Genomic DNA, 288,358 nt, shown 5'->3' with positions numbered 1-288,358 from the left:
CACAGCCCAGACACTGAGACTTATATATATGCACACACATACACACACACACACACACACCACAGCCCAGACATTGAGAGTTATATATATGCACACACACACACACACACACACACACACACCACAGCCCAGACACTGAGACTTATATATATGCACACTCACACACACACACACACACACCACAGCCCAGACATTGAGACTTATATATATGCACACACACACACACACACCACAGCCCAGACACTGAGACTTATATATATGCACACCCACACACTCACACACCACAGCCCAGACATTGAGACTTATATATATGCACACACACACACAAACACACCACAGCCCAGACACTGAGACTTGTATATATGCACACACACACACACACGCACATCACAACCCAGACACTGAGACTTATATATATGCACACACACACACACACCACAGCCCAGACATTGAGACTTATATATATGCACACACACACACACACACACACCACAGCCCAGACACTGAGACTTATATATATGCACACACATACACACACACACACACACACCACAGCCCAGACATTGAGAGTTATATATATGCACACACACACACACACACACACACACACACACACCACAGCCCAGACACTGAGACTTATATATATGCACACACACACACACACACACACACACCACAGCCCAGACATTGAGACTTATATATATGCACACACACACACACACACCACAGCCCAGACACTGAGACTTATATATATGCACACCCACACACTCACACACCACAGCCCAGACATTGAGACTTATATATATGCACACACACACACAAACACACCACAGCCCAGACACTGAGACTTGTATATATGCACACACACACACACACGCACATCACAACCCAGACACTGAGACTTATATATATGCACAAACACAGACACACACACACACACACACACACACACACACACACACACACACACACACACACACACACACACACACACACACACACCACAGCCCAGACATTGAGACTTATATATATATGCACACACACACACACACACACACACCACAGCCCAGCCACTGAGACTTATATATATGCACACACACACACGCACACACACCACAGCCCAGACACTGAGACATATATATATGCACACACCCACACACACACACACACACACCACAGCCCAGACACTGAGACTTATAAATATGCACACACACACACATACACACCACAGCCCAGACACTGAGACTTATATATATATGCACACACACACACACACCACAGCCCAGACATTGAGACTTATATATATGCACACACACACACACCATAGCCCAGACATTGAGACTTATATATATGCACACACACACACACACACACACACCACAGCCCAGACACTGAGACTTATATATATGCACACACAAACACACACACACACACATACACACACACACCACAGACCAGACATTGAGACTTATATATATACACACACACCACAGCCCAGACACTGAGACTTATATATATGCACACACACACACACACACACCACAGCCCAGACATTGCGACTTATATATATGCACACAGACATACACACACACCACAGCCCAGACATTGAGACTTATATATATGCACACACACAGACACACACACCACAGCCCAGACACTGAGACTTATATAAAAGCAAAATACTGCGGATGCTGGAAATCTGAAACAAAAACAAGAAATGCTGGATTCACTCAGCAGGTCTGGCAGCATCTGTGGAAAGAGAAGCAGAGTTAACGTTTCGGATCAGTGACCCTTCTTCGGAACTGACAAATATTAGAAAAGTCACAGATTATAAACAAGTGAGGTGGGGGTTGGGCAAGAGATAACAAAGGAGAAGGTGCAGATTGGACCAGGCCACATAGCTGACCAAAAGGTCACGGAGCAAAGGCAAACAATATGTTAATGGTGTGTTGAAAGACAAAGCATTAGTACAGATTAGGTGTGAATATACTGAATATTGAACATCAGCAAGTGCAAACCTGAAGAAAAACAACCTGAAAAAAACAGTGGGTGAGCAAACTGAACAAACTAAGATGAACTGAAATAAATACAAAAAAAGATTGTAAAAAATGTAAAAAGGAATGCCAAAAAAAAAAAGGAAGAAAAAATAACTAAAAATGACTAAAAATGAAAGTAAAGTGGGGGGCTGTCATGCTCTGAAATTATTGAACTCAATGTTCAGACCGGCAGGCTGTAGTGTGCCTAATCGGTAGATGAGATGCTGTTCCTCGAGCTTGCGTTGATGTTCACTGGAACACTGCAGCAATCCCAGGACAGAGATGTGAGCATGAGAGCAGGGGGGAGTGTTGAAATGGCAAGCAACCGGAAGCTCAGGGTCCTGCTTGCGGACTGAGCGGAGATGTTCCGCAAAGCGGTCACCCAGTCTGCGCTTGGTCTCCCCAATGTAGAGGAGACCACACTGTGAGCAGCGAATACAGTATACTACATTGAAAGAAGTACAAGTAAATCGCTGCTTCACCTGAAAGGAGTGTTTGGGGCCTGGGATAGTGAGGAGAGAGGAGGTAAAGGGACAGGTATTACACCTCCTGCGATTGCAAGGGAAGGTGCCCTGGGATGGGGACGAGGTGGTGGGGGTAATGGAGGAGTGGACCAGGGTGTCGCGGAGGGAACGATCCCTTCGGAATGCTGACAGGGGAAGGGAGGGGAAGATGCGACTGGTAGTGGCATCACGCTGGAGGTGGCGAAAATGGCGGAGGATGATCCTTTGGATATGGAGGCTGGTGGGATGAAAAGTGAGGACAAGGGGAACCCTGTCACGGTTCTGGGAGGGAGGGGAAGGGGTGAGGGTAGAGGTGCGGGGAATGGGTCGGACACGGTTGAGGGCCCTGTCAACCACAGTGGGGGGAAATCCTCGGTTGAGGAAAAAGGAGGTCATATCAGAAGCACCGTCATGGAAGGTAGCATCATCAGATCAGATGCGTCGGAGACGGAGAAACTGGGAGAATGGAATGGAGTCCTTACAGGAGGTAGGGTGTGAAGAAGTGTAGTCGAGGTAGCTGTGGGAGTCAGTGGGCTTATAATGGATATTGGTAGACAACCTATCCCCAGAGATGGAGACAGAGAAGTCGAGGAAGGGAAGGGAAGTGTCAGAGATGGACCATGTAAAGGTGAGAGAAGGGTGGAAATTGGAAGCAAAGTTGATAAAGTTTTCTAGTTCGGGGCGGGACCAGGAAACGGCACCGATACAGTCATCAATGTACTGGAAAAAGAGTTGGGGGAGGGGTCCTGAGTAGGACTGGAACAAAGAATGCTCGACATATCCCACAAAAAGACAGGCATAACTAGGACCCATGCGGGTACCCATAGCGACACCTTTTACTTGAAGGAAATGCATGGAGTTGAAGGAGAAGTTGTTCAATGTGAGAAGAAGTTCAGCCAGGCGGAGGAGGGTGTTGGTGGATGGGGACTGGTTGGGCCTCTGTTCCAGGAAGAAGCGGAGAGCTCTCAAACCATCCTGGTGGGGGATGGAGGTGTAGAGCGATTGGATGTCCATAGTGAAGAGGAGGCGGTTGGGACCAGGAAACTGGAAATTGTCAAAATGACGTAGGGCATCAGAAGAGTCACGGATGTAGGTGGGAAGAGACTGGACCAGCGGAGAAAAGATAGAGTCTAGATAGGAAGAAATAAGTTCAGTTGGGCAGGAGCAGGCTGACACAATGGGTCTGCCGGGACAGTCCCGTTTGTGGATTTTGGGAAGGAGGTAGAAGCGGGCTGTCCGGGGTTGTGGGACTATGAGGTTGGAAGCTGTAGAGGGAAGGTCTCCAGAGGAGATGAGGTCAGTGACAGTCCTTTGGACGGTGGCTTGATGTTCGATGGTGGGGTCATGGTCCAGAGGGAGGTAGGAAGAGGTGTCTGTGAGTTGGCGTTGAGCTTCTGCAAGGTAGAGGTCGGTACGCCATACAACAACAGCACCACCCTTGTCTGCAGGTTTGATGACCATGTCGGGGTTAGACCTGAGAGAACGGAGTGCCTCAAGTTCAGAGGGGGACAGGTTAGAGTGAGTGAGGGGGGCAGAGAAATTGAGACGACCAATGTCTTGCCGACAGTTTTCAATGAAGAGATCAAGAGCGGGTAAGAGGCCAGGGTGAGGGGTCCAGGTAGAGGGAGAATGCTGGAGGCGGGTGAATGGGTCTGCTGGTCGGGGGGAGGACTCCTGGTCGAAGAAGTGAGCCCGGAGGCGGAGGCGATGGAAGAAGAGCTCAACGTCATGCCGAGCGCGAAATTCATTGAGGTGGGGACGTAAGGGGATAAAACTGAGACCTTTGCTGAGTACAGAACGCTCAGCATCAGAGAGGGGGAGGTCAGAGGGTATAGTGAATACACGGCAAGGGGTCAGATCAGAAGGGGTGGGGTCAGAGGGAAGTGAAGCGGAAGGAGGATCTGGAGGGGCATTAGTCCCCATCAGCTGCTGGAGCCTGCGTTCCTTAACACCTGAAAGGAAGAAAAAAAGTTTTTTGTTAATGCGTCGGATGAGACGTAAGATGAGATGAAACTGCAGAGTAGAACAGATTTGAGATAAGGTGAGACGGTGCTGCTGGAGAGAGAGGTCCAGTGTGTGCATATGGCGGCGCATAGCACTGAGTGTGGATCTCAGGATGCGGCGAGAGTAGCAGTCCGAGGAACGTTGTATTTCTCGGAGATACCTGTGATCCTGGGTGGTTTCAAAGCATGATGGGTGAAACTGCAGTTGGAATCCACGTGGAATCAGTCGGAGCCGGAGACAGTCACTGAGGAAGGAGATGTGGCTGTGAAAACGAGTTTTGGTAGATACCTTATCAAACACCAGGAGGGAAATAGAAAGCAATGAAGGTGAACAGATTATAAACAAGTGAGGTGGGGGTGGGGCAAGAGATAACAAAGGAGAAGGTGCAGATTGGACCAGGCCACATAGCTGACCAAAAGGTCACGGAGCAAAGGCAAACAATATGTTAATGGTGTGTGACTTTTCTAATATTTGTCAGTTCCGAAGAAGGGTCACTGACCCGAAACGTTAACTCTGCTTCTCTTTCCACAGATGCTGCCAGACCTGCTGAGTGAATCCAGCATTTCTTGTTTTTGTTTCAGGTTTCCAGCATCCGCAGTATTTTGCTTTTATTATCCTTGATTGGCCCTGTTCTAACTCTTATCATTCGTGTATTCCTGATATACCTATAGAAAGCCTTAGGGTTTTCTTTGATCCTATCCGCCAATGACTTCTCGTGTCCTCTCCTTGCTCTTCTTAGCCCTCCCTTTAGATCCTTCCTGGCTAGCTTGTAACTCTCAAGCGCCCTAACTGAGCCTTCACGTCTCATCCTAACATAAGCCGCCCTCTTCCTCTTGACAAGCGCTTCAACTTCTTGAGTAAACCGCAGCTCCCTCGCTCGACAACTTCCTCCCTGCCTGACAGGTACATACTTATCAAGGACACGCATTAGCTGCTCCTTGAATAAGCTCCACATTTTGTTTGTGCACATCCCCTGCAGTTTCCTTCCCCATCCTACATCTTGCCTAATCGCATCATAATTTCCTTTCCCCCAGCTATAATTCTTGCCCTGCGGTATATACCTGTCCCTGCCCATCGCTAAGGTAAACCGAACCGAATTGTGATCACTATCGCCAAAGTACTCACCTACATCTAAATCTAACACCTGGCCGGATTCATTACCCAGTACCAAATCCAATGTGGCATCGCCCCTGGTTGGCCTGTCTACATACTGTGTCAGAAAACCCTCCTGCACACACTGGACAAAAACAGACCCATCTAAAGTACTCGAACTATAGTATTTCCAGTCAATATTTGGAAAGTTAAAGTCCCCCATAACCACTGGTCTGTTACTCTCGCTCCTGTCGAGAATCATCTTTGCTATCATTTCCTCTACATCTCTGGAACTATTCGGAGGTCTATAGAAAACTCCCAACAGGGTGACCTCTCCTCTCCTGTTTCTAACCTCCGCCCATACTACCTCAGTAGATGAGTCCTCAAACGTCCTTTCTGCCGCTGTAATACTTTCCTTGATTAACAATGCCACACTCCCCCCCCTCTTTTACCCTCTTCTCTGTTCTTACTGAAACATCTAAATCCCGGAACCTGCAACATCCAATCCTGCCCCTGCTCTACCCATGTCTCTGAAATGGCCACAACATCAGGATCCCAGGTACCAACCCATGCTGCAAGCTCACCCACCTTATTCCGGATGCTACTGGCGTTGAAGTAGACACACTTTAAACCAAGTTCTTGCTTGCCAGTGCCCTCTTGCGTCCCTGTAACCTTATCCCCTACCTCACTACTCTCAACAGCCTGTACACTGGAACTACAATTTAGGTTCCCATGCCCCTGCTGATTTAGTTTAAACCACCCCGAAGGGTTTTCTGACACAGTATGTAGACAGGCCAACCAGGGGCGATGCCACATTGGATTTGGTATTGGATAAAGAACCCGGCCAGGTGTTAGATTTAGATGTAGGTGAGCACTTTGGTGATAGTGATCACAATTCGGTTAGGTTGACCTGAGCGATGGGCAGGGACAGGTATATACCGCAGGGCAAGAATTATAGCTGGGGGAAAGGAAATTATGATGCGATTAGGCAAGATTTAGGATGCGTAGGATGGGGAAGGAAACTGCAGGGGATGGAAACAATCAAAATGTGGAGCTTATTCAAGGAGCAGCTACTGTGTGTCCTTGATAAGTATGTACCTGTGAGGCAGGGAGGAAGATGTCGAGCGAGGGAGCCGTGGTTTACTAAAGAAGTTGAAGTGTTTGTCAAGAGGAAGAAGAAGGCTTATGTTAGGATGAGAGGTGAAGGCTCAGTTAGGGCGCTTGAGAGCTACAAGCTAGCCAGGAAGGATCTAAAGGGAGAGCTAAGAAGAGCAAGGAGAGGACACGAGAAGTCATTGGTGGGTAGGATCAGGGAAAACCCTAAGGCTTTCTATAGGTATATCAGGAATAAAAGAATGAGTAGAGTTAGATGAGGGCCAATCAAGGATAGTAGTGGGAAGTTGTGTGTGGAATCAGAGGAGATAGGGGAAGTGTTAAATGAATATTTTGCGTCAGTATTTACAGTAGAGAAAGAAAATGTTGTTGAGGAGAATACTGAGATTCAGGCTATTAGGCTAGATGGGATTGAGGTTCACAAGGAGGAGGTGTTATCAATTTTGGAAAGTGTGAAAATGGATAAGTCCCCTGTGCCAGATGGGATTTATCCTAGGATTCTCTGGGAAGCCAGGGAGGAGAATGCAGAGCCTTTGTCCCTGATCTTTATGTCGTCATTGTCGACAGGAATAGTGCCGGAAGACTGGAGGATAGCAAATGTTGTCCCCTTGTTCAAGAAGGGGAGTAGAGACAGCCCTGGTAATTATAGACCTGTGAGCCTTACTTCGGTTGTGGGTAAAATGTTGGAAAAGGTTATAAGAGACAGGATTTATAATCATCTTGAAAAGAATAAGTTCATTAGAGATAGTCAGCACGGTTTTGTGAAGGGTAGGTCGTGCCTCACAAACCTTATTGGGTTTTTCGAGAAGGTGACCAAACAGGTGGATGAGGGTAAAGCAGTGGATGTGGTGTATATGGATTTCAGAAAGGCGTTTGATAAGGTTCCCCACGGTAGGCTATTGCAGAAAATACAGAAGTATGGGGTTGAAGGTGATTTAGAGCTTTGAATCAGAAATTGGCTAGCTGAAAGAAGACAGAGGGTGGTGGATGATGGCAAATGTTCATCCTGGAGTTTAGTTACTAGTGGTGTACCGCAAGGATCTGTTTTGGGGCCACTGCTGTTTGTCATTTTTATAAATGACCTGGAAGAGGGTGTAGAAGGGTGGGTTAGTAAATTTGCAGATAACACTAAGGTCGGTGGAGTTGTGGATAGTGCCGAAGGATGTTGTAGGGTACAGAGGGACATAGATAGGCTGCAGAGCTGGGCTGAGAGATGGCAAATGGAGTTTAATGCGGAAAAGTGTGAGGTGATTCACTTTGGAAGGAGTAACAGGAATGCAGAGTACTGGCCTAATGGGAAGATTCTTGGCAGTGTAGATGAGCAGAGAGATCTTGGTGTCCAGGTACATAAATCCCTGAAGGTTGCTACCCAGGTTAATAGGGCTGTTGAGAAGGCATATGGTGTGTTAGCTTTTATTAGTAGGGGGATCGAGTTTCGGAGCCACGAGGTCATGCTGCAGCTGTACAAAACTCTGGTGAGACCGCACCTTGAGTATTGCGTGCAGTTCTGGTCACCGCATTATAGGAAGGATGTGGAAGCTATGGAAAGACTGCAGAGGAGATTTACTAGGATGTTGCCTGGTATGGAGGGAAGGTCTTACGAGGAAAGGCTGAGGGACTTGAGGTTGTTTTCGTTGGAGAGAAGGAGGAGGAGAGGTGACTTAATAGAGACATATAAGATAATCAGAGGGTTAGATAGGGTGGATAGTGAGAGTCTTTTTCCTCGGATGGTGATGGCAAACACGAGGGGACATAGCTTTAAGTTGAGGGGTGATAGATATAGGACAGATGTGAGAGGTAGTTTCTTTACTCAGAGAGTAGTAAGGGCGTGGAACGCCCTGCCTGCAACAGTAGTAGATTCGCCAACTTTAAGGGCATTTAAGTGGTCATTGGATAGACATATGGATGAAAATGGAATAGTGTAGGTCAGATGGTTTCACAGGTCGGCGCAACATCGAGGGCCGAAGGGCCTGTACTGCGCTGTAATGTTCTAATTCTAATTCTAAGAGCAATAACAAATCTACCCCCCCCCCCCAGGATATTGGTACCCCTCTGGTTCAGAGGGAACATTTGAAAAATGTTCTGTGTTTCTATTCTTCCTGCCAAAGTGAAGAACCTCACATCTCTCCACATGATATTCCAGCTGCCACTTTCTTGCCCACTCGCTTAACCCGTCCATCTGCCAATGCAGTATCTTTGTGCCCTCCTCACAGCTTTCAGTACCACCTAACTTTGTTTCATCAGCCCATATAAACCCAACATCGGCCGTGTTTGAGAGAGGAACCTTTGTCCTGACAAGTATTAAGAAACAACTGGTTGATATTTTGTGCAGGATATTTCTGCATATTTATTGGAGTTGTTAAGATGGAAGATCTTTAATAAGAGATTAGAGTGTGTCCTTTTGTGCCCTCTCCCACCCTCACATCCAGAATTGGAAACACAAACACACAGAGACACATAGACAGCCAAGTAAACACAGATAGACTAACACGTCCAGATAAAAACACACACGCGCACACACACACACACACACACACATAGAAATCCACACCCAGGCACATCCACTCCCACTGATCGAGAGAGAGAAAAACCCACACAGAGACACATATATTCACATTGACCAACTTAGACAGATAAACACACATACTGCCTTCTGTTTAAATACTGTTTTTACAAACATCATAATCTCTCTTTTCTCCTTTTATATTTCACTCTCGGGTTTTAAATTTATTGTCAATCTGATTTCTCAGGGACCAGGAGAATTTTGGCTTTCCTTTTCTTGCCTTTGGGGTCAGGGGTTATTGGTGAATCCCAGTGTCCGTCCAGTCTGTTTACCCCTGACCCAGCGCTGTGTCCCCGAGGGGGGTGGAGGGAGTAGGGAGAGTGTCAGTCCCAACCTCTTAAAGGGACCCCGCACTGCCAGAAATGCTCCTTCGGTTTAGATCTTCGAAGGAATCAGTAGGAAATTGAACAAGGATGGGAACAAAATGACATTGAATCTTCCAATATTAATTTATTCAGTGATGTTAATAAACAGCAACTTATCTGCCAACCCCAAATTCACACAAATACTATTGTGAATTCGGATTAATAATTTTAAAGGAGAACCTGTTGTTAATTACTTGCATTTAATTTGCTAAAAAATGACCAAGACCTTGTTTATTTCAGGATGTAATATTAATAAAAAACTTAGGAAGACAGGAGGAGGCCGTTCGGCCCCTCGAGCACGTCCAATCCCCAGGAGACATTTTATTCCTCACCCTCTCCCTTACTATGTGTGTGTGTCTCTCTCTCTCAACCCGTCTCTCTCTCTCTCTTTCCCTCACCCCGTCTATCTCTCTCTCTCTCTCTTTCCCTCACCCCACCTATCTCTCTCTCTCTCTTTCCCTCACCCCGTCTATCTCTCTCTCTCTCTTTCCCTCACCCCGTCTATCTCTCTCTCTCTCTCTTTCCCTCACCCCGTCTATCTCTCTCTCTCTCTTTCCCTCACCCCGTCTATCTCTCTCTCTCTCTCTCTTTCCCTCACCCTGTCTATCTCTCTCTCTCTCTTTCCCTCACCCCGTCTATCTCTCTCTCTTTCCCTCACCCTGTCTATCTCTCTCTCTTTCCCTTACCCCGTCTATCTCTCTCTCTCTCTCTCTTTCCCTCACCCCGTCTATCTCACTCTCTCTTTCCCTCATCCCGTCTATCTCTCTCTCAGAAGACGACTAAAAAATCAAATAGGATTGCAGAAAATACGGAAGTATGGGGTTGAAGGTGATTTAAAGCTTTGGATCAGAAATTGGCTAGCTGAAAGAAGACAGAGGGTGGTGGTTGATGGGAAATGTTCATCCTGGAGTTTAGTTACTAGTGGTGTACCGCAAGGATCTGTTTTGGGGCCACTGCTGTTTGTCATTTTTATAAATGACCTGGAAGAGGGTGTAGAAGGGTGGGTTAGTAAATTTGCGGATGACACTAAGGTCGGTGGAGTTGGGGATAGTGCCGAAGGATGTTGTAGGGTACAGAGGGACATAGATAGGCTGCAGAGCTGGGCTGAGAGATGGCAAATGGAGCTTAATGCGGAGAAGTGTGAGGTGATTCACTTTGGAAGGAGTAACAGGAATGCAGAGTACTGGGCTAATGGGAAGATTCTTGGTAGTGTAGATGAACAGAGAGATTTTAGTGTCCAGGTGCATAAATCCCTGAAAGTTGCTACCCAGGTTAATCGGGCTGTTAAGAAGGCATATGGTGTGTTAGCTTTTATTAGTAGGGGGATCGAGTTTCGGAGCCACGAGGTCATGCTGCAGCTTTACAAAACTCTGGTGAGACCGCACCTGGAGTATTGCGTGCAGTTCTGGTCACCACATTATATTGGTAGTGTTCCCTACTGGATCTCTTGTTGCGGCATCAGTTCTCATGTGGCCTTGGAACCTGCCGTCACCAGCTTAAAAAGAATCCATTGTGGCTCTGCCCCTGAGCCCAATGGGCTAATTTGTCCAATTCTATCTGTCAATTTAGAAATGTAAAATTTAACAATGTCCAATATGTATAAATTTGACTCTCAGCAATGCAAAAAGCTGCAGCGGGTTAAGTTCTTTGTTTGCCTCCAAGGGCGCGGAGCAAAACATTCTCAGCTACGTCATTTTCTGAAACTTTTTTTTTCTGATCGAAAACAACGATCCATTTTAAATTTTTTTCAATCCTTTTGGTATCCTTAGGGTTTAAAAACAACAAAATCATGTGTAACATTTTCAAATTCAAAGGAAAGCATCTCCATCAGGAAAGACAGCATTTTAGATTACACTCCAATTGTTTCCACATTTTTTAGTATCTTTTGTAAGAGGTTCCTAATCCAAGGATTTTTACAACAAAGATGATTCCAATTCCAATTCATTGCAATAATATTTAAAAATCAAAACTGCCGATGTTATATGAGTGAGTCCTCTGTCCAGAACTTAAGACTCCTCCAAAACTCGACATGCTAAACTGGAAAGTTCATTGTGGTTGCAAATGACATTTCCAGTTCTTCAACTTAAACAGGTCAATTAACCTTAACAGTATTAATTCAATTCATACTTATTAACTTATAATACTTATTAACTACACACAGAACAGAATAGCACGTGCTTATTTTAAAATATAGGTAAATTACATCATTTTCTTGCTCTTACTTCAGGCGCCTTTTCAAATGACTGTAATAAAACCAAAAACTAAATAAAAAGTTATTTAACATTCTTAGAACAAAAGACTTAACACTAGGTCCTTACACAAACTTAAATCTTTTTAAACAGACAGAATCCTTCCTATATCTCCTTTTCTATCCTTTCTTTCCCTTAAAACAATATAACAGTCAGTAAAACATGTCTTCAAATTTAGACTGTAAAATAAAACAATAGCAGAGTTTCCAATTAAAACAATGTTCCAAACCCCAAATTAGATTTCTGCCAGACCTTCAGACCTTCAAGGCTGAAGCTTATCCCTCAGAAAATTGTTCATTGCCTTTTCACAGTTGCAAAACCAACTAAAAATAAAACTTTAACTTAAAATATAATTCAATTTTATATCCCATTCCTGGGTGCACAACACTAAATAGAAATGAACACACTGAACAATCACTTTTCACAATCATTCAATTCCAAACAACTTAACAGACTTCAATTTTCAACATTAAAGCCAGACAACAAAGAGTTAACGACAGTCAGTTTTACAGAACACAAACTGTACATCCCAGATATTCAATTCATTCGTGGAAGCTTCCAACATTCTCACAATTGAATCAAATACACCGTCACTTGTTTTTACTCTAAAACATACCTATCTTTAAAACACATATTTACCGTGACACTTCTGCATCTCCTTCAAGGGGGCAAACGGACGTGGGTCGCCTTTCTCCAGAGGACATGTATTACTCGTCCCCGGGGGCGACCCTTCCTTCTTGGAAGCCGTTGAGTCCATTCTTGCATCTACTTTCTCAAAACCTTCTAATTTTATGAGCTAATTTCTATGGAGTAAACAACATTAACACAAACAAAAGACAAAACCACACACAAAGAGACGAACAGGCGCAGTTAATGTTAAATTCTCAAGGTCAGCGAACCGGCTCATCCCTGTCTCTTCAGGTCAATGGTACTTTCGTTCTCCAACTCTTGTCACCCGCATCTTTCTCTAGGGCCAGATCAGCGGGTGTACTCAGGAGCCCCGAAAACGTGCCTGTTGGGTCAATTTGGTAATTTAGTTACTGCCCCAGTCATCTCTGTCCCATATCTTGTCACCGTATTTTACTCACTTCCCATGTGTGAGAGTTAACTTAATATACTCAATGGGATCAGGTATTCGGCCCAGCCGACGATGCCAGATTCCTAAATTTACTGGATTTTCCACTTATCTACTTTTCAACTTCCCTTCGCAGAATTACTCACTTCCCATGTGTGAGATTTAACTTACTCAATTTTAGAACTTTTCTGATCAGGTTTCATCCAATTCTTCCTTGACCACTCTGTCCCCCCTCTCCCAGTTATCTGGCCTTCACGTGGGGCCCAGTCGCCCTCTTAATTCCGGCTCAGGCAGCGTGATTGAGACACTAGGGTCGCAGAAAAGTTGACTTACCCCTGATCCTGTCGATTAGCTTTTTCACGAGGTTCTTTTGGATCCCGTGAACTCAGGGATCCTGACGACGACACAAAACTGTTGGAGAAAATCCAGATTGTGCCCAATTGTTGAACAAATTCTCTGGACTCAGACGTTGGGAACAAACACTTTATTTTTGATATCATGGGGGAGCAGCACTGGATCGCCTTTAGGTAAGGTGTGCTCCCCCATGATATCAAAAATAAAGTGTTTGTTCTCAACGTCTGAGTCCGGAGAATTTGTTCAACAATTGGGCACAATCTGGATTTTCTCCAACAGTCATCCGTCTGCAGTGACAGTTCAGGGGATTGTTTGTCCATGGACCGAGTCACCACACAATCAGTGAGAATGCCAGGGACCTTCTCCTGTAACTGCTCTGTCTCCCTGACCGCATTTGGTCTCTCCAGAGCTACTGGGGAAGCTGCCACGTTTTCCCCTGTCAGATCATTACCCAGGAGCTGATCGACCCCTCCACCGGTAAACTAGGTACAATCCCCATGGTTACCGGTCTTGAAACTGGGTCACATTCCAAGTGCAGTCGATATACAGGTATGGTCATATATCATCTTCCGATACCATTCACTAACACTCTAGCGTTCACTGCACTCTCTCGGGTAAAGGTCTTTTCCCAGCAGAAGGGTTTGTTTGGCCCCTGTATCCCTCAGTATGACTATGGGTTTGCTTGCCCCACTCGAGGGGTATGGGGTCACTTTTCCTTGGAATACAAATTCCTGATAACTCTCAGGGATTTTGTTAAGTTTTCCCGCACTCTCTCTGGTGGGGTTACTGTGTCTGACTGTTACAGTTAAAGGCACAGCCTGACCTGCTGTGCTTTCCATCAGGGCCCGTTTTCCAGCACTGATCTGGTGGACTCTGATTAATCCTACAGGTTTTCCCCGTCACTTCCATTAGTCAACTCGATGGTGACCTGCCTTATTACTGTGGAAACACGCAGATCTTCAGCCATTACTCCTGCTCTCAGCACCTATTTGACCTGAGGATGGACCCTTGTGTGTCCCGCTTCTTGCCCATGACTGCTCGGGCTCCGATCTCCCTTCCACCTTTTATTCTCGGATCTTTGGGGTGACGAGGAAAGGGTTTTCCTCTGGGGTTAAGGCTTTGTGTACATGGGAAAATTCATCAGCCAGAATACCTTTGAACCTTCTGTCCCTCTATGTGGGTTTTACTGGGAGGGGGCGAGTTTGTGAACTCCTCGAGAGGGATCACCGCTCTGAGGGTTTCATATGTGGGCTCTATCTTGAGAGCTCATATCATTGGCCAAAAACAAACACAAAAATGGACTGTAAAATCTTCTATAGATACGTGAAAAGGAAACGTTTAGCTAAGACAAATGTGGGTCCATTACAGGCAGTGTCAGGAGAATTTATAATGGGGAATAGAGAAATGGCAGAGAAGCTAAATGATTACTTTGTGTCTGTCTTCACTGAGGCAGATACAAGAAATCTCCCAGAATTAGAGATCCAAGGGATTCGGGTGAATGAGGAAATTGATTTAATTAGTATAAGTAAGAAGGTTGTCTTGGAGAAATTAATGGAGCTGAAGGTTGACATGTCCCCAGGACCTGATATTCTACATCCCAGAGTGTTGAAAGAGGTAGCTTTGGAAATAGTGGATACATTGGTGAATATCTTTCAATATTGTGTAGATTCTGGAACTGTTCCTGTAGATTAGAAGATAGAAAATGTCTCCCCAGTATTTAAGAATGGAGGGAGAGAGAAAACAGGGCACTACAGACATGTTAGCCTTACATCAGTCGCTGGGAACAAGCTATACTCTATTCCAAAGAATGTGATAAATGGATCTGGTTAGGCAGAGTCAACATGGATATATAAATGGGGAACAATGTTTGACAAACCTGTTGGAGTTTTTTGAGGATGTTTCTCACAGAATTGATAAAGGGAATTCGGTGGACGTGGTATACTTGGATTTTCAGAAAGCTTTTGATAAAGTCCCCAACAGGAGGTTGGTTAGTAAAATTGAAGCACATGGGATAGGAGATAATGTACTGGCATGGATTAAGGATTAGCTATCAGGCAGAAAGCAGAGAGTAGGAATAAATGGGCAATTCTTGCCTTGGCAGGCTGTGACTAGCGGGGTACTGCAGGGATCAGTGCTTGGGACCCGGCTCTTCACAATATGTATCAATGACTTGGATGTGGGGACCAATGTAATATTTCCAGGTTTTCAGATGCCAGTAAACTAGATGGGAATGAGTGTTGCGAGGAAGATGCAAAACGGCTTCAAGGGGATTTGGACAGCCGTAGTGAGTGGGCAAGAACATGGCAGTTGAAATATAATGTGGAAAGATGTGAGGTTATCCACTTCGGTAGCAGGAACAGATGTGCAGAGTATTTCTTAAACGGTAAGACATTAGAAAGTGTAGTTGTACGAAGGGACCTGGATGTCCTCGTCAATAAGTCACTGAAAACAAACATGCAGGTGCAGAAAGCAATTAGGAAGACTAATGGTATGTTAGCCTTTATTGAAGTGGATTTGAGTGCAGTAGTAGTGACGTTTTGCTGCAATTGTATGGAAACTTGGTTAGACTGCCCCTGGAGTAATGTGTGCAGTTTTGGTCCCCTTACCTTAGGAAGGATGTTATGATCATCGAGGGAGTGCAATGACGGTTCATCAGACTTGTTCCCGAGATGGCGGGACCGCCCCATGAAGAGAGATTGGGGAAACTGGGCCTGTATTCTCTCGAGTTTCGAAGAATGAGAGGTGATCTCATTGAAACCTACAATATACTGAAGGTGATAGACAGGGTAGATGCAGCTAACATGTTTCCCCTGGTTGGGGAATCTGGAACCAGGGGAAACAATTTCAAAATAAGTGGAAATCCACTTAGGACAGAGATGAGGAGAAATGTCTTTTCTCAGAGGGTTGTGAATCTTTGGAATTCTCTACCCCAGAGGGCTGTGGAAGCTCAGTCATTGAGTATGTTTAAAGCAGATATTAACAGATTTCTAAATGGAGTCATAGAGTCGTACAGCATAGAAACAGGCCATTCGGCCCTCTGCGTCCGGGCTGACTATAATGCCGATCTATACTAATCCCAACTGCTTGCATTAATTCCATATCCCTCGATGCCTTGTTCATTCAAGTACCTGTCCAGATGCCTCTTAAATGTCACTACTGTTCCTGTCTCCACCACCTCCTCAGGCAGATCATTGCAAATACCCACTATTCTTTGTGTGAAACATTTACCCCTTTGATCCCTTTAAACCTCCTCCCTCTCACCTTAAATCTATGCACTCTAGTTTTAGTCAACCCTAGCATGGGAAACAGACTCTGGCTATCTACCCAATCTATGCCTCTCATAATTTTATTTTCCTCTATCATGTCTCCTCTCAGCCTCCTTCGCTGCAGGGAAATCAGACCCAGCCTATCCAGTCTCTCTTTATAACTCAATCCCTTCAAACCAGGCAACATCCTTGTGAATCTTTTCTGCACCCTCTCTAGCTTAATCACATCTTTTGTGTCGTGCGGCGACCAGAACTGCGCACAGTACTCCAAATGCGGCCTAACCAACGTTATGCACAACTGTAACATGACGTCCCAACTCTGGTCCTCAATGCCTCGGCCTAAATACCAGTGACATAACGGGAAATGGGGATTGTGTCGGAAAAAGGCATTGAAGTGGATGATCAGCTATTATCATATTGAATGGTGGAACAGGCTCGATGTCCCACTGCTGCTCCGATGTTCCAATGTTCCGAAATTGCTTCCCTCTTTCAAACGCCAGGGAGGTTTGGTCAGGCTGCTTTCCAAAGATTCTGAATTTCTGCTGGTCCAGCTCCAGTACTATCTCATATGGGCCCAGGATAGCATTTTCAGTCCTCTCATAATCTGATGAACTTTCATCCTTTCCTGTTATTTTATTTTGTAAAACCAGCATCCAGTTCTCTGACGGTCATTGCAGTTGCTTTGAAAATTTTTTAAAAGGAAAGAAAAGTGCTGCCACATCCTCCTCATTGAACTTTAGAATGAAATGGGAGAACTTAAGAGCTCATCACATGGTCCTGAGCAAGGGGCAGCTCCCTCACTAGCTGTGCCTTCACTGGGTGTACTGGGACTTCATCTAGTTGTTTGAGCCGCCATAACTCCCTTTCCTCCTTCTCCTTCTGGAACACTCTTACTTTTTCCCTTTCTTGACACTCACTCTGCTCTTTCTCGCTCTCTCTGGAATTCAAATTCTAGTCCTTTCTGTTCTAGTTTTACCTTAGCTAACATTACTCTATCTGTTAGTGATTCTAACCCTGTTTGAGCCTTCAGCTTCAAGTGAAAAATGGTTGGCCACAAGTCTTACGATTACGTATTCCCTAGCTTTTGGACGGAGTGTAATCCCTAACCTTCCGGCTACATTACTCCACTTTTCCGCAGACAGGGCGTTTGTTCGGCGGAGAGTTTCATCTGTTGACTTTTTTTATTAAAATAAAACCACACAAAGTATACCAAGTTACTTCACTCTGTAGGTAACTCCTTTATTGGCAATTTCACTCCTTTATTCAAAAAGGGAGGGAGACAGAAAGCAGGAAACTACAGGCCAGTTAGCTTCACATTTGTCTTGGGGAAAAATTTAGAAGATATTATTAGAGATGATATAGCCAGCACTCAGAACAAATCGAGGTATTCAGGCAGAATCAACCCGGATTTATGAAAGTTAAATCATGTTTAATCAGTTTGTTGGATTTCTTTGATGGAGTTTCTTTGATGGGAGGAAGTGTTGGGTATTCTAAAAGACATTAAGGTGGACAAGTCCCCAGGTCCGGATGGGATCTATCCCAGGTTACTGTGGGAAGCGAGAGAGGAAATAGTTGGGGCCTTAACAGATATCTTTGCAACATCCTTAAACACGGGTGAGGTCCCGGAGGACTGGAGAATTGCTAATGTTGTCCCCTTGCTTAAGAAGGGTAGCAGGGAAAATCCAGGTAATTATAGACCGGTGAGCCTGACGTCAGTGGTAGGGAAGCTGCTGGAGAAGATACTGAGGGATAGGATCTATTCCCATTTGGAAGAAAATGGGCTTATCAGTGATCGGCAACATGGTTTTGTGCAGGGAAGGTCATGTCTTACCAACTTAATAGAATTCTTTGAGGAAGTGACAATGTTGATTGATGAGGGAAGGGCTGTAGATATCATATACATGGACTTCAGTAAGGCGTTTGATAAGGTTCCCCATGGTAGGCTGATGGAGAACGTGAAGGCGCATGGGGTCCAAGGAGTACTAGCTAGATGGATAAAGAACTGGCTGGGCAACAGGAGACAGAGAGTAGCAGTGGAAGGGAGTTTCTCAAAATGGAGACGTGTGACCAGTGGTGTTCCACAGGGATCCGTGCTGGGACCACTGTTGTTTGTGATATACATAAATGATTTGGAGGAAAGTATAGGTGGTCTGATTAGCAAGTTTGCAGACGACAGTAAGATTGGTGGAGTGGAAGATACTGAAGGGGACTGTCAGAAAATACAGCAGAACATAGAGAGATTGGAGAGTTGAGCAGAGAAATGGCAGATGGAGTTCAATCAGGGCAAATGCGAGGTGATGCATTTTGGAAGATCCAATTCAAGAGTGAACTATACAGTGAATGGAAAAGTCCTGGGGAAAATTGATGTACAGAGAGATTTGGGTGTTCAGGTGCATTGTTCCCTGAAGGTGGCAACGCAGGTCAATAGAGTGGTCAAGAAGGCATACGGCATGCTTTCCTTCATCGGACGGGGTATTGAGTACAAGAGTTGGCAGGTCATGTTACAGTTGTATAGGACTTTGGTTCGGCCACATTTGGAATACTGCGTGCAGTTCTGGTCGCCACATTACCAAAAGGATGTGGATGCTTTGGAGAGGGTCCAGAGGAGGTTCACCAGGATGTTGCCTGGTATGGAGGGCGCTAGCGATGAAGAGAGGTTGAGCAGATTAGGATTATTTTCATTAGAAAGACGGAGGTTGAGGGGGGACCTGATTGAGGTGTACAAAATCATGAGAGGTATAGACAGGGTGGATAGCAAGAAGCTTTTTCCCAGAGTGGGGGATTCAATTACAAGGGGACACGAGTTCAAAGTTTAGGGGGGATATGCGTGGAAAGTTCTTTACGCAGAGGGTGGTGGGTGCATGGAATGGATTACCAGTGGAGGTGGTAGACGCGGGCACGATAGCGTCTTTTAAGATGTATCTAGACAGATACATGAATGGGCTGGAAGTAAATAGATACAGACCCTTAGAAAATAGGCGCCAGGTTTAGATAGAGGACCTGGATTGGCGCAGGCTTGGAGGGCCGAAGGGCCTGTTCCTGTGCTGTAACTTTCTTTGTTCTTTGTTCTTTGTTCTTTGAGTTACATGTGCTGTGGATGAAGGGGAACCGGTGGATGTACTGTACTTAGATTTCTATAAGGCATTTGATAAGATGCCACATCAAAGTTTATCGTGGAAAATAAAAGCTCATGGTGTCGGGGGTAACATATTGGTATGGAAAGAAGATTGACTAGCTAACAGGAAACCGAATGTCAGCATAAATGGGTAATTTTCTGGTTGGCAAGTTGAAACGAGTGGTGTACCACAGGGATCTTCAACTTTTTACAATTTATATAAATGAATTGGATGAAGGGACCGAAGGTTTGGTTGCTAAATTTTCCCATGACACAAAGATATGTAGGAAACTAAGTTGTGAACAGGACATAGGGGACTGCAAAGGAATATAGATAGGTTAAGTGAGTGTGCAAAGGCCTGGAAAATGGAGTATACTGCAGGAAAGTGTGAAATTGTGCACTTTGGCAGGAAGACTAAAAAGGAAGCCTGTTATCTAAATGGTGAGAGATTGCAGTGCTCTGAGATGCAGAGGGATCTGGGTGTCCAAGTGCATGAATCACAAATGGCTAGTATGCAGGTACAGCACGTAATTGGAAAACTAATAGAATGTTATTGTTTACTGCAAGAGAAATTGAATAGCAAAGTATGGAGGTCATGCTTCAGTTTTACAGGGCATTGGTGAGACCACATCTGGAGTATTGTGTACAGTATTGGTCTCCTTGTTAATGGAATAATGTAAATGTATTGGGGGCAATACAGAGAAGGCTATTTAGACTGATACCTGGAATGGGCGGGCCGTCTTATGTGGGAATATTGGACAGGCTGGGCTTGTATCCGCTGGACTTTAGAAGAGTAAGAGGCGACTTGATTGAAACATATAGGACTCTGAGGCGTCTTCACGGGGTGGATGTGGAAAGGATGATTCCCATTGTGGGAGAAACTAGAATTAGGGGTCACTATTTAAAAATAAGGGGGTCACCCATTTAACACACAGATGAGGAGATTTTTTTCCTGTGAGGGTCGTGTGTTTTTGGAAATATCTTCCTCAAAAGGCGCTGGAAGCAGAGTCTTTGAATATTTGTAAGTCAGAGGTAGATAGATTATTGATAAGCAAGGGGGTGAAAGGTTATCGGGGGCAGGCGGAAATGTGAAGTCGAGTTTACAATCAGATTAGTAATGACCTTATTGAATGGCAGAGCAGGCTTGAGGGGCCGAGTGGCCTACTCGTGATCCGAATTCATCTGTTCATATTTTCATAAGCTGTGGCTTAGGATGGTACTGTCTCCGAATGTGAACATTTTAGTGCTGCAGCAGCGAAAGCCACAATAAAACCTAAATTGAAATCTTCATTTTTTTTTTCTGGGTATCAATTGTTTTTCCTACTTCAAATTCTCGTTTGTCATTGGGTTACAATCAATTTCTGTTACAGCCATGTGAGGAGGGGTCCCAGATCCACTCTTGTCCGATCTCTCATTTGACCACAATAGGGTTTATTCCTTTTTCGCAGTGGACGTGCTGACCACCTCAGTGAGTATTTTACCTTATATCTTTATTGTGCTCGTGTAAGAACCAGTCAGACAGGTTTTCTTGAGATTAAACAAGAGGTGAGTTTATTATACTTAACAATCTAAACTGGATCTGAATAAAATAATAAACATGTACGCTACTCATTCACGCACACACTCACATGAGAATCACACACAAATAAATTAGAGTGAGAAATACATTGGTGTTGGATGAGAGTCCATGATAAATAAAGAAATATAGACAGTCTGTGAGGTTGGATAATTCTGTGGTCTGCGCCTTTGCCACCCTTACTTATGAGTTTCATGTCATCTGCAGGAGTTGAAATTGTTTATTTTTACATTTACGTCGATATCATGCATCTATCTACATGTTAGGAACAGCACTGGTTCTAATACTGACCCCTGAGAAACATCACTGTATATTCTCCTCCCCCAGAATAAACAATGTCTGTTCACAACTTCTCTCTGCTTTCTGTCCCTGAGTCAATGTCATATCCACACTATCACTGTCACATTAATTCATGTCTTCCATTTTTCATAACAAGTCTATGAAATGTCATTTGATCACAGGCCTTTTGAAAGTTCATATACAAAACACGAAACAAGCTGACCTCATCAACACTCACAGTTATGTCATCAACTAACTTGATCAAGATTATCAGACATGATTGGTTATCAAGCTATCCATCCTGTTTGTCATTTATTATCAGATGTTTTTCCAAGAAAGATATATTTTTGAGCTGGGTTATGGCCTCTAGAAATTTCCAATCGCCGACATTAGACTGATTGGTCAGAAGTTACAGGGTTTATCCCATCTCTTTTTTTTTAAACAGGGTGTATCATTTACAGTCCTCCACTCCCCTGTCACTACTCCCATAGCCAAGGAGGAGTGAAAGCTTCTGGCCAGAGACTCTGCCACTCCTTCCCTTAACAACCCTCATACATAACATCCAGTCTGGGTAAATGTTCTACTTTGTTTTGGAACACTAAATGTTGGTTTGACAGGTGTTAACTGAATCTGTTTGTTCAGTGTGTGTAATTAATGTCAGTCTCCATGCACCCTAATTGAGTCATTGGAGAGTTTTCCACTTCCATTAATAAGGGATTTCTTTCAATGTGTTATTCCAAGCCGGGTGCATCACCTCCAGACTAACAGCAGCTCCAGAGAGTGGGAAAGGATTGATCAGAATCTGAGAACAATAGATTGGAATTTTACAAAAATGGGCAGCAAGAGTTTATCCTATTGGTTTGGCGAAATTACTGCAGATTATTATTGGAGAACATTGGAAATGCGAATCTATTGTGCACTAAAGATGATTCAAACGATTTACTATGCCATCCTCGCTATTATTGGTGTCCCTGGTAAGTCTCTGGATCCAACTATTATATCTATAAACCATATGTCATTGACATTTGTTCTTGTCATGTAAATCCTGGGAATACTGAAGCCTCTGTCTTCAGTCTCTCTCACAAAGTCTGCTCCCTATCCACTGTCTATATCGACCTCTCTAGCCAATGTCTGAGGCTGAACCAGACAGTTTACAACCTCTATGTTCTATTTGTACCTGAGCTGAGTTCATCGCTATGATCTCTCCATCACTTAACCTGCCTAATACCACTTCTGTAATATCACCCATGTCCACTTCTGTCTCAAAACATCTCCTGCAGAAGCCCTCATCCGTGTTTTTGTTAAATCCACACTTGACTATTCCAATTCTGTCCTGGTCACCCTCCCAGTTATAAACCTCCATAAACCACAGACCATCCAGAACTCTGCTGCCTGCAAACTAATATACACCAACTCCCGATCACCCATCACCCCAAATCCTGATCACCCATCACCCCTGTGCTCACTGATCTACATTGGCTCCCGGTCTGGCAGCATCTTAATTTAAATATCTTCATTCTTGTGTTTTAATCCCTCCATGGCCTCACCCCTCCAATTAGTCCCATTTCCCTGTCCATCTCCCATATTCTTGAAAATCTTATGCCTTCAACTCTTTTCCCAAGTCCCCATTGAAAGTGAGTTGCTTTTTCTCTCTATCTCCCCCGGCTGTGAATTTCATGCTGGTGCCAATGTTACAGAAACCTTGATCCATAAAATGATGCTATCTGCACAGCCGGCCACTTCTAGTGTGGCCAACACAGTGCCCCATGCTGGGCAGGGGACATGCCCGGGCGTTCTTTGTATGTGCTGTTAGTGTAAGGAGGGTTCAAGGTGACGTCAGTGCACCAGTCCAACAGTGCTGATGTCTGTCCTTGAAACTTGGTCTGTGGATGTCCACTGACAATCTGTGTTAGTCACTTGTTATTACAAAGGACCAGGCATCGAACTTACAGGTGAGGGGCTTTTGACTTGCTAATGCCATTGTAAAGTTAGTGGAGGTGCTTTGGATGTTTTTCTGGACGTTGTGTTGTGAGCTGCTGCAGACATTCAGGCAGGACAGAGGACATTGTGACCCAATTCTGGACGAGGTTTGGGGACTGTAGTTACAGTGTCTCTGGGTCTGTAACATGACCAACAGATGGATCAGAGGCTGCAGAGAGGGCAATCTATGTCAAGAGGCAAGAGGAGGGGGCTCTGCCCTACCCACTACAGAAGCTTGATCCTGCATGGCAGCAAGCATGGATCTCATGACCTCAGTCTGAGCTTCCATTGCAGCACTGAGACGTTGGGTGTCTGCCGTCTGTGCTGCAGTGGAAGCTGAGACAATGGTTACCAGATGCAGTATCATGGCTGGGTCTGCTAGTGATGTCATGGAGTTAGTGACCACTTCCACAGGGGAAAGAATGGGCTTCAATATCTGTGCAATGTCCTGTGCCATCTTGGAGCCGGACTCCTCCATGTTCCTTGACAGTGATAACAGACTGTCTGACAGGCCTGTCAATGGACAAAGTCTCTCAGTGTACATGTCCATCAGCATTCTCCTGAATGCAGTTCCAGCAATGTTCATATCTGAGTCCTGTGTATTGTAACTCGTTTGTGACCTCGCCCTCTGGTGAGCTGACACATGAACTATCCTTTCCCCGTGGCCTGGCTGCAGCTCACTCGTGCTCGGTGACTCACCACGTGTAGATTCCGACTTTATACCAGCCTCTAAAGCACACACAGTGTAAGTATTTGAACTGTTGGCTGTGAGTATTAGACCAAGTGATGGTGCTTCGCCATCAGTGCTGTACTGCTGCTGTCTCTCTGTCTCCTGGAGTTGCTGTGACTGGGAAGCTGGTAGTTTTGGGTTATCATTGGAAAGTATAAAATTCGAAGGGGAAGGTTGGGGTGATGGATTGGGGGTGGGATGGAAAGCAGGAGGTCAATGGTCCCACCATCTGAAGCTTGTACATCATCCCAGACAGCAGGATGAGGGGGAGGTGGGAGTTAAGAAGGGGCATAAGGCAGGAACATAGCATCATCCTGAATACTGTCGGTGATGCCGGATGTTACGGGCTCTGTCACAGCCAGTCCCATGATGTGAAGAACCATCTCCTCCCTCAGGCTCTGGGGATGAAGTTATGCTTGGCCCTCGCCGGAACACTGCTGCTCCCTGTGTCTATGGGCCGCCTTGTCCTGTAAGAGAGAGAGCAGAATGGCAGTGATTGTGTTTCACTGTGTTTGGGTGATTTGCCTGCCATAGCTGAATAGCTGGAGGTATGTGGAGGCATTGAGAGGTGGGTGTGAGGCTGGCATCAGTGGAAGGTGTGTGAGGGTGAGGTGGAGTAAGTGAATGTTAGGTGTGAGTCCTGAGTGTTAGGGATTGCTGATGGGTGAGTAATGGGGGTGTGGTACATTGAGCAGTGTGAGAGGTTGGTTGTGTTGGGGTAGGAGATGCCATGTGGAGATGAATTCACCGACCTTGATCACCCGTGTGAGCTCATTAAACTTCTTCTGGCTCTGCTGCCAGGTCCTCGGGGCCGGACCTCTTGCATTGACCTCCCAGGCCACCTGCTCCCATTCCCTTCGGAGAGTGTTACTTGAGGGCCTCGGCCCCACGCCATGAAAACATGGCCTCCCTCCTCCTGTCCCCCTCCATGACTAAGGCCTCCAGCAGCACATCCGTGAACTGCAGATCCCTCTCTCTGTCCTAGTATTCCATTTACCTTGTTTCCAATTGCAGAATTCACAGTCAGCAGCAGCAGCACACGCAGCCTCCTGTGATTCAGTGCAGCTTCCCTTTAAGAGGGACAGACTGCCTTTAAAAGCTGAATGCTGGCTGAAACACGAACCAGCCTCACGCACACTTCGCTCCCAGTTAATGTGCAGACAGACATCAGCGTGGGTCACCCTGGGCAGCAAGTAGAATTCATGGAAATGAGGAGAAAGCAGGAGCTTTGTGTGTCACCTGCCTCAACAAGTACCGGCACGGGCAGATCATGAGTCACAAACCCGACGCACAGAAGGAGGATATTCAGCCCATTGTGTCAGTGCAGTCTCTTTGAAAGAGATATCAAATTAGTTCCTCTCTCCTCCTTTTGACCCATACTCCAGCTTTTTAAATTCCAATTCATGTATTTGATGAATTCTCTTTTGAAATATATTATTGAATCTGCTTCCAGCATGTTTTCAGGCAGTGAATCCCACATCCCAACAACTCGCTGTGTAAGAAAATTCTCCTCATTTCACCTCTGGTTCTTTGTCAATTACCTTCAATCTGTGCCTTATTAACACTGAACTTTCTGACACTGGAAACAGTTTCACATTAATTAACCTATCAAAACCCTTCATGATTTTGAATTCTATATTAAATCTCCCCTTACCCTTCACTGCTCTAAAGAGAACAATCCCAGCTTTTCCAATCTCTCCACGTAACTGAATTCCCAGATCCCTGGTACCATTCTTGTAAATCACATCTGTATATTCACTAAGTGCTTGACATCCTTACCAAAGTGTGGTGATCAGAATTGGACACAATTCTCCAGCTGGGACCTAACCAATGATGTACAAACATCAGCATTTCCTCCTGAGTTTTATTACTCTGTGCCTCTCTCTCTAACACCGAGGACACTACATGTTACATTCAAAGATCTGTGTGTGTACACCCCAGGTCTCTCTAATCCTGCACCCACTTTATAATGGTACCATTGAGTTTATATTGTTTCTCCTCATATTGCCTACCCAAATGTCTCACTTCACACTTCACTGTGTTAAATTACATCTGCCATTTTCCTGTACATTTCTCCAGTCTGTCCTGTCTCCCCTGTTCCCCTCTCTGCAGCCTCTGTCCTGCTGAAGTCTGTTACTATCCACCACACTGTTTATTAACATTTCTGAGTTTCCTGCCCTCTGAAAAAGTTGAAATTGTCCTCTCTGTACACAAGCCCATTGCATTAACATACAGCAACAGTGATTCCAACAGTGACCCTGGGGAACCGCACTTTGTACTTCCCTCCAGACTAAACAACAACCATTGTCCGCTACTCTCTGCTTTCTGTCACTGACCTAATTTCCTGCATGCTGACATTGAAAATAAAAAAGGACTTCCATTTATGTAACGCCTTCATGACCACTGCATGTCCCAAAGCGACTTACAACCAACGAGTACTTTTTACCGTTTAGTCTGTCTTGTAATGTAGGAAAAACACAGCCAATTTCTGCACAACAAGATCCCACAAGTAGCAGTGTGGTCATGATCAGATCTGTTTTTGTGATGTTAATTTGAGGGGTAAATGTTGACCAGGACACTGGGAATAATTCCCCTGACCTTCTAAATAATTCCATGGGATCTTTACATCCACCTGAGTGGGCAGACGGGGCCTGGCTTTACCTTTTCTTTGATAAGGTGGCACCTCTGACAGTGCAACACTCCCTCAGTACTGCACTGCAGTGTCAGCCTTGATTCTTGTCATCAAGTCCTGCAGTGACACTTGATCCTAGAAGCTTGTGACTGAAAGGGGAGAGTGCTACAAACTGAGCCACTGCTGACATTGGTCCTTTAATCCCATGTGTTTCTAATTCGGTAACACAGCTGTTATGTGCTACTTTATCAAACAGCTGCTGAAAGGATAGGAATATTGGGAAAGTACAGGCAGGAACAATCATAGAATCATAGAATAGCAATGTCCTGAATGATGTCATTCTGCCCATCAAGTCAGTGCTGGCCCTTTCAAAGAACAATCCAGTTAGTCTCACTCCCTGACTCTTTCACTATATCCTAACATTTTTCCTGCTTCAGATATTTATCCAATTCCCTTTTGGGATCTACTATTGAATCTGTATCCATCAGCCTATCAGACAGTGCATCCCAAATCCAAACCACTCAGAAACAAAATTCCTCATGTCTGCTTCTTTTACCAATCGCATTAAATCTGTGTCTCTGGTTAGTGACCCCTTGGACATTGGAAACAGTTTCTCTTTATTTAATTTATCTAAACCCTTCCTAATGTTAAACAGCTCAATCGAATCTCCTCTGAAAGTTCTCTGCTCGAAGCAGAACAACCCAGGCTACATAACTGTAATCCCTCATGCCTGCACAAATTCTCGTAAAACAGTTCTGTACCCTCTCCGAAGGCTTCATGTCCTCCCTAAAGTGTGGTTCCCAGTATTCGACACAAGACTTCAGGTGCAGCTGAACTAATATTTTATATATGTTTCACATAATGTCCTTGCTTTTGCTTTTTTTGCCTCTATTTATAAAACCGAGGATCCCATATATTTATTAACAGTTTGGCTACAAAGATTTGTGTACAAATACTCCAGGTGTCTCTGTTATTTCACCACCTTTATAGTTATACCATTTAACTTGTATTGTCTCTCCTCATTCCTCCTTTCAAAATGTATTACTTCACACATCTGCAATGCCTATTAAATATTGAGAAGATTGAAGCCATTGCTTTCTGTCTCTGCTTCAAATATTTCCTAGCTACATACTCCATCCCTCTCCTTTGTAAATGTTTGAGACGAAGCCAAACTGTTCACACACTTTGTTACATAGTTAACCTTGAGATGCTTTGCGATGAGCTTCTGACCAAATTTTCACACCATCAGTAAAATGGCTTATTTCCACCCGCGGTGGAGTTGCATTTCTGGTTAAAAAGGAAAGTAATGCAATAGTGAGGAAGGATATGAGATCTGATGATGTGGAGTCTGTATGGGTAGAGCTGAGAAACACTAAGGGGCAAAAAACGTTAGTGGGGGCTATATATAGACCCCCAAACTGTGGTGGTGATGTGGGAATGGTCTTAAACAGGAAATTAGAGATGCATGCGATAAAGCAACATCTGTAATTATGGGTGACTTAAATCTGCATATAGATTGGTCAAATCAAATTTGTCACAATAACGTAGAGGAGGAATTACTGGAGTGTATACAAAAGTCCGAGTGTATCAGGCCTGTGTCCTCAGTACCTTGCTCTAAGGCAGCGAGGCCTGGACAACGTATGTCAGCCAAGAGTGACGTCTCAATTCATTCCATCTTCGCTGCCTCCGGAGAATACTTGGCATCATGTGGCAGGACCGTATCTCCAACACAGAAGTCCTCGAGGCGGCCAACATCCCCAGCTTGTACACACTACTGAGTCAGCGGCTCTTGAGATGGCTTGGCCACGTGAGCTGCATGGAAGATGGCAGGATCCCCAAAGACACATTGTGCAGCGAGCTCGCCACTGGTATCAGACCCACCGGCCGTCCATGTCTCCGCTATAAAGACGTCTGCAAACGCGACATGAAATCCTGTGACATTGATCACAAGTCGTGAGAGTCAGTTGCCAGCGTTCGCCAGAGCTGGCGGGCAGCCATAAAGACAGGGCTAAAATGTGGCGAGTCGAAGAGACTTAGTACTTGGCAGGAAAAAAGACAGAGGTGCAAGGGGAGAGCCAACTGTGCAACAGCCCCGACAAACAAATTTCTCTGCACCTGTGCAAAAGCCTGTCACTCTAGAATTGACCTTTATCGCCACTCCAGGCGCTGCTTCACAAACCACTGACCACCTCCAGGCGCGTATCCATTGTCTCTCGAGATAACGAGGCCAAAAGTATACGGGATGGTTTTCTGGACCAATATGTTGAGGAACCAAATAGAGAACAGGCCATCCCAGACTGGGTATTGTGTAAAGAGAGAGGAATAATTGACAATCTAGTTGTGTGAAATCCCTTGAGGATGAGCGACCATAATATAATCGAATTTGCCATGAAGAAAGTCAACAGTGACGTCAGAGGAGAGCTGCAAGCTGATTGGTTGGGTGAGTAGCAGCTATTAGTGCATGTAGATATCTTTAAAAAAGTGAAAAGTTTATTTTTGTGGGAAAAGAACTCTGGTGATAAGGTGAGTACTACTGAAGTGTTTCTTTTTTTAATTCAGTGTAGTTTATTCAGAATCTTAGATTGAAGTGGGTAGAAAAAGGCCCCTCATGTAATTAGTATTTTTTTTAAATTAAGGGTGTAACTAATTAGTCTAAGGGTAGGTCATGACAGGAGAGTTCAGCCCCGTGATCTGCTCCACCTGCCCTTTGTGGGAAATCAGGGATGCTTCCAGTGTCCCTAGTGAGCATGTGTGCAGGAAGTGGATCCATCTGCAACTACTGGCGACCCGCATTATGGAGATGGAGCTGCAGGAGAATTCACTGTGGAGCATCCATAATGCTGAGGAAGTCGTGGATAACATGTTTAGCGAGGTGGTCACACCGCAGATAATAGCTGCACAGGCAGAAAAGGGATGGGTGACCACCAGACGGAGTAGTCGGCACAGGCAGGTAGTGCAGGAGTCCCCTGTGGCCACCCCCCTCTCAAACAGATAGACCGCTTTGGATACTGTTGGGAGGGATGACCTCCCAGGGGAAAGCAGCAACAGCCAGGCCCATGGGACCACAGAGGGCTCTGCCTCACAGCAGGGCAGGAAAAGGGGTGTAAGAGCTATCATGATAGGGAATTCTATCGTAGAGGGTGCAGGTAGGCGTTTCTGTGGCCGTAAAAGAGGCACCAGGATGATATGTTGCCTCCCTGCTGCGAGGGTCAAGGATGTCTCGGAGTGGCTGCAGGAAATTCTGAAAGGGGAGAGTGAGCAGCCAGAGGTCGTGGTCCATATTGGTGCAAACGATATAGACAGGAAGAGAGCTGAGGTCCTTCACAGTGAATATAGGGAGTTAGGCAGAAGGTTAAAAAGTAGAACTTCTCGGGTTAATCTCAGGATTTGGCATAACCATCAGCCTCAAGAAAATGAACATCATGGGACAGGATGTCAGAAATCCTCCATCCATCAATATCGGCGGCCACGCTCTGGAAGTGGTTGAAGAGTTCACCTACCTAGGCTCAACTGTCACCAGTTACCTGTCTCTAGATGCAGAAATCAACAAGCGCATGGGTAAGGCTTCCACTGCTATGTCCAAACTGGCCAAGAGAGTGTGGCAAAATGGCGCACTGACACGGAAAACAAAAGTCCGAGTGTATCAAGCCTGTGTCCTCAGTACCTTGCTCTATGGCAGCGAGGCCTGGACAACGTATGTCAGCCAAGAGCGACGTCTCAATTCAGTCCATCTTCGCTGCCTCCAGAGAATACTTGGCATCAGGTGGCAGGACCGTATCTCCAAAACAGAAGTCCTCGAGGCGGCCAACATCCCCAGCTTATACATACTACTGAGTTAGCGGCGCTTGAGATGGATTGGCCATGTGAGCCGCATGGAAGATGGCAGGATCCCCAAAGACACTTTGTACAGCGAGCTCGCCACTGGTATCAGACCCACCGGCCGTCCATGTATCCGCTTTAAAGACGTCTGCACATGCGACATGAAGTCCTGTGACATTGATCACAAGTAGTGGGAGTCAGTTGCCAGCGATCGCCAGAGCTGGCGGGCACCCATAAAGGAGGGGCTAAAGTGCGGCGAGTCGAAGAGACTTCACAGTTGGCAGGAAAAAAGACAGAAGCGCAAGGGGAGAGCCAACTATGTAACAGCCCCGACAGACAACTTTTTCTGCAGCACCTGTGGGAGAGCCTGTCACTCTAGAATTGTCCTTTATAGCCATTCCAGGCGCTGCTGCACAAACCACTGACCACCTCCTGGCGCTTACCCATTGTCTCTCGAGGTAAGGAGGTCAAAGACAAAGAAGAAGAAGAATCTCAGGATTACTCCCTGTGCCACGTGCTAGTGAGGATAGGAATAGGAGGATTAGGCAAATGAAAGTGTGGCTGAAGAGCTGGTGTAGGCGGGAGGGCTTCAGCTACTTGGATCATTGGGATCTCTTCTGGTGCAGAGGTGACCTGTTGAAGAGGGTCGGATTGCATCTAAACTGAAAGGGGACCAATATCCTTGCGGGGAGGTTTGTTAGTACTACTCGGGAGGGTTTAAACTAGTCTTGCAGAGAGGTGGGACTCAAAGTAGTAGTCTCTCCGATGAGATAGTTGAGGTAAATGTAGAGGTTAATGCAAGCAAGTCCAGTAGGCGGGCCTGGCAGTGGCCTGACAGGGAGCGTGGAAGGTCTGGTCGACTAAACTGCAAGTACTTTAATGCAAGAGGCCTAACAGGTAAGGCAGATGAACTCAGAGCATGGATCAGTACATGGGATTGTGATATTATAGCTATTACAGAAACGTGGTTGAGGGATAGGCAAGACTGGCAGCTCAATGTTACGGGGTACCGATACTTCAGTTGGAGGGAAGAGTGGATGGGGAGTTGCACAATTGATTAGGGAGCACATCACGGCAGTAGTTAGAGAGGATATAACGGGGGGAAAGTCCAGTGAGGCCATATGAGTGGAGCTTAGAAATAAGCAAGGGGAGATCTCTTTGATGGGATTATACTATAGGCCCCCCAATAGTCAGAGGGAATTGGAGGAGCATATATGCAGGGAAATCACAGATAGGTGTAGGAATTATAGGGTTGTAATAGTAAGTGATTTTAACTTCCCTAATATTGACTGGGACTGCATTAGTGCGAAGGGATCAGATGGGCAAGAATTTGTTCAGTGTGTCCAGGATAGTTTTATGAAACATTATGTGGATGACCCTATGAGAGAAAAGGCTACACTCGACCTCCTCTTTGGAAATGAGGATGGGCAGGTGGTTGAACAAAGAACAAAGAACAAAGATAATTACAGCACAGGAACAGGCCCTTCGGCCCTCCAAGCCTGCGCCGATCCAGATCCTCTCTCTAAACATGTCGCCTATTTTCTAAGGTTCTGTATCTCTTTTCTTCCTGCCCATTCATGTATCTGTCTAGATACATCTTAAAAGACTCCATCGTGCCCGCGTCTACCACCTCCGCTGGCAACGCGTTCCAGGTGCCCACCACCCTCTGCGTAAAGAACTTTCCACGCATATCCCCCCTAAACATTTCTCCTTTCACTTTGAACTCGTGTCCTCTAGTAATTGAAATCCCCACTCTGGGAAAAAGCCTCTTGCTGTCCACCCTGTCTATACCTCTCATGATTTTGTACACCTCAATCAGGTCCCCCCTCAATCTCCGTCTTTCTAATGAAAATAATCCTAATCTATTCAACCTCTCTTCATAGCTAGCGCCCTCCATACCAGGCAACATCCTGGTGAACCTCCTCTGCACCCTCTCCAAAGCATCCACATCCTTTTGATAATGTGGCGACCAGAACTGTACGCAGTATTCCAAATGTGGCGGAACCAAAGTCCTATACAACTGTAACATGACCTGCCAACTCTTGTACTCAATGCCCCGTCCGATGAAGGAAAGCATGCCGTATGCCTTCTTGACCACTCTATTTACCTGCGTTGCCACCTTCAGGGAACAGTGGACCTGAACACCCAAATCTCTCTGGACATCAATTTTCCCCAGGACTTTTCCATTTACTGTATAGTTCACTCTTGAATTGGATCTTCCAAAATGCATCACCTCGCATTTGCCCTGATTGAACTCCATCTGCCATTTCTCTGCCCAACTCTCTAATCTATCTATATTCTGCTGTATTCTCTGACAGTCCCCTTCACTATCTGCTACTCCACCAATCTTAGTGTCGTCTGCAAACTTGCTAATCAGTCTACCTATACTTTCCTCCAAATCATTATCAAATGTATATCACAAACAACAGTGGTCCCAGCACGGATCCCTGTGGAACACCACTGGTCACACGTCTCCATTTGAGAAACTCCCCTCTACTGCTACTCTCTGTCTCCTGTTGCCCAGCCAGTTCTTTATCCATCTAGCTAGTACACCTTGGACCCCAAGCGCCTTCACTTTCTCCATCAGCCTGCCATGGGGAACCTTATCAAACGCCTTACTGAAGTCCATGTATATGACATCGACAGCCCTTCCCTCATCAATCAACTTTGTCACTTCCTCAAATAATTCTATTACGTTGGTAAGACATGACCTTCCCTGCACAAAACCATGTTGCCTATCACTGATGAGCCCATTTTCTTCCAAATGGGAATAGATCCTATCCCTCAGTATCTTCTCCAGCAGGTTCCCTACCACTGACGTCAGGCTCACCGGTCTATAATTACCTGGATTATCCCTGCTACCCTTCTTAAACAAGGGGACAACATTAGCAATTCTCCAGTCCTCCGGGACCTCACCCGTGTTTAAGGATGCTGCAAAGATATCTGTTAAGGCCCCAGCTATTTCCTCTCTCGCTTCCCTCAGTAACCAGGGATAGATCCCATCCGGACCTGGGGACTTGTCCACCTTAATGCCCTTTAGAATACCCAACACTTCCTCCCTCCTTATGCCGACTTGACCTAGAGTAATCAAACATCTGTTCCTAACCTCAACATCCGTCATGTCCCTCTCCTCGGTGAATACCGATGCAAAGTACTCGTTTAGAATCTCACCCATTTTCTCTGAGTCGAAGCATAACATTCCTCCTTTGTCCTTGAGTGGGCCAATCCTTTCTCTAGTTACCCTCTTTCTCCTTATTTTTGAATAAAAGGCTTTGGGATTTTCCTTAACCCTGTTTGCTAAAGATATTTCATGACCCCTTTTAGCCCTCTTAATTCCTCGTTTCAGATTGGTCCTACATTCCCGATATTCTTTCAAAGCTTCGTCTTTCATCAGCCGCCTGCACCTTATGTATGCTTCCTTTTTCCTCTTAGCCAGTCTCACAATTTCACCTGTCATCCATGGTTCCCTAATCTTGCCATTTCTATCCCTCATTTTCACAGGAACATGTCTCTCCTGAACGCTAATCAACCTCTCTTTAAAAGCCTCCCACATATCACATGTGGATTTACCTTCAAACAGCTGCTCCCAATCTACATTGCCCAGCTCCTGCCGAATTTTGGTATTGTTGGCCTTCCCCCAATTTAGCACTCTTCCTTTAGGACCACTCTCGTCTTTGTCCATGAGTATTTTAAAGCTTACGGAATTGTGATCACTATTCCCAAAGTAATCCCCTACTGAAACTTCAACAACCTGGCCGGGCTCATTCCCCAACACCAGGTCCAGTATGGCCCCTTCCCGAGTTGGACTATTTACATACTGCTCTAGAAAACCCTCCTGGATGCTCCTTACAAATTCTGCTCCATCTGGACCTCTAACACTAAGCGAATCCCAGTCAATGTTGGGAAAATTAAAATCTCCTATCACCACCACCCTGTTGCTCCTACATCTTTCCATAATCTGTTTACATATTTGTACCTCTATCTCACGCTCGCTGTTGGGAGGCCTGTAGTACAGCCCCAACATTGTTACCGCACCCTTCCTATTTCTGAGTTCTGTCCATATTGCCTCACTGCTCGAGTCCTCCATAGTGCCCTCCTTCAGCACAGCTGTGATATCCTCTTTGACCAGTAATGCAACTCCTCCACCCCTTTTACCTCCCTCTCTATCCCGCCTGAATCATCGATATCCTGGGATATTTAGTTGCCAATCATGTCCTTCCCTCAACCAAGTCTCAGTAATAGCAATAACATCATACTCCCAGGTACTAATCCAAGCCCTAAGTTCATCTGCCTTACCTACTACACTTCTTGCATTAAAACAAATGCACCTCAGACCACCAGTCCCTTTATATTCATCATCTGCTTCCTGCCTGTTCTTCCACTTAGTCACACTGACTTCATTATCTAGTTCCTTACAGGCTTTTGTTACTACCTCCTTACTGTCAACTGACCTCAATTGGTTCCCATCCCCCTGCCACATTAGCTTAAACCCTCCCCAACAGCGTTAGCAAAAGCACCTCCAAGGACATTGGTTCCAGTCCGGCCCAGGTGTAGACGTGTAGATGTGTCAGTGGGGGAGCACTTTGGGACCAGTGACCATAACTCTATTAGCTTCAAGATAGTTATGGAAGAGGATAGGACTGGTCCTCAGGTTGAAGTCCTAAATTGGAGGAAGGTTAATTTTGATGGCATCAGACAGGATCTCTCAAAAGTTGAATGGAAGGGGCTGTTTACAGGTAAAGGGACGTCTGGCAAGTGGGAGGCTTTTAAAAGTGAGATAGGAAGAGTTATGGGCCGGCATATTCCTGTTAGATGGAAGGGCAAGGCTGGCAAGTTTAGGGAACCTTGTTTAATGAGGGATGTTGAGGGTCTGGTCAGGACAAAGAAGGAGGCATATGTCAGATATAGGCAGCTGGGGGTCAAACGAGTCCCTCCAGGAGTACAGTGGATTTAGGAGTACACTCAAGAAAGAAATTAGGAGGGAGAAAAGGGGCCATGAGATTTCCCTGGCAGATAAGATAATGGAGAATCCTAAAATATTCTATAAGTATATTAAGAGTAAAAGGGTAGCTAGGATGAGAGTCGGTCCCCTTCAGGATCAGTGTGATAATCTACTTGTGCAGCCACGGGAAATGGGCGAGGTCTTAAATGAATACTTCCCGTCTTTATTTACCATGGAGACAACATGGAAGCTAGTGAGTTCAAGGGAGGGAACAGTGATATCCTGGAGCATATCAACATTACAAAGGAGGCGGTGTTGGAGGTTTTGAAGCGCAATAAGGTAGATAAATCCCCAGGGCCTGACCAGGTGTATCCTAGGATGCTATGGGAAGAAAGGAAGGGTATTCCTGGAGCCCGAGCAGAGATTTTTGCATTATCGTTAGCCATGGGTGAGGTACCGGAAGACTGGTGGATAGCTAATGTGTGCCTTTATTTAATAAGGGCAGCAGTGATAAGCCAGGGAACTACAGGCCGGTGAGCCTTACATCAATGATGGGAAAGTTATTGGAAGGGATTCTGACAGACAGGGTTTATATGCATTTGGAAAGGCAACGTCTGATTAGGGATGGTCAGCATGGCTTTGTGCATGGGAATCATGTCTCAGGAATTTGATTGCGTTTTTTGAGGAGGTGACCAAAAGTATTGTCGAGGGCAGGGCGATGGACGTTTTCTACATGGACTTTAACAAGGCCTTTGACAAGGTCCCGCATGGTCGAGTGGTCCAGAAGATTCATACACATGGGATCCAGGGTGTGCTAGCCAATTGGATACAAATTTGGCTTGGTGATCGGATGGTAGTGGGGGGTTGTTTTTCAGATTGGAGGCTGGTGAACAGTGGTGTGCCACAGGCATCGGTTCTGGGCCCTCTCTTGTTTGTCATATATATTAATGACTTGGATATGAATGTAGGGGGCATGATTGGTAAGTTTGCAGATGATACAAAAAATGATGGAATGGTAGAAAGTGAAGAAGCTTGTCTGAGGTTACAACAGGATATCGATAAACTTGGAAAGTGGGCAAGGGATTGGCAAATGGAATTTAATGCAGACAAGTGCGAAGTAATGCATGTTGGGAAGTTAAACCAGGGCAGGACATATACAGTGAATGACAGGGCCTGGGGAGTGTTGTTGAGCAGAGAGAACTTGGGGTGCAAGTGCATAGTTCCCTGAATGTGCCAACACAGGTAGACAGGGTGGTGAAGAAGGTGTATGGCATGCTTGTCTTCATCAACTGCGGCATGGAGTACAAGAGTTGGGACGTCATGTTACAGTTGTACAAACATTGGTTATTCCGCATTTGGAGTCCAGTGTGCAGTTCTGGTCGCAACACGACAGGAAAGATGTGACTAAGCTAGAGAGGGTGCAGAAAAGATTCATAAGGATGTTGCCTGGTTTGGAGGGCTTGAGTTATAAAGAGAGATTGGGTAGGCTGGGTCTGTTTTCCCTGGAGCAATGAGAGCTGAGAGGGGACATGATGGAGGTATATAAAATTATGAGAGGCATCGATAGAGCAGGTAGCCAGAGTCTGTTTCCCATGGTAGGGGTGACTAAAACTGGAGGGCATAGATTTAAGATGAAAGGGAGTAGGTTGAAAGGGGATTAAAAGGGTAAATCTTTCACACAAAGAATAGTGCGGATCTGGAATGAGCTGCCAGAGGAGGTGGTGGAGGCAGGAACAGTAGCCACATTTAAGAGTCATCTGGACAGGTATTTGAATGAGCAAAGCATAGATGGATATGGAATTAATGCAGGCACGTGGAATCAGTACAGATCGGCATTATGGTCGGCATGGACGCAGTGGGCCGAAGGGCCTGTTTCTATGCTTCACGAATCTATGACTAAGATGGAGAGTGACGTAGTTGATTCTGAGACTAGGGTCGTGAATCTTAATAAAGGAAAGTATGTAGGTATGAGGCACGAGTTGGCTCTGATGGATTGGGAAACGTTACTTAAAGGGATGATGGAGGAAAGGCAATGGCAATATTCAAAGAGTGCATTGATGAACTGCAACAATTGTTTACTCCTGTCTGGCGCTAAAGTAAAATGGGAAAGGTAGCCAAACCATGGCTTACAAGGAAAATTAGAGATAGTATTAGATTCACGGAAGAGGCATATACATTCGACAGAAAGAAACAACAGACCTGAGGATTGGGAGCAGTTTAGAATTCAGCAAAGGAGGACGAAGGGATTGATTAATAAGGGGAAAATAAAGGACACGAGTAAGCTTGCGGGGAACATACAACCTGACTGTAAAAGTTTCTGTAGGTATGTGAAGAGGAAAGGATTGGTTAAGACAAATGTAGGTCCTTACTGTTAGAAACATGGGAATTTATTATGGGAAACAAAGAAGTGGCTAACCAACTAAATGCATACTCTGATTCTGTCTTCGCAAAGGATGGCACAAATATCTTACCAGAAATGTTGGGGAACACAGGGTTTAGTGAGAGGAAGGAATCGAAGGAAATCAGTATTAGTAGATAAATTGTGTTGGAGAAGTTGATGGGATTGAAGGCCGATAAATCCTCAGGGCCTGATAATCTACATCCCACATTACTTACGGAAGTGACCCCAGAAATAGTGGATGCATCGGTGGTCATCTTTCAAGCTTCTTTCGACTTTGGAACAGTTCCAGCTGATTGGAGGGCAGCTAATGTAACCCCACCGTTTAAAAAGGGAGGTCGAAATAAAGCAGGGCATTATAGACAAGTTAGCCTGACGTCGGTAGTGGGGACAATTCTAGAGTCCATTATCAAAGTTTTTATGACAGAGCACTTGGAGAACAGTGTTAGAATCGGATAGAGTCAGCATGGATTTACGAAAGGGGAATCATGCTTGATAAATCTATTAGAATTCTTCGAGGATGTAACTAATAGAGTGGATGAGGGGGAGCCAGAGAATGTGGTTTATCTGGACTTTCAGAAGGCTTTCGACAAAGTCCCACAAAAGAGATTAGTGAGTAAAATTAAAGCGCATGGGATTAGTGGTAGTGTATTGCGATAGATAGAAAATTGGTTGGCAGATGGAAAAAAAGAGTAGTGATAAACGGATCTTTTTCCAAATGGCAGGCAGTGATTAGTGGGGTACCACAGGGATCGGCGCTAGGACCCCAGCTATTCACACTCTATATTAATGATTTAGATGAGGGAACTAAATGTAATATCTGCACATTTTCAGAAGACACAAAACTGGGTGGGAGGGTGAGTTGTGAGGAGGATGCAGAGTGGCTTCAGGGTGATTTGGACAAGTTGAGTGAGTGGGCTATTGCATGGCAGATGCAGTATAATGTGAATAAATGAGAGGTTATCCACTTTGGTAGCAAAAACAGGAAGGCAGATTATTATCCGAAAGGCGATAAACTGAGAGAGGGGAATATGCAACGAGGCCTGGGTGTTCTCGTACACCAGTCACTGAAGGTAAGCATGCAGGTGCAACAGGCGGTAGAAAAAGGCGAATGTTATGTTGGCCTTCATCGAGACAGGATTCTAGTGCAGGAGCAGGGATGTCTTGCTGCAATTATACAGGGCTTTGGTGAGGCCGCACTTGGATAGTGTGTGCAGTTTTGGTCTCCTTCTCCAAGAAAGGATGTTCCTGCTATAGCGAGAGTGCAATGAAGGTTTATCAGACTGATTCCTGGGAAGCCGGGACTGACGTATGAGGAGAGATAGGATTATATTCGCTGGAGTTCGGAAGAGTGAAGAGGGATCTCATGGAAACCTATAAAATTCTAACAGGACTTGACAGGGTAGTTGCAGGAAATATGCTCCCGATGGTGGGGGAGTCCAGAACCAGGGGTCATAGTCTAAGGATACGGGGTAAACTTTTCAGGACTGAAATGAGGAGAACTTTCTTCACCCTGAGAGTGGTGAGCAAGTGAAATGACGTCATCACTCCCATATCCAAGAGGGATTGGAATATGCTGGTCAGTGCCTCTGCTACCTCCACCATTCCATCTCTCATCAACCCTCATGCATCCCATCCAGACTGGGTAAATGATCTACTTTATTGTGATACAAAAAGTGCTGTATTGAAAAGGCTGAACTGAATCTGTTTGTTCAGTTCACTGCAAATAATATCAGTCTCCATGGACCCTAATTGTGTCACTGGAAGTTTTCCATCTTCTATTAATAATGGGCTCCCGTGTGTTGTCCCATAGTTTCAGCCGGAACATCAACCCCGGCACAACAGAGATCAGCGGCTCCAGAGAGAGAGAAAGGATAGATCAGAATCTGAGAACAAATGACTGGAATGTTACAACACTTGGTCAGAATCTGAGAACAACAGATTGGAATGTTAGAACAATGGATCAGAATCTGAGAATAATAGATTGGAATGTTACAACAATGGACAGGAGTTTATCCTCGGATCTTTACTATCTTTCTACATATTATGATTGGATGTCATTAAACTCTCGTATCCATCTCGCACTGAAGATTATTCAATACATTTACTATCCCATCCTGGCTATTATTGGTGTCCCTGGTAAGTCTCTATATCTAGCTATTAATTCTATAAACCAGGTTTAACAGCATTACTGCTCCTGTAATTTACTCTGCACTTTTTGCTGCCGTTGTATTCCTGGTGAATATGTCCAGCTATTAGCTCTATAAACGATTGCCAACTTTATTGGATTTCTTGACATTTGCTCTCTCATCTTTACTGCTGTTGCTGTCTCTATTTCCCGGTAGGGCATCTGTAAACCCCGTTTCACTGAAATACTGTTCCGTTATGTAAATTTTGGGAGGACTGAAGCCAGTGTCATTGGTCTCCATCACAAACTCCATCCCCCATCTGTGAAACAAATACACCACCCTGCCCAATAGCTGAGGCTGAACCAGACTGTTTGCAATCGGTGTGTTCTATTTAAACCTGAGCTGAGTCCATCTCCATATTCTCTCCATTACCAACCCTGTCTACGACCACCTCTGTCATATCCCCCATCTCCACCTCTGTCTCAGCCAATCTGCTGCATAAACCCTCACCTGTACCTTTGTTAAATCCACACTTAACTATTCCAATTCTATCCTGGTCACACTCCCAGTTATAAACCTCAATAAACCACAGCCCATCCAGATTTCTGCTGCCTGTATCCTAACTCACACCAAATCCCAATCACCAATCACCCCTGTGCTCACTGATCTACATTGGCTCCCGGTCTGGCAGCACCTTAATTTTAATATCGTCATTCTTGTGTTTGAATCCCTCCATGGCCTCACCCCTCCAATTAGTCCCATTCTCCTGCCCATTCTCATATTCCTGAAAATGTTTTGACTTCAATCTTTTCTCATTTCTCCTTCTGAAGTGAATCCCTTTCCCACTGTATCTGTCCCGAGCCACTATTTTAGACTGTACAGCACTACTGGTGCTGACGGTTCAGAAGCTGGGATCCATAGGGAGATGTGAACTGCACAGCAGGGCACTTCTAGTGCGGCCTGCAAAGTGCCCCATGCTGGGCAGGGCTCTAGCTCAATCGTACCATGTATGTGTTGTTGCTCTGAGGATGGTTTTGAATGTGATGTCAATATACCATACCGGCAGCATTGATGTACGTCTTTGAAACTAGGTCTGTACATGTCCACTGACCGCCTGTGTTAGTCACTCTCAGCTGAACATACATTCAGCAGCATGAGGAACCCCCTCTAGTATTATTTAAAAGGACCAGGCATCCAACTTACAGGTGAGGGGCTTTTGACTTACTTCTATTATTGTAAAGTTAGTGGAGGTGCTGTGGATGGTTTGTTGGAGGTTGTGTTGTGAGCTGCTGCAGACATTCAGGGAGGACAGAGGATTTGGTGACCCAACTCAGCACGAGGTGTGGCCTATCAGGGGAAAACAGCAGCAGCCAGAGCAGTGGCACCACGGCTGGCACTGTTGTTCAGCAGGGAGGGACAAAGCACAGAAGAGCAATAGTTATAGGGGACTCTATAGTCATGGGCACAGATAGGCGCTTCTGTGGACGTGAAAGAGACTACAGGATGGTATGTTGCCTCCTTGGTTTCAGGGTCAAGGATATCTCTGAACGGACAGGGGGCATTCTGAAGGGGGAGGGTGAACAGCCAGAGGTTGTGGTACACATCGGTAGCAATGACATAGGCAGGAAGAGTGATGAGGTCCTGCAGGGGGAGTTTAGGAAGTTCGGCAGTCAGTTACAAAACAAGACCTCGAGGGTTGTAATCGCTGGATTCATCCCAGTGCAACGTGCCAGTGAGGCGAGAAATAGGAAGATAGTGCAGCGAAACACGTGGCTGAGCAGCTGTTGCAGGAGGGAGGGTTTCAGATATCTGGACCATTGGGATCTCTTCAGGGACAGATGGGACCTGTACAAGAAGGACGGTTTGCATAGAAACTGGAAGGGCACTAATATCCTAGCTGCAAGGTTTGCTAGCATCACTCGGGAGGGTTTAAACTAGTGTGGCAGGGGGGTGGAAACCACAGCAGTAGGACAGCTAGTGAAATAAATGAGGAGGACATAGTAAATAAGGCCAGTAGGACGAAGAGGAAGAGCAGGCAGGGAGCTGTTTCTGAGCACAGCGGGACTGGTGATCTGAAGTGCATTTGTTTCAATGCGAGAAGTGTAACAGGTAAGGCAAATGAACTTAGAACTTGGATTAGTACTTGGAAATATGATGTTGATGCTATTACAGGGACTTGGTTGAGGGAAGGGCAGGATTGGCAGCTAAATGATGCAGGTTTTAGAAGCTTCAGGCGGGATAGAGGGGGATGTAAAAGGGGTGGGGGAGTTGTATTACTGGTTAAGGAGAATATCACAGCTGTACTGCTCAGGACACCTCAGAGGTGTCATACAGCGAGGCAATATGGGTGGAGCTCAGGAATAGGAAGGGTGCAGTCACGATGTTGGGGGTTTACTACAGGCCTCCCAACAGCCAGCGGGAGGGAGAGGAGCAGATATGTCGACAGATTTTGGAAAGATGTAAAGGTAACAGGGTTGTATTGGTGGGTGATTTTAACTTCCCCAATATTGACTGGGATTCGCTTTGTGCGGCTTGGATGGGGCAGAATTTCTGAGAAGCATCCAGGAGGGCTTCTGGAAACAATATGTAGATAGTCCAACCATGGATGGGGCCATTCTGGACCTGGTATTGAGGAATGAGCCCGGCCAGGTGATCGAAGTTGCAGTGGGGGAGCATTTCGGGAACAGTGACCATAATTCCATAAGTTTTAAGGTACTTGTGGATGAGGATAAGAGCAAACCTCGGGTGAAGGTGCTAAATTGGGGGAAGGCTAATTACAACAATATTAGGCAGGATCTGAAGAATTTAGATTGGGGGCGGCTGTTTGAGGGTAAATCAACATCTGACATATGGGAGTCTTTCAAATGTCAGCTGATTAGAATCCAGGACCAGCATGTTCTGGAAAAAAGACAAGTTTGGCAAGTTTCGGAAAGCTTGGATAACACGGGATATTGTGAGCCTAGTCAAAAAGAAAAAGGAAGCATATGTAAGGGCTGGAAGGCTAGGAACAGACGAAGCACTTGAGGAATATAAAGACAGTAGGAATGAACTTAAGCAAGGAGTTAGGAGGGCTAAAAGGGGTCATGAAAAGTCATTGGGAAACAGGATTAAGGAAAATCCCAAGGCTTTTTATACATATATAAAAAGCAAGAGGGTAACCAGGGAAAGGGTTGGCCCACTCAAGGACAGAGATTGGAATCTATGCGTGGAGCCAGAGGAAATGGGCGAGGTGCTAAATGAGTACTTTGCATCAGTTTTCACCAAAGAGAAGGACTTGGTGGATGATGAGCCGAGGGAAGGGAGCGCAGATAGTCTCAGTCATTTCATTAACAATAAGGAGGAGGTGTTGGGTGTCTTGCAAAGCATTAAGGTAGATAAGTCTCCAGGGCCTGATGGGATCTACCCTAGAATACTGAGGGAGGCAAGGGAAGAAATTGCTGGGGCCTTGACAGAAATCTTTGCATCCTCATTTGCTACAGGTGAGGTCCCAGAGGACTGGAGAATAGCCAATGTTGTTCCTTTGTTTAAGAAGGGTGGCAAGGATAATCCACGAAATTATAGGCCTGTGAGCCTTACGTCAGTGGTAGGGAAACTATTAGAGAGGATTATTCGGGACAGGATTTGCTCCCATTTGGAAACAAACGAACGTATTAGCGAGAGGCAGCATGGTTTTGTGAAGGGGAGGTCGTGTCTTACTAATTTGATTGAGTTTTTTGAGGAAGTGACGAAGATGATTGTTAAAGAAAGGGCAGTGGATGTTATCTGTATGGACTTTACTAAAGCCTATGACATGGTCCCGCATGGCAGACTGGTACGAAAGGTGAAGTCACACAGGATCAGAGGTGAGCTGGCAAGATGGATACAGAACCGGCTTGGTCATAGAAGACAGAGGGCAACAGTGGATGGGCGTTTTTCTGAATGGTGGGATGTGACTAGTGGTGTTCCGCAGGGATCACTGCTGGGACCTTTGATGTTTGTAGTATATATAAATGATTTGGAGGAAAATGTAACTGGTCTGATTAGTAAGTTTGCGAACGACACAAAGGTTGGTGGAGTTGCGGATAATGATGAGGATTGTCAGAGGATACAGCAGGATATAGATCGGTTGGAGACTTGGGCAGAGAAATGGCAAATGGAGTTTAATCCGGGAAAATCTGAGGTAATGCATTTTGGAAGGTCGAATGCAGGTGGGAGGTATACAGTAAATGGCAGAACCCTGAGGAGTATTCACAGGCAGAGGGATCTGGGCGTGCAGGTCCACAGGTCACTGAAAGTAGCAACACAGGTGGATAAGGCATACGGCATGCTTGCCTTCATCGGACGAGGCACAGTGTATAAAAATTGCCAAGTCATGTTGCAGCTGTGCAGAACCTTAGTTAGGCCACACTTGGAATATTGTGTGCAATTCTGGTCGCCACACTACCAGAAGGATGTGGAGGCTTTGCAGAGGGTACAGAGGAGGTTTAACAGGATGTTGCCTGGTCTGGAGGGCATTAGCTATGAGGAGAGGTTGGATAAACTCGGATTGTTTTCACTGGAACGACGGAGGTGGAGGGGCGACATGATAGAGGTTTACAAAGTTATGAGCCGCATGGACAGAGTGGATAGTCAAAAGCTTTTTCCCAGGTTGGAAGAGTCAGTTACTAGGGGACAAAGGTTTCAGGTGCGAGGGGCAAAGTTTAGAGGGGATGTGCGAGGCAGGTTTTTTACACAGAGGGTGGTGAGTGCCTGGAACTTGCTGCCGGGGGAGGTGGTGGAAGCAGATACCATAGCGACGTTTAAGAGACATCTTGACAAATACATGAATAGGAAGGGAATAGAGGGATATGGGCCCCGTAAGTGCAGAAGTTGTTAGTTTAGGCAGGCATCAAGATCGGCGCAGGCTTGGAGGGCCGAATGGCCTGTTCCTGTGCTGTACGGTTCTTTGTTCTTTGTTATTGACTGTAGTTACAATGTCCCTTGATCTGTAACGTGATCAACAAATGGAGCAGAGGCTGCAGAAAGGGAAAGCTCTGGAAAGAGGGAGGAGGAGCGGGTTCTGCCCGCTTATATTCAAACCTGAGCTGAGTTCATCTCCATTTCCTTTCCATCACCAACCGATTCAGCATTTCGCGTCTGCACTGGCTCTCCGAATGAACAATTCATCTGATGCCGTTCCCTGCATTCTCCCTGTAACCCTACACATTCTTCCTTCTCATATAACAGTCTATTCAGCTTCAATTGAACCTGCCTCCACCACACTCTCAGGCAGTGCATTCCAGACTCTAACCACTCACTGTGTGAAAAAATATTTTCCTCAGGTCGTCTTTGCTTCTTTTACCCATGACTTTAAATCTGTGCCCTTTCGTTCTCGATCCTTTCACGAGTGGGAACTGTTTCTCTCTATCAACTCTGTTCAGACACCTCATGATTTTTGAAACCTCTAATAAATCACCTCTCAGCCTTCTCCGAGGAAAACAGCCTCAAACATCTCCAGCGAATTAGTTAAACATGATGTTCTCTCAAGAAATCCATGCTGGCTTGTTTAATTAACTCGCATTTGTCCATGTGACTATTAGCTTTGTCCAAGATTATTTCTTTCTGGTAATGTTCCCACCACCGAAGTTTAACTGACAGGCCTGTAGTTGCTGGCTTTATCTTTACACCCTTTTCTGAACTAGGGTGTAACGTTTGCAATTCTCCAGTCCTCTGGCATCACCCCAAGTCTAAGAGAGATTGAAAAAATATGTCCAGTGCCTCTGCGATTTCCACCCTCACTTCCCTCAGTATCATATAACATAGAACATTACAGCGCAGTACAGGCCCTTCAGCCCTGGATGTTGCGCTGGCCTGTGAAACCATCTGACTTACACTATTCCATTTTCATCCATATGTCTATCCAATGACCACTTAAATGCCCTTAAAGTTGGCGAGTCTACTACTGTTGGAGGCAGGGCGTTCCAAGCCCCTACTACTCTCTGTGTAAAGAAGCTACCTCTGACATCTGTCCTATATCTATCACCCTTCAACTTAAAGTTATGTCCCCTCGTGTTTGCCATCACCATCCGAGGAAAAAGGCTCTCACTATCCACCCTGTCCAACCCTCTGAATATCTTATATGTCTCTATTAAGTCACCTCTTCTCCTCCTTCTCTCCAACGAAAACAACCTCAAGTCCCTCAGCCTTTCCTCGTAAGACCTTCCCTCCATACCAGGCAACATCCCAGTAAATCTCCTCTGCACCTTTTCCAAAGCTTCCACATCCTTCCTGTAATGCGGTGACCAGAACTGCACGCAATACTCCAGGTGCGGCCGCACCAGAGTTCTGCACAGCTGCAGCATGACCCCGTGGCTCCGAAACTCGATCCCCCTACTAATAAAAGCTAACACACCATATGCCTTCTTAACAGCTCTAATAACCTGGGTGGCAACTTTCAGGGCTTTATGTACCTGGACACCAAGATCTCTCTGCTCATCTACACTACCAAGAATCTTCCCATTCGCCCAGTATTCTGCAATCCTGTTACTCCTTCTGAAGTGAATCACCTCACATTTTTCCGCATTAAACTCCATTTGCCATCTCTCAGCCCAGCTCTGCAGCCTATCTATGTCCCTCTGTAACCTACAACTTCCTTCGGCACTATCCACAAATCCACCGACCTTCGTGCCATCCGCAAATTTACTAACCCACCCTTCTACACCCTCATCCAGGTCATTTATAAAAATAACAAACAGCAGTGGCCCCAAAACAGATCCTTGCGGTACACCACTAGAAACTATACTCCAGGATGAACATTTACCATCAACCACCACCCTCTGTCTTCTTTCAGCTTGCCAATTTCTGATCCAAAGCACTAATTCACCTTCAATCCTATACTTCTGTATTTTCTGTAATAGCTGACCGTGGGGAACCTTATCAAACGCCTTACTGAAATCCATATAGACCACATCTACGGCTTTACCCTCATCCACCTGTTTGGTCACCTTGTAAAAAAACTCAATAAGGTTTGTGAGGCACGACCTACCCTTCACAAAACCGTGCTGACTATCTCTAATGAACGTATTCTTTTCAAGATGATTATAAATCCTGTCTCTTATAACCTTTTCCAACATTTTACCCACAACCGAAGTAAGGCTCACAGGTCTATAATTACCAGGGCTGTCTCTACTCCCCTTCCTGAACAAGGGGACAACATTTGCTATCCTCCAGTCTTCCGGCACTATTCCTGTCGACAATGACGACATAAAAAATCAAGGACAAAGGCTCTGCAATCTCCTCCCTGGCTTCCCAGAGAATCCGAGGATAAATCCCATCTGGCCCAGGGGACTTATCTATTTTCCTACTTTCCAAAATTGCTAACACCTCCTCCTTGTGAACCTCAATCCCATCTAGCCTTGGATGCATCTCATCTTTTCCTGGTACTTTATTCAATTTAAGTACAGACAGACTATCTAATACTTCCTCTTTATCAATTTTAAACCCCACTAGTGTCTGACTTACCTCCTCTTTCAACATTGCCTGGGTTGCATCTTAGAATCATAGAAAGTTTATGGCACAGAGAGAGACCACTTGGCCCAACATGCCAATGTTGTCCAAAAAACGACCCATCCATTCTAATCCTACCTTCCAGCATTTGATAGATTACAGCACTTGAGGTGCATATCCAGGCACCTTTTGAATGAGTTGTTGGTTTCTGCCTCAACTACCCTTTCGGACAGTGAGTTCCAGACTCCCACCACCCGCTGGGTGTAGAATAAAATCCGCAGCTCCCTTTTAATCTTTCTACCAATCACTTTAAGTCCATGCCCCCTCGTCACTGACCTCTTTGCTCAGGTGAATGGACCCTTCACCTCCACTCTACCCAGGCCCCTCTCAGTTTTGTACATTTCAATCAGATTTATCCTCAGCCTTCTCTATTTCAAGGAGAACAATCCCAGCCTGTCCAATCTTTCCTCATAGCTGCATTTTTCCAGTCCCCGCCGCATCCTCATAAATCTCCTCTGCACCCTCTCGGGTGCAATTACATCTTTCCTGTAAAGCGGTGAGCAGAACTGCACACTGTACTCACGTTGTGTGCTAACCAATGAGTTATAGAATTCTAGCATAACCTCCCTGGCCGTATATTCTATACCTCGGCTAATAAAGGAAAGGATTCCATATCTTCTTCCTTGGTAAAGACAGGTGGAAATTATTCATTTATTACCTCAGCTATATTCTCTGCCTCCTTGTGCCAATCCCCTTTATGGTCCGGAGTCGGCCCCATTGTTCCTTTTACTACCTTTTTAGTATGTAGATGCCAATAGAAAACTTTGGGATTTCCTTTAATGCTCGCCTCTTTTCATGCTCTCTCTTTGCTTCTCTTATTTGCTTTTTCACTTCCCCTCTGGACCTTCTGTATTCAGCCTGCTTCTCAATAGTATTTTCTACCTGATGTCCGTTATATCAGACATAAACTTGTCAACCTTTCGTGCGGCCTTCAAAGATCTGTCTGAATACACACCAAGTCTCTCTGTTCCTGTCTCCTCATTTAAACAATACCCATTTGTTTCTGTTGCCTTCCCTTACACTTCTTACCCAAATGTCTCGCTTCACACTTCACTGTGTTAAATTACATCTGCCATGTTCCTGCCCATTTCACCAGTCAGTCTCTATCATCCTGAAGTCTGCTACTATCCTTCTCACTGTTTATTAACATTTCTGACTTTCCTGCCATCCGAAAACTTTGACATTATTTCCACTGTACACAAGCCCATTGCATTAACATACAACAATAGTGATCCCAACAGTGACCCTGGGGAACTCCATTGACTACTTCCCTCCAGACTGAAGAATAACCATTCTCCACTATTCTCTACTTTCTCTCACTGCGCTAATTTCCCGCATGCTTTCGTTGAAAATAAAAGAACAGACTTCCATTTATGAAACGCCTTTCATGACCAGTGTATGTTCCAAAGTGATTTACAACCAATGAATACTTCTTAAAGCGAAGTCATTCTTGTAATGCAGAAAACAGGCAGACTATTTCTGCACAGCAAGCTCCCACAAGCAGCAATGTGATGATGATCAGATCTGTTTTTGCGATGCTTATTGAAGGATAAATATTGACAAGGACACCGTGAATAATTCCCCTGCTCTGCTTCTACATAGTGCAATGGGATCTTTAACATCCACCTGAGAGGGCAGACTGCAACTTGGTTTAAAGTTTCATTCGATAGACTGCACCTCTGTCTGTGCAGCACTCTGTCAGTGCTGCACTGCAATGTCAGCATTGATTCTTGTGATCATGTCCTGCAGTGACACTTGATCCTGGAAGCTTGTGACTGAAAGGGGAGAGAGCTACAAACTGAGCCAGGGCTGACATTAGCCCTTTAATCCCACGTGTTTCTAATTCGGTAACACGGTTGTTATGTGGTACTTTCTCAAACGCCTGTGGAAAGGATAGGGATATTGTGAAAGTACAGGCAGGAGAAATAATAGAATGGCACAAACTGAATGAGGTCATTCGGCCCATCATGTCTGTGCTGCCCCTTTCAAAGAGAAATCCAGTCAGTCCCACTCCCAGGCTTTTTCACTGTATCCTTGCATTTTTTCTCCTTCAGATATTTATCCAATTCCCTTTTGGGATCTACTATTGAATCTGTATCCATCAGCCTATCAGACAGTGCATTCCAAATCCAAACCACTCAGAAACAAAAATCCTCATGTCAGCTTCTTTTACCAATCGCCTTAAATCTGTGTCTCTGGTTAGTGACCCCTTGGACATTGGAAACAGTTTCTCTTTATTTAATTTATCTAAATCCTTCTAATGTTAAACACCTCAATCAAATCTCCTCTGAAAGTTCTCTGCTCTAAGCAGAACAACCCCAGCTACATAACTGTAATCCCTCATGCCTGGACAAATTCCAGTAAAACAGTTCTGTACCCTCTCTGAAGGCTTCATGTCCTTACTTCATGTGTGGTTCCCAGTCTTCGACACAAGACTCCAGGTGGAGCTGAACTAGTATTTTATATATGTTTCACATAATGTCCTTGCTTTTTTTCCTTTTGCCTCTATTTATAAACCCTAGGATCCCATATATTTATTAACTGTCCAGTTAACATTTCCTGCCACCTTCAAAGATTTGTGTATAAACACCCCATGTGTCTCTGTTATTTCACCACCTTTATGGTTGTACCATTTAACTTGTATTGTCTCTCCTCATTCATCATTTCAAAATGTATTACCTCACACATCTGCAATGTCAATTAAATATTGAGAAGATTGAAGCCATTGTTTTCTGTCTCTGCTCCAAACATTTCCTAGTTACACACTCCATCCCTCTCCTTTGTAAATGTTTGAGACGAAGCCAAGCTGTTCACAGACTTGCTAACATAGTTAACCTTGAGATCCCTTGAGATGAGCTTCCTACCAAATTCTCACACCATCAGTAAAAAGGCCTATTTCCACCCTTGGTGGAGTTGCATTGCTGGTTAAAGAGGAAATTAACGCAATAGTGAGGCAGGATATTAGCTCTGACGATGCCGAATATGTATGGGTCGAGCTGAGAAACACGAAGGTGTAGAAAACGTTAGTGGGGGTTGTATATAGACCCCCAGACTGTAGTGCTGAATTTGGGAATGGCAATGAACAGGAAATTAGAGACGCATGCGATAAAGGAACATCTGTAAATTTGGGTTTCTTGAATCTGCATATAGATTGGGCAAATTAAATTGGTCACAATACATTGTGGAGGAATTCCTGGAGAATATGCAGGATGGTTTTCAGGGCCAATTCTTTGAGGAACCAACTGAAGAACAGGACATCCTAGACTGGTTATTGTGTAATGAGAGAGGAATAATTGACAATCTAGTTGTGCGAGATCCCTCTGGGATGAGCGACCATAATATGATAGAATTCTTCATCACGAGGGAGAGTGACCTAGTTGATTCTGAGACTAAGTTCGCGAATCTTAATAAAGTAAGCTACGAAAGTATGAGGCATGAGTTGTCGATGATACATTGGGAAACGTTACATAAAGAGATGACCCTGGATAGGCAATGGCAAACATTCAAAGAGCACATGGATGAACAGCAACAATTGTTTACTCCTGTCTGGTGCAAACGTAAAACGGAAAAGGTAGCCAAATCATGGCTTACAATGAAAGTTCGAGATGGCATTAGATCCAAGGATGAGGCATATAAATTCGCCAGGAAAAAACAACAGACCTGAGGATTGGGAGCAGTTTAAAATTCAGCAAAGGAGCACCAAGGGATTGATTGAGAAGGGGAAAATGGAGTACAAGAGTAAGCTTGCGGGGAACATAAAAACTGACAGTAAACGAATCTATAGGTATGTGAAGCGGAAAAGATTGGCGAAGACAAATGTCGGTCCGTTACAGTCAGAAACAGGGAAATTTATTATGGGAAACAAAGAAACGGCTGACCAACTAAATGCATCCTTTAGTTCTGTCTTCACAAAGGAGGACACCAATATCATACCAGAAATGTTGGTGAATACAGGGTTTAGTGAGAGAGAGGAACTGAAAGAAATCAGTATTAGTAGAGTAATGGTGTTGGGGAGGTTGATGGTATTGAAGGCCGATAAATCCCCAGGGGCTGGTAATCTACATCCCAGAGTACTTAAGGAAGTGGCCCTAGAAATAGTGGATGCATTGGTGGTCATGTTCCAAGATTCTATGGACTCTGGAACAGTTCCTACAGATTGGAAGGTAGCTAATGTTATCCCACTATTAAAAAAGGGATGTAGAGAGAAAGCAGGAAATAGTAGACCAGTCAGCCTGACATCGGTCGTGGGGAAAATCCTGGAGTCCATTATCAAATATTTTGCAGCAGAGCACTTGGAGAATAGTGGTAGAGTCGGACAGAGTCAGCATGGATTTATGAAAGGGAAATCATGCTTGATAAATCTACAAGCATTCTTCGCGGATGTAACTCGTGGAGTTGATGAGAGGGAGCCAGTGGGTGTGGTTTATTTGCACTTTCAGAAGGCTCTCGACAAAGTTCCACGTAAGGGTTTAGCATGTAAAATTAAAGTGCACGAGACTGGGGGTAGTGTATTGCGATGGATAGAAAATTGGTTGGGAGACAGGAAACAAAGCATTGGAACATACGGATCTTTTTCTGAATGGCAGGCAGTGACTCGTGGGGTACCGCAGGGATCGGAGCTAGGACCCCAGCTATTCACAATATATATGTTAATGATTTAGATGAGGAAACTAGATGTAATATCTCCAAAATTGCAGATGATACAAAATTGAGTTTGAGGGTAAGTTGTGAGGAGGATGCAGAGAGGCTTCAGGGTGATTTGGACAAGTTGAGCGACTGGGCAAATGCATGGCAGATGCAGTATAATGTGGATAAATGTGAAGTTATCCACTTTACGAGCAAAAACAGGAAGGCAGATTATTATCTGAACGGCTATAAACTGAGAGAGGGGAATATGCAGCGACACCTGGGTGTTCTCGTACACCAGTCACTGAAGGTAAGCATGCAGGTGCAACAGGCGGTAGAAAAAGGCGAATGTTATGTTGGCCTTTATGGAGACAGGATTCGAGTACAGGAGCAGGGATGTTTTACTGCAATATACAGGGCCTTGGTGAGGCCGCACTTGGAATGTTGTGTGCAGTTTTGGTCTCCTTATCTGAGGAAGGATGTTCTTGCTATAGAGGGAGTGCAGGAGAGTTTTACCAGACTGATTCCTGGGGTGGTAGGACTGCCGTATGAGGAGAGAGTGAATCGGTTAGGACTATATTCACTGGAATTCAGAAGAGTGAGGAGAGATCTCATCGAAACCTATAAAATTCTAACATGACTTGACAGGGTATATGCAGGAAGGATGTTCCCGATGGTGGGGGACTCCTGAACCACAGGATATGGGGTAAAACTTTCAGGACTGAGATGAGGAGACGTTTCTTCACCCAGAGAGTGGTGAGCCTGTGGAAACCTGCCATCACGCCCATATCCAAGGGGGATTGGAAGATTCTGGCCAGCGCCTCTGCTATTTCCCCCATTGCTTCCCTCAGCAACCCTCATACATCCCATCCAGACTGGATAAATGTTCAACTTTATTGTGGTACAGCAGTGTTGGATTGAAAAGGGTTAACAGAATCTGTTTGTTCCGTGACTGTAATTAATGTCAGTCTCCATGGACCCTAATTGTGTCACTGGACGTTTTCCATCTCCTATTAATAAGAGGCTTCTTTCAATGTGTTATTCCATAGTGTCAGTCGGAACATCAGACCCGGCACTTACAGAGATCAGATGCTCCAGAGAGATAGAGAGAGGATAGGTTAGAATCTGAGAACAAAAGACTGGAATGTTACAACAATGGGTCAGAATCTGAGAACAATAGATTGGAATGTTACAACAATGGGTCAGAAGCTGAGAACAATAGATTGGAATGTTACAACAATGGACAGGAGTTTATCCTCGGATCTTTACTCTCTTTCAACATATTATGATCGGATGTCATTAAACTCTCGTATCGATCTCGCACTGAAGATTATTCAATACATTTACTATCCCATCCTGGCTTTTATTGGTGTCCCTGGTAAGTCTCTCTATCTGGCTATTAATTCTTTAAACCATGTTTAACTGCATTACTGCTCCTGTAATTTACTCTGCCCTTCTTGCTGCCGTTGTATGCCTGGTGAATATCTTCAGCCATGAGCTGTATAAAACATTGTGTACTGTATTACAGTTCTTGTCATATACTCTCTCATCTTTGCTGCTGTTGCTGTCTCTATTTCCGGCTAGCAGATCTGTAAACCCTGTTTCACTGAAGTACTGTTCTGTAATGTAAATTCTGGGAAGACTGAAGCCAGTGTCATTGGTCTCCATCACAAACTCATTCCCCTATCTGTGAAGCACATACTCCACCCTGCCCAATATCTGAAGCTCAACCAGACTGTTTGCAATCGGTGTGTTATATTTCAACCTGAGCTAAGTTCATCTTCATATTCTTTTCATCACCAACCCTGCCTAATACCACCTCTGTGATATCACCGCTCTCCACCTCTGCCTCTGCCCATCTACTGCGCAAACCCTCATCTGCATCACTGTTAAATACACAGCTGACTATTCTAATTCCATCTTGGTCACCCTCCCAGTTATAAACCTCCATAAACCACAGCCCATCCAGAACTCTGCTGCCTGTATCCTAACTCACACCAAATCCCGATCACCCATCACCCCTGTGCTCACTGATCTACATTGGCTCCCGGACTGGCAGCACCTTATTTTTAATATTCTCTTTCTTGTGTTTGAATCTCTCCATGGCTCACCCTTCCATTTATTCACTTTCCCCAGTCCATTTCACATATTCCTGCAAATCTTTCGACTTCAATCTTTTTTCAGTTCTCCTTGTAAAGTGAATTTATTTCCCACTGCATCTGTCCCGAGCCACGATTTTAGACTCTGCAGCAAGACTGCTGCTGACGGTACAGAATTGGGATCCATAAAGAGATGTGAATCGCACAGCCGGCCACTTCCGGTGCGGTCTGCACAATATCCCATGCTGGGCGGGGCTCCAGCCCAGTCGCATCATCTATGTGCTGTCAGCATGGTCTTCACAGCCGGCCACTTCTACTGTGGCCTGCACAATATCACATGCTGGGCAGGGCTCTCGCTCAATTGTACCTTGTATGTGTTGTTCCTTTGAGGGTGGATTTGAAAGTGATGTCAATGTACCATACCAGCATCTTTGATGTACTTCTTTGAAAGTTGGTCTGTGCATGTCCACTGACCACCTGTGTTAGTCAATGTCAGCTGAACATACATTTAGCATCACAATGAATCCCCTCTAATGTTATTTAAAAGGATCAGGCATCCGGCTTACAGGTGACGGGCTTTTGACTTACTTCTGCTATTGTAAAGTTAGTGGAGGTGCTGTGGATGGTTTTCTGGAGGTTGTGTTGTGAGCTGCTGCAGACATTCAGGGAGGACAGAAGATTTGGTGACCCAAATCTGGACAAGGAATGGGGACTATATTTACAGTGTCTTTGGGTCTATGACATGACCAACACATGGAGCAGAGGCTGCAGAGAGGGGAAGCTCTGTAAAGAGGGAGGAGGAGGGGGCTTTGCCCTACCCACCCCGGGTTTTCCAAGAGCACTTTTCCTACCTACACCTAACCCAGGAGCAGTGCGTGAGGTGGCTCTGATTCAATAAGGATGTGGTCACATAGCAGTGTCACCTCCTGTAACACGACTTGGAGCCTCACAGCAGGGTGAGGAAGGAGCTGTCAGTGGCCGTTAAAGTCACAGTTTCATTGAACTTCTGTGTATCTAGATCTTTCCAGACAGGAGCAGGAGACATATCCAACATGGAGTCACAGAGAGTGAATTGGTCATTTGCGGCACTGAAGGTGGTCATTCGGCCCCTCCATGCCAGCTCTCCCTGGAACAATCCAGTCAGTCCCAATCCTCCGCTCAGTCCCCGTATCCCTGCAAGTTCATTTCCTTCTGGTGTCCATCCAATTTCCTTTTGAAATCATTAATTGCCTCAGCGTCCACCACCCTCATGGGCAGTGAGTTCCAGCTTATTACCATCCACTGTCTAAAAATGTTCCTCCTCATATTCCCCCTGTATCTCTTACCCAAAACCTTCCATCTGTGTCCCCCAGTCCGTGTTTCATCAGTTAATGGGAACAGTTTTTCCTTGTCTGGCTTATCTAAACTTATCATAAGCTTGTACACCTCTACCAAAGCTCTCTAAAGCTCCTTTACTCCAGGGAGAACAACTCCATCTTCGCCAAACTAACCTTGTCGCTAAACCCCCATCCCTGAAACCATTTTTGTAAATCTCCTCTGCATCCTCTCAAGGACCTTCACATCCTTCCTAAAGTGTGGTGACCAGAACTGGACACAGTTCTCTAGTTGAGGCCTAACCAAAGCTTTATAACGTTTCAGCATAACCTCCCTGCCTTTGTATCTTTGTCTGTAATTATGAAGCCCAAGATCTGATATGATTTGCTAAACACTCTCCTAATATGTCCTGCCACCTTCAAAGATCAGTGCATATGGAGGCCCAGGTCCCTCTGTTCCTGCACAATCTTTAGTAATGTGTCATTATGTCCACATTGCCTCCCTAATCCTTCTGACGAAATACATCACCGCACACTGCTCTGTAATAAATTCTACCTGCCACTTCTCTGTCCATTCTGCCAGCCTATCTAAGTTCTGTTGCGGATGGTTTGTATCATCCTCCCTGTTTATCACACCTACAAGATTACTATCATCGGAAAATTTTGAAATTCTACTTTGCATTCCAAGGTGCATGTCATTTATATATAGCAAGGAAAAAAAATCAGCGTTCCTAGCACTGACCCTTGGGGAACATCACTGTCTACCATCCTCCTGTCTGAAAAACAGCCATTTAACACAAGACTCGTTTTGCTGTCCTTTGGACAATTTTTGATCCAATTGGATGCTATTCCATGAGCTTCAATTTTGTTAACCAAGCATTTGTGTGGTTCTTCATCGAATACTTTACTAACATCCAGGGAGACAACATCCACCACATTCCCTTCATCAACCTTCTCTGATCATCGAAATCAATTCAATTAGTTCATTAAGCATAATCTGCCTTTTAGAAATCCGTGCTGACAATCCGTAATTAGCTCAAACCTCTCCAAGTGTGTGTTGTCCTTTTTCCCTGATTATTGTTTCTAAAACCTTACTCGCCACTGATGTTAAACTAACTGACCAGTAGTTACTCGTCTTGTGTGTTGTCCATTGATAATTATGGGAGGTGACGGTGACCATCTATGTCATCATTTTCTCCCTCAGCAGGGGGAAGCAGGATGAGAGATCCCGTGGCTTTGTCAGGATAGAGGGATTCCTGATGGTGTGGGTGTCTCTGCGGGGCCCCCGTTGTCAGGAGCTGGAAAAGTTCTCACTCCATGAATGCACAGTTGGTGTGTGAGAATGCCCAGTACATCATGTTGGTGAATGTCCACTATCCTGGCAGCAGCCACCATACATTCATTCTGATGCAGTCAGCCGGTTCCAACACTTTGGCCGCCATGCAGAACCAGAATGTGGCTCCTCGGAGATGAAAGATTCCATTCTCTAGACACAGCTCATGTTTCTGCATCCCCAAACCACCTCCCACCGCCAACTAACCACACACAATTAACATGTGTATAACGTGAGTAATGGAGTCACCAGGCACATGGTGGAACAGATCATCGGTGTGAGGAAGCAATGCTTCCGATGTCTGAACCGCTCGGGGGAGTCCTCCAGTACAAACTGGAGCAGGTGTTCAAGTTCATGGTGTTCTGCTGCACCCTTCATATCATCACCATCATGAGGACACAGGCATTGGCAACAGGAATCCAGAGGACACCTCAGGAGGAGGAGCAGGAGGAGACCGGGAGGATATTTCCTGGATGCCATCGACCCGGACAGGCTGTCGGAGAGTCCCTGATAAGATTCCGGTTCCGTAGGACTACTTCCCTTTCCCACCATGGATCCCCCATTCTCCCCCATTACACCCATCTGAGACGCCCCATCACAGTGTCCCCTTGGTCACCATCCTGCAATGAAAAACACCAACAAAAACCTTTTCATTAACATCTCTATCCAACAACACATCCAATTATCCAAACAAAACTGAACTATTCACCCTTGAATATTCCCTTAGTGCCAGTCTTGTGGCTTCCCTCGACTTGCCTCGTGCTCCTGCACAGTGTTTCCCCAGTGACTGCAGCATGGTTGGTGGAAGGCTGCTGACTTTCACTGGGGAGACTGCAGATGGCCTTGCAGGACGTCCTTGAGCAGCACAGGGCTTTGCGGGTTCGTAGTCGGATTGCACCACCTCGACATGGGCAGCAGCAGCCTGGGCTGGCTGATGGGGAACAGCAAGGACACTAGTGGAGTGGCAGTGAATGGAGGACAAATACTGTCATCCTGAGAGAGGACAGCAAGTTCATGCTCCACAGAGACACTGTCACTGCCAAGGGGCGACACCTCAGCAATCCTGGTAATCTACTGGATCACAGTTTGCTGGAATGCTGTGAGAGCCTGCAAACCCCTTTGAACACTGAGATCTACAGCCATGATAACAGCTGTCTGATCCTGCCTGGCAGCAAACATGGATCTCATGTCCTCAATCTGAGCTTCCACTGCAGCACTGAGACTTTGGGTGTCTGCCATCTGTGCTGCAGTGGAAGCTGAGACAATGGTATCAGACACTGTATCACGGCTGGGTCCACTAGTGCTGTCATGGAGTTAGTGACCACTTCCACAGGGGAAAGAATGGGCTTCAAGCTCTGTGAAATGCCCTGTGTGATGTTGGAGCTGGACTCCTCCGTGTTCCTTGACAGTGACAACAGACTGTCTGACAGGCCTGTCAATGGACAAAGTATCTCAGTGTACATGTCCATCAGCATTCCCCTGTCTGCTGTTCCAGCAATATTTACATCTGAGTCCTGTGTATTATAACTCGTTTGTGACCTCGCCCTCTGGTGAGCTGACACATGAACTATCCTTTCCCCCTGGCCTGGCTGCAGCTCACTTGTGCTCGGTGACTCAACCCGTGCAGATTGTGTCTCTATACCAAACTCTAAGGTTGACACAATGCAAGTATTTGATCTGGTGACTGTGAGTATCAGACCAAGTGATGGGGCTTCACAATCAGTGCTGTGTTGCTGCTCTCTCTCTGTCTCCTGGATCTGATGTGACTGGGAAACTGGCAGTTTTGGGTTATTATCGGAAAGTATAAAATCAGAAAGGGAGGGTTCGGTCAGGGATTGGGGGTGGGATGGAAAGCAGGAGGTCCATGGTCCCGCCATCTGCAGCTTGGACATCATCCCAGACAGCAGGATGCGGGCGGAGGTGGGAGTTAAGAAGGGACATAAGGCAGCAACATAGTATCATCCTGAATGCTTTCGGTGATGCAGGATGCTACGGGCTCTGTCACAGCCGGTCCCATGATGTGGAGAAGCATCTCCTCCCTCAGGCTCAGGGGATTAAGGTATGCCTGGTCCCCGTCGGTTCACTGCTGCTCCCTGTGATTATGGGCCACCTTGTCCTGTAAGAGAGAGGGCAGAATGTCAGTGACTGTGTTGCACTGTTTGGGTGCTGTGCCTACCATAGCTGAATAGCTGGAGATATGTGGAGGCAGTGAGAGATGGGTGTGAGGCTGGTATCAGTGGAAGGTGTGTGTGGGTAAGGTGGTGTATGTTCATGATAGGTGTGAGTCCTGAGTGTTAGGGACTGCTGATGGGTGAGTGATAGGGGTGTGTTATATTGAGCAGTGTGAGAGGTTGGTGGTGTTGAGGGTAGGAGATGCCATGTGGTGATGAAGTCACTGACATTTACCACCCGTGTGAGCTCATTAAACTTCTTCTGGCTCTGCTGCCAGGTCGTCGGGGCCAGACTTCTTGCATTCACCTCTGTGGCCACTTGCTCCCATTCTCTTCGGAGGGTGTATCTTGAGGGTCTCCACACCACCCTACAGAAACATGGGCTCTCTTCTCCTGTTACTCTCCATGACTAAGGCCTCCAGCACCGCATTCGTGAGCCGCAGAGCCCTCTCTCTGTCCTAGTGTTCCATTTACCTTGTCTCCAATTGCAGCATTCACAGTCAGCAGCAGCAGCCTTCTGTGATTCAGTGCAGCTTCCCTTCAAGAGGGACAGACTGTCTTTAAGAGCTGAATGCTGGCTGAAAGACGAGCCAGCCTCACACACAGTTAGGCTCCTGTTAAATGTGCAGGAAAACAGCAGCGCGGGTCACCATGGGCGACACGAATTTTTCATGGAAATGAGGACATAACAGGAGCTTTATGTGTCACCTGCCTCAACAGGAGTGGACACATGCGGATCATAATCCCTCTGCCGACAAAGCGATGCAAACCCGATTTTCTCGTTCTTGCTATTTCCCTTTACGTCATTCACACTTTCCCCCTCTCACTCTCTCTCTCTTCACTCTCTGTTTATTGCTCATACAATCAGAAGGAGGTCTGTCGGCCCATTGTGTCAGTACTGTTTCTTTGAAAGAGCTATCTAATTAGTATTAATAGAGGCCTAGATTGAATTGTCGCTTTCCTGCTGTGTAAGTGGGACTCAGTACCACTCCAGCTGGTATTAATAGTGGCCTGGAATGAACTGTCTCTTTCCTGGTGCTTGAGTGGGACTCCGTTCCACTTCAGCTGCTATTAATAGAGGTCTGGTTTGAATTGGCTCTTTCCTGGTGTGTGAGTGAGACTCAGTACCACTCCAGCTGGTATTAATCGGCACAGTGGCGCAGGGGCAGGACAGTGGTGCAGTGGTTAGCACTGCAGCCTCACAGCTCCAGCCACCCGGGTTACTGCCTGCGTGGAGTTTGCAAATTCTCCCTGTGTCTGCGTGGGTTTATTCCGGGTGCTCCGATTTCCACCCACATGCCAAAGACTTGGAAGGTTGATAGGTTAATTGACCATTATAAATTGCCACTAGTAAAGGTAGGTGGTAGGGAAATAATAGGATAGGTGGGGATGTGGTAGGGATATGGAATTAGTGTAGGATTAGTATAAATGGGTGGTTGATGGTCGGCACAGACACGGTGGGCCAAAGGGCCTGTTTCAGTGCTGTATCTCTGAACTAAACTAAAACTATCTAATTAGTTCCTCTCCCCTCCTCTTTCCCCAGACTCCTGCGTTTTTTCTCCTTTTCAATTATTTGTTAAATTTCCTTTTGAAATATATTATTGAATATTCTTCCACCATCTCTTCAGGCAGTGAATGCCAGATCCCAACAACTCGCTGTGTCAGAAAATTATTTTCATTTCACCTCTGGTTCTTTTTCAATCTGTGTCTTCTTAATACTGAACTTTCTGACACTGGAAACCGTTTCACATTAATTATCCCATCAAAACCCTTCATGATTTTGAATTCTCTTAAATCTCCTCTTACCCTTCATTGCAACCCCAGCTTTTCCAATCTCTCCACGTAACTGGTACCCAGATCCCTGGTACCATTCCAGAAAATCACCTCAGTATCTTCACTAAGTCCTTGACATCCTTACCAAAGTGTGGTGATTAGAATTGGACACAATTCTCCAGCTGGGATCTAACCAATGATGTATAAAGATCAGCATTTCCTCCTGAATTTTTTTTACTCTGTGCCTCTCTCTCACACACCAAGGACACTACATGTTACCTTCAAAGATCTGTGTGTGTACAGCCCAGGTCTCCCCAATCCTGCACCCACTTTATAATGGTACCATTGAGTTTATATTGTTTCTCCACATACTTCCTACCCAAATGTCTCACTTCACACTTCACTGTGTTAAATTACATCTGCCATGTTCCTGCCCATTTTACCTGTCAGTCTCTGTCTTCCTGAAGTCTGTTACTATCCTTCTCACTGTTTGTTAACATTTCTGAGTTTCCTGCCATCTGAAAACTTTGACATTAGCCCATTGCATTAACATACAGCAACAGTGATCCCAACAGTGAACCTGGGGAACCCCACTGTGTACTTCCCTCCAGACTGAACAACAACCATTCTCCAATACTCTCTGATTTCTGTCACTTCGCTAATTTCCTGCATGCTGTCATTGTAAATTTTAAAAAAAACTTCCATTTATGTAGCGCCTTCATGACCACTGCATGTCCCAAAGCGATTTACAATCAATGAGTACTTATTAAACCCTAGTCACTATTGTCATGTAGGAAAGATGGCAGAAGATTTCCGCACAGCAAGCTCCCACAAGCAGCAATGTGATAATGATCAGATCTTTAACATCCACCTGAGAGGGCAAATGTTTGTTTAATGTTTCATTCGATAGACGGCACATCTGACAGTGCAACACTCCCTCAGTCATGTCACTGCAGTGTCAGCCTTGAATCTTGTGATTAAGTCCTGTTACCTATTTCTTGCGATCAAATGACACTTGATCCTAGAAGCTTGTGACTGAAAGGGGAGAGAGTTACAAACTGAGCCACTGCTGTCATTGGTCCTTTAATCCCATGTGTTTCTAACTTGGTAACATGGCTGTTATGTGGTACTTTATCAAACGCCTGTTTAAAGGATAGGAATATGAGGAAAGTAGAGGCAAGAACAATCATGGAAACATAGAATAGCATTGCACTGAAGAAGGCCATTTGGTCCAACATTTCAGTGCTGGCCCTTTTGAAGATCTACCAGTTAGTCCCACACCCTGGCTCTTTTTTATATTCATTCATGGGATTTGGACGGCACTGGCTTGGCCAGCATTTATTGCACTTGTTGCCCTTGAGAAGGTGATGGTGAGCTGCCTTCTTCAACCGCTGCAGTCCATTTGGAGTAGGTAGACCCACAGTGCTGTTAGGAAGGGATTTTGACCCAGCGACAGTGTAGGAACGGCGATATAGTTCCAAGTCAGGACGGTGTGTGACTTGAAAGGGAACTTGAAGGTGGTGATTTTCTTATGTATTTTCTGCCCTTGTCCTTCTAGTTGGTAGAGGTCGTGGGTTTGGAAGGTGCTGACAAAGGGGCCTTGGTGCATTGCTGCAGTGCATCTAGCAGATGGTACATGCTGCTGCCACTGTGCGGCTGTGGTGGAGGGAGTGAATGTTTGTAGATGGGGTGGCAATCAAGCGGGCTGCTTTTTCCTGAATGGTGTCGAGCTTCTTGAGTGTTGTTGGAGCTGCACCCATCCAGGCAAGTGGAGAGTACTCCTGACATCACACTCCTGACTTGTGCCTTGTAGATGGTGAAGAGGCTTTGGGGAGTCAGGAGGTGAGTTACTCGCCTCAGGATTCCTCGCCTCTGACCTGCTCTTGTAGCCACGGTATTTATATGGCTACTCCAGTTCAGTTTCTGTTCAATGGTAGCCCCCAGAATGTTGATAGTGGGGGATACAGCGATGGTATGCCATTGAATATCAAGGGGAGATGGTTAGATTCTCTCTTGTTGGAGATGGTCATTATCTGGCACTTGTGTGGCACGAATGTTACTTGCCACTTATCAGCCCAAGCCTGGATATTGTCCAGGTCTTGCTGCATTTCTGCACGGACTGCTTCAGTATCTGAGGAGTCAGGAATGGTGCTGAACATTGTGCAATCATCAGCGAACATCCCCACTTCTGACCTTATTATTGAAGGAAGATCATTGATGAAGCAGCTGAAGATGGTTGGGCCTAGGACACTACCCTGAGGAACCCCTGCAGTGATGTCCTGGAGCTCAGATGATTGACCTCCAACAACCACAACCATCTTCCTTTGCACTAGGTATGACACCAGCCAGCGGAGGGTTTGAGATAATGAGGTAATGAGATCAGGAGCTGAGTGGCTGTAGCAGAACCTAAACTGAGCGTCAGTGAGCAGGTTATTGCTAAGCAAGTGCTGTTTGGTAGCTCTGCTGATGACACCTTACATCACTTTACTGATGATTGACAGTAGGCTGATGGGGCGGTAATTGGCCGGGTTGGACTTGTCCTGCTTTTTGTCTACAGGACATACCTGGGAAACTTTCCACATTGCCGGGTTGATGCCAGTGTTGTAGCTGTACTGGAACTGCTTGGCTAGGGGTGCAGCAAGTTCTGGAGCACAGGTCTTCAGTACTATTGCCGGAATATTGTCAGGGCTCATAGCCATTGCAGTATCCAGTGCCTTCTGTCATATCTTGATATCACGCAGAGTGAATCAAACCCTGAGAAACAGTACTGTATTCTCCCCTCCACCTCCAGTCTGAACAATGACTTTTCACCACTTCTCTCTGCTTTCTGTCCCTGAGTCACTGTCATATCCACACTATCACTGTCACATTAATCCATGTGTTCCATTTTTCATAACAAGTCTATGAAATGTTATTTGTTTACAGGCCTTTTAAAATTCTATATACATAAATGGATATACACGAGTAGGGGAGGAAGATGTTGGTATGGTTCTTCATGAATACTTTGGATCTGTCTTAACAAAAGGGGGGGACGATGCAGATATTGTGGTTAAGGAGGAGGAGTGTGAATTATTGGATGTGATATACATAGGGAGAGAGGAAGTATTAATGGGATTTGCATCCTTGAAAGTTGATAAATCACCAGGGCCAGGTGAAATGTATTCCAGGCTGTCAAAAGAGGTGAGAGAGGAAATGGCAGAGGGTCTGACCATCATTTTCCAGTCCGCACTGGATACAGGTGGAGTGCCAGAGGATTGGTGAACTGTTAAAATTGTACCTCTTTAAAAAGGGAGCAAGGGATAGACCGAATAATTGCAGGCCAGTCAGTCTAACCTCAGTAGTGGGCACATTATTGGAATCTATTCTGAAAGACAGGAGAAAGTGTCACTTGGAAAGGCACAGGTTAATCACGGATATTGAGCATGGATTTGATAAGGGAAGATATTGTTTGACCAAGTTGACTGAATTTTTCGAAGAAGTAGCAAGGATGATAGATGAGGGTTGTGCAGTTGATATGGTCTACATGGATTTTGACAAGGCTTTTGTCAAGGTCCCATGTGGCATACTAGTTAAAAAGATAAAATCCCATGGAACCCAGGGAAATTCAACAAGCTGGATGCAAAATTGTCTCGGTGACAGGAAACAAAGGGTGATTGTTGACGGGTGTTTCACTGACTTGAGGCCTGTTCCCAGTGACGTTCCACAGGGCTCAGCACTGGACTTCCTGCTTTTTGTGGTATATATTAACGATTTGAACGTAAATGTAGGGGGCATGATCAAGATTTGTGCAGATGGTACACAGATTGGTCGTGCGGTCGATAGCGAGGAGGATAGCTGTAGGCTGCAGGAAGATATTGATGGCAGAAAAGTGACAAATGGAATTCAACCTGGATAAGTCTAAGGTGATGCAATTGAGGAGGTCAAACAAGGCAAAGGGATAGACGATTAATAGGAAAATACTGAGAAGTGTAGAGGAAGTGAGGGACCTTGGAGTCAATGTCCACTGATCCCTGAAGGTAGCAGGTCAGGTCGATAAGGTGGTTAAGAAGGCATATGGACTCCTTTCCTTTATTAGCTGAGGTATAGAATACAAGAGCAGGAAGGTTATGCTGGAAGTAGATAAATCATTGGTTAGGTCACAACCTGAGTACTGTGTGCAGTTCTGGTCACCTCATTACACAAAGGACGTACTTTCGCTAAAGAGGGTACAGAGGAGATTTACGAGGATGTTGCCTGGACTGGAAAAATGCAGCTATGAAGTAAGATTAGATAGGCTGGGGTTGTTCTACTTGGAACAGAGAAGGCTGAAGGGAGACCTGATTGAAATGGACAGAATTTCGTGGGGCCTGGATAGAGTGGAGGTGAAGCGTCTATTCACCTTAGCAGAGAGATCAGTGAATAGGGGGCAGTGACTTAAAGTGCTTGGTAGAAGGACTATCGGGGAATTGAGGAGAAACTTGTTCGTCCAAAAATGCAGAATTGGCTCAGTGACAGGAAACAAAGGGTAATTGTTATAATAAAAGCAAAATACTGCAGATGCTGGAAATCTGAAGTAAAAACAAGAAATGCTGGAAATACTCAGCAGGTCTGGCAGCATATGTGGAGGGAGAAGCAGAGATAATGTTTCAGGTCAGTGAAGAAGGGTCACTGACCTGTAACGCTAACTCTGCTTCTCTCTCCACAGATGATGCCAGACCTGCTGAGTATTTCCAGCATTTCTTGTTTTTATGAAACTGTAATTGTTGACGGTTATTTTAGTGACTGGAGGACAGCTTCCTTTGGCATTCCACAGGGTGCAGTCCTGGGTCCCCTGTTTTTAGTGAGGGTCTGGAACTTACTGCCTGTAAGGATAGTTGAGGCAGAATCCCTCCACTCATTCAAAAGGAGTCTGGATGTTCACCTCAAGTGCCATAATCTTCAGGGCTATGGATCAAATGCTGGAAGGTGGGATTAGAATAGGTGGATCATTTTTCGGCCGGTGCAGACACAATGGGCCAAGTGGCCTCTTTCTCTGTCTTAAACTTTCTATGAGTATATTACATGAAATACGCTATCCTTATTAACACTCACAGTTACGTCCTGAACGAACTCGATCAAGATTATCAGGAATGAGTTTCCATTAACCTATCCATGCTACTTGTCATTGATTAACCCATGTTTTTACAAGCAAGATATATTTTTGTGCTGGGTTATGGCCTCTAGAATTTTCCAACCACCAACGTTAGACTGATAGTTACAGGGTTTATCCAACCTCTACTTTTTTAAACAGTGTAACATTTACAACCCTGCAGTCCTCTGGCATCAATCCCATATTCAAGGAGGATTGAAAGATTCTGTCCAATGCCTCTGTTATTTGCAACATTCCTTCCCTCAGTAACTATCATACATCCCATCCAGTTTATCCAATTGGTTTGGCCTGGTTACTGCCGATTATTATTGGATACCATTAGAATGGCGGATCTTTTATGCTCTGAGGATGATTCAATTTATTTACTATCCAATCCTCGCTATTATTGGTGTCCCTCGTAAGTCTCTGTATCCAATTATTAGATTCATATACCATATTTCACTGATTTAGTGTTCTTGTCATTTAAATCGTGTTAACTGAACCTGTTTGTTCAGTGACTGTAATTAATGTCAGTCTCCATGGACCTTAATGGTGTCACTGGAGGGTTTCCCTCTTCGATTAAGAAGGACTCCTTTCAATGTGTTATCCTATAGTGTCAGCGGGAGCATCAACCCCAGCACTAACAGGGATCAGCGGCTGCAGTGAGAGGGAGAGGATAGATCAGAATCTGAACAATAGATTGGAATGTTACAACAATGGACAGGAGTTTATCCGATTGGTTTGGCCTGGTTACTGCCGATTATTATTGGATACCATTAGAATGGCGGATCTTTTATGCTCTGAAGATGATTCAATTTATTTACTAATTCATAAACCATATTTCACTGATTTAGTGTTCTTGTCATTTAAATCGTGAGAAGACTGAAACCATTATCTTCAGTTTCTGTCACAAACTCCGTTCCCGGTCCATGATCTGCATCCCCTCACTGGCCGTTGTCTGAGGCTGAACCAGGAAGTTTACAACCTCTGCTATCTATTTAATGCTGAGCTGAGTTCATCCCCATATTCACTCCATCCCCAACCCTGCCTATTGTTATGGCCAGGTGAGGAAGGGTCAAAGTCGCTCGGCTTTATTTGACCACAACAGTGTTTGTCCTTTATAAACAGTGAATATGCTGAACGTCTGAGTGAGTGTTTTACATTTTACCTTTGGTGTGATGGTGGAGGGACCGATTAGACTGGTTCTCTTGAGTTTAAACATGAAAGAGGTGAGTTTATTATACTTAACAATACAAACCCGATCTAAATATAATCATTAAAATAAATAGAACACATTTATGCACTCACTCAGACGAGAATCACACAGAAATAGATTACAGAGTGAGAAGTAAATTTGTGGTTGGATTGGAGTCCAGAAGAACTATTAAAAAAAAAACTCATTCTGTGAGGTTTGACTATTCCGTGTTCTCCTGCTGAAGTTGCCACCTTGAAATCTTTTTCTGGTCAAAGTGCAGTTTGTCACATGGTCCACATAGCTCAGGGATTTCTTTGAGGCAGACTTGCAGGTGGCTTTCTTCCCCTGGTTACTCTGTCTGTAGCAATCTGTAGGCTTGGAGGGCCCACAGTCACATGTGGTTTTCAAATTTGTGATGTTATCTGGAGAGAGAGGCGAGAGAGAGGGAGGGGTGTGGGGGGAACACAGCCCTTCTGCTTCAGCACATTTTGAATCACTGACTTGTCTGTTTTTGTCCAGGGGAAACTCTCAGCTTTCACAGAGATAGACAGTCTCCTGACTGCCTCAGTGTATTCGCTGAACCCTTACAATGAGATTCAATGTTAGGAACTTCTATCTGTCCAGGGCTCAGGATACCAGTATTTACTCTTGGAGGAGTTTGCTCTTTCAAAGTCAATGTGTCAGGATGACATTGTATGCCGTGTTAATGAATGTAATCTTAGGTAATTCAATCACTGGAGCAAGCCAATGATTTGGGTCCAGGCTCATCAGACATGTGTCTCCTGTTGTAGGATTTAGAATGTGAAAAGGTGTTTCAGATGCCAATTGCGGTGGCCATCTTGGCTGCCAGTTTTTTTGAAGGATAGCTGCAAGATTTTTTTCTATTAAACGTTTACTGTAAGTTTCCAAACGATGAATTAAATTTCATAATTTGGCATATTGTGTTATCTTGACACCGCCACAGCACACGGGGAAAAAATCTGATATCAAGAACATTTCATTGCAGAATTGTGGGAATAAAAAAAAGAAAGCACACATTCATTCTCAATAATCACTTCCCAAACTGACATATTAATCTTCGAATTACTGCAGCTGAGATTGTCTGTTACAGTTGTACTGATTTAATGTTTTGGTGTTTTGTCTGGGATGGTTATGTGTCGGGTTCGACCCTGGACATTGCATCAGCGATTACATTGTTTTTTTCTCTCTCCTGCAATGAATCTTTAACCATTCAGGTTCCTTCTCCTTGATAATCTTTCTCCCTAAACCGACAGTGTGTAATAAATTGTCTTTTTAGACCCTGTGAGGTGTCTGGCATGTCCTCTGGGCATTTGTTCTTGCTGAGTTTGGCTTTGCAATTGTTGGGTTCGATTCGCTTTGTGTTTGGGACCTGATCATTGTGTTCTTCAGTGGGTAGATCAACACTGACCTTACTTTTAGCTTTCTGGTGAGGTACACAAGTGTTGTTTACTTTAGGGTATTTTCCCTTCCATTTTCCCTCGACTATGGGGAGCAACATTTTTCTAACCGGCACCATGTCCTCTGGGATTTTATGGCTCGCAGCTGGCTGTCCATCTTTCACTGCACTCTCCTCCGGCACCTCGACTCGGTGAAACATCTCCCTCACTATTGGCTTGCCTGTTTGGGAACTTTCCTTTGTCATTGCATATTTCTGTAAATGCTGTTAGCTGACTTTTTAGGTTGCCTCATTGACAAGCATTTAAGAAGGAGAGTGTGGGGTCTAATTTATCTAACATTTCAGGGTTGGTAAATCGGAGAGTAGGGGATTCCAGTTGGATATCCTCCTGGCCATCCTCTAACCTGTCCTCACTGTCCTTTTCAATCCTTCTCTCCTGACAGTCTGACAGATCTGTACTTGGCTGTTCCCTCCACTGCCTTTGCTTTTTTCCTTTGGTCTGGGTGCCAATTAAATAATTGACCCGCTGTTCCTTTTGCCACTCGATATGGACCACTGAACCGGGATTTCAGGGATTCACCCTGCATTGGGAATAGTAACAATACATGGTCTCTGTCCTGAAATGTTTTGGCCTTGGCATTTTTGCCTGCTTACCTTTTCATAACTGAGTAGGAGATCTTTAGGTGTTCTTGAGCAATTGCACAGACTGTCGTGAGCCACTCCCGGAGCATGGAAATGTAGTCTAACATGGAAGACTCAACCCTGTGTCCCAAAAACTTCTCCTTGATTAGCTTAAGAGGACCTCTCACCTCGTGTCCATAAACTAATTCAAAGAGACTAAAGCCAGTGGACTCAGTGGATAAGTTCCTGGTAACCAACAGGTGAAATGCCATCCCTTTGTCCCAGTCATGGGGTTACTCATAGCAGTATGGCCTGATCATTGTCTTTAGGGTCTGGTGGTACTGCTCCAAAGCTCCTTGTGACAGTGGGTGGTAGGCTTTAGCTGGGTTATGTCTAGAATACCCATGACCTTTTCAAAAATACTGGACGTAAAATGCGTGCGCTGATCCATCTCAATCTCAGCAGGCAGCCCAAAACGGGTTCGCCCCTCCACCACTACCTTGGCAGAGATAGTTCTTCGGGGGAATGGCTTCTGGGGATCGGGTCACCACATTCATAATGGTGAGAAGATACTGATAATCCCGTTTTGTTTTCAGCAGGTGTCCCACACAATCCACCAGCATTCTGCTGAAGGGTTCTACAAAATCTGGTATGGGAATTCGGGTGAAGGTTTTATTGCAGGTTGGAGCTTCCCCAAAAGGTGGCAGGTGTGACCAGTTTTACAGAACTCCTCCACATCTTTGTGCAGTTGTGGTCAGTCAAAATGCTGTCTTATGTGGGCTTTAAATTTTCGTCCATCAACATGTCCAGTCATTGGAAGTTCGTGGGCCATTAATATTTCTTTAAGGGACCACAGAAGCACCATTATCTGGTGAAGCACTGTCCAATCTTCATCCGCAGGTCTGTGAGGAGGTCTCCACTTCCTCACCAGCACCTCAATCTTTAAATAGTGGCACTCTGCAACTCCCTCTGCTTCAGTTATGGTTTGGACAGTCTGTGATATATTTTAACACTGGGTCGAGTTGTTGAGCCTCAACTAAGTAAGATCTGTTTAACACATCCTTTCTGCTCTCTACCTTCCCAAAGAAGGTTTCAGCCAACCAGACAGTAGGGTCATCCGTCTCCAGTGTCAGTTCAGCCACCTCTGATGGGGGTTGTTTAGCCATGGACCGAGTCACCACAGAATCAGGGAGAATGCCGGGGACCTTCTCCTGTAACTGCTCTGTGTCCCTGATCTCTTGTTGTCTCTCCAGAACCTTTGCGGAAGCTGCCACCTTTTCCATGCCAGATCAATACCCAGGAGCAGGTCCCCATGGCCACTGGTCCTGAAAATAGGTCGCAGCCCAAGTGCACCCAATATAAAGGTATGGACATATACTGCCTTCCAATACCATTCTCTAACACTCTAGCATTCACTGCACTCTCGGAGAAAGGTCATGCCTATTCCCATCAGAAGGGGTTGGGTGGCCCCTTAATCATTGAGTATGACCAGGGCTTGCTTACCTCACAAAAGGGGTATAGGGTCACTTTTCCCTGGGATTCAAAATCCTAGTAATGCTCAAGGATTTTGTTAAGTTTTCCCCCAATCTCTGTGGTCGGGTAATGTTGCAGTCTGAATGTTGCAGTTAAAGGCACAGCCTGACCTGCTGTGAATTCCATCAGCGCCCGTTTTCCTGCACTGATCTGGTGGACCCTGAGTAATCCTACAGGTTTTCCCCATCACTTAGAACATTCAACTCGATGGTGACCTGCCTTGCTGCAGTGGAAACACACAGATCATTGGCCATTACTCCTGCTCTCAGTACCGCCCTATTTGGCCTGAGCGTGGACCCCTGGGTGTCCAGATTTTCCTCCTTGCCCGTGGCTGCTCAGGCTCTTATCACCCTCCCACCTTTTATTCCCGGGTCTTTGGGGTGACTCGGGAATGCATTCCCTTTGGGGTTAAGGCCTTGTGTACATGGAAACAAATCATCATCCAGAATTGCAACCTTCCTGGCTCTTTGAACCTTTTTTTCCTCTGTGTGGGTTTTAATGGGAGCGGGTGCGGGAGCGGGAGCGAGCTTTTGAACTCCTCGAGAAGGATCACAGCTCTGAGGTTTACATATGTGGGCTGTATCCTGATTTTCCGTATCTACTAGTCAGAGGCAAACATAAAAGCGGACTGTAAAATCTTCTATAGGTACGTAAAATGGAAACGTTTGGGTAAGACATGTATGTGACTATTACAGGTAGAGTCAGGGCAATTTATAATGGGGAATTGAGAAATCGCAGACAAGCTAAATGATCACTTTGTGTCTGTCTTCACTGAGAAAGATACAAGAAATATCCCAGAATTAGAGATCCAAGGGATTAGGGGGAATGAGGAAGTGAAGGAAATTAATATTAGTAAGAAGTTTGTGTTGGAGAAATTAATGGGGTTGAAGGTTGATAAGTCCCCAGGACCTGATATTCTAAATTCCAGAGTGTTGACAGAGGTAGCTATGGAGACAGTGGGTGCATGGGTGATCACCTTCTGGAACGGTTCCAGCATATTGGAAGGTCGCAAATGTCACCCCACAATTTAAGAAGGGAGGGAGAGAGAAAACGGGGAATTACAGATCTGTTAGCCTGACATCATTAGTAGACAAAATGGTAGAATCTATCATAAAGGATGAGATAAATGGATAATTGGATAAAGATGATCTGATTGGACATAGTCAACATGGATTTATGAATGGGAAATCATGTTTGATGAACCTGTTGTAGTTTTTTGAGGATATTAGTAACAGAATTGATAAAGTGGAGTCGGTGGATGTAGTATATTTGGATTTTCAGATGAATTTTTGATAAGGTCCCCCACAAGAGGTTGGTTAGTAAAATTAAAGCACATGGGATAGGACGTAATATACTGGCATAGATTAAGGATTGGTTAACAAGCATAAAACAGAGAGTAGGAATAAATGGGTTATTCTCGCTTTGGAAGACTGTGACTAGTGGGGACCAGAGTAAAAAGGAAACATTTGGGTAAGTACTTGGGCCCCATCTGTTCACAATATGTATCATTTATTTAGATGTGGGGACCAGAGTAATAGTCCCAAGTTTGCAGATGATACAAAAAGATGTGGGAATGTATGTGTTGTGAGGAAGGTGCAAAGCGGCTTCAAGGGAATTTGGACAGACTTCGTGGGAGGGCAAGAATGTGGCAGATGTAATATAATGTGGAAAATATGAGGTTATCCACTTTGGAAGGTGGAATAGATGTGAAGGGTATTCCTTGAATGGTAAGAAATTAGAAAGTACAAAGGGATCTGGGCGTCCTTGTCAATAAGTCACTGAAGGCTGACATGCAGGGACAGCAAGCACTTAAGAAGGCTAATGGTATGTTAGCCTTTATCACAAGAGAATTTGAGTACAGGAGTAGTGAAGTCTTGCTTCAATTGTATGGAACCTTGTGAGAACACACCTGGAGTACTGTGTGCAGCTTTACTCCCCTTACTTTAGGAAGTATATTATTGCCATAGGGGGAGTGCAACGAAGATTCACTAGACTTGTTCCTGGGATGGCAGGACTGTCCTATGAAGAGATTAGGAAAACTGGGCCTGGATTCTCCAGAATTTCGAAGAATGAGATGTGATCTCATTGAAACCCACAACAGAATTAAATGGATAGACGGGTTGATGCAGCTAAGATGTCTCCCCTGGTTGGGGAGTCTAGAACCAGCAGAGACAATTTTAAAATAAGGAGGAAGTCACTTAGGACAGAGATGAGGAGACATTTCTTTCCATAGGGGGTTGTGAATCTTTGGAATTCTCTACCCCAGAGGGCTGTGGAAGCTCAGTCATTCAGTATGTTTGAAGCAGAGATTGACAGATTTATAAATACAAATGACATAAAGGGATATGGGGACAGTGTGGTAATAAGGAATTGAAATAGAAGATAACCCATAATCGTATAAAATGGCGGGGCAGACTAGATGGGCTGAATGGCCTACTCCTGCTCCTATGTTCTGAAGCTGCTTAACTCTTTCAAACTGGAGATAAGTTCGCTCAGGCTACTTTCGTAGTGTTCCGAATTTTTGGTGGTACGCTTCTGATACTATCTCATATGCACCCTGGATAGCGTTTTTAGTCATCTCAGAATCTGATGAACTTTCATCTGGCAACAGTGAATACACCTCATGAGCTTTTCCTGTTACTTTGCCTTATAAAAACAGTGTCCAGCTCTCTGCCGGCCATTTCAGCTGTTTTGCAAGTTTTTCAAAAGTGATGAACAATTCTGCCACATCCTCCTCATTGAACTTTAGAATGAACTGGGATAACTGTAAGAGCTCAGCACATGGTCCTGAGCTAGGGGCAGCTCCCTCACTAGCTGTGCCTTCAGTGGGTGGACTGGGTCTTCCTCTAGTTGATTGAGCCATCTTAACTCCCTTTCCTCCTTCTCCTTCTGGAACACTCTTACTTTTTCCCTTTCTTGACGCTCACTCTGTTCTTTCTCGATCTCTCTGGATTTCCAATTCTAGTCTCTTCTGTTCTAGTTTGACCTTAGCTAACATTACTCTATCTGTTAGTGATTCTAACTCTGCTTGAGTCTTCAGCTTCAAGTGAAAAATGATTGGCCACAAGTCTTAGAATTTTGGGTTTCCTAGCTTTTGGGCGGAGAGTAATCCCTAACTGTCCAGCTATATTACTCAACTTTTCAACAGAGAGGGATTCCAAGCTGCACCGAGTTACTTCTCTCTGTATGTAACTCCTTTTATGCCAATGTAACTCCTTTATTCAAAAAGGGAGGGAGACAGAAAGCAGGAACAATTATGAGGCCCATAGATAGGGTAGAGAAGAAGAAACTTTTCCCTTAGCAGAGGTGTCAATAACAGGGGGGCATTGATTTAAGGTCAGGGGCAAGTGGTTTCGAGGAGATTTGAGGGAAAAAATATTTCACTCGGATGGTGGCTGGAATCTGGAGCACACTACCTGTAAAGATGGTAGAGGCAAGAACCCTCACAACATTTAAGAAGTATTTAGATGAGCACTTGAAATGCCATAGCATACAAGGTTACAGGCCAAGTGCTGGAAAAGGGGATTAGAATGGACAGGCTTGATGGCCGGCACAGACAGAGTGGGGCGAAGGGACTGTTTCTGTGCTGTAAAACTCTGTGCATCTGTGACACATCCAATTTCTCATTTGTTGTTGCGTTATGATCACTAGAACCGCCAGATTTCTGTTACAGCCAGGTGAGGAGGGGTCCCAGGCTCTCCTCTTGTCCTATCTTTTATGTCACTGCAGCCGGGCTTATTCCTTATTAGCAGTGGACATGCTGACCACCTCAGTGAGCATTCTACCTTTTACCGTTGTTGTGATCGTGAAAGAACAAATCAGACAGGTTTTCTTGAGTTTAACCAAGAGGTGAGTTTATTATACTTAACAATCTAAACTGAATCTAAATAAAATAATAAACATACACACATTGATGCACACACACACAGACCTGTAAATCACACAGAAATAAATTATAGAGTGAGAACTAAATTTCTATTCGGATTAGAGTCCAGAATAAATTAAAAATAAACCAAAATCTGTGAGATTGGGTAATTCTGTGGTCTGCGCCTTTGCCTCCCTTATTTATAAGTGTCATGTCATCAGCAAGAGTTTAAATTATGTTGTTTTACATGTAAGTTTATGTCACTTGTATATTTATCTATATGTCAGGAAGAGCACTGGTTTTAATACTGACCCCTGAGAAACAGCACTGTATTCTCCCCCTCCCCCAGTCTGAACAATGTCTGTTCACCACTTCTCTCTGCTTTCTGTCCTTGAGTCAGTGTTATATCCACTCTATCACTCTCACATTAATCCATGTGTTCCATTTTTCATAACAAGTCTATGAAATGTCATTTGATCACAGGCCTTTTGATAGTCCAGACACATAACAGGAAACACACTATCCTCATCAACACTCACAGTTATGTCATCAACTAACTTGATCAAGATTATCAGACATGATTTTCCATGATCCTATCCGTACTGTTTATCATTTAATATCACATGTTTTTCCAAGAATGATATATTTTTGTATTGGGTCATGGCCTCCAGAAATTTCCAACCACCGACATTAGACTGACTGGTCAGTAGTTATCGGGTTTATCTAATGTCTCCTTATTTAAACAGCTTGTAACAGCTTTGTCATCACTCCCAGATCCAAAGAGGATTGAAAGCTTCTGGCCAGTGCCTATGCTATTTCCACATTCCTTCCCTCAACAAACCTCATATATCCCATCTGGACTGGGTAAATCTTCGACACGATTGTGGTGTAAAAGGTGTTGGATTGAAAGGTGTTAACTGAACCTGTTTGTTCATTGACTGTAATTAACGTCAGTCTCCAAGGACCCTAATTGTGTCACTGGAGGGTTTCCCTCTTCTACTAATAACGGACTCCTTCCAATGTGCTGGCTCATAGTGTCAGTGGGAGCATCACCCCTGGCACTAACAGAGATCAGCGGCTCCAGAGAGCGGGAGAGGAGAGATCAGAATCTGAGAACAATAGATTGGAATATTACAACAATGGATCAGAATCTGAGGACAATAGATTGGAATGTTACAATAATGGGTCAGAATCTGAGGACAATAGATTGGAATGTTACAACAATGGATCAGAATCTGAGGACAATAGATTGGAATGTTAAAACAATGGATCAGAATCTGGGAACAATAGATTGGAATGTTAAAACAATGGACAGCAAGAGTTTCTCCTATTGGTTTAGCCTCGTTACTGCAGATTATTATTGGATAACATTAGATTTGCGGATCTATTATGCTCTGAAGATGATTCAAACGATTTACTATCCCATCCTCGCTATTATTGGTGTCCCTGGTAAGTCTCTGTATCCAACTATTAGACCTATTAATCATATTTCACTGATTTAGTGTTATTGTCATGTAAATCTTGGGAAGACTGAAGCCACAGTCTTCAGTCTCTGTCTCACATTCCACTCTGCATCCACTTTCCGCATTCCCCTCACTACCCAATGTCTGAGGCTGAAACAGACTGTTTGGAACCTCTTTGTTATATTTATACCTGAGCTGAGTTCATTGCCATATTCCGCCTATCACCAACCCTACCTGCTACTACCTCTGTAATATCACCCGTCATCACCTCTACCCATCTGCTAATAAACCCTCATCTGTGCCGTTGTTAAATCCACACTTAACTATTCCAATTCTATCCTGGTCACCCTCCCAGATATCAACCTGCATAAACAACAGCCCATCCAGAACTCTTCTGCCTATATCCTAACTCAGACCAAATCCCGATCGCCCATTACTTCTGTGCTCACTGATCGACATTAGCTCCGGGCCTGGCAGCACCTAAATTTTAATATTCTCATTCTTGTGTTTGAATCCTTCCATGGCCTCACCCCTCCAATTAGTCCCATTTCCCTTGCATTTCACATGTTCTTGTCAATCTTATGCTTTCAAGCCTTTTTCCAATTCCCTTTTAGAAGTGAGCCGTTTTCACTCTATTTCTTCTCCTGCTGTGATTTTCACTCCATGACGTTTCACTTTCTGACGGCACTGGTGCCAACGCTATGGAAACCTGGAACTATAAAATGATGTGAACTGCACAGCCGGCCACTTCTAGTGTGGCCAGCACAGTGCCCCGTGCTGGGCAGGGAACTAGCCTGGGCATACTCTGCATGTGCTGTCAGTGTGAGGAAGGGTTTGAATTGACGTCAATCTGCTATTCCGACAGCTTTGATGTCCGTCTTTGAATCTTGATCTGTGCATGTCGACTGAACGCCTGTGTTAGTCACTCTCAGCTGAACATACATTCAGCAGCACGAAGGACCCCCACTGGTGTTATTTAAAAGGACCAGGAATCCAACGTACAGGTGAGGGGCTTGTGATTTACTTTTGCTGTTGTAAAGTTAGTGGAGGTGCTGTGGATGGTTTTCTGGAGGTTGTGTTGTAAGCTGCTGCAGACATTCGGGGAGGACAGAGGATTTGGTGGACCAACTCTGGACGAGGTATGGGGACTGTAGTTACAGTGTTTCTGGGTCTGTCACATGACCAACAAATGGAGCAGAGGCTGCAGAGAGGGGAAGCTCTGTTACGATGGAGGAGGAGGGGGCTCTGCCTTACCCACCCCGGTTTTGCAAGAGCACTTTTCCTACCTACACCTAACCCAGGAGCAGTGTGTGAGGTGACTCTGATTCAATAAGGATGTGGTCGCAGAGCTGTGTCACCTCCTGTAACACGACCTGGAGCCTCACACCAGGATGAGGACGGAGCTGTCAGTGGCTGTTAAGGTCACAGTTTCATTGAACGTCTATGTATCTGGATTTTTACAGGCAGGAGCATGAGACAAATCTAAAATAGGGATGTCGAAATCGATGTAGTCATAACATAATTTCCGACTTAAAAGGAGGCCATTTTACCCCTCCATGCCAGCTCAATCTGGAACAATCCAGTCATTCCCACTCCCCCCCTCAATCCCCCTATCCCTGCAAGTTCATTTCCTTCAGGTGCCCATCCAGTTTCCTTTTGAAATCATTGATTGTCTTATCTTCCACCGCCCTCCTGGGCAGTGAGTTCCATCTCATTACCATTCACTGTGTAAAAATGTTCTTTCTCATATTCCCCCTGTATCTCTTACCCAAAACCTTCCATCTGTGTCCCCTTGTCCGTGTTTCATCAGTAAATGGGAATAGTTTTTCCCTGTCTATCTTATCTACTTCTGTCATAATCTTGTAAACCTCTATCAAATCTCTCTCAATCTCCTTTACTCCAGGGAGAACAACTCCAGCTTATCCAAACTAACCTTGTAACATCGATAGCACAGATAGATGGACATTTGCTCTGTTTGTAAACCCGTGCCATTCCTGCACTGTATGTGTTTGATGGGGACAGTGTAGAGGGAGATTTACTCTATATCTAACCCTGTTTAGTTTTCTTCCCCTTTTATATATCCCATATTGAGGGGGCCTTTATTCCTCAGGCCCGCTTTATATACATATTTAAATTTTTTAAATAACTTTATTTAAAACAGATAAATAAACCAAAATCTCAAATTAAAATACCATTCGCGGCGTCGATGATGCACTCCAGTCCCTGTGGTGCCCACCGGTCACAGAAGGCCTCAAGCGTACCGACGGAAACTGCATGCTCCTTCTCCAGGGACACCCGGGCGCGTGCGTAACTGCAGAAGAGGGGCTTTCAATCGGGGAGGACGGACCCCCCGACGGCCCGCAGCCTGGATCTGTGAATTGCCACCTTTGCCAGGCCCAGGAGCAGACCGACGAGGAGATCCTCCTCCCGGCTTAAGCCCCTCCGCACCGGGTGCCCAAAGATCAGGAGCGTGGGACTGAAGTGCAGCCAGAACATGTGGTGCAGCCCCTTCAAATACTCAAAGAGGGGCTGCAGCCTCGCACACTCCGTATATATGTGAAACACGGACTCGTCCAGGACGCAGAAAGTATAGGCGGCCTGGGAGTCCGTGAACCTACGTAAAAGTCTGCTGTACGGGACCGCCCTGTGCAACACCCTCCACCCCAGGTCCCCGAGGTAAAGGGGGAAGACTCCCGCGTAAAGAGACCTCCATCGGGGTTTCCCCTCGCCGCCAGACTGCAAGGCAGACCGCCAGGGTGTATCCGGCCAGCTGACGAAGGTGAGGAAGTGGAGAGTGTGCAGGAGCAGCCCGTACAGGAAACCCCTCTACGCTGACTGTAATGGCACGGAGGGCATTTTCCGAGAGGCGGCTCGGGCTGTGTGGGACTGGCTCCTGAGGAGTGTTTGGGGGCCTGGGTCCGCTCTCCCGAGCCCAATCACCACCCACAGTGAGGGGCATCCCAGGTGCTTCGGCTACTCCTCTGCCCACTGGTCCGACCCTGGAGTACGCTGCCCGGACAGCCGAGGCACTCTACTCAGCTGGCGAGGGAGCACCCTGACTGGACGCGACCATGTTCCAGACTCGGAATAGATCCCGATAAAAGACAGGCAACTCCCTCAGAGAGGCGCGGCTAACGGACTCCACTGGGAGCTGCGTGTCGTCTTGAAGGCAGTGACACTGGTGGAAAAAATACATCGCCAGCGCACACCATCTGGGAGGACGATCTCTGCAGGTATCTCTGCAGGGTCCGAACGTGGAGAGTCGCAGCCTGGGTGCGGACGCACACCAGCGTCTGGCCGCCCTCCTCCATCAGGAGACTCAGGACCACGGCAGAGACCCTGTGTTTCCTCTTGCCCCAGATGAAATCGACGAATTTCTTCTGGTTCTTGGTGTGTAATGCAGGGGGCGGGGACAAAGTGACCAACCGGTACCACAGCATGGAGGCCACTAGTTGGTTTATGACCAGCACCCTGCCCCTGTAGGAAAGCACTCGGAGCAGTCCTGCCCAGCGCCCCAGCCGAGTGGTGATTTTCGCCTCCAACTCCTGCCAGTTTGCCGGCCAGGCTTCCTCAGGAGGGCTAAGGTGGACTCCCAGATAGAGGAGGTATGTGGTGCTCCACACAAAAGGTGTCAAGTCTTTCGGCAGGGAGTCCACCCGTCACTGACCCACCAGGGGTCTGGAACATTTCTCCCAATTGATCCTCGCGGATGACGCAGCAGAAAAGGTCTGCTGGCAGTCGTGCATCCTCCACAGGTCAATGGGATCTGTGACCATGAGAAGCACGTCGTCGGCGTAAGCCGAGAGGACAACCCGTGTGGCCCGCTCGCGCAGAGCCAATCCCGCCAACTTCCTGCGAAGCAGGCACAGGAAGGGCTCCACACAGATAGTTTGCAATTCGTCGGACATGGGGCATCCCTGACGCACTCCTCTCCCAAAGCGAAGGGGCGCAATCACGGACCCGTTAACTTTGACTAGACACTCTGCGGTGGCGTATAAAAGTCGGACCCGGGCCACAAAATGCGGCCCGATTCTGAAAGCGCGCAGAGTCCCGAAAACGTATTCGTGATCCACCCTGTCGAACACCTTCTTCTGATTGAGGGAGAGAAAGGCGGCCGACTGACCAGTCCTCTGGGCAAGATGGATCAAACGCTGGACCAGGTGGATTTTGGCCTGGATGGACCGGCCTGGTACCATGTAGGACGGGTCGTGGTAGATCATGATTGCCAGCACGGAGCCCAGGCAGGTTGACATAACCCGGGCAAAAATCTTATAATCCATGCTGAGGAGAGAGACTGGACGCCAGTTTTTAAGCAGGCAGAGATCGCCCCACTTCGGCAGCCTGACGATGACACAGTCGCCAGGCTTTCCCCCAGGACCTGCGTGTAATCGTCCCCCAGGACGTACCAGAACGCCCTGAGGAACTCAATGGTCAGCCCGTTCAGCCTCCGGGATTTGCCTGTCGAGCGCACCTGGAGGGCGCTGCTCAACATGAGTGGAGCCTCCAATATTTCGATGCCCTCCGGGCTGCCCTGTAGCAAGTCTTCCCACAAAACTCTGCGCGCCTCCTCGCTGGATGGATCCGGAGAGAACAACGCACTGTAATAAGTATGGACCAGGAGGCCCATTTCCTCCAAATGTGTGACGAAAGATCCGCCGTCGGCCAGCAGCTCGACGAGCTGCTGACGGACCCCCTGCCATTTTGCAGAGAGTAGAAGAAGGATGAGGCGCAGTCTAAATCTTCCAGGATCTGGATACGTGACCTCACATCCACGCCTCGGGACCCTTTGTGCTGCAGGTCCCTCAGCGCACCCTTCTTGCCCTTATATGCCTGCCACAGTTGCCAGGTCCACTGCGGCATGACCGAGGTTTGACTCCAAGTCGAGCACCTCCCTCTCTAGGCGCCCGATCTCGGCTTCCCGCCTCATGGTCGATCCCTTCGCGTGCTCCTGACAGAAGACGCGGATGTTGTCTTCCCACATCCTACCATAGCCTCAAGGAGGGGAAGCCCCCCCTGCTTCCTTCTCCAGACGGCCCAGAATCTACGGAACGAGTCCCAGAATCGTTCGTCCTCCAGCAGCCAGTTGTTAAAGTACCAGGACCCGGACCCTGCCCGCTTTCAAACGGAGTGAACTCCACCCACACCAGGTGGTGGTCCGAGCACGGCACCAGCCGCATGGAGGCCGCCGAGAAGCGGGAGACGTATGCCTGCAAAAAGTAGAGGTGGTCGATTCGTGACCCTCCTCCAGACCTCCACGTGAAGGTGCTGGAGTCGGGATGGAGATTCCGCCTGACGTCTACGAAGTTGAGGGAGCTGATCAGTTCCCTCAACTTCTCCACCGACGCTTGGCTGCACGGGGGACCGGAGCGATCCCCCAACTCGAGGGTGCAGTTAAAATCCCCCCCGAGGATGATGCACTCACCGCTATCGATGGAGCTCAAGAGAGTGGACACTTCTTCAAAGAAGCGAGCTTGCAACGTGCCGGGCCTGGGCGCATACACGTTCACAAAGTGGAGCGGCACGCTACCCAGGCGAACGGTGACGTGGAGTAAGCGGCCCGGCAATCGGTCGTTGACACCAAAGATCTCGGGCTGAAAAGTCGGGGCCAACAAGATACCCCACTAGAAGTAGGGGTGTGGTGACTCATGTAGGCCCCACCCTGCCACTCCAGGAGCCAGGAGGCTTTGTCTCCCGGAACGCTGTGGGCTTCTGCAGAAAGCTCACCCGTATCTCCCTTCCCTAAGGACTGAGTGATTGTGAAATATGCGGTGAGACCCCCTGATGCCCTTGATGTTGATGTTGTTTATGGTTATCTTCATGTCAAAGGTACTCAAAAACCGTCTCCAACACCTCACTGTGAGGAAGGAGTGGAAGTGCACCTGGCCTTCCATTCCCCCAACAACCCATTGAGGAATGCATTAAAACGCCGCCTCATAACCAGTTTCACACTTGCACGCTTTCCCGCTTCCTTGAGGGCGGCACGGATGGACTGGATGATCATTGCCAGACTTGACCAACGGCCGAGGGCCAGCTGAGCCTTATTGCAGCAACCACTGCAAACCTTGAGGAATTCCCTGAGTTCCACCGTGGGGATGACAGGAAACTCGTTGGGAGGCACGAGGGACTCCACCACCTCACTGGTGATGGAATCAAGGTCATCCTCCGTGCCCCACACCGCGTCTCCATCCTCCTCCTGGTCATCACTCACCACAGACTGTGGGGCGGACGCCCCGGCCTCGCCAGCTGCTCCCATCTCTGTCACGATCCCACCTCCAGGATCGATGGCGGAGAAGTCTTCTCTGGGTTCTACTGTGAAACTGGAGCATGTGGGCACCAGAGGTTCAGGAACCCTCTTCACCTCCGTCCCCAGGCCAATGTGTGATCCAGGGGATATTGGAGTTCCCGACTCTGGAAATCCAGCCAGAGCCGAGAACAGAGGCGGAGAGAGGAGGCCATCTCCCGCTCTGCCAGCACCCACAGGTCCAGCAGATGGGGCAGCATTTGTGGTTATAATTGGGTCTGGTGTCTTCTGGTAGTGAGTGGATTCTGGCTGGGAAGGCCGACCCATTGGGGCCTTGCCCACCTCTCCACTCAGGGCACCCGACCCAATGGTAAAATGGGAGGCGTCCCCAGGCTCCCCCACCAAAAGTAGAGCTCCACTTGTTCCCACAGGAGGGGCTGCATGTAGTGGGGCCTCCCCCTCCCCTCCATCCTGAGGAATAGGGAGCTCCTGCCCAGACTTTGCAGCCTTCATGTTGGTGGTGGTGGCAGGAGGACCCTGCACCTCAGAGCCCTATGTTACCTTGTGGAGGGGTGCCTTCTCCTCTTTTTCCCGCTAATGCGCATAGGCTCAGAGACCTCCATGTCATCAGAGGCCTCAGCCACCGCACCCTCCATTTTTTAGTTACTCTGGGCCTGAGCCCAGCCCTGGGACAGTTGAATTCCCTGGGAGCGGACCTTGGGCTGAGCTCAGGCTCGGGTTGTGTCTTGGTGTCCAGGGGACGAGCCGCTCGATGTTTACTTTTCCTCCACGCCGTCCTTCCACCCGGACGGGCATTTCCCACCCCGCTGGAGGCTGTGAAAACCATAGCCTCCGGAACTGACTGAGCAGAGTCTGTGGGATGTGTGTTGGAATTGGAGGTGGTGCAGTGGCGCCACACTGGGCCGCCGAGGTGGAAATGGTGGACGAACATGCCCCACCCCCTTGCAGATGTGGCACCGCGCCCCGTCCGAGGTCCAGAAGATGCGGTAGACCGTCCCCTGGAACTCTACATCGAAATCGCCCTCCAAGACCTCCTCCCACGCCAGCTGAATAAATAGCTGGCGGCTGAAGGAGTAGACATGCCGGAGGCTATGCTCCCAAAGATCTAGCGGGACAGGCAGGAGCCCCGACCTTACCTCCCCCAGATGGTGCAGGTGGGGGAGGAGGAGCTCACTGGGCAGGAAGGGCGGGACATTTGATATTATTATCCGCTGCACAGTGGCAGCAAGAGGGACCACCGGCATAAAATTCCCACCCACAGTGAGCCCTTTATTCAGGGTCAGGGACATGGCCTGCTCAGTCTTCAGGAAGAACACAGCCTTTCCCTTCATTTTTGAGGCTGCCACAATGGTCGAGGGGCCGACAACCTTGGCCATTGCCTTCACACAGGCCTCTATAGACATATTGGGATGGGTGTAACTCTTCACCCCATGCTTCGATGTCAATATTTTAAATGGTGACAGGGCCACAGGAGCAGCTGCTGCAGCATAGGAAGGCCCCGCCACTGGACAGGACTGTAAAGCCATGGGGTAGACCCAGCGTTGAGAGAAAAAATAAAAATAGAAATCGAGAGAAAGGAATAACAAATAATGAGTTATCCCAAAAAGCATCGACTGGAGGGTATGGCTAGGGAGAGAGGCTGAATGAGAGGAGGGTCTGGAGGAACCAATCTATTTGCTGGTGTTAATTCAGGAAGTCCTTGTGCTGGTCATCCAGTTGGTGGTGGGAGGGGTGCGATGTCTTCAACTGGGAAAGCTGTAGTTGCCCCGGCACACTCTGCTTCTGATGTTGTTTACACAGTTAAGAGAAAGTCTCTTCACCTGGGAAGCTCCAGCTATCCCAGGCTAGCTCTTTGGAGTGGGGAAAGAGCTCCTATTCAATGCTTTTAAACACAGGAGCTCCCTGTTCAAACAAGCAACCCCACCCAAGGTTTTATGGTCTCTTCCTTTCCGCCTCTCCACAACAATCAATGAAAGGATTACAAAACCCAAACTCACATGAGTTGTCAGTTCTTCTGACCTCCTGCTTTCTTCTTTCAAAAAGACAGATGTAAACCCTTTGTTTCAATCTCAGTCTCTCCTTCTTGCAGCAGTCTTCCAGCCTCCAGCCTTCAGCATCTGCACACAGCTGCATCTCGTTGATGCACTCAGCACCTCCAATTAGCCAGGAGTCAGTCCGTTTTTTTTTTATCTTGTATCTAACCCCGTTTTTTTTTTTTTCTTTTTTTTTTCCCACAAGGTGACCTTTATACCCCAGGCCCCTTTTATATTTTTCACATCGAGGGGGCCTTTATCCCTCAGGCCCCCTTTATGTACATATTTACAGTTTTAAAATAACTTTATTAAAACAGATAAATAAACAAAAAACTCAAATTAAAATGCCATTCTCGGCGTCGACGATGCACTCCAGTCCCTGCGGTGCCCACCGGTCGCGGAAGGCCTCAAGCGTACCGGCGGACACCGCATGCTCCTTTTCCAGGGACACCCGGGCGCGAACGTAACCGCGGAAGAGGGGCAGGCAATCGGGGAGGACGGAACCCCCGACGGCCCGCAACCTGGACCTGTGAATTGCCACCTTGGCCAGGCCCAGGAGCAGACCGACGAGGAGATCCTCCTCCCGGCCCAAGCCCCTCCGCACCGGGTGCCCAAAGATCAGGAGCGTGGGACTGAAGTGCAGCCAGAATTTGAGGAGCAGCCCCTTCAGATACTCAAATAGGGGCTGCAACCTCGCACACTCCGTATAAATGTGGAACACGGACTCGTCCAGGCCGCAGAAAGTACAGCTGGCCTGGGAGTCCGTGAACCTACTTAAAAGCCTATTGCACGGGACTGCTCTGTGCAGCACCCTCCATCCCAGGTCCCCGATGTAAAGGGGGAAGACTCCCGCGTAGAGAGACCTCCATCGGGGTTTCCCCTCGCCGCCAGATGGCAACGCGGACCGCCAGGAAGTGGAGAGTGTGCAGGAGCAGCCCGTACAGGAAACCCCTCCGCGCCGATTGGAATGGCACGGAGGGCATTCCCGAGAGGCGGCTCGGGTTGTGCGGGACCGGCTCCCGAGGAGGGTTTCGGGGCCTGGGTCCGATGAGCAGTTCCGGCCCAGCGGGGGTCAGCTCGGCCGGGATCGCTCCGCACTCCCGAGCCCCCTCGCCACCCGCAGTGAGGGGCGTCCCGGGGGTTTCGGCTACTCCTCCGCCCGCCGGACCGTCCCCGGAGTCAGCCGCCCGGACAGCCGAGGCGCTCTCCTCCGCCGGCGGGGGAGCGCCCTGACTGGAGGCGACCATGTTCCAGACTCGGAAAAGATCCCGGTAAAAGACAGGCAACTCCCTCAGAGAGGCGCGGCTAACGGACTCCACCGGGAGCTGCGTGTCGTCTTGAAGGCAGTGACACTGGCGGAAAAAATACGTCGCCAGCGCACACCATCTGGGAGGACGCTCGACGAACAGGTATCTCTGCAGGGTCCGAAGGCGGAGAGTCGCAGCCTGGGTGCGGACGCACACCAGCGACTGACCGCCCTCCTCGATCGGGAGACTCAGGACCACGGCAGAGACCCAGTGTTTCCTCTTGCCCCAGAAGAAATCGACGAGTTTCTTCTGGATCTTGGTGGCAAATACAGGGGGCGGGGCCAAAGTGACCAACCGGTACCACAACATGGAGGCCACCAGTTGGTTTATGACCAACGCTCGGCCCCTGTAGGAAAGCACTCGGAGCAGTCCTGTCCAGCGCCCCAGCCGAGCGGTGACTTTCGCCTCCAACTCCTGCCAGTTTGCCGGCCAGGCTTCCTCAGCGGGGCTAAGGTGGACTCCCAGATAGAGGAGGTGCGTGGTGCTCCACGCAAAAGGTGTCATCTCCTCCGGCAGGGAGTCCACCCGCCACTGACCAACCAGGAGTCCGGAACATTTCTCCCAATTGATCCTCGCGGAGGACGCGGCAGAAAAGGTCTGCTGGCAGTCGCGCATCCTCCGCAAGTCAACGGGATCTGTGATTGCGAGGAGCACGTCGTCGGCGTAAGCCGAGAGGATGACCCGCATGGCCGGCTCGCGCAGAGCCAATCCCGTCAACCTCCTGCGAAGCAGGCACAGGAAGGGCTCCACGCAGATGGTATACAATTGGCCGGACATGGGGCACCCCTGACGCACTCCACTCCCAAATCGAAGGGGCGCCGTCAAGGACCCGTTAACCTTGACTAGACACTCTGCGGCGGCGTATAAAAGTCGGACCCGGGCCACAAAATGCCGCCCGAGTCCGAAAGCGCGCAGAGTCCCGAAAAGGTAATCGTGATCCACCCTGTCGAACGCCTTCTCCTGATCGAGGGAGAGAAAGGCGACCGACTGACCAGTCCTCTGGGAAAGATGGATCAGGTCCCGGACCAGGTGGATGTTGTCCTGGATGGACCGGCCCGGGACCGTGTAGGACTGGTCGGGGTGGATCATGTGGGCCAGCACGGAGCCCAGGCGGGTAGACATAGCCCGGGCAAAGATCTTATAATCCGTGCTGAGGAGGGAGACCGGACGCCAGTTTTTAAGCAGGCGGAGATCGCCCCTCTTCGGCAGCAGGACGATGACCGCCCTGCGCCACGAGAGGGGCATCTCCCCGGTCGCCAGGCTTTCCCCCAGGACCCGCGCGTAATCGTCCCCCAGGACGTCCCAGAACGCCCTGAGGAACTCCACGGTCAACCCATCCAGCCCTGGGGATTTGCCCCTTGAGAGCTGGTGGAGGGCGCCAGTCAGCTCCGCCAACGTGAGCGGAGCCTCCAATCCTTCGGCGCCCTCCGGGCTGACCTGCGGCAGGTCCTCCCACAAAACTCTGCACGCATCCTCGCTGGACGGATCCGGAGAGAACAACGCACTGTAATAAGTCCGGACCAGGAGGCCCATTCCCTCCGGATCCGTGATGGAGGATCCGTCGTCGGCCAGCAGCTCGACGAGCTGCTTACGGACAACCCGCCATTTTTCCAGCGAGTAGAAGAAGGGTGAGGCGCGGTCCAAATCTTCCAGGATCTGGATCCGCGACCTCACGTACGCGCCTCGGGACCCTATGAGCTGCAGGTTCCTCAGCGCGCCCTTCTTCTCTTTGTACGCCTGCCACAGGGCCAGGTCCGCGACGGCATGACCGAGGCGGGATTCCAAGTCGAGCACCTCCCTCTCAAGGCGCCCGATCTCGGCTTCCCGCCTTTTGGTCGACCCCTTCGCGTACTCCTGACAGAAGACGCGGATGTGAGTCTTGCCCACATCCCACCATAGCCTCAAGGAGGGGAAGCCCCCCTGCTTCCTTCTCCAGTCGGCCCAGAATCGACAGAACGAGTCCCGAAATCGCACGTCCCCCAGCAGCCGGTTGTTAAAGTGCCAGTACGCAGACCCCGCCCGCGTGCGGAGCGGAGTGAACTCCGCCCACACCAGGCGGTGGTCCGAGCACGGCACCAGCCGCATGGAGGCCGCCGAAACGCGGGAGACGTACGCCTGCGAAATGTAGAGGCGGTCGATTCGCGACCCCCCTCCTCCAGACCTCCACGTGAAGGCACTGGAGTCGGGATGGAGATTCCGCCAGACGTCCACCAAGTTAAGGGAGCTGATCAGTCCCCTCAACTTCTCCACCGACGCTTGGCCGCGCTGGGGACCGGAGCGATCCCCCACCTCGAGGGTGCAGTTAAAATCCCCCCCGAGGATGATGCACTCGCCGCTATCGATGGAGCTCAAGAGAGCGGACACTTCTTCAAAGAAGCGCGCTTGCAACGCGCCGGGCCTGGGCGCGTACACGTTCACAAAGTGGAGCGGCACGCTACCCAGGCGAACGGCGAGGTGGAGCAAGCGGCCCGGCACTAGCTCCTTGAACCCCAAGATCTCCGGCTGAAAAGTCGGGGCCAACAAGATAGCCACCCCACTAGAAATAGGGGTGAGGTGACTCATGTAGACCCCACCCTGCCACTCCAGGAGCCAGGTGGCTTCGTCTCCCGGAACGGTGTGGGTTTCCTGCAGAAAGCTCACCGCGTATCTCCCTTCCCTAAGGACTGAGAGATTGTGAAATCTGCGGTGAGCCCCTCTGCTGCCGTTGATGTTGAGGCTGGCTATGGTTATCTTCATGTCAAAGGTACTTAAAACCCGTCACCAACACCTCACTGTGAGGAGGGAGTGGAAGTGCACCTGGCCCTCCACTCCCCCAGCAACCCATTGAGGAACACATTAAAACGGCGCCTCTCAACCAGTTTCACGTCCGCGCGCTTGCCCGCTATCTTAAGGGCGGCATGGACGGACTGGATGATCAGCGCCAGATTCGACCAACGGTCGAGGGCCAGCTGAACTTTATTGCGGCAACCTCTGCAAGCCGCGAGGAAATCCCGGAGTTCCGCCGTGGGGATGAGAGGATATTCGGTGGGAGGCACGAGGGACTCCACCACCTCACTGGTGATGGAATCAAGATCATCCTCCGTGCCCCGCACCGAATCCCCATCCTCCTCCGGGTCGTCACCGCCAGCGGCCGACACATCCACCACACACTGTGGGGCGGACGTCCCGGCCGCGCCAGCTGGTCCCGCCTCCGTCACGATCCCACCCCCAGGATCGATGGCGGAGGAGTCCTCTCTGGGTTCTATTGTGAAACTGGAGCCTGTAGGCACCAGCGGTTCAGGACCCCCCTCCACCTCCATCCCCAGGCCAATGAGTGGTCCAGGGGAGACAGAAGTTCCGGACTCCGGGAAACCAGCCGGAGCCGAGACTGGAGGCGGCGAGAGGAGGCCATCTCCCACTCCGCCAGCACCCACAGGCCCAGCAGATGGGGCAGCATTCTCAGTTATAACTGGGTCGGGTGTCTCCTGATTGGTGGTGGACTCCGGCTGGGAGGCCCGACCCTCTGGGGCCTCGCCCTCCCCTTCATTCAGGGCACCCGACCCAGTAGCAGTGGCGGAATGGGCGGTTTCCCCAGGCTCCCCCACCACAAGCAGGGCCCCACTTACTCCTTTAGGAGGGGCCTCACGTACCGGGGCCATCCCCTCCCCTCCATCCTGAGGAATAGAGTGCTCCTGCCCGGACTTTGCAGCCTTGGTGGTGGCGGTAGGGGGAACCTGAGGACCAGAAACAGGAGGCAGCTCCCCTCCAACAGATGGGCCCTGCACCTCAGGGCCCTGTGTTATTTCTGTGGAGGGGTGCCTTCTCCTCTTTTTCGCACTTGGGCGCGGAGACTCAGAGACCTCCATGTCATCAGAGGCCTCCGCCTCCGCACCGTTTTTTCCTTTTTTAGTCACCCTGGGCCTGAGCCCAGCCCTGGGACAGGTGGATTCCATGGGAATGGGCTTTGGGCTGAGCTCAGGCTCGGGTAGAGTCAAAGTGTCCAGGGGACGCGCCTCACGATGTTTCTTTTTTCCCCGCGTCTTCCTTCCGCTCGGACGGACGCTCCCCTCCCCGCCAGAGGCTGTGAAAACCACAGCCTCCGGAACCGACTGAGCGGTGTCTGTTAGATCTGCGGGGGGAGTGGGAGGAGGTGCTGTGGAACCACTCTGGGCCGCCGAGGTGGAGCTGGCGGCCGGGAGGTTGGGGCAGTTCCTACGTACATGCCCCACCCCCTTGCAGACGTGGCACCGCGCCCCATCCGAGGTCCAGAAGACGCGGTAGGCCGTCCCCTGGAACTCCACATAAAATTGGCCCTCCGTGTCCTCCTCCCGCGCCAGCTGCATAAATAACTGGCGGCGGAAGGAGTAGACATGTTGGAGGCTGTGCTCCCGAAGACCAAGCCGGACTGGGGTGATCCCCGACCTCACCTCCCCCAGATGGTGCAGGTGGGGGAGGAGGAGCTCACTGGGAATGAAGGGTGGGACGTTGGACAACATTATCCGATGCGCAGTGGCCCCCAGAGGGTCCACTGGCAGGAAGGTCCCCCCCACAGTGAGCCCTTTACTCAGGGCCAGGGACACCGCCCGCTCTGTCTTCAAAAAGAACACAGCCTTCCCATACATCTTTGAGGCCGCAACAATGGCTGAGGGGCCGACAACCACGGCCATTGCCTTAACGCAGGCCTCAATAGACATGTTGGGGTGGGGATAGCTCTTCACCCCATGGCTGCATGTCAATAATTTAAAGGGTGACGGGGCCACGTGGGCAGCCACAGAAGCTGCAGCTGCGTCGGTAGTAGAGGGCCCCGCCACCGGTGATGAAGGGCTTGCCATGGGTCCAAGAGCTAAACCCACCCCAAATTGTGGACTTGCACACTAAATAACAGATTCACAGAAAAATTTGAAAAGACAAACAAACAAACAACAGGTTAGTGGAGAGGCTGAGGTAAGAGAGGAGAGGTAAAGACAGGCTGGAAGAGATGACTTGCTTTCTGGAGGTGGTGCTCACAGTACACTTAAAACAAACAGTCTTTGAAGTTGGTCTTCCGGTCTTCTGGTTGGGGGGGGGGTCGTCTTCACCTGGGTCAGCTGAAGCTGCCCAGGCACTATCTATCCCCTTCTGTCTGTTTAGCTGGGCAGCTTCAGCTGACCCAGGCTTGGTAATTGGGGTGAGGAGGGAGCTTCCCTGTGTGCTTGTGCAGCAGCACAGACTCCTGTTGAATTGGCAGCCCCACCCCTTGTTGTTCCAGCCACTTGTTCCTCCCCCAACAGTCCAAAGTAAATTACTGGTGTTCAGCACCCACCTCCAGACAAAGCCTTGTTTCCACAAAATGTCCCTCTCTTCTCTTTCATGGAGACTGTTGTTGGAGTTTTCCTCTGCTTGTTGGTAGCTGCTCTCCTTTGCTCAGTGCAGCTCCTCTCTCCACCTCTGCAACCTCCAACTGCCACCAGCACTCTCAGCTGCACCTCGTTGAGGCTCTCAACACTCAGGCTCCCAAATCAGAGAGCAGCCAATCCCAGTGCTGTACCTGTCCTGGGAGTGTTTGATAGGGGACAGTGTCGAGGGAGCTTTACTCTGTATCTAACCCCCGTTTTATTTTCTATCCCCGTTTTTTTATTTCTCTTTTCCAAGGTGGCCTTTATACCCCAGGCCCCTTTTATATATTTTATGTCGAGGGGGCCTTTATTGCTCAGGCCCCCTTTATATACACACATATTTTTTAAAATAACTTTATTAAAAACAGAAAGAAACAACAACTCAAATTAAAATGCCATTTTCGGCGTCGACAATGAACTCCAGTCCCTGCGGTGCCCACCGACCGCGGAAGGCCTCAAGCGTACTGGCAGACACCGCACGCTCCTTTTCCAGGGTCACCCGGGCGCGAACGTAACTGCGGAAGAGGGGCAGGTAATCGGGGAGGATGGAACCCCCGACGGCCTGCAAGCTGGACTAGTGAATTGCCACCTTGACCAGGCCCAGCAGCAGACCGACGAGGACATCCTCCTCCCGGCCCAAGCCCCTCCGCACCGGGTGCCCAAAGATCAGGAGAGTGGGAATGAAGTGCAGCCGAATTTGAGGAGCAGCCCCTTCAAATACTCAAAGAGGGGCTGCAACCTCGCACACTCCATATAAATGTGGAACACGGACTCGTCCAGGCCACAGAAAGTACAGGTGGCCTGGGAGTCCGTGAACCTACCTAAAAGTCTATTGCACGGGACCGCTCTGTGCAGCACCCTCCACCCCAGGTCCCTGATGTAAAGGGGTGAAGACTCCCACGTAGAGAGACCTCCATCGGGGTTTCCCCTCGCCGCCAGATGGCAACGCGGACCGCCAGGGCGTGTCCGGCCGGCTGACGAGGGCGAGAAAGTGGAGAGTGTGCAGGGGCAGCCCGTACAGGAAACAGCTCCGCGCCGATTGGAATGGCACGGAGGGCATTTCCGAGAGGCGGCTCGGGTTGTGCGGGACCGGCTCCCGAGGAGGGTTTCGGGGCCTGGGTCCAATGAGCAGTTCCGGCCGAGCGTGGGTCAGCTCCGCCGGGATCGCTCCGCACTCCTGAGCCCCCTCGCCACCCGCAGTGAGGGGTGTCCCAGAGGTTTTGGCTACTCCACCGCCCGCCGGACCGTCCCCGGAGTCGGCCGCCCGGATAGAAGATGCAACAGCTTCCTATAGAAAGAAACCTCTAAATATTTGACTTTTAAAACATGTGACATAAGTCGATACTTGTAAATTTGGCTTGAAATAATTACAACTGTAAAAAGTGCTACTGGAATTTTCTCAATTTTTTTCTTGACACCCGTCTCCTCCGCCGGCGGGGGAGCGCCCTGACTGGAGGCGACCATGTTCCAGACTCGGAATAGATCCCGGTAAAAGACAGGCAACTCCCTCAGAGAGGCGCGGCTAACGAACTCCACCGGGAGCTGCGTGTCGCCTTGAAGGCAGTGACACTGGCGGAAAAAATACGTCGCCAGTGCACACCATCTGGGAGGATGCTCGACGTACAGGTATCTCTGCAGGGTCCGAAGGCGGAGAGTCGCAGCCTGGGTGCGGACGCACACCAGCGACTGACCGCCCTCCTCAATCGGGAGACTCAGGACCGTGGCAGCGACCCAGTATTTCCTCCCACCCCAGAAGAAATCGACGAGTTTCTTCTGGATCTTGGTGGCAAATACAGGGGGCGGGGCCAAAGTGACCAACCGGCACCACAACATGGAGGCCACCAGTTGGTTTATGACCAACGCTCGGCCCCTGTAGGAAAGCACTCGGAGCAGTCCTGCCCAGCGCCCCAGCCGAGCGGTGACTTTCGCCTCCAACTCCTGCCAGTTTGCCGGCCAGGCTTCCTCAGCGGGGCTAAGGTGGACTGCCAGATGGAGGAGGTGCGTGGTGCTCCACGCAAAAGGTGTCATCTCCTCAGGCAGGGTGTCCACCCACCACTGACCAACTAGGAGTCCAAAACATTTCTCCCAATTGATCCTCGCGGAGGACACAGCAGAAAAGGTTTGATGGCAGTCATGCATCCTCTGCAAGTCAACGGGATCTGTGACCACGAGGAGCACGTCGTTGGCGTAAGCCGAGAGGACGACCCGTATGGCCGGCTCACGCAGAGCCAATCCCGTCAACCTCCTGCAAATGCGGCCCGAGTCCAAAAGTGCGCAGAGTCCCGAAAAGGTTTTTGTGATCCACCCTGTCGAACGCCTTCTCCTGATCGAGGGAGAGTAAGACGACCAACTGACCAGTCCTCTGGGAAAGATGGATCAGGTCCCAGAACAGGTGGATGCTGTCCTGGATAGACCGGACCGGGACCGTGTAGGACAGGTCGGCGTGGATCATGTGGGCCAGCACGGAGCCCAGGCGGGTAGACAAAGCCCGGGAAAAGATCTTATAATCCATGCTGAGGAGGGAGACCGGACGCCAGTTTTTAAGCAGGCGGCGATCACCCCTCTTCGGCAGCAGGACCACGACCGCCCTGCTCCACGAGAGGGGCATCTCCCCGGTCGCCAGGCTTTCCCCCAGGACCCGCGCATAATCGTCCCCCAGGATGTCCCAGAACGCCCTGAGGAACTCCACGGTCAACACATCCAACCTTGGGGATTTGCCCCTCGAGAGCTGGTGGAGGGCGCCGGTCAGCTCTGCTAACGTGAGCGGAGCCTCCAATCCTTCGGCGCCCTCCGGGCTGACTTGCGGCAGGTCCTCCCACAAAACTCTGCGTGCATCCTCGCTGGACGGATCCGGAGAGAACAACGCACTGCAATAAGTATGGTCCAGGAGGCCCATTCTCTCTGGATCCGTGATGCAGGATCCGCCGTCGGCCAGCAGCTGAGCCATTTTTCCAGCTAGTAGAAGAAGGGTGAGGCGCGGTCCAAATCTTCCAGGATCTGGATCCGCGATCTCACGTACGCGCCTCGGGACCCTATGAGCTGCATGTCCCTCAGCGCGCCCTTCTTCTCTTTGTCCGCCTGCCACATTGCCGGGTCCGCGATGGCATGACCGAGGCGGGACTCCAAGTCTCTTGGTCGACCCCTTCATTTACTCCTGACAGAAGACGCGGATGTGAGTCTTGCCCACATCCCATCATAGCCTCAAGGAGGGGAGTCCCGGAACCGCTCGTCCTCCAGCAGCCAGTTGTTAAAGTGCCAGTACGCGGAATCCGCCAGCGTGCGGAGCGGAATGATCTCTGCCCACACCAGGTAGTGGAGCACGGCACCAGCCACCTGGAGGCCGCCGAGACGCGTGAGACGTACGCCTGCGAAAAGTAGAGGCGGTCGTTTCGCGACCCTCCTGCTCCAGACCGCCACGTGAAGGCGCTGGAGTCGGGATGGAGATTCCGCCAGACGTACACCAAGTTAAGGGAGCTGATCAGTCCCCTCAACTTCTCCACCGACGCTTGGCCGCGCTGGGGACCTGAGCGATCCCCCAACTCGAAGGTGCAGTTAAAATCTCCCCCCCCGCCCGAGGATGATGCACTCGCTGCCATCGATGGAGCTCAAGAGAGTGGACACTTCTTCAAAGAAGCGCGCTTGCAACGCGCCGGGCCTGGGTGCAGACACGTTCACAAAGTGGTGCGGCACACTACCCAGCCGAACGGCGTGGTGGAGCAAGCAGCCCAGCACTATCTCCTTGACCCCAAGATCTCCGGCTGAAAAGTCGGGGCCAACAAGTTAGCAACCACATTAGAAATAGGGCTGAGGTGACTCATGTAGAACCCACCCTGCCACTCCAGGAGCCAGGTGGCTTCGTCTCCCGGAACGGTGTGGGATTCCTGCAGAAAGCTCACCGCGAATCTCCCTTCCCTGTGGACTGAGAGATTGGGAAATCTGCGGTGAAACCCCCCGCTGCCGTTGATGTTGAGGCTGGCTATGGTTATCTTCATGTCAAAGGTACTTAAAACCCGTCACCAACACCTCACTGTGAGGAGGGAGTGGAAGTGCTCCTGGCCCTCCACTCCCCCAGGAACCCATTGAGGAATACATTAAAATGGCGCCTCTCAACCAGTTTCACGCCTGCGCGCTTGGCCGCTTTCTTCAGGGCGGCAGGGACGGACTGTCTGATCAGCGCCAGACTCGACCAACGGCCGAGGGCCAGCTGAACCTTATTGCGGCAACCCCTGCAAACCGCGAGGAAATCCCGAAGTTCCGCCGTGGGGATGAGAGGAGATTCGGTGGGAGGCACGAGGGACTCCACCACCTCACTGGCGATGGAATCAAGATCATCCTCCGTGCTCCACGCCGAATCCCCATCCTCCTCCAGGTCATCACCGCCACTGGCCGACACACCCACCACACACTGTGGGGCGGACGTCCCGGCAGCGCCAGCTGATCCCGCCTCCATCACGATCCCACCCCCAGGATCGGTGGCGGAGGAGTCCTCTCTGGGTTCTATTGTGAAACTGGAGCCTGTGGGCGCCAGCAGTTCAGGACCCCCCTTCACCTCCATCCCCAGGCCAATGAGTGGTCCAGGGGAGACAGGCGTTCCCGACTCTAGAAATCCAGCCGGAGCCCAGACCAGAGGAGGTGGAGGGAGGAGGCCATCTCCCACAGGCCCAGCAGATGAGGCAGCATTCTCGGTTACAACCGGGTCGGGTGTATCCTGGTTGGTGGTGGACTCCGGCTGGGAGGGCCGACACTTTGAGGCCCCGCCCTCCTCTCTCCTCAGGGCACCCGACCCAGTGGCAGTGGCAGACTGGGTGGCGTCCCCAGGCTCCTCCATCACAAGCAGGGCTCAACTGGCGTCCCCTGGAGGGGCCACATGTACAGGTGTCTCACCCTCCACTCCATCCTGAGGAATAGGGATCTCCTGCCCAGACTTTGTGGCCTTGGTGGTGGCGTTACGGGAAACCTGGGGACCGAAACCGGAGACAGCTCACCTTCAACAGATGGGCCCTGCGCCTCAGGGCCCCTTGTCAACTCTGTCGAAGGCTGCCTTCCCCTCTTTTTCCCAGTTGGGTGCGGAGGTTCAGAGACCTCCATGTCATCAGAGGCCTCCACCTCCGCACTCACTTTTTTTTTAATTCACCCTGGCCCTGAGCCCAGCTCTGGGGCAGGTTGACACACCGAGATCGGGCTTTGTGCTGAGCTCAGACTCGGATAGTGTCTCTGTGTCCAGGGGACGCGCCTCTCGATGTTTATTTCCCCTCCGTGCCTTCCTTCCACTTGGACGGTCACCCCCTCCCTGCCAGAGGCCGTGAAAACCACAGCCTCCGGTACCGACTGAATGGTATCTGGAAGACGAGTGGGGGGGGGGGTGGTGGGAGGAGGTGCAGCGGTGCCACCCTGGGCCGCCGATTTGGAGTTGGCAGCCGGGAGGTTGGGGCAGTTCTTACGAACATGCCCCACCCCCTTACAGATATGGCACCGCACCCCGTCCAAAGTCCAGAAGACGCGGTAGGCCGTCCCCTGGAATTCTACATTAAAGTGGCCCTCTGTAACCTCCTCCCACGCCAGCTGCATGAATAACTGGCGGCGGAAGGAGCACACGTGTCGGAGGCTGTTCTCCAGAAGACCGAGCAGGACTGGGGTGAGCCTCGTCTTTACCTCCCCCAGATGGTGCAGGTGGGGAAGGAGGAGCTCACCAGGAGTGAAGGGCGGGACATTGGATAGAGTGAGCCTTTGCGCAGTGGCCTCCAGGTGGTCCACTGGCAGGAAGGTCCCGCCCACGGTGAGCCCCTTGCTCAGAGCCAGGGACACCGCCCGCTCGGTCCTCAGGAATAACACTGCCATCCCGCACATTTTAGAGGCTGCAACAATGGCAGTCGGGCCGACAACCTCGGCCATTGCTTTCACACATGCCTCTATAGTCATGTTCGGGTGGATGTCGCTATTGACCCCATTCTTCGATGTTAATAAAGCAAACGGCGACAGGGCAACAGGTGCAGCTGCAGCAGCCGCAGCAGCATATGTACGGGAAGGCCGCACCACCGGCGAAGGAGGGCTTGCCATGGGTTCTAAGAGCCACGTCCACTCCCAAGAAACAAATCAAATTTACAATTGAAACAATAAGCAAACAAACTGTAAACAAAGTGGAGTGGGAGTAGTGGAGGATAGGTGTAGGAAGATAAAAGAAAATGGGAGTATAGATGACTGAGGCGATTGAGTGGAGGAAGGGAGTGAAAGGCTGACAGGGATGTTTGATCCAACTGCCAGTTGGAGCACCTTTGTAACAATTAGTCCAAAACTGTTTGTTGTCTTCTAGTTGGGGGAGGCTTCTTCGCCAGGGATGGCTGAAGCCGCCCGGTACTCACCTCTTCTGCTTTTAACAAAAAAAGTCTTCCCCAGGCATCTCCAGCTGTCCCGAGCAGGTAATTGGGGTGGGAAGGGAGCTCCCTGTGTGCAAGCACCAATACAAATATAGGGGCCCCCTACTGGATTTGGCAGCCCCGCCCAAGTCTTCCGGCCTCTTCTCCCTCCCCCAAACAGTCCAAACTTAAGAGTTCTTCAGGTGCACTGCCACCCACCTATCTATAACAATTGCAGCCTTCCTTGATGGTTTCTCTCAATTCTGCATTCACCCTTTGGTACAGCGGCTTTTTTCGGCAGCTGATAGTGCGAGTGAGCTAACAGCTGGGAGGTCAGTTTCAGTTTAAAGTTAATTACCTTTTGTTTCGGTGGACCAGGGGACTGCTGGGTAAGTGAGGATACATATTTGGACGGTTGCTTTACCCGAAACACTGCTCGGGTAGTGTCTCCCACCCATCCTCCTCCTCTAACCAAACAAAAAGGACTCTGGTGTGTTGATAAGTTAAACTTTTTATTTAAAAAGTTCAGTCCGTCGGATTGCTAAGCGAACAAGTTTTGACTTTTTTTTTTTGGTTTTTCAGTAGATTTGTTGGGAATTTAGAATAGTGGGAATGGAGGTAAAGGCAGTTGAATGTTCCTCCTGCAGAATGTGGGAGGTAAGGGTCACCAAGGGTGTCCCTGCTGACTGCATCTGCGGGAAGTGCACCCAACTCCAGCTCCTCGAGAACCGCGTTAGGGAACTGGAGCTGGAGCTGGAAGAACTTCGGATCATTCGGGAGGCGGAGGGGGTTATTGAGAGGAGTTATAGGGAGGCAGTCACACCTCAGGTAAAAGTAGTAGGTAGATGTGTTACCGTCAGGGGGAGGAGAGGGAACCAGCAGGCAGTGCAGGGATCCCCTGTGGCCGTTTCCCTGAACAACAGGTATACCGTTTTGGATACTGTTGCGGGGGACGACTTACCAGGGGTAAGCAATGGGGTACAGGTCTCTGGTACAGAGTCTGTCCCTGTTGCTCAGAAGGGACAGGGGAAGAGGAGCAGAGCATTAGTCATCAGGGACTCCATAGTTAGGGGAACAGATAGGAGGTTCTGTGGGAAGGAGAGAGACTCACGGTTGGTGTATTGCCTCCCAGGTGCCAGGGTTCGTGATGTTTTGGATCGTGCTTTTGGGATCCTTAAGGGGGAGGGGGAGCAGCCCCTAGTCGTGGTCCACATAGGCACCAACGACATAGGTAGGAAGAGAGATGGGGATTTTAGGCAGAAATTCAGGGAGCTAGGGTGGAAGCTCAGAGCGAGAACAACCAGAGTTGTTATCTCTGGGTTGTTGCCCTTGCCACGTGCTAGCGAAGCGAGGAATAGGGAGAGAGAGGAGTTGAACACGTGGCTGCAGGGGTGGTGTAGGAGGGAGGGTTTTGGTTTCCTGGATAATTGATGCTCTATCTGGGGTAGGTGGGACCTCTACAAACAGGATGGTCTTCACCTGAACCAGAGGGGTACCAATATCCTGGGGGGGGGGGGGAGATTTGCTAGTGCTCTTCGGGGGGGGGGGGGGTTTAAACTAATTCAGCAGGGGAATGGGAACCTAAATTGTAGTTCCAGTGCACAGGATGTTGAGAGTAGTGAGGTAGGGGATAAGGTTACAGGGACGCAAGAGGGCACTGGCAAGCAAGAACTTGGTTTAAAGTGTGTCTACTTCAACGCCAGGAGCATCCGGAATAAGGTGGGTGAGCTTGCAGCATGGGCTGCTACCTGGGATCTCGATGTTGTGGCCATTTCGGAGACATGGGTAGAGCAGGGGCAGGAATGGATGTTGCAGGTTCCGGGGTTTAGATGTTTCAGTAAGAACAGAGAAGATGGGAAAAGAGGGTGGGAGGTGTGGCATTGTTAATCAAGGAGAGTATTAAAGCAGCAGAAAGGACGTTTGAGGACTCGTCTACTGAGGTAGTATGGGCTGAGGTTAGAAACAGGAGAGGAGAGGGCACCCTGTTGGGAGTTTTCTATAGACCTCTGAATAGTTCCAGAGATGTAGAGGAAAGGATAGCGAAGATGATTCTCGACAGGAGCGAGAGTAACAGTGTAGTTGTTATGGGGGACTTTAACTTTCCAAATATTGACTGGAAATACTATAGTTCGAGTACTTTAGATGGGTCAGTTTTTGTCCAGTGTGTGCAGGAGGGTTTTCTGACACAGTATGTAGACAGGCCAACCAGGAGCGATGCCACATTGGATTTGGTACTGGGTAATGAACCCGGCCAGGTGTTAGATTTAGATGTAGGTGAGCACTTTGGTGATAGTGATCACAATTCGGTTAGGTTTACCTTAGCGATGGGCAGGGACAGGTATATACCGCAGGGCAAGAATTATAGCTGGGGGAAAGGAAATTATGACGCGATTAGGCAAGATTTAGGATGCATAGGATGGGGAAGGAAACTGCAGGGGATGGGCACAATAGAAATGTGCAGCTTATTCAAGGAGCAGCTACTGCGTGTCCTTGATAAGTATGTACCTGTCAGGCAGGGAGGAAGTTGTCGAGCGAGGGAGCCATGGTTTACTAAAGAAGTTGGAGCGCTTGTCAAGAGGAAGAAGAAGGCTTATGTTAGGATGAGACGTGAAGGCTCAGTTAGGGCGCTTGAGAGTTACAAGCTAGCCAGGAAAGATCTAAATGGAGAGCTAAGAAGAGCGAGGAGAGGACACGAGAAGCCACTGGCGGATAGGATCAAGGAAAACCCTAAGGCTTTCTATAGGTATATCAGGAATAAAAGAATGACTGGAGTTAGATTAGGGCCAATAATGGATAGTAGTGGGAAGTTGTGAGTGGAATCAGAGGATATAGGGGAAGCGTTAAATGAATATTTTTCGTCAGTATTTACAGTAGAGAATGAAAATGTTGTCGAGGAGAATAATGAGATACAGACGACTAGGCAAGATGGGATTGAGGTTCACAAAGAGGAGGTGGTAGCAATTTTGGAAAGTGTGAAAATAGATAAGTCCCCTGGGCCAGATGGGATTTATCCTAGGAGTCTCTGGGAAGCTAGGGAGGAGATTGCAGAGTCTTTGTCCTTGATCTTTATGTCGTCATTGTCGACAGGAGCAGTGCCGGAAGACTGGAGGATAGCAAATGTTGTCCCCTTGTTCAAGAAGAGGAGTAGAGACAGCCCTGGTAATTATAGACCTGTGAGCCTTACTTCGGTTGTGGGTAAAATGTTGGAAAAGGTTATAAGAGATAGTATTTATAATCATGTTGAAAAGAATAAGTTCATTAGAGATAGTCAGCACGGTTTTGTGAAGTGTAGGTCGTGCCTCACAAACCTTATTGAGTTTTTCGAGAAGGTGACCAAACAGGTGGATGAGGGTAAAGCCGTGGATGTGGTGTATATGTATTTCAGTAAGGCGTTTGATAAGGTTCCCCACGGTAGGCTATTGCAGAAAATACGGAAGTATGGGATTGAAGGTGATTTAGAGCTTTGGATCAGAAATTGGCTAGCTGAAAGAAGACAGACGGTGGTGGTTGATGGCAAATGTTCATCCTGGAGTTTAGTTACTAGTGGTGTACCGCAAGGATCTGTTTTGGGGCAACTGGAGTTTGTCATTTTTATAAATGACCTGGATGAGGGTGTAGTAGGGTGGGTTAGTAAATTTGCGGATGACACGAAGGTCGGTGGAGTTGTGGATAGTGCCGAAGGATGTTGTAGCTTACAGAGGGACATAGAGAGGCTGCAGAGCTGGGCTGAGAGATGACAAATGGAGTTTAATGCGGAAAGGTGTGAGGTGATTCACTTTGGAAGGAGTAACAGGAATGCAGAGTACTGGGCTAATGGGAAGATTCTTGGTAGTGTAGATGAGCAGAGAGATCTTGGTGTCCAGGTGCATAAATTCCTGAAAGTTGCTACCCAGGTTAATAGGGCTGTTAAGAAGGCATATGGTGTATTAGCTTTTATTAGTCGGGGGATCGAGTTTCGGAGCCACGAGGTCATGCTGCAGCTGGACAAAACTCTGGTGCGGCCGCACCTGGAGTATTGCGTGCAGTTCTGGTCACCGCATTATAGGAAGGATGTGGAAGCTTTGGAAAGTGTGCAGAGGAGATTTACTAGGATGTTGCCTGGTATGGAGGGAAGGTCTTATGAGGAAAGGCTGAGGGACTTGAGGTTGTTTTCGTTCGAGAGAAGGAGGAGGAGAGGTGACTTAATAGAGACAAATAAGATAATCAGAGGGTTAGATAGGGTGGATAGTGAGAGTCTTTTTCCCCGGATGGTAATGACAAACACGAGGGGACATAGCTTTAAGTTGAGGGGTGATAGATATAGGACAGATGTTGGAGGTAGTTTCTTTGCTCAGAGAGTAGTAGGGGCGTGGAACGCCCTGCCTGCAACAGTAGTGGACTCGCCAACTTTAAGGGCATTTAAGTGGTCATTGGATAGACATATGGATGAAAATGGAATCGTGTAGGTCAGATGGTTTCACAGGCCGGCGCAACATCGAGGGCCGAAGGACCTGTACTGCGCAGTAATGTTCTCTGTTCTTTGTTCTCCCTCTCTCCACTTTCTCCAATTACTCCAGTCTCCACTCTGCAGTTGCTGCAGCACAGGTGCAGCTGCTCCCCCTGATTGCTGGCAGGAAGTGCTTCAAATTACCCAGCCAATCCCAGTGTTGTATCTGTCCTGGGAGTGTTTGATGGGGACAGTGCAGAGGGAGCTTTACTCTGTATCTAACCCCATGCTGTACCTGTTCTGGGAGTGTTTGATGGGGACAGTGTAGAGAAAGATTTACTCTGTTTCTAACCTCTGTATTTGACTCTCCAACTTTAAGGGCATTTAAGTGGTCATTGAATAGACATATGGATGAAAATGGAATAGTGTAGGTCTGATGGTTTCGCAGGTCAGCGCAACATCGAGGGCCAAAGGGCCTGTACTGCGCTGTCATGTTCGAATTCTAACCCCATTATTTTTCTCTTTTTTCTTTTCTTTCCCCCGTTTTTTAAGCTTGTGTTGAACTGAACAGCTTAGAGCAGCTTGAATCTGTATCTAAGCTGTGCTGCCCCTGCCATAAACTTCAGCACAAATAAAATTCCTGTCCAAACTCGCGCCAATTTAAAGGCCTGCTCAAGTCACAAACAAAAACCCGACCTGAATCCGACGAAACCACATGGGACCCGAGCCCGACCCGACCCAGGTCCCTCCATTTTCCCCCGAGACCGACCCGACCCGACCCAAGCCCAAAGGTCGAGTTCGGAAGAGTGGCCCGACACATGTCATCGGGTCCCATCGGGTTCGGGTCGGGTAACAGGCCTTTGCACCAAGTCCCGTTCATCTATCACTGCAATGCTCACTGGCTTACGTTGGTTCCTGATCCAGTAATGCCTCGATTTTAAAATTCTCATCATAGCTTTCTGACCCATCTCATTCCGAACTACTCAGAAATGAAACTGCCTCCTGAAAATATTAAATGTTGGTTTGTTTGAGGAAACACCTTCACAACACGGACTGCTGTGGTTCAAGATGAAGGCCCACCATTTTCTCATGGCAACCAGGGATGGGGAAGTAATGCTGGCCTTCCTTGTCAGTATCACCCATATCCTGAGAACAGATAGACAGGAAATAAAATAGGAATAAAATCAATGAATTTGTAATTGACTGATTGAAACCAGGCGAGGTCTGTGATCAGAGAGAGATGTCATAATCCGATAAACAAATTGTCAACACAATTTATCTCACCAGCCCTTTGTGCTTGTCTTTCTGCTGTTGTCTTCATCAGAAAACAAGTAACGATTAATCTCGGGATTAAAAACTGCTGAATGTCAATTGTACACATAAGATACGTACTCAATGATTTCTGTTATCAGACATCAGAGAATCACATAGCACAGGAGGAGACTATTTAACAAATCGGACCAGTTCCAGCTCTTTGAAGGAGATTTCCCAATTATTCCTCTTTCCTGTTCTTTTCTCCCAGTCCAGTAAATCACCCTGTTAGTATTGATCCAATTCCCGACTGAAAGCTTCTGTTAAATCTGCTTCCACAACCCTTTCAGGAAGTGAATTCCAAATCATAAACACTCGCTGTGTAAATAAATGAAAATTTCCTCATCTCTCCTCTGTTTGTTTGTTAATCAACATTAAACTGTGTTCTCTGGTTACTGAACCTTCATCCAGTGAAACCAGATTCTCCTTATTTATTCTAGAAAAACACATCATCATTTTGAGCCCCTCGATTAAATCTTCCTTTTATCTTCTCTGCTCTAAGGAGAACAATCCCAGCTTCTCTCCACATAACTGAAGTCCCTCATCCCTGTTACCATCCTAGTATATCACCTAGACACCATCTCCAAGGCCTTGGAATCCTTCATAAAGTGTGGTGTCCAGAATGGGACGCAATATTCCAGCTGAGGCTTTAACAGTCATTTACCTAGTCTTAGCAGAATGTTCTTGTGTTGTTTTTTTAATTCTTTGCTTCTAGTTATAATTCTAACGATCCCCTATGCCTTTTTAAATCCTTCACCACATGTTCAGCCACCATTGAATATGACTGTACATACACGCACAGTCTCTGTGCTCCTGTACCATCTTTTAAATGGTGCAGTTCAGTTTCTATTCACTCCCCTTATTATCCCTCACAAAATAATCATTTCATCAGTACTCTGTGTTAAATTCTATTCACCATGTGTATTCTCATTTCACCATGAGACTGTCCATGTCCTCCTTAATCCTGCTACTATCTACCACACTAGTGACAGCATTTATGATTTACATGTCATCTGCAAGAGTTGAAATTATGTTCTTGTTTTACTCTAAGTCTATGGCATTTATATATTTATCTATATGTCAGGACGAGCACTGTTTCTAATATCGACCCCTGAGATACAGCACTGTATACACCCCCTCCCCCAGTCTGAACAATGTCTGTTCACCACTTTTCGCTGCTTTCTCTCCCTGAGTCACTATCATATCCACACTATCACTCTCACAATAATCCATGTGTTACATTTTTCATAACAAGTCTATGAAATGTCATTTGATTACAGGTCTTTTGAAAGTCTATAAGTGGGTCCACATCAGAGACGCCATCTGTGAGTCAGCTTTGACCACCTACGGCAAAAGTGCGAAGAGAAATGCAGACTGGTTTCAATCTCATAATGAAGAGCTGGAACCTGTCATAGCCGCTAAGCGCATTGCACTTTTGAACTACAAGAAAGCCCCCAGCGATTTAACATCCGCAGCACTTAAAGCAGCCAGAAGTACTGCACAAAGAACAGCTAGGCGTTGCGCAAACGACTACTGGCAACACCTATGCAGTCATATTCAGCTGGCCTCAGACACCGGAAACATCAGAGGAATGTATGATGGCATGAAGAGAGCTCTTGGGCCAACCATCAAGAAGATCACCCCCCTCAAATCTAAATCGGGGGACATAATCACTGACCAACGCAAACAGATGGACCGCTGGGTTGAGCACTACCTAGAACTGTACTCCAGGGAGAATGCTGTCACTGAGACTGCCCTCAATGCAGCCCAGCCTCTACCAGTCATGGATGAGCTGGACATACAGCCAACCAAATCGGAACTCAGTGATGCCATTGATTCCCTAGCCAGCGGAAAAGCCCCTGGGAAGGACAGCATTACCCCTGAAATAATCAAGAGTGCCAAGCCTGCTATACGCTCAGCACTACATGAACTGCTATGCCTGTGCTGGGACGAGGGAGCAGTACCCCAGGACATGCGCGATGCCAACATCATCACCCTCTATAAAAACAAAGGTGACCGCGGTGACTGCAACAACTACCGTGGAATCTCCCTGCACAGCATAGTGGGGAAAGTCTTTGCTCGAGTCGCTCTGAACAGGCTCCAGAGGCTGGCCGAGCGCGTCTACCCTGAGGCACAGTGTGGCTTTCGTGCAGAGAGATCGACTATTGACATGCTGTTCTCCCTTCGTCAGATACAGGAGAAATGCCGTGAACAACAGATGCCCCTCTACATTGCTTTCATTGATCTCACCAAAGCCTTTGACCTCGTCAGCAGACGTGGTCTCTTCAGACTACTAGAAAAGATCGGATGTCCACCAAAGCTACTAAGTATCATCACCTCATTCCATGACAATATGAAAGGCACAATTCAACATGGTGGCTCCTCATCAGAGCCCTTTCCTATCCTGAGTGGTGTGAAACAGGGCTGTGTTCTCGCACCCACACTTTTTGGGATTTTCTTCTCCCTGCTGCTTTCACATGCGTTCAAATCCTCTGAAGAAGGAATTTTCCTCCACACAAGATCAGGGGGCAGGTTGTTCAACCTTGCCCGTCTAAGAGCGAAGTCCAAAGTACGGAAAGTCCTCATCAGAGAACTCCTCTTTGCTGACGATGCTGCTTTAACATCTCACACTGAAGAATGCCTGCAGAGTCTCATCGACAGGTTTTCGTCTGCCTACAATGAATTTGGCCTAACCATCAGCCTCAAGAAAACGAACGTCATGGGGCAGGATGTCAGAAATGCTCCATCCATCAATATTGGCGACCACGCTCTGGAAGTGGTTCAAGAGTTCACCTACCTAGGCTCAACTATCACCAGTAACCTGTCTCTAGATGCAGAAATCAACAAGCGCATGGGTAAGGCTTCCACTGCTATGTCCAGACTGGCCAAGAGAGTGTGGGAAAATGGCGCACTGACACGGAACACAAAAGTCCGAGTGTATCAGGCCTGTGTCCTCAGTACCTTGCTCTACGGCAGCGAGGCCTGGACAACGTATGCCAGCCAAGAGCGACGTCTCAATTCATTCCATCTTCGCTGCCTTCGGAGAATACTTGGCATCAGGTGGCAGGACTATATCTCCAACACAGAAGTCCTTGAAGCGGCCAACACCCCCAGCTTATACACACTACTGAGTCAGCGGCGCTTGAGATGGCTTGGCCATGTGAGCCGCATGGAAGATGGCAGGATCCCCAAAGACACATTGTACAGCGAGCTCGCCACTGGTATCAGACCCACCGGCCGTCCATGTCTCCGTTATAAAGACGTCTGCAAACGCGACATGAAATCGTGTGACATTGATCACAAGTCGTGGGAGTCAGTTGCCAGCATTCGCCAGAGCTGGCGGGCAGCCATAAAGACAGGGCTAAATTGTGGCGAGTCGAAGAGACTTAGTAGTTGGCAGGAAAAAAGACAGAGGCGCAAGGGGAGAGCCAACTGTGCAACAGCCCCAACAAACACATTTCTCTGCAGCACCTGTGGAAGAGCCTGTCACTCCAGAATTGGCCTTTATAGCCACTCCAGGCGCTGCTTCACAAACCACTGACCACCTCCAGGCGCGTATCCATTGTCTCTCGAGATAAGGAGGCCCAAAAGAAGAATATACATAACACTAAACACACTATCCTCATCAGCTCTCACAGTTATGTCATCAACGAACTTGATCAGGATTATCAGACATGATTTTCCATTAACCTATCCGGCCTGTTTGTCAATTATTACCCATGTTTTTCCAAGGATTATATATTTTTGTACTGGGTTATGGCCTCTAGAAATTTCCAACCACTGACATTACACTGACTGGTCAGTAGTTGCAGGGATTATCTTATCTCTCCTTTTTAAAACAGGATGTAACATTTACAATCCTTCAGTCCTCTGTCACCACTCTTTTATCCAAGGAGGATTGGAAGATTCTGGCCAGTGCCTTTGGTATTTCCACCATTCCTTCCCTCAGCAACCTTCACTCATCCCATCCAGACCAGCTAAATGTTCTACGTTATTGTGGTACAAAAGTACTGGATTGAAAGGGGTTAACTGAACCTGTTTGTTCAGTGACTGTAATTAATGTCAGTCTCTTTGGACACTAACTGTGTCGCTGGAGGGTTTCCCTCTTCTATTCATAAGGGTCTTCATTTAATGTCTTACACAGAGTGTCATCTGGAGCATCAAACCCGGAACTAACAGGGATCAGCAGCTCCAGAGAGAGGGAGAGGATAGATCAGAATCTACGAGCAGTAGATTGGAATGTTACAACAATGAGTCAGAATCTGAGAATAATAGATTGGAATGTTATAACAATGGATCAGAATCTGAGAACAATAGATTGGAATGTTACAACAATGGACAGCAGGTGTTTCTCCTCTTGGTTTGGTTCAGTTACTGCAGATTATACTTGGCTAACATTAGAATGGCGGATCTATTATGCACTGAAGATGATTCAAACAATTTACTATCCTTTCCTCGCTATTATTGGTGTCCCCGGTAAGTCTCTGTCTCCAACTATTAGATTCATAAACCATATGTCAGTCAATTAGGGTTCTTGTCATTTAAATCGTGAGAAGACTGAATCCATTGTCTTCACTTTCTGTCACAAACTCTATTCCCTCTCCACGATCTGTAAACCCCTCACTGAGGCTGAACCAGGAAGTTTACAGCCTCTGGTATCTTTAATGCTGAGCTCAGTTCACCCCCATATTAACTCCACCTCCAACCCTACATATTGATACAGCCAGGTGATGAGGGTTCACAGTCGGTCCTCTTGTCCTTCCTCTTATTTGACCGCAATCGTGTTTGTTCTTTTTTAACCGTGGATGTATTTACCATTTTTGTGATGTTTTACTTTTTACCTTTGGTGTAATAGTGAAGGAACCAATCGGAAAGGTTTTCTTGAGCTTAACCATGAAAGAGGTGAGTTTAATACACTTAATATCTAAACCCAATCAAAATAAAATAATAAAAACATACGTTATGCATTTATGCTGCCACTGACACAAGAATCTCACGTACACAAAAAGATTACAGTATAAGAAGTAAAATCGTGGCTGGATTAGAGTCCAGAATAAATCAAAGGTCGAATTTGAATGCGGAATACAGGCTTAAAGACAGGATTCTTGGTAGTGTGGATGAACAGAGGGATCTTGGGGTCCATGTCCATAGATCACTCAAAGTTGCCACCCACGTTGATAGGGTTGTAAAGAAGGCGTATGGTGTGTTGGCTTTCATTAACAGGGGGATTGAGTTTAAGAGCCACGAGGTTATGCTGCAGCTCCATAAGCCCCTGGTTCGTCCACACTTGGAATATTGTGTTCAGTTCTGGTCGCCTCATTATTGGAAGGATGTGGAAGCTTTAGAGAGGGTGCAGAGGAGATTTACCAGTATGCTGCCTGGACTGGAGGGCATGTCCTACGAAGAAAGATTGAGGGAGCTAGGGCTTTTCTAATTGGAGCGAAGAAGGATGAGAGGTGACTTGATAGAGGGGTACCAGATGATGCGAGGCATAGATAGAGTGGATCGTCATAGCCTTTTTCCCAGGGTTGAAAGGGCTATCACCAGGGGGCATAATGTTAAGGTGATTGGAGGAAGGTTTCTGGGAGATGTCAGAGGTAGGTTCTTTACACAGAGAGTGGTGGGTGCGTGGAATGAGCTGCCAGCGGTGGTGGTAGAAGCAGATACATTAGGGACATTTAAGCGACTCTTGGATAGGTACATGGATGATAGTAGAATGAAGTGTAGGTAGCTGGATGGATCTTAGAGTAGGTTAAAGGTTCGGCACAACATCGTGGGCCGAAGGGCCTGTACTGTGCTGTACTGTTCTATGTTCTATGTTCGAAAACATAATATGCAGTCTGTGAGGTTTGATAAATCCCTGATCTTCCGGCTGAAGTTGTACTCTTGAAGTATTTGGCTGGTCGAAGTGCCCGTTGTGACTGATCCACATGGTTCAGGATGTTCTTGAAGGCAGACTGGTAGGTGGCCTTTTTACCCTGGTGCCTCAGTCTGTAGTAATCTGTAGGATTGGAGGGTCCACAGTCGCTGATGGTTTTCAAACTTGTGATGTCATCTGATGAGAGACAGAAAGAGAACGGGACTTGGGGTGGTGGGGGGCTAGGGGAGGGGGGAAGGAGCCCACCCTTCTGCTTCTGCCAGTTTGAATCACTGGTTTGTCTGTCTTTGTCCAGGGGAAGCTCCCAGCTTTCACAGAGATGGTCAGACGGTCTCATGGCTGCCTCAATATATTTTCTGGAGACTTCTAATGAGATTCAAGGTGAGGAATTTCCATCTCCCAAGGGCTCAGGATGCCATTCTTTACACTTGGAGTAGTTTACGCTTTCAAAGTCAGTGTGTCAGGATGTCCTTGAATTGCATGCTAATGAACGCAATCTTAGCAAAGTCAGTCTCAAGAGCAAGCCATTATTTTGGGTCCAGGCTCATCAGACATGTGTCTCCTATTGGAGACGTTGGAATGTGAAAAGGTGCTTCAGATACAAATTGCAGTGGCCATCTTGGCTGCCAGTTTTTTGCAGGATTTTTTCCATTAAAACTTTAATGTAAGTTTACAACTGATGAATTAAAATTCCTCATTGGCGTATCGTGTTTCATTGACACCAATAACACCTCTTTAATATGTGCCTCAGCCTACCAGCTGCGTAAATCATCACATTGTTAAATCCACACTTGACTCTTCCAATTCTATCCTGGTCACTCTCCAATTATAAATCCATAACATGATGTGAACTGCACAGCTGGCCACTTTTAGTGTGGTCCGCACAGTGTCCCATGTTGGGCAGGGATCTAGCCTGGGTGCCATGTATGTGTTGTTAGTGTGAGGAGGCATTAGTACTGATGTCAATCAGTCATTTTGGCAGCATTGATGCACGATTTTGAAACTTTGTCTGTGCATGTCCACTGACCACCTGTGTAAGTCACTCTCAGCTGAGCATACATTCAACAGCACGGGGAACCACCGCACCCTCCCCCGACCTCCCATCCCCACCACTAGCCCCCAAAGTTATTTTATAGGATCAGGCATCCAATTTACAGGTGAGGGGCTTTAGACTTAGTTCTGTGATTGCAAAGTTAGTGGAGGTGTTGTGGATGGTTTTCTGGAGGTTGTGTTGTGAGCTGCTGCAGACATTCAGGGAGGACAGAGGATGTGGTGACCCAACACTGGACGAGGTATTGGGACTGTAGTTAAAGTGTCTCTGGGTCTGAAACATGACCAACAAATGAAGCAGAGGCTGCAGAGAGGGGAGTCTCTGTAAAGAGAAAAGAGGAGGGGGCTCTGCCCTACCCACCCGGGGTGTTCCAAGGGCACTTTTTCTACCTACATCTAACCCAGGAGCAGTGTGTGAGGTGACTCTGATTCAATAAGGAGGTGGTCACAGAGCTGTGTCAACTCCTGTAACACGACCTGGAGCCTCACACCAGGGTGGGGACGGAGCTGTCAGTGGCCGTTAAAGTCACAGTTTCATTGATCTTCACTGCATCCGGATCATTCCCCAGGCAGGAGTGGGTGGCATATCCAACAGAGTCACAGAGAGTCAGAGTCATTTACGAAATAGGAGGAGGCCATTCGGCCCCTCTGTACCAGCTTTCTGTGGAACAATCCAGTCAGCCCCACTCCCCCGCTCAATCCCCGTATCCCTGCAAGTTCATTTCCTTCAGATGTCCATCCAGTTTCCTTTTGAAATCATTGATTGTCACGGCTTCCACCACCCTCACGGGCAGTGAGTTCCAGCTGATTAAAATCCACTGTGTAAAAAAGTTCTTCCTCCTATTCTCCCTGCATCTCTTACCCAAAACCTTCCATCTGTGTCCCCTAGTCCGTGTTTCATCAGTTAATGGGAACAGTTTTTCCTTGTCTATCTTCTCTAAACAGATTATAATCTTGTACACTTCTATCAAATCTCGCTCAATTTCCTTTACTCCAGGGAGAGCAACTCCATCTTCTCCAAACTAACCTTGTAACTAAAATACCCCAATCCCTGGAAGCATTCCAGTAGAATCATAGAATCATATAAAGTTAAGGCACAGAAAGCAGCCACTTGGCCCATCTTGTCTGCGCCAGCCAGAAAATGATCCATCTATTCTAATCCCACCTTTCAGCATTTGGTGCGTAGAGCTGCAGATTACAGCACTTAAGGTGCATATCCAGACTATTTTTGAATGAGTTGAGGGTTTCTGACTCAACTACCCTTTCAGGTAGTGAATTGCAGACCCAGCACCACCCTCATCTCCCCTCTGATCTTTCTACCAATCACTTTAACTCTATTCCTCCTCTTCGATACTATGGTGAATAGAGTCTTCACCTCCACTCTATCCAGGCCCGTTGCAATTTTGTACATTTCAATCAGATCTCCCCTCAGCCATCTCTGTTCCAAGGAGAACAACCCCAGTCTATCCAATCTTTCTTTATAGCTGCAGTTTTCCAGTCCTGGCAACATCCTCGAAAATATCCTCTGTACCCTCTCTGGTGCAGTTACATCCTTTCTGTACTGAGGAGACCAGAGCTGTACACAGCACTCAAGTTGTGGCCTAATCAATGAATTATACAGTTCCAGCCTAACCTCCCTGTTCTTCTATTCTGTACCTGGGCTAATAAAGGAAAGGATTCCATATGCCTTCCTAACCACCTTATCGACCTCTCCTGCTACTTTCAGGGATGTGTGGACATTCAATCAACTTTCTCTACACTTCTCAGTATTTTGCCATCAATCCTGTATTCCTTTGCCTTGCTTCACCTCCCGAAATGCATCAGATCATACTTCTCCAAGTTGAATTCCTATTGCCACGGTTCTGCCCATCTGACCAGGCCATCACTAACTTTCTGTATTTTACAGCTACCCTCCTCGCTAGCTACCACAGGGTCAATCTTTGTGTCGTCTGCAAACGTCTTGATAATGCCCCCTACATTTAAGTCCATATCATTAATATAGACCACAAAAAGCAAGGGATCCAGTACTGAGCCCTGCGGAACGCCACTGGAAACAACCTTCCAGTCTCTAAAACAGCCATCAACAATTTCCCTTTCTTTCCTGCCACTGAGTCAATCTTGTATCCACGTTGCTGCATTTCCCTGGATCCCGTGGAATTTTTTTTAATGAACCAATCTGCCATGTAGGACCTTGTCAAAAGCCTTGCTAACATCCAGGTAGAGCACATCAACTGCACTACCCTCATTTATCTTTCTTGTTACTTCTTCAAAAAATTCGACCAAGTTGGTCAAACAAAATCTTCCCTTAACAGATCCATACTGACTATCCTAAAATAAATAGAGGTGGTGAGTAGAGAAGAAGGAAAGTTATTGTGAACCTTTATAAAGCTCTGGTTAGCCCCCAACTGGAGTGCTGCATCCAGTTCCGTTCACCATAGTTTAGGAAGGATGTGAGTGTCCTTGACAGGGTGTAGAGGAGATTTACCAGAATCGTTCCAGGGATGGAGGATTTTAGCTACAAGGTTACTCTGGAAAAGCCTGTAATATTTTCCTTGGAGTAAATGAGATTGAGGGGAGATTTGATAGAGGTATCCAAGGTAATGACGTGTTTGGATAAGGGGGACAATAAAAGATGTTCCCATTAGTTAATGGTACAAGGAAGAGAGTTAAGGTGGTGGGACAGAGATACAGGGGGATGTGAGGAACAACTTTTTTACACAGTGAGAGGGAATGGCCTGGAAATCACTGCCTACGATGGTGGTGGAAGCAGTGATGGTGAATGATTTCAAAAGGATATTGGATGGACACTTGAGGGAAATAAACTTTCAGGAATGTGGAGACAGAGCTGGGGAATGAGACTGACTGGATTTATCTACAAAGAACTGGCATGGACTCGATGGGCCGAGTGGCCTCTTTCTGTGCTGAAATGACTATGACTCCATGACAGGGGATTACTATTACTACTGCTTTCCTATACTGGGAAAGTTTATAATGGACTGGGCAGTATCACCCTGTTGAACCCTTTGATGTAAGTGAAATGTTTGATGCCCCACAACATGGTTAACAAATGTCCTTCACAAACAGAGTAAATCAGTTCAGTCCCACTCACAATTCTGGATCATTTACAATGGGGAGTAGTTTCTCCTGGTTTTCTCTACATTTAACAGCAGCCAGGCTTTTCAATGTGCCCCCACCTCCATGTGGTAAGTGTTGTCAGGGTTATATAAGATAAGAAACGTTACCTGGGCGAAAGATTTCTTCAAATGTGCTGCTGTCTCCGTGTTCTCTTCAGTCTAACCGGGTTAAACCTGGTCATCATCACCATTAGGTAGTTTATAAAGAGGAATGACAGTCTCTGCAAATCGAGGGATGAGGGTCCACTGATAACCCACCAGCCTGAGGATAGGACTCAGGGCAGACTTTGAGGTGCACAGGGGTGACTGAGTTGAGTTTGTGATGGTCAATAGTCAGTCACCAGCTGCCATCCGGTTTTCTAACCGGCCAAATCGGGCAGTTAGCAATGAATGTGTCTTTGTGAATTACACCCTGGTATAACAATGACCTGATAGTGTCTGGAATATATGATATAATCTCAGCTCGGTATGAATACTGCTTCATCGAGCATGCAATGGTCAGTTAATTTCTTCAGGTCTGCTCATGTTTCCACTGTCATCTTTATGGGTTGTGAATACACTCAGCACCGACTCGAGAATCGCCTGTACCTCAGGGTGATCAGAGGTGTCTGGTTCACACTCCTCTGATATTTTAATCATGAATATTGAGGGTGCAATGGACACCAGGGTATGGGCATGGTTTAATGTTCTAAAATATACAAATATTGGGATAATGAATTACTGCTGATAACCTTTGAGCACATTACTGCCCAGTAGTCCCAGTCCATTATGCAGGATCATAAAAAAGGGAGGCAGGGCTTTGACATGAACTCTGTTCCCTCTCCTGCACCACTGTAAGATCTGATCCAGGGTCACAGATTAACTAAAATGAGGTATAAGGGTAACTAGCAGTTTATTGAGGAGTGATAGCTCAAATACAGCACAGCATCAGAATAGACATAGTAGACATACGACCTGTAACATGCGAGAAAGGCTTTCTGTTAATGGATCAGATGTTCGAAGCTATTATTAAGGATGGTAGAAAATTGAAGGTGATCAGGTAGAGTCAACATAGTTTTGTGAAAGGGACGTCATGTTTAACCAATTTATTGGAGTTCTTTGAAGAAGTAAAGGGGAGCCGGTAGGTTTACTGTATTTAGATTTCCAGAAGGCATTTGCTAAGGTGCCACATCAAACATTATTGCGGAAAATAAAAACTGATGCTGTAGGGGGTAACATTTCGGCATGGATAGAAGATTTGCTACCTAACAGGTAACAGAGAGTAGGAAAAAAATGGGTCATTTCCGGTTTGGTCAGATGTAACGAGTGGTGTGCCACATGGATCAGTGCTGGGGACCTAACATTTTACAATTTAACTAAATGACTTGGATGAAGGGTCCGAAGGTATGGTTGCTAAATTTGCTGATGACACAAAGACAGGTGGGAAAGGAAGTTGTGAAGAGGACATAAGTGGTCTACAAAGGGATATAGATAGGTTGGGTAAGTTGGCAAAGATCTAGAAAATGTAGTATAATGTGATAAAATGTGGAATTGCCCATTTTGGCAGGAAGAATAAAAAAAAAAGCATATTATCTGAATGGTGAGAGATTGCAGAGCTGGAAGATGCAGAGGAACTGGATGTCATAGTGCACGAATTGTATAAGGTTATTATGCAGGTGTGGAAGTGAGCAGAAAGGCATGGCACTATGCTTAACGGGAAATATAGCCAAGTTAGGAATAGTAGCTTTGCTGAGCTTTGATTTTATGTGGCAGAAACCACAATGAAATAGTTAAAAGTAAAGGCAGAGTGTGTGAGACAGTAAAGACTAGCCGACACTGGTAATTACAAGGACATCTGTTTTTTTATGGCCTGAGTGTATGACTCCCTGTGGTTTGAAGTAGATGGACTCATATGAATCAAATGATGTCCATCCCTGTGTGAGTGATAAGGAGTGCTAGGCCCCTCTTATCTTCGTGAACTGCCACTACTTGATGTTGCTGCAGACGGCACGAAACACTCAGGAATGTACACCTAATAGAGATAGCAGGATGTGCCGCAATTACTTGTCACAGGGTAGAGACAGACTCATGATCTATGTAGGGAGTGAGACCAGCATGGTTATTGATGATTCCTATGCTCTTGCTAATTAGCTTGCTTATCCACTTTGTTTTATCTTGCTGGGACAAAACAATATTTTATTAGTAACAAGTATGTATTGAGAATGGAGTGTATAGTAAGCTCAGTAACAGATGTACTGCATGCCACCACGTGGGTGAAGTTGAATTGTACCGCACTGATTGGTTAAACAAGGAGGTGTAGCATGAATCTTAATGTATAAACAGTAGTACCTGTATCACAAACTTTACTTACTCTGGGGGGGGGTGGGAACCCGACAGACTCTGGTGGAGTCAGTGCCGCTGTTCTCAGAGGAAGTCCGCTGGCGACTGCGCAAATAAAGTAATTGATTTTACCTACGCATCTGACTCAGTATATTTACTGAACCAGACTGAAGGCAAAAAGAACTCAGAATAACACAGGTGCAACACGTAATTAGGAAACTAATCGAGTGTTATCATGTATTGCAGGAGGAATTGAATACAAAAGTAGCCAGGTTATGTTTCAGTTATACAGGACATTTATGAGACCACATCTGGAGTGTTGTGTACAGTACTGGGCTCCTTATTTAAGGAAAGATATAAATGTGTCGGAAGCAGTTCAGAGAAGGTGTACTAAACAAATTTCTGGAATGAGCGGGCTGTCTTATGAGGTTAGGCTGGACACGCTCGGCTTATATCAGCTGGGGTTTAGTAGGTTTAAAGGCGACTATATCTAACTCCGACTTGGAAAGATACAATATTTTGGCCTCAACTGCTTTCTGTGGTAGGGAATTGCACAGGCTCACCACTCTCTGGGTAAAGAAATATCTGCTCATTACAGTCCTGAAAGGATTACCCCATATCCTTAGACTATGACCCCTGGTTCTGGACTCCCACACCATCGGGAACATCCTCCCTGCATCTACCCTGTCAAGACCTGTTAGAATGTTGTAGGTTTCCATCAGATCCACCCTCACTCTTCTGAACTCCTGCGAATATAATCCTAACCAACTCAATCCCCCCTCATACGTCAGTCCCGCCATCCCAGTAATCAGTCTGCTAAACCTCCACTGCACTCCCTCTATAGCAAGAGCATCCTTCCTCAGATAAGGAGACCAAAACTGCACACAATATTCCAGGTGTGGCCTCACTAAGGCCCTTTATAATTGCAGCAAGACATCCCTGCTCCTGTACTCAAATCCTCTTGCTGTTGAAGATTGCCAGACGTCATTTGTCATTCGCATATCCAGGTTGCTTGCCAGTTACTATCCACTGATTTTCCAAGCAAAAAAATATTTATATCCTGGGTTATCACCTCTAGAAATTTCCTTCGTTGTGACACTATTCTGGCTGGTCAGTAATTACAAGGTTTACCCCATCTCTCCTTTTTTAAATAGGGTGTAACATTTACAACCCTCCAGTCTCTGGCACCACTCCCCTATCCAAGGAGGATTGAACGATTCTGGAAAGTGTCTGCTATTTCCACCATTCCTTCCCTCAGTAACCCTCACAAATCCCATGCAGACTGGGTAAATGTTCTACTTTATTGTGCTACAAAAAGTGCTGGATTGAAAGAGGTTAACTGAACCTGTTTGTTCAGTGACTGTAATTAATGTCAGTCACCATGCACCCTAATTGTGTCACTGGAGAATTTCCCTTTTCTATTAATAAGGGTCTCCTTTCAATGTGCTTTCACATAGAGTGGGCGAGAGCATTAGCCCTGGCATTAACAGGATCAGCGGCTCCATAGAGAGGGAGAGGATACATTAGAATCAGAGAACAATAGATTGGAATGTTACAACAATGGGTCAGAATCTGAGAACAATAGAATGGAATATTACAACAATGGGTCAGAATCTGAGAACAATAGATTGGAATGTTACAACAATGGGTCAGAATCTGAGAACAATAGATTGGAATATTACAACAATGGACAGAAGTTTATCCTCCAATCTTTACTATCTTTCTACATATGATTGGTACCCATTAGACCATCGGATCTATCTCGTACTGAAGATCATTCAATACATTTACTATCCAATCCTCGCTATTGTTGGTGTTCCTGGTAAGTCTCTCTAAACAGCTATTAATTCTATAAACCATGTTTAACTGCATTACTGCTTCTGTAATTTACTCTGCCCTCCTTGCTGCTGCTGTTATTTCTGGTGAATATCTCCAGCTATTGGCTCTAGAAACCATTGTAATGGGATAATAGTTCTTGTATTCCACTCTCTCATCTTCGCTGCTGCTGTCTCTATTTCCAGCTAGGAGATCAGTAAACCACGTTTCACTGAAATACTGTTCTGTAATGTAAATTTTGGGAAGACTGAAGCCAGTGTCATTGGTCTTCATCACAAACTCCATCCCCTATCGGTGAAATACATACCCCACCCTGTCCAATGTCTGACACTGAACCAGACTGTTTACAACCTCTGTGTTATATTTATAACTGAGCTGAGTTCATCTCCACATTCTCTCTATCACCAATCCTACCCTGCCACCTCTGTAATATCACCCATCTCCACCTCTGCCTCAGACCATCTGCAGAATAACCCTCATCTGTGCCTTTGTTAAATCCAGACTTGACTCCTCCAATTCTATCCTGGTCACCCTTCCTGTTATAAACCTCAATAAACCACAGCCCATCCAGAACCCTGCTGACTGAGTCCTAACTCACACCAAATCCCGATCACCCATCAACCCTGTGCTCACTGATCTACATTGGCTCCCGGTCTGACAGCACCTTAATTTTAATGTTCTCATTCTTGTGTTTGCATCGCTCCATGGCCTCACTTCTCCAATTAGTCCCATTTCCCTGACCATTCCCATATATCTGAAAATAATTTTCCTTCAATCTTTTCTCAATTCAACTTTAAAAGTGAATTTATTTCCCTGTATATATCTCCCCGCCCACGATTTTCTGTTCAACTGCACCACTGGTGCTGATGATATGGAAAGTGGGATCCATAAAATGATGTGAACAACACAGCCGACCACTTCTAGCGTGATCAGCACAGTGCCCCATGCTGGACAGGGCTCTAGTATGGTCAGCACGGTGTCCCTTTCTGGGCCAGTCTCTAGACCAGACAATCTGAGCATGTGCTGTTAGCGTGAGATGGTGTCTGAATATGAGGTCAATCAGCCATTCCAGCAGCTTTGATGTACGTCATTTGAACTTGGTCTGTGCATGTCCACTGACCGACTGTGTTAGTCAATCTCAGCTGAACATACATTCAGCAGCACGAGGAAATGGGCGAGGTACTAAATGAATACTTTGCATCAGTATTTACCAAAGAGAAGGACTTGATGGATGATGAGTCTAGGGAAGGGAGTGTAGATAGTCTGGTTCATGTCGTTATCAAAAAGGGTGTGTTGGGAGTCTTGAAAAACATTAAGGTAGATATGTCCCCAGCACCTGATGGAATCTACCCCAGAATATTGCGGGAGGCGAGGGAGGAATTGCTGGGGCCTTGACAGAAATCTTTGTATCCTCATTGTCTCCTGGTGAGGTCCCAGAGGACTGGATAATAGCCAATGTTGTTCTTCTGTTTACGAAGGCTAGCAAGGAAATTCCTGGAAATTACAGGCCGGTGAGCCTTACATCAGTGGTAGGGAAATTATTAGAGAGGATTCTTCGGGACAGGATTTATTCGCATTTGCAAACAAGTGAACTTATTAGCGAGAGGAAGCATGGTTTTGTGAAGGGGAGGTCGTGTCTCACAAACTTGACTGAGTTTTTTGAGGAAGTGACAAAGATGATTGATGAAGGAAGGGCAGTGGATGTTGTCTACATGGACTTCAGTAAAGCCTTTGACAAGGTCCCTCATGGCAAACCGATACAAAAGGTGAAGTCACACGGGATCAGAGGTGAGCTGGCAAGTTGGATACAGAATTGGCTCGGTCACAGAAGACAGAGGGTAGCAGTGGAAGGGTGCTTTTCTGAATGGAGGGATGTGACTAGTGGTGCTCCGCAGGGATCAGTGCTGGGACCTTTGATGTTTGTAGTATGTATAAATCATTTGGAGGAAAATGTAGCTGGTCTGAATGGTAACTTTGCGGACGACACAAAGGTTGCTGGAGTTGCGGATAGTGATGAGGATTGTCAGAGGATACAGCAGGATATAGATCGGTTGGAGACTTGGGCGGAGAAATGGCAGATGGAGTTTAATTCGGAAAAATGTGAGGTGGTGCATTTTGGAAGGTCCAATACAGGTGGGAAGTATAGAGTAAATGGCAGAACCCTTAGGAGTATTGACAGGCAGAGAGATCTTGGCGTACAGGTCCACAGAACCTTCGTTAGGCCACACTTGGAGCAGTGCTTGCAATTCTGGTCGCCACGCTACCAGAAGAATGTGGAGGCTTTGGAGAAGGTACAGAGGAGGTTAACCAGGATGTTGCTTGGTCTAGAGGGTATTAGCTATGAGGAGAGGTTGGATAAACTCGGATTGTTTTTACTGGAGCGACGGTGGTGCAGGGGCGATATGACAGATGTTTACAAAGTTAAGAGTGGCATGGACAGAGTGGATAGTCAGAAGCTTTTTCCCAGGGTGGAGGAGTCAGTTACTAGGGGACATAGGTTTAAGGTGCAAGGGGCAAAGTACAGAGGGGATGTGCGAGGCAAGTTAATTACACAGAGGGTGGTGAGTGCCTGGAACTTGCTGACGGGGGAGGAGGTGGAAGCAGGTACAATAGCAACATTTAAGAGGCATCTTGACAAATACATGAATAGGATGGGAATAGAGGGATACGGTCCCCGGAAGTGCAGAAGGTTTTAGTTTAGACAGGCATCAAGATCAGCGCAGGCTTGCAGGGCCGAATGGCCTTTTCCTGTGCTGTATTATTCTTTGTTCTAGTGTTATTTAAAGGACCAGGCATCCAACTTGCAGGTGAGGAGCTTTTGACTTACTTCTGCGATAGTAAAGTTAGTGGCGGTGCTGTGGATGGTTTTCCGGAGGTTGTGTTGTGAGCTGCTACAGACTGTCAGTAAGACGAGTGGATCTGGTGACCCAACTCCGGACGAGGTATGGGAACTGTAGTTACAGTGTCTCTGGAGGTGTGTTTCTCTGGGAATTCCTGGACGGGGTAGATCTTCCAATCCGTGCTGAGGAGGGAGGCTGGACGCCATTTCTTAAGCAAGCAGAGATCATCCCTCTTCAGCAACAGGTCAACAACCACCCTGTGCCACGTGAGGGGCATCTCCTGGTTGCCAGGCAATCCCCAGGACACAGGCGCAGTCGTCCCCGAGGGCATCCCAGAACGCCCTGCGGAGCTCCACGGTCAGCCCTTACAGCCCCGGTGATTTGCCCTTCGAGAACTGGTGGACTGATCCGTACAGCTCCACCAATGCGAGCAGAGCCCCCAATCCTTCGGCGTTCTCCAGGCTGACATTCAGCAGGTCCTCCCATAGAACTCTGCCCGTCTCCTCGCTGGACGGGTCCAGAGAGAACAACGCACTGTAATAGGTTCGTACCAAAAGTTCCATTCCCTCTGGATCCATAATGGAGGATCCATCGTCGGCCAGGAGCTCGATGAGCTGCTTACCGACCCCCCACCATTTTGCCAGTGTGTAGAAGAAGGGTGTGGCGCGGTCCAAATCTTCCCGGATCTCGATCCGCGACCTCACGTGCACTCCTTGGGACCCTATGAGCTGCAGGTCCCTCCGCACATCCTTCTCTTTGTATGCCTGCCACAAGGCAGGCTCCGCGACGGCTTGACCGACACAGGACTCCAAGTCAAGTACCTCCCTCTCTAGGTGCCCGATCTCGGATTCCCACCTCTTGGTCGATCCCTTCACGTACTCCTGACAGAAGGCGTGAATGTGAGTCTTGCCCACATCCCACCATAGCCTCAAGGAGGGGAAGCCCCTCTGCTTCCTTCTCCAGGCGGCCGTGTATCGACGTAACGAGTCCCGGAATCACTCGTCCTCCAGCAGCCAGTTGTTAAAGTGCCAGTGCATTGACCCTGCCCCCGTGACAAGCGGAGTGAACTCCGCCCTCACCAGCTGGTGGTCCCAGCACTGCACCAGCCACATGGAGGCCACCGAGATGTGAAATGTAGAGGCTGTCGATTCGGAAGCCTGCTCCTAAGTAATCCTGATGAAAGCACTAGAATCGGAATTGAGATTCCACCAGGCATCGACAAAGTCGAGGGAGCTAATCCATCAAGTCACCCTGTCGCTCCAGGAGCCAGGTGGCTTCATCTCCCGGAACGGTGTGGGTTTTCTGCATAAAACTCATCACATATCTCCCTTCCCTGAGGATTCTGAGATTGTGAAAACCGCTGAGAGACCCCCTGCTGCTGTTGATGTTGAGGCTGGCTATGGATATCTTCATGTCAAAAATACCACCATCCTGTCACCAATACCTTACTGTGAGGAGAGAGTGGAACTGCTCATCGCCTTAAACTCCCCCACCAACCCAGAGGGGAACACTTTGATCGGGCATCGCACGACCTTTTTCATGTCTGCACATTTGCAACCCTCCTTGTGGGCAAGACGGACAGATCTGATGATCAGCGCCAGCTTCAACCACTGGTCAAGGGGCAGCTGAACTTTATTGTGACAATCCCTGCAAGCAGCAAGGAAGTCCCGGAGTTCGGCAATGGGGATGAGAGGAGACTCGGTAGGAGGCAGGAGGGAGTCCACCGCCTCACTGGCAATGGATTCAAGGTCGTCCTCCGTGCCCCTCACTGAGACTCCATCCTCCTCCGGGCCGTCAACGCCAGTGGCCGACACACCCACCACACAATGTGGTGTGGACATCCCGGCCACGCCAGCGAGTCTCACCTCCCTCATGATCACATCCCCAGGATCGGTGGTGGAGGAGTCATTCCTATATTCCTCCGGGGAAACTGGGAATATGAGTGCCTGTGGTTGAGGACACCCTCTCCCCCTCGGTGCCCGGGCTTGTGATCAGCCTCGGGGGAGGCAGTTGTTTCTTGACTCTGGAAATCCAGCCGGAGCGGGACCCGAGGTAGAGAGAGGAGGCCATCTCCCACCCTGCCAGCGCCACAGTACCAGCAGACAGAGCACTGTTAACATTATTCAAATCAACCTCCGGGTCGGATCCATCCTGGATGACAGCAACAGGCGCCGAGAGCGTTGACCCTCACAGATCTCAGCCCCACCCAGGACACCGGTCCAAGTGGGAGATGGAATGTTTTCTCCTGGTGGATCCACAGGCTCCCCCATCAGGAGAGGGGCCCTTCACCACTCCCCCGCCCCACCTCGGGTGTTGCGAATGGTACAGAGGCTTCTGTACCCACTCCGTTTTGTGGGATAGAAAGCTGTGACTCAAGGCTCGAGCCCCAATGGTGCTGGTAGTGCGGGGAGTCCGAGGACCCGCCAGGAGACTGACCCTGTTCCTCTCGGCAATCTGCAGTGGAGGGATGCCTCCTCCTCTTATTCCGGGAGAGGTGAGGAGTTTCAGAGACCTCAGTCTCACGAGACGTCTATGTTTATACCTTCACACCCTCAACAGTGTGGAGGGAGATTTACTCTCGATCTGACCCTCAGGCCCGTTTTGTTTTTTTGTCGAGGGCGACTTTATTCCCCAGGCCCCCTTTATTTGAATTTTGAATTAATTTTATTAAAAACAGATAAAGAAACCAAAAACTCAAATTAAAATGCCATACTCGGCATTAAAGATGCATCCCAGCCCCTGCGGTACCCACCGATGTTGGAAGGCCTCAAGTGTGCCAGATTCTGAATAGATCCCTGTTAAAGAAAGGGACTTCAGTCCGTGTCATCCACACACATAGCGGCAGGAGGTGGAAAGAGGGTCTTCAAGGTTTTTACCTGCAGGAACAATCAAAGTACCAGAGCTCACATTTCCTCTGTCCCTGAGTGTCATTACTCATTATCCCCCCTGGAGGAACACCTCTCTCTCTCTCTCTCTGACTCACTCACTCCCTCTCTCACTCTCTCCCCCTCTCTCTCTGACTCATTCTCTCTCTCACTCTCTCTCTCTCTCACTCTCTCTCTCTCTGTCTCTCTCTGTCTCTCTTTCTCTCTGTCTCCTTCCCAGCAGAAAGCAATTGCTATTTAACACTCCAACATCCATGTTATCAAAACTTTTGTCCTCCCCACTCACACCAATTTAAAATATAACTATACACACATGTTAAACAACCAACTACTTTCAGACAGCATGCAGGACCAGACGTAACTGACCGTAATAGACACTGGTTGAGACAGACAAAGAAATCAAACAGGAAACTTCAAATACAAAAACAGACCCACTTACTCAAACACAAGCTTTTCCTCCTGTTCTCTTCAGACATTGTTTCAACCTTACTGTTGCTCCGAAAGATTTCCTTTCCTTTTATATCTCAACCTCACAGGTGTCTTGGTGGGATTGAGAGTAACAGACTGTTCCATTCGGTGTTGTCACCACATTAACGGGACAGCCTGTCAAGGAGGTTACCTTAACGGGACAGATTGGTAAACGATCTCCCGCTCCAAAATTGTCCCCCTCCGAGGCCTCCTGCTCCGTTTTAGTACCACCTGTGTGATACTCTGCTTTTTGTGATGGCTGCTACACCCGCCTGGGAGCTGCTTTCCCTCTGGGTTTGCAATCACTGAAAGTTGGACCTGCACTGTGCATGCTCTGTCTTACGGTGGGGTCACTCCTGTAACTCCCTAAGGACACCTCTAGAATCCTCTAACTGCTGGGTCAACTGGACATTATCCTGTGTGACAGTGACAGTATGTTTCTCTGCTAACTCTAACTGCTGCTGAACTGCACAAGCCTGTCCTGCATTAAGTGTCTGTTGTTGTATAGTGACAGTAAAGTACACTAGCTTATTGTGTAACTCATGTAGCTGTGTCTGCTGCTGCTGCTGGGTCTGTTCACTTTGAGCTACCATTTCTCTCACCTGTGACTGTATCACTTCCTCATCGCACTGTGCACTGTGTGATGCTGGATATGGAGTCAGATTTAAAGCCTTTTCACCCTTCTGATGTTTAGCCAAGACGTGTGCCTGGATAAACTTCACTATATTTTAAAAGGAACGTGTGCATGCTTCCATCGACAGTCTCCGAACAGGGACTGGATATTGTCCATATTACACTTAGTGCTTAACTCTTCCTCATATGTTTCCCAGAGACCCTTCTTCCCATTGTCTTTTTGTGACATACTGTGTATTTAAAGAGACATCACTGGGTCAGTATAATCGTCTGCCCCTCAAAAGAGTTTATCCCTGCAAGAGTTTTCACTGGTCAAACGAATATTCCCATGTTTGCAAAACTTTGCTACAACTGCCTCGGTTTGCATTGTAGTCAAAGTCCCGGGTTTCAGCTCCACTTGTAAGATCTGGGGTTTGATTTAATGTAATTGTCAGACTTAGGTCAATTACAATGACAGTCTATGTTGGGAGATCAGATCTAAAAGGGACTTGCAGCTCAGACTAGCTATCAAACTACATGGATACAAGGCTGTTTTCACAAGCTTCACAGACTGAATGAAGTTCTGCACAATAAGCAGAACATGGTAATATTGAGCAAAGGGAAGTGGTCAGCAGTTGTGTTCACAATGGAACACCCGGTGCTCAACTTCCGGTTATCTGTCGAACCTTGTCTCTTCATTGGAGTCTATCTTCTGTCTTCTTCTTGATGATGATGTGCCCTTTTGGGGTCTTACAAGCTCTTAATTTATACACATTTCCCAGCTTGGTTCTGTTCCATATTAGGTAAAAGGCCATTTCTGTTCATTTGATTGGTCAGTCATTAACTAACTACCCTTCCATGATGGTACTTTGAGCCTGGTTTAAGTCATTGTCATTGTCGTTCAGTGGGGGGTGGGGGGAGGGGAGGGGCCTCCAGATTCCAGCTGGCTTGACTCTGTGAATTCCTTTACAATGTCTTGTTTTGAAATGCAAATAAACTAGAAATTCTCGAAGTAACAGTTTGTAAGACGTCAGGAATGTAAGGGATTTGGATTGTTTAATTGTCCTGTGGTTCAAAATGTGTCTGTGACCAGGAATGAAATCTGCTATTTTTTGTTCTGATAACAATCCTGATGCATCTGTAACATCCACAAGGGGTGATGAAATTACTGAAGGAAATGTAAACACATGCTCACCAGCAAGGCAGTATCTCATCTCATAGTCTGAACAAAGAATTAGACATCTCATTGGACAATTGTAGCCTACGGTGGATTTTGATAGGACAGTGTGATCTTGTCAGTGAAACATTCAGCCCACCTTGATATGAAAGGTGTAAAAATCATTGAAAATAGTGATTCTGTGATAAGGTCGAGGAGCTTGGTCAGCGACAGAACGATTAGCAGGGAGGGAAATGCTCACTGGGTTATCATGTATGCATGACTCTTTGCAACATGTTTGTGACTAATGGGTGTATTGTTCACCGGTACATTGTGAATGGGTATTTTGTATAATTGTTAACTAGTAGTATTCCTACTGAATCTAGTAGAGTCATTGGTGTTTAATTTAAACTTTGAGTGCTGTCTCATTCTTTCTTGTAATTCTCATGTTTGAACCATAGAGTAACCAATCAAAAAGATGACAGTTCATAAACAACATTTGTTTATATATGTGGACGTGAGGCTTCACATTATCATTGCCAGAAATGTAGGCACAAAGACCTGTGTCCAGAGTTATGTCCTAGACTAGTTAACGACCCTTATGAAAATCTCTGGAATACCATTCCTACATCTTTATTGTCCATCCATAATTATTCTTGACACTGATTGGCTTGCTAGACTATTTCAGAGGACAGTTAAAAGTGAACCACATTGAGTTACATGGAGACCAGAACAGATAAGGATGGTAGATCTCCTTCCCTAAAGGACATTAATGGACCAGATAGATTGTTATAAAAATCGATGATGGCTTCATGGCAACATTATTAAGTCCAGATTACAATTCCAGATTTTTATTCATCAATTGAATGCATTACATAATTGAATTTTAAATTCCACCATCTGCTATGATGGGATTTGAACCCATGTCCCCCGGGAATGAGCCTGAGCCTCTGGTGAGATTGCCAGTATCCCACTGTCACTGCCACGCTACATCACATTCCTCCCTTAAGATACTACATAAAAACTTCCTCTTGGATCAAGCTGTTGGTCATCTGACCTCATATCTCCTGTTGTGTCTCTGTGTCATACGTTGCTTCATAATGCTCCTGTGAAGCATCTTGAGATGTTTTATTACATTAAAGGCACTATATAAATATAAGTTGTTGTTGTTGACATTTACTAGACATGACTTGTCTTACCATATACTTCCTGCTGGCCATTTGTTGTCCATGCTTTTTTTCTTTTCTCCAGCATCAAATACGTTTGTCCTGGGATGTGAACTCTAGAAATGCCCCCATCAGTGACAGTAAATATTGAGTTTACTCCACCTCTCCTTTTTTAATCAGGGTGCAACGTTGACAACCCTCCAGTCCTCTGCCACCACTCACATATCCAAGGAGTATTGGAAGATTCTGGCCTGTGAATCTGCTATTCCCACCTTTCCCTCCCTCAGCAATCCTCATACAACCCATTCAGACTGGGCAAATGTTATCGTTGATTGTGGTACAAAAGGTGTCCAAATGAAAAGGGTTAACTAAATCTATTTGTTCAGTAATTGCAATTAATGTCAGTCTCCATGGGCCCTAATTGTGTCATTGGAGGGTTTTCCTTTTCTATTAATAAGGGACTCTTTCAATGTGTTATCACATAGCGTCAAAGGGAACATCACGCTCGGCACTGACAAGGATCAGTGGCTCCAGAGAGAGGGAAGGGATAGATCAGAATCTGAGAACAATAGATTGGAATGTTACAACAATGGATCAGAATCTGAGAACAATAGATTGGAATGTTACAGCAATGGACAGGAGTTTATCCTCGGATCTTTACTATCTTTCTACATATTGGGATTGGTACTCATTAGACGATCGGATTTTGTGTGCACTTGAGATAATTCAATATATTGACTATCCCATCCTGGCTATTGTTGGCATCCCTGGTAAGTCTCTCGATACAGCTATTAATTCTATAAACCATGTTAAATTGCATTACTGCTCCTGTAGTTTACTCTACCCTTCTTGCTGCTGCTACTGTTGCTGGTGAATCTCTACCTCCAGCTATTAGCTGTCAACCCATTGCTAATTGTATTACAGTTCTTGTAAATTCATCTTTCATCTTGGGTCCTGTCTTTGCTCCTGATAAGTCTCTATTTCCCGCTAGGTGATCTGTAAACCCTATTTCACTGAAATACTCTTCTGTAATGTAAATATTAGGAAGACTGAAGCCAGTGCCATTGGTCTTCATCACAAACTCCATCTCCTATCTGTGAATCACCTACCCCACCCTGCCCAATATCCGAGGCTGTTTACAACATCTGTGTTCCATTTATACCTGAGCTGAATTCATCTCCATATTCCCTACATCACCAACCCTGCCTATTACCACCTCTGTAATATCACCGATCACAACCTCTGCCTCAGCCCATCTGCTGCATAAACCCTCATCTGTGCCTTTATTCACTTGATTTTTCCAATTGTATCCTGGTCACCTTCCCAGTTATAAACTTCTATAAACCACAGCCCATCCAGAACTCTGCTGCCTGTGTTCTAACTCACACCAAATCCCGATCACCCATCACAACTGTGCTCACTGATCTACATTGGCTCCCGTCTGGCAACACCCTTAATTTTAATATTCTCATTCTTGTGCTTGAATCCCTCCATGGCCTCACCCATCCAATTAGTCCCATTCCCCTGTCCATTCCCATATTCTTGAAAATCTTCCATCAAGTCTATTTCCATGTCCCCTTTTAAAGTGAATTTCCTTCCCTCTCTACCTCTTCTTGGTGGTGATTTTCAGCTCTTATAGCAGCACTGTTGCCCACATTGTGGAAACCTGGATCTATAAAAGGGTATGAGCTGAGCTCCCAGCCATTTCCGGTGTGGCCTGCACACTGTCCCATGCTGTGCAGTACTCTCGCCCGGGTGTACATTGTGTGCACCAGTAGCACGAGGTTTTGTGGAATGTCATGTCAAACTGCTATTCCAGCAGCTTTGATGCAGGGCTCTCGGTCAATAGCACCATGTATGTGCTGTTAGTGTGATTTGGGCAGATGGGCACTTCTACTGTGGCCTGCACAATGCCCCACGCTGGGCAGGGCTCTCGGTCAATCTTTCCATGTACGTGTTGTTTATTTGTGGATGGTTTTGAATGGGATGTCAATGTACCATTCCAACAGCTTTGATGTACGTCTTTGAAACTTGGTCTGTACATGTTCACTGACCCCTGTGTTAGTCACTCTCAGCTGAACATACATTCAGCAGCAGCAGCAGCAGGAACCCCCTCTAGTGTTATTTAAACGGACCAGGCATGCAACTTATAGGCTTTTGACTTACTTCTGCTCTTGTAAAGTTAGTGGAAGGTGCTGTGGATGGTTTCCTGGAGGTTGGGTTGTGAGCTGCTGCAAAAATTCAGGGAGGACAGAGGATTTTGTGCCCCAACTCTGGACGAGGTATGGGGACTGTAGTTACAGTGTCTCTGGCTCTGTAACATCTCCAACAAATGGAGCAGAAGCTGCAGAGAGAGGAAGCTCTGTAACGAAGGAGGAGGAGGGGGCTCTGCCCTACCCACTCCGGGTTTTCCAAGAGCACTTTTCCTACCAACATCTAAGCCTGGAGCAGTATGTGAGATGACTCTGTTTCAATAAGGATGTGTCACAGAGCTATGTCACCTCCTGAAACGAGAACTCGAGCCTCAGACCAGGGTGAGGACGGAGCTGTCAGTGGTTGTTAACGTCACAGTTTCATTGACATTTTATGTATCCGGATCTTTCTGGCAGGAACGGGAGACATATCCAACATTCAGTCATAGACAGTGATAGAGTCAGAGTCACTTACCACACAGAAGGATTCAATTAGGCCCATCGAGACCGTGCTGGTTCTCTGTGGAGCAATTCAGTCAGTTTTACTCCCCCACTCAATCCCGTAGCCCTGCAAGGTCACTTCCTTCAAGCACCCATCCAGTTTTCTTTTGAAATTGGGAGGAAGGATCAAATTGGAAGGAAGTAAAGCTGGTAACAGGAGGTAGAAAAGTAGAAGGTGACATTCAAAGGTAGGTGAAACAAAGGTGAACATCAACTAGAATGCAGAATGCCAATAAGACACGGTTGTGGGCACTGTACCTGAATGCACTCAGTATTCAGAACAGGGTAGATGATTTAAAGGCCCAAATAGAGGTAAATGAGTATGATCCAATTGTCATAACGGAATGTGCTACAGGGTGACCAAGACTGAGGATTGAATTCGCAAGCAGATTCGACCTTTAGGAAGGACAGGCAAAAAGGGAAAGGACATAACGTTGCTCTGATAATAAGGGATGGTATCAGTACATTAGTAAGGGAGGATCTCAGTTCTGAAGAACAAAATATGGAATCTATTTGGGAGGAGCTAAGAAACAACAAGGGGAAGAAAACACTGGTAGAAGCTGTTTGTAGGCCATCAAACAGTAGTGTTTTTGTGGGGAATGGCATTAATGGAGATGAGAGAATCATATAACATGGGCAATACAGTCATCATGGGTGACTTCAATCCTCATATAGACTGGGTAACCTAATGAGAACAAATGCTATGAATGACGAGTTTCTAGAGTGTGTTAGGGATGGTTTTCTAGAGCAGTATGTTGAGGAACCGACTAGAAAACAGGCTATTGTAGATCTAGTATTATGTAATGAGACAAGGATAATTAACAATTGTATTGTAAAGTTACCTTTAGGGATGAATTACCATAATGTGATAGAATTTTACATTATGCTTGAAAGTAAGGTGGTTCACTCTTAAGCCAGGGTGTTAAATTTGAGCAAAAGAAGTTATGAAGGTATGAGGGGCAAATTGCCCGAGGTGGATTGGGAAACTACATTGAAAGGTATGATAGTACATAGGCAATCGATAGTCTTTAAATAAATATTATATGGTTTACAGCACCTATACATTGCTTGCAGGCACATAAATCCCAAAAGTAAAGGCAGTCCACTGTGGACAACAAAGGAAGTTAAGGATTGTATAAGATTAAAACTGTGGTTAGCACTGCAGCTTCACAGCTCCAGCAACCCGGGTTCAGTTCTTGGTACTGCCTAAGTGGAGTTTGCAAGTTCTACTGTAACCACGTAGGTTTCAGCTGAGTGCTTCAGTTTCCTCCTACAACCAATGACTTGCAGGTTGCTTGGTAAATTGGCCATTGTAAATTGCCCCTAGTGTAGGTAGGTGGTAGGAGAATGGTGGGAATGTGGTAAGGTATATGGGATTAATGTCAGATTAATATAAATGGGTGTTTGTTGGCAGGCACAGACTCGGTGGGCCGAAGGGCCGTATCTGTATCTCTCTATGACGCTATGACTCTATTAAAGGACAATAAAGTTGCCATAAATTGTAGTAAACCTGAGAATTGGGAGGATTTTAGAATACACCAAAGGAGAATGAAGAAACTGCTAAAGAAAGGGTGAATAAAATATGAATGTTAGCTGGAAAAATATAAAAACGGACTGTAAAAAGCTTCTACAGGTACGTAAAAAGGAAACATTTGGCTAAGACAAATGTGAGTCCATCACAGGCAGTGTCAGTAGAATTTATAATGGGAGCAGCGAAATTGCAGAGAAGCTAAATGATTATTTTGTGTCTGTCTTCACCGAGACACATATAAGAAATCTCCCAGAATTAGAGATCCAAGGGATTGGGGGAATGATGAATTGAAGGAAATTAAAAGTAAAATACTGTGGATTCTGGAAATCTTGAATAAAAACAAGAAATGCTGGAAACACTCAGCAGGTCTGGCAGCATCTGTGTAGAGAGAAGCAGAGTTAACGTTTCAGGTCAGTGACCCTTCTTCAGAACTGCAATGAATTAAAGGAAGTTAGTATTACTAAGAAGGTTGTATTGGAGAAATTAATGGGGCTGAAGGTTGCTCTGTCCCCAGCACCTGATATTCTACGTCCCAGAGTGTTGACGAGATAGCTATGGAGATAGTGGATGCATTGCTGATCATCTTCAAAAATTTTGTAGATTCCGGAGCGGTTCCTGCAGATTGGAAGGATGCAAATGTCAGCCCACTATATAAGAAGGGAGGGAGAGCGAAAACAGGGAATTACAGACATGTTAGCCTTACATTAATCGTTGGGAACCTGCTATAATCAATTCTAAATGATGTTATAAATGGACATTTGGATAATAATGATCTGATTGGGTGTAGTTAACATGGATTTATGAATGGGAAATCATGTTTGACGAACCTGTTGGAGTTTTTGAGGATTATAACAACAGAATTGATTAAGAGGAGTTGGCAGACATAGTATACTTGTATTTTCAGAAGGTTTGTAGAACCCCCAAAGGAGCTTGCTTTGCAAAATTAAAATACATGGTGTAGGAGGTAATATACTGGCATGGATTAAGGATTGGTTAACAGATTGGAAACAGTGAGTAGGAATAAACGGATCATTTTCGCGTTGGCATGCTATGACTAGTGGGGTACTGCAAGGATCAGAGATTGGGCCTCAGCTGTTCACAATATATTTCAATGATTTGGATGTGGGGACCAAATGTAATATTTCCAAGTTTGCGTCTGACACAAAACTAGGTGGGAATGTGTACAGTGAGGAAGATGCAAAGCCGCTTCAACGGGAATTGTTCAGACTCAGTGATTGGGCAAGAACATGTTAGGTGGAATATAATATTGAAAAATGTAAGGTAATCCACTTTGGTAGGAGGAATAGATGTGCAGAGTATTTCCTAAATGATGAATTAGGAAGTGTAGATGTACAAAGCGTCCTGGGTGTCCTTGCCAATAAGTCACTGAAAGCTAACATGCAGGTGCAGCAAACAATTACAAAGGTTAATGGCATGTTAGCCTTTATCGTAAGAGGATTTGAGTACAGGAGTAGTGAAGGCTTGCTACAATTGTACAAAACTTTAGTTAGACCGCACTTGGAGTATTGTGCGCAGTTTTAGTCCCCTTACTTTAGAGATACAGCACTGAAACTGGCCCTTCGGCCCACCGAGTCTGTGCCAACCAACAACCACCCATTTATACTAACCCTACAGCAATCCCATATTCCCTATCACCTCCCTACACTAGGGGCAATTTACAATGGCCAATTTACCTATCACCTGCAAGTCTTTGGATGTGGGAGGAAACCGGAGCACCCGGCTAAAACCCACGCAAACACAGGGAGAACTTGCAAACTCCACACAGGCAGTACCCAGAATCGAACCCGGGTCCCTGGAGCTGTGAGGCTACGGTGCTAACCACTGTGCCACTGTGCCGCTCGTAGGAAGGATATTATTGCCATAGAGGGAGTGCAACGACGGTTCATCAGACTTGTTCCTGGGATGGCGGGACTGTCCTATGAAGAGAGATTGGGGAAACTATTCTCTAGAGTTTCGAAGAATAAGAGGTGATCTCATTGAAACCTACAAAATACTTTAGGAGATAGACAGGGCAGATGCAGCTAAGATGTTACCCCTGGTTGGGGAATCTAGAATTAGCAGACACAATTTCAAAATAAGTGGGAAGCCACTTAGGACAGAGATGAGGAAACATTTCACTACTCAGAGGGTTGTGAATGTTTGGAATTCTCTACCCCAGAGGGCTGTGGAAGCTCAGTCATTGTTTATGTTTAAAGCAGAGATTGACACATTTCTAAATATCAATGAGATAAAAGGATATGAGGATAGTGTGGGGAAAAGGCATTGAAGTGGATGATGAGCCACGATCATATTGAATGGCAGGTCAGGCTGGATGGGCTGAATGGTCTACTCCTGCTCTTATGGTCCTATGTTCCTAAATCATTGATTGTCTCGGCTTCCACCACCCTCATGGGCAATGAGTTCCAGCTCATTACCATCCACTGTGTAAAAAAACTCTTCCTCATATTCCCCCTGCATCTCTTACCCAAAACCTTCCATCTGTGTTCCCTGGTCCGTGTTTCATCAGTTAATGGGAACAGTTTTTCCTTGTCTATATCTTATCTAAACCTTTCAAAATCATGAGGGGTCTGGACAGAGTAGGTAGGGAAAAACTGTTCCCACTCGGCAAACGATCAAGAACGGATGGGTTGAGATTTAATGTATTTGGTTTTAAAAATAGCAATGCCAACATGAGGAAAATATTTTCACACAGTTAGTGGTTAGGATCTGGAATGCACTGTCAGAGAGTGTGATTGAAAGAGGTTCACTTGACACATTCGAAAGGGAATTATTTAGACACCTGAAAAGGAAGAATGTGTAGGATTATGGGGGAAAGGCAGGGAAATGGCGTTAAGTGAATTACTCACTCGGAGAACAGGTGCAGATGCAATGGGCTGAATGAGCTCCATCTGTGCTGCAACAGCTCTGTGATTCTCTATGATTCTCTTATAATCTTATACACTTCTAGGAAATATTCCCTCAATCGCAATTACTCCAGGGAGAACAACCCCAGCTTTTCCAACCTAGTATTGTAACAAAAACCCCATCCCTGGAACTATTCTGGTAAATCTCCTCTGCACCCTCTCAAGGACAGTCACATCCTTCCTAAAGTAGGATGACCAGAGCTGGACACAATACTCCACTTGGGGCCTAACCAGAGTTGTATACATTTTCAGCATAACTTCCTGCTTTGTAGTCTCTGCCTCTATTTAAGAAGCTCAAGATCTCATATGCTTTGTAGTCATTCTCTCAATATGTCCTGCCACCTTCAAAGATCTCTGCACATCCACACACAGGTTCATCTGTTCCTGCATACTCTTTAGAACTGTACCATTCTGTCTGCATAGCCTCACACTATTGCTCCTGCCAAAATGCATCACCTCACACTCCTCTGTATTAAATTCCACCTGCCACTTCTCTGCCCATTCTGATAGCCCATCTCTATCCTGTTGTAGGCAGTTTATATCATCCTCACTGTTTACCACTCCTCCAAGTTTGGTGTCATCGGCAAATTCTGAGATTCTACTCTGAATTCCAAGATCGAATTCATGGTTCAATTGAATCTGAATAGACTGTTATATGAAAGTCCATGTAAACCCCATCAACACCATTGCCTTCATCAACTCTCTCTGTTACCACCTCAAAAACTCCAGCAAGTTAGTTAAACATGATTTTCCCTTAAGAAATCCATGCTGGCTTTCCGTTATTAACTCGCATTTGTCCACGTGACTATTGATTTTGTCCCAAATTATTTTTTCTAGAAGTTTTCCCACCACTGTAGTTCAACTGACTGGCCTGTAGTGGCTGTGCTTAACTTTACACCCTCTTTTGAACAAGGGTGTAACGTTTGCAATTCTCCAGCCCTCTGTCATCACCCCCGAGTCTAAGGAAGATTGAAAAATTATGGTCAGTACCTCTGCGATTTCCACCCTCACTTCCCTCAGTATCCTTGGATGCATGTTATCTGGTCCTGGTTTTTATCCACTTTAAGTACAGATAGCTAATCTAATACTTCCTCTTTCTCAATTTCAAACCAGTCTAGTATCTGACCTACCTCGTCTTTCAACATTGCCTGAGTTTCATCTTAGAATCATAGAAAGTTTATAGCACATAAAGAGACCACTTGGCGCATCGTGTCAATGCCAGCTGAAAACGATCCACCCATTCTAATCCCACCTTCCAGCATTTGATAGATTACGGCACATGAGGTGCATATTCCATTTGGAATGAGTTGTGGGTTCCTGCCTTAACTACCCTTCCGGGCAATGAATTCCAGACTCCCACCACCCTCTGGGAGAAAGTAAAGTCCTCATCTCCCCTGTAGTCTTTCTACCAAGCACTTTAAATCTATGCCACTTCGTCACTGATCTCTCTGCTAAGGTGAATCGACCCTTCACCTCCACTCCATCCAGGCCTCACGCAATTTTGTACATTTGAATCACATTTCCCCTCTGCCTTCTCTGTTCCAAGGAGAACAGCCCCAGACTATATAACATTTCCTGGTAGCTGACATGATCGAGGTTTACAAAGTTATGTGCGGCATGGACAGAGTGGATAGTCAGAAGATTTTTCCCAGGGTGGAAGAGTCAGTTACTACTGGACATAGGTTTAAGGTACGAGGTGCAAAGTTTAGAGGGGATGTGCGAGGCAAGTTTTTTACACAGAGGGTGGTGAGTGCCTGGAACTTGCTGTCAGGGGAGGTGGTGGAAGCAGGTATGATAGCGACGTTTAAGAGACATCTTGACAAATACATGAACAGGATGGGAATAGAGGGATATGGGCCCCGGAAGTGCAGAAGGATTTAGTTTAGGCAGGCATCAAGATCGGTGCAGGCTTGGAGGGCCGAATGGCCTGTTCCTGTGCTGCACTGTTCTTTGTTCTTTCTTCTTTGTTATTCTGTGAGGTTGGACGATTCGGTGGTCTTCTGGCTGAAATTGTTTTCCTGAAGTTTTTGGCTGGTTGAAGTGCATTTGTGGCAGGCACACATGGCTCAGTGTTTTCTTGGAGGCAGATTTGTAGGTGGCTTTCTTCAACTGGTTACTCTGTCTGCAGCAATCGGAAGGCTTGGAGGGCCCACAGTCGCATGTTTTTTTCAAACTTGTGATGTTATCTGGAGAGAGAGACGGACTGAGAGGTGGGGGGGAGGTGGAGCAGGGGCACAGCCCTTCTGCTTCTGCACAGTTTGAATCACTGGCTTGTCTGTCTTTGTCCAGGGGAAACTCCCAGCTTTCACAGAGATGGACAGAAGGTCTCATGACTGCAGCATTGTAATCTTTGTACCCTTATAATGAGATTCAAGATTAGAAATTATATCTCCCCAGGGCTCAGAAAACTGCTATTTACTGAGCCCTGGGGAGATATATACCGAGAAGTTTGCTCTTTCAAAGTCAATGTGTCAGGATGGCCTCGTATGCCGTGTTAATGATTGTAAGCTTAGGTAAATGAAGCACTAGAGCAAGCCAGTGATTTGGGTCCAGGCTCATAATATATGTGTCTCCTGTTGGAGGCCTTGGAATGTGAAAAGGTGTTTCAGATAACAATTGTGGTGGCCATCTTGGCTGCCTGTTTTTTCAAGGTTAACTGCAGGATTTTCACCATTAAATGTTTATTGTAAGTTTCCAACTGATGAATTAAAATTCCTCATTTGGCACATCGTGTTATCTTGACACCGCCGCAGCACATGGAAAGAAAAGTGAGAATAGGGACATTTCATGACAGAATTGTGGGAAGAAATAGAAGGAAACCCACATTCATTCTCAATAATAACTTCACAACTTCACACATTAATCTTGGATTTACTGCAGCTGACATTGTCTGTTACAGGTGTACTGATCTAATTGTGTTGGAGTTTTGACGAGGATGGTTATGTGTCAGATTTGATCCTGGCTGTTCTTGCTGAGTTCTGTTTTGAAATTGTTGGGTTTGATGAGCTTTGGGTTTGGGACCTGATCATTGGGTTCTTCAGTGGGTAGATCCACACTGACCTTACTTTTAGCTTTCTGGTGAGGTACACAAGTGCTGTTTACTTTAGGGTGTTTGCCGTTCCCTTTTCCCTTTACGATGGGGAGCATCTTTTTTCTGGTCTGCCCTATGTCCTTGGGGACATTACCGCTCGCAAGTGTCTGTCCAACTTTCATTGCACTCTCTTGCGGCAATTTGACTAGGTAAGGCATCTCCAACACCATTGCCACCGTTTTTGGGAACTTTCCTTGCCCTTGCGCTTTTCTGTAAATGCTGTTCTGAGCCTTTTTAGGGTGCCTCTTTGACCTGCATTTAAGGAGGAGAGCGTGGAGTCTAATCTATCTAGCATTTCAGGGTTGACTAATCGGAGAGCAGGGGGATCCAGTTGGGAGTACTCCTGGCCCTCCTCTAACCTGTCCTCACTGTCCTTTCCAATCCTTCACTCCTGACTGTCTGACAGATCTGTACGTGTCTGTCCCCTCCACAGCCTTTACTTGTTTTCCTTTCGTCTGGGTGTCAATTAAATAATTTACCTGAATTTTCCTTTTGTCACTCGATATGGACCACCGAACTGGGATTTCAGGGGTTCACCCTGAATTGGGAGTAGTAACAATACATGGTCTCTGGGCTGAAACGTTCCAGCCTTGACATTTCTGTCTCCTTATCTTTTCATAGCTGCCTGAGAGGTCATTAGGTGTTCCTGAGCCATTGCACAGGCTCTCGGGAGCCACTCCCAGAGCATGGAAATGTCGTCTAAAATGGAAGACTCATCCCTGTGTCCCAAAAACCTCTCCTTGATTCTTTTAAGAGGACCTCTCACCTTGTCTCCATAAACTAATTCAAACAGACTAAAGCCAGTGGAATCTTTGGATAAGTCCCTGGTATCCAACAGGAGAAATCCCAACCCTTTGTCCCAGTCATGGGGTAACTCATAGCAGTATGGCCTGATCATTGTCTTTAGGATCGGGTGGTACTGCTCCAAAGCCCCTTGTGACAGTGGGTGATAGGCTACGGACTTTAGCTAGGTTATGTCCAGAAAACCCATGACCTTTTCAAAAATACTGCACGTAGAATGTGTGCCCTGGTCCACCCGGATCTCAGCCGACAGCCCATATCGAGTAAAGAATTGGGTTAGCCCCTCCACCACTACCTTGGCAGAGATGGTTCTTCGGGCGAATGGCCTCTGGGAATCGGGTCACCACATCCATAATGGTGAGAAGATACTGGTAGTCCCGTTTTGTGTTCAGCAGTTGTCCCACACAATTCACCAGCATTCTGCTTAAGGGTTCCCCAAAAGTTGGTATGGGAATTAGGGGTGCAGGTTTTATTGCAGGTTGGGACTTCCACAGAACCTGACATGTGTGAGCAGTTTTACAGAACTCCACCACATCTTTGTGGAGTTGTGACCAGTCAAAATACTGTCTTATGCGGGCTTTGATTTTTCATGCAATGACATGTCCAGTCATTGGAATCTCGTGGGCCATTCTTGAAGAAATATTAAGGTACCTCAGTGGCACCACTATCTGGTGAACCACTGTCCACTCTTCATCCACAGGTCTGTCAGGAGGTCTACACTTCCTCATCAGCACCTCATTCTTTAAATAGTAACACTCTGCAACTCCCTCTGCTTCAGTTTTAGTTTGGACATTCTGTGCTACTTTTTAACACTGGGTCAGGTTGTTGAGGCTCAACTAAGGAAAATCAGTTCAACACATCCTTTGGGTCCTCTAACATCCCAAAGAAGGTTTCAGCCAAACAGACAGTAGGGTCATCCGTCTGCAGTGTTAGGCCAGGGGATTGTTTGGCGATGGACCGAGTCACCACACAATCAGGGAGAATGCCGGGGACCTTCTTCTGTAACTGCTCTGTCTCCCGAACCTCTTTTCGTCTCTAAAGAACTACTGGGGAAGCTACCACCTTTTCCCCAGTCAGAGCATTACCCAGGAGCAGGTCGACCCATACACTGATAAACTAGGGTCAATCCCGATGGTTACCAGTCCTGAAACTGGGTCACACTCCAAGTGCAGCTCATATTAAGGTGCATATACTGTCTTCCGATACCATTCGCTAACACTCTAGCATTCACTGCACTCTCTGGAGGAAAGGTCATGTATTTTCTCAGCAGAAGGGATTGGGTGGCCCCTGTATCCCTGAAAATGACTATGGACTTGCTTGCCTCAGTCGAGGTGTATGGGGTCACCTTTCCTTGGGAAAACATTCTGGTAACTCTCAGGGATTTTGTTAAGTTTTCCCGCAATTTCAGTGGTAGGTTTACTGGGTCTGATTGATGCAAAGACACAGCCTGATCTGCCGTGCTTTCCATCAGGGCCCCTTTTCCTGCACTGATCTGGTGGACCCTGATTAATCCTACAGGTTTTCCCATAACTTCCAGCATTCAGCTCGATGGTGACCTGCCTTATTGCAGTGGAAACACACAGGTCTCGGCCATTCCTCCTGCTCTCAGTAATATCCAATTTGGCCTGATGAGGGTCCCCTGTGTGTCCAGCCTTTCCTTCTTGCCCATGGCTGTTCGGGCTCCTATCACTCTCCCACCTTTTATTCTCGGGTCTTTGGAGTGACTGGTGAAGTGTTTACATTTGGGGTAAGGCCTTGTGTACCAAGGAAAAGTCATCGGCCAGAATTGCTCCCTGTCTGGCTCTTTGAACCTTTTGTTCCTCTATGTGGGTTCTAATGGGAGGTGGCCTGCCTTAATACAGTGCAAACTCCTGGAGAAGGATCACCATTCTGAGGTTTTCATATGTGGGCTCTATCTTGAGTCTCCATATCTACTGGTCAAAAGTAAACTCAAAAATGCATTGCAAAATCTTCTATAGGTACGTATAAAGGAAGTATTTAGCAAAGACAAATGTGGATCCATTACAGGCAGAGTCAGGAGAATTTATAATGGAGAATAGAGAAATGGCAGAGAAGCTAAATGATTATCTTGTGTCTTTCTTCACTGTGGAAGATACAAGAAATCTCCCAGAATTAGAGATCCAAGGGATTTGGGAGAATGAGGAATTGAGGGAAATTAGTATTAGTAAGAAGTTGTATTGGTGAATTTAATAGTGCTGAAGGTTGATAATTCATCAAGATCTGATATTCTACATCCCAGAGTGTTGAAGGAAGTAGTTATGGGGATTGTAGACATATTGGTGATCCACTTTCAAAATTCCATCAATTCTGGAACGCTTCCTGCAGATTGGAAGGTCGCAAATGTCACCCCACTATTTAAGAAGGGAGGGAAAGAGAAAATTGGGAATTACAGACCTGTTAGGCTTCCATCAGTACGAGGGAAAGTGCTAGAATCTATTCTAAAGTATGTGATAAATGGATCTGATTGGGCAGAGTCAACATGGATTTATGAATAGGAAATCATTCATGCCGAACCTGTTGGACTTTCTTTAGGATGTTACTCACAGAATAGAAAAGGGGAGCCGGTGGATTTTCGGGAGGCTTTTGATAAAGTGCCCCACAGGAGATTGGTAAGCAAAATTAAAACACATGGGAAAGGAGGTAATATACTGACATGCAGTAAGGATTGGTTAACAGGCAGGAAACAGAGAGTAGGAATAAACGGGCCATTCTTGCGTTGGCAGGATGTGACTAGTGGGGTGCCAAAGGGATGTGTGCTTGGGCCCCAGCTGTTCACAATATATATCGATGATTTGGATATGGGGACCAAAGTAATATGTTCAAGTTTGCAGATGACACAAAACTAGGTGGGAATGTGAGTTATGAGGAAGATGCAAAACGGCTTCAAGGGGATTTGGACAGACTTAGCGAGTGGGCAAGAACATGGTAGATGGAATATAATGTGGAAAAATGTGAGGTGGGCCACTTGGGTAGAATTAATAGATGTGCAGAGTATTTCTTAAATGGTAAGAGATGAGAAAGTGTAGATGTACAAAGGGACCTGGGTGTCCTTGTCAATAGGTCACTTAAAGCTAACATGCAGGTGCAGCAAGCATTTAGGAAGGCTAATGTGTGTTACTTTTATCGTTAGAGGATTTGAATACAGGAGTAGTGAAGTCTTGATTCAATTGCATAGAACCTTGGTTAGATCGCACCTGGAGTACTGTGTGCAGTTTTGGTCCCCTTATCTGAGGAAGGATATTATGACCATAGAGGGACTGTAACAAAGATTCACCAGACTTGTTCCTGGGATGGCGGGACTGTTCTACGAAAAGAGATTGAAGAAACTGACCATGTATTCTCTCGAGTTTCGAAGAATGAACGGTGATCTCATTGAAACCTACAAAATACTTAAAGGGATAGACAAGGCAGCTAAGAAGTTTCCCCTGGTTGGGGAGTCTAGAACCAAGGGACACAATTTGAAAGCCATTTAGGACAGAGATGAGGAGTGATTTCTTTACTCAGAGGGTTGTGAACCTTTGGAATTCTCTATCCCAGAGGGCTATGGAAGCGCAGTCATTGACTATGTTTAAAACAGAGATTGACAGATTTCTATATACCACTGACATAAGGGGATATGAGGATAGTGTGGGGAAAAGGCATTGAAGAGGATGATCAGCCAGGATCATATTGAATAGTCGAGCAGGATCGATGGGCTGAATGGTTGAATTCAGCTCCGATGTTCCTATATTCCTTAGCTGCGTAACTCCTTCAAACTCGAGGTCAGTTTAGCCAGGCTGCTTTCCGAGGGTTCAGAATCATTGGCGGTGACTTCCGATACTATCTCATGTACACCCAGGATAGCATTTTTAGTCACCTCATAATCTAATGAACTTTTATCTGGCAGCAGTGAATAAACCCCATGGGCTTTCCCTGTTATTATGTTTTGTAAAAACAGCATCCAGCTGTCTTCCGGCCATTTCAGCTGCTTTGCAAGCTTATCAAAAGTGATGAAACATTCTCCCACATCCTCCTCATTGAACTTTGGAATGAACTGGGAGAAGTTTAAGAGTTCAGCACATGGTCCTGAGCTGGGGGCAGCTCACACACTAGCTGTGCCTTCACCAGGTGCACTGGGTCTTCATCGAGTTGTTTGAGCCACCTTAACTCCCTTTCCTCCTTCTCCTTCTGGAACACTCTTACTTTTTCCCTTTCTTGACAATCACTCTGCTCTTTCTCACGCTCTCTGGAATTCTAATTCTAGTCTCTTCTGTTCTAGTTTTACCTTAGCTAACATTACTGTATCTGTTAGTGATTCTAACTCTGTTTGAGTCTTCAGCTTCAAGTGAAAAATGGTTGGCCACAAGTCTTAGGATTTCGGGTTTCCTAGCTTTGGACGGAGAGTAATCCCTAACTGTCCTGCTACATTACTCAACTTTTCAACAGAGAGGGGTTTTCGCCTGCACCAAGTTACTTCACTCTATATGTAACTCCCTTATTGCGAATCTACCTCCTTTATTCGAAAAGAGTGAGAGACGGAAAGCACGACAAATTATGAGGGCACAGATAGGGTAGATAGGAAGAAATCTTTTCCCTTCTTGGAGGTGTCAGTAACCATGGGGCATTGATTTAAGTTAAGGGGCAGGCGGTTTAGAGGGGATTTGAGGGAGAAAAATTCACCGGAGGGTGGTTGGAATCCGGAACCCACTACCTGAAGGGGTGGAAGAGGCAGGACCCTTACAGGATTTAAGAAGTATTTAGATTAGCACTTGAAGTGCCATAGCATACAAGGTTACTGGACTGGTGCTGGAAAATGGGATTAAAATGGACAGGCTTGATGGCCGACAAGGACACAGTGGTGCGAAGGGACTGTTTCTGTCCTGTATAACTCTGTGACTCTATGACACTTCCAATTTCTCGTTTGTCGTTGGGTTACAATCTCGAGAACCTCCACATTTCTGTTACAGCAGGTGAGGAGAGGTCTCAGTCTCCCCTCTTGTCCTATCTTTCATTTGTTCGCAACTGGATTTGTTCCTTTTTAGCAGTGGACGTGCTGACTACCTCAGTGAGTATTTTACCTTTTACCTTTATTGTGATCGTGAAAGAAACAATCGGACAGGTTTTCTTGAGTTCAAACAAGAGGTGCGTTTATTATACTTAACAATCTAAACTGGATCTGAATAAAATAATAGAAATATACGGTGCACATTCAAGTGCACACTCATAGGCAAATCACACAAATAAGTAAGAGAGAGTGATAAATAATTTTAAATTTGTATTAGAGTCTATAATAAATTTAAGTCAGTGAGATTGGATAATTCTGTGGTCTGCGCCTTTGCCATCCTTATTTATGAGTTTCATGTCATCTGCAAGCATTGAAATTATGTTTTTTTACATACAAGTCTCTATCACTTGTACATCTATCTACAAGTCAGGAAGAGCACTGATTCTAATACTAACCCCTGAGAAACAACACTGAATACTCCCCCTCCACCAGTCTGAACAATGACCCTTCATCACTTCTCTCTACTTTCTGTCCCTGAGTCAGTGTCATATCCACGCTATGACTGTCACATTAATCCATGTGCTCCATTTTTCATAGAACATAGAACATAGAACATTACAACGCAGTACAGGCCCTTCGGCCCTCGATGTTGAGCCGACCTGTGAAACCATCTGACCTACACTATTCCATTTTCATCCATATGTCTATCTAATGACCACTTAAATCCCCTGAAAGTTGGCGAGTCAACTACTGTTGCAGGCAGGGCGTTCCACGCCCCTACTACTCTCTGAGTAAAGAAACTACCTCTGACATCTGTCCTATATCTATCACCCCTCAACTTAAAGCTATGTCCTCTCGAGTTTGTCATCACCATCCGGGGAAATAGACTCTCACTATCCACCCTATCTAACCCTCTGATTATCGTATATGTCTCTATTAAGTCACCTCTCCTCCTCCTTCTCTCCAACGAAAACAACCTCAAGTCCCACAGCCTTTCCTCGTAACACCTTCACTCCATACCAGGCAACATCCTAGTAAATCTCCTCTGCACCCTTTCCAAAGCTTCCACATCCTTCCTATAATGCGGTGACCAGAACTGTACGCAATACCCCAGGTGCGGCCGCACCAGAGTTTTATACAGCTGCAGCATGACCTCGTGGCTCCGAAACTCGATCCCCCTACTAATAAAAGCTAAACCACTATATGCCTTCTTAACAGCCCTATTAACCTGGGTGGCAACTTTCAGGGATTTATGTACCTGGACACCAAGACCTCTCTGTTCATCTACACCACCAAGAATCTTCCCATTAGCCCAGTACTCTGCATTCCTGTTACTCCTTCCAAAGTGAATCACCTCACACTTTTCCGCATTAAACTCCATTTGCCATCTCTCAGCCCAGCTCCGCAGCCTATCTATGTCCCTCTGAAACCGACAACATCCTTCAGCACTATCCACAACTACACCGACCTTCGTGTCATCCGCAAATTTACTAACCCACCCGTCTACACTCTCATCCAGGTCATTTATAAAAATGACAAACAGCAGTGGCCCCAAAACTGATCCTTGCGGTCCACCACTATTAACTAAACTCCAGGATGAACATTTGCCATCAACCACCACCCTCTGTCTTCTTTCAGCTGGCCAATTTCTGATCCAAAGCTCTAAATCACCTTCAATCCCATACTTCCGTATTTTCTGCAATAGCCTACCGTGGGGAACCTTATCAAACGCCTTACTGAAATCCATATACACCACATCCACTGCTTTACCCTCATCCACCTGTCTGGTCGCCTTCTCAAAAAACTCAATAAGGTTTGTGAGGCACGACCTACCCTTCACAAAACCGTCCTGACTATCGCTAATGAACTTATTCTTTTCAAGATGATTATAAATCCTATCTCTTATAACCTTTTCCAACATTTTACCCACAACCCAAGTAAGGCTCACAGGTCTATAATTACCAGGGCAGTCTCTACTCCCCTTCTTGAACAAGGGGACAACATTTGCTATCCTCCAGTCTTCCGGCACTATTCCTGTCGACAATGACGACGTAGAGATCAAGGACAAAAGCTCTGCAATCTCCTTCCTGGCTTCCCAGAGAATCCTAGGATAAATCCCATCTGGCCCAGGGGACTTATCTATTTTCACACTTTAAAAAATTGCTATTCCAATATTTTCATAACAAGTCTATGACATGTCATTTGATCACAGGCCTTTTGAAAGTCCGTAAACATAACATAAAACACACTATCCTCTTCAACACTCAGTTATGTTATCAACGAACTTGATCATGATTATCAGACGTGATTGGTCATTAACCTATCCGTGCTGTTTGTTATTTATTATACCATGTTTTTCCAAGAAAGATATATGTTTGTACAGGGTTATGGCCTCTAGAAATTTCCAACCACTGACATTAGACTGACTGGTCAGTAGTTGCAGGGTTCAGTTCATGTCTCCTTTTTTAAGCAGGTTGTAACATTTGCAACCCTCCAGTCCTCTGTCAGCACTCCCAGATCCAAGGAGGATTGAAAGCTTCTGGCCAGTGCCTCTGCTATTTCCACCATTCCTTTTTTCAACAAACCTCATATATCCCAACTAGACATAGGAACACTTCCACACTATTGTGGTACAAAAATTGTTGGAGAAAAAGGTGTTAAATGAACCTGTTTGTTCATTGACTGTAATTAATGTCAGTCACTATGGACCCCAATTGTGTCACTGGAGGTTTTCCCTGTTCTATTAATAAGGGAATCCTTTCAATGTGTTAACTCATAGTGTCAGTGGGAGCATTACCCACGGCACTAACAGGGATCCATGGCTGCAGAGAGAGACAGAGATTGGATCGATCAGAATCTCGGAACAATTGATAAGAATATTGCAACAATGGGTCAGAATCTGAGGACAATAGATTGGAATATTACAACAATGGACAGCAGGACTTTCTCCTATTGGTTTGGCTTGGTTACTGCTGATTATGTTTGGATGATATTAGAATTTCGGATCTATTATGCTCTGAAAATGATTGAAACGATTTACTATCCCATCCTCGCGATTATTGGTGTCCCTGGTAAGTCTCTGTATCCAACCATTAGATCTATAAACCACATTTCACTGATTTAGTTTTCTTGTCATGTAAATCTTTGGAAGACGTAAGCCACTGTGTTCAGTCTCTGTCACAAAGTCCACACTATATCCACTATCTGTATTCCCCTACCTATCCAATGTCTGAGGCTGAAAGAGACTGTTTGTAACCTCTGTTTTATATTTATACCTGAGATGAGTTCATCGCCATATTCCCCCCCACACCAACCCGACCTACTACCACCTCTGTAACATCACCCATCATCACCTCTGCCTCAGCCCATCTGCTGAATAAGCCCTCATCTGCACCTTTGTTAAATCCACACTTGACTATTCCAATTCTATCCCGGTCACCCTCCCAGTTATAAACCTCTGCTGACTGTATCCTAACTCACACCAAATCCTGATCACCCATTACCCCGTACTCACTGATCTACATTGGCTCCCGGTCTGGCAGCACCTTAATTTTAATATTCTCATGGTCTCACCCTTCCAATTAGTCCCATTTCCCTTCCATTTCACATATTATTGAAAACATTATGCCGTCAAGTCTTTTCCCATTTCCCTTTTTGAAGTGAGTTGCTTTCACTCTATATCTTCCTCTGCTGTGATTTTCACTCTGTGGCAGCACTGGTGCCAATGCGATGAAACCTGGATAGAGAAAATGATGTGCACTGCACAGCCAGCCACTTCTCGTGTGTCCAGCATAGTGCCCCATGCTGGGATGGGATCTAGCCTGGGTATACCATGCATGTGCTGTTAGTGTGAGGAAGCGTTTGAATTGACGTCAATCAGCTAATCCGACATCTTTGATGTATATCTTTGACACTTTGTCTGTGCATGTCCACTGACTGCCTGTGTTAGTACTCTCAGCTGAAAGTACATTCAGCAGCATGAAGAACCTCCTCTAGTGTTATTTCAAAGGACCAGACATCCAACTTACAGGTGAGGGGCTTTTGACTTACTTCTGCTATTGTAAAGTTAGTGGCGGTGCTGTGGATGGTTTTCTGGAGGTCGTGTTGGGAGCTGCTGCAAAGATTCAGTGAAAAAAGAGGATTTGTGACCCAACTCTGGACGAGGTATGGGGACTGTAGTTACAGTGCCTCTGGGTCTGTAACATGACCAACAAATGGAGCAGAGGCTGCAGAGAGGGGAAGCTCTGTAAAGCGGGAGGACAAAGGGGTTCTTCCCTACCCAGCCTGGGTTTTCCAAGAGCACTTTTCCCACCTACACCTAACCCAGGAGCAGTGTGTGAGGTGAATCAGATTCAATAAGGAGGTGGTCACAGAGCCGTGTCAACTCCTGTAACATGAACTGGAGCCTCACACATGGATGAGGACGGAGCTGTCAATGGTTGATATGGTCCGACTTTCATTGAACTTCTATGTAACTTTGAAAATTGATAATCAAACAAACTTAAAAGCTTTGTATTTGAATGCAGGAATCATTCGGAATAAAATAAATGAGCTAACAGCACAAATGAAGACGAATGGGTATGATTTATTGGCGATGACTGATACGTGGTTGCAGGGAATTCAGGTTTGGGAATTGAATATCCAAGGGTACTTAGTATTTTGGAAGGATAGACAGGAAGGAAAAGGAAGAGGTGTAGCATTGTTAGTAGAGAAAAATATCAGTGCTATGGTGAGAAATGATACAGGCACTGGAGATTAAGACATAGATTCAGTGTGCATAGAAATAAGTAATAGAAAGGGGAAGAAGTCCCTGGTGGGAGAAATCTATAGTTCCCCAAACAGTAATCCCGCAGTGGGGAACAGTATAAACCAAGAAATACTGTGGGCTTGTGAGAAAGGTACGGCAAGGGTGATTTTAATATGTATATAGACTGGATTAGTCAAATTGTCAAAGGTAGCCCCGAGGGAGAGTTCATTGAATGCATTAGAGATTGTTTTTTGGAGCAGTATGTTGTGGAACCAACTAGGGAGCAGGCTATTCTAGATTTGGCATTGTGAAATGAGGTGGGATTAACTAATGATCTCATAGTTAAGGATCCTCTACGGAACAGTGATCATAGCATGCTGGAATTTCAAATCCATTTTGAGGGCGAGAAACTGGAGTCCCGCTCCAGCGTTCTGGAGTCAAACAAAGGTAATTACATAGACATGAGGACTGATTTGGCCCTCGTGGACTGGGCAGGAAGACTAAAAGGGAGGAAAGTTGATGGGCAGTGGCAGATATTTCAGGAGAAATTCAATTCCTCCCAACTAAAATGTATTCCAAAGAGGAAGAAAGATTCGAAGAGGGGGAATGACATCCATGGCTAAGCAAGGAAGTTAAGGATAACATAAAGACAAAGACTAAGGCTTACCATATTGCAAAGGCCACTGGCAGGCTGGAGGATTGGGAAATATTTAAAGATCAACAAAGGGTTACTAAAAAATAAATAAAAAGTGAAAAAGTACATTATGAAAGAAAATTAGCACAAAATATAAACGCAGATAGCAAAAGCTTCTTTAAGTATATGAAAGGTAAGAGAGTAGCTAAAGTGAATATTGGTCCCTTGGAGGATGAGACTGGGATGTTGATAGAGGGGGACACAGAAATGGCGGAGACACTAAATCAGTATTTTGCCTCAGTTTTCACGGTGGAGGACACTAGTACCATCTCTATAGTAACTGGTAATGTAGAAGTTACAGAAAGAGAGGAATTTAGAACAATCATAATATGGGGAGGCGGTTATGTAGTGGTATTGTCACTGGACTAATAAACCAGGGACCCAGGGTATTGTTCTGGGGACATGGGTTCGAATCCCACCACAGCAGAAGGTGGACTTTGAATTCAATTAATAAATCTGGAATTAAAAGCTAGTCTGGTGATGGCCATGAAACCATTGTCGATTGTTGTAAAAACCCATCTGGTTCACCAATGTCCTTAACGGAAGGAAATCTGCTGTCCATACCCTGACTCCATACCCACAGCAATATGATTGACTCTTACATGCCCTCTGACGTGGCCTAGCAAGCCACTCAGTTGTAACTAACTACTACGGAGTCAATAAAAAGGAATGAAACTGCACAGACCACCCAGCATTGACCGGGAACGACCACGGCAAACCCAGCCCTGTCCACCCTGCGAAGTCCTCCTGACTAACATCTGGGGGCTTGTTGGGAGCCCAGCCGAAGTTGGGAGAGCTCTCCCACAGACTATTCAAGCAACAGCCTGAAAAAGCCATACTCACGGGCAATGTCTCAGACACTGCCATCATCATCCCTGGGTATGTCCTGTCCCACCGACAGGACAGACCCAGCAGAGGTACAGTGGCATACAGAAGGAACGGATTTGCCCTCAACAACGACCCTGGACCCCACGAAGTCTCATGGCATCAGATCAAACATCGACAAGGAAACCTCCTGCTGATTACCACCTACCGCCCTCGCTCAGCTGATGAGTCAGTATTCCTCAATGTTGAACAGCACTTGGAGGAAGCACTGAGGGTGGCGAGGGCACAAAATGTATTCTGGGTGGGGGACTTCAATGTCCATCACCAAGAGTGGCTCAGTAGCACCACTAGTGACCTCGTCCTCACCAATCCGCCTGCCGCAGATGCATCTGTCCATGACAGTGTTGGTAGGAGTGACCACTGCACAGACCTTGTGGAGATAAAGTCCCAACTTCCCATTTGGTATTCCCTCCATCGTGTTGTGTGGCACTACCACCGTGCTAAATGGGACAGATTTCGAACAGATCTAGCAATGCAAAACTGGACATCCATGAGGCGTCGTGGGCCATCAGCAGCAGCAGAATTGTACTCAACCACAATCTGTAACCTCATGGCCCGGCATATTCCCCATTCTACCATTACCATCAAGCTAGGAGACCAACCCTGGTTCAATGAAGCGTGCAGGAGGGCATGCTAGTAGCAGCACCAGGCATACCTCAAAATGAGGTGTCAACCTGATGAAGCTACAACCCAGGACTATCTGCGTGTAAAACTGCGTAAGCTAAGTGAACAGAGCTAAGCGAACCCAGAAGCAATGGATCAGGCCTAAGCTCTGCAGTCCTGCCACATCCAGCCCTGAATGGTGGTGGGTAATTATCCAACTACCTTGAGGAAGTGGCTCCACAAATATCGCCATCCTCAATGATGAGGGAGCCCAGCACATCACTGTGAAAAATAAGGCTGAAGCATTTGCAACAATCTTCAGCCAGAAGGGCCGAGTTGAGGCTGATTTCGGCCTCCTCCTGAAGTCCCCAGCATCACAGATGACAGACTTCAGCTAATTTGATTCATTCCACGTGATATCAAGAAAAGACTGAAGGCATTGGATACTGAAAAAGCTATGGTGCCCTGACAATATTCTGGCAGCAGTACTGAAGACCTGTGTCCAGAACTTGCCGCACCCCTAGCCAAGCTGTTCCAGTACAGCTAAAACACTGGCATCTACCCTGCAATGTGGAAATTTGCCCAGGTATGTCCTGTGCACAAAAAGCAGGACAAATCCAACTCGGCCAATTACCGCCCCATCAGCCTCCTCTCAATCATCAGTACAGTGATGGAAGGTGACTTCAACAGTGCCATCAAACGACACTTGCTCAGCAAGAACCTGTTCAGTGATGCTCAGTTTAGGTTCCACCAGGGCCATTCAGCTCCTGACCTCATTAAAGCCTTTGTTCAAACATGAACAAAAGAGCTGAACTCAAGAGGTGAGGTGAGAGTGACTGCCCTTGACAGCAAGGCAGCATTTGACCGAGTATAGCATCAAGGAGCCCCAGCAAAATTGAGGTCAATGGGAATCAGGGGAAAGCCCTCCGCTGGCTGGATTCAAAACTAAAGCAATGGAAGATGGTTGTGATTGATGGAGGTCAATCATCTGATCTCCAGGACATCACTGTAGGAGTTCCTCAGTGTAGTGTCCTCGGCCCAACCATCTTCAGCTGATTCATCAATGACCTTCCATCAATCATAAGGTCAGAAGTGGGGATGTTCGCTGATGATTGAACAATGTTCAGCACCCTTCGTGACTTCTCAGATACTGAAAAGCAGTCTGTGTAGAAATGCACCAAGACATGGACAATATCCAGGCGTGAGCTAAGTGTCAAATAACATTCGTGCCATACAAGTGCCAGATAATAAGCGATTCCAACAAGAGAGAATCGAACCATCTCCCTTTGACATTCACTGGCATTACCATCGCTGAATCCCCCACTATCAACATCCTGAGGGCTACCATTGGCCAGAAACTGAACTGGAGTAGCCATAGAATTACCGTGGCTACAAGAGCAGGTCAGACGCTAGGAATCCTGAGGCGAGTAACTCACCTCCTGACTCCCCAAAGCCTGTCCACTATCTACAAGGCACAAGTCAGGAGTGTGATGGAATACTCTCCACTTGCCTGGATGGGTGCAGCTCCAACAACACTCAAGCAGCTCAACACCATCCAGAGCAAAGCAGCCTACTTGATTGCCCCCCCCCCCCATCCACCAACATTCACTCCCTCCACAACCGATGCACAGTAGCAGCAGTGTGTACCATCTACAAGATGCACTGCAGCAATGCACCAAGGCTCCTTAGACAGCACCTTCCAAACCCAAAGCCTCTACCAACTAGAAGGATAAGGGTATAAAATGATTGGGAACACCACCACCTGAAAGTTCCCCTCCAAGTCACACACCATCCTGACTTGGAACTATATCGCTGTTCCTTTACTATCGCTGGGTAAAAATCCTGGAACTCCCTTCCTAACAGCACTGTGGGTATACCTAACCCAAGTGGACTGCAGCGTTTCAAGAAGGCAGCTCACCACCACCTTCTCAAGGGCAATTCGGGATGGGCAATAAATGCTGGCCTAGCCAGCGACGCCCGCATCCCATGAATGAATAAAAAAAAGTCACGAGGGAAAAGGTACTGAACAAACTATTGTGATTGAAGGCAGACAAATCCCCAGGGCCTGATGGCCTACATCTTAGGGTCTGAAAGGAAATAGCAGCGGAGACAGTGGATCCATTGGTTATAATATTCCAAGATTCCCTGCATGCGGGAAAGGTTCCAGTGGATTGGAAAAATGCCTGTATAACGCCCTTATCGAAAAAGTGAGGGAGGCTTAATGTAGGAAACAGTAGACCAATTAGTTTAGCATCTATCGTTGGGAAAGTGTCACAATCCATTATTAAGTAAGTAATAACAGGACATTATTTTGGGCCTCCTTATCTCGAGATACAATGGATACGCGCCTGGAGGTGGTCAGTGGTTTGTGAAGCAGCGCCTGGAGTGGCTATAAAGGCCAATTCTGGAGTGACAGGCTCTTCCACAGGTGCTGCAGAGAAATTTGTTTGTTGGGGCTGTTGCACAGTTGGCTCTCCCCTTGCGCCTCTGTCTTTTTTCCTGCCAACTACTAAGTCTCTTCGACTCGCCACAATTTAGCCCTGTCTTTATGGCTGCCCGCCAGCTCTGGCGAATGCTGGCAACTGACTCCCACGACTTGTGATCAATGTCACACGATTTCATGTCGGGTTTGCAGACGTCTTTATAACGGAGACATGGACGGCCGGTGGGTCTGATACCAGTGGCGAGCTCGCTGTACAATGTGTCTTTGGGGATCCTGCCATCTTCCATGCGGCTCACATGGCCAAGCCATCTCAAGCGCCTCTGACTCAGTAGTGTGTATAAGCTGGGGGTGTTGGCCGCTTCAAGGACTTCTGTGTTGGAGATATAGTCCTGCCACCTGATGCCAAGTATTCTCCGAAGGCAGCGAAGATGGAATGAATTGAGACGTCGCTCTTGGCTGGCATACGTTGTCCAGGCCTCGCTGCCGTAGAGCAAGGTACTGAGGACACAGGCCTGATACACTCGGACTTTTGTGTTCCGTGTCAGTGCGCCATTTTCCCACACTCTCTTGGCCAGTCTGGACATAGCAGTGGAAGCCTTACCCATGCGCTTGTTGATTTCTGCATCTAGAGACAGGTTACTGGTGATAGTTGAGCCTAGGTAGGTGAACTCTTGAACCACTTCCAGAGCGTGGTCGCCAATATTGATGGATGGAGCATTTCTGACATCCTGCCCCATGATGTTCGTTTTCTTGAGGCTGATGGTTAGGCCAAATTCATTGCAGGCAGACGCAAACCTGTTGATGAGACTCTGCAGGCATTCTTCAGTGTGAGATGTTAAAGCAGCATCGTCAGCAAAGAGGAGTTCTCTGATGAGGACTTTCCGTACTTTGGACTTCGCTCTTAGACGGGCAAGGTTGAACAACCTGCCCCCTGATCTTGTGTGGAGGAAAATTCCTTCTTCAGAGGATTTGAACGCATGTGAAAGCAGCAGGGAGAAGAAAATCCCAAAAAGTGTGGGTGCGAGAACACAGCCCTGTTTCACACCACTCAGGATAGGAAAGGGCTCTGATGAGGAGCCACCATGTTGAATTGTGCCTTTCATATTGTCATGGAATGAGGTGATGATACTTAGTAGCTTTGGTGGACATCCGATCTTTTCTAGTAGTCTGAAGAGACCACGTCTGCTGACGAGGTCAAAGGCTTTGGTGAGATCAATGAAAGCAATGTAGAGGGGCATCTGTTGTTCACGGCATTTCTCTTGTATCTGACGAAGGGAGAACAGCATGTCAATAGTCGATCTCTCTGCACGAAAGCCACACTGTGCCTCAGGGTAGACGCGCTCGGCCAGCTTCTGGAGCCTGTTCAGAGCGACTCGAGCAAAGACTTTCCCGACTATGCTGAGCAGGGAGATTCCACGGTAGTTGTTGCAGTCACCGCGGTCACCTTTGTTTTTATAGAGGGTGATGATGTTGGCATCGCGCATGTCCTGGGGTACTGCTCCCTCGTCCCAGCACAGGCATAGCAGTTCATGTAGTGCTGAGAGTATAGCAGGCTTGGCACTCTTGATTATTTCAGGGGTAATGCTGTCCTTCCCAGGGGCTTTTCCGCTGGCTAGGGAATCAATGGCATCACTGAGTTCCGATTTGGTTGGCTGTATGTCCAGCTCATCCATGACTGGTAGAGACTGGGCTGCATTGAGGGCAGTCTCAGTGACAGCATTCTCCCTGGAGTACAGTTCTAGGTAGTGCTCAACCCAGCGGTCCATCTGTTTGCGTTGGTCAGTGATTATGTCCCCCGATTTAGATTTGAGGGGGGTGATCTTCTTGATGGTTGGCCCAAGAGCTCTCTTCATGCCATCATACATTCCTCTGATGTTTCCGGTGTCTGAGGCCAGCTGAATATGACTGCATAGGTGTTGCCAGTAGTCGTTTGCGCAACGCCTAGCTGTTCTTTGTGCAGTACTTCTGGCTGCTTTAAGTGCTGCGGATGTTAAATCGCTGGGGGCTTTCTTGTAGTTCAACAGTGCAATGCGCTTAGCGGCTATGACAGGTTCCAGCTCTTCATTATGAGATTGAAACCAGTCTGCATTTCTCTTCGCACTTTTGCCGTAGGTGGTCAAAGCTGACTCATAGATGGCGTCTCTGATGTGGGCCCACTTGGTCTCAGCATCCCCTGTGGGAGTGTTTTGAAGGGCTGTTACAAGTGAATTTAGAAATTTTTGTAACAGCTGTGGGTGAGAAATTCTGCTCGTGTTGATGCGCGGGTGGCCCTTCTGCTTGGAATGATGCAACTTCTTTGGTCTGAGTCTAACCTTGCTGCACACCAGGGAGTGGTCGGTGTCGCAGTCCGCACTGTGGAAGCTGCGTGTGATTTGAACACTGTTTAAGGCGGCTCGCCTTGTGACAATGAGGTCTAGCTGGTGCCAACGACGTGATCTTGGGTGCCTCCATGAAACCTGGTGACAGGGTTTAGTGTGAAAGAACGAGTTGGTGATGCAGAGGTTATGATAGGTACACAACTCAAGCAGTCTCTGCCCGTTCTCATTCATCCTTCCAACGCCATAGCGCCCAAGGCAGGAGGGCCATGAGTCATGGTCGGCCCCAACCCTGGCATTAAAGTCCCCCAGCAGGAATAGGTGTTCGGTGTTGGGGATGCTGCTAATGATGTTATGGAGTTGTTCATAGAACTGGTCTTTAGCTTCAGGTGCGGAACAAAGTGTTGGAGCATAGATGCTGAGTAGGTGTACTGGACCAGAGGTGGTGAGCAGTCGGATGGACAGTATGCGTTCCGAGCCATTTGAGGGAGGCTCTATCATGCTGAGCAAGGAGTTTCTGATGGCGAAGCCCACTCCATGCTGTCTTGGTTCTTCAGGATCCCTGCCCTGCCAGAAGAAGGTGTAGTCTTGCTCTGCTAGAGAGCCACTCGCGGGGAGGCGAGTCTCCTGAAGTGCTGCAATGTCCACATTGAGTCTACTGAGCTCGTTGTTAATGATGGCGGTCTTCCGAGAATCGTTGATTTGTGTAAGGTCTTCCGACAGGCCAGGACACATAGTTCTGACGTTCCAGCTTGCAAAGCGAAGGGCTGGTACCTTCTTTCCTTTTTTCATGTTGTTTGGTGCAGTGTATCAGTCCACCTTTCGGGCAATGACCCTGAGCTCCAAGCACCCATTGAAGCAGGCAGACTGTGGCGGGACAGAACCTTATTGACCGGGGGCTGCCCGGTTTGAGGCGGGCGGTAGCTGTCCAGTGAGGTGCAATGACCTCTCCCACCGACAAAGGCAACCCGTGGCGCCCAGTTTCTACGCCAATTTATCTGGACTTATAACCCGTAACTGCTGCCTTCCGTGTTGTTTCAGTCGCTGTGAGGCAACTATGGAGTGACCTCTCCATGGCGCATGCCTGGGCAAATTTATGGAGGTTGAGAGTTGCCCAGTCGTCAAAGCCCCCCTCTCGGCCTTTCTGGTGGGGTCCAAAGGAGTGCAGGACACGACGTTTGGCACCAGTATGGCTGCAGGAACTGCCGGAAACATGCCAAAGGTGACACATGACCGCCTACGGGGTTCCGCTCCGGATTTTCTGTTAGGGTTTACTCCCTTAGCCTTGGTCTCTCCCGAGACGCCCACAAGGCAGTGGGGTTGTTGGGGCCCCTACACAGGTGTAGGATGGTGCCGGTGGGAGGAGGGGATGCAAGGGGGAGGGGGTGGGGGGGGGGTGCAGGGGAAGGGGGTGCGGGGTGAAGATGGTGCGAGGGGGGGCGGGCTGGGACAGGGTTGTGAGGGGGTGAGCTGAGAGGGTGGAGCAGGGAAGGGGACGGGGGTGGGGGGGGTGGAAGGGGGGTAAAAGGGGGGGGGAGGGGGGGTGGAATCTGGTGCAGGTAATAAGCCATTTCCTCAGTGCCCACCATCGACGTCCGGAAAGCTCATCCACGTCCTTCGGGAGGTGAAGCATCATTTGGCAGACTTCGAGGTGATTACATTTGCTAAGGGTTTTTTTTTTTTGCAGTGGTTTTAATAAAGGCATGCAGCATTGCCGACAGTGCGCTGCAGATGCTCTCCGAGCCATCTCCCGCGGGCGCTTTGAAGTTGCGGCCGGGGGGGCCGTTCGTGGATGTTTTGGGTGTTCGGGGCACCTTTTCACAGGACTTCTCTCGGGTCCCGCAGCTCCTTCTTCACCTCAATGGACTTACCGCATGCCGTGGCTGCAGACACTCTGGACTGTGAAGACAGCAGGATCGGAGATTAAAGTATCGGCAGCTGTGCTCGTCAGTTTCATCCGGATCAATTTCATTGAGAAAACAAAGAGCAGGTGTGGCTGGGGGAGGGCAGTGGGCCCAGGTAACATACACTAAACTAACTGTTAACTTTTAGATAGGGCTAAAATGAACTGATTTAAAGAGCCAGGGGAATTTAAACAGTTTAAGAGGGCAGATTGGGGGAGAAAACGTTAGGGATGGGAGCAGATGGCCATGGATAGAGTTGAACAGCAAGGGAGCTTCCTAGGGAGCTTCCAGCCCAGGAGCCATCTTGAAAGCCATTAAGAAAGTCAAAAGCAACCCATCAGAGTCAGATTTTCTGAAGGGTAAATCGTGTTTGACGAATTTGCGACAGTGCTTCGAAGCTGTGACAAGAAATGTGGAAAATGGGGATCCTGTAGATGTAGTATATCTAGACTTCCAGAAGGCATTTGTAAGGTGCCACACAAAAGGTTAATACACAAGGTAAGATCACATGGTGTTAGGGGCAATTTATTAGCTTGGGTAGCTGATTGGCTAACCAACAGAAAACAGAGAGTCGGGATCAATGAGTTTTTTTCTGGTTGGCAAGATGTAATTCGTGGGGTGCCTCAGGGTTTGGCCCTTGGGCCCCAACTATTTACAATCTATCTCAATGACGGATGCAGGGATAGAAGGTACTATTGCCAAATTTGCAGGTGACACTAAAATAGATTGATTAGTAAGTTGCAATAAATACATAAGAAATTTACAAATTGATATGGATAGGTTTGGGGAATGGGACAAAATTTGGCAGATGGAGTTTAACGTGGTTAAGTGTGAGGTTATCAATTTTGGTCAGAAAAATAGAAAGGTAAATTATTATCTAAATAGAGAGAAACTTCAGAGTACTTCGGTGCAGAGGGATCTGGGTGGCCTCGTGCATGAATCACAGAAAACTAGTTTGCAGATACAGCAGGTGATAAGGAAAGCAAATTGAATTTTGGCATTTATTGCTAAAGGAATAGAATATAAAAGTAGGGAAGTGTTGCTGCAACTGTACAAGGTATTAATGAGACCGCACCTGGAGTATTGCGTACAGTTTTGGTCTGCTCACTTGAGGATGGATGTAGTTGCATCGGAGACAGTTCAGAGGAGGGTCACGAGATTGAATCCAGGGATGAGGGGTTTGTCTTATGAAGAGAGATTAAGCAGTTTATGCCTTTACTCTCTGGAGTTTAGAAGAATGAGACGAGATCTAATGGGGTATATAAGATCATTAAAGGATTGATAATGTAGACGTAGAGAAGATGTTTCCTCTCGTGGGGCAATCTAGAACGAGAGGTCATAGTATTAGGATAAAGAGGGTGGAGATATAAAACAGAGATGAAGAGAAATTTCTTCCCTCAAAGAGTTGTGAGTCTGTGGAATTCACTACCCCATAGTGCGGTGGATGCCGGGACATTGAGTACATTTAAGGAGGAGATGGACAGATTTTTATTAGAAATGGGTTGAAGCGTTATGGAGAACGGGCAGAAAAGTGGAGTAGAGGCCGAGATGAGATCAGCAATGATCATATTGAATGGCAGAACAGGTTCGCGGGGCTGAACTGCCTACTCCTGCTCCTAGTTCTTATGTTCTTATCTGGATTTATCCAGGCAAGAGCGGCTGAAGGATCCATTATCTCTCTCTATGTTGTCTATTGATGTATCTGCTGTGTGACGGAGACCACCTATGTCGGGTGAGGTGAATTATACCGTCTGCTACCTCAGCAGGGAGCAGCAGGATGAGAGGTCCCGTGGCTTTGTCAGGATAGCAGAATTCCTGATGGTGTAGGTAGCTCTGCGGGGCCCCCATGTCAATGGGGAGAGGCACAGGAACTGAAACAACTCTCACTCCATTGATGTACAGTTGGTGTGTGAGCATGCCCAGTACATCATGTTGGTTAATGTCCACTATCCTGGCAGCAGCCACCATACCTTCATTCTGAAGCAGTCAGCCATTCCCAACACGTCAGGCCTCCATACAGAACCAGAATGTGGCTCATGACCTCTAAACTTTAGACACCTCTTCCCCCACACAAAACCACCAGGTGAAGCAATGGTTCCGATGTCTGAACCGCTCGGGGGGAGTCCTCCAGTACACACTGGATCAGGTGTTCAAGTTCATGGTGTTCTGCTGCACCCTTCATAATCCTCACCATCATGAGGACACAGGCATTGGCACCAGGAATCCGGAGGCCAACTCAGGAGGAGGAGGAGGAGGAGGCAGGGAGTATATTTCCTGGATGCCTTCGACCCGGACAGGCTGTCGGAGAGTCCCTGCTAAGATTCCAGATCGCATCGGACAACCTCCCTTTCCCATCTTGGATCCCCCATTCTCCACCATTACACCCATCTGAGACGCCCCATCACAGTGTCCCCTTTATCACCATCCTGCAACCACCAACAAAAGCCTTTTCATTAACATCTTTATCCAACAACACATCCAATTGTACCAACAAAACTGAACTATTCACCCTTGTGTATCCCCTGAGTGCCAGTCTTGTGGATTTCCTCAACTTGCCTAGTTCTCCTACATAGTGTTTCCCCAGTGGCTGCAGCATGGCTGAGTTTCACTGGGGGTGACCGCAGATGGCCTTGCAGGACGTCCTCGTGCAGCTCTGTGACGTGAAAGCTCGGATTCGGATTTCAACACCTCGACATGGGCGGCAGCTCCAGCAATGTTCACATCTGAGTCCTGTGTATTATAACTCGTCTGTGACCTCGTCCTCCGGTGAGCTGACACATAAACTATCCTTTCCCCCAGGCCTGGCTGCAGCTAACTCGTGCTCGGTGACTCATCACATGCAGATTCTGACTCTATACCAGCCTCTAAGGTACACGCAGTGTAAGTATTTGATCTGGTGACTGTGAGGGTCAGACCAAGTGATGGGTCTTCACCATCAGTGCTGTGCTGCTGCTCTCTTTCTATCTCCTGGAGCTGCTGTGACTGGGAAGCTGGCATTATTGGGTTATCATTGGAAAGTATAACATCAGAAGGGGAGGGTTGGGGTGAGGGATTGGGGGTGGTGGAAAGCAGGAGGTCCATGATCCCACCATCTGCAGCTTGTACATCATCATTTATGACGTTTACCAGTTCTGATGAAGGGTCACAGATCTGAAACATTAACAGTGTTTCTCTCTACACCGATGCTGCCAGACCCACTGAGTATTTCCAGCACTTTCTGTTCTCTTCCCTGAGCTCTGGAATTCTGTTCCTAAACCCTAAATACAGTAAGTTGCAGAGAGTCCAGTTTTAGGGAGTACTACTTGTACAGAGTATTAATTACAATAAAGTTAGTTAACTGTTGCATTCAGCATTTCACTTAATTTTATTCTGAACTTCTAGTTTCTTTCACAGTCTGTTTGTGACAGCTGGACAGTTCATTGATTCTCATGGAATAAGAGGGTCAGTGTCAGCTTGGATACAAAATATAAACTGGCTTAATGAGAGAAAACAGTGAGTTGTGGTAAACAGTTGCTTTTTTCGGACTGGAAGAAGGCCGACAGTGGTGTTTCCCCAAGGGGCAGTGCTTGGACCACTGATATTTTTCTGATATATATAAATAATTTGGATATTGGAACACAGAACACTCAGATCGAGGGAGCTGCTGCTCATATCCACCAATCCCAGTTCCTGCTTTAGAGCCATAGACTCAACGGCTGTAAGGTACCTGTGTGTGGTTGTGGTGGTGACATCTCTCTCACTGTCAGTGACTGTGGTTAGTCTTGTTCTTAGACTGGTCTGCAGTTTAGGCCCAGGTTAGTACATACCCTGGCATTTTCCAGTTATCTTGTCGTCCTTGTATGGAGGAGATTGAGCAGAGACTGTGAGGCTCACAAATATGTTGTCTGAAGAAGAACCGGGATATCTGACTTTGTGCTTGGAGACAGCAGCCACTACTGCCCACTGTTGACGGATTGTGCCTGAAACTGTCGGATTTTATCTCAACACAGGGCGTGGTCAGCTTCAGGGGAGGCAGAGCTTTAACACGGGTCTAATTCCCTCATAGCCCCTCCTCACATCTTCTAACTCCTCCCCCAGTCTGGGACTTTCTGCCTGTAACTCAGTGTTTTGGTCCAGTATTTGTTATAATTTTCTCTGTGGATAATATACTCCATCATGTGGCTCCTGATCCAACAGTAACTGATTGTACAGGATGCCAATGTTCTCCTACCAACCTTCATTTTCCTTCTGTAAATTGTCCATCTCATCCTTCAATTCTTTCTGTCTTTTATTTAACCGTCAGGTGCAGAGATGTGCCCCATTAACCAACTTATCTCAAACCTTTTTTATCTTAAATTTGTATTTCTGGACATCCTCAGATATTCTATTGAGAATTAAATCGTAATCCCCATCATACTGCTTGATAATCCTTAGGATGTCCGTCTCCCCAGGTGTGCCTGTTTTTTTTTCTCTGCCAGGTTATCAATTGACTATTTCCTGTGATATGCTAATGACATTGTATTTCTGGTTTTACTTATTCAAACTCTCTTAAAGCTCCCCCACCGCCCGCACCTCCCCACCACCCCCCACCCCCCCGGCACCACCACCCTCCCCCCCCCCCCACCCCCCGCTCTTAGTGATGAGCACACCGTGTTCTGGTGTAAGCTTTCTATCTGTCTCGAGATGCCCAAACCAGTCCCAATGACGATCACACGTGTTTCACTGTACATTCTCTCTCTCTCTGTGACAACTCCCTGCCCAGTCTCTGCAATAACCCCAAGTTTTTGACCTATTCTAATCTTTCTCTGTCTCCAAATCTCCTACCCATTCGAGCAATGATCACTCAACTGAGTTTGTCATTTCAACTCTGGACGAGGTTTGGGGCCTGTAGTTACAGTGTCTCTGGGTCTGTAACATGAACAACAAATGGAGCAGAGGCTGCAGTGAGGGGATGCTCCATAAAGATGGAGGAGGAAAGGGTTCTGCCCTACCCACCCGGGGTTTTCCAAGAGCACTATTCCTACCTACACCTAACCCAGAAGCAATGTGTGAGGTGACTCTGATTCAATAAGGATCTGGTCACAGAGCTGTGTCACCTCCTGTAACACGACCTGGAGCCTCACACCAGGGTGAGGACGTAGCTGTTAGTGGCCGTTAAGGTCACAGTTTCATTGAACTTCTATGTATCTGGATCTTCCCAGGCAGGAGCAGGAGACATATCCAACGTAGAATGGTAGAAATTGATGGAGTCATGGAGTCATGTACGACACAGAAGGAGGCCATTTTGCCCCTCTGTGCCAGCTCTGTGTGGAAGAATTCAGGCAGTCCCAATCCCCCGCTCAATCCCCGTATCCCTGCAAGTTCACTTCCTTCAGGTGTCCATCCAGTTTCCTTTTAAAATCATTGATTGTCTCGGCTTCCACCACCCTCATGGGCAGTGAGTTCCAGCTCATTACCATCCACTGTGTAAAATATTTCTTCCTCATATCCATCTGCATCTCTTATCCAAAACCTTCCATCTGTGTCCTCTAGTCCGTGTTTCATCAGATAATGAGAAGACTTTTTCCTTGTCAACCTTACCTAAGCCTATCATAATCTTGTACACGTTTATCATACCTCTCTCAATCTCCTTTACTCCAGGGAGAACAACTCCATCTTCTCCAATCTAACCTTGTAACTAACCATCTCGCTCCCCCCCCCCCCCACCCCCGCTCCAATCCCTGGAACCATTCTGGTAAATCTCCTCGGCACCCTCTCACGGACCTTCACATCCTTCCTAAAGTGTGCTGATCAGAACTGGACACAGTTCTCTAGTTGGGGCCTAACCAAAGCTTTATACAGTTTCAGTATAACTTCCCTGCTTTTGTATCTTTGCCTCTAATTATGAAGCCCAAGATCTGATTGGCTTTGCTTAACACTCTCAATATATGTTCTTCCACCTTCAAAGATCAATGCATATAGAGCCCCAGGTCCCTCAGTTCCTGCACAATCTTTAGAACTGTCCCATTAAGTCTATATTGCTTTCCTATTCCATCTGACAAAATACATCACCTCACACTCCTCTGTATTAAATTCCACCTGCCACTTCTCTGGCCATTCTGCTAGCCTATCTATATCCTGTTGTAGGCATTTTGCATCATCCTCACTGGTTACCACTCCTCCAAGTATGGTAATATTGGAAAATATTGAAATTCTAATCTGAATTCCAAGATCCATCTCATTTATATATATATATATAGCAAAAAAAAAAAATCAGTTGGTCCTAGAACTGACCCTTGGAAAACATCACTGTCTACCGTCCTGCAGTGTGAAAAACAACCGTTTACCACAACTCTGCCCGAACTATCTCTTCTTTGAAGGTAGCCCATTGTTCAGCTCCTGTTTTCCTGCCAAACGTTGACTCTAATCTATTCGCCCCAGCTCCATTTTTACACCGGTTGACTTGTTGAAGTTGACTTTCTCATAGTTAATTATTCTTACTCTGGATTGCTCTTTGTCCTTTCCCATAGTCAACAAAAACCTAATGATACAATGATCACTGTCCCCTAAATGTTCTCCTACTGATACTTAATCCACTTGGGTCCAGCTCATTCTCGAGAACCAGGTCTAGCAGTGCCTCCTTCCTCATTGGACTAGCAACATACTGTTGTCGAAAAGTTTCCTGCACACACTGTAGTAACTCCTGCCTCCCTCTGTCAGCTCAATTGCTACTATCCCAGTCCATATTAGGATAATGAATGCTTCCCCCATTGTAACTACTCTATAATTCTTGCATCTTTCAGTAATTTTCTTGCAGATTTGTTCCTCCACATCCTTCCCATTAGCTGATGGCCTATAGACAACAACAAGCAATGTAAATGAACCTTTTTTTGTTCTTTAGCTCTATCCAAATAGATTCTGTCCTTCACCCACCTACGCACCCACCCAGCCCCACTCCCACCTCCCCACACACGTCCCCGGGACTTTCACTCTCTCCAGCACTACGATGTTCTCCTTAATCAATACCACCACTCTTACTGCTTTTCTCCCATTCCTATTTTTCCTGAACACCTTGTATCCAGGAATATTTAACACCCAGTTCTGCCCTTCTTTGAGCCAGATCTCTGTTATCGCCACAACATCATATTTCCACATGGCAATCTGCACCTGTACCTCACCAGTCTTATTAACCACACTCCGTATTCACATACATGCACATCAACCCTGATGTAAACTTTATTACTTCCTCCCTTACTCAGACCCCAACTAATAACTTTCTAAACCCTACTATAGTGTTATCCATCTCTCCCAGTATTCTGTGCACTTTAGAATTCCTCTCTGATGTTTACTCCTGGTTCCCACACACCTGCCAATTTAGTGTAAACCCTCTCCAATAGCACTAACATATCACCCTGCAAGGAAATTAGTTCCAGCTCTGTTCAGGTGCAACCGTCCAGCCTGTACAGATCACACATTCTCCAGAACTGGTCCCAGTGTCCCAGCAATGCAAACCTCACCGCTTCTGCAGCATCCTCCCAGCCACACATCCATCTGTACTATCCTCCTATTTCTATACTCACTCGCACGGGGTACTGGCAGTAATCTGGAGATTACTACTTTGAGATGGCTAACTTGACCCTGACACCAGGGAGGAAACACATCATCTTGGATGCATGTCTGCGGCCTCAGAAACGCTCGTCTGTTCCCGTGACTATCGAATCTCCTGTCACTGTCAACATTCTAGTCTTCATTGTATCCCCTCCCACCCCCAGTACAGCTGAGATAGCCCGGGTACCATGGCCTTGTCTCTGGCTGCAGTCCCCAGATGAAACATCACTTTCCTCAGTATTGAATACTGGTTGGAGAGTGAGATGCACTCTGGGGTCTCCTGTGCTACCTGCCTGATTCTGCTTGACTGTAATTCTTCTTCCCTTAATCTGTGGGGTGACCACATCTATAACGTGCTCTTCACAAATTACTCAACCTCACGTAAACACCACAGAGGCATCCATGGTCCCACCATCTGCAGCTTGTACATCATCCCAGACAGCAGGATGAAGAGGAGGTGGGAGTTAAGAAGGGGCATAAGGCAGGAACATAACGTCATCCTGAATGCTGTCGGTGATGCCGGATGCTACGGGCTCTGTCACAGCCGTTCCCATGAGGTGGAGAATGAACTCCTCCCTCAGGCTCAGGGGATGAAGGTAAGCCTGGATCCCGACAGTTCACTGCTGCTCCCTGTCCTGTAAGAGAGAGAGCAGAATGTCAGTGATTGTGTTACACTGTGTTTGGGAGATATGCCTGCAACATGTTGTCTCTCCACATACATTCTTCTAAAAGGTATTACCTCACATCTCTGCTGTGACAATTCAAATTTCCGAAGATTGAAGACATTGTTTTCAGTCCCTGCTCCAAACTTAATTCCCTAGCTACCGACTCCATACCTCTCCCTGGCAATTGTGTGAGACTAAACCAGACTGTTCACATCTTGGTGTCATATTTGACCCCGAGATGAACTTCTGACCACATCTACACACCTTCACTAAAACAGCCTATCTGCACCTCGAAAATCAGAGAAAAATCATAGAATGTTTACAACACAGAAAGAGGCCACTTGGTCCATTGTGTCTCTGCTATCCAAAAAACGACCTCCCCAGCCGAATCCCACCTTCCAGCATTTGGTCCCGAGCTCTGCAGATTAAATCACTTGAGGTGTAGCAAGGCACATTTAAAATGAGATGAGGTTTTCAGCCTCTTCTACCCTTTCAGAAACTGAGTTCCAGAACCCCACCCCACCACACTCTGGGTGATTCTTTTCCTCATCTCCCCTCTAATTTTTCCACCAATCATTTAAATCCATGCCCTCTTGTCACTGATCTCTCTGCTAAGGTGAATAGACCCTTCACCACCACTCTATCCAGGGCCCTCAACGTTTTGTACGTTTCAATCAGATTTCCCCTCAGCCTTCTCTGCTCCAAGGCGAACAACCCCAGCCTATCCAATCATTCCTCAAAGTTGCATTTTCCCAGTCCCGGCAACATGTTTGATAAATCTCCTCTGTCCCCTCTCCAGTGCAATTACATCCTTTCTGTAATGAGGTGACCAGAACTGCACACATTACTCAAGTTGTGGCCTAACCAATGATTTATGCAGTTCCAGCATAACCTCCCTGCTCTTATATTCAATACCTCGGCTAATAAGAGAAAGGATTCCATATGACCTCTTAACCACCTTATCGACCTGTCCTGCTACATTCAGCTATCTGTGGGCATTCACTCTAAGGTCTGTCACTTCCTCTACACTTCTCAGTAGTCTCCCATTAATCGTGCATTCCTTTGCCTTATTTGACCTCCCCAAATGCATCATATCGCACTTATCCAGCCTGAATTCAATTTGCCACTTCTCTGCCCATCTGACCAGTCCATCAATATCTTCCTGCAGTGTACAGCTATCCTCCTTGCGATCTACCACACGGTCAATCTTTGTATCGTCTGCAAACTTCTTGATTATGCCCTACCTTTACTTCCAAATCATTAATGTATGCGACATAAAACAGGGGTCCCAGTACTGAGCTGTGTGGAATTTGCTTTTTTTTATTCATTCGTGGGATTTGGGCGTCACTGCCTGGGCCTGTATTTATTGCACATCCCTCATTGCCCTTGAACTGAGTGGCTTGTGAGGCCATTTAAGAGTCCATCACATTGTTGTGGGTCTGGAGTCACATGTGGCCAGACCAGGTAAGGACAGCAGATCTCCTTCCCTAAAGGGCATTAGTGAATAAATGGGATTTTCAAACAATCGACAATGGTTTCATGGTCACCATTAGAGTAGCTGTTTAATTCCAGAACTATTAATTGATTTCAAATTTCATTATGTGTCATGGTGGGATTCGAATCCATGTCCCCAGAGTGTTAACCTGGGTTTGCTGGATTTACAAGTGCAGTGACATTGCCACTACACCACTGTCTCCATTAAATGCTGCTGGAAACATCCCTCCAGTCCCTAAAACGCCGGTCAACAATTACTCTTTCCTTCCTGCCACTGAGCTAATTTTGCATCCACCTTGCTGCATTTCCCTGGATCCCCTGGGATTTTATTTTTAACAAGTCTGCTATGTGCGCCATTGCTAAAAACTTTGCTAAAATCCAAGTAGACCGCATCAACTACATTAACCTCATCTATCGTCCTTGTTACTTCATCAAATAATCATGCAAGTTAGTCAGACACAATCTTGCCTTAACACATCTATGGTGATTATCCCTGATGAACCTGTGCCTTTCTAAGTGACAGTTTATCATGTCTCTCAGAATAGATTACACTAATTTTCCCACTCTGAGGTTAGACTGGCTGTCCTGTATTTATTCGGTCTATCCTTCGCTTCCTTTTTAAACAGTGGTACTATGTTAGCAGTTCTCCAATCCTCCATCACCACACCTGTATCCAGTGAGAACTGGAAAATCATGGACATACCTTTGGTTATTCCTTCTGTTGCTTCTTTTAACAACCTGGGGTACATTTCATCACGCCATGGTGATGTATCAACTTTCAATGAGGCTAATTCCATTAGTAATTCCTCTCTGCCTATGTTTATCACATCCAATAATTCACACTCCTCCTCCTTAACTACAATATCTGCACCGTTCCCCTCTTTTGTGAAGACAGTCACAAAGTATTCATTAAGAACCATGTCAGTAACTACTGTCCCTACACATAGGTTACCTTATCGGTCATTAATGGGCTCTACTCTCTCCTTAGTTGTCCTCTTAGCCTTAATGTATTGAAAGAAAAAACATACATGGGTTCACCTTGATTTTGCTTGCCAATATTTTTTATGATTTCTCCTTGCTTTCGTAAATTCCTTTTTGATATCAGCCTCCACATTCTATACTCCTCTTGGTTTTCTGTTGTACTGAGTTCTCGGTGTGGGACATAAACTTGCCCTTCCTGCTGTACCTTACCCTGTAGGCTCCTTGTCATCCATGGAGCTGGGGAATGAGACTGACTTGATTTATCTACAAAGCGCTGGAACGGACTCGATGAGTTGAAATGTCCCATTCTGCGCCAGAGTTGACTAAGGCTCTATGACTCTATGACATGGGTATTCTATTACAACAGCTTTCCTATACTGGGAAGGTTTATAATGGACTGGACAGTATCACCCTGTTGAACCCCGTGATGTAAGTGAAATGTTTGATGCCCCAGAACATGGTTAACAAATGTCCTTCACAAACAGAGTAAATCAGTTCAGCCCCATTCACAATTCTGGAGTAATTCACAATGGGGAGTAATTTCTCCTGGTTTTCTCGGCATTGGACAGCAACCAGGCAGTCACTGTGTCCCCACATCCATGTGGAAAGTCTTGTCGGGGTTCGGTGAGGTAAGACACGTTGCCTGGGCGACAGATTTCTTTAGTTGTGTTACTGTTTCTGTGTTCTCTTCAGTCCAAATGGGATAAACCTGGTCATCATCACCATTCGGTGGTTCATAAAGAGGAGTCACAGTCTCAGCAAATCGAGGGATGAGGGTCTGCTAATACCCCACCAGCCTGAGGATAGGACACAGAGCAGGCTTTGAGGTGGACAGGGGTAGACACTGGATGAGGGGCAATTGATACTCCACCAGCCTGAGGATAGGTCAGAGGGCAGTCTGAGGTGGACAGGGGTAGACACTGGATGAGGCTCCACTGATACTCCACCAGCCTGAGCAGAGGACATAGAGCAGGCTTTGAGGTGGACAGGGGTAGACACTGGATGAGGGGCAATTGATAATCCACCAGCCTGAGGATAGGACACAGGGCAGTCTTTGAGGTGGACAGGGGTAGACACTGGATGAGGGTCCACTGATACCCACCAGCATGAGGATAGGACACAGTGCAGTCTTTGAGGGGGACAGGGGTAGACACTGGATGAGGGTCCACTGATACCCACCAGCCTGAGGATAGGACACAGTGCAGTCCTTGAGGTGGACAGGGGTAGACACTGGAATTGTGTCCACTGATACTCCACCAGCCTGAAGATAGGACACTGGGCAGTCTTTGAGGTGGACAAGGGTAGACACTGGATGAGGGTCCACTGATACCCCACCAGCCTGAGGATAGGACACAAGGCTGTCTTTGAGGTGGACAGGGGTATACACTGGATGGTCTCGACCTGATGTTGGTCTGGGCTGATGTTGGATGAGCCAATTTGGACATGTAGAACGATGACACGATGTTACACCAACTGGGCCTTACGTGGATGGTCTTTTAGTCCAGCTCCCAAAGTAACTGCAGTAGTTCCTGTATAAGGGTTAAATGTGTGGACACGGTCTGTGGTGATGAGGAGGAGACCATCAATTTATTTCAGCAAGCAGGAAGACTGTGAAAGGCTCCTAACGGCCCCGGCCATACGTTTGTGGAAAATAGTGGGGTTATTGTGGAACCCCTTGTGACAGACATGTCCAGGGGTATCTCTGGTCCTCAGAAGTGAATGTAAATTTAATTTGTTTCTCTAGTTTTACTGGTATACTCCAATAAACATTAGAGATATCCAGCGTGGTGAAGTCAGCCCTGCCGCTGGGAATCCGGGAGAGTAGGGTTGGTGTCTCTCAGACAACCGAGTTCACACAGAGGTGACTGTGTTGAGTTTGTCTGGTCAACAGTCAGTCCCCAGCTGCCATCTGGTTTTGTAACCGGCAAAATCGGACAGTTAGTAGTGAATGTGTCTTTGTGAACTACACCCTGGTATAACAATAACCTGATGTTGTCTGGAATATATGATATAATCTCAGCTCGGTATGAATACTGCTTCATGGATCATGCAATGGTCAGTTAATTTCTTCAGGTCTGTTCATGTTTCCACAGTCATCTTTATGAGTTGTGAATACACTCAGCACCGACTCGAGAATCGCCTGTACCTCAGGGTGATCAGAGGTGACTGGTTCACACTCCTCTGATATTTTAATCAGGAATATTGAGGTTACACTGGACACCAGAGCAGGGGTATGTTTTAATGTTCTACAATATGCAAATATAGCGATAATCAATTACTGCTGATAACCTTTGAGCACATTACTGCCCAGTAGTCCCTGTCCATTATACAGGATCATATAAAAGGAAGACAGGACTTTGACATGAACTCTGTTCCCTCTCCTACACCACTGTAAGATCTGATCTAGGGTCACCACATCCGTGAACTGCGGAGCCCTCTTTCTGTCCTAGTATTCCATTTACCTTCTGTCCAATTACAGCATTCACAGTCAGCAGCAGCAGCCTCCTGACTGAAAGAGGTCACTTGGCCCATTGTATCTGTGCTGACCGAAAAACGATCCACCCATTCTAATCCCACTTTCAGCATTTGATCTATAGCTCTGCAGATTACGGTACTTGAGGTGTATATCCAGAATCCTGTTGAATGAGTTGAGGGTTTCTGCCTCAACTACACTTTCAGGCAGTGAGTTCCAGACCCCACCACACTCTGTATGAAAAGGTTTTCCTCATCTCCCCTCTTATCTTTCGACTAATCACTTTAAATCTATTCCCCCCTAGTCACTGACCTTTCTACTAAGGTGAACAGACCCTTCACCTCCTCTCTGTCCAGATCCCTCAAAATTATGGACATTTCAGTCCGATCTCCTCTCAGCCTTCTCTATTCCAAAGAGAACAACCCCAGCCTATCCAATCTTTCCTCACAGCTGCATTTTGTCTAGTCCTAGCAACATCCTCATAAATCTCCTCTGTACCCTCTCTAGTGCAATTAGATCCTTTCTGTAATGAGGTGACCAGAATTGCACTCAGTACTCAAGTTGTGGCCCAGCCAATGAGTTATACAGTTCCAGCATAATCTCCCTGCTCTTCTATTCTATACCTCAGCTAATAAAGGAAAGGATTCCATCTGCCTTCTCCACCATATTATTATTGAATCTGCTTCCACCTTGTTTTCAGGCAGTGAATTCCAGATCCCAACAACTCGCTGTGTAAGAACATTCTCCTCATTTCACCTCTGGTTCTTTGCCAATTACCTTCAATCTGTGTCTTCTTAATACTGAACTTTCTGACACTGGAAACATTTTCACACTAATTACCCGATCAAAACCCTTCATGAATTTGAATTCTATATTAAATCCCCTCTTACCCTTCACTGCTCTAAAGAGAAAAATCCCAGCTTTTCCCATCTCTCCATGAGATCCCTGGTACCAATCTAGTAAATCACCTCAGTATCTTCACTAAGTCCTTGACATCCTTACCAATGTGTGGTGATCAGAATTGGACACAATTCTCCAGCTGGGACCTAACCAATGATGTATAAAAATCAGCATTTCCTCCTGAGTTTTATTACTCTGTGCTGTGTTTATAAAGCCAAGGACACGATATGTTGTTTTTTTTAGCAGCCTTCTCAGTGTCCTGCTGCCTCATAAATTAGTACAGCCTGAGGTCTGTCCATTCAACCATCCACATTATTTTGCCTTTCCTCATATTTCCTACCGATATGTATCACTTCACAGTTCAATGTGTAAAGTTCAATCTGCCGGGTGACTGGCCATTTCACCAGTCACTCTCTGTCCTCATTGGGACAGACCAGGCTCCATCCTCAGGCTGTGCTGAGTAAGCGGCTTTCACCCAATGTGGTACTGAGCTCCAAATAGAGCAGAAAAGACTCACTTCTATCCCCGGCTTGTGTTAATCCCACCCGGTGTGGCACTGACACACACAGATAGCAGGAAAGACCCAATTCAATCCCCGGTGTGTCTTAATCCCACCCGGTGTGGTTCTGACCCACACAGATAGCAGGAAAGACCCAATTCAATCCCCGGTGTGTCTTAATCCCACCCGGTGTGGTCCTGACCCACACAGAGAGCAGGAAAGACCCAATTCAATCCCTGGCCTGTGTTAATCTCTCCCAGTGGTACTGACCCAGGCACAGAGAGCAGGAAAGATTCAATTCTATCCCTGGACGGTGTTAATCTCACCCGGTGAGGTACTGACCCACACAGAGAGCAGGAAAGACCCAATTCTGTCCCCGGCTTGTGTTAAATCGTCCCGGTGTTGTATTGACCCACACAGAGAGCAGGAAAGACCCAATTCTATCCCCGGCCTCTTAATCCCACACAGTGTGGTACTGACCCACACAGAGAGCAGGAAAGGACCAATTCTATCCCTGATCTGTGTCACTTCCACCCGATGTGGTAATGACCCCCACGTACACACAGAGAGCAGGAAAGGACCATTCTCTCCCTGATCTGTGTCATTCCCACATCATGTGGTACCGACCCCCATATACACAGACACAGCAAGAAATTTCTATTTCTCTCCCTGGCCTGTGCCAATCCAACATGTTGTGTTAATGACCCCCACACACAGAGCAGGAGATTTCCATCTCTCTCCCTCGCCTGTGTTAATCCAACAAGGTGTGTTCCAAGTGCAAGTAACGATCAGCCTCTGCTTAAAATTGCTGATGGTCTATCCCTGATCAGTGTTACTTCCACACAGTGTGGTACTGACCAAACAACCAGAGCAGGAAAGGACTAATTCTCTCCCTCATCTGTGTTAATCCAACATGATGTTTTCCTGAACCATATCAAAGTACAAGTAATGATCAGCCTCTGCTTAAAATTGCTGTCCGTCTATCCCTGATCTGTGTTACTTCCACACAGTGTGGTTTTGACCAAACAAACAGAGCAGGAAAGGACTAATTCTCTCCCTCATCTGTGTTAATCCAACATGATGTTTTCCTGAACCATATCAAAGTACAAGTAATGATCAGCCTCTGCTTAAAATTGTTGACCGTCTGTTGTGCATATCAGGTAAGGTTTCAATGGTTTCTGTTTCCACAGACTCAAAGAATCATACAGCACGGAGGAGGCTATTTGGCCCATCGTGTCTGTGCATGCTGTTTGAAGGAGCAATCCCATTTGTCCCTCTCCTCTACATAATTACCACTTCGCTGAAAATCTCCTCTGATACTATTGAATCAATTCTCTTTTTTAAATTTATTATTGAATCTGCTTCACCACTCTTTCAGGTTGTGAATTCCGGTTTATAATAGATCAATGCATTTTTGTTGGCCCATCACCTTAAAAATGTGTCCTCTGGTTACTGACAGTACTTCCAGTGAAACCAAATTCTCTGTCTTTGCTCCATCAAATATTGTTCAAGATTTTGCATATCTCTATTCAATCTCCATTTAACATTACTGCTCTAAAGAGAACAATTCCAGTTTACAGTCAAGGGACACGAGATAGAGGGGAGGGCGTTGAATTCAGCTCGGACTCGAACACAAAACACCATCACCTCCACATTCCCCTCCTTCGAGCCAAACACCATCTAGACTTGGACAGAAATCACCGTTCCTTCATCATCACTGGGTTAAAAGCCTGAAATCCTTTCTGTAACAACATTGTGGGAACACATTCACCACACGGACTGCAGTGGTTCAGGATGAAGGCCCATCATTTTCTCATGGTAACCAGGCATGGGGAAGTAATGCCAGCCTTGTCAGTATCACTCATATCTTGAGAACAAATAGACAGGAAATAAAATGGGAATAAAATCAATGTGTTTGTAACTGACTGATTGAAGTGATCAAAGAGAGAGACGTCATAACCCAATATAGTAAATTGTCAGCACAATTCATCTCACCTGGCCCTTGTGTTTGCCTTTCTTCTGTTATCTGTGTGAGGATACAAGTAACAATGAGCCGCTGGCTCAAGAACTGCTGGACATCAATTGTACACACGAAATAAGGACTCAATGGATTCTGTTACCATAGAATCAGAGAATCACAAAGCATGGAAGCAGTCCATTGTCCCATCGTACCTGTGCCATCTTTGAAAGAGCTTTTTATTTTACCCCTCTTTCCTCCTCTTTTCCCAAAGCCCTGCAAATCCCCCTCTGCAGCATTTATCCAGTTCCCTTTTGAAACTTGCTCTTGAATCTACTTCCAGCACATCTTCAGGCCGTGTATTCCAGATTAAAGCAACTCACTGTATAAAAAAATGTTTTCCTTATGGCACCTCTGCATCTTTTGCCAAGTATTTTGAGTCTTGCTATCGGTCCTTTTCCCAAAGGAAACAGTTTACCCTTACTCTGTCAAAACAGCACATAATTGTGATCTGTTCCATTAAATTCCCCCCTTTACCTGATCTACTCTGATTCCTGTTTCTGTAGTCTCCCCATGTTCCTGAACTCCCACATTCCTGGACCATTCCAGTAAATCTCCTCTGCACCTTCTCCAACATTCTGACATCCTTTCTAATAAGTAATGCTCAGAATTGGACACAATTCCTCAGCTGAGACCTAACCAGTGATTTACAAAGTTTCAGTTGACTTCCTTCCTTTTGCACGCTATGCCTCTATTTATAAAGCTCGATATCCTGGATGTGTTTTTAGTAATTTTATCGACTTGTTCTGCTATATTCAAAGACATCTGTTCATGCACCCAATTTAAAATTGCCCCATTTCATTTACATTGCCTCACCTTATTCTTCCTCCCTTACCCCATGTCTGCACTAAATTTCATCTGCTTCATTTCCTCATTTCATCAGTCTCCCTGAATCCTTCTGATATCATCCTAATTTTTTTTGCATTTCCGAGTTTCTGTCACCTGAGTACACTGAAATTATGCCTTTTATATATAAGTAAATGTCACACACAAACACAATACACGGATATATATTTATGTATGTTTCCATAAAGAAGCAATGGCCCGAATACCGACCATTGGGGAGCATCACTGTATAATCCCCTCCACTGTCTGAACAACAATAGATCACCACTTCCCTCTGTATTCTATCCCTTAGCCAATGTCATATCCACACTGTCACTGCCTCTTGAATCCATGTGGTTCAGACTTCCTAACAAATCTATTAAATGGCATTTGATTCCACGACTTTTGATTGTTCATATACAAAGTAGCAACCATGCTATCTGCAGCAACACTCTCCATTACTTCATCAAAGAATATGATCAAGTTTTTCAGACATGATTTGCCACTAATATATCTTCTGGACCTTCTTGTCATTTATAAACTCATGCTATTTAAACCACAAATATCTTGTCCCAGATTACAGACGCTACAAGCTTCTCCAACATTTCAGTGAGGTTAGACTGATGGGTCAGTAGTTCTAGGGTGTAGCCTATCTCTACTGTTTTGAACAGGGTGTAGAATTTGCAACACTTCAGTCCTCTGACATCACTGCCATATCCAAGGAGGATTGGACGATTCGGGCCAGTGGCTCCGCTATTTCCAACATTCCTTCCCTCAGCAACCCTCATACATCCCATCTAGACTGGATAATTGTTTATTGCGGTACAGAAAGTGTTGGATTGAAAGGTGTTGACTGAACTTGTTTGTTCAGTGACTGTAATTAATGTAAGTCTCCATGGACCCTGATTGTGTCATTGGAGGGTTTCCCACTTCTATTAATACAGGACTCAATCCAATGTGTTATCCCATAGTATCAGCAGGAGCCTCCACCCCGCCCACCCCCACCTCAATCCCTCTCACCGGCACTGACAGGGATAAGTGGCTCCAGAGAGAGGGAGAAGATAGATCAGAATCTGAGAACAATCGATTGGAATGTGACAACAATGGGTCAGAATCTGAGAACAATAGATTGGAATGTGACAACAATGGAGAGGAGTTTCTCGTGGGTGTCTGACTTTCTTTCTACAAATTATCATCGGCTTTCTTTACAATATCGGATCTATTACGCGCTTTTGACTATTCAAACGATTTACTATCCCATCCTCGGTATTGTTGGTGTCCCTGGTAAGTCTCTCTCTACCCAGCTATTAATGTAATAACCGATGATTAACTTCAGTACTGTTCTTGTCAATTACTCTGCCCTTCTTGCGAATATTATTGTTCCTGGTTAACCTCTCTATCCAGCTATTAGAACTATAGATCATGTTTCACTGCATTGCTGTTTATTTTATTTAAATATTGGGAAGACTAAATCCACTGCCATCGATTTCTGTCACAAATTCTGTCCCTGTCCACCGACTCTATCACACTCCCTGCCCAATGTCTGAGAACAAACCAGCCTCTTCACAACGTCAGCGATTCCTTTCATCCTAAGCTAAGTTCCAATTCAATATCCTGTCGATCACTAACCCTGCCTACAGCCACCTCTATAATTTTGTTCATTTCCACATCTCCTTCAGTTTATCTACTTATAAACCCTCAGCCGTGCCTTTCTTAGATCCACACTTGATGATACCAATGTCTTCCTGGTCATGCTCACAATAACAAAGCTCGATAAACTGCAGCTCATTCAGAAATCTACTGGCTGCATCACAACTCACAACCCAGTCCAGATCACCCATCACCCCTGTACTCACTCACATAACCTACCTCCCAGTCTGGCAATGCCACAATTTTAATATAATCATACTTGCATTAAAAGCTCTAAATTGCCTCAACCTTCCAATTATCCCCATTCCCCTGTCCGTTTCCCATATTCCTTCCATTTGTTCTATTTGAAGTGTTTGTCATTTCTCGTTTTGAAGTGAATTTCATTAGCTATGGATCTGTCTCTGACTCTGATTTGGTCTCAGGACTATCACTGGTGCTGGTGCAGTGGAATCCACACTGATGGGCAGTTCTGGTGTGGCCGACACAGTTCTCATGCTGGACAGGGCACGAGTCCAAGAGTACCCTGCATGGACCGGTAGACTGAACAGGGGTCTGGATGGCATATGAACAACCTGTTCCAGCAGCTTGGAAACTTGGCCTATGCATGTTCACTGACCGCCTGTGTTAGTCACTCTCAGTTAAGCATCCATTCAGCTGGCACAAGGAATCCCCTCTGGGGTTATTTAAAAGGACCGAGCATCCAACTTGCAGGTGAGGGGCTTTTGACTTACTGCTGCTATTGTAAAGTTAGTGGAGGTGCTGTGGATGGTTTTCTGGAGTTTGTGTTGTGAGCTGCTGCAGACATTCAGGGAGGACAGAGGATTTAGTGATCCAACTCTAGACGAGGTATCGGGACTGTAGTTACAGAGTCTCTGGGTCTGTAACATGATCAACAAATGGAGCAGAGGCTGCAGAGAGGGAAAGCTCTCGATGGGAACCAAATGAGGTCAGTGCAGAGTTAGGATGTATTAACGAAAGCCTGTAAGGAACGAGATAATGAAGTCAGCGTGACCAAGGGAAAGAGTAGGCAGGGAGCAGATGATGAAAGCAAATGGACTGGTGGTCTGAGGTGTATTTGTTTTAATGCAAGAAGAGTAGTAGGTAAGGCAGATGAGCTTAGGGCCTGGAATAGTACCTGGGAGTATGATGTTATTGCTATTACTGAGACTTGGTTAAGGGAAGGGCATGATTGGCAACTAAATATCCCAGGATACCGATGCTTCAGGCTTGATAGAGAGGGAGGTAAAAGGGGTGGAGGAGATGCATTACTGGTCAAAGAGGATATCACAGCTGTGCTGAAGGAAGGCACTATGGAGGACTCGAGCTGTGAGGCAATATGGGCAGAACTCAGAAACAGGAAGGGTGCGGTAACAATGTTGGGGCTGTACTACAGGCCTCCCAACAGCGAGCGTGAGATAGAGGTACAAATATGTAAACAGATTATGGAAAGCTGTAGTAGCTACAGGGTGGTGGTGATAGGAGATTTTAATTTTAGAACATAGAACATAGAACATTACAGCGCAGTACAGGCCCTTCAGCCCTCGATGTTGCGCCGACCTGTGAAACCATCTGACCTACACTATTCCATTTTCATCCATATGTCTATCCAATGACCACTTAAATGCCCTTAAAGATGGCGAGTCTACGACTGTTGCAGGCAGGGCGTTCCACGCCCCTACTACTCTCTGAGTAAAGAAACTACCTCTGACATCTGTCCTATATCTATCACCCCTCAACTGAAAGCTATGTCCCGTCGTGTTTGCCATCACCATCCGAGGAAAAAGACTCTCACTATCCACCCTGTCCAACCCTTTTATTATCTTATATGTCTCTATTAAGTCACCTCTTCTCCCCCTTCTCTCCAACGAAAACAATCTCAAGTCCCTCAGCCTTTCCTCGGAAGACCTTCCCTCCGTACCAGGCAACATCCTAGTAAATCTCCTCTGCACCTTTTCCAAAGCTTCCACATCCTTCCTATAATGCGGTGAGCAGAACTGCACGCAATACTCCAGGTGCGGCCGCACCAGAGTTCTGTACAGCTGCAGCATGACCTCGTGGCTCCTAAACTCGATCCCCTTATAATAAAAGCTAACACACCATATGCCTTCTTAACAGCTCGATTAACCTGGGTGGCAACTTTCAGGGATTTATATACCTCGACACCAAGATCTCTCTGCTCATCTACACTACCAAGAATCTTCCCATTAGCCCAGTATTCTGCAATCCTGTTACTCCTTCCGAAGTGAATCACCTCACACTTTTCCGCATTAAACTCCATTTGCCATCTCTCAGCCCAGCTCTGCAGCCTATCTATGTCCCTCTGAAACCGACAACATCCTTCGGCACTATCCACAACTCCACCGACCTTCGTGTCATCCGCAAATTTACCAACCCACCCTTCGACACCCTCATGCATGTCATTTATAAAAATGACAAACAGCAGTGGCCCCAAAACAGATCCTTGCGGTACACCACTAGAAACTATACTCCAGGATGAACATTTACCATCAACCACCACACTCTGTCTTCTTTCAGCTAGCCAATTTCTGATCCAAAGCACTAATTCACCTTCAATCCCATACTTGCGTATTTTCTGCAATAGCCTACCGTGGGGAACTTTATCAAACGCCTTACTGAAATCCATATAGACCACATCCACGGCTTTACCCTCATCCACCTGTTTGGTCACCTTGTCAAAAAACTCAATAAGGTTTGTGAGGCACGACCTACCTTTCACAAAACCGTGCTGACTATCGCAAATGAACTTATTCTTTTCAAGATGATTATAAATCCTATCTCTTATAACCTTTTCCAACATTTTACCCACAACCGAAGTAAGGCTCACAGGTCTATAATTACCAGGGCTGTCTCTACTCCCCTTCTTGAACAAGGGGACAACATTTGCTTTCCTCCAGTCTTCCGGCACAATTCCTGTCGACAATGACGACATAAAAATCACGGACAAAGGCTCCACAATCTCCTCCCTGGCTTCCCAGAGAATCCCAGGATAAATCCCATCTGGCCCAGGGGACTTATCTATTTTCACACTTTCCAAAATTGCTAACACCTCCTCCTTATGAACCTCAATGCCATCTCGCCGAGTGGTCTGTATCTCAGTATTCTCCTCGACAACATTTTCTTTCTCCACTGTAAATGCTGACGAAAAATATTCATTTAACACTTCCCCTATCTCCTCCGATTCCACACACAACATCCCACTACTATCCTTGATTGGCCCTAACCTATCTCTAGTCTTTCTTTTATTCCTGATATACCTATTGAAAGCCTTAGGGTTTTCTTTGATCCTATCCGCCAATGACTTCTCGTGTCCTCTCCTTGCTCTTCTTATCTCTCCCTTTAGATCCTTCCTGGCTAGCTTGTAACTCTCAAGCTCCCTAACTGAGCCTTCACGTCTCATCCTAACATAAGCCTTCTTCTTCCTCTTGACAAGCTCTTCAACTTCTTTAGTAAACCACGGCTCCCTCGCTCGACAACTTCCTCCCTGCCTGACAGGTACATACTTATCAAGGACACGCAGTAGCTGCTCCTTGAATAAGCTCCACATTTCGATTGTGCCCACCCCTGCAGTTTCCTTCCCCATCCTACGCATCCTAAATCTTGCCTAATCGCATCATAATTTCCTTTCCCCCAGCTATAATTCTTCCCTGCTGTATATGCCTGTCCCTGCCCATCGCTAAGGTAAACCTAACCGAATTGTGATCACTATCACCAAAGTGCTCACCAACTTCTAAATCTAACACCTGGCCGGGTTCATTAGCCAGTACCAAATCCAATGTGGCATCGCCCCTGGTTGGCCTGTCTACATACTGTGTCAGAAAACCCTCCTGCACACACGGGACAAAAACAGACCCATCTAAAGTACTCGAACTATAGTATTTCCAGTCAATATTTGAAAAGATAATGTCCCCCAGAACCACTACACTGTTACTCTCGCTCCTGTCAAGAATCATCTTTGCTATCCTTTCCTCTACATCTCTGGAACTATTTGGAGGTCTATAGAAAACTCTCAACAGGGTTACCTCTCCTCTCCTGTTTCTAACCTCGGCCCAGACTACCTCAGTAGACTTTTCCTCAAACGTCCTTTCTGCCGCTGTAATACTTTCCTTGATTAACAATGCCACACCACCCCCCCACCCCCCAACTTTTCCCATCTTCTCTGTTCTTAGTGAAACATCTAAATCCCGGAACCCGCAACATCCATTCCTGTCCCTGCTCTACCCATGTCTCTGAAATGACCGCAACATTGACTGGGATTCACTTAATGTTAGAGGTCTAGATAGAGCAGAATTTGTAAGGAGCATCCAGGAGGGTTTTTAGAGCAGGATGTAAATAGTCCAACTCGGGAAGGGGCCATACTGGACCTTGTGTTGGGAAATGAGCCAGGCCAGGTGGTTGACGTTTCAGTAGGGGACTACTTTGGGAATAGTGATCACAATTCCGCAAGTTTTTGAATACTCATGGACAAAGATGAGAGTGGTCCTAAAGGAAGAGTGCTAAATTGGGGGAAGGCCAACTATACCAAAATTCGGCAGGAGCTGGGGAATGTCAATTGGGAGCAGATGTTTGAAGGTAAATCCACTTTTGATATGTGGGAGGCTTTTGAAGAGATGTTGATTAGCGTGCAGGAGAGACATGTTCCTGTGAAAATGAGGGATAGAAATGGCAAGATTAGGGAACCATGGATGACAGGTGAAATTGTGAGACTAACTAAGAGGAAAAAGGAAGCATACATAAGGTCTAGGTGGCTGAAGAAAGACGAAGCTTTGAAAGAATATCGGGATTGTAAGCGCAATCTGAAACGAGGAATTAAGAGGGCTAAAAGGGGTCATGAAATATCTTTAGCAAACAGGGTTAAGGAAAATCCCAAAGCCTTTTATTCATATATAAGGAGCAAGAGGGTAACTGGAGAAAGGATTGGCCCACTCAAGGACAAAGGAGGAAAGTTATGCGTAGAGTCAGAGAAAATGGGTGAGATTCTGAACGAGTACTTTGCATCGGTATTCACCGAGGAGAGGGACATGACGGATGTTGAGGTTAGGGACAGATGTTTGATTACTCTAGGTCAAGTCGGCATAAGGAGGGAGGAAGTGTTGGGTATTCTAAAAGGCATTAAGGTGGACAAGTCCCCAGGTCCGGATGGGATCTATCCCAGGTTTCTGTGGGAAGCGAGAGAGGAAATAGTTGGGGCCTTAACAGATATCTTTGCAACATCCTTAAACACGGGTGAGGTCCCGGAGGACAGGAGAATTGCTAATGTTGTCCCCTTGCTTAAGAAGGGTAGCAGGGATAATCCAGGTAATTATAGACCGGTGAGCCTGACATCAGTGGTAGGGAAGCTGCTGGAGAAGATACTGAGGGATAGGATCTATTCCCATCTGGAAGAAAATGGGCTTATCAGTGATAGGCAACATGGTTTTGTGCAGGGAAGGTCATGTCTTACCAACTTAATAGAATTCTTTGAGGAAGTGACAAAGTTGATTGATGAGGGAAGGGCTGTAGATGTCGTATACATGGACTTCAGTAAGGCGTTTGATAAGTTTCCCCATGGTAGGCTGATGGAGAAAGTGAAGGCGCATGGGGTCCAAGGTGTACTAGCTAGATGGGTAAAGAACTGGCTGGGCAACAGGAGACAGAGAGTAGCAGTCGAAGGGAGTTTCTCAAAATGGAGACGTGTGACCAGTGGTGTTCCACAGGGATCTGTGCTGGGATCACTGTTGTTTGTGATATACATAAATGATTTGGAGGAAAGTATAGGTGGTCTGATTAGCAAGTTTGCAGACGACACTAAGATTGGTGGAGTTGCAGATAGTGAAGGGGACTGTCAGAGAAGACAGCAGAATATAGATAGACTGGAGAGTTGGGTAGAGAAATGGCAGATGGAGTTCAATCAGGGCAAATGCGAGGTGATGCATTTTGGAAGATCCAATTCAAGAGTGAACTATACAGTAAATGGAGAAGTCCTGGGGAAAATTGATGTACAGAGAGATTTGGGTGTTCAGGTCCATTGTTCCCTGAAGGTGGCAACGCAGGTCAATAGAGTGGTCAAGAAGGCATACGGCATGCTTTCCTTCATCGGACGGGGTATTGAGTACAAGAGTTGGCAGGTCATGTTACAGTTGTATAGGACTTTGGTTTGGCCACATTTGGAATACTGCATACAGTTCTGGTCGCCACATTACCAAAAGGATGTGGATGCTCTGGAGAGGGTGCAGAGGAGGTTCACCAGGATGTTGCCTGGTATGGAGGGCGCTAGCTATGAAGAGAGGTTGAGTAGATTAGGATTATTTTCATTAGAAAGACGGAGGTTGAGGGGGGACCTGATTGAGGTGTGCAAAATCATGAGAGGTATAGACAGGGTGGATCGCAAGAAGCATTTTCCCAGAGTGGGGGATTCAATTAAAAGGGGACACGAGTTCAAAGTGAAAGGGGAAAAGTTTAGTGGGGATATGCGTGGAAAGTTCTTTACACAGAGGGTGGTGGGTGCATGGAATGCATTGCCAGCGGAGGTGGTAGACGCGGGCACGATAGCGTCTTTTAAGATGTATCTAGACAGATACATGAATGGGCAGGAAATAGAGAGATACAGACCCTTAGAAAATACGCGACAGGTTTAGATAGAGGATTTGGATTGGCGTAGGCTTGGAGGGCCGAAGGGCCTGTTCCTGTGCTGTAATTTTCTTTGTTCTTTGTAAATAGGGAGGGGGCTTTCCGCTACCCACCCTGGCTTTCCCAAGAGCACTTTTCCTACCTACACCTAACCCAGGAGCAGTGTGTGAGCTGACTCTGATTCAATAAGGAGGTGGTCACATCGCAGTGTCACCTCCTGTAACACGACCTGGAGCCTCACACCAGGGTGAGGACGGAGCTGTCCATCGCCGTTCAGGTCACAGTTTCATTGAACTTCTATGTATCTGGATCTTCCCAGGCAGCAGCGTGTGACGTATCCATTGTCTATCTATATGCTGTCCAATGATGTATCTGCTGGTTAATGGAGGCCATCTATGTCGGGTGAGGTGAATATATAATTTTCACCTCCGCAGGGTGAAGCAGGGTGAGAGGTCACGTGGCTTTGTCAGGGTAGCGGGATTCCTGCTGGTGGAGGTGGCTCTGCGCGGCCCGAATGTCAATGGGGAGAGGTACAGGAACTTAAAGAACTCTCACTCCATTAATGTACAGTTAGTGTGTGAGCATGCCCAGTACATCATGTTGGTGAATGTCCACTATCCTGGCAGCAGTCACCACACCTTCATTCTGAAGCAGGCAGCCAGTCCCAACACTTCGGGCCTCTATGCAGAACCAGAATGTGGCTCCTCGGAGACAATGCCTACCTCACTCTGCACATCACTCCTAATTCAACCCCCAGCATCAATGCCAACCAACCGCATGAAAATAACCCGTGTATAATGTGAGCAATGGAGTCACCAGGAACATGGTGGAACAGACCATCGGTGTGATGAAGCAATGCTTCCAATGTCTGAACCGCTCGTGGGGAGCCCTCCAGTAATCACTGGAGCAGGTGTCCAAGTTCATGGTGTTCTGCTGTATCCTTCATATCATCACCATCATGAGGACACAGGCATTGGCACCTGGAATCTGGAGGCTACCTCAGGAGGAGGAGTGAGGGAGGATATTTCCTGGATGCCTTTGAACCGGGCAGGCTGTCGGAGAGACCCTGCTAGAATTTCGGTTCCCACAGGAGAACTTCCCTTTCCCACCATGGATCCTCCATTCTCCCCCATTACACCCATCTGAGACACCCCATCACAGTGTCCTGCAATAAAAAAACACCAACAAAAACCTTTTCATTGACATCTTTATCCAATAACACATCCAATTATACAAACAAAGCTGAACCATTCACCCTTGAATATTCCCTTAGTGCCTGTCTTGTGGATCCCTCGACTTGTCAAGTGCTCCTACACAGTGTTTCCCCAGTGACTGCAGCATGGATGGTGGAAGGCTGCTGACTTTCGCTGGGGGAGACTGCAGATGGCCTTGCAGGACGTCCTCGAGCAGCTCTGGGCCTTGAGGGCACGGATTCAGACTGCACCACCACGACATGGGCAGCCGCAGCCTGGGCTGGCTAATGGGTAACAGCAAGGACATTGGTGGAGTGACAGTGAAAGGAGAACAAATACTGTCATCCTGAGAGAGGACAGCAGGTTCATGCTCCACGGAGACACTGTCACTCCCACGGGGCGACATCTCAGTAATCTTAGTAATCTACTGGATCACAGATTGCTGGACTGCTGTGAGTGCCTGCAAACCCCTTTGTGCAGTGAGATCCACAGCCACGATGACAGCAGTCTGATGCTGCATGGCAGCAAGCAGTCTGAGTTTCCACTGCATCACAGAGACGTTGGGTGTCTGCCGTCTGTGCTGCAGTGGAAGCTGAGACAATGGTCACCAGACACTGCATCAAGGCTGGGTCCGCTAGTGCTGTCATGGAGTTAGTGACCACTTCCACAGGGGAAAAAACGGGCTTCAAGCTCTGTGCAATGTCCTGTGCCATGTTGGAGCTGGACTCCTCCATGTTCTTTGATAGTGACAACAGACTGTCTGACAGGCCTGTCAATGGACAAAGTATCTCAGTGTCCATATCCATCATCATTCTCCTGTATGCTGCTCCAGCAAAGTTCATATCTGAGTCCTGTGTATTATAACTCGTTTGTGACATTGCCCTCCGGTCATCTGACACATGAACTATCCTTTCCCCCTGGTCTGGCTGCAGCTCACTCGTGCTCGGTACCTCACCACGTGTAGATTCTGACTCTTTACCAGCCTCTAAAGCACACACAGTGTAAGTATTTGATCTGTTGTCTGTCAGTATCAGACCAAGTGATGGGGCTTCACCATCAGTGCTGTGCTGCTGCTCTCTCTCTGTCTCCTGGAGCTGCTGTGACTGGGAAGCTGGCAGTTTTCAGTTATCGTTGGAAAGTATAAATCAGAATTGGAAGGTTGGGGTGAGGGATTGGGGGTGGGATGAAAAGCAGGAGGTCCATGATCCCATCTGCAGCTTGGACATCATCCCAGACAGCAGGATGAGGGGGAGGTAGGAGTTAAAAAGGGACATAAGGCAGGAACATAGCAACAGCCTGAATGCTGTCGGCGAGGCCGGATACCACGGGCTCTGTGACAGCCAGTCCCATGATGTGGAGAACCATCTCCTCCCTCAGGCTCAGGGGATGAAGATATGCCTGGCCCCCACCAGTTCACATCTGCCCCCTGTGATTATGGGCCACCTTGTCCTGTAAGAGAGGGGGTGGAATATCAGTAATTGTGTTTCACAGTGTTTGTGTGATGTGCCTTCCATAGCTCAATAGCTGGAGGTATGTGGAGACAGTGAGATGTGGGTGTGAGGCTGGTATCAGTGGAAGGTGTGTGAGGGTGAGGTGGAGTATGTGAATGTTAGGTGTGAGTCCTGAGTGTTAGGGACAGCTGATGGGTGAGTGATGGGGGTGTGGTACATTGAGCAGTGTGAGAGGTTGAAAGATATTATTGAATCTGCTTCCACCTTGTTTTCAGGCAATGAATTCCAGATCAAAACAACTTGCTGTGTAAGAAAATTCTCCTCATTTCACCTCTGGTTCTTTGTCAATTACCTTCAATCTGTGTCTTCTTAATACTGCACTTTCTGACACTGGAAACAGTTTCACATTAATTACCCTATCAAAACCCCTCATGATTTTGAATTCTATATTAAATCTCCCCTGACCCGTCAGTGCTCTAAAGAGAACAATCCCAGCTTTTCCAATCTCTCCACATAACTGAATTCCCAGATCCCTGGTACCATTCCAGAAAATCACTCAGTATCTTCACTCAGTCCTTAACATCCTTACCAAACCGTGGTGATCAGAATTGGACACAATTCTCCAGCTGGGATCTAACCAATGATGTATAAACATCAGCATTTCCTCCTGAGTTTTATTACTCTGTATCTCTCTCTCTAACACCTAAGACACTACATGTTACCTTCAAAGATCTAAAAAGAACAAAGAACAAAGATAATTACAGCACAGGAACAGGCCCTTCGGCCCTCCAAGCCTGCGCCGATCCAGATCCTCTCTCTAAACATGTCGCCTATTTTCTAAGGTTCTGTATCTCTTTTCTTCCTGCCCATTCATGTATCTGTCTTGATACATCTTAAAAGACTCCATCGTGCCCGCGTCTACCACCTCCGCTGGCAACGCGTTCCAGGTGCCCACCACCCTCTGCGTAAAGAACTTTCCACGCATATCCCCCCTAAACATTTCCCCTTTCACTTTGAACTCGTGTCCTCTAGTAATTGAAACCCCCACTCTGGGAAAAAGCCTCTTGCTGTCCACCCTGTCTATACCTCTCATGATTTTGTACACCTCAATCAGGTCCCCCCTCAACCTCCGTCTTTCTAATGAAAATAATCCTAATCTACTCAACCTCTCTTCATAGCTAGCGCCCTCCATACCAGGCAACATCCTGGTGAACCTCCTCTGCACCCTCTCCAAAGCATCCACATCCTTTTGATAATGTGGCGACCAGAACTGTACGCAGTATTCCAAATGTGGCCGAACCAAAGTCCTATACAACTGTAACATAACCTGCCAACTCTTGTACTCAATGCCCTGTCCGATGAAGGAAAGCATGCCGTATGCCTTCTTGACCACTCTATTTACCTGCGTTGCTACCTTCAGGGAACAGTGGACCTGAACACCCAAATCTCTCTGGACATCAATTTTCCCCAGGACTTTTCCATTTACTGTATAGTTCACTTTTGAATTGGATCTTCCAAAATGCATCACCTCGCATTTGCCCTGATTGAACTCCATCTGCCATTTCTCTGCCCAACTCTCTAATCTATCTATATTCTGCTGTATTCTCTGACAGTCCCCTTCACTATCTGCTACTCCACCAATCTTAGTGTCGTCTGCAAACTTGCTAATCAGTCCACCTATACTTTCCTCCAAATCATTAATGTATATCACAAACAACAGTGGTCCCAGCACGGATCCCTGTGGAACACCACTGGTCACACGTCTCCATTTTGAGAAACTCCCCTCTACTGCTACTCTCTGTCTCCTGTTGCCCAGCCAGTTCTTTATCCATCTAGCTAGTACACCTTGGACCCCAAGCGCCTTCACTTTCTCCTCCAGCCTGCCATGGGGAACCTTATCAAACGCCTTACTGAAGTCCATGTATATGACATCGACAGCCCTTCCCTCATCAATCAACTTTGTCACTTCCTCAAAGAATTCTATTAAGTTGGTAAGACATGACCTTCCCTGCACAAAACCATGTTGCCTATCACTGATAAGCCCATTTTCTTCCAAATGGGAATAGATCCGATCCCTCAGTATCTTCTCCAGCAGCTTCCCTACCACTGACGTCAGGCTCACCGGTCTATAATTACCTGGATTATCCCTGCTACCCTTCTTAAACAAGGGGACAACATTAGCAATTCTCCAGTCCTCCGGGACCTCACCCGTGTTTAAGGATGCTGCAAAGATATCTGTTAAGGCCCCAGCTATTTCCTCTCTCGCTTCCCTCAGTAACCTGGGATAGATCCCATCCGGACCTGGGGACTTGTCCACCTTAATGCCCTTTAGAATACCCAACACTTCCTCCCTCCTTATGCCGACTTGACCTAGAGTAATCCATCATCTGTTCCTAACCTCAACATCCGTCATGTCCCTCTCCTCGGTGAATACCGATGCAAAGTACTCGTTTAGAATCTCACCCATTTTCTCTGAGTCCAAGCATAACATTCCTCCTTTGTCCTTTAGTGGGCCAATCCTTTCTCTAGTTACCCTCTTTCTCCTTATATATGAATAAAAGGCTTTGGGATTTTCCTTAACCCTGTTTGCTAAAGATATTTCATGACCCATTTTCGCCCTCTTAATTCCTCGTTTCAGATTGGTCCTACATTCCTGATATTCTTTCAAAGCTTCGTCTTTCATCAGCCGCCTACACCTTATGTATGCTTCCTTTTTCCTCTTAGCTAGTCTCACAATTTCACCTGTCATCCATGGTTCCCTAATCTTGCCATTTCTATCCCTCATTTTCACAGGAACATGTCTCTCCTGAACGCTAATCAACCTCTCTTTAAAAGCCTCCCACATATCACATGTGGATTTACCTTCAAACAGCTGCTCCCAATCTACATTTCCCAGCTCCTGCCGAATTTTGGTATAGTTGGCCTTCCCCCAATTTAGCACACTTCCTTTAGGACCACTCTCGTCTTTGTCCATGAGTATTTTAAAGCTTACGGAATTGTGATCACTATTCCCAAAGTAGTCCCCTACTGAAACTTCAACAACATGGCCGGGCTCATTCCCCAACACCAGGTCCAGTATGGCCCCTTCCCGAGTTGGACTATTTACATACTGCTCTAGAAAACCTTCCTGGATGCTCCTGACAAATTCTGCTCTATCTGGACCTCTAACACTAAGCGAATCCCAGTCAATGTTGGGAAAATTAAAATCTCCTATCACCACCACCCTGTTGCTCCTACATCTTTCCATAATCTGTTTACATATTTGTACCTCTATCTCACGCTCGCTGTTGGGAGGCCTGTAGTACAGCCCCAACATTGTTACCGCACCCTTCCTATTTCTGAGTTCTGTCCATATTGCCTCACTGCTCGAGTCCTCCATAGTGCCCTCCTTCAGCACAGCTGTGATATCCTCTTTGACCAGTAATGCAACTCCTCCACCCCTTTTACCTCCCTCTCTATCCCGCCTGAAGCATCGATATCCTGGGATATTTAGTTGCCAATCATGCCCTTCCCTCAACCAAGTCTCAGTAATAGCAATAACATCATACTCCCAGGTACTAATCCAAGCCCTAAGTTCATCTGCCTTACCTACTACACTTCTTGCATTAAAACAAATGCACCTCAGACCACCAGTCCCTTTATATTCATCATCTGCTCCCTGCCTGTTCTTCCCCTTAGTCACACTGACTTCATTATCTAGTTCCTTACAGGCTTTTGTTACTACCTCCTTACTGTCAACTGACCTCAATTGGTTCCCATCCCCCTGCCACATTAGTTTAAACCCTCCCCAACAGCGTTAGCAAAAGCACCTCCAAGGACATTGGCTCCAGTCCGGCCCAGGTGTAGACCGTCCAATTTGTAATAGTCCCACCTCCCCCAGAACCGGTCCCAATGTTCCAAAAATCTGAACCCCTGCTTCCTGCACCATCTCTCAAGCCACGCATTCATCCTGACTATTCTTTCATTTTTACTCTGACTATCACGTGGCACTGGTAGTAATCCTGAGATTACTACCTCTGAGGTCCTACTTTTTAACTTGGCTCCTAACTCCCTAAACTCTGCTTGTAGGACCTCATCCCGTTTATTACCTATATCATTAGTGCCTATGTGCACAATGACAACTGGCTCTTCACCCTCCCCCTTTAGAATGTTCTGCAGCCGATCTGAGACATCCCTGACCCGTGCACCTGGGAGGCAACATACCATTCGGGAGCCTCGTTTTCGACCACAGAACCGCCTATCTACTCCCCTTACAATCGAATCCCCTACGACTATAGCCCTTCCACTCTTTTTCCCGCCCTTCTGAACAGCAGAGCCAGCCACGGTGCCATGGACCTGGCTGCTGCTGCCTTCCCCTGGTGAGCCATCTCCCTCAACAGTATCCAAAACGGTATACTTGTTTTGGAGGGAGATGACCGCAGGGGACTCCTGCGCTGCCTTCCTGCTCTTTCTCTACCTTTTGGTCACCCATTCCCTTTCTCCATCAGCAATCCTAATCTGCGGTGTGACCAATTCACTAAACGTGCTATCCACGACCTCCTCAGCATCGCGCATGCTCCAAAGTGAGTCCATCCGCAGCTCGAGAGCCGTCATGCGGTCTAACAAGAGCTGCAGTTGGACACACGTCCTGCACGTGAAGGAGTCAGGAACATCGGCCATGTCCCTGAGCTCCCACATTGTGCAAGAGGAGCATGACACGGGTCTGAGATCTCCTGCCATTTTTAATCTTAAGCTTAACTTAGTTAAATGAAAAAGGAACGAAAATTTTTTACCAATCACAATAAAACCAGAGAAATCGAAAAAGCCTTACCTTATAAGCACCCCACCGAGTCCTTTTTTCTTTTTGGTTAGAGGAGGAGGGCGGGTGGGAGACACGACAAGTGTGGTGTCTCGGGTTCAGAAACCGCCCAAATATATAGTGTTTTACTTACCCAGCAGCCCCCTGGCCACCGCCGAAAAACAAAAGGAAATTAAATTTACTTTCAAACTGACCTTCCCAGCTGCTCACTCGCTCACTCGCTGCTCCCGGAAAAGCTGCTGCAATGAAAGGAAAGTTATTTTAAACCGCCCAAATATATAGTGTTTTACTTACCCAGCAGCCCCCTGGCCACCGCCGAAAAACAAAAGGAAATTAAATTTACTTTCAAACTGACCTTCCCAGCTGCTCACTCGCTCACTCGCTGCTCCCGAAAAAGCTGCTGCAATGAAAGGAAAGTTATTTTAAACCGCCCAAATATATAGTGTTGTACTTACCCAGCAGCCCCCTGGCCACCGCCGAAAAACAAAAGGAAATTAAATTTACTTTCAAACTGACCTTCCCAGCTACTCACTCGCTCACTCACTGCTCCCGAAAAAGCTGCTGCAATGAAAGGAAAGTTATTTTAAACCACCCAAATATATAGTGTTGTACTTACCCAGCAGCCCCCTGGCCACCGCCGAAAAACAAAAGGAAATTAAATTTACTTTCAAACTGACCTTCCCAGCTGCTCACTCGCTCACTCGCTGCTCCCGAAAAAGCTGCTGCAATCTGTGTGTGTACACGCCACTTCTCTCGAATCCTTCACCCGATTTATAATGGTACCATTGAGTTTATATTGTTTCACCTCATATTTCCTACCCAAATGTCTCACTTCACACTTCACTGTGTTAAATTACATCTGCCATGTTCCTGTCCATTTCACCAGTCAGTCTCTGTCATGCTGAAGTCTGTTACTATCCTTCTCACTGTTTATTAACATTTCTGAGTTTCCTGCCCTCTGACAACTTTGACAAAATCCCCCCTGTACACAAGCCCATTGCATTAACATGCAGCAACTGTGATTCTAACAGTAACCCTGCGGAACCCCACTGTGTACTTCCCTCCAGACTGATCAACAACCATTCTCTACTACTGTCTGCTTTCTGTCACTGACCTAATTTCCTGCATGCTGGCATTGAAAATAAAAAAAGGACTTCCATTTATGTAACGCCTTCATGATCACTGCATGTACCAACGAGTAATTTTTAACGTTTAGTCAGTCTTGTAAATGCAGGAAAAACACAGTCAATTTCTGCACAGCAAGATCCTACAAGTAGCAGTGTGATCATGATCAGATCTGTTTTTGTGATGTTGAATTGAGGGGTAAATGTTGACCAGGACACTGGGAATAATTCCCCTGACCTTCTAAATAATTCCATGGGATCTTTACATCCACCTGAGTGGGCAACACGGGGCCTGGCTTTACCTTTTCGTTGATAAGGCGGCACCTCTGACAGTGCAACACTCCCTCAGTACTGCACTGCAGTGTCAGCCTTGATTCTTGTCATCAAGTCCTGCAGTGACACTTGATCCTAGAAGCTTGTGATTGAAAGGGGAGAGAGCTACAAACTGAGCCACTGCTGACATTGGTCCTTTAATCCCATGTGTTTCTAATTTGGTAACACGGCTGTTCTGTGGTAATTTATCAAACAGCTGCTGAAAGGATAGGAATATTGGGAATGTACAGGCAGGAACAATCATAGAATCATAGAATAGCACAGCCCTGAATGATGTCATTCGGCCCATCAAGTCAGTGCTGAACCCTTTCAAAGAACAATCCAGTTAGTCCCAGTCCCTGACTCTTTCACTATATCCGAATATTTTTTCTTCTTCAGATATTTATCCAATTCCCTTTTGGGATCTACTATTGAATCTGTATCCATCAGCCTATCAGACAGAGCATCCCAAATCCAAACCACTCAGACACAAAAATCCTCATGTCTGCTTCTTTTACCAATCGCCTTAAATCTATGTCTCTGATTACCGGTCCCTTGGACATTGGAAACAGTTTCTCTTTATTTAATTTATCTAAACACTTCCTAATGTTAAACAGCTCAATCGAATCTCCTCTGAAAGTTCTCTGCTCGAAGCAGAACAACCCCAGCTACATAACTGTCATCCCTCATGCCTGCACAAATTCTCGTAAAACAGTTCTTTACCCTCTCCGAAGGTTTCATGACCTTCCTAAAGTGTGGTTCCCAGTATTCGACAAAAGACTTCAGGTGCAGCTGAACTAGTATTTTATATATGTTTCACATAATGTCCTTGCTTTTGCTTTTTTTGCCTCTATTTATAAAATCGAGGATTCCATATATTTATTAACGGTTTGGCTACAAAGATTTGTGTACAAATACTCCAGGTGTCTCTGTTATTTCACCACCTTTATAGTTATACCATTTAACTTGTATTGTCTCTCCTCATTCCTCCTTTCAAAATGCATTAACTCACACATCTGCAATGCCAATTAAATATTGAGAAGATTGAAGCCATTGCTTTCTGTCTCTGCTTCAAATATTTCCTAGCTACATACTCCATCCCTCTCCTTTGTAAATGTTTGAGACGAAGCCAAACTGTTCACACACTTTGTTACATAGTTAACCTTGAGATGCCTTGCAATGAGCTTCTGACCAAATATTCACACCATCAGTAAAATGGCTTATTTCCACCCGCGGTGGAGTTGCATTTCTGGTTAAAAAGGAAAGTAATACAATAGAGAGGAAGGATATGAGAGCTGATGATGTGGAGTCTGTTTGGGTAGAGCTGAGAAACACTAAGGGGCAAAACACGTTAGTGGGGGTTATATATAAACCCCCAAACTGTGGTGGTGATGTGGGAAAGGTCTTCAACAGGAAATTAGAGATGCATGCGATAAAGCAACATCTGTAATTATGGGTGACTTAAATCTGCATATAGATTGGTCAAATCAAATTTGTCACAATAACGTCAAGGAGGAATTCATGGAATGTATATGGGATAGTTTTCTGGACCAATACGTTGAGGAACCAACTAGAGAACAGGCCATCCCAGACTGGGTATTGTGTAAAGAGAGAGGAATAATTGGCAATCTAGTTGTGTGAAATCCCTTGAGGTTGAGTGACCATAATATGATCGAATTTATCATGAAGAACGCCAACGGGGACGTCAGAGGAGAGCTGCAAGCTGATTGGTTGGGTGAGGAGCAGGTATTAGTGCATGTAGATATCTTTAAAAAAGTGAAAAGTTTATTTTTGTGGGAAAAGAACTCTGGTGATAAGGTGAGTACTACTGAAGTGTTTCTGTTTTTAATTCAGTGTAGTTTATTAAGAATCTTAGATTGAAGTGGGTAGAAAAAGGCCCCTCATGTAATTAGTATTTTTTTTAAATTAAGGGTGTAACTAATTAGTCCAAGGGTAGGTCATGACAGGAGAGTTCAGCCCCGTGATCTGCTCCTCCTGCCCTTTGTGGGAAATCAGGGAGGCTTCCAGTATCCCTAGTGGGCATGTGTGCAGGAAGTGGATCCATCTGCAACTACTGGCGACCCGCATTATGGAGATGGAGCTGCAGGTGAATTCACTGTGGAGCATCCATAATGCTGAGGAAGTCGTGGATAACATGTTTAGCGAGGTGGTCACACCGCAGATAATAGCTGCACAGGCAGAAAAGGGATGGGTGACCACCAGACAGAGTAGTAGGCACAGGCAGGTAGTGCAGGAGTCCCCTGTGGCCACCACCTCTCAAACAGATAGACCGCTTTGGATACTGTTGGGGGGGGTGACCTCCTAGGGGAATGCGGCAGCAGCCAGGCCCATGGGACCACAGAGGTCCCTGCCTCACAGCAGGGGAGGAAAAAGGGTGTAAGAGCTATCATGATAGGGAATTCTATCGTAGAGGGGTGCAGGTAGGCGTTTCTGTGGCCGCAAAAGAGACACCAGGATGGTATGTTGCCTCCCTGCTGCTAGGGTCAAGGATGTCCCGGAGTGGCTGCAGGAAATTCTGAAAGGGGAGAGTGAGCAGCCAGAGGTCGTGTCCATATTGGTGCTAACGACATAGACAGGAAGAGAGCTAAGGTCCTGCAAAGTGAATATAGGGAGTTAGGCAGAAGGTTAAAAAGTAGAACCTCCAGGGGTAACCTTAGGATTTGGCCTAACCATCAGCCTCAAGAAAATGAACATCATGGGACAGGATGTCAGAAATGCTCCATCCATCAATATTGGCGACCACGCTCTGGAAGTGGTTCAAGAGTTCACCTACCCAGGCTCAACTATCATCAGTTACCTGTCTCTAGATGCAGAAATCAACAAGCGCACGGGAAAGGCTTCCACTGCTGTGTCCAAACAGGCCAAGAGAGTGTGGGAAAATGGCGCACTGACACGGGACACAAAAGTCCGAATGTATCAAACCTGTGTCCTCAGTACCTTGCTCTATGACAGCGAGGCCTGGACAACGTATGTCAGCCAAGAGCGACGTCTCAACTCAGTCCATCATCGCCGCCTCCGGAGAATGCTTGGCATCAGGTGGCAGGACCGTATCTCCAACACAGAAGTGGAACAGATACGAAGAAGGGTCACTGACCCGAAACGTTAACTCTGCTTCTCTTTCCACAGATGCTGCCCGACCTGCTGAGTGATTCCAGCATTTCTTGTTTTTGTTTCAGATTTCCAGCATCCGCAGTATTTTGCTTTTATTTTAGTCTCTCCGATGAGATAGTTGAGGTAAATGTAGAGGTTAATGCAAGCAAGTCCAGTAGGCGGGCCTGGCAGTGGCCTGACAGGGAGTGTGGAATGTCTGGTCGGCTAAACTGCAAGGACTTTAATGCAAGAGGCTTGACAGGTAAGGCAGATGAACTCAGAGCATGGATCAGTACATGGGATTGTGAGATTATAGCTATTACAGAAACGTTGTTGAGGGATAGGCAAGACTGGCAGCTCAATGTTACGGGGTACCGATGCTTCAGTTGGAGGGAAGAGAGGATGGGGAGTTGCACTATTGATTAGGGAGCATAACACGGCAGTAGTTAGAGAGGATATCTCGGGGGTAACGTCCAGTGAGGCCATATGAGTGGAGCTCAGAAATAAGCAAGGGGTGATCTCTTTGATGGGATTATACTATAGGCCCCCCAATAGTCAGAGGGAATTCGAGGAGCATACATGCAGGGAAATCACAGATAGGTGTAGGAATTTTCGGGTTGTCATAGTAAGTGATTTTAACTTTCCTAATATTGACTGGGACTGCCTTTGTGCTAAGGGATCAGATGGGCAAGAATTTGTTAAGTGTGTCCAGGATAGTTTTATGAAACATTATGTGGATGGCCCTACGAGAGAAAAGGCTACACTCGACCTCCTCTTTGGAAATGAGGATGGGCAGGTGGATGATGTGTTAGTGAGGGAGCAATTTGGGACCAGTGACCATAACTCTATTAGCTGCAAGATAGTTATGGAAGAGGATAGGACTGGTCCTCAGGATGAAGTCCTAAATTGGAGGAAGGTTAATTTCGATGGCAACAGACAGGAACTCTCAAAGGTTGAATGGGAGAGGTTGTTTACAGGTAAAGGGACGTCTGGCAAGTGGGAGGCTTTTCAAAGTGAGATAGGAAGAGTTATGGGCCGGCATATTCCTGTTAGATGGAAGGGCAAGGCTGGCAAGTTTAGGGAACCTTGTTTGATGAGGGATGTTGAGGGTCAGGTTAGGACAAAGAAGGAGGCATATGTCAGCTATAGGCAGCGGGGATCAAACGAGTCCCTCCAGGAGTACAGTGGATGTAGGAGTGCACTCAAGAAAGAAATTAGGAGGAAGAAAAGGGGCCATGAGATTTCCCTGGCAGATAAGATAATGAGAATCCTAAAATATTCTATAAGTATATTAAGAGTAAAAGGGTAGCTCGGGTGAGAGTCGGTCCCCTTAAGGATCAGTGTGGTAATCTACGTGTGCAGCCACGGGAAATGGGCGAGGTCTTAAATGAATACTTCTCATCTTTATTTACCATGGAGACGACATGGAAGCTAGTGAGTTCAAGGGAGGGAACAGCGATATCCTGGAGCATATCAACATTACAAAGGAGGCAGTGTTGGAGGTTTTGAAGCGCATTAAGGTAGTTAAATTCCCAGGGACTGACCAGATGTATCCTAGGATGCGATGGGAAGAAAGGAAGGATATTCCTGGAGCCCGAGCAGAGAATTTTGCATTTTCGTTAGCCACGGGTGAGGTACCGGAAGATTGGAGCATAGCTAATGTTGTGCCTTTATTTAAGAAGGGCAGCAGTGATAAGCCAGGGAACTACAGGCCGGTGAGCCTCACATCAGTGGTGGGAAAGTTATTGGAAGGGATTCTGACAGACAAGATTTATATACATTTGGAAAGGCAACGTCTGATTAGGGATAGTCAGCATGGCTTTGTGCATGGGAATCATGTCTCAGGAATTTGATTGCGTTTTTTGGGGAGGTGACCAAAAGGATTGACGCGGGCAGGGCGATGGACGTTGTCTACATGGACTTTAGCAAGGCCTTTGACAAGGTCCCGCATGGTCGGCTGGTCCAGAAGGTTCAAACACATGGGATCCAGGGTGTGCGAGCCAATTGGATACAAATTTGGCTTGGTGATCGGATGGTAGTGGGGGGTTGTTTTTCAGATTGGAGGCTGGTGAACAGTGGTGTGCCACAGGCATCGGTTCTGGGCCCTCTCTTGTTTGTCATATATATTAATTACTTGGATATGAATGTAGGCAGCATGATTGGTAAGTTTGCAGATGAAACAAAAATTGATGGAATAGTAGAAAGTGAAGAAGGTTGTCTGAGGTTACAACAGGATATCGGTAAACTTGGAAAGTGGGCAAGGGTTTGGCAAATGGAATTTAATGCAGACAAGTGCGCAGTGATGCATTTTGGGAAGTTAAACCAGGGCAGGACATATACAATGAATGACAGGGCCTGGGGAGTGTTGTTGAGAAGAGAGACCTTGGGGTGCAAGTGCATAGTTCCCTGAATGTGGCAACACAGGTAGACAGGGTGGTGAAGAAGGTGTATGGCATGCTTGTCTCCATCAACTGCGGCATGGAGTACAAGAGTTGGGACGTCATGTTACAGTTGTACATAACATTGTTTATTCCGCATTTGGAGTACAGTGTGCAGTTCTAGTCGCAGCACTACAGGAAAGATGTGATTAAGCTAGAGAGGGTGCAGAAAAGATTTATAAGGATGTTGCCTGGTTTGGAGGGCTTGAGTTAGAAAGAGAGATTGGGTAGGCTGGGTGTGTTTTCCCTGGAGCAAAGACGGCTGAGAGGGGACATGATGGCGGTATATAAAATTATGAGAGGCATAGACAGAGCAGGTAGGCAGAGTCTGTTTCCCATGGTAGGGGTGACTAAAACTAGAGGACATGGATTTAAGATGAAAGGGAGGAGGTTTAAAGGGGATTAAAAGGGTAAATTTTACACACAAAGAATAATGTGTATCTGGAATGAGCTGCCAGAGGAGGTGGTGGAGGCAGGAACAGTAGCCACATTTAAGAGTCATCTGGACAGGTATTTGAATGGGCAAAGCATAGACGGATATGGAATTAATGCAGGCACGTGGAACCAGTACAGATCGGCATTATGGTCGGCATGGACGCAGTGGGCCGAAGGGCCTGTTTCTATGCTGTACGAATCGATGACTCTCAGATGGATAGTGACGTAGTTGATTCTGAGACGAGGGTCGTGAATCTTAATAAAGGAAAGTATGAAGGTATGAGGCACGAGTTAGCTATGATGGATTGGGAAACGTTACTTCAAGGGATGATGGAGGAAAGGCAATGGCAATATTCAAAGAGTGCATTGATGAACTGCAACAATTGTTTACTGCTGTCTGGCGCAAAAGTAAAATGGGAAACGTAGCCAAACCATGGCTTACAAGGAAAATTAGAGATAGTATTAGATTCACGGAAGAGGCATATAAATTCGACAGAAAGGAACAACAGACCTGAGGATTGGGAGCAGTTTAAAATTCAGCAAAGGAGGACCAAGGGATTGATTAATAAGGGGAAAATAAAGTACATGAGTAAGCTTGCGGGGAACATACAACCTGACTGTAAAGGTTTCTGTAGGTATGTGAAGAGGAAAGGATTGGTTAAGACAAATGTAGGTCCTTACAGTTAGAAACATGGGAATTTATTATGGGAAACAAAGAAATGGCTAACCAACTAAATGCAGACTCTGATTCTGTCTTCGCAAAGGATGACACAAATATCTTACCAGAAATGTTGGGGAACACAGGGTTTAGTGAGAGGGAGGAACCGAAGGAAATCAGTATTGGTAGAGAAATTGTGTTGGAGAAGTTGATGGGATTGAAGGCCGATAAATCCTCAGGGCCTGAAAATCTACATCCCAGATTACTTAAAGAAGTGACCCTAGAAATAGTGGATGCATTGGTGGTCATCTTTCAAGATTCTTTCGACTTTGGAACAGTTCCAGCTGATTGGAGGGCAGCAAATGTAACCCCACCATTTAAAAAGGGAGGTAGAAATAAAGCAGGGCATTATAGACAAGTCAGCCTGACGTCGGTAGTGGGGAAAGTTCTAGAGTCCATTATCAAAGATTTGATAGCAGAGCACTTGGAGAACAGTGTTAGAATCGGATAGAGTCAGCATGGATTTACGAAAGGGAAATCATGCTTGATAAATCTATTAGAATTCTTCGAAGATGTAACTAAAAGAGTGGATGAGGGGGATCCAGATAATATGTTTTATTTGGCCTTTCAGAAGGCTTTCGACAAAGTCCCACATAAGAGATTAGTGAGTAAAATTAAAGCGCATGGGTGTAGTGGTAGTGTATTGCGATAGATAGAACATTGGTTGGCAGATGGAAAAAAAGAGTAGTGATAAACGAATATTTTTCCAAATGGCAGGCAGTGATTAGTGGGGTACCACAGGGATCGGTGCTCGGGCCCCAGCTATTCACACTCCATATTTATGATTTAGATGAGGGAACTAAATGTAATATCTCCAAATTTTCAGAAGACACAAAACTGGGTGGGAGGGTGAGATGTGAGGAGGATGCAGAGAGGCTTCAGGGTGATTTGGACAAGTTGAGTGAGTGGGCTATTGCATGGCAGATGCAGTATAATGTGAATAAATGAGAGGTTATCCACTTTGTTATCAAAAACAGGAAGGCAGATTATTATCTGAACGGCGATAAACTGAGAGAGGGGAGTATGCAACGAGACCTGGGTGTTCTCGTACACCAGTCACTGAAGGTAAGCATGCAGGTGCAACAGGCGGTAGAAAAAGGCGAATGTTATGTTGGCCTTCATAGGGACAGGATTCTAGTACAGGAGCAGGGATGTCTTGCTGCAATTATACAGGGCTTTGGTGAGGCCGCACTTGGATATTGTGTGCAGTTTTGGTCTCCTTCTCCGAGAAAGGATGTTCCTGCTATAGCGAGAGTGCAATGAAGGTTTATCAGACTGATTCCTGGGATGCCGGGACTGACGTATGAGGAGAGATAGGATTATATTCGGAAGAATGAAGAGGGATCTCATAGAAAATTGTAACATTCTACTACTTCCACCATTCCATCCCTCAGCAACCCTCATGCATCCCATCCAGACTGGGTAAATGATCTACTTTATTGTGGTACAAAAAGTGCTGTATTGAAAAGGGTTAACTGAATCTGTTTGTTCAGTGACTGTAATTAATGTCAGTCTCCATGGACCCTAATTGTGTCACTGGAAGTTTTCCATCTTCTATTAATAAGGGGCTCCCAAGTGTTGTCCCATAGTTTCAGCCGGAACATCAACCCCGGCACAACCACAACAGAGATCAGCGGCTCCAGAGAGAGAGAAAGGATAGATCAGAATCTGAGAACAAGAGACTGGAATGTAACAACACTTGGTCAGAATCTGAGAATAATAGATTGGAATGTTACAGCAATGGGTCAGAATCTGAGAACAATAGATTGGAATGTTACAACAATGGACAGGAGTTTATCCTCGGATCTTTACTACCTTTCTACATATTATGATCGGTACTCATTAAACACTCGTATGCGTCTCGCACTGAAGATTATTCAATACATTTACTATCCCATCCTGGCTATTATTGGTGTCCCTGGTAAGTCTCTCTATCTAGCTATTAATTCTATAAACCAAGTTTAACAGCATTACTGCTCCTGTAATTTACTCTGCACCTTTTGCTGCCGTTGTATTCCTGGTGAATATGTCCAGCTATTAGCTCGATAAACCATTGCCAACTTTATTGGATTTCTTGACATTTGCTCTCTCATCTTTACTGCTGTTGCTGTCTCTATTTCCCGGTAGGGCATCTGTGAACCCCGTTTCACTGAAATACTGTTCCGTTATGTAAATTTTGGGAAGACTGAAGCCAGTGTCATTGGTCTCCATCACAAACTCCATCCCCCATCTGTGAAACAAATACACCACCCTGTCCAATATCTGAGGCTGAACCAGACTGTTTGCAATCGGTGTGTTCTATTTAAACCTGAGCTGAGTCCATCTCCATATTCTCTCCAGTACCAACCCTGTCTATGACAACCTCTGTAATATCCCCCACCTCCACCTCTGTCTCAGCCAATCTGCTGCATCAACCCTCACCTGTACCTTTGTTAAATCCACACTTAACTATTCCAATTCTATCCTGGTCACCCTCCCAGTTATAAACCTCCATAAACCACAGACCATGCAGAACTCTGCTGCCTGTATTCTAACTCACACCAAATCGATCACCCATCACCCCTGTGCTCACTGATCTACATTGGCTCCTGGTCTGGCAGCACCTTAATTTTAAAATAGTCATTCTTGTGTTTGAATCCCTCCATGGCCTCACCTCATCCAATTAGTCCCATTCTCCTGCCCATTCTCATATTCCTGAAAATGTTTTGACTTCAATCTTTTCTCATTTCTCCTTCTGAAGTGAATCCCTTTCCCACTGTATCTGTCCCGAGACACTATTTTAGACTCCACAGCACTACTGGTGCTGACGGTACAGAAGCTGGGATCAATAGAGAGTTGTGAACTGCACAGCCAGGCACTTCTAGTGCGGCCTGCACAATGCCCCAAGCTGGGCAGGGCTCTAGCTCAATCGTACCATGTATGTGTTGTTGCTCTGAGGATGGTTTTGAATGTGATGTCAATATACCATACCGGCAGCTTTGATGTACGTCTTTGAAACTTGGTCTGTACATGTCCACTGATCGCATGTGTTAGTCACTCTCAGCTGAACATATATTCAGCAGCATGAGGAACCCCCTCTCGTATTATTTAAAAGGACCAGGCATCCAACGTACAGGTGAGGGGCTTTTGACTTACTTCTGTTATTGTAAATTTAGTGGAGGTGCTGTGAATGGTTTTCTGGAGGTGTGTTGTGAGCTGCTGCAGACATTCAGGGAGGACAGAGGATTTGGTGACCCAACTCTGGACGAGGTATGGTCTATCAGGGGGAAACAGCAGCAGCCAGAGCAGAGGCACCACGGCTGGCACTGTTGTTCTGCAGGGAGGGACAAAGCACAGAAGAGCAATAGTTATAAGGGATTCTATAGTCAGGGGCACAGATAGGCGCTTCTGTGGACATGAAAGAGACTCCATGATGGTATGTTGCCTCCCTGGTGCCAGGGTCAAGGATGTCTCTGAACGGACATGGGGCATTCTGAAGGGGAGAAGGTGAACAGCCAGAGGTTGTGGAACACATCGGTACCAATGCCATAGGCAGGAAGACTGATGAGGTCCTGCAGGGGGAGTTTAGGGAGTTAGGTGGAAAGTTAAAAAACAGTACCTCGAGGGTTGTAATCTCTGGTTTACTCCCTGTGCCACATGCCAGTGAGGCTAGAAGTAGGAAGATAGTGCAGCTAAACACGTGGCTGAGCAGCTGGTGTAGAAGGGAGGGTTTCAGATATCTGGACCATTGGGCTCTCTTCAGGGACAGATGGGACCTGTACAAAAAGGATGGGTTACATATAAACTGGAGGGGCACCAATATCCTTGCTGCAAGGTTTGCTCGCGTCACTCGGGAGGGTTTAAACTAGTGTGGCAGGGGGGTGGGAACCAGAGCAGTAGGACAGCTAGTGAAATAAATGAGGAGGACATAATAAAGAAGGCCAGTAGGACTAAGAGGAAAAGCAAGCAGGGAGATGTTTCTGAGCACAGCGGGACTGGTCTTCTGAAATGCATTTGTTTCAATGCGAGAAGTATAACAGGTAAGGCAGGTGAACTTAGAGCTTGGATTAGTACTTGGAAATATGATGTTGTTGCTATTGCAGAGACTTGGTTGAGGGAAGGGCAGGATTGGCAGCTAAATGTTCCAGGCTTTAGAAGCTTCAGGCGGGATAGAGGGGGATGTAAAAGGGGTGGGGGAGTTGCATTACTGGTTAAGGAGAATAACACAGCTGTACTGCGGGGGGGCAAATCAGAGGGGTCATGCAGCGAGGCAATATGGGTGGAGCTCAGGAATAGGAAGGGTACAGTCACGGTGTTGGAGGTTTACTACAGGCCTCCCAACAGCCAGTGGGAGGTAGAGGAGCAGATATGTAGACAGATTTAGGAAAGATGTAAAGGTAACAGGGTTGCCGTGGTGGGTGATTTTAACTTCCCCAATATTGACTGGGACTCGCTTAGTGCTAGGTGCTTGGATGGGGCAGAATTTGTGAGGAACATCCAGGAGGTCTTCTTGAAACAGTATGTATATAGTCCAACAAGGGATGGGGCCATTCTGGACCTGTTATTGGGGAATGAGCTCGGCCAGGTGGTCGAAGATTCAGTGGGGGAGCATTCCCGGAACAGTGACCATAATTCCATAAGTTTTAAGGTACTTGTGGATAAGGATAAGAGAAGTCCTCGGGTGAAGGTGCTAAATTGGGGGAAGGCTAACTATAACAAAATTAGGCAGGATCTGAAGAATTTAGAATGGGGGCGGCTGTTTGAGGGTAAATCAACATCTGACATGTGGGACTCTTTCAAACGTCAGCTGATTAGAATCCAGGACCAGCATGTTCCTGTGAGGAAGAAAGACAAGTTTGGCAAGTTTCGGAAAGCTTGGATAACACAGGATATTGTGAGCCTCGTCAAAAAGAAAAAGGAAGCAGTTGTAAGGGCTGGATGGCGAGGAACAGACTTGAGGAATATAAAGACAGTAGGAAGGAACTTAAGCAAGGAGTCAGGAAGGCTAAAAGGGGTGATGAGAAGTCATTGGCAAACAGGATTAAGGAAAATCCCAAGGAACTTTATACATTTATAAAGAGCAAGAGGGTAACCAGGGAAAGGGTTGGCCCATTCAAGGACAGAGATGGGAATCTTTGCGTGGGGCCAGAGGAAATGGGCGAGGTGCTAAATGAGTACTTTGCATCAGTATTCACCAAAGAGAAGGACTTGGTGGATGATGGGCCTAGGGAAGGGAGTGCAGATAGTCTCAGTCATTTCATTATCAATAAGGAGGAGGTGTTGCGTGTCTTGCAAAGCATTAAGTTAGATAAGTCTCCAGGGCCTGACGGGATCTACCGTAGAATACTGAGGGAGGGAAGGGAAGAAATTGCTGGGGCCTTGACAGAAATCTTTGCATCCTCATTGGCTACAGGTGAGGTCCCAGAGGACTGGAGAAAAGCCAATGTTGATCCTTTGTTTAAGAAGGGTGGCAAGGATAATCCAGGAAATTATAGGCCTGTGTGCCTTACGTCAGTGGTAGGGAAATTGTTAGAGAGGATTCTTCGGGACAGGATTTACTCGCATTTGGAGACAAACGAACTTATTAGCGAGAGACACCATTGTTTTGTGAAGGGGAGGTCGTGTCTTACTAATTTGATTCAGTTTTTTGAGGAAGTGACGAAGATGATTGATGAAGGAAGGGCATTGGATGTTATCTATATGGACTTTAGTAAAGCCTCTGACAAGGTCCCGCATGGCAGACTGGTGCAAAAGGTTAAGTCACATGGGATCAGAGGTGAGCTGGCAAGATGGATACAGAAGTGGCTCGGTCATAGAAGACAGAGGGTATCAGTGGATGGGTGTTTTTCTGAAGGGAGGGATGTGACTAGTGGTGTTCCGCAGGGATCAGTGCTGGGACGTTTAATGTTTGTAGTATGTGCAAATGATTCGGAGGAAAATGCAGCTGGTCTGATTAGTAAGTTTGCGGAGTTGCAGATAATAATGAGGATTGTCAGAAGATACAGCAGGATATAGATCGGTTGGAGACTTGGGCGGAGAAATGGCAGATGGAGCTTAATCTGGACAACTGTGAGGTAATGCATTTTGGAAGGTCTAATGCAGGTGGGAGGTATACAGTAAATGGCAGAACCCTTAGGAGTATTGACAGGCAGAGAGATCTGGGCGTACAGGTCCACATGTCACTGAAAGTGGCAACGCAGGTGGATAAGGTATTCAAGAAGGCATACGGCATGCTTGCCTTCATCGAACGAGGCACAGAGTATAAAAATTGGCATGTCATGTTGCAGCTGTACGGAACCTTACTTAGGCCACACTTGGAATTTTGCGTGCAATTCCGACTGCCACACTACCAGAAGGACGTGGAGGCTTTGGAGAGGGTACAGAGGAGGTTTACCAGGATGTTGCCTGGTCTGGAGGGCATTAGTTATGAGGAGAGGTTGGAAAAACTCGGATTTTTTTCACTGGAACGACGGAGGTGGAGGGGCAACATGATAGAGGTTTACAAAGTTATGAGCGGAATGGACAGTTTGGATAGTTACAAGCTTTTTCCCAGGGTGGAAGAGTCAGTTACTAGGCGACATAGGTATAAGGTGCGAGGGGCAAAGTTTAGAAGGAATCTGCGAGGCAGATTTTTTACACTGAGGGTGGTGAGTGCCTGGAACTTGCAGCCGGGGGAGGTGTTAGAAGCAAATACGATAGCGACGTTTGAGAGACATCTTGACAAATGCATAAATAGGAAGGGAATAGAGGGATATGGGCCCTAGAAGTGCAGAAGGTGTTAGTTTAGGCAGGCATCAAGATCGGCGCAGGCTTGGAGGGCCGAATGGTCTGTTCCTGTGCTGTACTGTAACTTGGTATTTGTTCTTGACTGTAGTTACAGTGTCGCTGGGTCTGTAACACGACCAACAAATGGAGAAGAGGCTGCAGAGAGGGGAAGCTCTGTAAAGTGAGAGGAGGAAGGGGCTCTGCCCTACCCTCCCTGGGTTTTCCAAGAGCACTTTTCCTATGCACACCTAACCCAGGAGCAATGTGTGAGGTAACTCTGATTCAATTAGGAGGTGGTCACAGAGCTGTGTCACCTCCTGCAACACGAACTGGAGCCTCACTGCGTGCAGTTCTGGTCGCCACATTACCAAAAGGACGTAGATGCTTTGGAGACGGTGCAGAGGAGGTTCACCAGGATGTTGCCTGGTATGGAGGGCGCTTGCTATGAAGAGAGGTTGAGCAGATTAGGATTATTTTCATTAGAAAGACGGAGGTTGAGGGGGGACCTGATTGAGGTGTACAAAATCATGAGAGCTATAGACAGGGTGGATAGCAAGAAGCTTTTTCCCAGAGTGGGGGATTGAATTACTAGGGGTCACGAGTTCAAAGCGAGAGGGGAAAAGTTTAGGGGGCATATGCGTGGAAAGTTCTTTACGCAGAGGATGGCGGGTGCCTGGAACACGTTGCCAGCGGAGGTGGTAGACGCGGGCACGGTAGCGTCTTTTCAGATGTATCTAGATAGATACATGAATGGGCAGGAAGCAAAGAGATACAGACCTTAGAAAATAGGCAAATGTTTAGATAGAAGATCTGGATCGGCGCAGGCTTGGAGGGCCGAAGGGCCTGTTCCTGTGCTGTAATGTCCTTTGTTCTTTTGTTCTTTCTCACACCAGGGTGAGGACGGAGTTGCCAGTGGCTGTTAAAGTCACAGTTTCATTGAACTTCCATGTATCTGAATATTTCCAGGCAGGAGCAGGAGACATATCAAACATAGAGTCATAGAGAGTGATAGATGCATTTATGGCACAGAAGATGGCCATTCGGCCCCTCGGTACCCGCTCCCTGTGGAACAATCCAGTCAGTCCCACTCTCCCAGTCAGTCCCCGTATCCCTGCAAGATCATCTCCTTCGGGTGTCCATCCAGTATCCTTTTGAATTCATTGTCTCTAATGATGAAGTCCAAGATCTGATATGCTTCGCTAAACACTCTCCTAATATGTCCTGCCAACTTCAAATATCAATGCATATGCAGCCCCCAGGTCGCTCTGTCCCTGCACAATCTTTAGAACTGTGTCATTAAGTCTATATTACCTTCCTATTCCTTCTGACAAAATACATCACCTCACACTCCGTTGTATGAAATTCCACCTGCCACTTCTCTGTCCATTCTGCTAGCCTATCTATATCCTGCTACAGGTGGTTTGCAACATCCTCACTGTTTACCACACCTCCAAGATTGTTATCATCGGAAAATGTTGAAATTCTACTCTGTATTCCAAGATCCATGTAACTTATATATAGCAAAAAAACAAACAGTGGTCCTAAGCACTGACCCTTGGGGAACATCACTGTCTACCATCCTCCAGTCTGAAAAACAACCATTTAACACATTTCTCTTTTTTATGTCCTATGGACAATTTTTGATCCAATTAGATGCTATTCCATGAGGTTCAATTTTGTTAGCCAAGCTTCTGTGTGTTTCTTCGTCAAATAATTTCATAAAATCCACGTAGACAACATCCACCACATTCCCTTCATCAACCTTCTCTGATTTTCTAAATAAATTCAATTACTTCATCAAGCATGATCTGCCTTTTAGAAATCCGTGCTGACAATCCTTAATTAACTCAACCTCTCCAAGTGTGTGTTGTCCTTTTCCCCTGATTATTGCTTCTAAAACTTTCCTCACAACTGATGTTAAACCAACTGGCCAGTAGTTACTAGGCCTGTGTGTTGTCCATTGATAATTCTGGGAAGTGAGGGTGACCATCTATGTCATCAATTTCTCCCTCAGCAGGGAGAAGCAGGATGAGAGATCCCGTGGCTTTGTCAGGATAGCAGGATTCCTGATGGTGTCGGTGGCTCTGCGGGGCCCCCATGTCAACCCATGGGTTGAGGTACAGGAACTGAAAGAACTCTCACTCCATCAATGTACAGTTGGTGTGTGAGCATGGCCAGTACGTCATGTTGGTGAATGTCCACTATCCTGGTAGCAGCCACCATACCTTCATTCTGAAGCAGTCAGCCGGTCCCAACACATCGGGACTCCATGAAGAACCAGAATGTGGTTCCTTGGAGACAAATGAACCCCCTCTAGACACAGCCCATGTTTCTACACCCTCAATCCACCTCCCACCGTCAACCGTTAGATACGCAAAAAGTGTGTGTATGATGTGAGCAATGGAGTCGCCAGGAACATGGTGGAACAGACCATCGGTGTGATGAAGCAATGCTTCCGATGTCTGAACCGCTCGGGGAGAGCCCTCTAGTACACACTGGAGCAGGTGTCTGAGTTCATGGTGTTCTGCTGCACCCTTCATATCATCACCATCATGAGGACACAGGCATTGGCACCAGGAATCCGGAGGACACCTCAGGAGGAGGAGGCAGGGAGGATATTTCCTGGATGCCGTCGACCCGTACAGGCTGTCGGAGAGTCCCTGCTAAGATTCCAGTTCCCATAGGACAACTTCCCTTTCCAGCCATGAATTCCCCATTCTCCACCATTACACCCATCTGAGACGCCCCATCACAGTGTCCCCTTGGTCAGCATCCTGTAATAAAAACATCAGAGAATTATTACAGCACAGAAGGACCAATTCAGCCTTTCGTATCTGCACTGGCTCTCCGAATGAGCAATTCACCTAACGCCGTTCCCTGCCTTCTTCCTGTAATCCTGCACATTCTTCCTTCTCATATAACAATCTATTCAGCTTCAGTTGAACCTGCCTCCATCACACTCTCAGGCAGTGAATTCCAGACTCTAACCACACACTGTGTGAAAAAATATTTTCATCAGGTCGTCTTTGCTTCTTTTACCCATGACTTTAAATCTGTGCCCTCTCGTTTTCGATCCTTTCACGAGTGGGAACTGTTTCTCTCTATCTGCTCTATGCAGACACCTCATGATTTTTGAAACCTCTAATAAATCACCTCTCGGCCTTCTCCGAGGAAAACAGTCCTAACTTCTCCAATCTATCTTCATAACTAATATTCCTCAACCTGGGAATGATTCTGGTCAATCTTTTCTGCACTCTCTCTCCAATGCCCTCACGTCTTTCCTCAAGTGTGGCACCCAGAACTGGACACAATACCAGAGCTGAAGCTGAAATAGTGTCTTATATAAGTTCAACATAACTTCCTTGCTCTTGTACTCTATGCCCATTTTAATAAAGCCCAGGATACTGCATGCTTTATTAAACACTTTCTCAACCTGTTCTGCCGCCTTCAATGACTTCTGCACATATACACACAGGTTCTTCTGCTCCTGAGCACCCTATAGAATTGTATATTGTCACCCCATGTTCTTCCTACCAACATGAATCACTTCACATTTCTCTGTATTGAACTTCATCTGCCACCTGTCTGCCCATTCCAGCAACTTGTGTGTGTCCTTTTGAAGTTCTACACTATCCTCCTCACAGTTCACAATGCTTCCAACGTTCGTATCAGCTGCAAACTTTGAAATTGTGCCCTGTACACCCAGGTTTAGGTCCTTAATATATATCAGGAAAAGCAAGGATTCGAACACTGATGTCTGGGGAACTCCACCACAAACCTTCCTCCAGCCTGTAAAACATCCATTAACCACTACTCTTTGTTTCCTGTCACTCAGCTAATTTCTTATCCATGTTGCTAATGTCCCTTTTATTCTATGAGCGACAAGTTTGCTCACATGTCTGTTGTGTGGCATTGTATCAAAAGGTTTTTGCATGCAGGGAATAGTTAAATGTCTGGAATGCACTGCTTGAGAATGGTGGAGGCAGGTTCATTTGAAACTGAATAGACCGTTATATGAAAGTCAATGTACACCACATCAACAGAATTGCCCTCATCAACTTTCTCTGATACCACCTCAAACATCTCCAGAAAATTAGTTAAACATGATGTTCTCTCAAGAAATCCATGCTGGCGTGTTTAATTAACTCGCATTTGTCCATGTGACTATTAGCTTTGTCCAAGATTATTTCTTTCTAGAAGTTTTCCCACCACCGAAGTTTAACTGACAGGCCTGTAGTTGCTGGCCTGATCTTTACACCCTTTTTTGAACAAGGGTGTAACGTTTACAATTCTCCAGTCCTCTGGCATCACCCCAAGTCTAAGAAAGACTGAAAAATTATGGCCAGTGCCTCTGCGATTTCCACCCTCACTTCCCTCAGTATCTTTGGATACATCTCATCTGGTCCTGGTGCTTTATTCAATTTAAGTCCAGACAGCCTATCTAATACTTCCTCTTTATCAATTTTAAACCCCACTAGTGTCTGACTTATCTCCTCTTTCAACATTGCCTGGGTTGCATCTTAGAATCATAGACAGTTTATGGCACACAGAGAGACCACTTGGCCCATCGTGTCTATGCTGTCCAAAAAACGATCCATCCATTCTAATCCTACCTTCCAGCATTTGATAGATTACAGCACTTGAGCTGCATATCCAGACACCTTTTGAATGAGTTGTTGGTTTCTGCCTCAACTACCCTTTCAGAAAGTGAGTTCCAGACTCCCACCACCCGCTGGGTGAAAAATAAAATCCGCAGCTCCCTTTTAATCTTTCTACCAATCACTTTAAGTCCATGCCCCCTCGCCACTGACCTCTTTGCTAAGGTGAATGGACCCTTCAGCTCCACTCTACTCTCAGTTTTGTACATTTCAATCAGATTTACCCTCAGCCTTCTCTATTTCAAGGAGAACAGTCCCAGCCTGTCCAATCTTTCCTCAGAGCTGTATTTTTCCAGTCCTGGCAACATCCTCGTAAATCTTCTGTGTACCCTCTCTAGTGCAATTACATCCTTTCTGTAATGAGGTGATCAGAACTGCACACAGTACTCAAGTTGTGTCCTAACCAATGAGTTATACAATTCTGGCATAACCTCCCTGCTCGTATATTCTATACCTCGGCTAATAAAGGAAAGGATTTCATATCTTCTTTCTTGGTAAAGACAGGTGGAAATTATTCATTTATTACCTCACCTATATCCTCTGCCTCCATGTGCAAATCCCCTTTATGGTCCTGAGTCGGCCCCATTGTTCCTTTTACTACCCTTTTACTATTTAGATGCCGATAGAAAACTTAGGGATTTCCTTTAATGCTCGCCTCTTTTCATGCTCTCTCTTTGCTTCCCTTATTTGCTTTTTCACTTCCCCTCTGGACTTTCAATATTCAGCCTGTTTCTCAATAGTATTTTCTACCTGATGTCTGTTATATCAGACATAAACTTGTCAACCTTTCGTGCGGCCTTCAAAGATCTGTCTGAATACACACCAAGTCTCTCTGTAACAAAAACAAGAAATGCTGGAGTCACTCAGCAGGTCTGGCAGCATCTGTGGAAACAGAAGCAGAGTTAACGTTACGAGTCTCTCTGTTCCTGTCTCCTCATTTAAACAATACCCCTTTGTTTCTGTTGCCTTCCCTTACACTTCCTACCCAAATGTCTCACTTCACACTTCACTGTGTTCATTTATATTTGCCATGTTCCTGCTCATTTCACTGGTCAGTCGCTGTCGTCCTGAAGTCTGTTACTATCCTTCTCACCGTTTATTAACATTTCTGAGTTTCCTGCCAACTTTGACATTATCCCCTCTGTACACAAGCCCATTGTATTAACATACAGCAACTGGGGCGGCACAGTGGCGCAGTGGTTAGCACCGCAGCCTCACAGCTCCAGCGACCCGGTTTCAATTCTGGGTACTGCCTGTGTGGAGTTTGCAAGTTCTCCCTGTGTCTGCGTGGGTTTCCTCCGGGTGCTCCGGTTTCCTCCCACATGCCAAAGACTTGCAGGTTGATAGGTTAATTGGATGTTATAAATTGCCCCTAGTATAGGTGTGTGGCAGGGAAATATGGGGACAGGTGGGGATGTGGTAGGAATATGGAATTAGTATAGGATTAGTATAAATGGGTGGTTGATGGTCGGCACAGACTCGGTGGGCCGAAGGGCCTGTTTCAGTGCTGTATCTCTTTAAAAAAAAACTGTGATCCCAACAGTGACCCTGGGGAACCCCACTGTGTACTTCCCTCCAGGCTGAAGAATAACATTCTCCACTACTCTCTCCTTTCTGTCACTACGCTAATTTCCTGCATGCTGACATTGAAAATAAAAAACAGACTTCCATTTATGAAACGCCTTTCATGACCACTGCATGTCCCAAAGTGATTTACAACCAATGTATACTTCTTAAAGTGAAGTCACTCTTGTAATGTGGGAAACAGGCAGACAATTTCTGCACAGCAAGATCCCCCAAGCAGCAATGTGAGAATGATCAGATGGGTTTTTGTGATGTTGATTGAAGGAAAAAATGTTGACAAGGACACCGGGAATAATTCGCCTGCTCTGTTTCTACATAGTGCGATGGGATCTTTAACATCCACCTGAGAGGGCAGACTGCAACTTGGTTTAAAGTTTCATTCGATAGACTGCACCTCTGACAGTGCAGCACACCCTCAGTACTGCACTGCAATGTCAGCATTGATTCTTGTAATCAAGTCCTGCAGTGACACTTGATCCTGGAAGCTTGCCACTGAAAGGGGAGAGAGTTACAAACTGAGCCACAGCTGACTTGGTCCTTTTATCCCATGTGTTTCTAATTCGGTAACACGGCTGTTATGTGGTACTTTCTCAAACGCCTTGTGAAAGGATTGGAATATTGTGAAAGTCCAGGTGGGAACCATCATAGAATCATAGAATAGCACAAACTGAATGAGGCCATTCGGCCCATCAAGTCTGTGCTGGCCCTTTCAAAGAGCAATCCAGTTAGTCCCACTACCTGGATTTTTCACTATATCCTTGCATTTTTTCTCCTTCAGATATTTATCCAATTCCCTTTTGGGATATACTATTGAATCTGTATCCATCAGTCTATCAGACATTGCATTCCAAATCCAAACCACTCAGAAACAAATATCCTCATGTCTGCTTCTTTTACCAATCGCCTTAAATCTGTGTCTCTTGGACATTGGAAATAGTTTCTCTTTATTTAATTTATCTAAATCCTCCCTAATGTTAAACACCTCAATCAAATCTCCTCTGAAAGTTCTCTGCTCCAAGCAGAACAACCTCAGCTGCATAACTGTAATCCCTCATGCCTGGACAAATACTAGGAAAACAGTTCTGTACCCTCTCCGAAGGCTTCATGTCCTCCCTAAAGTGTGGTTCCCAGTATTCGACACAAGACTCCAGGTGCAGCTGAACTAGTATTTTATATATGTTTCACATAATGTCCTTGCTTTTGTTCTTTTTGCCTCTATTTATAAACCCTAGGATCCCATACATTTATGAACTGTCAAGTTAACCTTTCCTGCCACCTTCAAAGATTTGTGTACAAATCCCAGGTGTCTCTGTTATTTCACCACCTTTATAGTTGTACCATTTAACTTGTATTGTCTCTCTTCATTCATCCTTTCAAAATGTATTACCTCACACATCTGCAATGCTAATTAAATCTTGAGAAGATTGAAGCCATTGTTTTCTGTCTCTGCTCCAAACATTTCCTAGTTATACACTCCATCCCTCTCCTTTGTAAATGTTTGAGACTAAGCCAAACTGCTCACAGACTTAGTTACATAGTTAACCCTGAGATGCCTTGAGATCAGCTTCCTACCAAATATTCACACCATCACTAAAACGGCCTATCTCCAACCCCGGTGGAGTTGCATTGCTGGTTAAAGAGTAAATGAACGCAATAGTGAGGCAGGATATTAGATCTGACGATGTCGAATATGTATGGGGAGAGCTGAGAAACACTAAGGGGCAGAAAACGTTAGTGGGGGTTGTATATAGACCCCCAGACTGTAGTGCTGAATTTGGGAATGGCTTTGGACAGGAAATTAGAGACGCATGCGATAAAGGAACATCTGTAATTATGGGTTTCTTGAATCTGCATATAGATTGGGCAAATCAAATTGGTCACAATACATTGTGGAGGAATTCCTGGAGAATATACGGGATGGTTTTCAGGACCAATTCTTTGAGGAACCAACTGGAGAACAGGCTGTCCTGGACTGGTTATTGTGTAATGAGAGAGGAATAATTGACAATCTAGTTGTGCGAGATCCCTCTGGGATGAGCGACCATAATATGATAGAATTCTTCATCATGATGGAGAGTGTCCTAGTTGATTCTGAGACTAGGGTCGTGAATCTTAATAAAGTAAGCTACGAAGGTATGAGGCATGAGTCGTTGATGATACATTGGGAAACGTTACTTAAAGAGATAACGGTGGAAAGGCAATGGCAAACATTCAAAGAGCGCATGGATGAACTGCAACAATTGTTTATCCCTGTCTGGTGCAAAAGTAAAATAGAAAAGGTAGCCAAATCATGGCTTGCAAGGCAAATTAGAGATAGCGTTAGATCCAAGGAAGAGGCATATAAATTTGCCAGGAAAACAACAACAGACCTGAGGATTGGGAGCAGTTTAAAATTCAGCAAAGGAGCACCAAGGGATTCATTGAGAAGGGGAAAATGGAGTACAAGATTAAGCTTGCGGGGAACATAATAGCTACTGTAAACGAATCTATAGGTATGTGAAGCGGAAAAGATTGGCGAAGACAAATGCAGGTCCGTTACAGTCAGAAACAGGGGGATTTATTCTGGGAAACAAAGAAATGGCTGACCACCTAAATGCATACTTTAGTTCTGTCTTCACAAAGGAGGACGCCAATATCATACCAGAAATGTTGGTGAATACAGGGTTTAGTGAGAGAGAGGAACTGAAAGAAATCAGTATTAGTAGAGAAATGGTGTTGGAGAAGTTGATGGTATTGAAGGCAGATAAATCCCCAGGGCCTGGTAATCTACATCCTCGAGTACTTAGGAAGTGGCCCGAGAAATAGTGGATGCATTGGTGGTCATCTTCCAAGATTCTATAGACTCTGGAACAGTTCCGACAGATTGGAAGGTAGCTAATGTTACCCCACTGTTAAAAAAGGAAGGTAGAGAGAAAGCTGGAAATTGTAGACCAGTCAGCCTGATATCGGTCGTGGGGAAAATCCTGGAGTCCATTATCAAAGATTTTGCAGCAGAGCACTTGGAGAACAGTGGTAGAGTCGGATAGAGTCAGCATGGATTTATGAAAGGGAAATCATGCTTGATAAATCCACTAGCATTCTTCGAGGATGTCACTAGTAGAGTTGATGAGGGGGAGCCAGTGGATGTGATTTGTATCCACTTTCAGAAGGCTTTTGACAAAGTTCCACGTAAGGGTTTAGCGTGTAAAATTAAAGCACATGGGATTGGGGGTAGTGTATTGCGATAGATAGAAAATGGTTTGGGAGACAGGAAACAAAGCATTGGAACATACGGATCTTTTTCTCAATGGCAGGCAGTGACTAGTGGGGGACCGCAGGGATCGGAGCTGGGACCCTAGCTATTCACAATATATATTAATGATTTAGATGAGGAAACTAAATGTAATATCTCCAGATTTGCAGCTGATACAAAATTGGGTGTGAGGGTGAGTGGTGAGTAGAATGCAAAGAGGCTTCCGGGTGATTTGGACAAGTTGAGTGAGTGGGCAAATGCATGGCAGATGCAGTATAATGTGGATAAATGTGAAGTTATCCACTTTACTAGCAAAAACAGGAAGGCATATTATTATCTGAACGGCTATAAACTGAGAGAGGGGAATATGCAACGAGACCTGGGTGTCCTCGTACACCAGTCACTGAAGGTAAACATGCAGGTGCAACAGGCGGTAGAAAAAGGCGAATGTTATGTTGGCCTTTATAGAGACAGGATTCGAGTACAGGAGCAGGGATGTTGTGCTGCAATTATACAGGGCCTTGGTGAGGCCGAACTTGGAATATTGTGTGCAGTTTTGGTCTCCTTATCTGAGGAAGGATGTTCTTGCTTTCGAGGGAGTGCAGTAGAGTTTTACCAGACTGATTCCTGGAGTGGTAGGACTGTCGTATGAGGACAGATTGAGACGGTTCGGACTATATTCACTGGAATTCAGAAGAGTGAGGAGGGATCTCATCGAAACCTATAAAATTCTAACATGGCTTGACAGGGTATATGCAGGAAGGATGTTCCCGATGGTGGGGACTCCCGAACCAGGTGTCATAGTCTAAGTATATGGGGTAAAATTTTCAGGACTGAGATGAAGAGACGTTTCTCCACCAGAGGGTGGTGAGCCTGTGGAAATCTGTCATCCCGCCCATATCCAAGGGGGATTGGAAGATTCTGGCCAGTGCCTCTGCTATTTCCAGCATTGCTTCCCTCAGCAACCCCCATACATCCCATCCAGACTGGGTAAATGTTCAACTTTATTGTGGTACAAAAGTGTTGGATTGAAAAGGGTTAACTGAATCTGTTTGTTCCGTGACTGTAATTAATGTCAGTCTCCATGGACCCTAATTGTGTCACTGGACGTTTTCCATCTTCTATTAATAAGGGGCTTCTTTCAATGTGTTATTCCATAGTGTCAGTGGGAACATCAGCCCCGGCACTTACAGAGATCAGCTGCTCCAGAGAGATAGAGAGAGGATAGATCAGAATCTGAGAACAAAAGACTGGAATGTTACAACAATGGGTCAGAATCTGAGAACAATAGATTGGAATGTTACAACAATGGACAGGAGTTTATCCTCGGATCTTTACTCCCTTTCTACATATTATGATCGGTTCTCATTAAACACTCGCATCTATCTCGCACTGAAGATTATTCAATATATTTACTATCCCATCCTGGCTATTATTGGTGTCCCTGGTAAGTCTCTCCATCTAGCTATAAATCCTTTAAACCATGTTTAACTGCATTATTCTCCTGTAATTTACTCTGCCCTTCTTGCTGCCGTTGTCTGCCTGGTGAATATCTCCAGCTATTAGCTCAACAAACCATTGTGAACTGTATTACAGTTCTTGTCATTTACTCTCTCATCTTTGCTGCTGTTGCTGTCTCTATTTCAGGCCAGGAGATCAGTAAACCCTGTTTCACTGAAAAACTGTTCTGTTATGTACATTTTGGGAAGACTGAAGCCAGTGTCATTGGTCTCCATCACAAACTCCATCACCTATCTGGGAGGCACATATTCCACCCTGCCCAATATCTGAGGCTCAACCAGACAGTCTACAACTTCTTTGTTATATTTGAACCTGAGCTGAGTTCATCTCCATATTCTTTCCATCACTAACCATGCCTAATATCACCTCTATGATCTCACCCAACTCCACCTCTGCCTCAGCCCATCTACTGCATAAACCCTCATCCGCATCACTGTTAAATACACAGTTGACTATTCCAATTCCATCTAGTTCACCATCACAGTTCTAAACCTCCATAAACCACAGCCCATCCAGAACTCTGCTGCCTGTATTCGAACTCACACCAAATCCCGATCACCCATCACCACTGTGCTCACTGATCTCCATTGGCTCCCGGTCTGGCAGCACCTTAATTTTAACATTCTCATTCTTGTGTTTGAATTTCTCCATGGCTCACCCTTCCATTTATTCACTTTCCCCTCTCCAATTCATATATTCCTGCAAATCTTTCGACTTCAATCTTGTTTCAGTTCTCCTTGTAAAGTGAATTTATTTCCCTCTGTATCTGTTCCGAGCCACGATTTTAGACTCTGCAGCAAGACTGCTGCTGACGGTACAGAATTGGGATCCATAAAGAGATGTGAATCGCACAGCCGGCCACTTCCAGTGCGGTCTGCACAATATCCCATGCTGGGCGGGGCTTCAGCCCAGTCGCATCATCTATGTGCTGTCAGCGTGGTCTTCACAGCCGGCCACCTCTACTATGCCCTGCACAGTGTCCCAAGCTGCGCAGGGCTCTAGCTCAATTGTACCTTGTATGTGTTGTTCCTTTGAGGGTGGATTTGAAAGTGATGTCAATGTACCATACCAGCAGCTTTGATGTACTTCTTTAAACTTTTTCTGTGCATGTCCACTGACCGCTGAACATACATTCAGTAGCAAAAGGAAACCCCTCCGGTGTTATTTAAAAGGACCAGGCATCTAGTTTACAGGCTTTTGACTTACTTCTGCTATTGTAAAGTTAGTGGAGGTGTTGTGGATGTTTTTCTGGAGGTTGTGTTGTGAGCTGCTGCAGACATTCAGGGACATTTGTGAACTATACAGTAAATGGAAAAGTTCTGGGGAAAATTGATGTACACAGAGATTTGGGTGTTCAGGTCCATTGTTCCCTGAAGGAGGCAACGCAGGTCAATAGAGTGGTCAAGAAGGCATACGGCATGCTTTCCTTCATCGGACGGGGTATTGAGTACAAGAGTTGGCAGGTCATGTTACAGTTGTATAGGACTTTAGTTCGGCCACATTTGGAATACTGCATGCAGTTCTGGTCGCCACATTACCAAAAGTATGTGGATGCTTTGGAGAGGGTGCAGAGGAGGTTCACCAGGATGTTGCCTGGTATGGAGGGCGCTAGCTATGAAGAGAGGTTGAGTAGATTAGGATTATTTTCATTAGAAAGACAGTGGTTGAGGGGGGACCTGATTGAGGTGTACAAAATCATGAGAGGGATAGACAGGTTGGATAGGAAGAAGCTTTTTCCCAGAGTGGGGGATTCAATTACTAGGGGTCACGAGTTCAAAGTGAGAGGGGAAAAGTTTTACTAGGGGTCACGAGTTCAAAGTGAGAGGGGAAAAGTTCAGGGGGGATATGCGTGGAAAGTTCTTTACGCAGAGGGTGGTGGGTGCCTGGAATGCGTTGTCAGCGGAGGTGGTAGACGCGGGAACAATAGTGTCTTTTAAGATGTATCTGGACAGATACATGAATGGGCAGGAAGTAAAGAGATACAGAGCCTTAGAAAATAGACGACATGTTTAGATAGAGGATCTGGATCTGCACAGGCTTGGAGGGCCGAAGGGCCTGTTCCTGTGCTGTAATTTTCTTTGTTCTTAGTTCTTTGTGTGGAGAGGATTTGGTGACCCAACTCTGGACGACGTATGGGGACTGTAGTTACAGTGTCTCTGGGTCTGTAACATGACCAACAAATGGAGCAGATGCTGCGGAGAGGGGAAGCTCTGTAAAGAGAGAGGAGGAGAGGGCTCTTCCCTGCCCATCCCGGGTGCTCCAAGAGCACTTCTCCTACCTACACATAACCCAGGAGCAATGTGTGAGGTGACTCTGATTCAATAAGGAGGTGGTCACAGAGCTGTGTCGCCTCCTGTAACACAACCTGGAGCCTCTCACCAGGGTGAGGACGGAGCTGTCAGTGGTTGTTAAGCTCACAGTTTCATTGAACTTCTATGTATCTGGATATTTACAGGCAGGAGCAGGTGACATATCCAACATGGAGTGGTAGAAATTGATGGAGTCATTTGCAACACAGAAAGAGGCCATTCAGCCCCTCACTGCCAGATTACTGTGCAACAATCCAGTCAGCCCCACTCTTCCACTCCCCCGCTCAATCCCCGTATCTCTGCAAGTTCATTTCCTTCAGGTTTCCATCCAGTTTCCTTTTGAAATCTTTGATTGTCTCGGCTTCCACCATCCTCATGGGCAGTGAGTTCCAGCTCATTACCATCCACTGTGTAAAAAGGTTCCTCCTCATATTCCCCTGCATATGTTAACCAAAACCTTCCATCTGTGCCCCCTGGTCCGCGTTGCATCAGTTAATGGGAACAGTTTTTCCTTGTCTATCTTAGCTAAGTCTATCATAATCATGTACACCTCTATCAAATCACTCTCAATCTCCTTTACTCCAGGGTGAACAACTCCATCTTCTCCAAACTCACTTTGTAACAAAACTCCCATCCCTGGAATCATTCTGGTAAATCTCCTCTGCACCCTGTCAAGGACTTTCACATCCTTCCTACAGTCTGGTGACCAGAACAGGGCACAGTTCTCTTGTTGGGGTCTCACCAAAGCTTTGTAAAGTTTCAGCTAAACCGCCCTGATTTTGTATATTTGCTTCTAATGATGAAGCCCAAGATCTGATATGTTTTGCTAAACACTCTGCTAATATGTCCTGCCACCTTCAAAGATCAATGCATATGGAGCCCCAGGTCCTTCTGTTCCTGTACAATCTTTTGAACTGTGTCATTAAGTCTATAATAAAAGCAAAATACTGTGGATGCTGGAAATCTGAAACAAAAACAAGAAATGCTGGATTCACTCAGCAGGTCTGGCAGCATCTGTGGAAAGAGAAGCAGAGTTAACGTTTCGGGTCAGTGACCCTTCTTCGGAACTGACAAATATTAGAAAAGTCACAGATTATAAACAAGTGAGGTGGGGGTTGGGCAAGAGATAACAAAGGAGAAGGTGCAGATTGGACCAGGCCACATAGCTGACCAAAAGGTCACGGAGCAAAGGCAAACAATATGTTAATGCTGTGTTGAAAGACAAAGCATTAGTACAGATTAGGTGTGAATATACTGAATATTGAACAGCAGCAAGTGCAAACCTGAAGAAAATCAACCTGAAAAAAACAGTGGGTAAGCAAACTGAACAAACTAAGATGAAATGAAATAAATGCAAAAAAAGATTGTAAAAAATGTAAAAAGGAATGTAAAAAAAATGAAGAAAAAATAACTAAAAATGACTAAAAATGAAAGTAAAGTGGGGGGCTGTCATGCTCTGAAATTATTGAACTCAATGTTCAGTCCGGCAGGCTGTAGTGTGCCTAATCGGTAGATGAGATGCTGTTCCTCGAGCTTGCGTTCATGTTCACTGGAACACTGCAGCAATCCCAGGACAGAGATGTGAGCATGAGAGCAGGGGGGAGTGTTGAAATGGCAAGCAACCGGAAGCTCAGGGTCCTGCTTGCGGACTCAGCTCAGTCACTGACCATTGTGTAACATCAATGTCGACCATCCTCCAGTCTGAAAAATAACCATTTAACACATTTCTCTTTTTGCTCTCCTTAGGACAATTTTTGATCCAATTGTATGCAATTCCATGAGCTTCAATTTTGTTAACCAAGCTTGTGTGTGGTTCTTAATCAAATACTTTCATAAAATCCAGGTAGACACCATCCACCACATCCCCTTCATCAACCTTCTCTGATCATCGAAATAAATTCAATTAGCCCATCAAGCATAATCTGCCTTTTAGAAATCCGTGCTGACACTCCATAATTAACTCAAACCTCTCCAAGTGTGTGTTGTCCTTTTTCCATGATCATTGTTTCTAAAACCTTACTCACCACTGATGTTACACGAACTGACCAGTAGTTACTAGGCCTGTGTGTTGCCCATTGATAATTCTGGGATGTGAGCATGACCATCTATGTCATCATTTTCTCCCTCAGCAGGGAGAAGCAGGATGAGAGATCCCATGGCTTTGTCAGGATAGCGGGATTCCTGATGGTGAAGGTGGCTCTGCGGGGTTTCCATGTCAACGGGGAGAGGGTCAGCAACTGAAAGAACTCTCACTCCATTAATGTACAGTTGGTGTGTGAGCATGCCCAGTAAATCATGTTGGTGAATGTCCACTATCCTATCAGCAGCCACCATACCTTCATTCTGAAGCAGACAACTAGTCCCAACACTGCGGGTCTCCATGCAGAACCAGAATGACACTCCTCGGAGACAAAGGAAACCCCCCTCTATACCCAACTCATGTTTCTACAACCCCAAACCATCTCCCACCACCAACCAAACGCACTCAATTAACATGTGTAAAATGTGAGCAATGGAGTCACCAGGAACATGGTGGAACTGACCATCGGTGTGATGAAGCTTTACTTCCGATGTCTGAACCACTCGGGGGAGTCCTCCAGTACACACTGGAGCAGGTGCCCAAGTTCATGGTGTTCTGCTGCACCCTTCATATCATCACCATCACGAGGACACAGGCATTGGCAGCAGGAATCCGGAGGCCACCTCAGGAGAATGAGGAGGAGGCATGGAGGATATTTTCTGGATGCCTTCCACCAGGACAGGCTGTCGGAGAGTCCCTGCTAAGATTCAGTTTCCTGTAGGACAACTTCCCTTTCCCACAATGAATCCCCCATTCTCCACCATTACACCCGTCTGAGACGCCCCATCACAGTGTTATTACAGCACAAAAGGAACTATTCAGTCCAACGTGTCTGCGTCACCTTTCCGAATGAGCAATTCACCTAATCCCATTCCCTGCCTTCTTCCCATAATCCTGCACATTCTTCCTTCTAATACACCAAATTATTCAGCTTTAGCATGTTTATAGATGTGGTCACCCAAGAGCTGAAGATTATGCAGGGAGAGAAGGAATTGGTGATCCCCAGACAGTCAAAAAGAATCAGGCAGGGAGTGCTGCAAACCCTTCAGTGCATCTCACTCTCCAACAGGTATTCAGTTCAGAATACTGAGGAAAGTGATGCTTCACCTGGGGGGCGCAGCCAGAGCCAACTCCGTGTCAACACGGTTGGCAGAGTTGCAGAGCGGGGTAGAGGGATGACTGGAAGAGCCAAAGTGATCAGTAGTCAGGGGAACAGGCAGGCGTTTATGTGGCCACAGACGCGAATCGAGGATGGTGTGCTGCTTCCCTGGTGCCAGGGTCAAGGATGTCACTGAGCGACTGCAGAGCATCCTGAAGGAGAAGGGGAACAGCCAGCTGTCATGGTCCACATCGGAACCAGCAACAGAGGTAGAAAGAGGAATGTCGTCCTGCAGTCAGAATTTATGGAGCTAGGGAAGAAATTAGGCCAGCAGGACCTCAAAGTAGTAACTTCTGGATTAGTCCCAGTGCCATGCACAGCTGAGTATAGAAATAGAAAACTAAAACAGATGAATGCGTGGCTGGGAAGATGGTGCAGGAGGAAGCGCTTCAGATTCCTGGATATTGGACCGGCTCTGAAGGAGAAGGGACCTGTACAGGCCTGACTGGTTGCACCTGACTGGAGCCGGGACTGAGTTACTTGCAGAACGTTTTGCTCGTGCTGTCGGGGAGGGTATAAACTAGTTTTGCAGGGGGGTGGGGACCTGAGGGTAGACTCAGTTGGGACAAAACCTGAAATGAAAATAGAAGGCAGAAAATTAATGGATGAGTGTAGAAAACAGAGGAAAAGAGGGTTAGAATTTTTTTTAACTGTTTGGCTGTGCTCAAGGGTATCTATTTCAATGCAAGAAGTATAGCAAATAAAGCAGATGAGCTGAGGGCAAGGTGGACAGGTGGCAGTATGATATCATAGCTATCACTGAAACATAGCTGAAGGAGGGACAGGAATGGCAGCTCAACGTTCCTGGTTACAGGGTTTTCAGACACGATAGGGAGGGGGTAAAGAAAGGAGGGGAAGTGGCAATTTCGGTCAAGAAATCTATTACAGCTGTGAGGAGGGATGAAATGTTGGAAGGTTCATCAACTGAGGCAATATGGATTGAGCTAAGGAACCAAAAAGGGGCAATCTCACTGCTGGGAGTGTGATCCCGTCAGCCAAACAGTCCGAGGGAGACAGAAGAGCAGATATGTAGGCAAGTCTCTGAGAAGTGCAAGAACAATAGGGCAGTAATAGTAGGGGATTTTAATTACCCCGATATTAACTGGGATAATTTTAGTATGAAAGGAATTAATGGAACAGAAATCTTGAGGTGCATTCAGGAGAACGTTTTTGGCCAGGATGTAGCAAGTCCAACAGCAGAGGGTGCAGTTTTAGACATTGTTTTAGGAAATGAAGATGGGCAGGTGGAAGGAGTGGCAGGGAAGAGCATTTTGGTGGGAGTGATAATAATTCAGTTAGTGTTAACTTAATTATGGAACAGGACAAGAGATACATCAGGAGTTAGAGTTCTCAATGGGGAAAGGTGAATATTACTAAACTCAGGAGCGAAAGTGGACTGGAAACAGCTGTTTGAAGGTAGTTCAGTCTCAGAGCAGTGGGCGGCATTCAAAGGGGAGATTCAAAAGGTTCAGGATAAACATGTTCCCACAAAGAAAAAGGGTGAGGCGGCCAAATCTCGAGTCCCATGGATGTCAAGGAGCCGACAGGGTAGGATAACGCAGAAAAGGAAAGCTTCTGTCCGACACTGAGAACTTAATACTGCAGAAAGCCGAGAGGAGTACAGAAAGTGGAGGGGTCAAATCAAAAAGGAAGTTAGGAAAGGAAAGTGAGGGTATGAAAGAATATTGGCAAGTTCAAGGTGAACTCAAAGATGTTTTCTTAATACATTAAGAGGAAGAGGATAACTAAGGGGAGAGTAGGACCCACAATAGATCAGAAAGGTAACCTTTGTATAAGGGTGGAAGATATTGGTATGGTTCTTATTGAGCACTTTGCGTATGTCTTCAGAAAAGAGGGGGGATTTAGATATTGTCGTTAAGGAGGAGGAGTGTGAATTATTGGATATAATAAACATAGGGAGAGAGGAAGTATTAATGGGATTAGCATCCTTGAAAGTTGATAAATAACCACAGCCGGATGAAATGTACCCCAGGCTGTTCAAAGAAGCAAGAGAGGAAATAGCAGAGGGTCTGCCCACCATCATTTCCCAATCTCACTAGATACAGTTGTAATGCCGGAGTATTGGAGAATTGCTAACGTTGTACCTCTGTTTAAAAATGGAGCGAAGGATAGTCTGAATAATGACAGGCTAGTCAGTCTAACCTCAGTCGTGGGCAAATTATTGGAATCTATTCTGAGAGACGGGACAAACTGTCATTTAGAGAGGCACAGGTTTATCAAGGACAGTCAGCATGGATTTGTTAAGTGACTCTCTTGTTTGACCAAATTGATCGAATTTTTTGAAGATGTTACAAGGAATATAGATGAGGGTAGTGCAGTTGATGTGGTCTACGTGGATTTTAGCAAGGCTTCTGACAAGGTCCCACATGATAGACTGGTTCAAAAAATAAAATCCCATGGCATCCAGAGAAATGCAGCAAGGCGGATACAAAATTGTCTCAGTGGCAGGAAACACAGGGTAATTATTGACAAGTATTTTTGCGACTGGAGGACTGTCTCCATTGTCATTCCACAGGGCTCAGTAATGGGTCCCCTGCTTTCTCTGGTCTATATTAAAGATTTAGACATAAATTTAGGGGGTATGATCAAGACTTTTGCAGACGACACAAAGATTGGCCATGTGGTGGATAGCGAGAAGGATAGCTGTAGGCTGCAGGAAGATATTGACGGTCTGTTCAGATGGGCAGAAAAATGGGAATCGACCTGGATAAGTGTGAGGTGATGCTATTGGGGAGCTCAAACAAGCAAAGGAATACACAATTACTAGGACAATACTGAGAAGTGTAGAGGAAGTACGGGACTTTGGAGTGAATGCCCACAGATCCCTGAAGATAGCAGGACAGGTCAATAAGGCAGTTAAGAAGGCATATGGAATCATTTCCCTTTTTAGCTGAGGTATAGAATGTAAGAGCTGGGAGGTTATGCTGGAACTGTATAAATCATTGGTTAGGCCACAACTTGAATACGTTTTGCAGTTCTGGTAACCACATTACAGAAAGGAGGCAATTGCACTAGAGAGGGTACAGAGGAGATTTACGAGGATGTTGCCAGGACTGGAAAAATGCAGCTATGAGGAAAGATTGGATAGGCTGGGGTTGTTCTTCATGGAACAGAGAAGGCTTGAGGGGAGATCTGATTGAAATGAACAACATTTTGTGGGGCCTGCATTGACTGGAGGTGAAGGGTCTATTCACCTTAGCAAAAAGGTCAGTGACTAGGGGACATAAATTGAAAGTGATTGGCAGAAATATCAGAAGGGAGTTGAGGAAAAACATGTTCACCCAGAAATACAAATTTGCCTCGGTGACAGGAAGCAAAGGGTAATTGTTGACGGGTATTGACTGGAGGACTGTTACCAGTCGTGTTCCAGAGGGCTTGGTACTGGGTCCCCTGCTTTTAGTGAGGGTCTGTAACTCACTTCATGAAAGGATGGTTGAGGCAGAAACCCTCTACTCATTCAAAAGGAGTCTGGATGTGCACCTCAAGTGTCATAATCTGCAGGGCTACGGATCAAATGATGGAAGGTGTGATTAGAATAGGTCGATAACTTTTCGGCTGGCACAGACACGATGGGCCAAGGTACCTCTTTCTGTGCCTTAAATTTTCTACGATTCTATGATTCTTTAACACGAAACACGCTATCCTCGTTGACACTCACAATTCTGTTAACAAACTATCAAGATGATCAGAAATGATTTTCCATGAAGCTATCCGTGCTGCTTGTCATTTATTAAGACATGATTTTACAAGTAAGAAATATTTTTGTGCTGGGTTATGGCCTCCAGAATTGATCGAATTTTTTGAAGATGTTACAAGGAATATAGATGAGGGTAGTGCAGTTGATGTGGTCTACGTGGATTTTAGCAAGGCTTCTGACAAGGTCCCACATGATAGACTGGTTCAAAAAATAAAATCCCATGGCATCCAGAGAAATGCAGCAAGGCGGATACAAAATTGGCTCAGTGGCAGGAAACACAGGGTAATTATTGACAAGTATTTTTGCGACTGGAGGACTGTCCCCATTGTCATTCCACAGGGCTCAGTAATGGGTCCCATGCTTTCTGTGGACTATATTAAAGATTTAGACGTAAATTTAGGGGGTATGATCAAGATTTTTGCAGACGACACAAAGGTTGGCCATGTGGTGGATAGCGAGAAGGATAGCTGTAGGCTGCAGGAAGATATTGACGGTCTGGTCAGATGGGCAGAAAAATGGGAATCGACCTGGATAAGTGTGAGGTGATGCTATTGGGGAGCTCAAACAAGCAAAGGAATACACGATTACTAGGACAATACTGAGAAGTGTAGAGGAAGTAAGGGACTTTGGAGTGAATGCCCACAGATCCCTGAAGATAGCAGGACAGGTCAATAAGGCAGTTAAGAAGGCATATGGAATCATTTCCCTTTTTAGCTGAGGTATAGAATGTAAGAGCTGGGAGGTTATGCTGGAACTGTATAAATCATTGGTTAGGCCACAACTTGAATACTGTGTGCAGTTCTGGTAACCACATTACAGAAAGGAGGCAATTGCACTAGAGAGGGTACAGAGGAGATTTACGAGGATGTTGCCAGGACTGGAAAAATGCAGCTATGAGGAAAGATTGGACAGGCTGGGGTTGTTCTTCATGGAACAGAGAAGGCTTGAGGGGAGATCTGATTGAAATGAACAACATTTTGTGGGGCCTGGATTGAGTGGAGGTGAAGGGTCTATTCACCTTTGCAAAAAGGTCAGTGACTAGGGGACATAGATTTAAAGTGATTGGCAGAAATATCAGAAGGGAGTTGAGGAAAAACATGTTCACCCAGAAATACAAATTTGCCTCGGTGACAGGAAGCAAAGGGTAATTGTTGACGGGTATTGACTGGAGGACTGTTACCAGTCGTGTTCCAGAGGGCTTGGTACTGGGTCCCCTGCTTTTAGTGAGGGTCTGTAACTCACTTCATGAAAGGATGGTTGAGGCAGAAACCCTCTACTCATTCAAAAGGAGTCTGGATGTGCACCTCAAGTGTCATAATCTGCAGGGCTACGGATCAAATGATGGAAGGTGTGATTAGAATAGGTCGATAACTTTTCGGCTGGCACAGACACGATGAGCCAAGGTACCTCTTTCTGTGCCTTAAATTTTCTACGATTCTATGATTCTTTAACACGAAACACGCTATCCTCGTTAACACTCACAATTCTGTTAACAAACTATCAAGATGATCAGAAATGATTTTCCATGAAGCTATCCGTGCTGCTTGTCATTTATTAAGATATGATTTTACAAGTAAGAAATATTTTTGTGCTGGGTTATGGCCTCCAGAATTTTCCAATAATCAACATTAGGCTGATAGTTACAAGGCTTATCCAACCTCTCCTTCTTTAAACAGGGTGTAACATTTACAGCCCTTCAGTTCTCTGGCATTTTTAAAAATTCATTCATGGGTTGTGGACATCGCTGGCCAGGCCAACATTTATTGCCCATCTCTAATTGCCCATGCGAAGGTGGTGGTGAGCTGCCTTCTTGAACCACTGCAGGTACACCCACAGTGCTGTTAGGAAGGGTGTTCCAGTATTATGAACCAGCGACAGTGAAGGAACGGCAAGATAGTTTCAAATCAGCATGGTGTGTCGCTTGGAGGGGAACTTGCAGGTGGTGGTGCTTCCATACCTCTGCTGCCCTTGCCCTTCTATGTGGTAGAGGTTGTGTGTTTGGAAGGTGCTGTCTAAGGAGCCTTGGTGTGTTGCTGCAGTGCATCTTGTAGATGATACACACTGCTGCTACTGTGCGTCGGTGGTGGAGGGAGTGAATGTTGTGGATGGGGTGCCAATCAAGCGGGCTGCTTTGTCCTGGATGGTGCCGAGCTTCTTGAGTGTTGCATCACACTCCTGGCTTGTGCCTTATAGATGTTGGACTGGCTTTGGGGAGTCAGGAGGTGAGTTAATCGCCTCAGCATTCCTCGCCTATGACCTGCTCTTTGAGCCATGGTATTTATATGGCTACTCCTGTTCTGTTTCTGGTCAATGGTAGCCCCTAGGATGTTGATAGTGGTGGATGCAGCTGTGGTAATGTCATTGACTGTCAAGGGAGATGATTAGATTCTCTCTTGTCGGAGATGGTCATTGCCTGGCACTAGTGCAGTGCGAATGATACTTGCCAATTATCAGCCCAAGCCTTGATATTGTCCAGGTCTTGCTGCATTTCTACACGGACTGCTTCAGTATTTTAGGAGTCACGAATGGTGCTGAAAATTGTGCAATCATCAGCCAACATCCCCACTTCTGGTCTTGTGATTGAAGGAAGGTCATTGATGAAGCAGCTGAAGATGGTTGGGTCTCGGAAACTACCCTGAGGAACTCCTGCAGTGATGTCCTGGAGTTGAGATGATTGACCTGCAACAACCACAACCATCGTCCTTTGCGCTAGGTATGACTCCAACCAGCAGAGAGTTTCCCGCTGATTCCCACTGACTCCATTTTTGCTCTGGCTCCTTGATGCCATACTCAGTCAAATGCTGCCTTGATGTCAAGGCAGTCACTCATACCTCACCTCTTGAATTCAGCTCCTTTGTCCATGTTTGAACCAAGGCTGTAATGAGGTCAGGTGCGGTGTGACCCTGGCGGAACCCAAACTGAGCGTCACTAAGCAGGTTATTGCTAAGCAAGTGCTGTTTGGTAGCATTGTCGATGACACCTTCCATCACTTTACTGATGATTGAGAATAGGCTGGTGGGGCGGTAATTGGCCGGGTTGGACTTGTCCTGCTTTTTGTGTACAGGACATAGCTGGGCAATTTTTCACATTGACGGGCAGATGCCAATGTTGTAGCTGTACTTGAACAATTTGATGGGGGAACGGAAGTTCTGGAGCACAGGTATTCAGTACTATTTCCGGAATATTGTCAGGGCCCATAGCCTTTGCAGTATCCCGTGCCTTCAATCGTTTCTTGATATCACGCTGAGTGAATCCAACCCTGGGAAGCAGTACTGCATACTCCCCTCCACATCCAGTCTGAACAATGACTGTTCACCACTTCTCTCTGCTTTCTGTCCCTGAGTCAGTGTCATATCCACACTATCACTGTCACATTAATCCATGTCATGACAAGTCTATGAAATGTCATCTGATCACAGGCCGTTTGAAAATCTATATACATAAGTGGATATACATGAGTAGGGGCGAAAGATGTTGATATGGTTCTTAATGAATACTTTGTATCTGTCTTAACAGAAGAGGGGATGATGCAGATACTGTGGTTTAGGAGTAGGAGTGTGAATTATTGGATGTGATATACATAGGGAGAGAGGAAGTATTAATGGGATTAGCATCTTTGAAAGTTGATAAATCACCAGGGCCAGATGAAATGTATTTCAGGCTGTCAAAAGAAGTGAGAGAGGAAAAAGCAGAGGGTCTGAACATCTTTTTCCAGTCCTCACTGGATACAGGTGTAGTGCCAGAGGATTGGTGAACTGTTAACATTGTACCTCTTTAAAAAGGGAGCAAAGGATAGACCGAATAATTGCAGGCCAATCAGTGTAACCTCAGTAGTGGGCAAATTATTGCAATGTATTCTGAGAGACAGGATGAACTGTCACTTAGAAAGGCTCAGGTCAATCAAGGACAGTCAGCATGGATTTGCTAAGGGAAGATATTGTTGACTAACTTGATTGAATTTTTCGACGAAGTCGCAAGGATGATAGATGAGGGTAGTGCAGATGATATGGTCTCCGTGGATTTTGGCAAGGCTTTTGACAAGGTCCCATGTGGCATACTAGGTAAAACAAATAAAGTCCCATGGAATCCAGGGAAATGCAGAAAGCTGGATACAAAATTGGCTCAGTAGCAGGAAACAAAGGGTGATTGTTGATGGGCGTTTTACTGACTTGAGGTCTGTTTCCAGTGGCGTTCCACAGGGCTCAGTACTGGGTCCCCAGCTTTTAGTAGTATATATTAACGATTTGAACGTACATGTAGGGGGCATGATCAAGATGTGTGCAGATGGTAAACAGATTGGCTGTGCGGTAGGTAGCGAGGAGGATAGCTAGGCTGCAGGAAAATATTGATGGGGCGGCACAGTGGCGCAGTGGTTAGCACTGCAGCCTCACAGCTCCAGGGACCTGGGTTCGATTCTGGGTACTGCCTGTGTGGAGTTTGCAAGTTCTCCCTGTGTCTGCGTGGGTTTTCTCCGGGTGCTCCGGTTTCCTCCCACAAGCCAAAAGACTTGCAGGTTGGTAGGTAAATTGGCCATTATAAATTGTCACTAGTATAGGTAGGTGGTAGGGAAATATAGGGACAGGTGGGGATGTTTGGTAGGAATATGGGATTAGTGTAGGATTAGTATAAATGGGTGGTTGATGGTCGGCACAGACACGGTGGGCCGAAGGGCCTGTTTCAGTGCTGTATCTCTAATCTAAAAAAAAATGTGTCAAATGGAATTCAGCCTGGTTAAGTATGAGACGATGTAATTGAGGAGGTCAAACAACGCAAAGGGATAGACAATCAATGGGAAAATACTGAGAAGTGTAGAGGAAGTGAGGGACCTTGGAGTCAATGTCCACTGATGTCCTGAATGTAGCAGGTCAGGTCGATAAGGTGGTTAAGAAGGCATATGGAATCCTTTCCTTTATTAGCTGAGGGATAGAATACAAGAGCAGTGAGGTTATGCTGGAACTGTATAAATCATTGGTTGGGCCACAACCTGAGTACTCTGCAGTTCTGGTCACCTAATTACACAAAGGATGGAATTGCACTAGAGAGGGTACAGAGGAGATTTACAAGGATGTTTGCCAGGACCGGAAAAATGCAGCTATGAAGAAAGATTAGATACGCTGGGGTTGTTCTACTTGGAACAGTGAAGGCTGAAGGGAGATCTGATTGAAAGGGACATAATTTTGTGGGGCCTGGATAGAGTGGAGGTGAAGAGTCTATTCACCTTAGCAGAGAGATCAGTGACTGGGGGGCAGTGACTTAAAGTGCTTGGTAGAAGGATTAGCGGGGAGTTGAGGAGAAACCTGTTCACCCAAAAATACAAAATGTGCTCAGTGGCAGGAAACAAAGGGTGATTGTAATAATAAAAGCAAAATACTGTGGATGCTGGAAATCTGAAGTAAAACACGAAATGCTGGAAATACTCGGCAGGTCTGGCAGCATCTGTGGAGGGAGAAGCAGAGTTAACGTTTCAGTTCAATGATGAAGGGTCACTGACCTGTAACGTTAACTCTGCTTCTCTCTCCACAGATGCTGCCAAACCTGCTGAGTATTTCCAGCATGTCTTGATTTTATTAAAGGGTAGTTGATGACGGATATTTTACTGACCTGAGGACTGTTTACAGTGGCGTTCCACAGGGTTCAGTACTGCGTCCGCTGTTTACAGTGAGATTCTAGAAATTACTGCCTGAAAGGATAGTTGAAGCAGAATCCCTCCACCAGGTGAAAAGGAAACTGGATGTTCACCTCAACTATCATTATCTGCAGGGCTGTGGATCAAATGCTAGAAGATGGGATTAGAATAGGTGGATCATTTTTCGGCCGCTGCAGACACAATGGGACAAGTGCCCTCTTTCTGTATCTTAAACTTTCTATGATTATATTACATGAAACAATCACAGTTACGTCCTCAACGAACTTGATGAAGATTTTCAGGAATGATATTTCATTAACCTTTCCGTGCTGCTTGTCATTTATTATCCCGTGTTTTACAAGCAAGATATATTTTTGTGTTAGGTTATGACCTCTAGAAGTTTCCAACCACCAACATTAGACTGATAGTTACTGGGTTTACCCAACCTCTCCATTTTAAACAGGGTTGAACATTGACAATCCTCCAGACCTCTGGCGTCACTCCCATATCCAAGGAGGACTGAAAGATTCTGTCCAGTGCTTCTGTCATTTCCACCATTCCTTCCCTCAGTAACCCTCACAAAACCCATGCAGACTTTATAAATGTTCTACTTTATTGTGGTGCAAAAAGTGTTGAATTGAAAGGGGTTAACTGAACCAGTTTGTTCAGTGACTGTAATTAATGTCAGTCACCATGGATCCTAATGGTGTCACTGGAGGGTTTCCCTCTTCTATTAATACAGGACTGCTTTCAATGTGTTTTCCGATAGTATTAGCGGGACCATCAGCTCCGGCACTAAAAGGGATCTGTGGGCTGCAGAGAGAGGGAGAGGAGAGATCAGAATCTGAATAATAGATTGGAATGTTACAGCAATGGGTCAGAATCTGAGAACAATAGATGGGAATATTACAACAATGGACAGGAGTTTATCCTATTGGTTTGACCGTCTTACTGCAGATTATTATTGGATAACATTAGAATGGCGGATCTATTATGCTCTGAAGATGATTCAATGTATTTACTATCCCATCCTCGCTACTATTGGTGTCCCTGGTAAGTCTCTGTATCCAACTATTAGATTCATAAACCATATTTCACTGATTTAGTGTTCTTGTCATTTAAATCGTGAGAAGACTGAAACCATTATCTTCCGTTTCTGTCACAACTTCATTACCTGTCTATGATCTGCATCCCCCACGCTGTCCATTGTCTGAGGCTGAACCAGGAAATTTACAACCTCTGGTATCTATTTAATGCTGAGCTGAGTTCATCCCCATATTCTCTCCATCCCCAGCCCGGCCAATTGTTGTGGCCAGGTGAGGATGGGTCAGAGTGGCTCTTCTTGATTTGAATGCAACAGTGTTTGTCCTTTATAAACAGTGAATATGCTTCACGTCTCAGTGAGTGTTCTACATCTATGATGGTGAAGAAACCGATTGGACAAGTTCTCTTGAGTTTAAACATGAACGAGGTGAGTTTATTAAACTTAACAAGAGAAACCCGATCTGAATAAAATCATAAAAAAACGGAACACACAGTTACATACACAGTCACACGAGAATCACACACACTCAAATAGATTACAGAGTGAGAAGTAAATTTGTGGTTGGATTTGAGTCCAGAATAAGTTTCAAAAAACTCATTCTGTGATGTTGGGCGATTCCGTGGTCTTCCAGCTGAAGTTATATTCTTGATGTCTTTTGCTTGTCGAAGTGCGGTTTGTGGCTGGTCCACATTGCTCAGGGTTTTCTTTGAGGCAGACTTGCAGGTGGCTTTCTTCCCCTGGTTACTCTGTCTGCAGCAATCTGTAGGCTTGAGGGGCCCGCAGTCACATGTGGTTTTCAAACTTGTGATGTTAGGTGGAGAGAGAGATGGAGAGCGAGAGAGAGGGGTCACAGCCCTTCTGCTTCTGCACAGTTTGAATCATTGGCTTGTCTGTCTTTGTCCAGGGGAAACTCCCAGCTTTCACAGAGATGGACAGAAGGTCTCATGACTGCCTCAGTGTATTCTCTGGACCCTTCTAATGAGATTCAAGGTTAGAAACTTCTATCTCCCCAGGGCTCAGGATACCAGTATTTATACTTGGAGGAGTTTGCTCTTTCAAAGTCAATGTGTCAGGGTAGTCTTGCATGCCGTGTTAATGAATGTAATCTTACGTAATTCAATCACTAGAGCAAGCCAATGATATTGGTCCAGGCTCATCAGACATGTGTCTTCTGTTGTAGGCCTTAGAATGTGAAAATGTGTTTCAGATGCCAATTACGGTGGCCATCTTGGCTGCCAGTTTTTTGAAGGTTAACTGTAGGATTTTTTCTATTAAAAAGTTAGTGCAAGTTTCCAATCGATGAATTAAAGTTCCTCATTTGGCATGTTGTGTTATCTTAACACCGGCGCATCACATGGAAAGAAATGTGATAACGGGAACATTTCATTTCAGAACTCTGGGAAGAAAAAGAAAGAAATACACATGCATTCTCAATAATCACTTCTCAAATTCACACATTAATCTTAGAATTATTGCAGCTGACATTGTCTGTTACAGCTGTACTGATTTAACTTTTTTGGCGTTTTGTCTGGGATGGTTATGTGTCGGGTTCGACGCTGGACAATGCATCAACGATTGCATTGTTTACCTTTTCTCTCCTCTAATGAAGTTTTAACTACTCAGGGTCCTGCACCTTAACAATCTTTCTCCCTAAACCGACAGTGTGTAATAAATTGTTTTTTTTAGACCCTGTGAGGTGTCTGAGATCTCCTCTGGGCCTTTGTTCTTGCTGAGTTCGCCTTTGAAATTGTTGTGTTTGATTAGCTTTGGGTTTGGGACCTGATCATTGTGTTCTTCAGTGGGGAGATCCACACTGACCTTACTTTTAGCTTTCTGGTGAGGTACCCAAGTGCTGTTTACTTTAGGGTACGTTCCCTTCACTTTTCCCTTTACTATGGGAAGAATCATTTTTTATCTACCCTATGTCCTCTGGGACATTACTGCTCGCAGGTCTTTGTCCAGCTTTCGCTGCACTCTGCAGCGGCACTTCGACTAGGTGTGGCATCTCCCTCACCATTGACATGCCTTTTTGGGACCTTTCCTTGTCCTTGCACGTTTCTGTAAATGCTGTTAGCAGCCTTTTTAGGCTGCCTCTTTGACCTGCGTTTAAGGAGGAGAGCGTAGGGTCTGATGGATCTCACATTTCAGGGTTGGCTATTCGGAGAGTAGGGGCTTCCAGTTGGAATCCTCCTGGTCCTCCTCTAACCTATCCTCACCGCCCTTTCCAATCCTTCCCTCCTGACTGCCTGACAGATCTGTACTTGGCTGTTCCCTCCACAGCCTTTGCTTTTTGCCTTTGGTCTGGAGTGTCAATTAAATAATGTACCTGACTATTCCTTTTGCCACTCGATATGGACCACTGAACCGGGATTTCAGGGGTTCACCCTGCAGTGGGAATAGTAACAATACATGGTCTCTGTCTTGAAATGTTTTAGCCTTGGCATTTCTGTCTCCTTACCTTTTCATAGCTGCCTGGGAGGTCTTTAGGTGCTCCCACAGCATAGAAATGTAGTCTAACATGGAAGACTCATCCCTGTGTCCCAAAAACCTCTCCTTGATTAGTTTAAGGGAACCTCTCACCACGTGTCAATAAAATAATTCAAAGAGAATAAAGCCAGTGGAATCATTGGATAAGTCCCTGGAAACCAACAGGAGAAATCCCAGCCCTTTGTCCCAGTCATGGGGTTGCTCATAGCAGTATGGCCTGATCATTGTCTTTAGGGTCTGATCGTACCGCTCCAAAGCCCCTTGTGACTATGGATGGTAGGCGGAGGACTTTATTTATTTACTTATTTTATTTATTTAGAGATACAGCACTGAAACAGGCCCTTCAGCCGACCGAGTCTGTGCCGACCATCAACCACCCATTTATACTAATCCTACATGAATCACATATTCCTACCACATCCCCACCATCCCTCAACTCCCCTCCCACCAACCTATACTAGGGGCAATTTATAATGGCCAATTTACCTATCAGCCTGCAAGTCTTTGGCTGTGGGAGGAAACCGGATCATTTGGTGAAAACCCACGCGGTCACAGGGAGAACTTGCAAACTCCGCAAAAGCAGTAAACAAAATCGAACCCAGGTCGCTGGAGCTGTGAGGCTGCGGTGCTCCAGATTACCTATGACCTTATAAAAAAAAATGGACATAAAATGTGTGTCCTGATCGGACTGGATCTCAGCAGGCAACCCATATCGGGTAAAGAACTGGGTTAGCCCCTTCACCATAGCCTTGGCAGGGATCGTTCTTCGGGCGAATGGCCTCTGGGAATCGGGTCACCACATCCATAATGGTGAGAAGATACTGGAATCCCTTTTTGTTTTCAGCAGGTGACCCCACAATCCACCATCACTCTGCTGAAGGGGTCCCCAAAAGCTGGTATGTGAATTAGGATGCAGGCTTTATTGCAGGTTGGGGCTTCCCCACAACTTAGCACATGTGACTAGTTTTCCGAAACGCCACCACATCTTTGAGAAGTTGTGGCCAGTGAAAATAGTGTCTTCTGCGGGCTTTTATTTTTCATACACCGAAATGTCCATCCATTAGAAGGTCGTGGGCCATTCTTAATATTTCTTTAAGGGACCTCAGCGGCACAACTATCTGGTGAACCACTGTCCACTCTTCATCCTCTGCTCTGTGAGGAGATCTCCACTTCCTCATCAGCACCTCATTCTTTAAATAGTAACACTCTGCAACTCCCTCTGCTTCAGTTTTGGTTTGGACAGTCTGTGCTATTTTTTAACTCTGGGTCGGGTTGTTGAGCCTCAAATAAGGAAGAACTGTTTAATACATTCTTTGTCTCCTCTAACTTCCCGAAGAAGGTTTCAGACAACCAGAATGTAGGATAATCCGTCTGCAGTGTCAGTTCAGGGGATTGTTTGGCCATGGACCGAGTCACCACACAATCAGGGAGAATGTCCGGGACCTTCTCCTGTAACTACTCTGTCTCCCAGACCTCTTTTAGTCTCTCTAGATCTACTGGGGAAGCTGCCACCTTTTCCCCTGTCAGATTATTACCCAGGAGCAGTTCGACCCATCACCCGGTAAACTAGGTACAATCCCCATGGTAAAGGGTCATGAAACTGGGTCACACTCCAAGTGCACCGGATATAAAGGTATGGACATATATTGTCTTCCGATACCATTCACTAACGCTCTAGCATTCACTGCACTTTCGTTTTCCCAGCAGAAGGGATTGGGTGGCCCCTGTATCCTTGAGTATGACTATTGTTTTACTTGCCTCACTCAAGGGGTATGGGGTCACTTTTCCTTAGGATACAAATTCCTGGTACCTCTCAGGGATTTTGTTTATATTTCCCGCACTCTCTGTGGTGGGTTTACTGGGTCTGACTGCCGCAGTTGGAGGCACAGCCTGATCTGTTGTGCTTTCCATCAGGTCCCATTATCCTGCACTGATCTGGTGGTCCCTGATTAATGCTACAGGTTTTCCCATAACTTGCAGCATTCAGCTCGATGGTGATCTGCCTTATTCCAATGGAAACGCACAGGTCTTCGGCCATTACTCCTGCTCTCAGTGCCGTCCTATTTGGCCTGAGGATGGTCCCCTGGGTGTCCAGCTTTTCCTCCTTGCCCAAGGCTGATCGGGCTCCTATCACCCTCCCACATTTTGTTCTCGGGTCTTTGTGGTGACTAGGGAAGGGTTTCCCTTTGGGGTTAAGGCTTTGTGTACAAGGGAAAATTCATCAGCCAGAATTGCAACCTGCCTGGCTCTTTGAACCTTTCGTTCCTCTTTGTGGGTTTTAATGGTAGGGAGAGCGAGTTTCTGAACTCCTTGAGATGGATCACCACTCTAAGGTTCAGATTTGTGGGCTGTAATTTGAGTGTCTGTATCCATTGGTCAAAAGTAAACACAAAAACTGACTTTAAATCTTCTACAGCGACCTAAAAATGAAACGTTTGGCGAAGACAAATGTGGGTCCAATACAGGCAGACTCAGGGGAATTTATAATGGTGAACAGAGAAATGGCAGTGAAGCTAAATGATTACTTTGTGTCTCTCCTCATTGAGGAAGATACAAGAACATTTCCAGAATTAGAGATCCAAGGGATTAGGGAGAATGAGAACATGAAGGAAATTAATATTAGTAAGAATGTTGTATTGGAGACATTAATGGGGCTGAAGTTTGATGAGGCCCCAGGATCTGATATTCTGCATCCCAGGGTGTGGGAAGAGATAGCTATGGAGATGGTGGCTGCATTGGTGACTATCTTCAAAAATTCTATAGATTCTGGAGCGGTTCCTGCAGATTGGAAGGTAGCAAATGTCACCCCACTATTTAAGAAGGGAGGGAGAGTAAAAACAGGGAATTATAGACCTGCTTTCGTGCATCGGTCGTTGGGAAAATGATGGGACTGTATTCTAAAGGATGTGATAAATGGACAGTTGGATAATAATCTGTTTGGGCATCGCAAACATGGATTTATGAATGAGAAATCATGTTTGACGAACCTGTTGGAGTTTTTATTGGGGATGTTACTAACAGAATTGATAAAGGGGAGTCGGTGGACGTGTTATACTTGAATTTTCAGAAGGATTTTGATAAAGTACCCCACAGGAGGTTGGTTAGCAACATTAAAGCACATGGGATAGGAGGTAATATACTGGCATGGATTAAAGATTGGTTAACAGGCAGAAAACAGTGAGTAGGAAGAAACGGGTCATTCTCACTTTGGCAGGCTGTGATTAGTTGTGTACCACAAGGATCAGTACTTGGGCCCCAGCTGTTAACAATATATGTCAATGATTTGGATGTGGGGACCAAATGTAATATTTCCAAGTTCGCACATGACACAAAACTAGGTGGGAATGTATGTTGTGAGGAAGATGCAAAGCGTCTTCAAGGGGATTTGGACAGACATTGTGACTGGGCAAGAACATGGCAGATGGGATATAATATGGACAGATATGACGTTATCCATTTTGGTAGGAGGAACAGATGTGCAGAGTATTTCTTAAATAGTAAGGGATTAGAAAGTGTAGATGTACAAAGGGAACCGTGTGTCAGTAAGTCACTGAAAACTAACATGCAGTGCAGCAAGCAATTCGGAATGCTAATGGTCTGTTAGCCTTTATCACAAGATGATTTGAGTACAGGAGTATTGAAGTCTTACTTCATGTGTATAGAACCTTGCTTAGACCACACCTGGAATATTGTGTGCAGTTTGGGTCCCCTTACCTTAGGAAGGATATTATTGCCATAGAGGGAGTGCAATGAAAGTTCACCAGACTTGTTCCCGGGATAGCGAGACTGTTCTATGAAGAGAGAAACTGGGCTTGTATTCTCTAGAGTTTCAAAGAATGTGTCGGGATCTCATTGAACCCCACGAAATAATTAAAGAGATAAACAGCGTAAATGCGTGTACGATATTTCCCCTGGTTGCGGAGTCTAGAACTAATGGATACAATTTCAAAATAAGGGGGAAGCCACTTAGGACAGAGATGAGGATAAATTTCTTGACTCAGAGGTTTCTGAATCTTTGGAATTCTGCATCCCAGACGGATGTGGAATCTCAGTCGGTGAGTATGTTTAAACTATAGATTGACAGATTTCTAACTGCAAATGACAAAAAGGGGATATGGAGATAATGTGTGAAAAAGGCATTGAAGTGGATGATCAGCCATGGTCATATTGAGTGGTGGAGCAGCCTCGATGGGCTGAATGGCCTACTCCTGCTCCTATGTCCCTGTGTTCGGAAGCTGCTTAACTCTTTCAAACTCGAGATCACTTTAGTCAGGCTGCTTTCGGAGGTTTGGGAATGTTTAACCGTACACTTCCGGTACTATCTCATGTACGCCCAGCATTGCATTTTTAGTCATCTCATAATCTGATGAACTTTCATCTGGCAACAGTGAATAAACCTCATGGGATTTTCCTGTTACTTTGTTTTGTCAGAACAGTGTCCAGCTCTCCGCCGGACATTTCAGTTACTTTACAAGCTTTTCAAAAGTGACGGATAATTCTGCCACATCCTCCTCATTGAACTTTGGAATGAACTGGGTGAAAGGGAGGAAGGCAGAAAGTAGGAAACATCTATCATTGGGAAATTGTTAGAACCCATTATTAAGGAAGTAATAACAGGATATTTAGAAAGTCAAAACGCAATCCATCAGAGTCAGCATGGTTTTATGAAGGGTAAATCCTATTTGACGAATTTGCTAGAGGTCTTCGAAGCTGTGACAAGAAAAGTGGAAAATGGGGATCCTGTAGATGTATATCTGGACTTCCAGAAGACATTTGATAAGGTGCTGCACAAAAGGTTAACACACAAGGTAAGATTACATGGGGTTAGGGGCAATTTATTAACTTTGATAGAGGATTGGCTAACCAACAGAAAACAGAGAGTCGGGCTAAATGGGTCTTTTTCTGGTTGGCAATATGTAACTAGTGGGTTACCACAGGGTTTGGTCCTTGGCCCCAGCTATTTACAATATATATTTATGACTTGGATGCAGGGATAGAAAGTACTATTGCCAAATTTGCAGATGACACTACAATAGCTGGGATAGTAAATTGCAATAATTAAATAAGAAATTTACAAATTGATATGGATAGGTTCGGTGAATGATCCAAAATTTGGCAGATGGAGTTTAACGTGGATAAGTGTAAGGTTATCCATTTTGGTCGGAAGAATAGAAAGGCAAATTATTACCTAACTGGAGAGAAACTTCAGAGTGCTTCGGTGCAGAAGGATCTGGGTGTCCTCGTGCATGAATCGCAGAAAGCTTGTTTGAAGGGACAGCAGGTGAAAAGGAAGGCAAATGGAATTTTGGTATATCTTGCTAAAGGAACAGAATATAAAAGTAGGAAAGTGTTGCTGCAACTGTACAAGGCATTAATGAGACCGCACCTGGAGTATTGTGTATAGTTTTAGTCTCCTGACTTGAGGATGGATGTAGTTGCATTGGAGGCAGATCAGAGGAGGGTCAATAGATTGATTCCAGGGATGAGGGGTTTGTATTATGAAAAGAGATTGAGCTCTTTATGCCTTTACTCTCCAGAGTTTAGAAGAATGAGAGTTGATCTAATTGAGGTATATAAGATGATTAAGGGGATTGACAAATTAGACATAGAGAAGACGTTTCCTCTTGTGGGGCAACCTAGAATGAGAGGTCATTGTTTTAGGATAAGGGTTAAGGGTTTAAAATAGAGATGAAGAGAAATTTCTTCTCTCAAAGGGTCGTGAGTCTGTGGAATTCACTACCCGGAGTGCAGTAGATGCCGGGACATTGAGTAAATTTAAGGAGGAGATAGACAGATTTTTATTTAGTAATGGGTTGAAGAGTTATGGAGAACGGGCAGGAAAGTGGAGTTGAGACTGAGATGAGATCAGCCATGATCAAATTGAATGGCGAAGCAGGCTCGAGGGGCTGAATTGCCTACTCCTGCTCCTACTTCTTATGTTATTATGTTCTTATCTGGATCTTTCCAGACAAGAGCGGGTGACGTATCCATTATCTCTCTCTATGTTGTCCATTGATGTATCTGTTTTGTGACAGAGGCCATCTATGTCGGGGAGGTGAATTATACTGCCTGCTCCCTCAGCAGGGAGAAGCAGGTGAGAGATCCCATGGCTTTGTCAGGATAGCGGGATTCCTGATGGTCTAGGTGTCTGTGCGGGATCCCCATGGCAACGGGGAGAGGTACAGGAACTGGAAGAACTCTCACTCCATCAATGTACAGTTGGTGTGTGAGCATGCCCAGTACATCATGTTGGTAAATGTCCACTATCCTGGCAGCAGCCACCATACCTTCATTCTGAAGCAGTCAGTCGGTCCCAACACATCGGGCCCCCATGCAGAACCAGAATGTGGTTCATGACCTCTAAACTCTAGACACTCCCCTCCCCCAGACAAAACCACCAGGTGAAGCAATGCTTCCGATGTCTGAACCGCTCGGGGGGAGCCCTCCAGGACACACTGGAGCAGGTGTCCATGTTCATGGTGTTCTGCTGCACCCTTCATATCATCACCATCATGTGGACACAGGCATTGGCAACAGGAATCCGCAGGCTACCTCAGTAGGAGGAGGAGGAGGCAGGGAGGATATTTCCTGGATGATTTCAGCCCGGACAGGCTGTCAGTGAGACGCTGCTAAGATTCCAGTTCCCAGAGGACAACTTCCCTTTCCCACCATGGAACCCCCTCTTCTCCACCATTACACCCATCTGAGATGCCCCATCACATCGTCCCCTAGGTAACCATCCTGCAATAAAAACACCAACAAAATGTTTTTCATGATCATCTTAATCCAACAACACATGCAATTATACAAACTAAACTGAACTATTCACCCTTGTGTGTTCCCTTAGTCCCTGTCTTGTGGGTTCCCTCAACCTGCCTACTGCTCCTACACAGTGTTTCCCAGTGACTGCAGCATGGCTGGTGAAAGGCTGCTGACTTTCACTGGGGTGACTGCAGATGGCCTTTCAGGACGTCCCCGAATAGCTCTGGGCCTTGAGGACTCGGATTCAGACTGCACCACCTCGACATGGGCATCAGCTCCAGCAATGTTCACATCTGAGTCCTGTGTATTATAACTCGTTTGTGACCTCGCCCTCCGGTGATCTGACACATGAACTATCCTTTCCCCCTGGCCTGGCTGCAGCTCACTCATGCTCGCTGACTCACCACGTGCAGATTCCGACTCTATACCAGCCTCTAAGGTACACGCACTGTAAGTATTTGATCTGGTGGCTGTGAGTGTCAGACCAAGTGATGGGGCTTTAGTGCTCCTTTGCTGCTCTCTTTCTGTCTCTGGAACTGCTGTGACTGGGAAGTTGCTTGTATTGGGTTATCATTGGAAAGTATAAAATCAGAAGGGGAGGTTTGAGGTGAAGGATTGGGGGTGGAATGGAATGCTGGAAGTCCATGGTCTTACCATCTCCAGCTTGTACATCAACATTTCTAACGTTTACCAGTTCTGATGAAGGGTCACAGATCTGAAACATGAACTCTGTTTCTCTCTGCACCGATGCTGCCAGACCCACTGAGTATTTCCGGCACTTTCTGTTCAGGTACACAGATGTGCCCCATTGACTAACTTATCTCAGCCTTTTTTTTTTAGCTTAAATTTGCATTTCTGGACATCCTCAGATATTCCATTGAGAATAAAATCGTAATTCCCATCATACACCTCGAAAATCCTTAGTATGTCCGTCTCCCCAGGCGTGCCTGTTTTTCTTCCCTACCAGGTTATCAATTGACTATTTCCTGTGATATGCTGGTGAGATTGTATTTCTGACTTTACTTATTCAAAACTCTCTGGAAGTCTCCCCCGCCCCACCCCGCCCCCCCCCCCCCGACCCCACGCTCTTAGTGATGAACACACACGTTTGATTGAGTGTAAACTCTCTTTGTTTGCCAAATGTCCGACCCAATCTCAGAAATGATAGCTCAACTGAGTTTGCTCTATCTCACAAATCAAGTAAACCAAGCCTAATATCCCGATCTCTGTGTTCCCTCTCCTACACCACTGTAAGGTCTGATCTAGGGTCACAGATTAGCCAAAAGGAGGTGAAAGGGTCACAAGCAGTTTATTGAGGAGTGACGGTTCAAATACAGCACAAAATCAGAATAAACATAGTAGAGCAACAATATGTGACAGATGAGAAAGGCTTTCTGGCTGTGGATTAGATTTTAGAAGCTATTATTAAAGATTTTATAGAAGGCAGGTAGAAAAATTCAAGGCGGTCAGGTAGAGTCAACATGGTTTTGTGAAAGGGAAATTATATTTAACCAATTAACTGGAGTTCCTTGAAGAAGTAACATGGGCTGTGGATAAAGGGGAACTGGTGGATGCACTGTACAAAGATTTCCAGAAGGCATTTGATAAGGTGCCACACAGAACATAGAACAGAGAACAGTACAGCACAGTACAATCCCTTCGGCCCACGATGTTGTGCCGAACCTTTAACCTACTCTAAGATCAAACTAACTACCTACCCTTCATTCTACGATCATCCATGTGCCTATCCAAGAGTCGCTTAAATGTCCCTAATGTATCTGCTTCTTCTACCACCGCTGGCAGCGCATTCCACGCACCCACCACTCTCTGTGTAAAGAAACTACCTCTGACATCGCCCCGAAATCTTCCTCCAATCACCTTAAAATTATGCCCCCTGGTGATAGCCCTTTCCACCCTGGGAAAACGTATCTGGCTATCCACTTTTTCTATCGATGCCTCTCATCATCTTGTACCCCTCTATCAAGTCATCTCCCATCCTTCTTCGCTCCAATGAGAAAAGCCCTAGCTCCCTCAATCTTTCTTCATAAGACATGCCCTCCAGTCCAGGCAGCATCCTGGTAAATCTGCTCTGCACCCTCTCTAAAGCTTCCACATCCTTCCTACAATGAGGCGACCAGAAGTGAACACAATATTCCAAGTGTGGTCGAACCAGGGCCATATAGAGCTGCAACATAACCTCGCAGCTCTTAAACTCAATCCCCCTGTTAATAAAAGCCAACACACCATACGCCTTCTTAACAACCCGATCAACTTGGGTGGCAACTTTGAGCGATCTATGGACATGGGCCCCAAGATCCTCCACACTACCAAGGATCCTGTCTTTAAGCCTATAATCTGCATTCAAATTCGACCTTCCAAGATGAATCACTTCACACTTTTCCAGGTTCCACTCCATCTGCCACGTCCCAGCCCAGCTCTACATCCTGTCAATGTCCCGTCGCAAATGACAACAGCCTTCCACACTATCCACAACTCCAGCAACCTTCGTGTCATCGGCAAACTTGCTAACCCAGCCTTCCACTTTCACATCCAAGTCATGTATAAAAATCACCAAGAGCAGAGGTCCCAGAACAGATCCTTGTGGAACACCACTGGTCACCGAGCTCCATGCTGAATAGTTTCCATCTACTACCACCCTCTGACTTCTATGGGCCAGCCAATTTTGTATCCAGACAGCCAACTTTCCCTGAATCCCATGCCTCATAACTTTCTGAATGAGCCTACCATGGGGAACCTTATCAAACTCCTTGCTAAAATCCATAAACACAACATCCACTGCTCTTCCTTCATCAATGTGTTTCGTCACATCTTCAGAGAATTCAGTAAGGCTTTGAGGCATGATCTGCCCTTTACAAAGCCATGCTGACTGTCTCTAATCAAAGGTTATTGCGGAAAATAAAAGCTCATGGTGTCGGAGGTAACATACTGGCATAGTCTCTCTGTCTCTCTCCCTGACCACACATTTCCTCTCTCCAGCTCCACTGGTGCTGTGGAAGTTTGGATCCATAAAGTGGTGTGAGCTGCACTGCTGGTACCATCCAGCACATTGTACAGGACACCCAGGCTGGCCGGGGTGCTCGCGTGGCTGGAACATGCGTGTGTCTGTAGTGTAAGGAAGGGACTGAATATGGTGTAAATCAGCCATTCTGGCAGCTTTGAAACTTCGACTGTGTATGTCCACTGACCGCCTGTGTTAGTCTCGCTCAGCTGAACATACATTAAGAAGCACGAGGAGCCCCTTCTATTTTTATTTAAAAGGACGAGGCATCCAACTTACACGTGAGGGGCTTTTGACTTGCTTCTGCTATTGTAAAGTTAGTGGAGGTGCAGTGGATTGTTTTCTGGAGGCTGTATTGTGAGCTGCAGCAGACATTCAGTGAGGACAGAGGATTTGGTGACCCAACTCTGGACGAGGTCTCGGGACTGTATTTACAGTGTCTCTGGGTCTGCAACATGACCAAGAAATGGAGCGGAAGCTGCAGAAAGGGGAAGCACTTTAAAGAGGGCGGAGGAGGGAGCTCTGCCCTACCAACCCTAGGCTTTCCAATAGCAAAACTAGCAGTGGTCCTAATACCGAGCCCTGGGGAACACCACTGTATACTCCCATCGAGTCCGCACAACAATCTTTCACAACTTCTCTCTGTTTACTGTTCATTAGGCAATGTTATATCCACACTGTCACTGTCCCTTTAATCCATCGGGTTCAGTTTTCCTAACCTGTCTATTGAATGTCAGTTGATAAAACACCTTTTGAAAGTCCATATATATAACCTCAATCACACCACCTGCATCAACCCTCTCCATTGTTTCATGAAAGAACTCCACCAAGTTTACCTCAGCACCACCTCTCTCCACTCCTCCACTGTTGTTAAATTATCAGACTGCTTATCCGACATCCAGTACTGGATGAGAAGAACTTTCCTCCAATTAAATGTTGGTAAAATTGAAGTCATTGTTTTCACTCCGCACTCCAGCTCTGTTCCCCTGCTATTGATCCCACCCTGGTAACAGTCTGAGATTCAGACAGACTGTTTACAACTTTGGTGTCACATTTAATCACAAAATGATCTTCTAACATAATACTCATGCAATCATTACAATCGCCTATCTCCACCTCAGTAACAGAGCCTGACTTCACCCCTGTCTCAGCCCTTCTGCTGCTGAAATTCATTCATGCCTTCATTACCCCTGGACATGACTATTCCAGTTCACTCATGTCTGGTCTACCGCATGCTACTCTCTGTAAACATAAGGTCCCCCAGAACTCTGCTGCCCATGTCCTAACTCGCACCAAGGCTTGTTCATATATCACTGACTGACATTGACTCATGATCAGGCAATGTCTTTATTTAAATTTTTCACCTTGTTTTCCCTCCATGACCTCGCCCCCGGCCTGTATCTGTAATATCCTCCAACCGCACAACCCTTCAATATATCTGAACTCCTCTAATTCATGACTCTTCTTCCTCCCTGTTATTAACTGTTCCACCTTTGTTGGCCACACCTTCAGTTGCCTAGGCCCCAAGCACTGGAATACCCTCCTTACACCCCTCCATCTCTCCATCTCTCCACCATGCTTACCTTCTTTAATGTACCCATTGAAACCTACTTCTTTGACCACGCTTTTGGTCCTCTGACCTAATATTTCCTTGTATGTCTCGGTGTCATATTTTATTTTATAATGCTCCTGTGAAGCATCTTGGGATGTTTTATTACATTAAAGGCACTAAATAAAATAAGTTGTTGTTGTTGACGTTTGCCAGACATGATTTGGAATTCGCATTTCCGTGCTGCCTCTCAACAAATATCCATTTTTTTCGAGCAAGGAATACCTATCGCTTGGTTGTGACCTTTTGAAATTTCTAACCACTGACATTAGACTGACTGGTCAGTGCAGGGTTTACCCCATCTCTCCTTTTCTAAACAGGGTGTAACATTTACAACCGTCTCATCCTCTGTCATAACTTCCCTATCCAAGGAGGATTGGAAGATTCTGTCCAGTGCCTCTTCTATTTCCACATTTACTTCCCTCAGTAACCCTCACACAACCTATCACACTGGGTAAATGTCCTACTTGTTTGAGTTCCAAGAAGTGTTCAATGGAAAGTGGTTAACTGAATATGTTTGTTCAGTGACTGTACTTGAAGTCAATCTCCATGGACCCTAAATGTGTCACTGGAGGTTTTCCATCTTCTATCAATAAGGGATTCCTTTCAAGGTGTTATCCCATCACGCCAGTGGAGTATCAGCCTCAACACGTATAGAGATCAGCGGCTCTAGAGAGAGGGAGAGGATAGATCGGAACCTGACAACAATAGATTGGAATGTTACAACAATGGGTCAGATTCTGAGAACAATAGATTGGAATGTTACAACAGTGGGCAGAGGTTTATCGTGGCCTCTTTACATGCTTTCAGCGCATGATTCGCTGTCTTTAACTTCTCAGATCTATTTTACACTGCTGATTATTCAACACATTTACTATCCCATCCTCGCAACTGTTGCTGCCCCTGGTAAATTTGGCAATACAGCTATTAATTTTATAAACCATGTTTAACTGCATTACTGCTCCTTGAATTTACTTTGCCCTCCTTGCTGCTGTTGTTATTCCTGGTGAATATCTATCTCCAGCTATTAGCTCTACATACTATTGCTATCTGTATAATAGTTCTTGAAATTTGCTCTCATCTTTCCTGCTGTTACTGCCCCTGGGAAGTCTCTATTCCCACATATAGTATCTGCCAACCCTGGTTCACTGAAATACTGGTCAAGTACTTTAATTATTTTTGAAGACTGAAGACAGTATCATTGTTTTCCATAAGAAATTCTGTCCCCTATCTGAGAACCACATACCCGACCTTGCCCAATGTCAGATGTTGAACCAGACAGGTTACAACCTCGGTGTTCTGTCTAAACCTGAGCAAAGTTCATCTCCATAGTCTCTTCATCATCAACCCTGCTTACTACCACCTCTGTAATATCACCCGTCTCCACCACTGCCACAGCCCATCTGCTGCATACACCCTCATACGTGTCACTGTTGAATCCACACTTGACTGTTCCAATTTTATCCTGGTCACCATCCCAGTTATAAACCTCCATAAACCACAGTCCATCCAGAATCCTGCTGCCTGTATCCTAACTCACACCAAATCCCGATCACCCATCACCCCTGTACTCAGTGATCTACATTGGCTCCCGGTCTGGCAGCACCTTAATTTTAATAATCTTATTCTTGTGTTTGAATCCCTCCCTGGCCTCACCCCTCCCATTAGTCTCATTGTGTTCATTCCCACATCCCAGAAACACCTTTGCCTTCAAATCTATTTCCATGTTTCCTTTTAAAGTGAATTTCCTTCCATCGCTATCTGCCTGGTGATCATTTTCGGTTCTACAACACCACTCTTTCCTACACTATGGAAGCCTGGATCCTCAAAAGGTGTGAGCTGAGCTACCAGCCACTTCTGGCATGGTGTGCACACCGTCCCACGCTGTGCAGCATTCGATCCCGGGTGAACATTGTATGCACTCGTACAATGGGCGGCACAGTGGCGCAGTGGTTAGCACCGCAGCCTCACAGCTCCAGAGACCCGGGTTCGATTCCGGGTACTGCCTGTGTGGAGTTTGCAAGTTCTCCCTGTGTCTGCGTGGGTTTTCTCCGGGTGCTCCGGTTTCCTCCCACAAGCCAAAAGACTTGCAGGTTGATAGGTAAATTGGCCATTATAAATTGTCACTAGTATAGGTAGGTGGTAGGGAAATACAGGGGCAGGTGGGGATGTTTGGTAGGAATATGGGATTAGTGTAGGATTAGTATAAATGGGTGGTTGATGGTCGGCACAGACTCGGTGGGCCGAAGGGCCTGTTTCAGTGCTGTATCTATAAAAAAAAAATGAGGAGTTATGGAATGTCACATCAAACTGTTATTCCAGTACTTTGATGTACGTCTTTGAAACTTGGTCTGTGCATGTCCACTGACCGCCTGTGTTAGTCACTGTCAGCTGAACAAACATTCAGCTGCACGAGGAACCCCCTCTCGTGTTATTTAAATGTATCAGGCATGCAACTTTCAGGTGATGGGCTTTTGACTTAATTCTGCTCTTGTAAAGTTAGTGGAGGTGCTGTGGATGGTTTTCTATAGTTTGTGTTGTGAGTTGCTGCAGACATTCAGGGAGGGCAGAGGATTTGGTGACCCAACTCTGGAGGAGGTATGGCGACTGTAGTTACAGTGTCTCTGGGACTGTAACATGACTAACAAATGGAGGAGAGGCTGCAGAGAGGGGAAGCTCTGTAAAGAGAGAGGAGGAGGGGACTCGGTCCTACCCACCCCGGGTTTGCCAAGAGCACTTTCCCAACCTACACCTAAGCCAGGAGCAGTGTGTGAGGTGACTCTGATTCAATAAGGAGGTGGTCACAGTGCTGTGTTAGCTCCTGTAACATGACCTGGAGCCTCACACCAGGGGAAGGACGGAGCTGCCAGTGGCCGTTAACGTCGCAGTTTCATTGAACTTCGATGTATCTTGACCTTTCCATGCAGAAGCAGCTGACACACCCATCATTGATTAATGGAATCACTTATGGCACAGAGGGAGTCCATTCTGCCTATCGAGATGGTGCCCGTTCTCTGTTCAGCAATTCACCCAGTCCTGCTCCCACCCTTGATCCCCATAGCCCTGCATGTTCTCTTCCTTCAAGTACCCATCCAGTTTCCTTTTGAAATTGGAATGAAGGATCAAATTGGGAGGAAGTAAAGCTGGTAACAGGAGGTAGAAAAGTAGAAAGTGACATTAGAAGCAGGCAACACAAAAGTGAGCATCAACTTGTCTTAGAATGCTGAATGTCAAGATGACAAGGTTAAGGGCGCTCTACCTGAATGCACGCAGTATTCCCAACAAGATTGATGATTTAAAGGCCGAAATGGAGGTAATTATGTCTGATCCAATTGTCATAACGGAAATGTGGCTACGGGGTGACCAAGCCTGAGAACTGAATAAACAAGTATGTTCGACATATATGAAGGATAGGCAAAAAGCAAAAGGCAGTGCTGTTGTGCTGATAATATGGGATGGGATCAGTACATTAGTAAGGGAGGATCTCAGGGCTCAAGAACAAAATGTGGAATCTGTTTGGGTGGAGCTAAGAAACAACAAGGGGCAGTAAACATTGTTAGGAGTTTTTTTATGGACCACCAAACAGTAGTGGTAGTGTGGGGGATGGCATTAATCCGGAGATTAGAGCATCATGTAGCATGGGTAATACAGTATTCACGGGTGACTTCAATCTTCATATAGATTGGGTAATCCTAATGAGAACTTCTGCTGGGGATGACAAGTTTCTGGAGTGTGTTAGGGATGATTTTCTGGAGCATTAGTTGAGGAACCGATTAGAAAACAGTCTGTTTTCGATCTAGTATAATGTAATGCGACAGGGTTAACTAATGTTATTGTAAAATAACATTTAGGGATGAATGACCATAATAGAATTTTACATGATGTTTGAACGTGCAATCTTAAGCCAGGGTGTTAAATTTGAACAAAGTAAATTATGAAGGTATGAGGGGCAAATTGGCCGAGGTGGAATGTAAACATGCATTGAAAGGTAGTGCATAGGTAATGGATAGTCTTTAAAGAAATATTGCATAATTTACAGAAGCTATACATTCTATCAAGGCACATAGACCCCAAAAGTAAAGGCAGTCAACAGTGGATAACAACGGAAGTTAAGGACTGCATAAGATTAAATGAAAATGCCTATAAAGTTGCCAAAAATAGTAGAAAACCTGAGGATTGGGAGGATTTCAGAATATAACAAAGGAGGATGAAGAAACTGATAAAGAAATGGAGAATAGAATATGAATGTTAGCTAGCAAAAATATAAAAGCAGGCTGTAAAAACGTCTACAGGTACGTAGAAAGGAAACGTTTGGCGAAGATAAATGTGGGTCCATTTCAGGCAGAGTCAGGAGAATTTATAATGAGAAATAGAGAAATGGCAGAGAAGTTAAATGATTATTTTGTGTCTGTCTTCACTGAGGAATATGTAAGAAATCTCCCAGAATTAGAGATCCAAGATGTTGGGGGAAAGAGGAATTAAAGGAAATTAATATTAGTCAGGAGTTTGTGTTTGTGAAATTAATGGAGCTGAAGGTTGATAAGTCCCCAGGACCTGATATCCTACATCCCAGAGTGTTGAAAGAGCTAGCAATGCAGATAGTGGATGCATTGGTGATCATCTTACAACATTCGATAGATTCGGGTTCCTGGAGATTGGAAGGTAGCAAATGTCACCCCACTATTTAAGAAAGGAGGGAGAGAGAAAACAGGGAATTACAGATCTGTTAACATTACGTTAATCGTTGGGAAAATGCTAGAATCTATTCTAAAGGATGTGATCAATGGGCACTTGGATAATAATGACCTGATTGGCATAGTCAACATGGATGTATGAATAGGAAATCATGTTTAAGAACCTGTTGGTGAGTGGAAGTGAGTGAGTGGGAATGGCCTGGAAATCACTGCCTACGATGCTGGTGGACGCAGTGATGGTGAATGATTTCAAAAAGATATTGGATGGATACTTGAGGGAAATAAACTTGCAGGAATGTGGAGACAGCTGGGGAATGAGACTGTCTGGATTTATCTACAAAGAGCAGGCATAGACTCGATGGGACAAATGGCCTCATTCTGTGCTGAAATGACTATGACTCGACGACTCTCTGACAGGGGAATACTATTACTACTGATTTCCTATACTGGGAAAGTTTCTAATGGACTGGGCAGTATCACCCTGTTGAACCCCGTGATCTAAGTAAAATGCTTGATGCCCCAGAACATGGTTAACAAATGTTCTTCACAAACGGAGTAAACCAGTTCAGACCCATTCACAATTCTGGAGTCATTCACAATGGGAAGTAGTTTCTCCTGGTTTTCTCTACATAGGACAGCAGCTAGGCTTTTCACTGTGTCCCCCATCGCCATGTCAGACGAATGAAGTCTTGTCAGAGTTAAGTGAGATAAGACACGTTGCCTGGGCGAAAGCTGTCTTCATTCGTGTTACTGCTTCAATCCAACCGGGTTAAACCTGGTCATCATCACCATTAGGTAGTTCATAAAGAGGAGTCACAGTCTCTGCAAATCGAGGGATGAGAGTCTGCTGATACCCCACAAGCCTGAGGATAGGACACAGGGCAGTCTTTGAGGTGGACAGGGGTAGACACTGGATGAGGGTCCATTGATAGCCCACCAGCCTGAGGATAGGACACAGGGCAGTCTTTGAGATGGACAGGGGTAGACACTGGATGAGGGTCCATTGATAGCCCACCTGCCTGAGGATAGGAGACAGGGCAGTCTTTGAGGTGGACAGGGGTGGACACTGGATGAGGGTCCACTGATACCCCACCAGCCTGAGGATAGAACACAGGGCAGTCTTTGATGTGGGCAGGGGTAGACACTGGATGAGGGACTAATGATACCTCGACCCTGAGGATAGGACACAGGGCAGTCTTTGAGGTGGACAGTGGTAGACACTGGATGAGGTTTCACTACACCCCACCAGCCTGAGGATAGGACACAGGGCAGTCTTTAAGGTGGACAGGGGTGGACACTGGATGAGGGTCCACCGATGTCCCACCAGCCTGAGGATAGGACACAGGGCAGTCTTTAAGGTGGACAGGGGTGGACACTGGATGAGGGTCCATTGATAGCCCACCAGCCTGAGGATAGGACACAGGGCAGTCTTTGAGGTGGACAAGGATAAACACTGGATCAGGGTCCATTGATAGCCCACCAGCCTGAGGATAGGACACAGGGCAGTCTTTGAGGTGGACAGGGGTAGACACTGGATGAGGGTTCACTACACCCCACCAGCCTGAGGATAGGACACAGGGCAGTCTTTGAGGTGGACAACGATAAACACTGGATGAGCATCCACTGATACCCCACCAGCCTGAGGATAGGACACAGGGCAGTCTTTGAGGTGGACAAGGATAAACACTGGATCAGGGTCCATTGATAGCCCACCAGCCTGAGGATAGGACACAGGGCAGTCTTTGAGGTGGACAGGGGTAGACACTGGATGAGGGTTCACTACACCCCACCAGCCTGAGGAGAGGGCACAGGGCAGTCTTTGAGGTGGACAGGGGTAGACACTGGATGAGGGTCCACTGATGCCCCACCAGCCTGAGGATAGGACGCAGGGCAGTCTTTGAGGTGGACAGGGGTAGACACTGGATGGTCTCCACCTGATGTTCGTCTGGGCTGGTGCAGGATGATCCAACCTGGACACTTGGAAATTTGACACGATCTTGCACAGCTGGGCCTGACGTGGATGGTCTTTTAGTCCAGCTCCCAAAGTTATTGCAGCAGTTCCTGTAAAAGGGTTAAATGTGTGGACACGGTCTGTGGTGGTGAGGAGGAGACCATCGACACATTGCAGCAAGCAGGAAGACTGTGAAAAGCTCATAAGGGCCCGGCCGTACGTTAGTGGGAAATAGTGGAGTTATCACGGATCCCCTTGTGACAGTCATTTCCGGGGTACCTCTGGTCCTCAGAAGTGAATGTGAATTTAATTTGTTTCTCTAGTTTTACTGGGATACTCCAATAACGATTAGAGATATCCAGGGTGGTGAAGACAGCCCTGCTGCTGGGAATCAGGGAGAGTAGGATAGGTGTCTTTCAGACATCCGGGATCACACAGGGATGACTGAGTTGAGTTTGTGATGGTCAACAGTCAGTCACCAGCTGCCATACGATTTTCTAACCGGCCAAATGGGGCAGTTAGTAATGAATGCGTCTTTGTGAACGACACCCTGGTATAACAATGACCTGATAGTGTCTGGAATAGATGATATAATCTCAGCTCGGTAAGAATACTGCTTCATGGATCATGCAATGGTCAGTTAATTTCTTCCGGTCTGCTCATGTTTCCACAGTCATCTTTATGGGTTGTGAATTCACTCAGCACCGACTCGAGAATCACCTGTACCTCAGGGTGATCAGAGGTGTCTGGTAACCACTCCTCTGATATTTTAATCATGAATATTGAAGGTGCACTGGACACCAGAGCAGGGGTATGGTTTAATGTTCTACAGTATGCAAATATAGGGATAATCAATTACTGCTGATAACCTTTGAGCACATTACTGCCCAGTAGTCCATGTCCATTATACAGGATCATATAAAAGGGAGGTAGGACTTTGACATGAACTCTGTTGCCACTCCTACACCACTGTAAGATCTGATCTCGGGTCACAGATTAACCAAAAGGAGGTCGAAGGGTCACAAGCAATTTATTGCAGGGAAACCATTGGAAAAAAATCGGAGGGACCGGATTAATCTCCACGTCGAGAGGCAGGGATTAATCAGGGATAGTCAGTATAGCTTTGTCAAGGGGAGTTCGTGTCTAACTAAATTGATTTGATTATTTTCGAGGCGGTGACTAGGGGTGTAAATAAGGGTAAAGCAGTAGTCTACAAGGACTTCAGTAAGGCATTTGATAGTGTCTCGCATGGGAGATGTGTTAAGAAGGTAAGAGCCCATGGGATCCAGGGCAATTTCGCAAATTGGATCCAAAATTGGCTTAGCGGCAGGAGGCAGAGGGTGATGGTCAAGGGCTGTTCTTGCAAGTGGAAGCCTGTGACCAGTGGTGTACTGCAGGGATCGGTGTTGGGACTCTTGCTGTTTGTCGTGTACATTAATGATTTAGACGTGAATATAGGAGGTCAGATCAGTAAGTTCGCAGCTGACACGAAAATTGATTGTTTTGTAAATAGTGAGGAGGAAAGCCTGAGATTACAGGACCTTGTTGTACTTGTCCATTGATCACTGAAGGTAGCAGCACAGGTAGACAATGCGGTCAGGAAGACGTATGGGACACCTGCCTTTATTAGCTGAGGCGTAGAATATAAGAGCAGGGAGGTTATGATGGAATAGTATTAAACTCCAGTTCGGCCACAACTGGAGTACTGTGTATAGTTCTGGTTGCCACACTATAGGAAGGATGTGATGGCAATGGAGAGGGTGCAGAATAGATTCGCCAGGATGTTGCCTGGGCTGGAGCATTTCAGCTATGAAGAGCGACAGGAAAGGCTAGGGTTGTTTTCCTCAGAGCAGAGAAGGATGAAGGGTGTCATGATTGTGGGATACAAAATTGTGAGGGGCATTGATAGGTTAGATATGAAGAATCTATTTTCCCTTAGCGGAGAGGTCAATAACCAGGGGGAATTGATTTAAGGTAAGGGGCTGGAGATTTACAAGGGATTTGAGGAAAATAATTTTCTCCCAGAGGGTGGTTGGAATCTGGAAGGCACTGCCTTAAGAAAGGGTCGGAGCAGGAACACTCACAACATTTCAGAAGTATTTAGATGAGCACTTGAAACGCCATGGCATACAAGGCTACAGGCCAAGTGCTGGGAACTGAGATTAGAATAGTTTGGAGCTTGATGGCTGGCACAGACAGAATGGGCTGAAGGTCCTGTTTCTGTGCTGTATATCTCTATAATTCTGTGACTCTTTGAGGAGTAACAGTTCAAATAGAGCATAACATAAGAAGAGACATAGTGTACATACAACCTGTGGCAGGTGAGAATGGCTTTTAGCTATGGATCAGATGTTAGAAGCTATTATTAAAGACGTTATAGCAAGGCATGTAGAAAAAATCAAGGTGATCAGGAGAGACAACATGGTTTTGTGAAAGAGAAATCATGTTTAACCAATATATTGGAGTTCTTTGAAGAAGTAACATGTACTGTGGATAAAGTGGAACTGGTGGATCTACAGTACTTAGATTTCCAGAAGGCATTTGATAACGTGCCACATCAAACGTCATTGTGGAAAATAAAAGCTCATCATTTAGGGGGTAACATAATTGGCATGGATAGAGGATTGGCTAGCTAACAGGAAACAGAGTAGGCATAAAGGGGAAATTTTCTGGTTGGCAAGCTGCGACGATTGGTATGCTACCGCGATCAGTGCTGGGGCCTCAACTTTTTACAATTGATATAAATGATTTTGATGAATGGACCGAAGGTATGCTTGCCAAATTTGCTAATGTCTCCAAGATTGGTAAGAAGGTAAGTGCTGAAGAGGACATAAGGAGGCTACAAAGGGATATAGATAGGCTAAATGAGTGGTCAAAGAACTGGCAAATGGAGTATAATGTGGGAAAAGGTCAAACTGTCCATTTTGGCTGGAAGACTTCACTGTTACCTCGAGACTTGGTCTGTGCATGTCCACTGTCCGCCTGTGTTATACACTCTCAGCTGAACATACATTCAGCAGCACCAGGAAGCCCCTCTAGTGTTATTTAAAAGGACCGGGCATCCAACTTACAGGTGAAGGGCTTTCGACTTGCTTCTGCTATTGTAAAGTTAGTGGAGGTGCTGTGGATGGTTTTCTGGAGGTGGTGTTGTCAGCTGCTGCAGGCATTCACGGAGGACAGAGGATTTGGTGACCCAACTCTGGACGATGTATGTGGACTGTAGTTACAGTGTCTCTGGGTCCGTAACATGACCAACAAATGGAGCAGAGGCTGAATAGAGGGGAAGCTCTGCAAAGAACAGGGGGAGGGGGCTCTGCCCTACCCAAATCGGGTTTTCCAAGAGCAAAACGAGCAATGGTCCTAATACCGAGCCCTGGGGAACACCACTGTATACTCACATCGATTCTGAACAACAACCTTTCACCACTTCTCTCTGTTTACTGTTCATTCGCCAATGTTAAATCCACACTGTCACTGTCCCTTTAATCCATGGGGTTCAGCTTTTCTAACCTGTCTGTTGAATGTCACTTGATCAAACACCTTTTGACAGATCATATATATAACTTCAATCACACCACCCTCATCAACTCTTTCCATTGTTTCACTAAAGAACTCCACCAAGTTTACCTCAGCACCACCTCTCTCCACTCCTCCACTGTTGTTAAATTATCAGACTGCTTATCCGACATCCAGTGCTGGATGAGCAGAAATTTCCTCCAATTAAATATTGGGAAGACTGAAGCCATTGTTTTCACGCCCCGCTCCAACTCTGTTCCCTTCCTATTGATTCCATCCCTCTCCCTGTATCAGTCGAACATTCAGACAATTTGTTTTGCAGCCTTGGTGTCACATTTGATCACAAAATGAGCTTTAACCTCATTTTCAGGATATCATTACAACCGCCTATTTCCACCTCAGTTAGAGCGCCGACTTCACCCCTGTCTCAGCCTATCTGCTGCTGAAACTCATTCATGCTTTCCTTACCCCAAGACATGACTACTCCAACACACTCCTCTCTGATTTCCCGCCTGCTGCTCTCTGTTAACTTAATGTCCTCCAGAACTCTGTTGCCAGCTCCTAAATCGTGCCAAGTCCGGTGCACATGTCACTGACCGACTTTGACTCCTGATCAAGTATTGTCTTTATTTAAATTCTCAACTTATTTTTCTTCCATGACCTCGCCCCCGTCCTGTATCTGTAAGATCCGTCCCCACAACCCTTCAATATATCTGTGCTCCTCTAATTCCAGCCTCTTGTGCATCCCTGATATTAACTGTTCCACCATTGGTGACCACACCTTCAGTTGCCTAGGCTCCAAGCTCTCGAATACCCTCCTTGCACCTCTCCACCTCTCCATCCCGCCACCTCTCCACCACCCTTTCCTCATTTAAGACACCCATTAAAACCTATCTCTTTAACCACGCTTTTGGTCCTCTGACCTAATAATTTCTTATATCTCTCCGTATCATGTTTTGTTTTATAATGAAGCATCTTGGGATGTTTTATTATATTAAAGGCACTATATAAAATACCTTGTTGTTGTTGTCGTTTGCCAGATATGATTTGGAATTCGCATTTGCATGCTGCTTCTCAGTTATTATCCCTTTTTGAGCAGGGCATACTTATCTCCTGGTTGTTACCTTTAGAAATTTCCAAACACCGACATTAGATTGACTGGTCAGTAAATACAGGTTTTACCCCATCTCTCCTTTTTTAAACATGCTGCAACATGTACAACCCTCCAGTCCTCTGTTATCACTCACATATCCAAGGAGGATCAGAAGACTCTGTCCAGGGCCTATGCTACTTCCACATTTCCTTTCCTCAGTAACCCTCATGCATCCCATACAGATCGAGTAAATGTTCTACTTTTTTGAGGTACAAAAAGTGTTGGATGGGAAGTGGTTAACAGAACCTGTTTGTTCAGTGACTGTCGTTAATGACAGTCTCCATGGACCCTAATTGTGTCACTGGAAGTTTTCCATCTTCTATTAATAAGGGATTCCTTTCAAGGTTTAATACCATTGCGCCAGTGGATTATCAGCTTCACCACTTACAGGCATCAGCATCACCAGAGAGAGGGAGAGGATAGATCAGAACCTGAGAACAATAGATTGGAATGTTACAACAATGGGTCAGAATCTGAGAACAGTGGATTGGAATGTTACAAAAGTGGGCAGAGGATTATCATGGCCTCTTTACATACTTTCTACGTATGATTCGCTGTCTTTAACATCCCAGATCTATTGCACACTGTTGATTATACAACACATTTACTATCCCATCCTTGCTATTGTTGGTGTCCCTGGTAAGTTTGTCAATTTTACAAACCATTGTTAACTGCGTTACTGTTACTGGAATTTACTCTGCCCTCCTTACTGCTGCTGTTATTCCTGGTGAATCTCTGTCGCCAGCTTTTAGCTCAACAATCATTGCTCATGATATTATAGTTCTCGTAATTTATTCTCATCTTTCCTGTTGTACTGCCCTGCGAAGTCTTTATTTCCACATATAAGATCTGTAAACCCTGATTCACTGAAATACTGTTCAAGTAATTCTGTTTTTTTTCTCTGAAGCCCGAAGCCAATGTTATTGGTCTCCATAAGAAATTGTGTCCCATATCTGTGAACGACATACTCCAAGTCCAATGTTTGAGGCTGAACCAGACTGTTTGCTACCTCTGTGTTCTATCTAAACCTGAGCTGTGTTCATCTCCATATTCTCCCCATCACAAACCCTGTCGACTACCACCTCTGTAATAACACCCATCTTCACCTCTGCCTCAGCCCATCTGCTGCATAAACCCTCATCTGTGCCTTTGTTAAATCCACACTTGACTATTGCATTTCTATCCTGGTCATCCTCCCAGTTATGAACCCCCCATAAATCACAGACCATCCATAACTCTGCTGCCTGTATCCTAACTCTCACCAAATCCTGATCACCCATCACCCCTGTGCTCACTGATCTACAACGGCTCCCAGTCTGGCAGCACCTTCACTTTAATATTCCCATTCTTCTGTTAGAATCCCTCCATAGCCTCACCCCTCCAATTAGTCCAATTCCCCTCTTCATTCCTATTCCATTTCCAGGTCCCCCTTTAAAGTGAATTTCATTCCCTCTCTATCTCTCCCTGGTGTTGATTTTCAGCTCTGTAGCACCACTGTTGCCCACACAATGGAAGTCTGGATCCACAAAAGGGTGTGAGATGAGCTAAAGCCACTTCTGGTGTGGCCTGCACACTGCTTCGTGCTGTGCTCGGGTGTACATTGTGTGTACGAGTAGCATGAGGAGTTGTGGAATGTCACATCAAACTTCTATTCCAGCAGCTTTGATGTACATCTTTGAAACGTGGACTGTGCATGTTAACTGACCGCCTGTGTTGGTCACTTTCAGCTAAACATACATTCAGCAACACGAGGAACCTCATCTAATGCCATTGAAAATTTATAGGCAGTTAACCTACAGGTGAAGGGCTTTTGACTTCCTTCAGCTATTGTAAAGTTAGTGGAGGTGCTGTGGATGGTTTTCTGGAGGTTGTGTTGTGAGCTGTGCAGACATTCAGGGACGACAGAGGATTTGATAACCCAACACTGGACGAGGTATGGGGACTGTAGTTACACTGTCTCTGTGTCTGTAACATGACAAACAAATGGAGCAGAGGCTGCAGAGAGGGGAAGCTCTGTAAAGTGGGAGGAGGTGGGGGCTCTGCCCTACATACCTCTTGTTTTCCAACAGCAAAAACAGCAGTGGTCCTAATGCCGAGCCCTGGGGAACACCACTGCATACTCACATCGAGTCTGAACAACAACCTTTCACCACTTATCTCTGTTTACTGTTCCATAGTCAATGTTATATCCACACGGTCACTGTCCCTTTAATCCATAGGGTTCAGTTTTCCTAACCTGTCTATTGAATGTCACTTGATCAAACACCTTTTGAAAGTCCATATATATAACTTCAATCACATCACTCTCATCAACCCTCTCCATTGTTTTATCAAAGAACGCCATCATGTTTACCTCACCACCACCTCTCTCCACTCCTCCACTGTTGTTAAATTGTCAGACTGGTTATCCGAAATCCAGTTCTGGATGAGCAGAAATTTCCTCCAATTAAATATTGGGAAGACGGAAGTCATTGTTTTCACTCCCCACTCCAACTCTGTTCCTTGCTATTGATTCCATTCCTCTCCTTGGTAACACTCTGAGATTGAGGCAGTCTTTTTCAAACCTCGGTGTCACATTTGGGACAACATTAATAGGCACACACACAAATGTGGGATAATTATGGAAGACCAGCACGGATTTGTTAAGGGAAAATGGCGTTTTACTAACTTGCTGGAGTTTCTGAAGAGGTGAAATGGAAGATTGATGACGGCAATGCTGTTGATCTGGTGTAAATGGAATTCCAAAAGGCATTTGATAAAGTGTCACACAACAGACTTGTGAGCAAAGTTGTCACTCATCGAATAAAAAGGACAGTACCAACATGAAACTAAATTGGTTGAGAGACAGGAAACAGAGTGTCGTGATTATTGGATGCTTTTCGGGCTGGAGAAAGGTTTGTAGTAGAATCAAACAAAATACTGCAGATGCTGGAAATGTGAAATTAAAACAGAAAGTGATGGAAATACTCAGCACGTCTGGCAGCATCTGTGGAGAGAGAAGAAGTGTTAATGTTCCAGGTGTGAGATCTTTCATCAGACGTGGCAAAGGTTAGAAATGTAATAGGTTTTAAGCAAAGAAAATAGAGGTATTGGGGAAAACACAAGGACAGAAATGTGAAAAGTAGAGCTGGAGGGGCGGGTGGAGGGTGTTGAAATAAGAAGCGACTGGAAGCTCGGTGTCATGCTTTTGGACTGAATGGAGGTGCTGCACAATGTGGAAACCCAATCTGCCTTTTACCTGAGGCGGTGTTCCAGTGAACATCAACGTCAGCTCGAGGAACAGCATGTCATTGTCCGATTAGGCACTCTACAGACTTCCAGACTGAACACTGAGTTCAATAATTTCAGATCAAGACTGGTTCTTTTAATTATTTTGCTTTATCATTTTTTTTGCCATTTCCTGGCCTTAAACATGATTTTTTTATGTTGCTGCTTTTGGCTAGGGCTGTTCATTATTTTGTCATTCAATACCCTCTCTGCACTAACGTTTTGTCTTTCACCACACCACAAGCACACTCTCTTTGCCTTTGCCCCATGACCTCCTTGTCAGTTAATCTCTCTGACCCTCTGTCTTATCAACACCTCTTTTTTCTCTTTTGCCCCAACCTTGCTTTATTTCCTTACCTTTGTCAATTCTGATGAAAGGTCACAGGCCTGAAACGTTAACTCTGCTTCACTCTCCACAGATGCTTCCAGACCTGCTGAGTCTTTTCAGCACTTCTTGTTTTCATTTAAGACTTGTAGTGAAGTTCCCCAGGGATCAATGCTGGGATCGTTTCTCTTCCTGACAAATATTAATGACATAGACCTTGGTGTACAGGGCACAATTTCAAAGTTTGCAGATGATTTAAAACTTGGAAGCATTGTGAACTGTGAGGAGGATAGTGTAGAAATTCAAACGGACGTAGACAAGTTGGTGGAATGGACAGACAGGTGGCAGATGAAGTTCAATGTGGAGAAATGTGATGTGATTCATTTCGGTAGGAAGAACATGGAAAGGCCATATAGAATAAATGGTACAACTCTGAACGGTGTGCAGGAGCAGAGGGACCTGGGTGTATATGTGCATAGGTCATTGAAGGTGGTTGGACAGGTTGAGAGAGAGCGGTTAATAAACCAGACAGTATCCTGGGCTTTATTAACAGCAGTATGGAATACAAAAGCAAAGAGGTTATTTTGAACTTGTATGAGACACTAGTTCGGCCTCAGTTGCAGTATTCTGTCTAGTTCTTGGCACCACACTTCAGGTAACGTGAAGACATTGGAGAGTGTGAAAAAACATTCACAAGAATGGTTCCAGAGATGAAGAATATCAGTTATGAAGAGAGACTGGAGAACTGGGAACATTTTCCTTAGAGAAGAGAAGGCTGAGAGGAAAAAAAGGTATTCAAAATGTTGATGTGTCTGGACAGAGTGGATAGAGTAAAACTGTTCCCACTCCTGAAAGGTTTTGAAACGAGAGGGCAAAGAATTAAAGTAATTGGTAAAAGAAGCAGATGTTGACATGAGGAAAACTTTTTCACACAGCGACTGCTTAAGATCTGGAATGCACTGCCTGAGAGTGTGGTGGAGGCAGATTCAATCGAGGCATTCAGGAGGAAATTGGATAGCTGTCTGAAAAGGAAGTTTGTACAGAGTTACAGGGAGAAGGCAGGGAAGCGGTACTAGATGAATTGCTCTTTTGGACAGCCAGTGCAGACACGATGGACAGAATGGCCGCCTGTAACAATTCTGTGATTCTGTGACAGTTGACCACAAAATGAGCTTCCACCGTTATATTCGTGCCATCACTATCACCACCTATTTCCACTTCAATAACATCGCCTGATTTCACCCCTGTCTTAACTCATCCGCTGCTGAAGCTCTCAGTCATGTTTTCATTACCTGTAGACTGGACTATTCGAACTCATTCTCCCACATTCTACTGTCTGTAACCTTGAGGTCATCTAAAACTCTGCTGCCTGTGCCTGAACTCACAGCAAGTCTCATTCCCCGATCACTGACCGATATCAGCTCACAGTCAAGCAATGTCTTGATTTTAAAATTCTCATTCTTGTTTTCCAATCCCTCCATTGCCTCACCCCTCACTAACACTTTAATCCCCTCCAGCCCCACAAACCTCTGAGATATCTCTGCTCCTCTAATTCTGGCCTCTTGTGCATCCCTGATTTTAATTACTCCACCTTCAGTTGCCTCGGCCCAAAGCTCTGGAATACGCTCCCTTCACAGCTCCATCTCTCCATCTCTCCACCTCGCTTTTATCCTTGAAGACACTCCTTTAAATTTGCCTCTTTGATCAAACATTTGGTCACCTAACCTTGGTGATTCAGTGTTATACTTTGTTTCATAATGCTGCTGTGAAGTACCTTGGGATAAGTTCTTGCTGAACTTTGCCAGACATGAATTGTCATTAGCATATCCATGTGGCTTGAAATTTATTATGCTATGCTTTTCCAAGCAAATAATATTTCTGTCCTGAGTTGTGAAATTTCACCACCACTGACGTCAGATTGACTGGACAGTACAGGGTTTACCACATCCCTCCTTTTTGTAAACTAGGTGTATAATTTGCAGCCCTCAAGTGCTCTGTCATCACTCCTATATCCAAAGAGAATTTTCAGATTCTGTGCAGTGCTTCTTCCATTTGCACCATTCCTTCTCTCACCAACCCTCAGAATTCCCATCCAGACCGGGTAAATGTTCTACTTTATTGTGATACAAAAATTGTTGGATTGAAAGGGGTTAACTGAACCTGTTTGTTCAGTGACTGCAATTAATGTCAGTCTCCATGGACCCTAATTGTGTTACTGGAATATTTCCCTCTTCTATTAATAAGGGGCTGCATTCAATGTGTTATCACATAGTGTCGGTGGAAGTTTCACATCACTCCCGTCACTAACAGGGATCAGCGGCTCTGGAGAGAGGGAGAGGAAAGATCAGAATCAGAGTACAATAGATTGGAATGTTACAACAATGAGCAGGAGTTTCATCTGGGAGTTTAACTTTCTTTCTGCAGATTATGATCAGTTCTCATTAAACAGTCGGATCTATTCCGCACTGAGGAATATTCAATACATTTACTACCCCTTCCTGGCTATTATTGATGTCCCTAGTAAGTCTCTGTATCTAGCTATTAATTCTATAAACCATGTTTAACTGCATTACCATTCTTGTCATTTCCGCTGCCCTCCTTGCTGCTGTTCTTATTCCTGGCAAATTTCTGTCCCCAGATATTAGCTCTATAAACCATTGCTATGTGCATTAGAGTGCTTGTAATTTACTCTCCCATCTTTGCTGTCCCTGGTAAGTCTCTATTTCCTGCTATGAGATCTGTAAAATTTGTTTCACTGAAATAATGTTCTTGCTATTTAAATTTGGGAAGAGTGTAGTTGTCACTGGTCTCCATAAGAAATTCGATCCACTATCCATGAACCACGATCTCCTCATAGCTAAATATCTGAGGCTGAACCAGACAGTTTGCAACCTCTGTGTTCTATTTAAATCTGAGCTGAGTTCATCTCCATATTCTCACCAACCCTGCCTACTATCACCTCTGTACTAACACACATCTCCACCTCTGCCTCAGCCTATCTGCTGCAGAAACATTTATCTGTGCCTTTGTTAAATTCACACTTGACTATTCCAATTCTATCCTGGTCACACTCCCATTTATAAACCTCCATAAACCACAGCCCATCCAGAACTCTGCTGCCTGTATTCTAACTCACACCAATCCCGATCACCCATCACCCTTGTGCTCACTGATTTACATTGACTCCCAGTCTGGCAGCACCTTAATTTTATTATTCTCATTCATGTGTTTGAATCCCTCCATGGTCTCACCCCTCCAGTTAGTCCCATTCCCCTGACAGTTCCCATATTCCTTTTGACCTTCTAGTATTTTCTTCAATTAGCTTTAAAAATAAACTTCACCCCCTCTTTATTCTACCACTGACCACGGTTTTCAGCTCCACAGCGCCACAGGGCCCAACGTCATGGACGCTTGGATCCATAAAAAGGTATGAGCTGAGCTGCCGGTCACTTCCAGTGCTCCATGCCAGACAGGGATTTAGTGCTGGACAGGGATTTAGTGCTGTACAGGGATTTAGCCCGGGTTTATCAAGCATGTGCTGGTAGTGTGAGGAAGGGTCTGAATATGGTGCCAATCAGCCATTCCAGCAGCTTTGATGTGTGACTTTGAAACTTGGCCTGTGCACGTCCACTGACCACCTGTGTTAGTCACTCTCAGCTGAACATATATTCAGCAGCACGAGGAGCCCCTCTAGTGTTATTTAAAAGGACCAGACATCCAACTTACAGGTGAGGGGCTTTTGAATTACTTTTGCTATTGTAAAGTTAGTGGAGGTGCTGTGGATGATTTTCTGGAGGTTGTGTTGTGAGCTGCTGCAGACATTCAGGGAGGACAGAGGATGTGGTGACCCAAGACTGGACGAGGTATGAGAGCACTTTTCCTACCTTACCTGCCCCAGGAGCAGTGTGTGAGGTGACTCTGATTCAAAAAGGAGTTAGTCACAGAGCTGTGTCACCTCCTGCAACACATGGAACCTCACACCAGAGTGATGACGGAGCTGTCAGTGGACGTTAAGATCGCAGTTTCATTGAAACTCTATGTATTTGGATATTTCCAGGCAGGAGCAGGAGACATATCCAGTATTGAGTAGTAGAGGTTGATGGAGTTCAGAAGAGTGAGGGAGGGATCTCATAGAAACCTGCAGAATTTTAATCAGTCTGGACAGACTAGATGCAGGAAGGATGTTCCCGATGTTGGGGTGTCCAGAACCAGGGGCAACAGTCTAAGGATAAGGGGTAAACCTTTCAGGACTGAGATGAGGAGAAATTTCTTAACTCAGAGTGTGGTGAGCCTGTGGAATTCGCTACCACAGGGAGCAGGTGAGGCCAAAACATTGTATGTTTTTAAGAAGGAGTTAGATATAGCTTTTGGTTCTAAAGGGATCAAAGGATATGGGGGGAAAGATTACTGAGTTGGATGATCAGCGATGATCATAACGAATGGCGCAGCAGGCTCGAAGGACCGAATGGCCTACTTCTGCTCCTATTTTCTATGTTTCTATGTTTCCCTGCTTTTGTATCCTTGCCTCCAAGATCTGATATGTTTTGATAAACACTCTCCTAATATGTCCTGCCACCTGCAATGATAAATGCATATGGAGCCCCAGGTCCCTCTGCTCCTGCACAATGTTCAGAACTGTGCTATTAAGTCTATCTTGCCTTCCTATTCCTTCGGGCATAAGGCATCACTTCACACTCCTCTGTACTAAATTCCACCTGCCATTTCTCTGTTAATTCTGCTGGATTGTCGATATCCTGTTGCAGGCAATTTGTCTCATCCTCAGTGTTTGCCACGCGTCCAAGTTCGGTGTCATTGGCAAGCCTTGAAATTCTGCTCTGTATTCCAAGATCCAAGTCATTTATATATAGCAAAAAAAAAGTGGTCCTAGCACTGACCCTTGTGGAACATCACTGCCTACCATCCTCCAGTCTGATAAACAACCATTTAACACTACTCACCCTTTTCTTTCCATCAATCAATATTTGATGTAATTGGATGCTAATCCATGTGATTCAATTTTGTTATCCAACATTTTAGAACATAGAACATAGAACAGTACAGCACAGTACAGGCCCTTCGGCCCACGATGGAGTGCTGAACCTTTAACCTGCTCTCAGATTAAACTACCTACACACCCTTCATTCTACTATCATCCATGTACCTATCCAAGAGTCGCTTAAATGTCCCTAATGTATCTGCTTCTACTACCGCCGCTGGCAGTGCGTTCCACGCACCCATCACTCTCTGTGTAAAGAACCTACCTCTGACATCTCCCCGAAACCTTCCTCCAATCATCTTAAAATTATGCCCCCTGGTGATAGCCCTTTCTGCCCTGGGAAAATGTCTCTGGCTTTCCAATCTATCTATGCCTCTCATCATCTTGTACCCTCTGCCAAGTTACCTCTCATCCTTCTTCGTTCCAATGAGAAAAGACCTCGCTCCCTCAATCTTTCTTCGTAGGACATGCCCTCCAGTCCAGTCGGCATCCTGGTAAATCTCCTCTGCACCCTCTCTAAAGCTTCCACATCCTTTTGTGTGGTACTTCATCAAACGCTTTCTTAAAATCCATGTAGACCATCCACCACATTCTTTTCATCAACCTGCTCTGTTACTTCATCAAAATAAATTCAATTAGTTCATGAAAGCATGATCTGCTTTTTAAAAATCCGTGCGGACAACCCTTAATTAACTCAAACATCTCCTAGTGTGTTTTGATTTTTTTCCCGCTGATTTAGTTTCTAAAACCTTCCTCACCACTGATGTTAAACTAACTGACCAGTAATTGCGAGGCCTGTGTGTTGTCCATTCCCATTGATAATTCTGGGAGGTGAGGGTGACCATCTATGTCATCGTTTTTTTGCTCAGCAGGGGGAAGCAGAATGAGAGATCCCGTGGCTTTGTCAGGATAGCGGGAATCCTGATGGTGGAGGTGTCTCTGCGGGGGCCCCATGTCAATGGGGAGAAGTACAGGAACTGAAAGAACTCTCACTCCATTAATGTACAGTTGGTGTGTGAGCATGCCCAGTACATCATGTTGGTGAATGTTGACTACCCTGTCAGCAGCCACCATACCTTCATTCTGAAGCAGTCAGCCATTCTCAACACTTAGGGCCTCCATACAGAACGCTGTATGGCTCCTCGGAGGCAAAGAAAAAAACCGTCTCGACGCAGCTCATGTTTCTACATCCCCAAACCACCTACCACCGCCACCCAACCTCCCACAATTAACATGTGTATAATGTGAGCAATGGAGTCACCAGGAACATGGTGGGACAGACCATCGGTGTGATGAAGCAATGTTTCCGATGTCTGAACCGCTCGGGGAGAGCCCTCCAGTACACACTGGAGCAGGTGTCCAAGTTCATGGTGTTCTGCAGCACCCTTCATATCATCACTATCATGAGGACACAGGCATTGGCACCAGGAATCCGGAGGACACCTCAGGAGGAGGAGGAGGACGCAGGGAGGATATTTCCTGGACGCCTTCGAACTAGACAAGCTGTCGGAGAGTCCCTGCTAAGATTTTGTTTCCCATAGGACAACTTCCCTTTCCCACCATGGATCACCCATTCTCCACCATTTCACCCATCTGAGACGCCCCATCACAGAGTCCCCTTGGTCACCATCCTGTGATAAAAACCACCAACATAAACCTTTTCAGTAACATCTTTATCCAACAACACATCCAATTATACAAAAGGAAAATGGAAATATTCACCCTTTTATATTCCCTTAGTCTCTGTCTTGTGCGTTCCCTCGACTTGCCTCGTGCTCCCCAGTGTTTCCCTAGTGACTGCAGCATGGCTGGTGGAAGATTGCTGACTTTCATTCGGGGAGACTGCAGATGACCTTGCAGGACGTCCTCGAGCAGCTCTGGGCCTTGAGGGCTTCGATTCAAACTGTACCACCTCGACATAGGCAGCAGCCCAGTAATGTTCTGATCTGAGTCCTGTGTATTATAACACGTTTGTGACCTCGCTGTCCGGGAGCTGCCACATGCACAATCCTTTCCCCCTGCCCTGGCTGCAGTTCGTGTGTTTTCCGTGAATCAGCATGTGCAGATTCCGACTCTATACCAGCCTCTAAGGCACACACAGTGGAAGTATTTGAGCTGGAGGCTGTGAGTATCAGACTAAGTGATGGGGCTTCACCATCAGTCCTGTGCTGATGCTCTCTCTCTGTCTCCTGGAGCTGCTGTGACTGGGAAGCTGTCAGTTTTGGGGTACCATTGGGAAGTGTAAAATCAGAAGGGTCGTATTGGGATGAGAGATTGTGGGTGGGTTGGAAAGCAGGAGGTCCATGATCCCACCATCTCCAGCTTGTACATCATCCCAGACAGCAGGATGCGGGGGGAGGTGGGAGTTAAGAAGGGGCATAAGGCAGGAACATAGCATCATCCTGAATGCTCTCAGCGATGCCGGATGCCACGGGCTCTGTCACAGCCGGTCCCATGATGTGAAGAATCATCTCCTCCCTCAAGCTCAGGGGATGAAGGTATGCCTGGTCACTCGCCGGTTCACTTGCTGCTCCCTGTGATTATGGGTCACCTTGTCCTGTAAGAAAGAAGGCAGAATATTAATGATTGTTTTACACTGTGTTTTGATGATGTGCCTGCCATAGCTGGATAGCTGGAGGTAATTGGAGGCAGTGAGAGGTGGGTGTGAGACTGCTATCAGTACAAGGTGTGTGAGGGTGAGGTGGAGTATGTGAATGTTAGGTGTGAGTCCTGAGTGTTAGGGACTGCTGATGGGTGAGTGATGGGGGTGTGGTGCATTGAGCAGTGTGAGAGGTTGGTGATGTTGGGGGTAGGAGATGTCATTTGGAGATTAATTCAATGACATTGACCACCCGTATGAGCTCATTAAACTTCTTCTGGCTCTGCTGCCAGATTCTCGTGGCGAGAATTCTTGCATTGACCTCCCTGACCACCTTCACCGATTCCCTTCGGAGGACGTTCCTTGAGAGTCTCCACCCCACCACACGGAAACAGAGCCACTCTCCTCCTGTCACCCTTCGTAACTAAGACATCCATCCCCACATCCGTGAACCACAGAACCCTGTGTTGCAGTGTGCTATTTACCTTGTCTCCAATTGCAGAATTTACAGTGAGCACCAGCAGCCTCCAGTGAATCAATGCATCTCCTATTTAAGAGGGACAGACTGCGTTTAAAAGCTGAGCCTGGCTGAAACATGTGTCAGCCTCACACACCTTTCGGGCCCTGTTAAGCATCCAGACAGACAGCAGCGCGGGTTACCCGGGGTGGCACGTAGAATTCATGGAAATGAGGAGGCAGCAGGAAGTGTGTTCGTCACCTGCCTCAACAGGAACGGGCACGGGCAGATCATAATCCCTCTGCCCAAAAACACGACGTACTCTCTATTTCTATTTGCTGTTCTCTCTTTCACACTTTCTCACTCTCTGTCTTTCTCTCTCTCTTCACTCACTTTCTCTTGCTCATAAAATAAGAGATTGATGCAGCACAGAAGAAGGCTATTCGGCCCTTTGTGTCAGTGCTGTCTCTTCGAAAGAGCCATCTAATTCGTTCCTCTTTCCTCCTCTTTCCCCAGATTCCTGTTTTTCTTTTCCTTTTCAAGTATTTGCTAAATTGCCTTTTGAATGATATTATTGAATCTGCTTCCACCATGTTTTCAGCCAATGAATTCCAGATCCCAACAACTCGCTGTGGAAGAAAATTCTCCTCATTTCACCTCTGTTTTTTTGTCAATTACCTTCAGTCTGTGTCTTCTTAATACTGAACTTTAGATTTTTGGATTTAGAAATACATCACTCGATCAGGCCCTTCGGCCCACCGAGTCTGTGCCGACCATTAACCACCCATTTATACTAATCCTACACTAATCCCATATTCCTACCACATCCTCACCTGTCCCTATATTCCCCTACCACCTACCTATACTAGGGGCAATTTATAATGGCCAATTTACCTATCAACCTGCACGACTTTTGGCTGAGGGAGGAAACCCACAAACTCCACACAGGCAGTACCCATAATATGAGGCTGCAATGCTTACCATTGTGGCACTGTGCCAACCCTGTTTCTGACACTGGAAACAGTTTCACATTGATTACCTTATCAAAACCCTTCATAATTTTGAATTTTATATCAAATATCCCCTTACCTATCACTGCTCTAATGAGAACAATCCCAGCTTTTCGAATCTATCCACGTAACTGTATTCCCAGATCCCTGGTACCATTCTCGTAATTCACCTCTGTATCTTCACTACGTCCTTGACATCCTTACCAATGTGTGGTGATCAGAATTGGACACAATTCTCCATCTGGGACCTAACCAATGATGTATAAATATCAGCATTTCCTCCTGAGTTTTATTACTCTGTGTCTCTCTCTAACACCAAGGACACTGCATGCTACTAACTAAGATCTGTGTGTTTACACCCTAGGTCTCTCTAATCTATAATAGTACAATTTATTTTATATTTTTTTCTTCTCATACTTCCTACCCAAATGTCTCACTTCACATTTCAATGTGTTAAATTCCATCTGCCATGTTCCTGCCCATTTCATCAGTCAGTCTCTGTCCTCCTGAAGTCTGTTACTATCCTTCTCACTGTTTATTAACATTTCTGAGTTTCCTTCCATCTGAATACTTGGACATTACCCCCTCTGTACACAAGCCCACTGCATTAGCATGCAACACCAGGGATCCCAACAGTCACCCTGGGGAACCCCACTGTGTACTTTGCTCCAGCTGAAAAACAGCCATTATTCCCCACTCTCTGATACCTGTCACCTAGCTAATTTCTTGCATGCTGGGATTGAAAAAGAAAAAAAAGGACTTCCATTTATGTAGCGCCTTTCATGACTACTGCATGTTCCAAAGCGATTTACAATCAACGTATACTTATAATGCCTACTCACTCTTGTACTGTCGGAAAAAGGGCAGCCAATTTTCGCACAGCAAGATCCCACAAGCAGCAATGTGACAATGACCAGATCTGTTTTTATGATGTTGCTTGATGGATAAATATTATCCAGGCCACAGGGAATAAATCCCCTGATCTGCTGCTAAATAATCCCATAGGATCATTGGCATCCACCTGAGAGGGCAGATGGGGCCTTGGTTTAACGTTTCATTCGAAAGACTGCTCATCTGATAGCGCAATACTCCCTCAGTACTGTCGCTGCAGTGTCAGCCTTGATTCTTGTGAAAAAGTCATTTCATGACACTTGATCCTGGAAGCTTGTGACTGAAAGTGGAGAGAGCTACAAACTGTGCCTCGGCTGACTTTGGCCCTTTAATCCCATGTGTTTCTAATTGGGTCACACGGCTGTTATATAGTACTTTATCAAACACCTTTTGAAACGATAGGAAAATTGTAAAAGTACAGGCAGGAAAAGTCATAGAAACATATAATAGCATTGCATGGAAGGGGGTCATTTGGTCTATGAAGTCTGTGCTGGCTCTTTTGCTGAGTTTCCAGTGAGTTCCACACCCTGGATCTTTCCCAGATCCTTGAAATTTCCCCTTAATATCTAACCAAATCACTTTTTGAATCTACTTTTGAATCTGTATCCTTCAGCCTATCATACAATAATTTGCAAATCCGAAACAAAAATTGCATTACAATAATCCACATGTCAACTCTGCTTCTTTTTTCCAATCACCATAAATCTATGTCCTCTGGTTAATGGCCCCTCATACATTAGAAACATTATATAATTTACATAAACCCTTCATGATGTTATATATCCCTATCTGATCACCTTGTAAATGTCCCTGCTCCAAGGAAAACAATCCCAGCTACATAACTGTAACCCCTCATCCCTGGAAAAGTTCCAGTAAAACTCTTCTGTCCCCTCTCCAAGGTTTCATGTCCTTCCTAAAGTGTGGTTTCCAGTATTGGACACAATACTCCAGATGGAGCTGGACTAGTCTTTTCTATAGGGTTAACACAATATCCTGGCCAGTCTACTCTGTGTCTCTTTTAATCAAGCCGAGTAATCTATTTGCTTTGTGAACTGTTTGTTAACCTGTCCAGCTACTTTCAAAGATTGCATACAAACACCTCAGGTCTCTCTGTTACTCTCAATAGCTTTAAAGTTGTGCCATTCAATTTGTATTATCCCTGGTCATTCATCCGGAAGAAAATGGGATTATCAGTGATAGGCAACATGGTTTTGTGCAGGGAAGGTCATGTCTTACCAACTTAATAGAATTCTTTGAGGAAGTGACAAAGTTGATGGATGAGGGAAGGGCTGTAGATGTCATATACATGGACTTCAGTAAGGCGTTTGATAAGGTTCCCCATGGTAGGCTGATGGAGAAAGTGAAGTCGCATGGGGTCCAAGGCGTACTAGCTAGATGGATAAAGAGCTGGCTGGGCAACAGGAGACAGAGAGTAGCAGTGGAAGGGAGTTTCTCAAAATGGAGACGTGTGACCAGTGGTGTTCCACAGGGATCCGTGCTGGGACCACTGTTGTTTGTGATATACATAAATGATTTGGAGGAAAGTATAGGTGGTCTGATTAGCAAGTTTGCAGACGACACTAAGATTGGTGGAGTAGCAGATAGTGAAGGGGACTGTCAGAGAATACAGCAGAATATAGATAGACTGGTGAGTTGGGCAGATAAATGGCAGATGGAGTTCAATCAGGGAAAATGCGAGGTGATGCATTTTGGAAGATCCAATTCAAGAGTGAACTATACAGTAAATGGAAAAGTCCTGGGGAAAATTGATGTACAGAGAGATTTGGGTGTTCAGGTCCATTGTTCCCTGAAGGTGGCAACGCAGGTCAATAGAGTGGTCAAGAAGGCATACGGCATGCTTTCCTTCATCGGACGGGGTATTGAGTACAAGAGTTGGCAGGTCATGTTACAGTTGTATAGGACTTTGGTTCGGCCACATTTGGAATACTGCATGCAGTTCTGGTCGCCACATTACCAAAAGGATGTGGATGCTTTGGAGAGGGTGCAGAGGAGGTTCACCAGGATGTTGCCTGGTATGGAGGGCGCTAGCTATGAAGAGAGGTTGAGTAGATTAGGATTATTTTCATTAGAAAGACGGAGGTTGAGGGGGGACCTGATCGAGGTGTACAAAATCATGAGAGGTATAGACAGGGTGGATAGCAAGAAGCTTTTTCCCAGAGTGGGGGATTCAATTACAAGGGGACACGAGTTCAAAGTGAGAGGGGAAAGTTTAGGGGGGATATGCGTGGAAAGTTCTTTATGCAGAGGGTGGTGGGTGCCTGGAACACATTGCCAGTGGAGGTGGTAGACTCGGGCACGATAGCGTCTTTTCAGATGTATCTAGACAGATACATGAATGGGCAGGAAGTAAAGAGATACAGACCCTTAGAAAATAGGCGACAGGTTTAGATAGAGGATTTGGATCGGCGTAGGCTTGGAGGGCCGAAGGGCCTGTTCCTGTGCTGTAATTTTCTTTGTTCTTTGTTCTTTGCATGCAGCTCACCATCACCTTCTCAAGGGCAATTATGGATGGGCAATAAATGCTGCCCTAGTCAACGACACCCACATCCCATGAACGGATAATATATATCAAATCTTCTGACAATGTATCTCCTCACACATCTGCCATGCCAATTAAATATTAGGAAGACTGCTGCCGTTGTTTTCAAACCCCACGTCAAAAGTTTCCCAGCTACAGACTGGATCTCTCTCCTTGGCAACTGTCTGAAACTAAAGCAAACTGTTCACAACCTGGTTTCATAGTTGACGCTGCGACGAGCTTCCTGCTAAATATTACTAAAACAGCCTACTTACACTTCCATATCATCACCCAACTTTGCCCCTCTCTCAGCTCTTCTGCTGATGAAACACTCCCCCTTGCCTGTGTTATCTGTAGACTCGACTCGTCCAACACACTCCTGGCTGGTCTCCCACATTCTACCCTCCATAACCCTGAGGTGATCCAATGCACTGCTGCCCATGTCCTAACTCACACCAATTCCTGTTCACCCATTACCCCCTGGACTCACTGACCTACATTGGCTCCTGGTCAGCAACACCTGAATTTTAAAACTCTCAGCCTTCTTTTCAAATCCTTCATTATCTCACTACTCCTTATCTGTGTAATCTCCTCCAGCCCGACAACCCTCCGAGATATCTGCACTCATCTATTTCTGGCCTCTTGAGCATCTCCGAGTTTAATTGCTCTACCATTGGTGGTCCTGCCTTCAGCTGCCGAGGCCCTACGCTCTGGAAGAGTAGAGCAGAACTTCCAGGGAGGAATTCCTGGAAGATAAATGTCAGTTAATTATACACTAAAATAAAAGCAAAATATTGCGGATGCTGAACACTGGAAATACTCAGCAGGTCTGGCAGCATCTGTGCAGAGAGAAACAGAGTTAATGTTTCAGATCTGTGCCCCTTCATCAGAACTGGCAAACGTTAGAAATGTAACAGTCGTTGAGCAAGTGAAAGAGGGGAAGGGGGAAGAAGAACAAGAAGGAAGGACTGTGATGGGACAGAGAGGGGATAGATTAAATTACAAACCCCATATTCCTACCAAACATCCCCAAATGTCCCTATATTTCCCTACCACCTACCTACATTAGTGACAATTTATAATGGCCAATTTACCTATCAACCTGCAAGTCTTTTGGCTTCTGGGAGGAAACCCATGCAAACACAGGGAGAACTGGCAAACTCTACACAGGCAGTACCCGGAATCGAACTCGGGTCCCTGAAGCTGTGAGGTTGCGGTGCTAACCACTGCACCACTGTGCCGCCCTTTACTGGGAAAGTTTATAATGGATTGGGCAGTATCACCCTGGAGAACCCCGTGATGTAAGTGAAATGTTTGATGCCCCAGAAAGTGGTTAGCAAATGTCCTTCACAAACAGAGTAAATCAGTTCAGTCCCACTGACAATTCTGCAGTCATTCACAATGGGGAGTAATTTCTCCTCATTTTCTCTACATAGGACAGCAGTCAGGCTTTTCACTGTGTCCACCACCTCCATGTTGAAAGTCTTGTCAGGGTTAGGTGAGATAAGACACGTTGCCTGGGCGACAGATTTCTTCAATTGTGTTACTGCTTCTATGCTCTCTTCAGTCCAACCAGATTAAACCTGGTCATCATCACCATTAGTTAGTTCATAAAGAGGAGTCACAGTCTCTGCAAATCGAGGGATGAGGGTCCACTGATACCCACCATCCTGAGGAAAGGACACAGGGCAGTCCTTGAGCTGGACATGGGTACACACTGGATGAGGGTCCACTGATACCCCACCAGCCTGAGGATATGACACCGGGCAGTCTTTGAGGTGGACAGGGGTAGATACTGGATGAGGGTCCACTGATACCCCACCAGCCTGAGGATAGGACACAGGGCAGGACTTTGAGGTGAACAGGGGTAGACACTGGATGGTCTCGGCCTGATGCTGGTGTGGGCTGATGCAGGATGATCTGACCTGGGCACGTAGAAAGGTGACACGGTCTTGCACCAGCTGGGCCTTACGTGGATGGTCTTTTAGTCCAGCTCCCAAACTAACTGCAGTAGTTCCTGTAAAAGGGTTAAATGTGTGGACACGGTTTGTGGTGATGAGAAGATCATCGACATATTGCAGCGAGCAGGAAGACTGTGAAAAGCTCAGAAGGGACCCGGCTACACGTTTGTTGAAAATAGTGGGGTTATTGTGGAACCCCTTGTGACAGACATGTCCAGGGGTATCTCTGGTCCTCAGAAGTGAATGTGAATTTAATTTGTTTCTCTAGTTTTACTGGAATACTACAATAACCATTAGAGATATCCAGGGTGGAGAAGACAGCCCTGCCACTGAGAATCCGGGAGAGTAGGGTGGGTGTCTATCAGACAACCGGATTCACGCAGGGTTGACTGAATTGAGTTTGTGGTGGTCAATAGTCAGTCACCAGCTGCCATCCGGCTTTCCAACCAGTCTAATCGGGCAGTTAGAAGGGAACATGGCTTCGTGAACTACACCCTGGTATAACAATGACATGATATTGTCTGGAATGTATGATATAATCTCAGCTCGGTATGAATACTGCTTCATGGAGCATGCAATGGTCAGTTAATTTCTTCGGGTCTGCTCATGCTTGCACAGTCATCTTTATGGGTTGTGAATACACTCAGCACCGACTCGAGAATCACCTGCACCTCAGGGTGATCAGAGGTGACTGGTTCCCACTCCTCTGATATTTTAATCAGGAATATTGAGGTTACACTGGACACCAGAGCAGGGGTATGTTTTTATGTTCTACAATATACAAATATAGGGATAATCAATTACTGCTGATAACCTTTGAGCACATTACTGCCCTGTAGTCCCTGTCCATTATACAGGATCATATAAAAGGGAGGTAGGACTTTGACATGAGCTGTGTTCCCTCTCCTACACCAATATAAGATCTGATCCAGGGTCACAGATTTACCAAAAGGAGGTCGAAGGGTTCAAGCAGTTTATTGAGGAGTAACAGTTCAAATACAGCACAAAATCAGAATAGACATAGTGGACATACGGCCTGTGGCAGGTGAGAAAGGCTTTCTGGCTATGGATCAAATGTAAGAAGCTATTAGTAAAGACGTTATAGCAGGACACACAGAATAATTCAAGGTGATCAGGCAGAGTCAACATGCTTTTGTGAAACGGAAACCATGTTCAACCAATTTATTGAAGTTCTTTGAAGAAGTAACAGGTGCTGTGGATAAAGGGGAACTGGTGGATGTACTGTACTTAGATTTCCAGAAGGGATTTCATAATGTGCCACATCAAAGTTCATTGCGGAATATAAAAGCTCATGGTGTAGGGGGCAACCTATTGGCATGGATAGAAGATTGGCTAGCTAACAGGAAACAGAGAGGAGGCTTAAATGGATCATTTTCTGTTTGGCAAGATGTAACGAGTGGTGTGTCACAGGGATCAGTGCGGGTGCCTTGGCTCTTTACAAATTATATAAATCATTTGGATGAAGGGGCCAAAGGTATGTTTGCTAAATTTGCTGATGACAGAAACGTCGGTCAGACAGTATGTTGTGACGTGGACACAAGTGAACCACAAAGGGGTAGATCGATTGAGTGATTGGGCAAAGATCTGGTAAATGGAGTATAATGTGGGAAAATATGAAATTGTCCATTTTGGCAGGAAGAATAAAAATTAAGCATATAATCACAATGGTGAGAGATTTCAGAGCTCTACCATCCAGGGGGAACTGAGAGTCCTTGTGCATGAATTGTAAAAGTTTAATATGTAGGTATTGCAAGTAATTAGGAAAACTAATAGAATGTTATCGGCTGTTGCAGGAGGAATTGAATACAAATGTAGGGAGGTTATGTTTCAGTTATATAGGGAGACCACTTCTGGAATACTGTGTACAGTATTGGTCTCCTCATTGAAGGACAGGTGGAAATGCATTCGAAGCAGTTCAGAGATGGTTTACTAGACTAATGCCTGGAATGGGGGTGTTCTCTAATGAGGAAAGGTTGGACAGGCTAGGCTGATGTCAGCTGGAGTTTAGAAGAGTCAGAGGCGACTTGATTGAAACTTATAAGATTCTGAGTGTGGGACAGAGCAAATGAGGCCGACAGAGAGAGAAAGAACGAGAGAGAGAGAGAGCTCAATTCATCTGCTACTAAAAACCTCATCCATGCCTTTTTTATCTCGAGACTTGACTATTCCAACACACTCCTGGCTGGTCTCCCACATCCTACTCTCTGTAACCTGTGGTCATCCAAAACTCTGCTGCCATCTTCTAATTTGCACCAAATTCTGTTCATCCAACATCCCTGTGCTCACTGACCTACATTGGCTCTTGGTCCAATAACACCTCAATTTTAATATTCTCACTCATGTGATCAAATCCCTCCATGTCCTCACCCCTCTGATTATCCCAATCCCCTGTTCATTTCCAATGTTCCTGAAACTTGTTCCTCTTAAAAATCTTTTTTCCAATTCCGGCTTAAAAGTGACTTTCTTTCCCTCTGTCACTCTTCATATAACATAGAACATATAACATAGAACAGTACAGCACAGTCCAGGCCCTTCGGCCCACAATGTTGTGCCGAACCTTTAACCTAATCTAAGATCAAACTAACTACCTACCCTTCATTCTCCTATCATCCATGTACCGATCCAAGAGTCGCTTAAATGTCCCTAATGTATCTGCTTCTACTACCACCACTGGCAGCGCATTCCACGCACCCACCACTCTCTGTGTAAAGAACCTACCTCTGACATCTCCCCGAAACCTTCCTCCAGTCACCTTAAAATTATACCCCCTGGTGATAGCCCTTTCCACCTGGGAAAAAGTCTCTGACTATCCACTCTATCTATGCCTCTCATTATCTTGTACCCCTCTGTCAAATCACCTCTCATCCTTCTTCGCTCCAATGAGAAAAGCCCTAGCTCCCTCAACCTTTCTCCAGTCCAGGCAACATCCTGGTAAATCTCCTCTTCACCCTCTCTAAAGCTTCCACATCCTTCCAATAATGAGGCGACCAGAAGTGAACACAATATTCCAAGTGTGGTCGAACCAGGGCCTTATAGAGCTGCAGCATAACCTCGTGGCTCTTAAACTCAATCCCCCTGTTAATGAAAGCCAGCACACCATACGCCTTCTTAACAACCCTTTCAACTTGGGTGGCAACTTTGAGCGATCTATGGACGTGGACCCCAAGATCCCTCTGTTCCTCCACACTACCAAAAACCCTGTCTTTAAGCCTGTATTCTACATTCAAATTCGACCTCCCAAAATGAATCACTTCACACTTTTCCAGGTTGAACTCCATCTGCCACGTCTCAGCCCAGCTCTGCATCCTGTCAATGTCCCGTTGCAACCTACAACAACCTTCCACACTATCCACAACTCCAGCAACCTTCGTGTCATCGGCAAACTTGCTAACCCAGCCTTCCACTTCCTCATCCAAGTCATTTATAAAAATCACAAAGAGCAGAGGTCCCAGAACAGATCCCTGCGGAACACCACTGGTCACCGAGCTCCACGCTGAATACTTTCCATCTACTAACACCCTCTGTATTCAATGGGCTGGACAATTTTGTATCCAGACAGCCGCAGTGTGGTCTTCCTGACCACACATTTCATCTCTCCTGCTCCACTCATGCTGTGGAAGCTTGGATCCATAAAATGGTGTGAGCTGCACTGCCGGTCACATCCAGCACATTGTACAGGACACCCAGGCTGGCCGGGGTGCTGGTGTCGGTGTAACGTGTGTGTGTCTGTAGTGTGAGGAGGGGTCTGAATATGATGTCGATCAGCCATTTCAGCAACTTTGATGTGCGTCTTTGAAACTTGGTCCTTGCATGTCGACTGACCGCCTGTGTTAGTCACTCTCAGCTGAACATACATTCAGCAGCACGAGGATCCCCCTCTAGTGTTAGTTAAAAGGACCAGGCGTCCAACTTACAGGTGAGGGGCTTTTGACTTCTGTTATTATAAAGTTAGTGGAGGTGCTGTGGATGGTTTTCTGGAGGTTGTGCTGTGAGCTGCTGCAGACATTCAGGGAGGAGAGAGGACTTGGTGACCCAACTCTGTACGATGAATGGGGACTGTAGTTACAGTGTCTCTGCGTCTGTAACATGATCAACAAATGGAGCAGAGGCTGCAGAGAGAGGGAAAGCTCTGGAAAGAAAGAGGAGGAATGGCCTCTGCCCTACCCACCCTGGGTTTCCAAGAGCAAAAAGAGCAGTGGTCCTAATATTGAGCCCAGGGGAACACCACTGTATACTCCCATTGAGACTGAACAACAACCTTTCACCACTTCTCTCTGTTTACTGTTCCTTAGTCAATGTTATATCCACACTGTCACTGTCCCTTTAATTCATAGTGTTCAGTTTTCCTAACCTGTCTATTGAATGTCACTTGATCAAACACCTTTTGAAAGTCCAAATACATAACTTCAATCACACCACCCTCATCAGCCCTCTCCATTGTTTTATCAAAGAACTCCATCAAGTTTACCTCACCACTACCTCTCTCCATTCCTCCACTGTTGTTAAATTATCAGACTGATTATCCGACACCCAGTACTGGATGAGCAGAAATTTCCTCCAATTAAATATTGGGAAGACTGAAGCAATTGTTTTCACTCCCCACTCCAACTCTGTTCCCTTGCTATTGATCCCATCCCTCTTCCTGGTGGCAGTCTGAGATTCAGACAATATGTTTACAACCTTGGTGTCACATTTCATCACAAAATGAGCTTTAACCTCATTTTCAGGGTATCATTACAACCGCCTATTTCCACCTCAGTAACATCGCCTGACTTCACCCCTGTGTCAGCCCATCTGCTGCTGAAACCTCATTCATGCCTTTGTCACCTCTCGATGTGACTGTTCCAAATCACTCCTGGCTGATCTCCCATATCTACTCTCTGTAAACTTGAGGTCATCCAAAACTCTGCTGCCCATGTCTTAGCTCACACCAAGTCCCGTTTATATCTCACTGACCGACATTGGCTCCCAGTCAAGCAATATCTTGATTTTAAAATTCTCATCCTTGTTGTCATATCTCTCAATAGCCTCGCCCCTCCCTATCTCTGTAATCTCCTCCAGCTCCAGAACCCATCGAGACATCTGTGCTCCTCTAATTCTGGCCTCTTTTACATCCGTTATTTTAATCACTGCACCACTGGCGACCGTGCCTTCAGCTGCCGGGGCCCAAGCTGCAGTATCCTCCCTACACATCTCCGCCTCTGCACCTCTCCATCTCACTTTCCTCCTTGTAGACATTCCTTGAAACCTTCCTCTTTGGCTAAGCTGTTGGTCCTTTGACCTAATATCTCCTGTTGTATCTCAGTTCGCACTTTGCTTCATAATGCTCCTGTGAAGCACCTTGGGATGTTTTATAACATTAAAGGCAATATCTAAATATAAATTGTTGTTTTTGTTGTTGTTTGCCAGACATCAATAGTCTTTAGCATATCCAGGTTGCTAACCATTTACTATCCAATGTTTTTCCAAGCAACAAGTATTTTTCTCTTGGGTTGTCACGTCTACAAATGTCCCCAGTCGTGACACTAGTCTGACTAGTCAGTAATTACAGCATTTATCGCATATCTCCTTTTTTAAACAGGATGTAAGATTTACAATCCTCCAATCCTCTGTCATCACACCCATATCCAAGGAGGATTGGAAGATTCTGGCCAGTGCCTCTGCTATTTCCACTATTCCTTCCCTCAGAAACCCCTATACATCCATTCAGACTGGGTAAGAGTTCCAGTTTATTGTGGTTCAAAAAGGTGTTGGATAGAAAGGTGTTAACTGAAACTGTTTGTTCAGTGACTGTAATTAATGTCAGTCTGCATGGACCCTGATTGGGTCACAGGAGGGTTTCCCTCTTCTATTAATATGGGACTCCTTTCGATGTGTTATCCCATACTGTCAGCGGGAGCATCACGCCCGGCACTCACAGGGATCAGCGGCTCCAGAGAGAGGGAGAGGATAGATCAGAATCTGAGAACAATGGGTCAGAATCTGAGAACAATGGGTCAGAATCTGAGAACAATGTGTCAGAATCTGAGAACAATGTGTCAGAATCTGAGAACAATGGGTCAGAATCTGAGAACAATGGGTCAGAGTCTGAGAACAATGGGTCAGAATCTGAGAACAATAGATTGGAATGTTACAACAATGAGCAAGAGTTTATCCTCGGATCTTCACGATCTTTCTACACATTATGATCGGTTCTCATTAGACTTTCGCATCTACCTCGCACTTCGGATTGCTCAATACATTTATTATCCCATCCTCGGTCTTGTTGGTGTCCCTGGTTAGTATCTGTTTCCAGGTATTTATTCCTTAAACCATGTTTAACTGTATTATATTCCTGTAATTTACTCTACCCTCCTTGCTGCTGTTGTTAATCCCGGTGAATATCTCCAGTAATTACCTTGATTAACCATGTTTAACTGCATTACTGCTCCTGTAATTTTCTCTACCCTCCTTGCTGCTGTTGTTATTTCTGCTGAATCTCTATCTCCAGAAATCAGCTGTATAAACCACTGCTAACAGTATTTCAGTTCTGGTAATTTACTCTCTCCTCTTTGCTGCTGATACTGTCTCTATTTCCAGCTAGGAGATCTGTAAACCCTGTTTACTGAAATACTGTTCTGGAACGTAAATTGTGGGAAGAGAGAAGACAGTGTCATTGGTCCATTGGTCTCTGTCACAAACTCCATCCCCTATCTGTGAACCACATACCCGATCCTGAGGCTGAACCAGACAGTTTACAACCTCTGTGTTCTATTTTTACCTGACCTGAGTTCATCTTCAAATTCTCTCCATCACCAACCCTGTCTACTACCACCTGAGTAATATCACTCGTCTCCACTTCTGCCTCAGCCCATCTGCTGCATAAACCCTCAAATGTGCCTTTGTTAAATCCACACTTGAGTATTCCGAATCTCTCCTGGTCACCCTCCCAGTTATAAACCTCCATAAACCACAGCCCATCCAGAACTCTGATGCCTGTATCTTAACTCACACCAAATCCCGATCACCCATCACCCCTGCGCTCACTGATCTACAATGGCTCTCGGTTTGGCAGCACCTTAATTTTAATATTCTCATTCTTGAGTCTGTATCCCTCCATTGCCTCAAAACTCCATTAGTCCCATTCTCTTGTGCATTTCCCATATTTCTGCAAATAATATGCCTTCAATCTTTTCTCAATTCTCTTTTTAAAGTGAATTTCTTTCTCTCTGTATCTGTTCCCAGCCACGATTTTCAACTCTACAGACCCACTGGTGCTGAGGGCGCAGAAGATGGGACCCATAAAATGATGCGAACCACACAGCCGGCCACTTTTAGTGTGGTCAGCACAGTGTCCCATGGTGGGCAGTACACTCGTGTGGTCAGCACAGTGCCCAATGGTGGACAATGCTCTAGTATGGTCAGCAAAATGCCCCACGCTGGACAGAGCACCAAAATGGTCAGCACAGTGCCCCATGCTGGACAGGGCTCTAGTATGGTCAGCACAATGCCCCATGCTGGACAGGGCTCTAGTATGGTCAGCACAATGCCCCATGCTGGACAGGGCTCTAGTATGGTCAGCACAATGCCCCAAGCTGGACAGGGCTCTAGTATGGTCAGCACAATGCCCCATGCTGGACAATGCTCTAGTATGGTCAGCACAATGCCCCATGCTGGACAGGGCTCTAGTATTATCAGCACAATGCCCCATGCTGGACAGGGCTCTTGTATGGTCAGCACAATGCCCCATGCGGGACAGAGCTCTAGTATGGTCAGCACAGTGCCCCATGCTGGACAGGGCTCCAGTATGGTCAGCACAATGCCCCATGCTGGACAGAGCTCTAGTATGGTCAGCACAATGCCCCATGCTGGACAGAGCTCTAGTATGGTCAGCACAATGCCCCATGCTGGACAGAGCTCTAGTATGGTCATCACAATGCCCCATGCTGGACAATGCTCCATTATGGTCAGCACAATGCCCCATGCTGGACAGGGCTCTAGTGTGGTCAGCACAGTGCCCCATGCTGGACAGGGCTCTAGTATGGTCAGCACAGTGCCCCATGCTGGACAGAGCTCTAGTATTATCAGCACAATGCCCCATGCTGGACAGGGCTCTAGTGTGGTCAGCACAATGCCCCATGCTGGACAGAGCTCGAGTATGGTCAGCACAATGCCCCATGCTGGACAGAGCTCTAGTATGGTCAGCACAATGCCCCATGCTGGACAGAGCTCTAGTATTATCAGCACAATGCCCCATGCTGCACAGGGCTCTAGTATGGTCAGCACAATGCCCCATGCTTCACAGGGCTCTAGTATGGTCAGCACAATGCCCCATGCTGGACAATGCTCCAGTATGGTCAGCACAATGCCCCATGCTGGACAGGGCTCTAGTGTGGTCAGCACAATGCCCCATGCTGGAAAGAGCTCTAGTATTATCAGCACAGTGCCCCATGCTGGACAGGGCTCTAGTATTATCAGCACAATGCCCCATGCTGGAGAGGGCTCTAGTATGGTCAGCACAATGCCCCATGCTGGACAGAGCTCTAGCATTATCAGCACAATGCCCCATGCTGGACAGAGCTCCAGTATGGTCAGCACAATGCCCCATGCTGGAAAGAGCTCTAGTATGGTCAGCACAATGCCCCAAGCTGGACAAAACTCTAATATGGTCAGCACAATGCCCCATGCTGGACAGAGCTCTAGTATGGTCAGCACAATGCCCCATGCTGGACAATGCTCCAGTATGGTCAGCACAGTGCCCCATGCTGGACTGGGATTTAGTGTGGTCAGCACAATGCCCCATGCTGGACAGAGCTCTAGTATTATCAGCACAATGCCCCATGCTGGACAGGGCTCTAGTATGGTCAGCACAGTGCCCCATGCTGGACAGAGCTCTAGTATTATCAGCACAATGCCCCATGCTGGACAGAGCTCTAGTATGGTCAGCACAATGCCCCATGCGGGACAGAGGTCTAGTATGGTCAGCACAGTGCCCCATGCTGGACAGGGCTCCAGTATGGTCAGCACAATGCCCCATGCTGGACAGGGCTCTAGTGTGGTCAGCACAGTGCCCCATGCTGGACAGAGCTCTAGTATGGTCAGCACAATGCCCCATGCTGGACAGAGCTCTAGTATGGTCAGCACAATGCCCCATGCTGGACAGAGCTCTAGTATGGTCAGCACAATGCCCCATGCTGGACAATGCTCCAGTATGGTCAGCACAATGCCCCATGCTGGACAGGGCTCTAGTGTGGTCAGCACAGTGCCCCATGCTGGACAGGGCTCCAGTATGGTCAGCACAATGCCCCATGCTGGACAGAGATCTAGTATGGTCAGCACAATGCCCCATGCTGGACAGAGCTCTAGTATGGTCAGCACAATGCCCCATGCTGGACAGAACTCTAATATGGTCAGCACAATGCCCCATGCTGGACAGAGCTCTAGTATGGTCATCACAATGCCCCATGCTGGACAATGCTCCATTATGGTCAGCACAATGCCCCATGCTGGACAGGGCTCTAGTGTGGTCAGCACAGTGCCCCATGCTGGACAGGGCTCTAGTATGGTCAGCACAGTGCCCCATGCTGGACAGAGCTCTAGTATTATCAGCACAATGCCCCATGCTGGACAGGGCTCTAGTGTGGTCAGCACAATGCCCCATGCTGGACAGAGCTCGAGTATGGTCAGCACAATGCCCCATGCTGGACAGAGCTCTAGTATGGTCAGCACAATGCCCCATGCTGGACAGAGCTCTAGTATTATCAGCACAATGCCCCATGCTGCACAGGGCTCTAGTATGGTCAGCACAATGCCCCATGCTTCACAGGGCTCTAGTATGGTCAGCACAATGCCCCATGCTGGACAATGCTCCAGTATGGTCAGCACAATGCCCCATGCTGGACAGGGCTCTAGTGTGGTCAGCACAATGCCCCATGCTGGAAAGAGCTCTAGTATTATCAGCACAGTGCCCCATGCTGGACAGGGCTCTAGTATTATCAGCACAATGCCCCATGCTGGAGAGGGCTCTAGTATGGTCAGCACAATGCCCCATGCTGGACAGAGCTCTAGCATTATCAGCACAATGCCCCATGCTGGACAGAGCTCCAGTATGGTCAGCACAATGCCCCATGCTGGAAAGAGCTCTAGTATGGTCAGCACAATGCCCCAAGCTGGACAAAACTCTAATATGGTCAGCACAATGCCCCATGCTGGACAGAGCTCTAGTATGGTCAGCACAATGCCCCATGCTGGACAATGCTCCAGTATGGTCAGCACAGTGCCCCATGCTGGACTGGGATTTAGTCTGGTCAGCACAATGCCCCATGCTGGACAGAGCTCTAGTATTATCAGCACAATGCCCCATGCTGGACAGGGCTCTAGTATGGTCAGCACAGTGCCCCATGCTGGACAGAGCTCTAGTATTATCAGCACAATGCCCCATGCTGGACAGAGCTCTAGTATGGTCAGCACAATGCCCCATGCGGGACAGAGGTCTAGTATGGTCAGCACAGTGCCCCATGCTGGACAGGGCTCCAGTATGGTCAGCACAATGCCCCATGCTGGACAGGGCTCTAGTGTGGTCAGCACAGTGCCCCATGCTGGACAGAGCTCTAGTATGGTCAGCACAATGCCCCATGCTGGACAGAGCTCTAGTATGGTCAGCACAATGCCCCATGCTGGACAGAGCTCTAGTATGGTCAGCACAATGCCCCATGCTGGACAATGCTCCAGTATGGTCAGCACAATGCCCCATGCTGGACAGGGCTCTAGTGTGGTCAGCACAGTGCCCCATGCTGGACAGGGCTCTAGTATGGTCAGCACAGTGCCCCATGCTGGACAGAGCTCTAGTATTATCAGCACAATGCCCCATGCTGGACAGAGCTCTAGTATGGTCAGCACAATGCCCCATGCTGGACAGGGCTCTAGTATGGTCAGCACAATGCCCCATGCTGGACAGAGCTCTAGTATGGTCAGCACAATGCCCCATGCTGGACAGGGCTCTAGTGTGGTCAGCACAGTGCCCCATGCTGGACAGAGCTCTAGTATGGTCAGCACAATGCCCCATGCTGGTCAGGGCTCTAGTGTGGTCAGCACAATGCCCCATGCTGGACAGAGCTCTAGTATGGTCATCACAATGCCCCATGCTGGACAGAGCTCTAGTATGGTCAGCACAATGCCCCATGCTGGACAGAGCTCTAGTATGGTCATCACAATGCCCCATGCTGGACAGAGCTCTAGTATGGTCAGCACAGTGCCCCATGCTGGACAGAGCTCTAGTATTATCAGCACAATGCCCCATGCTAGACAGGGCTCTAGTATGGTCAGCACAATGCCCCATGCTGGACAGAGCTCTAGTATTATCAGCACAATGCCCCATGCTGGACAGAGCTCTAGTATGGTCAGCACAGTGCCCCATGCTGGACAGGGCTCTAGTATGGTCAGCACAATGCCCCATGCTGGACAGAGCTCTAGTATGGTCAGCACAGTGCCCCATGCTGGACAGGGCTCTAGTATGGTCAGCACAGTGCCCCATGCTGGACAGGGCTCTAGAGTGGTCAGCATAGTGCCCCATGCTGGACAGGGCTCTAGTATGGTCAGCACAATGCCCCATGCTGGACAGAGCTCTAGTATGGTCAGCACAATGCCCCATGCTGGACAGGGCTCTAGTATGGTCAGCACAGTGCCCCATGCTGGACAGGGCTCTAGTATGGTCAGCACAATGCCCCATGCTGGACAGAGCTCTAGTATGGTCAGCACAATGCCCCATGCTGGACAGAGCTCTAGTATGGTCAGCACAATGCCCCATGCTGGACAGGGCTCTAGTATAGTCAGCACAATGCCCCATGCTGCACAGGGCTCTAGTATGGTCAGCACAATGCCCCATGCTGGACAGAGCTCTAGTATGGTCAGCACAGTGCCCCATGCTGGACAGAGCTCTAGTATGGTCAGCACAATGCCCCATGCTGGACAGGGCTCTAGTATAGTCAGCACAATGCCCCATGCTGCACAGGGCTCTAGTATGGTCAGCACAATGCCCCATGTTGGACAGAGCTCTAGTATTATCAGCACAATGCCCCATGCTGGACAGGGCTCTAGTGTGGTCAGCACAGTGCCTCATGCTGGACAGGGCTCTAGTGTGGTCAGCACAATGTCCCATGCTGGACAGGGCTCTAGTATGGTCAGCACAGTGCCCCATGCTGGACAGAGCTCTAGTATAGTCAGCACAATGCCCCATGCTGCACAGGGCTCTAGTATGATCAGCACAATGCCCCATGCTGGACAGAGCTCTAGTATGGTCAGCACAGTGCCCCATGCTGGACAGAGCTCTAGTATGGTCAGCACAATGCCCCATGCTGGACAGGGCTCTTGTATGGTCAGCACAATGCCCCATGCTGGACAGGACTCTAGTATAGTCAGCACAATGCCCCATGCTGGACAGGGCTCCAGTATGGTCAGCACAGTGCCCCATGCTGGACAGAGCTCTAGTATGGTCAGCACAATGCCCCATGCTGGACACGGCTCGAGTATGGTCAGCACAGTGCCCCATGCTGGACAGAGCTCTAGTATGGTCAGCACAATGCCCCATGCTGGACAGGGCTCTAGTATGGTCAGCACAATGCCCCATGCTGGACAGGGCTCTAGTGTGGTCAGCACAATATCCCATGCTGCACAGGGCTCTAGTATGGTCAGCACAATGCCCCATGCTGGACAGAGCTCTAGTATGGTCAGCACAGTGCCCCATGCTGGACAGGGCTGCAGTGTGGTCATCACAATGCCCCATGCAGGACAGAGCTCTAGAGTGCTCAGCACAGTGCCCCATGCTGGACAGGGCTCTAGTATGGTCAGCACAATGCCCCATGCTGGACAGTGCTCTCGTATGGTCAGCACAATGCCCCATGCTGGACAGGGCTCTAGTATGGTCAGCACAATGCCCCATGCTGGACAGGGCTCTAGTATTATCAGCACAATGCCCCATGCTGGACAGGGCTCTAGTATGGTCAGCACAATGCCCCATGCTGGACATTGCTCTAGTATTATCAGCACAATGCCCCATGCTGGACAGGGCTCTAGTATGGTCAGCACAATGCCCCATGCTGGACAGGGCTCCAGCATGGTTAGCACAATGCCCCATGCTGGACAGAGCTCTAGTATGGTCAGCACATTGCCCAATGCTGGACAGGGCCCGAGTATGGTCAGCACAATGCCCCATGCTGGACAGAGCTCTAGTATGGTCAGCACAATGCCCCATGCTGGACAGAGCTCTAGTATGGTCAGCACAATGCCCCATGCTGGACAGAGCTCTAGTATGATCAGCACAATGCCCCATGCTGGACAGAGCTCTAGTATGGTCAGCACAATGCCCCATGCTGGACAGGGCTCTAGTGTGGTCAGCACAATGCCCCATGCTGGACAGGGCACTAGTGTGGTCAGCACAGTGCCCCATGCTGGACAGGGCTCTTGTATGGTCAGCACAATGCCCCATGCTGGACAGGGCTCTAGTATGGTCAGCAAAGTGCCACATGCTGGACAGGGCTCTAGTATGGTCAGCACAATGCCCCATACTGGACAGGGCTCTTGTATGGTCAGCACAATGCCCCATGCTGGACAGGGCTCTAGTGTGGTCAGCACAGTACCTCCTGCTGGTCAGGGCTCTAGTATGGTCAGCACAATGCCCCATGCTGGACAGGGCTCTAGTATTGTCAGCACAGTGCCCCATGCTGGACAGGGCTCTAGTGTGGTCAGCACAATGCCCCATGCTGGACAGGGCTCTTGTATGGTCAGCACAATGCCCCATGCTGGACAGGGCTCTAGTGTGGTCAGCACAGTGCCTCATGCTGGTCAGGGCTCTAGTATTATCAGCACAATGCCCCATGCTGGACAGG

The sequence above is a fragment of the Heterodontus francisci genome, unplaced genomic scaffold (assembly GCF_036365525.1).
Source record: "Heterodontus francisci isolate sHetFra1 unplaced genomic scaffold, sHetFra1.hap1 HAP1_SCAFFOLD_151, whole genome shotgun sequence".
In the NCBI taxonomy this organism is placed as follows: domain Eukaryota; kingdom Metazoa; phylum Chordata; class Chondrichthyes; order Heterodontiformes; family Heterodontidae; genus Heterodontus; species Heterodontus francisci.
The sequence above is the reverse complement of the archived record's forward strand: the minus strand, read 5'-3'. Positions refer to the sequence as shown.